The 288,358-nt window shown below is 43.4% G+C and overlaps 1 protein-coding gene across 1 annotated transcript; it reads left to right on the top strand.

Moving 5' to 3' along the window:
- Positions 1 to 182,689: 182,689 nt before the first annotated feature.
- On the top strand, positions 182,690 to 283,161 carry ETAA1 (ETAA1 activator of ATR kinase). The gene is made up of 6 exons (XM_078649403.1): positions 182,690 to 182,995; positions 246,410 to 246,544; positions 265,449 to 265,522; positions 267,467 to 267,585; positions 268,097 to 270,048; positions 282,558 to 283,161. Exons 1-6 carry the CDS (start codon positions 182,833 to 182,835, stop codon positions 282,671 to 282,673), a joined length of 2,559 nt encoding a protein of 852 aa, XP_078505529.1. The 5' UTR covers positions 182,690 to 182,832; the 3' UTR covers positions 282,674 to 283,161.
- The last annotated feature ends 5,197 nt before the right edge of the window (positions 283,162 to 288,358 follow it).

The raw sequence follows: 288,358 nt of genomic DNA, 5'->3' as shown, positions 1-288,358 counted from the left end.
TAGCGTTTCGCTATCTCAGCAAACAGAGCCTCTTTTAAAATAAATGAACTTGGATCACCAAGCATGTGTCGGACCTGTTCCTTTTGGGATGGGAGTGGTGTGGATATATATATATATATATATATATATATATATATATATATATATATATATATATATATATACAGTAGGTAGTTATAGTTAGGATGTATTATCCATAAGAAATCCGCAATATACTTTTTGGAATAACTTTGGCCCCGGTTGACGAATCTTCGCGCAATTTTCAAAACTGGTGGCCCACTCTGGTCTGCTCCTATCCTGAAAGGGGTACCAAAACGTGTTTTCCTTATGCAATTTTCTATAGGAACATTTAATCGCAGCTACAGCCCTAACTGTCGAACTGCTGAACGAATTTACACCAAATTTGGCAAAGAGGTAGCCCTTGGTTCAGAGTCGTGCCTTTTGGTTAAATAGTGTAAATCCGTTCAGTAGTTCCTGAGAAAATCAAAAGTAAAATCATAGATATGTCTATTGCCGCGCAGGATCCGCGCAGCCTGCCGAGCACAAGCTGTATGCTAATTGGATGTCAACACTCCAAACCAGGAAGTGTTGGCAGCCATCTTGTGCCTCGGTAGAACCAAGGCACAAGAAAGCAGTGAAAGAAATGCAAAAAACATGCAAAGGGGGCAGGGTAGAAACACCCTGACCCCCAGGCTCCCGCGCTTTGTTTTCAATTACCCCCGGGGACAAAGTTCCGGGGGCAATATGCATGTTTTAATGGGGGGCCCAGAGGTGACGTGTGCAAACACGCCCTGTGGCACGTTATAAATTGGGGAAATTATTCCCCTTGAATCCTGAGGGCCCATGGGGCTAACTAGCACACCAAGTGCTTCCAGTAAGCGCCACTGCGCTACGTTGCAGAGAGGTGGTCCAGACCATGCCACTTTTTACACCTCTATGCAACGCAGCTATGTGGCGCTTACTGGAGGTACATAGTGGGCAAGTTTGACCCTAGGGATCTGCAGGATTCAAGGGGACCTATTCTCTCAAATTAAAACCGCCACAGGGCATGTTTACACAGTGGGGAAGGGAGGGGACGGGTCCTGAGGTGATGTGTGCAAACACGCCCTGTGGCTCGTTTTAAGTTAGGGAAATAATTCCCCTTGAATCCTGAGATACCCTGGGGGCTATCTAGCCCACCAGGTGCTTCCAGTAAGCGCCACTGCGCTGCTTTGCAGAGAGGTGGTCCAAGCTGTGCCACTTTTTACACCTCTCTGCAACGCAGCTATGTGGCGCCTACTGGAGGTGCCTAGTGGGCTAGTTGGACCCTAGGGACCTTCTGGATTCAAGGGGACTTAATCTCCCAACTTAAAATGGTCACAGGGTGCTTTTACACAGTGGGGAAGGGAGGGGAAGAGGCCTGAGGTGACGCTTGCAAACACTCCCTGTGGCGCATTTTAAGTTGGAGAAATAATTCCCCTTCAAACCTGAGGACCCCTGGGGGCCAACTAGCTCACCAGGTGCTTCCAGTAAGCGCCACTCCGCTGCGTTGCAGAGGTGGACTAGGCCGTGCCCCTTTTTACACCTCTATGCAATGCAGCTCTGTGGCGCTTACTGGAGGTACCTAGTGGGCTAGTTGGACCCTAGGGACCCGCAGGATTCAAGGGGACTTAATCTCCCAACTTAAAATGGTCACAGAGCCTGTTTGCACAGTGGTGAAGGGAGGGGACAGGGCCTGAGGTGACAGGTACAAACACGCCCTGTGGCGCGTTTTAAGAGGTAATTTTAATCCCCCTGCCCTATTCTAGGGGCTTACAGAGGAAGTTATGCTAATCACAGGGGGACCCCAACGCATAGTGTTCCCTAGTGTATGTAGGTGTTTTCACTGTGTTCTAAGTGTCTTTTAACATAGCACTGGCTCTAGCACTGGTTAGTCAAACTCCGCTACGACCAGTATCCGTCTGAAAAAGTTGAGGGTACAGGATGATTTGGAAACGAGGCTTCTTTCTGCTCTTCTGTTTGTTCTTTCTGCACGTTTTCCTTCTTTCTGCACTTTTCTTCGTCTTTGAGGACTTCTGTTGCTTCTTCCTGCATTTCTTTTTTTTCTTTCTGTGTGTTTTCTCTTCTTTCTTCACATGTCCTATCTCTGTAGGCATAGTTAGAAATTAGCATTTAAAAAAACCTTTGAAATTCATTGAAAAAAACCATAGGTTTCAGGCATGGTATAGTTAGGAATTAGCATTTAAAAAACCTTAGAAATACACTGAAAAAACCATAGGTTTCAGGGGCGTTATAGTTAGCTGGACATTTCACTCGTACAAAACCATTGAAATTCCCCTGTTATAGTTAGTTCAGCTAACTAAAACTCGCCCGCCCGCAATGCACTGCTGATGACGTCACATATTACATCACTCATGACATGGTCAGAGACATCACTCATGACATCACTGTCATAGTTAGCTGACCTAACTATAACGGGGGAATTTCAATGGTTTTATACGAGTAAAATGTCCAGCTAACTAAAACGCCCCTGAAACCTATGTTTTTTTTAGTGAATATATATATATTGTTTTTATTAATTGACATTGGTATTGTATTTTGCGCGATCAAATATGATATTCACAATTCTAATATTGTCTGAACATGTACAATTAATATTCGGCTGTGCAGCAATTATATGCAATGATATTTTGTGCATCGACAGCGTTTTACTTGTACCATTTCAAAATGGCGCCCATTCTCGTTCCAATATAGGCTTAGGCAATATGTGAGCCCTATTTCTATTTCTACATATATATTTTCGAATTTGGGCGTGTTTACGTCAAATGTATGCTATATATATGAATTGTGGTCCACATTCCCGCCAACAGTGAGCAAGGACGCTTTGTCCGAAACGCGTCTGTTCGGCATTTTTTCACCCTGCACTTTATGATTTAATAAAAGCAGCAAACATCTAAAGACTGGCTTTGGCGTATTTCTGTGTCCACGCGCTGGATTCTGCGCTTGGAACGTTGGTGCGGTTACCGGCTGGATTGTAATATTCATCGGGATAAGGTCAGTTCCTGAAAGCGTGGACCCCTCCTCTACAAGGCAGGCTGTTCTACAAACGGACCAAGTGGGGTTATTTGCTCCGTCGAGCAACGGATTACAGCCCCCTACGCGTTTTGCTGAGAACGAGCGAGTTACCAGTCACCTGAAGGCGGCTGCCGTGGAACAAGTCGGACGGCGAGTTCAGACAGCAGCAAACAAACGGTGAGCTGGGTGATAACGCATGATTGCAATCGCTTAGGTTGAAGAGGTGCCCCACAAGCCAGCACGAAGGGTTTGATGTTAGAATACTTATCCAAACCTTAACTGCAAACAATACAAGCAAATAACCTTTCAGGGTGATATGTCGGAAGAGCGGGAACGGGAGGAGGCGTTCGATCAACTGTTTTTGAATCTGCCTACAATAGGGCAGGATGGCAATGCGGCAAAGAATAAACCTCAACAAACAGAGAAAGTGAATGAAACTAAGAGACTATTGAAAGAACTAGAAAAAAATTCCAGAAGTGAGCTCACTATGTGGTGGGAAATCCGTTCATTGGAGAAATATCATGAGGTGGGCAGAGTACCTCGAGGACTACGCATAATGTTATTTCCGAGTTTCGAGAACCCAACCCCTTACTTTTGAAAGACTGTGCTGAAAGTAACTTGGAGGCGTCAATGCGATTACTATGCCTCTTAGTGAAATATGCTAAAATTGACCGTGAAAAAAACTTGCAGGAAATCGTTCGCATAAACGAAGAGTTATCCAAAGAGCAGTTTGCCAAAGATAAAGCACTAATTGAGCAGACTAGAAAAGAAATAAAAGAACGACTTAAAAAACACGAAGACACTATAAAAACACGCAAAGTATATAAATTTGCCCGTGATGAACAGGATTATAAACTCGGACAAATATACACATTTGCTCGCAAGTACGACCATTTGAGGAAACAACGGGGTCCAGGTTTGATAAAATCAGCGCCGGCAAATCAACAAATGCCAACAAGGGAGGCCGGTGAGAATGAATCGAATATATCAGGCTCCACGGACAGTTTAGTGCCAAGTAGTGAAGATTCAGATGCCGGGCCCCCAGGTGCAAAACAAGGGGATATGGGCCAGCTAACATTGGCGGAAGAACTCGAATATATGAGAGTGCAACGCAATATGTCATTGAGGAATGCAAACGCATCAACAAGCAACGCGGAAACAAAAGGCGCCGTGAACGCCGAAAATGCGCCAAGAGGAAGGGGGCGACAGCAAAAGAAAAAGCATTGGCAGAACAAAAATCAATGAAAAAACGATTATCAACTTGACTGACATACAATTGAATGAAGCTGAAAAACAACTATTGACTTTGGGACTCTCTTATTGTCCTGAGAGTAATTTTAATTATTGCAATACACAAAATGACGTGTTTAAATTCATTCGCAAGATAAAATTAAAAAAGTACTTTGCAGTGAAAACCACTTTGGCCAGCAAGAAAAATGTATTAGCCCATGCAAAGGTATCTACGAGTGGACTGCAAGTTAAAGATATCAACCTCATGAAAACAATGCATCATCTTCGTAATGATAGGGACGATGTAATGGACACACACGAAATTGCTACCGAGGAAAGTATTAATCTCAGTGACACAACACCCAGTCCTTTTAAAGCTTCTTCAACGTTTATTCCAAGCATGCCCAAAGATGCTATAGACACCTATGCGGAACTGATCACAGAAGGTTTGAAAAAACTACAAACAAAGGTTATGAAAACACAAGGCTCAATCAACGTGAAAATGAGACCGTACAACAACCTAATGAAAAAATTGAAAACAAATGATAATGTAATTATCAACCAATCCGATAAAGGAGGGAATATAGTTCTTTGGGGGAAAAAAGCTTACATAGAGGAAGCTCATAGACACCTTGATGATCAATCTTGTTATGCTTTATCTAATATGAAAACGACCAAAGTCATACAACAATCTTTTTATAATGACTTGAATCGCTGGAAACGGGAGGGACTGCTATCGAGAGATGAAATAAAATTTCTACACAAGGAGAATCCGGTGTTACCAAACATTTATTTCATCCCCAAAGTACATAAGGGATTAACTCCGGTACCTGGCAGACCCATCGTCTCGGCGATAAACAGTTTATATGAAAACACATCAAAATATATTGACTTTCATTTACAAGAATTTGTGACTTCACTTCCCGCATATATCAAAGATACCAATGAATTTTTTCACTCCTTAAATCAATGCATGTGGTCGGCTGATTACTTGCTAATAACCATGGACATAGCCACCTTATATACAAGTATCTCCCATACAGATGGCATTAATGCAATCAAGTTTTACCTGGGTAAAAGACCAATAGAATTGTATAAACATAACAACATGCTCGTTTCCATGATAGAGAAATGTTTAAACAACAATGTTTTTCTATTTGAGAACCAGGTATACAAACAATTAAGGGGAGTGGCCTTGGGGGCATGTTTCTCCCCCAGCTACGCGGGGCTCCACGTTGGCTGGTGGGAGGAACATGTCCTCAGGGGCACACACTCCACGTTTTGGCTTAACAACATTGTCAAATACTGGAGATACATCGATGATGTATTCATCGTTTGGAAAGGTTCGCATGAACTGGCACAACAATTTGTTGAGAAGATAAATACCAATAATTTAAACCTAACCTTCACTGCCGAAATCAGTGCCAATGAAGCAAGCTTTTTAGATGTGCAAGTGCAGATAAAAGACAATATAAAAGACAATATTGTGACCACCAGTCTTTTTAGAAAAAAGACCGCAGACAATTCAATACTGCATGCGCAAAGTTTCCATCCACAGCACACCATTCGAGCAATCCCTTATGGTGAATTTCTGAGGATACATAGGGCCTGTAGTTCCACTGAACTTCCCGATCATCATCAGCTAGAAGCTAAGGCTAGACTGATAGCGAGGGGTTAAAATTCTCACACCCTCGATGCGGCAAGGCAGAAGGCTAACGCCTTAATCGTCTTGAACTACTAGACCCCCTCAGAGTATCCAATTCACAAACCAGCGAAGGTCAGGAGAGTAACAACATCAGACTAATCACTGGCTCGACAGATTGCCTCTATGGTTAAAACACAATGGCCTGTCATCCATACCGACCCTGTACTTAGAGATATTTTGCCCAATACTCCTACCATCACTTATAGACGAGCTTTTGGGATGCGCAACGAATTAGTCACCAACAGTCCAGAGCTGTCTAAGAGTGACAATTGGTTATCTCCACGAAAGGGCTTTTTCCGATGCAGCTCTTGCAGGGCTTGCAATTTCGGAATTAATACCAAGTCATACACAACCCCCTTTAGCTTAAAACCGGTTTTTCTGAATGCACATTACACTTGTAGGACAGAGCTGGCAGCATATGTGCTTACTTGCAGTTGCAATTTGAGATACGTTGGGAGCACCAAACTACCCGTGCACCAACGCATATTACAACATCTAAGGGCCATTGTGAACGCTGATCAAAGCTACCCTGTAGCGAGACATTTTCAGCAATTTCACAATAAGAACTTGGCACATTTGAAATATTTTGTGATCGATGCTGTGACCACCTCTAAAAAAGGTGGTGATTATGAGTCAAAACTCAGGCAGCTCGAATCACGATATATTGCGCAACTCAACAGCAAAACACCGGGGGGTCTCAACATGGGAGAAGATCTAAGCAATTTTTTGTGAGAATTCTTTATGAGAACCTTATGACCGTTTGTCCAGTGAGATTACAGGATTTTCAACATCATTCCTATAAATTTACATTTCTTACCTTCGTTTCATTAATCTGGGAATCCCCATATGGATAGGTTTTCTCAGTTCAAGTCCATCATAGTCAACAGATACTTATTTATAAACGAAACATTGCCGTATGTACATCTTGTGCCTATTAGGGGCAGATTTTTTGATCATTTCTCTTTTTTCTTTTTTATTTCCCCTTGCAATGATATTAGGTCCAATTCATTCATTCATTTTTTTGTATGATTGACCTTGTGCATTATTTTTCAGCTGTCACGTTTTTCTCCGCGCACACTTATCATTTGATTTAAGTTGATCAAATATAGACCACTATTGTAATAGCATTAGCATTTAGAGATACTTTAATTAGTATGTGCTCCGACATATTATCAGCATGTCATTGAATTCGTGCTACTTTTCATGTATTGAACATGGTGTGTACCACAGGGAAATTATTTCCAAGAATGGGAACAAATTATCATAGAATAACATTGTGAACTTTATATGATTATATTATTATGTTGAGACAAGTTTATAATATAGGTGGCCATTTATGCGTATTTGCACAGCAATACAAAGAAGCACCTTTGCACTTTATTATGCAGAATTTTGCCCACATAAATGTTTACAATTTGCACTAGGCACTTTAATATATAATGGCACCTATTTCTTGGATCAAAAAATCAACTTTGATATATAACTTAATATGTAATTTTGTTCCAATCTACTATGTATATTTCCCCATGGTTATTTTAACACAGATATTGGAAAGGTAGATTTATTTATAAATCCCTGACACACATTGTTGTGAAGAATTGATTTACATGTATTAGTACGGTCATTGTTTTTATTAATTGACATTGTTATTGTATTTTGCGCGATCAAATATGATATGCACAATTCTAATATTGTCTGAACATGTACAATTAATATTCGGCTGTGCAGCAATTATATGCAATGATATTTTGTGCATCGACAGCGTTTTACTTGTACCATTTCAAAATGGCGCCCATTCTCGTTCCAATATAGGCTTAGGCAATATGTGAGCCCTATTTCTATTTCTACATATATATTTTCGAATTTGGGCGCGTTTACGTCAAATGTATGCTATATATATGAATTGTGGTCCACATTCCCGCCAACAGTGAGCAAGGACGCTTTGTCCGAAACGCGTCTGTTCGGCATTTTTTCACCCTGCACTTTATGATTTAATAAAAGCAGCAAACATCTAAAGACTGGCTTTGGCGTATTTCTGTGTCCACGCGCTGGATTCTGCGCTTGGAACATTGGCGCGGTTACCGGCTGGATTGTAATATATATATATATATATATATATATATACAACTAATCCTGCTTCTTCAGACCCAACCAACGAAGTAGACACGTACACGAGGCTGTAAGAATATGGCTTCTTTAATGGGTCAGGTCACCCTCCATCCGGAGACACGATATATATATATATATATATATATATATATATATATATATATATATATATATATATATATATATATATATGTGTGTGTATCTCCAATACCAGTCCAACTTTCATTCCAAAGAAGGCGCGGACTCCGTGAATTTTCTTCAAAGCAAGATTACTTTTATTCCGATTAAATGACCCAGACGCGTTTCGGCAGTATGCACCGCCTTGCTCACTATATATATATATACACATAAATATGGATAGATATATATTTGATACACGTTTTGCACGAAGCAAAATGAAAGCGCACTCTCTTGGGATTTGCAACGTTTTCTTTATTTGTGCAAAAAGTCCATTACCATGCCAAATGCGTTTCGGTCCTTCCCTCGGACCTTGATCACGTGATAACCAGTTTAGAAGTTTAGGCATTATTTATTTCTACTACACTAATTGTTTCCTGTTTCCATTGTATGCTGGTACATGTAGTTGGCATAATAAAGTGACAATGTGCTTAATAAAATCGTAAAGTGCCCAAGTGCTCAATGTACAAAAAAGTGCAATAGAATTCATTAAAACAATTTTAACCAAAATCACTATGTACATTTTTTAGGCATTTATAAACTTAAGATAGTGTTTGCGGTCATTTACATTACATAATTTCCTCAAATGGATTGACTTAATCAAATTCATATTCTTCAATTGTTTTATTTGTATAGTTCAGCAATCACAAGTACTTAATGTTTGTTCCAAACTATTCCCTCTCTAGTGAGCTGAGTCATATTGCCAGACAACTGCAATGGTTAACATATTGGCTCACTAGTCACAACCTGTTAGAAATAAAGCTGACCAAGAAACAATTAGAACGTGGCCAACTCCAGCGTATGTTATGCCCGGGAATCCCAACATTATCCACACATATGTTATTATTATGTATTGTACTGTCAGACTGGAAGCTGACATTGAGATATTCCTCAGTTTCAACATCCTTTGCCCTTGGGAGCATAAAGGAGTAACCAAAGTAGGTGGCCTATTTGCAGATAATGCTCTCATGCCCAATGAAGACTTCAAATACACCTAACCTCCCAGACACTCTTTTCTTAACACATGCCAGTATCATTCGGTATATGCAACGACATTGGGCAACTGATGATCACAAACCGATGAATATGAATTTTTAGTGCGTTGGTTATACAAAGCTCATGACATCACTTACAGCACTGAGGTGGAAATGGGAAGAAGGCATTGGTAAGGCATTTTCTGATAAGGAATAGATGAAGCTGTTGGAATGCCCCCAAAAAGGTGTCACATAATTCAAGATTCAAATTTATTCAATTTGCCATTCTACATGAGGCATATCTAACCCCATATAAAATGAACCTGATCTACCTAACAGCATCCTCAATATGCCATTGCTGCCGTGTAGAAGGGAAAGACCTACTCTACATGATATGGGCCTGTCCACAGCTGTCAGATTATTGGGCTGGAGTATCGAAAGCATTGACTGAGGTAACAGGCCGGACCTCTTGGGACACCGTGGAGAGTTGTATCCTGGGGTTATCGGTGGGTCCCAGAGGTTCCAAGGTGAACCTTCCATATCTTACAATGCTACCAGAGAAGCGCCTTCTTACTAAGCGCTGAAAATCCCAGAGAGCCCCGAGATTATTAGACTGGCATGAAGACCTCTACCACTGGGACATTGCCGAAAGCTTGGCCGTTAGGAGAGAGGAATTCGTAAAGCCCAATCTCCATGGAATGGGATCTGTTACTAGAGAGTTTTAAAGCACTTGCCTTGGATCCTGAGTTGGCACTTGGTTCGCAAAGAGCAGATATCCATTGGTTTGGAGATCACCCTCACCTGCATCAAATTAAACTATGGCTCCTGTTTTCACCATATAGAACTAGCATTATAAATGTAATACACAACACTTATATGAACACTCCCATTCCCACCCTCTCCTCCTCTGCTTCCATTATATGGTTGCCTCTTAAGTGACACATAGAGGATATAGGTTTTGGGTAGGGATCGGGGTAGGGGGGATTTGACATACTAATAATTGATCTCTTGTTCATGATTATTTTTGTTGTATTACCCGATACATTTTGAATTATAAATGACAGTACCCAATATGTAGATGCATTAAGTAGAACATATGTTTATATGGTCTACTATGCTTGGACATCATTATCCTGTAATATCGTTCATGTCATTACAAAAAAATTCAATAAACTTTGAGTTTTAAAAAAAATCAATTTGATTTTGGACAAAGTCAAACAAATTTTTTTTTTTACTTCTGATGCCTTACTTAAAATTGTACAAGTCAAATTCCAGTTGAACCCAATTTATAAATGCTCAGGTCTTTTCACATCAGTGAAAGGACCTATGAAAATGGAATTGCAGGATACAGGCTCACCAGTCTCACATGAACATCAGTCGCCTGAACAAAAATGATATTCTAGGGAGCAACAGATGGGCCTGACATGATAATCACTTAAGGATGAGTCTGTCGCAATGTATTATTTAGCCTACGGGCTCAAAGGGGCATTGGGTGCAAAGACATTCCCATGCCACGGCAGCAGGATGAAGCCCAATGGCTTCAGGGACTGGACACGAGAGAGAAAACAGGTTAGGTTTGGCAGCAGTTGGAAGGTTCCTGTTCTTGAAAGGCTTGCCGTTTCTGTCCTCCCTGTCGTCGTGGCATTATACAAATGCTATACTCTTTCTCTTGCTGAACAGGGAAAGTACTCTCCTCTCTGGGCATTTTGACACCCATGTCCTTAAGTTAAGCAACAGCAGAAGCAGTGTGGAAAAAATACTTTTTACCTTGACACTCGCTCAGCCATTTTGTACTCTGTATAAAAGTATATCTGTTATCTTGCCATTCACTCTGCCATTTTGTGCTATACCCTTCATGACTGACCTCTCTGTATCACGAGCCCTCTGGAGCTCCCCTTTTGACCTGCCACATTCCTTCACGGACACTCACTCACTGTTCATGTTTTGGCCTGCCACAAACTGACCCGCCCATGCTCAACCAGTCATTCATAGAGTTTCCCAGATGTTTATCGTCCTCACCCTGCAGCCTATGCCCTGCAGGGGTCCATACAACTACCATTTGCGGACTTATTTGTATAAACATGCTTTTCGCCAACACCCTGCAGGGGCCTCACCGCTACCCTCTGTGCTTATCAGGTTAACCTTTGTTTGACATATAATCATGCCTTTTTCTCCTAGGCCCTGATGGGGCCAAACAGCCAACACATGCCGATTGTATCAGAAATGATCATTATTTGTCTGTAAATTATTGGTGTTTGTTACTGTTCACCTGGCACGCACAGGGTGGGGATGAAGGGTATATAAGGTGCAGAACCAAAGCACTGATCAGGCTGCCTCCTCAGACAGCTATGGGCGTCTGTTGTTGATGCTTTCTCTCTCATGAGATAGTAATAAATATCCTTTCTCTCTGGCTCAAGCATTGGTCTCAGTTTGTATTCCGGACCCGTGGACTATAGGGTGACCCTGACACCTTTTCGGTGGTCCCCCAAAAGACCCCCAAAATCCACAGCAGTTCCCTTATCTTTGTTCTTGGAACAAAACATACCTTTAGAAGGGCGACAGACAAGATTTCCACCACAGGTCCTAGTCCTTATCTACAAAGGTGAGGAGAGATCCAGAGGTAGGCGTTGAGCAATGTATATGCGTAACGGATAGCAATCCAATCTGTGAGGGAGTTGGCCAAGAACTTTTAAGTCAAATTTAAAGTGTGCCTCAAAGTTTTATGTGGAACCAAATCACAGCAGAATGCATTTTCTTTTCAATGGACCACAACTCCATGGCGTTCATCTCCAGATGAATCTGAGATCACACAGAATATCTTTGGACCAATTGTGAAGGATTGAATGATACTCCAAGCCCTTTGTTGACAACAGCAAAACCACTTACAGTTCAATAGGCAGCTCAAGAATATCTTGTTCCTCCAGGCATTCCCAGAACAAAATGCTTAGACTGATTTTTTCTACAGATTGTAACTGTTATTGCATCCCTAGACTTCATGCCAAACTGAGATATGCTTGTTGGAAACACCAACTGAGGCATCTAATCACTATCTCCTTTAACAAAACATCTATATTTGTAAAGTTCATGTTCACAACTTGAGGCAGCTTGGCATTGAATAACAGGTGTTTTTGTTACCAAACACCATCGTACTCATTTTATTGACGTCTAAACCATGAAGGGATGAGTGAACACACCATGAATTGAACCTGTTGCCATGAGGTTAAACACAGATTTCTAAAGTGGGTGTATTAATCCAAAGAGCCACCAGACTCCTTTTGGGTCTCATTGGAGGAAAAAGCCACTTGAAAACAGAACATTGACTGATACTATGATATATGATAAAAGGATTTTATCTTACTTAGTATTGCTAAAGCAAATTTTATATCCCGACAAAATGATTTTATAGAAAACGCGCAAAATTATACAGTTAGATAAAACATATATTAAACGTAAGTCATGTGGTAGGCATTCACACTTCATTATATAAATTTAAAAGTGAAGTAATTAAGTGCTGGCTTATGTTAGCTTAACTGTCAGTGCCATGATACTGACACCTTATTCCCAATTACTTAGATTAGGCAACTTCCTTTATGGAATACCCTGGTTGCATTATTACAATATTAAGTGCTATTATACCAAATATTATACTTTATTTTATGATCAAATATCAAATAATGGATTACATTAACTTTTAATACTGAAACCTAAAAAGATTATACTCATTGAATTCATCATAAAGTACTAAAAGATTTGGTAAATAAACCCCTTTAACTCACACAAACTCTCTTTATTGACTGTACTAAAAGTAATTAATGATTTATTATGATTTTGAATTGATGTGCATGTTTGCTCCTTTTAATTTCTCCTTGTCGACAAATAAAAGTCTATACGACCAGTGACAGAGCTTATTTCATGATTACACCAAAGGATTAAGGTCCAGACAACCCCACCCCCTCAGTATCAAGTAAAAGTAAATCATCCTGCTTACAGACAAGTAAATAAATAAATAAACAAATAAATATTCACAGTAATGCTTTTCTGGTCACGCTAACTTTAGGATTTTGCCCTACATCTTGACAAAGATTTAGATGGTGTGTTAACTTCCAGAAAAAGTTATCTTGTCCTGACCCCACTGGAGGTAAAAATCTACTTTATACAGAGTTGTTTGGTTCAAGTCTTCTGCCATTCCTAAAACGTTGGAGCATTCTTCTTCCTCTCCTTCTGGCTGTCAGATCCCTGGCTACTACTAAACAGCATAAAACATTATACAGCAGTTGCAATCTTCAACACCACTCTGCTTTTGGGAAACCCCATGCATGGAACATGGCTATCAGCAATGATTGTGCTAACCTGTCATATCTTCCCAAACTTGGAAAATCTGTCTCGAAAATATATCCATTCTAGAGTAGTCCCATAGGATATGTTCCTTTGATCACCTTTTGATATGGAAATGTGTACACTTCTCTTCACCTGCCCTTTCCATTCTACCAATTTTCTCATGGGCATAATAAAAATGACATTGCCAGAAATATTGAATCTGCCTTATATCAGAAGTGTGCAACTTTGATTACATAAATGTACACATTTGCCCAGATGTATAGAGTTTGGCCTTTCTTTCCCAAATCACTTACTTCCCTTATCTCTATCCTATTCAAGTGTGTGGAGTACAACATAGATCTTCGAAATCGTTCTTACCTCCAGTTAAAATAAAAGGAATTTTATTCTTCTGGGATATATTGCACCCCTTTCAGGAGCCTTTTTAGGGATTGCATTAATTAACTGACTGTTGGAATTTGTATACCCTCAGATGTTTCAAGTACCCAAATGTACCATTCCTGCAAGGCCTGGTATTTTTTAAGTGGGGAAATTACAGGTAATATGGATTTTGGGGGAATGACATGTGAAAACAATATTATATAGCCAATTTCTGTATGTGTTTCCGATATTTGACTTTGGATGCTTGCGACGTATGAAATCTCCAGACATAATTCCAGTGAGCAGCAGTGTTCCCACTTAACTCATAATTCCAATGAGCCTGATAACTCTTGTAAACGGGCCCATCGGAATTAATGAGTCATGTTACTGAGGCTTATTTTTTTCTGAAACCAAAATACCTATCATAATATATTGCCATTCATAATGCCAGTTCTTTTAACATGGGTGATATTAAAGTTGAATGTTTGGTATTAAGATTAATTTTGTGTACGGTAAACTAGATTGTTTTCAAAAGTTACATCATGGGCATTTCATCGGTGAAAATTATACAATTCATCATAATGTTTTGGCTTGTGCTGTTCTACAGCCTTTGGTGATATGAAGACTATAAGCTAGTATTTGTTCAAATAAAGGCCCATTAAGAGCTAATCGACTGTAAAATATCCCAGAGGAGATCTGCAAAGATTGTATGAACAAGTTGATACCTGCTACGCAAATGTTATTTATAAGTAGCAAATTCAAAGCCAATGCGAAAAACAATCTTAATTTAAGATAAAGTAATGAATATGCATCAAAATATATTCTGCTATCAAATCTGGAACACAGACAACACAACATCTTATATAGAAAGTATCGTACACAGCCTCCATTGCACAGGTGGGCAATATACTTTGAAATTTGACAGCCGGTAGATTGACACTGTGGCCATCACTGCTAACTCTAGTTACTGCACTCACCTAACATCATATGGGCAGTGGACAAGCCAATTAAACGCTTTTAGTGAGACGTCCAGCCACCACCATTAAACTTCCTAATCCATGTATTATTTATTAAAAACAAACCAATTACAAACAATACAAAAACCACAAACACTGATTTTACAGCACATAAATTGACAAGGTTTGGATGAAGCTGTATGCCTCAGAAGAAAAAATGTTGATTTGGGGGGTGCCGCAAGGCTCCTTCCTAAATCCCACACTCTTCAACATTTACATGTCTCCACTGGCACATTTGGCTGAATCATTTAACATCAAGGTCATCCCATATGTGTATGATACCCAACTCCTGCTCAGGTATGACTGGGACTCCATAATTGAGAAGGATGCATTTGCTCCCTGTATGGTAGCATTGCTTGACTGGCTGAAGGCCAATAATCCTGTTGCTTAGCTGGAATGCCTTTCCAGGATGGGGTGGAATATGGCCCGACAAGGTCCCTGCACCCTCCTACAGAAGTGATTAGGAACTTGGGCATCATGTTTGACGCCCAACTTTCATTTGAAGCAAAGGTATCAGCAGTAGAGAAAACATGTATCTAGATTTTTCGCATGCTAAAGAAGTTTCTTCATCTGCTCCTGCATGATGCTCAAGTCACAGTGGTCAGATCACTAATTCTGTCAAGGCTGGACTATGCCAATGTGTTATATCCGAGCCTCCCAGAATATCTGATCCAGCAGTTACAAGTTGTGCAGAATATGGCTGTCCGCCTACAGTAAAATATAATACCGAAATATACATCAGTATCTTTATTTCAGGAGAGACTCTACTGGCTGCCAGTTTGGAAAAGTGCAATGTACAAAGCACTGACCCTGATGCATCAAGCCCTACATAATAAAGGGCCTGCACACCCGAACGAAAGAATAAAGGAATACAGCCCTGGAAGACCCCGGCGCTCTATCAATGCCGGACTAATTGTGGTTCTTCGTTATAAAAGGCAATGGAGTGGAGGTTCCTCCCTCCCTGTTGAAAACTCTCCTCTTCACACTTTAAGGATGATGGCTGATCAGTGGTGTATGCCTCCTTTCCGCTTTGAGTTGCCTAAACAGCACCAGGTCACTCTCACTGAGTAGCCATGCGCTGTAGAAGTACTCAGCATTTATTCATTCATAAGCCTTATCAGACTCAACCCATGTTTCATGCTTTGAAATCAGGGCGAGAAGCCACTGGTCCTCAGTGGTAGTGAAAGGCTATACTAATAGCAAAAACTTTAAAAAAACTGTGATATCTAAAACACTGTTAATTATTATGTTTAGCTGTGGGCACTGCTTTAAGATCTGCATTGTTTTTGAATTATACTTAAATAAAGTAACACATCAGTGTTTTTGTATGTTTTTACTAAATTTGGATATAAATCTCCATTCTAGTTTGTATTTTCCTGTCCATTAGTCCATGTTGCGCTTCTATATATTGTGAGCTATAAGCAGTGGCAACGATGCCTCAAGGGAGACATTAGTCTGCAGTGTGCTGATGACAAACAAAATATACTCGTTAAAACAAGCTTCGTGAAAGGCACACTTCGAAGAAAATAGGCTGGAATGTAGATATATATGTTTAACGACATTGCACGTGATCAGTAGAACGCACATCTCCAAGCACAGGCTGCACGGTAATATTATCATTTCTACAGCAAAGAAGCAAAGGCCAACACACCAACGATAATGAACCAAGAAGGAAATCAGTATAATGCCACAGTTCAGTGGCTGAGCACCTTTCAAAGAGAGCCCTGGAATCCTGCAGAGCTGTCTCTAGCAGGGCTTTGATCTTTCAAGAAGGCCTATCTTGTGTCTCAGTAATTGTCCCAGTAAAACAAGTCTCCCCAGCACGTCAAGAAAGCCGTCCTTTTATGAAGAGTATGCACCGCACTGGCTGCAGAAGTGGAATGCGCCGCGATAGGCATCCTCCGTCCGCGCGCCTTGCCCCAGTGAAACAAAATAGTTCTAATGCGCGCGGCGCACATCCCACGGCCAGGGGACAAGCTCGCGGCCCGCTGACAGCATTGATCTTCCCTTAAGCAGCCCTGAATACTTGTTTTAAATGATTGACTGAAAGCTTAGGAAGTTATGGCTCAAATCTTGGTTGAAGATGACAGGAAGGGGTTTTGGGTTACCTGGGGCAGACTCGGGGATTAAACCAACAAAGCCCCCTCAATGTTATCCGGTTTCATAAAAGGCAGTCCTCATGTCACCGGTTCACACTTCGGCGACAGCGAAGATTCCTCATTACGTTGTTTGCCATATTAATCTTACTTTACAAATATATTTGGTAATTTATATCATGTTTAATTAACTGATTGAGGGCTCCTGTGGTAAAATGGCATCGCATTAGGCTCTGTCCGTATGGCAAATGTGATTCACGTCTTGAGCCGCGCGCAGATGAAATATCACGGGACCGGTGGATGACAGGATGCAAGAATCAAATTCGGTCCCTCCTGTGGTTCAAGAACCCGGTGAGGGTGGCTGCCATATGCTCGTGCGCTCCAAGGAGAAAAACAATGCAGGATAAAAGAAAGAAGCGCGCCACTCCTTCCAATATGTTCAAATCTCCGATGGAAGATGTTGTATGGTGGGTCTGAACCAAGGCCAAGTTTTGTTTAGGAACGAGCATTAAAACTTCAAGGAACCATGTGAGAAAGTATAAATACAGCTAAAGGAACACCAAATAGTTATTTCCCTGTATCTATTCCGTAACGTTATGCTGCGGAAAAATTACATAAAATGGCAGAACCTGTAAATTGCAGAAAAAGTCTGTTGGTCTACTTGTAGATTCGAAAACAAACGTGTGCGCTTTTTCAGTGCTGGTGCACAGGACTGCACTTGCTGCAATCGCCGGTGGTTTCCTGCAACTATGCGGGTATCATTTACTGCGTTTGAAAATGCCATTCGTAAAAATGCAAGTAGTATGCTCTGTGAAGACAGTAAGGCTAGCAGAAATATACTTTGCGTTCAATAATGTAGGCGCCCTAGGGGACTAACAACAAGGTGCAAGCAACCTTCGTGGACCTAAGAGCAACAGTTCATCTAAAACACTAACAAGGTTGCCTCTTTAAAGCTCCACCACCAACCTGAAAAACCTAAAACCACACAAGATATACCCCTCGCACATTTTAGGTCAAAGCGGCAATTCTTTTTTTTTATTTCAAGAGTTTTTAATTATCAAATTTTTCATATATTGTAATTGTAATTGTAAAAATTATTTATAGAGCGCTCGGACACCACTGGTTTCATGGCGCTATAGGGCAGATAAACTCAGGAGGAAGAGACAGGGAGAAGGAGCATGTGATCAGTCCTTATATGCTCGTCGGAACAGGTGGGTTTTTAATAGTTTCCTGAAGGGCATGTAACAGGTGGTTGAGCGAATTTCGTGGGGGAAAGAGTTCCAAGATTTAGGGGCCAGAAAAGAAAACCCGAGGCCGCCGCGTTTCTTCCGCTTAAAGGAAGGGACTGACAGAAGGTTGTGATGCAGGGAGCGCAAGTTACGGGAGGGAACGTAGCGATGAATCCTGGAGGTAATAAAACCCGGGCCATGGCCAGTCAAGGATTTGAAGACGGTGCAACCAAGTTTGAAAAGACCACATTTCATCACTGGTAGCCAATGAAGCTTTTTCAGTATGGGGGAGACATGTTGATGTCTAGGTTGACGAAATACGAGTCTCGCCGCTTGATTCTGCACCAGTTGTAATTGGCGGAGTTGGTAGGCCGGGATGCCAACGTAAAGAACGTTGGCATAATCAAGACGGGAGATGACCAGAGCCATAATCACCAGTATAAGGGCCTCAGTGGTCAAAAACCTGGAGATTTTTCGAATTCGTCGTAGCTGAAAAAAGCATGATGAAGAAACTGCCTTAATCTGGGGTACCAATGAGAGATCCCTGCTGATGATAACCCCCAAGCTCTTTACAGATTCCGAGGGGGAAGGAGCGGTGCCCCAAGATGGAGGCCAAAAGTTGGGATTCCAGGGATTGAGGGGGCCTCCTGTTAAAACCAGCTCCGTTTTGTTAGGGTTTAATTTCAATTGGCTTTGGGACATCCATTCTCCAATAAAGGACATGGTGGACTGAAAGTTAGCGATGGATGTGGGTGTAGAGTTAAGATTGAAAACCATTTGAATATCATCAGCATAGTTGAAAATAGTGACGGGATAGTTATGTAGTGATTGGTTCAGGGGTTGCATATACAGGTTAAATAGCAGCGGTGAAAGGGCCGACCCTTGAGGGACCCCACAAGGTAGTTTTACAGGGGTGGCCGAGAAGGAAGATAGGCGAACAGCCTGGGAGCGGTGGAGCAGGAAGGATTTAATCCATCCTAGCGCTGCGCCCCGGATGCCGGCTCTATCGACACGGTCGACATACAGTACAGTGATAGCATTGTCTCGCGGGCTCCGTAAGGGTTACAACGGGCATGGCGGGCCACATGGTGGGCGTTTATCACTCGATCGATTGTATATGCATTCTGTTGAGTCTTGTTGCACCCTTGTACAAGAAATAAAGAGATGAAGAGAAGAGGGTGAAAGGAAAAAAGAGGTGGAGATAGAGTCAAGTTGTCGCTCGGTTATGCTGTGCCAAACACAGATGGTCGATGGTGAGCTGGGGGTCTCCCATTTGACCATCTCACGGGGGTTTGTATGTTCCCAGGTGTTTGTCTAGGGATGTCCACTTTTCGCCTCTGGCTGTGTGGTTGGGGGCGTGTGTTGCTGCTATGTTGTCTGCCCCCCTCAGGAAGGTAATCCAGTTGACCCAGCCCTTGAACGTGGCTTTCCCTGTGTTTTTCCAGTTAGCTAGTATCGTTTTGACTGCTGTCGTGAGGAGGAGGTCTATTCTAATACTGGAACTATCCCAGCACAAATTCCCCTTTAACCTATTGTTCTCAAGGCATCAACTCCACTGCATGAATGCACGAATACCCTATTATCAGAACTGTACTTTGACAGTTGCAAAATGGAATTGGTACAAATACACGCGGTGCATCACTTTTTGATTCACCATAGTTTTTTTCTGCTTTTAAATATAGAAAATGGACCCTAGTATCGGGATGTAACTTTAAACAATGAAAAGTTCCCTAACTTACAGAAGAATTTAATAAATCAAGGGTACTACACAGTACTGGAAAGCTGTCATGTGAGGAAGAGGCCTCTTTGAAGCCACAAACGGCATGTCACGTGCCATTCCATAGAATGGGCATATGCTAGAATCGCTACCTTCCATCTTGCATTTAGTACACATGATCTGATATTACTCAATAAAATTACCCTAGATGTAATTCAGTTTTGTTCTCAGTTGTTTCTCCCATCCCGTAGGCTTTCACTGTGGCTGTGTAGGTTTAACTAATTGTAGAGGCTAAAGATGTGAGTTCTTTTCCTGGCTTCACCACTTCCCCAAACTCTTATGATCCTTGCCGAGTCTCTGTGTATATCAGTGTTTTTACCATCATAAATTGTCAATTTGAATACAAGTATATTTGGTTAATGTAATCAGAGAAAATGCATACATTGTACCCAAGAAAAATATTAACCACCATTTAAAGCACTTGTAAAACACATACAACTTGCATTCCCTTCCTTTTATGTCATTGTTCACGTGTGGAACAATCACTATTAGGATTTTGCTTGAGGGAGGGGGTGTGCTCATATCAATTTGTTTCAAGGGCAGGTGTACCTGCGAGGGTATGGATCCAGGAGCATTGACATCACAAATAAGTTTAAAAAAGCAATATATATATATATATATATATATATATATATATATATCTTTGTTTAACGATCTACTAACCCCCATTATTTCAGATATCTGTACACGTTATCAAAAAGTATTAATAACAGGAGATTTCAACGTCCATTGGGACAAAACACCTAAGGATGTGGCAACTCGACATTTGGAAACCACTATGACTACACTTGGACTCCAACAATTAGTAGATGTACCCACACATGATAAAGGCCATACCCTTGACCTTATTTGGAATTCAGACCCGGATGTTGTTCTAACTGGTATTCTACCCTGTATCTGGTCAGACCATTACCTGATAAACTGCGACATCCCATTTGATGGATATCTGTCTCAATCACTACCCCTAAAATTTAAGAAAGTACGTCAATGGAGGAAAATTGACTCAGGAACTCTGACGGACACCCTCCTCAAAAATAATATACAGTTACACGATATGTTTGGAGATTTAGATCAGGAACTTGCGAATGTGATGCAAAATCTTAGTCAGGCCATTGACTTAATTGCTCCTGAAAGAAATTAAAGGATAAGTAGAGTAGTGAAAGGAGCTCCATGGTTTAACTCTTCCTGGAGAGAACACAAATTAAAGCTCCGCCACTTAGAGAGACGCTGGAGGAAAACAAAGGACTCCACAGATAGGAACCATTATAGAACATTCCTTAAACTGTATAAAAATTATATTTTGTCAGTAAAAGCAGAGTACTACGAATCCCGAATTAATAACGCGGAGAATGTTCAGAAAGAAACTTTTAAGATCTTAAATGAACTGAGCAAGAAGGTAGGAAAAGTAGAATCTCCGATAGATTGTAACATCTTTCAACACTACTTTCTTGATAAGGTAAAAACCATTCTTTCCGACATTCAGAACTCCTCCAGCAGCTATCCTTTACCTTCATTTTCCCATCCTCAAACCCCCTCTTCTGAGCACGCCATCCTTAAAATTCTTTTGATTGATTCTACAGTCTTAGGTCAACTTATGAATCAAACTAAGTCAGGCTCGCCAGCAGACCCATGTCCTCCTAGCATCTTTCGTCTGGCGCTCCCTACTTTAGAGAATCATTTTATCTCCCTATTGAATAAATCATTAGATATTGGCCAGCTACCCTCTAGTTTCAAAGAAGCACGAGTTAGGCCCCTAATAAAAAAGCCGGGGGCTGATCCCACTAACTTAAAAAATTATAGGCCTATATCCCAGCTACCTTTTCTGTCCAAAATTCTGGAACAACATGTTCTGAGATCACTCTCAGTATTCCTGGAGTCGCACCATCTACTCCATGAGCGGCAAGCAGGCTTTCGGGCGCACCATAGCACTGAATTAGTGATGCTTTCAGTGCTAGATGAGCGCAGAGGTATGGCTGACAGTAAAAAGCTGAGTGCCCTGATATTATCAGATCTGTCAGCGGCATTCAATACTGTCAGCCATACCCTGCTTTTGGACAGATTGGCCGCTTTAGGGATAAAAGACACAGCCTATAAATGGCTAAAATCCTTTTTTTCTGGGAGAACTCAAAGGATTCAACTGGGGGATTGTATATCAGACTTGGGTGCTCTGAAGTGTGGAGTCCCCCAGGGTTCTGCTTTGTCCCCACTCCATTTTAACCTTTATCTGCAGCCCTTAATCAACTCCTTGGTAAGCATGGGCTGTAAAACTTTTAACTACGCCGACGATACTCAGCTGTTACTGAGCATTGATAATACGGCTTTCGCACAGACCCATGCCCAAAAAATCCTTAGACATACAGTGAGCTGGATGACAGCAAACTCGTTGACGATCAATCCAGACAAAACTGAGGTCTTGGTGGTTTCAACTGAAGCTTCTCCTTGGAGCGACCTGTTTTGGCCTCAAGACCTTGGCCCCACCCCGAGACCATTTTCTAAGATAAAAAGTCTAGGCATAAAAATTGACCATGAGTTGTCAATGGCTAGCCAGATTTCATCTGTGGTTGGGACCTGTACTAATCTAATTAGACAGTAACGTAAGCTAGTCCCCCTTCTTTCCTCTTCCACGCTTCGTACTATGGTCTCCGCTACAATAATTTCAAGATTAGACTACGGGAACGCCCTGTATTTGTGTTTGCCCAAAACTTTGATCAACAGGTTGCAAGTTGTCTTGAATGACGCAGCCAGGCTGATCTTCAGGCTACCTAGACGGACTCATGCATCTCCACTGTTGTGTAAGCTACATTGGCTCCCCATAAAACAACGTATGGAGTTCTATGGCCAGGCACCTGTGTACATAAAAGAACGCCTTGGGGTACATAACCCCATACGATCATTAAGGTCTTCTAACACCCAACTGTTGACCTGTCCCCGCTATAAATTAGCAACGAAGGGTGGCAGATCTTTTTCAGTGGTGGTTCCACAGATCTGAAATAAACTCCCTGAGTCTCTCCGTAAGGAATCAAATCTGTTGCATTTCAGGAAGTCTTTGAACACACTCCTGTTTAGGGAAGTCTTAAACACTGCCTAACATCTCGGCTTCATGCATCTTTCCTTCTATTCACTATTACTGTTCCTTCTGTCAATAGCGCCTAGAGACCTGTCGGTGATTCGGCGCTATATAAGCTGTAGTTAACAATAACAATATATATATATATATATATATATATATATATATATATATATATATATATATATATATATATATATATATATATATATATATATATGAGAGATAGAGAGAGAGAGAAGGAAATCAGCTTCTATGTTGGCTTAGGATCTGCAATCGTGGAAAATGTGTTGAATTAACTGTCTCAGGAAGAACAAAAAACTAAGCTCATTTAAGTGGACAAATTGTGACTTGGTGCTCACAGATATGACTTTCATGACTCTTGCAAATATTACGGATTTATTATTTAAAGTCGAAAGAGGAAAAATCTCTAAGTAGGCATCAAGCATATAAAACCTGTTGGATTATGTTTAGGCACATACAACCCAAATGCAATCACCATAACAATATATCTTGACGGCACTAAAACACAGAGGAATCAGAATGGATCTCACAAACAATATGCGTGTACTTTAATTAGCTGTATTCCTTGGCATTTACATACATATAAATTACAGGCAGTGATTTTCAACGACACCTAAGTCAAAGGTTGCTGGTTGAGACCTGCTCTAAATGCCATGAGCATGCATTGTGCCATGGAATAGTATGGCATATGTCTTTAAGCATGCCGATTTCAAGCAGAAAAACACTTGCAGATTCCTCCTGTCTTCTTCAAGATATTTGTCCTTGTGCCTATTTCTGGCTGTTCTGTAAACTACAACAGCCAATGTTTGAGGAATATATTGGAGCAGATTATCAAAGGCTCAAATCTTAAATGGATTCTATTTTATGTAGTTTATTCAGTAGTATTATCTCTCGCCATCACATATGAAGTGGAGTTTCTGAGATGTGCAGATCTCCACCTCTGAAGTCCATGAGTTTAAATGGTGTCTGGATATATAAACGCGATCTTGTTTGAAGTGTTTGTACCATTTAACACTACATTGGACCTCATTTACAGTGCCCCGGAAATTTAGAACGAGTGCAAGAAGGAAACACATGGTAGTGGGATGCACAGACTCTGATAACGCAGGCTATCAATTAATCTTAGCTCATCAACTCAGAACTGTACAGCAATATCAACCGGGGGAAGTATTGAACTGTACAATAATGTTATTTCAATGGGTGGTATTATCGCTCTGGAATTTAGAGCCACTCCTAACGAGGGTCTAAATTTATGCAGTGCATTGCATCTCTGATTTATTACGTAATCCCTCTCTAACCCCTCCCCCCCTTGACAGTGCGACATGGCATTACAAATACCCACAAATACTCCTTAGAGGATGCTTTTTCTGGAACTGGAACTAGTTAGTTCTTTTTTATTGATATTAGAGTTCTGATCATGTAGATAAAATACCAGCCTTGAACCCAAGCAACTCAAATTCTAATCCTACTTTTCTCTTCCAAAAACGTTGTAGGTTGCTGGTCATTACTTTCATTTCCCAGTAACTCAGTTGCCTTTTTTGCTATTACTGCATACCCTTTAGAATGGTGAGCTACATAGGTAAGTGGGCACTTTACTGTTGTTTGACCAAGAGTTCTCAAATCTGTCTCTTGTTTTTTTCCTAGAATGTATGTATCTTCTCTAAGATAGCGTTCCAAGTGATTGTAAGGTGTTAGTGTCCCCTTCGGAAGCATGTGAGGTTTTGATATTGCCTTCCGGGTGCTTGTATGGCATTAGTATTACCTTTGAAGTTTCTTTTGAAGTTTCTTTTTAGGCGTTAATTCAAAGTTAAAATGCGCCTCCTATGACACTGAATGACTACTGCTGTGTGTTTGTGCGTGTGAAGGGTGCAACACCAAGCGATTTCCACACCCAATTCCTCTCCCTAATTCTTCTCCCAAAGCACACGGGAAGTTTTAGTTTATCCTCAGCATAAGAATGCCCCGCCTGCCCTGGGAAAACGTCCTAAGAGCATCAACAGAAGGTTTTTTTTAGAGCTTGACATCAGCCTCATGACCTCTTTCACTGCCTTTGCAGGCTGGCCTCTATTCCTCTTTTGTTGTCTTGCGGTGTATAGCTGTTTTCATGGAACAAATGCTTGGGCTCACACTAGATCAGAAAAATAATGCCTTTGATAAATTTGACTATATGTCAAACGTATTCTATGTTTACATTTTGAATGCCATCTTCTGTACGAATATTATACTCCCTAATACTGGCTATTACCAGGTTTAGATGAAATGATGCCAAACACTTCTAAGTGTGAGACCGATGAATTGCCTGGAAACATACTGTATTGAATGGATTATGACATGCACACTTACATTTCCCTTGCTGTCTATATCCTCCTTCTTAAGAGTGAAGGGTTACAGTGAATTTAATAGCACTAGTTGACTGGGACTACGAAACCCATGCTGGAGGTTTTACAGGAAAAAGAGAAAAGTTGGTTACTTGATGCCACAGCTGGCTCAGGTGGTCCTGGTTTTGAAGGATCCAACCAAATATTTTATGAATAGACGCAAAGTGGTATGGCTGATGACTGAAAGTTTGACGCTACTTAAGAATTAGGTTGAGGTCTAGCCGAGCCCCAGTCAATAATCAGATGTGTCGAATTACCACTGTTCCCTAACACGGACTCCTTATAATAAAATCTGGTGTGGCAGTCAAAAGTTTATGGTCTCCTTCAACTAGGTTCTGCCTTTGTATCGTTCATTACTTGTTCTGTGTGGCTTTTGCCCTTCACACTCCTATCACATTCAGGAGTTCCTGCTTGCTTCACTATCCTGTAAGGTTTTTTCCTGTGTAAGGGGTTTTGGAGTCTTCGAAAATCTTGAGTACGTTCGGGATGTTTTTTAGTGTTCTGTTTTTTTCTCCAGTGTCTCAATTTGGTCATTTTAACAACTCGAAGACATTTTCTTTGGAGATTTGTTTTTGGAGATCTCATGTAGTGTCTAAGTCCAAGATCACTTTAACAATATTAAAATACCTTTTTCTAATATTTTTCTTTTGAGTCCTTACAGTGTGCACTGTAAGAACTTCCTTGTATGTGACGAGATGATCTAAATTGAAGCTTTTGGTGGGTTTCCTAGTAATGCTGACATCTCCAGCTGTGTGGTCTCCTTTGAGAAGCCTGTGCAGTGTTTCGAATTACAGTACGGATTTATCTATAAAGAAAATAAATAATCTTCAGACGTCCACCTTAGATGACTCTTTTGACTAGGTTTGAATTGTTCTCAATACTGATATCTTTATTTGCAGATTTGTACTTTCAAAAAGTCACCTTCTGGTATCTCTTTTCAGGGTTTTGTTGATGAGTCACACAAGGCCTGTCTAATGCTGCAATAGGCAAAGGATTGCAATAGACCCACCACAAATGCATCATAATATTTAAGAAATTTCAGCATACAAAGTGTTTTTCAGATGTTGGACCTGCAGATAACAACATTAATGCAAATAATGTTTGGATTAAAGGAACATGTAAGCATTTAAATGCATTCCCACTACTGGCATGGTGGAAAAAATAGGTACTGGAGTAGATTTTTTAACAACAGCGTACAAACACCAGTATGGCGCCAGTACATGAGTAGGCACTGCTCCACTAGGGCTGGTCTCACAACTGATAAAATGAACAGAACGTATGCCTAATACATTTTAAATTCCTCATGGGAAAGATATTTATATATATCACCTACTGGCGGTTACCAGTAGGTAGTTATAGTTAGAACCTAGTTTCCATGGGGAAAGCATTTTTCGGCTTGCTTATAACTTTGCAGCTGTTTGACTGATCTTCACAAATTTTTCCACAAAAAGAGCCATACTCCATCTAGTTGTGCATGGAAAGTTTTGGGGTGATCCTTCAAGGGGGGGGGGTCAACAAAGTGTGTTTCCCATGTTAATTTCCATTGTGATTTTAGGCACGACTACAGCCCAAACCCCTGAACAGACTTACACCAAATTTGGCAGAAAGCTAGATATTTGTCCAGAAAGCGGCGTCTTTGTAATTTGGTGTAAATCCGTTTAGTAGTTATTGAGATATTAAAGGAAAAATAAATGTGTATATCTGGGCAGAGCCTAATCACAGATCTCATGGTGAGATCTGATGGGTTGTCAGCACTTCAACCAGGAAGTGCTAGTAGCCATCTTAGGACCAATATACATGATAGCACCTCATTGAAATGCATTGTAGTGAATGGTAGGTTTTGAGGGTCACAAAAAGGATAATGTATAAAGGGTGATAACAGACTTTAGTTACAATATAAATAATTTGTTGTTAGTATCATACTAATTTTAGGAATTGTGGTATATTCTAAGGTGATTTTACCCTGTGATAAAGCCTTATGACTGGATTTCATGAATCCTTTTAGAGAGAAAAACGTTTTCTCATGATTTTCCCAAAGAGGTTTTGGAAGGTGAACCAGAAGCTAAAATGAGAGCATATTTTCTGTAAATTCACATTATCTTTCTCAGCCATCTGAGAATGAAGTCTGTAAGTCAAGTACATCCAAGAGGAGCAGCCGGTCAGTTGATACCAGAGTGTTCTTAGGAACCACTAGCGCGCTAGCAGTCTTACTTATGACAAAAGTATGGCACACCTGAAGCCATTTTGATTGAATCAGACTGGTAAAACAAGGCATTTAATTTAGAACGGAACAAAATGAGGGGGTTCATTTTGTCATAGAAATTATTGTTAGTGCTGTAGAAAGAAAAATTAAGACACATTTTAAGTGAATGCTCAAATATTTTTTTTCTATTTCATTAAAACATCTGACATGCAGACTAAAACATCCACTTTCAACACCGGCATCAGACTGCCGGTTAACTCCCTGGTGATCAGCAGCTTTACTACAGTGTTATAATGAGCAACTAGAGTGCTAACATTCTGGATTTATGCCAAAAGTGTGGACCATCTGAACGCCATCTTGATGGAATCAAAGTTGAAAATTGAAAGCATTTTCTACTGAGGATGCTGCTGTAAATGAGGAAATTAAGAGCTTCATACCAATCAGTGATGTTGTTTGAGATGTCATCTGGGATGTCATGAGGGATGTCACTGACCATGTCATGAGTATTGTAATATGTGAGGTCATAAGCAATGCATTGCGGGGATGTAAGTTATAGTTAGCTCAGGTAGCTATTCCTGCTGAACTTTACTGGTTTTGTACGAGAGAAATCTGAACCTAACTATAACGTCTGTGTAACCTTTGTTTTTTTCAGTGAATGTATGTATATATATATATATATATATATATATATATATATATATATATATATATATATATATATATATATATATATGTATATATATATATATATATATATATATGTATATATATATATATATATCTCAAGGTCGCTGCAACACATCACCTTTCGTTTCCTCGGTAAGCAGACACGGACACAGTATCAGTGCAAAAACTTTAGTTTATTCTTCGTCGGCCATTACGCGTTTCACCACCTCAGTGGCTTGATCACATGACAACGCTAGTTCGATTCTTGACCAATTATAAGGCTGCACTATTTTACACGTGATTAAGGTGAATGATAGACATAAACAAAACCCTTTGGTGCTTCTATATCAGTCATAGCTTTTTAGACATGCAATGTAACATCAAAATTTAAAACGTTGAAAAACCAAATAATTCAGGAAAATCCATTTTCATGATTTTTACATAAAGCCGAAAATTTATCAAACATTATTAATATATATATCTCTTTACAAATACAAAAATAAATTTAAGTCTCTATAAATATATAAAATCTCCATCGGTAAGGGGAGCTTTAAATATATCTAATCAATAAAATTGATACCTAGTCCCCATGAAGAATCTGTGGATTTGGCTAATGTAAAACATTTCAAATATGATGTATAATAACCGCATAAATGCATTATTTCATTTCTTCACGCTAATTTCATTATCTATAATTACAATGATAGTCACCTACGTTTAGTTATGAAAAATAGACAAAAAGCCCATTACCCATGACATAAAGTGCATGTAGTGAAAAACACCTAAAATGTTAAACATTTGAAAATGATCATCAATATGGAGAAAGGACAGCTCCAAAAGGTAATTACATTTAATTGCTGTTGCACAAGGACAAAACCAAATTTCATATATTTTTAATAAAAAAAGGCATATCTAATTGATTATAGGAAGGCAAGGCAAAGAGAAGGATTTGCAGGTTCTAATCCAAACAGGGTATTATAAATTCATAAGCAAGTGTGCAGGTGTTCCGTATTGTTAGGGCCTCCAGGATTTTTACTGTTGACATTAAGTATGTACCGTGTTTCCAATTTCCTCATAGCCTGCTCCCTGTCGCTACCCTTTTTAGTTTTGGGGATAGTGTCAATGACATAATACGAGAGGTTGTTTAAATTATTTTCATGAACCTCACAAAAATGTCGCGCGACAGGATAAGTTGGGTCACAGTTTTTGATGGCCCTTATGTGTTGCAACACTCTTTTGCTCGCAGGCAGTTTAGTGCTGCCCACATATCTTAGGGGACAGCTACATTCTAAGACGTAAATGGCATGTTCCGTCTTACAGTGTAAGGTTTAGAGATTTTAACCTCTTTTTTGCTGAAAGTGGTGCAATAACTTTTTTTATTAATTCCATATTGGCACGCCTTGCAAGACCTGCATTTGGTAAATCCATTAGTTTTTGTAGGCCAATCGCTTGATGGTAACACTTCAGGATTATTAGAGACCAAGTCCCCATATATTGATGGCACCCTCCTAAAGGTTATGCTTGGTCTAACTGGCATTTCAGCTTCTATTATAGGGTCACTTTTTACTAGCGCCCAGTTCTTGTTTATGATTTTAGATATCTCTTTTTCCTGTGAGCTAAAAGGTATTATTAGCCTCACAGTGTCAGGATTACCGACAGACATGTCAACAGGTTCTCTAACCTTTTTGGGGACCAAAAGAGTGTTTCTATCTAGTTTCTGGGTTTTATCAATGGCTGCTTGTATGATTTTGAGAGGATAGCCTCTAGCTAAAAATCTCTGTTTGCAGCCAAGTTGAGCCTCAGCTAAATCCACAGGGTTACTGCAGATTCGTTTGATGCGCAGCATCTCCCCATAGGGGATGCTGCTTATCAAATGACGAGGATGGAAGCTCGTAAAGTGCAGGATAGAATTCCCCGCAGTTTCCTTTCTGAACAGCTTGGTCTCTAGTCTGTTGTTTACCACCTGTACCTGAACGTCCAAGAAATTAATCTGAGATGGGCTAACAGTAGATGTAAAGTGTAGATTGATACAATTTTGATTCAAACCATCTACCCATTCTTCGGCTTCTTCTTCAGTTCCCTCCCATACAAAAAATAGATCATCAATGTATCTATAATACATCCTGACGTGGTCATCATATTGTTTAGCATGTGTGCCTTTGAGGACCAGCTCCTCCCACCAGCCCATAAAAATACAGGCATAGCTGGGGGAGAAGCTGGCCCCCATTGCCATTTGCTGATGGTACATTTGGTTAAACATGAAAATGTTATTGTTAAGACAGAATGTAACCATATCTAAAAGCATAATATCAAGTTGAGGGCAAGTGGCATTTCTTTTGTTCAAAAAGAATTTTAGGGCACGAAGACCATCTTTATGGTCTATACAGGTGTATAAAGAAGATACATCCAATGTTAGAAGATGATAATTAAGTCCCCATTCACAGTCTTTGATTTTATTCAGAAAGTCACTCGTGTCTCTTAGATATGAGGCAAGTCCCATCACACTTTTTTGCAAAGAAAAGTCTATATATTGTGAAGTATTTTCTAGCAGGCTCTTTCTTGCCGATATTATCGGTGCCCTGGTGGTTTTGATGCATCCTTATGAATTTTTGGTATAAAATAGATGTTTGGGATGATCGGATGGTCATTTCTCATGAATTTGTACTCGTCCAGGAAGATGAGCCCGGTGCTTTTCCAAGCTACTAATTTCATATAAAAAGAATTTGCTGTTTCTTTAATAGCTGAAGCACTGCTTAACCTGTAACACATTCGATCATTTAATTGTGATTGAGCTTCATTGATATATTCTTTCCTTGACCATAGCACCATTCTACCACCTTTGTCCGAATTCCTCACGATTACATTGTTATTCTTTTTGAGCTTGGCAATCAGATTATGATATTGTCTGTTTCTGTGTGACATTTTTTTCTTTGTGGCGCAAGTTCTGTAATTTAGTTTTTTAATTTCTTCAGTAACTTGTTCATTAAAAATGTCAATGCCATCTCTAAAAAGTATAAGGTTGAATTTGGATTTTATATATATATGCACGTTTCTGTCATTGTACATTTTAATGACCGCATTATGATACTTGGATAGGATCTAATGGGGGAGGAAGTACACATATATCTACACATGTATATTGGTGTGCATTTTAGTGATTGTGCAGTGCTGGGATACAATCAAACTCAAGAGGAAGTAGCGCTACAGATGTAGAGAAGGATCAGCAACAGAGAACCTGAGATGGACACCAGCTTCTCACATCTAGTGACACCAATTTCTAATACTTGTCATATTTTGCTTTCCAGGCCTCTATCCCAAGCCAGGTCCCTGTGAAGATTTTGCTGGAGTCTCTATTCATTTAGGTAGGGAGTGGCTACTTGTGAGGCAATTGTCACCTGAAAACTCACTTCTTTCGGATGCCTACTCTTTACAATTTCGAAATGTCACTTACAGATCGTTGTATAGAGTCTAAAGAAAAACAATGCCTACTTTGCACTGTGCTATCTTCGTTTTCAAAAGTATGCTCTTATTTCTAGTTTTGGTGTAATGGTCTTCTTTTACAAAACGTTGCACCCTACACAGATAATTTTTTCTTTGCACTTTTTTTATTTATACTGTAATACCTTTAGATTCACCCTGCTTTACTCTCCAAATATGACTACCCTTCATATTGCTATATCATAATTGACAGTGGTATCCTGATATTTTCCTACTCCGTGTCTTCATTCCCTCTCTGGCACCAATTGTGTGCTTTACCACCCAATTTAACACGGCTGCTTTGAGACCGCTGCAACTTCCCGGGTGGGGCACATGTAGTAAGTACCTTGTATCTGTGCATCATGTGGGGTAAACATCCATTCATTTTCTTGACTGTGATTACTTCAAAAATAGTGGGTCAAAGTTACAATCTGATATCACTAGAATCTTTCTAGCTTTTCCTCTTTAAAATGATCTCAGACTGTTCTCCAAGGCACAGCAATACATCTAAAAAAATGAAATTGTTAGCATTCCTTGTGCAATGATACATTTTGCACAGGAGCGAACTTAAAAAGCCTTTGTGGACTGGATTGTTGAATTTTTGCCTTTTAAACAAGCTTTATTTGCTTTTTAAAGTGCATCTGCTAGCACTAAACGTAATTTATGAATATTTTAACACATGTGTACTCGGTGGGGTGTATTATCATACTGATATAAATAGAATTAATGAGCAGTCAACCTGCCACATGTCATGACATATGACAGCGCAGCTAGAGCATGGGGAATAATTCTGTTTCATATTAAATGTTCCTTACTCTTTTCACTTGTTTTCCTCTTGGAATTCAGTTCATTTTTTTTCACTATTGAATAAAAATTCAGAGGCGCTTTTACAAATATGTACATAATGCACACAACCTACATTTTCGAAGAAATGTAAACAGATTAAGGCACTGCTACTACTCGAAATGTACTATAATGAGAGATTGGATGTTTCCCTTGAGCTTTCATTCAGACCTGGTGTATTTTGGGTACATTTTCGAGACTGCTGGATTTTTGTTCCCTGTTTCAGCCCACGTAAAAACATTTTGCTCAACATTTGGGATGCAAGAGCTAATCCACTTATGTATCACTGAACTGTGAAGAAACCCTACCGCGATTGCTTAGTGGAGGGCCCTGCCTGCTGTTTTGTAGAAATGTCCAAAGCAATTAAAATAATTTAATAGTTCGATGTGAAACAATATCTCTTTTCTGTAAACCTTAAACGTTGGGTCATTTGTCCAAGACTGTATTATTTTCGGATCACGTAAAATAAATAAAAGCAGAGTTAGAGAATGAATCAACAAAAAACAAATGCCTATACTGATATTGTTTAACAAAGATTTTGCCACCAGAGCAAAGAATGTTTATCCAAGCTGGGGAGTGCTTATAAGTAGCCTTTTATTAAATTGTCTTGATCCAAAAAACACAGGGGTATATTTGTATTAGTCATATACATCTGAGAACAAAAGCAACACTTTTACATACACTAAATACAATACGGACAAAAAAGGGGGTGAATAGATTCTTTAAAAACAATTCAACAAACATACCAAAGTCAGTCGTATCACAATCATACCTTACCATTCATACATGGAAAACATACAAAAACAAATACATACACGATTAAGTAAACAGATAAACAATCATGTAATGTATTAGGTCTGCTGCAATCTATACAATTTATATACACAATAATATTTACAAGTATAATTCCAAATTACTCAAAGAAATCAAGTATCAGCTTGAGATGTAAACAGCAATTTTTTATACGCCAGTAATGTGACACTGTATTCACACTAAAGGACAGAAACCTATCGAAGGAAAGCAGACACTGAGCATGGAACGGCCTACGCGTTTCAAATCCCAGGGTTTTTAGCCGGGATTTTCGTCAGGGCCAGGTCATTCTAAAAAAAGAAGAAGAGAAAAAGAAGAGAATTCTATCGTGTGGATCTATAAAACTATTATAGTAGAATATCAAGAGCGCTCTTCAGCATAACCACCCAAGGAGCTTTCTGCTTACCACTATGGAAAATATCCAGGGAAGGAGTAAAACCTGTGTGATGAAAAGAACAACATGTAGAGGACTATATGAGTGAGTTGAAAAACACGCAACGAAAATGAGGTTTGCCATGTGTCAAAACAAAGTTTACCTTAGCGGTATCTTGTGTTGTTGCAAGTTCAAGTAGGGGGCCTGTAACAGAGCAACGTTCGTTTTAGTGTGGCATGATCGAAGACAGGGCTCATGAATCAAACCAAAAAAGGGGGTTGTAGAGTGCTTACCAGCCAGTTGTGGTCAAATGCGTCCTTGAACGAGGACAATGCGGGTACAGATTTAAATCAATTTCTTCCAAAAAAGCGGCCTCTATTTGAAAGGGAAAAACGAAGGGCTCGTTTATTCCATGTACCAGATTACTGTGGGCATATTTGACAAACAGCCTAGTCCTGTTCGGGCTTACCGGCATGAAGCTCCGTTGTTCTCAATCAATCGGCGTCCCCTGTAGCACTGCTCTCTCGCGCATGCGTGGAGAGTAGAGAAACTTTGCAAGGCTACTCAATATATGTAACGCAAGTGCGCATGCGTGGGACAAAGACAGGCCGAGAGGGCATTTCCTCGCGCATGCGTGGAGAGTAGGGAGACATTGCAGGTCTAATCAATATATAGCGCTATTGCGCGAAACAAAGGCAGGCCGGGGGGGCATTTCCTGGTGTAATATATATTGCGCATGTATAGCGTCCCATAGATTCATTGTGTGGTGTTATAACTCCCAAGTTATAGCTTATATATCTCTGAAATCTCATTAAGTCCTTTGACTGCTGTGTCAAACTTTACAATTAAGTGGGCTTCCCTTTTGGATAATTTCAGCTCCATGTCTCCTCCTCGTGCATCTTTTTCAACACGTGAGATCACAGTCCATTTAAGGTCACTGAGCAGATGTTTACAACGTTTCCAATGGTTAACTAACGGGGCAGTGTCGATCCCATTTTTTATTCTGGATTTATGTTGTGTGATTCGTGTCCGAATTTCCTGATTAGTTTTTCCGATGTAAAGTAACCCACATGGACAGGTAATGCCATATATGACATATTTAGTTCTACAGTTGCTGAAACTGTCATGTTTCCATGATATCCCACGATGTTGGAAGAGGGATCCCTCGACGGTCAGTTCGCAGCACAGGCAAGTGCCACATTTGTGGTGGCCTGTGATCGGTGGTAATCCCATCATCTGTCTTAGCGATGGCTGTTTGTCTTTTTTGATTCCTGCTCTAATCACATGATTGGCCACGCTACTCTCCTTTTTAAATGCAAATAAAGGAGGGGCTTCCATACTACTGTCCAAGTATTTTACAAGGTGCCAATTTTGCAGGATGATTCTTTTAAGATTATTGGCGTTTGGACAATAAGTAGTTACACAAACTTGCCTGTTGGAAGCAGATTTGTTTTTCCTTTCGAGGAGACTTTCCCTCGGGGTCCATCTGGCCCTTTTCATGGAGTTGCGGACAAGTTTTTTAGGGTATCCCCTGTCACACAATTTGGATACAAGGTTTTCAGCATGATGTTTATAGTCCTCCTGTAATGAGCAGTTTCTGCGAATTCGCAGAAATTGCCCATAGGGCAGATTTTCCTTTAGGCTTCGCGGATGATTACTTGAAAATAGTAATGCTTTATTCCTGTCGGTGGGTTTAGTGAAGAGGGACGTGGCTAACGTACCTTCTAACGGAAACACTTCGACATCCAGAAAAGAAATTTTTTTGTCTGAGTATGATATACTGAACTGTATGTCCGTTGTTCTATTGTTGAGCCAATTGAAAAACGATGTTAAGCTTTCTTCTCCCCCAGTCCAAATCATAAAGACATCGTCTATAAAACGCCACCATGTGGTGATGTGTTCTTTAAACGGATTGTTGTTGTGGATGTACTTTTCTTCATAGAGTGACATAAAAAGTACTGCCAACTCCGGCGCAAAGGGACACCCCATCGCCACCCCCTTTATTTGGAGGTAGAAATCATTACCGAAGCTGAAGTAGTTCTTTTTTAAGGCAAAGGATGCCAATTCAACAAGGAATTTTGTGGGTACCTGGACAGGTCTAGGTCGCAGGTCCAGGAAGTATTCCAAAACTGCCACAGCCTCATCCTGAGGTATTTGTGTATAGAGCTGGATCACATCTAGTGTTACAAGTAAATCCTTTTCTTTCTCAAATTTAATGCCATCCAACTTGGTGATGAAATCTGTTGTGTCTTTTAGGTAAGAGACAACTAAGTTCATAAACTGTTTTAAAAAACAGTCGACATATTTGGCCACCGGTTCCAAAAGGGAGTCACACCCTGCCACAATTGGTCTCCCTGGTGGCTTTGTTTGATGTTTGTGGACCTTTGGGAGGACATAAAAAAGGGGTACTTTTCTAATCTTCCGGTAGCACATTTGGTCGTTTAGCTGCCTCAATACTTCAGTATTCTTTAACAATGTTAAAGAACGATAATACAATCACCATAAAACAAGCCGATAAGGGCGGTTCGATTGTCATTTGGGACACCAATGATTACAATACTGAAGTATTGAGGCAGCTAAACGACCAAATGTGCTACCGGAAGACTAGTAAAGACCCCACGCTAGAATTTCAAAACCTCCTGTTTCCCATTTTACAAGAAGGATTTGAGGCGGGCTTCTTAGGGCCTAAAGAGCTGGAATATTTACGAAATAAACACCCGAAAGTACCCCTTTTTTATGTCCTCCCAAAGGTCCACAAACATCAAACAAAGCCACCAGGGAGACCAATTGTGGCAGGGTGTGACTCCCTTTTGGAACCGGTGGCCAAATATGTCGACTGTTTTTTAAAACAGTTTATGAACTTAGTTGTCTCTTACCTAAAAGACACAACAGATTTCATCACCAAGTTGGATGGCATTAAATTTGAGAAAGAAAAGGATTTACTTGTAACACTAGATGTGATCCAGCTCTATACACAAATACCTCAGGATGAGGCTGTGGCAGTTTTGGAATACTTCCTGGACCTGCGACCTAGACCTGTCCAGGTACCCACAAAATTCCTTGTTGAATTGGCATCCTTTGCCTTAAAAAAGAACTACTTCAGCTTCGGTAATGATTTCTACCTCCAAATAAAGGGGGTGGCGATGGGGTGTCCCTTTGCGCCGGAGTTGGCAGTACTTTTTATGTCACTCTATGAAGAAAAGTACATCCACAACAACAATCCGTTTAAAGAACACATCACCACATGGTGGCGTTTTATAGACGATGTCTTTATGATTTGGACTGGGGGAGAAGAAAGCTTAACATCGTTTTTCAATTGGCTCAACAATAGAACAACGGACATACAGTTCAGTATATCATACTCAGACAAAAAAATTTCTTTTCTGGATGTCGAAGTGTTTCCGTTAGAAGGTACGTTAGCCACGTCCCTCTTCACTAAACCCACCGACAGGAATAAAGCATTACTATTTTCAAGTAATCATCCGCGAAGCCTAAAGGAAAATCTGCCCTATGGGCAATTTCTGCGAATTCGCAGAAACTGCTCATTACAGGAGGACTATAAACATCATGCTGAAAACCTTGTATCCAAATTGTGTGACAGGGGATACCCTAAAAAACTTGTCCGCAACTCCATGAAAAGGGCCAGATGGACCCCGAGGGAAAGTCTCCTCGAAAGGAAAAACAAATCTGCTTCCAACAGGCAAGTTTGTGTAACTACTTATTGTCCAAACGCCAATAATCTTAAAAGAATCATCCTGCAAAATTGGCACCTTGTAAAATACTTGGACAGTAGTATGGAAGCCCCTCCTTTATTTGCATTTAAAAAGGAGAGTAGCGTGGCCAATCATGTGATTAGAGCAGGAATCAAAAAAGACAAACAGCCATCGCTAAGACAGATGATGGGATTACCACCGATCACAGGCCACCACAAATGTGGCACTTGCCTGTGCTGCGAACTGACCGTCGAGGGATCCCTCTTCCAACATCGTGGGATATCATGGAAACATGACAGTTTCAGCAACTGTAGAACTAAATATGTCATATATGGCATTACCTGTCCATGTGGGTTACTTTACATCGGAAAAACTAATCAGGAAATTCGGACACGAATCACACAACATAAATCCAGAATAAAAAATGGGATCGACACTGCCCCGTTAGTTAACCATTGGAAACGTTGTAAACATCTGCTCAGTGACCTTAAATGGACTGTGATCTCACGTGTTGAAAAAGATGCACGAGGAGGAGACATGGAGCTGAAATTATCCAAAAGGGAAGCCCACTTAATTGTAAAGTTTGACACAGCAGTCAAAGGACTTAATGAGATTTCAGAGATATATAAGCTATAACTTGGGAGTTATAACACCACACAATGAATCTATGGGACGCTATACATGCGCAATATATATTACACCAGGAAATGCCCCCCCGGCCTGCCTTTGTTTCGCGCAATAGCGCTATATATTGATTAGACCTGCAATGTCTCCCTACTCTCCACGCATGCGCGAGGAAATGCCCTCTCGGCCTGTCTTTGTCCCACGCATGCGCACTTGCGTTACATATATTGAGTAGCCTTGCAAAGTTTCTCTACTCTCCACGCATGCGCGAGAGAGCAGTGCTACAGGGGACGCCGATTGATTGAGAACAACGGAGCTTCATGCCGGTAAGCCCGAACAGGACTAGGCTGTTTGTCAAATATGCCCACAGTAATCTGGTACATGGAATAAACGAGCCCTTCGTTTTTCCCTTTCAAATAGAGGCCGCTTTTTTGGAAGAAATTGATTTAAATCTGTACCCGCATTGTCCTCGTTCAAGGACGCATTTGACCACAACTGGCTGGTAAGCACTCTACAACCCCCTTTTTTGGTTTGATTCATGAGCCCTGTCTTCGATCATGCCACACTAAAACGAACGTTGCTCTGTTACAGGCCCCCTACTTGAACTTGCAACAACACAAGATACCGCTAAGGTAAACTTTGTTTTGACACATGGCAAACCTCATTTTCGTTGCGTGTTTTTCAACTCACTCATATAGTCCTCTACATGTTGTTCTTTTCATCACACAGGTTTTACTCCTTCCCTGGATATTTTCCATAGTGGTAAGCAGAAAGCTCCTTGGGTGGTTATGCTGAAGAGCGCTCTTGATATTCTACTATAATAGTTTTATAGATCCACACGATAGAATTCTCTTCTTTTTCTCTTCTCCTTTTTTTAGAATGACCTGGCCCTGACGAAAATCCCGGCTAAAAACCCTGGGATTTGAAACGCGTAGGCCGTTCCATGCTCAGTGTCTGCTTTCCTTCGATAGGTTTCTGTCCTTTAGTGTGAATACAGTGTCACATTACTGGCGTATAAAAAATTGCTGTTTACATCTCAAGCTGATACTTGATTTCTTTGAGTAATTTGGAATTATACTTGTAAATATTATTGTGTATATAAATTGTATAGATTGCAGCAGACCTAATACATTACATGATTGTTTATCTGTTTACTTAATCGTGTATGTATTTGTTTTTGTATGTTTTCCATGTATGAATGGTAAGGTATGATTGTGATACGACTGACTTTGGTATGTTTGTTGAATTGTTTTTAAAGAATCTATTCACCCCCTTTTTTGTCCGTATTGTATTTAGTGTATGTAAAAGTGTTGCTTTTGTTCTCAGATGTATATGACTAATACAAATATACCCCTGTGTTTTTTGGATCAAGACAATTTAATAAAAGGCTACTTATAAGCACTCCCCAGCTTGGATAAACATTCTTTGCTCTGGTGGCAAAATCTTTGTTAAACAATATCAGTATAGGCATTTGTTTTTTGTTGATTCATAATTTTGGCTCAGCCTTGCTGATTAAGAGCCCACCCAAAGTGTTCTAGAGTTAGAGAATGGCATTGAAAAACATTTTTCATTCTGAAAAGAATACGTAAATGAAAAATATAAAACAATGACTTGAAATTTTCCGAGAGAAAACACGATTTTTGAATGAAAGTATTAGAAGTCAAAATAATTCTTAGCTATCTTTAAAAGAGAACACTGAGATGGCAATTAAGAAAGATCTACGCATACTAGACCTACATTTCTTTTATATTTTACTTTCATTTTCGAAATGTGGGAAAAATCTTGGACGTTAATATCTTTTTCTATAGCGGTATAGATTTTAAATAAATATTTTCAACTAAATGCAGACGTTTCAAAAACATTGTTTGATTAGTTAAGAAATTACACCAGTGGAGCATTTGTTTGAAAAAAATAAACTTATTTCTAGCTGAACATAAGAATTCCAATTTTCAGATGTTTAATTGCTCTTGTTTCACCACAAACATGTACACCTGGAAAATCCCCGTTGAGTTGGATTACGTTCAGAATGCTGAGTGCATTTTTCTGCGAGAAGTGTGATGTTAAAGAACAGGCCACGGGTACATGCAGCTAACACAGTGTGATCTTCACTGCAGCAGCCCCTCCCTTGGGAAATTCTGCTCTGTCGCACAAGAAGAAAAGGGGCACCATCTAGCGCTTCCTCTGAGAAAAACCTTTTAGTTCTGCCTGGGTCTCTGGGGGAAGGAATAAAAGATGTTCAATTAAAGAAAAATGAGAAAAATCACTGAAAAGCTTTTGTCTTAACTTTAAAGCAATGTTGACCCTGACCTTCGGCTCATGAATGATGGTCAGCTTGGTGAACCTTTGCAAAAAAACTGGCGAAACAGTTCATGATAAATATCTTTGGCAGACAGAGATCAGGGGACTGTGTAATGTCTCCGTGCATGCGAACAGACAGAAAAACTTGATTGGTTAGTTCTCAGCTTTTTTATTTACACGGATAAGACAAATTCATTTCAGTAGATTTGTGAGGTGATGCCAACTTACGTTTATTATGCATACTCTAAGAATTCCTACAGAAGTCTGCTCTACATAAACTATGAATATATTTCCTGCATGAATATTTAAATCAGATATTTTTCTTCCATTAGAAAGTATCTATATCTACCGGCAGGAAGGTCTAGCTACACAGGTAAGGTATTCAGAAAGGCTCACAGTCAATGAAAAATGAAAACTAGCATTAATGTGTACATTTTATAATAAATCCCAATAATTCAGTGCAATGAAAAATACAAATGTTTAGCTATACCAGCAAAGTAGGCAAATAAGACAGTGGCATGGAAATAATAATAACAATTACATTAAATCATGTCACAGAAAAAGAATGCTACTAACTTAGAGTTTGACTATAAAACGTATACATACCCACTCAACTACTTGTCCTCGCGCACTATAATCCTATTTTTCAAACCACCGAGATCTGCAATATAGCAGGGTAAGTAAAATAAGAAAAGCCCTTATAAACTGCATCCACACTATACAGGCCACTGCGCTTAACTATTCTGTCTCTATTCCTTTTAGTATTAACATAACCCCTGCAAATATCAGCTACCAATAACCAGAAACAGTAATATTGCTAAAACAGACAACCAAAACTCCATAGCACAGACATTTCTAACAACCCCAGTATAACAATGCAAGTGATGCATGGATCCATTGACCCCTCAATGCCCCACAGGTACAATAGTGGATGAGGTGATGAAACAGGGTACCTTTTATTGTACCCTGTCTGAATGAACCCTAAAGTATGCTACAAATAAATGCCCTCACGGAAAATCCACCAAACCCTATAAACTATTCTAAGACAGCATAACTTCTACAAACATTGAAGGATAAAATATAATAACACATTACAATGACATATGGAAAAGGTCGGTCATCTTGTTCCAGGACAAAATTCAATCAATCTTTAAGACAACATATTACAAACCAATACATTACACACAGCATCATCTTTTTTTTTTTTTTTTGTAGAGTTTTATATAGCGCGAACTAGACCCGAACCGAATCAGGTATCAGAGCGCTTTACATAGCACCAGTTACGTTACATGAGGACACTTTCATTTTTAGGCACGTGGAGATTAAGTGATTTGCCTAGAATCACATGAAGTTTTTGTCGTCGTTACCGAGACTCGAACCCAGATCCCCAGGTCCGAGGTCGAGCGCCTTAGCCGTTAGGCCAACCCCTCTCAGTGCTCTGCAAAATTTGCACCACTTGGTCAACCTTCACCCTGCTCTGCATGTAACATCTCTGCAATATCATTACTATGGGTCCCATGTTTCCCCTTATACTGGGTTTTACTTATGAAATAAAATAGCATAAAACACGTATTTGCTACACCAATGTTTACCACCCCTATAGGGCTGTTGGCACCCATGACAGATTACAGTTTTTTTCAATCTTGGAAGCATGAAAGGCTATGTGGACCTGTAAGGATTCCAACCTGTAACAATTTAGTCAAACACGGATCCCTGGAGTGGATGTATTAGTCTGCTAAGCCACCAGACACAGAAATATGCACACAATGAACACATAGGAAAGAAGGAAAACAATATGCTTCCCTATTTGAATTTGTTTTTGGATACAGGAAAAAGTAGGTATTCGTTTCAGAGACCCTCAATTTCGTTATTTATGACAGGCCAATAGCTGTGAAGACTGGCAGCACCTTATGCTGAAACAATTAACATTGTTTTCTAATGAAACTTAAATAGCTTCAGATGTGCCTATATCTGTACTGCTATGTTAAAGGTTTCCAGATTAGTGTATTTTTATTTACAACACTAGAGCAAAAGAGGCAAGTACATATGAGTGTACATTTATCAGTTAATATATATATATATATGCAAATATAGTGGTGCCACGTCATATTTTCATTCAACAAAAATAAATCAAGATAAATGTTGATCAGATGAGTAAAAATAAATATGATAAAGACAAACGAAAATGTAAAAAAGTAATAAGACATAAGCAACAATTATAACCATGTTTATGCCAACCAATTACTACGCCAATCTCTGGTTACACATGTCTACTTTGCTTCTGTTATAATTGTTTCAAATGTGCTCTGAACGCCAGAATCTCTAATAGACCAATAAAAATAATATGGATAGCTCACTCTGCTTCAAACAGAAAGCATTGCTGGGCAAAAAGGGTACAATAAGTGCCCCATTATCAATGTTCCATGTCTTGGCGAAGATTCAGAAAGATGAGTATAGCACTCCACTTTTCCTAGCAGAACAAGCTGCTAGTGAAACAGCTATACTTTAGCCACACTTTAGCACCGAAAGCCCTGTTCTGAAGATTGTACAAAAAGTTGATATTCTCACTGGCAGAAGCCAAACATCCCTGCTGATCCTTCTTGACTTCTTAGAAGGTATCAGCGCTGATGCATATGGAGTATTCTTCAAAATTACAACTAAGATTGGGAATCACAGGCTCTTTTTTGATGTCTTTTCAATTTTGCCTAACTAAACAAGAATTGCCAATGATGATTGGTCTGGGTCATAACTGAAAGTGCGACTCTAGTTACTGGTAATTTTAGGCACTTTATAACTCATCATACATGTGATGTGTAACTCAACCTGGCACTCAGAGGTCTATTTATCCATCCACTAATTGTTGAATACACCCACTGACACAAAAAACCTACAAACCTAACATGCGTGTGTAAAAGAATAAAAGTAGAGAAAAGAAAAAATGCCCCATCTAAACATGGCAAGCCTATGCTTGCAAAACAATTAAAACATGAAACATAACAGCTGCCAATCATCTTGGAATGGCATTATTTATAGTGCATACAGCACAAAGAGTGGCAAAAGGAAATAGTTAAAGTATGCCACACCGCTGATAGAGTCATAACTTGCCCTTTTGGTTTTGTTTGTTGAATTTCATAGGATGGTAACATTAAACTGGTGTTATGTCAACCTTAGACCCTTTTAATCTTTAAGGGCCTGTCACAACATCACATATGGATTCGATGGTGTCCACCAACTAAGTAGGTGAGAAGTAGGGCTGGAGTTAGGTTTCCAAACGCTCCTCGTTGAAGAGCTCCTCACCCCTAATGACTACTGATCTCTAGTGGGATGAGGTGAGGGCTCTGTTATGAAGCATGCCATATTATGTGTGCAAGGGTCTAGTGTCATAAACATTACTTGACTCTTGTTAAGTTATTTTATGTTAAATGAGCTTCAATAGAGCACAGCCAATCACCTGAGCAGGGGTATCTCGTTGCTTGAGCGCTAAACAGGTAAGGGGGGAATTGAAGGAATGGAGAAATTAGAATAGCCAGGTTTTAAGGGTTTTTTTGAAGGGGAGAAAGTTGGAGGAGTCACAAACGTGGTGAGATAGTTTGTTCCAAAAGTGAGGACCAAGGTAGGAAAAAGATCGGCTACTGTATCTGACTGTGGAATGCGGCGGGGGCAGAGCAGATGCTGATCTTTTGAAATCAAATTTCTTGTGAGAAGATATTGATGTAGTTTATTATAGAGATAAGGGGGGCTCTTTCTTGACAGGGACGTGTGTGCCAAGCACAGCAGCTTAAAAGTAGCATGTTTCCTAATTAGAAGCCAGTAAAGCTATCTTAAAGTAGGCTCTGAAGGAGTGTGAGCGGGAAATTTGCAGACTAGGCATGCAGTGGTGTTCTGGACTACTTGAAGTTTTGATAGTAGTGTTTCATTAGCACTGACCAGTAAGGCGTCTCCATTATCCAGGCAGCTGACCACCAGAGCCTGAATGAGGATTTTCTTGTATGGAGAGGCAACCACTGAACTGCACATTATTCCAAAATAAGTGTGGCATGTGAACCCAACCCCCTCTTTCATGGTGAGGTTGTCATCTATAAGGATGGCCACATTTTTAGTACCTTTTTAGGTTGAGGGGTGGTGCCCAGTTCAGACAGCCACCAGTTGTCAGACTATTAGGCGTGGGCTTTGCCAAACAGCAAGATCTCAGTCTTATTGCTGTTACGCTGCAGATATTTTTGCGACATCCAGGAAGCAAATTTCCTCATTCATTCTCTCAATTTAGGTTTTGTGGATTCGGCGTTTGGATTCATTGATATGATCTCAAAACCTTTAAGTTTACAGATGAGGAATTTAGTTAGTGTTTACAATGTATCTTTGTTGTACCGATCAAAAAACGCCACATGTTGCTTCTAACATAATGGAAGACTATGAATAATACAATTTCAGGATGACTAACTGGCTTTTTAAAGGAGGGGTCATGCAAGATACAGGGCATTGCAGATTAAATGAACGGCAGGTGAATGGCTTGTAGCAATATCTGCAAAGTTGCCAGGTGCTCTAAAAAACAAAGGAAATAGAAAAAGAGTATGAAAGGAAATGAAAGGGGACCTATACATTGATCTGCCTACCAGCACTAATACTGGGGCCTACTCATTTTCATGTGATCTTTCAAAACGCCTTCACTCACAGGGCAACAGAGACAATGGAGACAATAGCTTACGTGGGCTGACCAGTTGGCTCATACTCTGTGTTGTCAAGGGCAAAAACAGAATACGTATACTACTCAAACAGATATATGGCTCAAAAGGGCAGACCCCAAACCCGCTATGTGTGTATACATTCATGTGTTTTTTATTATTTATTTGTATTACAAGAGCCTTGCTGATCACTAATGTTTTCAGAACAGCCCTGAAAAGTACTTTAACACACACTGCTAAATAGCTAAATACTAAGCATAATATTACAAATATGTTCTAAATTGCATTTGAGACAAAATACACAACTCATAAAACAGCCTAAAAAAGGATTATCAGAGTGCAAATATTCTACCTTCAGGGTTTGTCAGAGGTAGTAACCAACACCAAAATCCTTGCCTAATACAATAATCTGTGAACTGTAATTTAATGAAATACCTGTCTGAGGCTTTAACACGCTGTTAGACCTGGCATCTTTGGCGTGGCTTCCCCTGAATTGTTTCCTCTACCTCCTGTATTTTAGACACTGTGCTGGATTTCCTTTTTGCTGTCTTAGATGCTTTGGGCACTTTGCCACTGCTGATCAGTGTCAAAGTGCAAGTGCCCCCTAGGTAAATTGTTATTGGGATTGGTTATCCATGATTGGCATATTTGTGTTACCAGGAAGTCCCTAGTAAAGTGCACTGAGTGTGCCAGGGCTGGTGATTCAAATGCTTCTAGAGGGCCTGCAGCACTGATTGTGCCACCCACAGGAGTAGCCCTAAATTGGTGTCTCAGGCCTGCCACCGCAGTGCCTGTGTGCAGTTGCCAACTGCCGTGCTGGCCTGACCAGTGTACACACTCCCAAAAACTGAATGAGTCATCCCTGGGCTGAATAGCTCCATCTGCATCTTGAGTGGTGGGAGGGGATAGCTCCTGGGCCTGAAAAGGGCTGTGCCTGCTTTCCACAATGCAGGCTCCACCTCCTGCTGGGCGGCTGACGACCCTGCCCCTCTCTCTCAAAGGAAAGAAGAAGTTAGGTAAACAAAGTGCTCCAGGACTGACCAGAACTTGTTCTGACTAAGCCAAGGCCTCTCTGCCCTCAGAGAACAAAGAGAATATTGGTATAAAAAGGGCTACCCAGACTTCAGAAAATGAGATCATCCTGGAATCAAGAAGGAACCTCTGCCAAGGAGAAAGCTGGAAGACTGAAGAGGAAGGACTGTCCTGCTGTGTTTTTGTGGGCTGACCTGCAGTTGCTTTGCTACCAAGGAGAGGGGAAGGACATTGCTGTTGCTGTGTCCCCTTGCTTGAAGAGATCTCCAAGGGTCTGAGGAGAGCTGGCCTCCTGTTAAGTAGTCCCAGGAACAAAAGGACTTCACCCTTGAACTCTGCTGTATGAGGTCTGCCCTTCCTAGAGTGTTTGATCCAATTGTGGGGCCTCTGGAAGTTGTGCCTGCTGTTTGGGGAGCTGAACAAGAAGAAATGAAGAAAATCTGCAATTTTAATGCATCGCGGAGCGCATCGCCAACAGTGCGAGAACATTTCTGTCGCCGCGAAGATCGTCGCAGCACCTGTTGCCACTGCAAGAACTGACGCATTGTTCGCTTGCCAAGCGCATCGCCCCGGTGCGGGAAGATTTCTGTCGCTGCAAATATCGTCGCAGAGCCTGTCGTCGCTGGGTGAGATCGCCGCACCGCTTGCTTGCGGACCGCATCACGTTGCTGCGAACGTCGCAGAGACATCGCATCAAGGGACCGCAAGAGGAGAAGATCGACGTTTCGCCACGCATCGCTGCCTCACCTGAGATCGTCACCGTCTTGAAGATCGTCGCATCGTGCCTGAGCGAGACGCTTCCTACCGAACCTGCGCACCGGAATCCATACAAGGTATCGTATCCCTTCCTATACATACCCGATTCATTGCAACACACCCGCTGCATCTAGCGGGGCAGTCGCATTGCCTCCCCAGGGTCTCAGGAGTGACGCATCGCTTGTTTTTCAACGCAGCAGCTTCCACTTGGAACTTTTGTCCCATCTACAGGTACTTTGGGCTAAACGTGACGCAACTGTGGATTATTTTGAAACAAACCCTAGAACTCTTTGAAAATCATATTCTTGAACTGTGTATGTTGGATTTTTGTCGTTTTGGTTTTGTGTAGCTTAGATAGATACTTTATTTTTCTAAACTGGTGTGGAGTCCATTTGTGGTGTTTTCACTGTGTTACTGTGAATGTTGGTACAAATACTTTACACATTGCCTTTGATAAGCCTGTCTGCTCGTGCCAAGCTACCAAGGGATTGATCAGGGGTTATCTAAAGAGTGTATCCCCCTTACCCTGACTAGAAGTAAGGGTCCCTATTTGGACATTGGTACATACCTCTGCCAACTAGAGACCCCCAGATCTAACACACGCCATAATAATAATCCACCTTTAATGGCCTTTTGGTTTTAATGCATGTTTTTCAGTTAAAATAAGTCAGTCCTACTGCTTTTGCTACACCTTTTCTTAATAAACAGATGAGAATAATGATATCTGACAGAATCTTTGATATGAACCAATCAGCCTATGGTCTTGATGATTGGCTTGTCACCATAACCAACTCAGGTCTACTGTATTGAGCATTGGCTGTCAGGCAATCCAATAAATGGCAATGCAAGAAGCACACATGTGCTACCCATAGAAAACCTGTAGAGAATTGAATCAACATGCAAGCATTATGTTGTATAGTGTATTCTAATCTCCCTATATGTCATCTATCTTCTCATGCATTACAGCTTGCCTGTATTTAGAATGTTATAGATGTCATAGAATGCTTACTAGAGATGAGCCTTCACTTGATGATGGAAGGCTGAGCATCCAGGAGGACAGCTCCTGGTGGGGCTAACTTAATTACTCATTTAACCATTTAACTACCACCTTGATTCATCTATACCACCTGTAACTTCAGCTACAATAAATGATAACTTGGAACTACACCTTGACTCCATGAAGATTATTACATTATTACACATAGCCTAAGCCCTTCCCTCAGTACTGCTTCTGAAAGCTCTTTTTCTGGTGATCACATGACAGCTGCACTGTCAAGCTAAACCTAAATATTAAAAGGTGTGTACTGCAAGCAGCAATCATTAATACTTCCCAATGAGGTGTAGGGTGCTTTGCGGTGTAATCCTATCCCTTGTTGTTTTTGATTTATATATTCAGCCATTAGTTGATTAATAGCACATCCACAGCAACTACTATTTCAATGGCACAAACAGATAACAACACAATCTCAAGCAATGTTTTGAAGAGATAAAATAATGCATGACTGTCCTTTTACAAAAATGAAGATTAAATACTTCATCATCAACAATTCCTCAAGGAAAACAGGAATAAAACCAATTCCGCGAGCTGTGAATTTACATTTACCAACTTGCCCACATGTGAAAAGTGCAACAAATCCATAGCACACCTATATCATAATATTGCTTCATAGCAAGAATCAACAACCAATGCATTCCAACATTGTAACATCTATGGCAAAATACACCTGCATCTCTTTCTAAATATAATACATATTGCACCAGAGTAATAGCAAAAGCTCACAAGTTCTAATTCACACTAGCCTCAAGACATATCACATTCTTTGCAATGTGTTTAATAAGGATTTTTTTTACGAAGAAGGGTCTTTTGAGGTGTTGTTGCTTCTTATGGGTGTCAATTTTTAGGGTCAAATATATAGGTGCAGCTGAAGTACTTGGCTAGTTTACTACCAGACATAATGCCTCCTTTAATTCACCGCGGTGACCTTAGTAGAACGCTGCAAAGACTGATTCATCAGACCAAGTGTTCTTGGCCAACAAGCGCTGATATTGGCAGATGTACGTAAGTCATTTTTGTGACCCTTGTTAAAGTTTCAGTAACCCCATACCACGGGTTAGCTTTGTTTGTTTGCACCCAAAAGTAGCAGTAAATTGATGTACAAATGATTTTAAGTTAGAAAACCATGGATTTTGATTAAGTAAAAAGGCTAAAGAGCCTTTGCTCAAATAGAGCAAAATAAATGTAACCCTGGCCTAATCAATGCCAAAATGTTAAAAATAGTTTTGTAGGGTCAACTGGTATTGGGTTTCTTGTATACACCCTAACATAAGTTTGAATGTGAAAGACATAAGTCTTCTACAGCTATTGCAATGAACAACGAGAGCCCATTTAAAAACATTACAATGGTGTTACCGGTGTGATGGAGGCTAAAATTCACCATTCTGCTACTGGATACTTGAGGAGGAACATAGTGAGACATCCCAACGTAAGTGAGTGCATTTGATGGAGTTTCTTGGTAATTCCCCCTTGTAGAGACTGAAACTGTGATTGTTCTAATTGCAAATAAAACTAAAAAGTCTAAAGAACAAATCAGATTCAATTTTTTTTTTAATGACCTTATTGGGATCCATTAGTTGTGTAATAAAGCCTCGGAGCTAACTGCAGCATCTCCCATCATTTAGAAAAACGTAGGCAGATTTTTCGGACAACTGACAAAAACAATTTTACCTTTGTGCAAGGAATTATTATTGTGAACCTGGTAAATGTTTAAATGTGTTCATACAAAGGTAACAGCCTTAGAATTTAGGTGAAATATCAAATTGAGTGTAACCTTTAATCTGCCCTGGACTCCATCCCTCATGTCAACAAGGTGTCTGACAACACTTTTTCCTCTTAAACGCATCGCTGCTAGAGCGATTCCCCTGCTGTGCTGGACAGCAATAAAAACGGGTGTGGTCATGACGAGCTGAGCTCGTCATGAGCACAGGAGCACTGTACTGAATGACGAGCTGAGCTTGTCATGAGCATGGAAGGGGTTAAGAAGGCTTAATTTCCTTCACTCTGAGAGCAAACAGGTTGTTAATCAAGCAGCAATCTCTGCTAGATTAGATTCTTCTAAGAGAATTGGAATTTTCCAAAATATGGCCACCCAACCACTCTAGGGGGCCACATGTATCAACATTAGAATAGCCATTACCTAATTGCGATTTTCTGCGAATCGTTATTAGGTAATCACTATTCCTAATGTATGAAACTCATACAGTTTCATTTAGTGATTCCAAGGGGGTCGCAACTCGACCTAGCTCATTAATATTATTGAGGTAGGTCGCTATTTGCGACCCCTTAGGAATCGATACAATAACGGAGATAGTGGCCTGCTAGGGTCAGCAGACCGTCATGTTCGTGATTGGTTTTCATTAAAACAAACATTTTGTTTTGATGCAGCCCGTTTTCCTTAAGGGAAAACAGGTTGCATTTAAAAGAAAAAAATATATTTTTCTTTTCATTTTTTAAGAGCAGACAGCGGCCTTTAGGACCACTACCTGTACTTATAAAACGTTTTGCCACCATTCCCACAGAAGAAGGGTCCCTTGGGGATCCCTCCCCATTTGCGAATGGGTTATCATCAAATTGAAGTTGGTGGTAAAATGTGAGTGTTTTGCAACCACATTCACGGTCACAAGAGATTTATACATACCGCTGCGATTCTGTATTTAGAAGGGATGCCCTTAACACGCCCCTTCCAAATACTGAATCACAAACCCATTTTGTGATTTGGTAACAGGTTACCGAATCGCAAAATAGGGTTTGATACACAGACAAAGTCTTTTTTGCATTCACAAACAGGCCGATTCTGTGAATCAGGCTGTTTATGAACACAAAATAGCTTCATGCATGTGGAGTCCCAAGGAAAATGAACTCAGTGTTATCTTATTTTGTTGAAGTGCACTGGGTACAGTTAGCCAAAAACATTTTGCTTAAACCGTTGTTCATGATCAACTGAACATTCATGTTTCTGGCCTCAGTAGCTTCAAAAGAAACTTCCTTCCCACATACCCTCGCAGTCTCTCACATCCTGTTCTGTGGCTGCTTTAGAGATGTCTTAGTTTGAATGTATCCCCTTTCTCCTACTATAGAATGGTCATGCAATCCCCTCCATGCTGTCTCTACTCAAACCAGGATCTTCTGTAAAGTTATGAAAGCTCATCTTTTCAAAGCATCAGCTGCTTGATGGTGAGTTCCAGTGGGTAGACCAGGCAGCAGTGCACACTTCAAGTTCAAAATTCACTCATTCAAATAAACGACATACTCCATTCTCATGGTAAAAAATGGGAAATGATTAGGAGGCTTTTACAAAAATTCAACTGCACTGTCAACCAAGCGTAGAAAAGAATTTTGCAATGAGGATCACAAAGTATGCAAATCTTACAACGATTCTGTTTCTCACCTTTAAACTTAGTCCAAATAGAATAGGAAATGAACAATATTTCAAAAACGCTATTTCGAATTTGTTTAGATCTCTGTGTCAGAAATCTGATGCAACCACTTACCACCAAAGCTTAACATCTCTAATTTCTGTTTTCACATTTTGCATCCATTTCATCATTTACAGAAAAGACGTCCTAACTTTATGGGCTTCTGTTTCGAGGTACACTACGAATACTGTGGCTTTAAGTAATTCTTCTATTATGCGTAATTGAGCCAGTAATTACTACTTTTGTAACCTCCCATGCCAGCTTCAGAAGTGCCCGATTCCCCAGGAAGGCTCTGTCTTTGTCGACTGGTGGGCCCAGTGTCATAAATGTGGCAGCGCCCAGTCTAAAGGTTCTCCATTCAGAACCAAGGCAGGACATTAGGTTTTCCAGTGAGTAGGCCGTCGTTGGCAACTCTTTCATCGAAAATGAGCCGATCTGGATAAATATGTACTCCAAATTTTATACAACTTTTCAATGATACAACGTTGAAAAATAACTTCGGTCTGCGCCTCTTAACATTTTTTATAAACCGGCACTGCCTGAAGGCCAAAGATAATTCAAAGTTATTAGTAGCAGTTTTAATACTTTTTATTTTCAATCCCTATTGTGCCACGCCAAACTGTTCAGGCCATAAATCTGTGTTCAGGTGATTTCCCGTGTTTCAGTTAATAGCAGCATTTGTATGCCAACCCGGTAGCAGAAGTATGTTCATCTATTTTACAAGGCACAAAAAAGTTGAAAGATGTTGGCAAAGTATAGTTTCATTCATTTTTTTGAATGAAGTGTGATTTGTTTTAAAGCAGAAACAGCCCAGGGGCCTAAAGGCGAAGTTTGTACATGATATGTATCACTAATACACCTGGGAAGAAAATAAATGTTGCCTCGAGATACAAAGTCCATCTATTAAAGGAAAGCGAGTTCGAATGAATGTATGATGGCAAATCTGCATGGGGAAGCCAAGACTAATCCTGCCTCTGGCTATTGTACTTAGTGCATCACCTTATTCAGCAATGACAGCATTTCACACACAAAGGCTGACCCGTGTGTAGCATAGGCCAAAACAAGGATTATGGGGCTTATGAACCTCATAAAGACCGCCTGACTTGAAAATCCCAACTGCACAAAGAACAAAAAGCAGGTGTGGATGGGAGTTTCAAGAAAGGAGATCTGAGAAACGATTCTTCAATAGCAAGTTAATAAACTCATGGAAAAGGCGATTTGAGCCCCAACATAAGGAAAACTGAGGCACAGTCGTGGAAAAAAGATAGAGGCGAATTTTGTTACACACTAAAAGTTATTTACAGAATTTGAGAAAGACTATTTTGTTCAACATTTTTGTCTCACAAAAAACAAACAAAATGCACTAAAACCATACTCTCAGCATTCAATCTCAATAATATCTGCATCAGTAAGAAAGGCGACCAAGCGCCCAAAGAACTGGTGGTATATAACCCCTAGGAGGGGCTGGATCGCCTGAGAAAATGGAAGCCAAAACACCCAGATCCAGCCCGTCCACAATTTCTACGATAAGGGGCAAATTCAGAAGAGTGAGGAACCAATGAAAATTAGCCCACAACATCTGCAAATTGCAGACTTGCTAATTTGCTAATGTGCGGTGTTCACAAGTTAGCGGGTGTGCAATCTGCACCCAGTTATGTGAGAGGTACCTTTGAATGAGGAATAACATACTAATAGTGCATGCCACTCCCCATTCCAGCGTACAGAAACAGCACTTCTGGGGTATTTGATTGTACAATTTGCTCAAGATTTTACCATATGCAAATAGAGTTAACAAACACCGTTGATTTGCACAAACACTGTAATCTTGTTTGGGGCACAGACTTGAGTTTGCGCTCAAAACGGGAATACTGCCGGTTTAGGCAGTGGCATTTCCCAACAACCAAACCCGAGTTCACATCTGTGGAAAATGATGGAACCGATAGCTATATAACCTTTGATTTTAATTTTCAAAAACAAAATGCATTAGAAACAGTAAGACAACTTCACCACCTGGGCGACCGAGGCATTCTGGTGTTTTGCCCTATTGCCAAGTCAAGAAAGACCACAAAAGTGTCAATGAAAATGTTTGAGCCCTAATCGGACAGCCCACAATCGGGATGAAATGTCTGCCTGTCTTTCAGGAAGCAATGTGGAATGCTCCTAAAGTGGTCCATATCCCTTACTTCTCCAGCTCTGCATTCAAGCGCTGCACAGAAACTTTGAAAGTTCGATCTCTAACTCCAAAGACCCTAGTTGCACACCTGAATCATGTCAGATGGAGCAAAAACACCCTCTGGCAACAATCTCACCAGGGTGGCAAACTCCTTGAAAACATGTTTTCGAACAATTTTTCTACTGAACCAAGCATTTCATAGCTCCAGCAGCATCATAACTACCCTGGGCTATATTACAACAAAGCTATGCACATTCTTCATCTTCACCAGGCACCGGTGTTTTAAATCATTGGTCCTGCTTTGAATGCAGAGACTGGTTCATCTAAAAGATTGGGCAGGGACCCCTGCTTGCTGGTGCAGTATGTTATTGGACCCAGATGTGGGTTTCTGAGACCCATCCCTTTTCCTATCAGATGCACCAAGTGGGCCTATCTTCCTTGGTGGCGCACAGTTACTGCCCCTCCCATAAGCCTATTTGCTTCTCCGCCTACTTTGGTAATAAGGTCCAGACATTGGACAGAGATGTTCTCTCATTTCCATGGGAGCACACACCAATGAAAATGAGGGAAAGCAGGGAAGCAAAGTGTCCCCAGCACCATCAGTATTGCACAAGTGATCACACAAACATCTGTGGCCCATTTTGGATTATGGCAGTGCACAGGAGGTGGAAGACTTGGGAGCAAACGCTTGTTGCTTCTTTGTGGCAATTCTGTATTATGGCCCAAGGAGGAAAGAGTACCTCAGAAGATAAGTTTTTTGGGCTGTCAGTCTAACCATCACCATTTCTTTTTACACATGTTCAGATATCATCTGTGCCTCACGCTTGGGCATCTCTCCCTCATTGTCAGTTTATGACTCAACAACAGGTTTTCCAGTTCTAAAAGCCCCACAAAAGGTTGAAAATTCAAAAAGAATGCTTCATATTGGGAAAAAATTAAATGCAAAGTGTTTGGATATATTACTTACAACTTGTGGATGTGCAAAAGCCAAAAAACACAGGTAGGCAACAGTGGCTAGACTGATCGCACACCTTTGAAAGTAACACTTTAAAGTATACTGGTTGGAATTCAGAAGCAAACAACAACAACAACAATAGGCATTTGAAAAGCGTGCAGTTGCTCCTAAGGGAGCGTCCCGGTGCGAGCAGCAGAACCACCCAAAACAGGGAGCCAGTCCTAGGTCACCGCCCCAGATATTAAACAGATGAGTCTGCAAACCTTTCCTAAAGACCATTTCTGATGGTGCAAAATGAAGAGCAGTCAGAAGCGAGTTCCAAAGTTTCACTGTTAGGAAGGCAAAGGACCTTCCACCCCGCTTGGCCCTATGAACCCTAAGGTTATGCAAGTGAATTGAACTTTAGGGAATTGCCCTGACAATGGGCCTTAAGTCTGCTTCTTAGATACTGCGGACCCTTCTGCTCCACTTTTCTGATCTTTATGTAGGGAAAGATTAATGCCTTGAATTTGATACAGCTAATGACAGGTAACCAGTGTAACTGGCGAAGATGAGCAGATACAGAATAATGCATAGGAACTTTAAGAATAAGGTGTGCTGCCGCATTTTGGATGATCTGCAGATGTTGCAATAAGTAGCCTGTTACTCCCAGATATAGACTGTTTGTATAGTCTCATTTTGAGGTAACCAGGGCATGAAGAAGTATGTGTTATTTTTATAAATTGGTGCTGGATTTCTTTATTGAGTGTGTGTTTCACTTACTGCCTTTGTGTGTGTAACAAATGCTTAGCACTGCCGTCTGATATGCCTAATCGCACACCCACACTGCCGCTAAAGAGGGTATTTGGGGTGTCATTTGCGCCCTGTAATTCCTTTGGGGTTTGCCTGAATTCCCTGCACAGTGTATCTCATTTCAGGGCACTACGTAGAGAACCAGCTTCCTATATCCCGTATTTGGAGATATTAACAATGCAGGACAGAGACAACAGCGTTGTAGCACTTCGCTATGAATAGTTTGGTTACCCCCTGCCACTACTGGTGGCACGCTTCATTATCGGATTCTTTCTCACTTCGGCCATCCTCTTAGTATGTAGAAATCTCCTTTGGGAGTTCTTAGTGGAGTGATATGTTCGTATAACACTTACAGAGTAAGTTGTTTATTCAGATGTTAATCAAAATATTTTTAACAGCCCCCCTATTAGAGAGGGAACAAGTATAGATCAAAAGTGCATACATAGTAACCCTGGGTAAAGCACTACGCTACACTTGCGTAGTTTGTGAAGTTTGCGCTACTTCACACTAGGCGAATTGCACGTAGCACAGTACAAACACGCGTAGCTAGGCACAGCAGTAATTGTTTGCTTGCTCGCGATCCACAACGTCAAGTTGGCGACCGCGAGCAAGCAAAATGACATCACGGCGAGACTTTTTCCTCGTTCGTGATCAGCAACTTCAAGTTGCCGATCGCGAGCGTGGAAACTAAACCTCCCGGTGAGATTCTCAACGCGGGGAGGTCAGGTTTCTCGTTGCGAGTGGTCGCGTATGCTCGCGACCGCTAGTGATGAGAAACTACCAGTTCTCGAGCGGCAGAAAACGACAGCTCGCACTGTGCAAGATGCCGTTTTCAATGATTGCACAGTGCGGACAATCATCCGGCACTGTGCAATCATTGCGAACAACGCACTACGCAGTTTGCGTAGTGCTACGCGTATCTCGCATAGTGCGAAGTGCACTTTGCGGAGCTACGTGTAGCCCTACTTCGCGAACTACGCCCAGGCTTAAATAGGAGATAGTAAACAGTTGTTCCTGTAACTACTGTGTCATATGCATAATGTTCAAAAAGCAATAGCGCAATGTAACGCCATTGTGTCAACATGTTTCTGTCCACAGTTAAGCCTTAAAATACTCAAGACCTATTTATAATACATTTGTGATATTTTTTATCTTTTGTTGACAGTGTTGATTTATGTCTCCCTTCCTCTTTCTTTATTCCCTTTTTCCTGTTTTTCTTTTTTCTGTTGAAAAGTGAAATTTATTTGCACTTGATTAATCGCATAATTGTGTTTTGTTATTGGTTTCCTGAACTATTGTTTGGAATACTTAAAATACTCAAGAGCATTTGTCAGGACTGGTGCCACCACTTTCCTAATGTTACTGTATCCTGGTGTGGAAAAGTCAGTTAAAGTTAAGCAAGAAAAAGATTACTCCTGATACTTTTTGTGCAAAATATGGTCACTAGGCCAGTAATTGTTTTTTAGCTAAGCCTTCTAATGAGACACTTACTCGTGGGTTACCATATCACTATGGATACAGCTCCCCAAATCAATCAATCAGACCAAATTAAAGACCAAAAGACTTTTCACTATACACAGTAAAAATTGAAAACGGTATCAATCTTATATTTATACAGCTGTACGTTTTTAAATTAGCACTCCTCAACAGAGGTGAAATAGTAGCAAAGGTTCTCATGTTCTGCATACGTACTTCACCTCTCCTTACAATGCTAAGCAGTGTCATTCAAACCTGCTAAAGAATACAAAGCAAGTAGTTTAAACTTTAAGGGCCTCATTTACTATTGGGCAGTACCAGGAAACCTGTCAAAACTTCTCAGAATTCTCATTTGTCCTCCTCTCAGTTTCTTCAGGTGAGGAGACTGCTTAGATTCCATTGGTGGAAGTTCAGCCAGGTCTGCTGTAAAAAACACCATCACACCAGGCTTGGTGTCAAAGGACAGCCATCTCCAGGGATCAGAAGGTCGCTCTATTTAAGGCGGAGCTCCTGGAATAGATTATTCCTGCCTGGAATTTCCATACAAGGCATGGGGTCCAAGGCAGGAAGTAACATCATCCATGTGCTGGGAGGAATCTACCAGCACAATACAGATATTGTTTTTTGCTTTCCAGAAACAAACCCTGCTTTGGGTTGTTGCTTCCGAAAAACAAAAATGCCACCAGGTCCACCATGAAATTGAATGTTTTCTGCAAAATTCCTTCTTTCATCAAAAAATCCCCACCATAAGGGCGCAAGGGCCAGATGTACAACTGTTTTTTGTGGTTGGAAACAGGAAATCGGCCCGTTTGCGACCGCAAAATAGGTCTGCCCTACGTACAAACCCTATTTTGCGACTCATTAGCTATTACCAACTCTCAAAATAGGGTTTGCGACTCGCTATTAGGAAGGGCGTTCCAAGGGCGTCCATTTGTAATTGCGAGTCACACTTTAATGTACAATTGTTTTTGAGACCGCAATTGCCTTTAAGGAAAATGGGCTGCATTTTTAAAAAAAACGGCTTTATTTAAAAAGCTATCACAGACATGGTGGTCAGCTGACCCCAGCAGGCCACTATCCCTGTGAGTGCTGCCCATGGGGACGAAAATTGCGACCTGCCTCATGAATACTAATGAGACCTGTCATTTGCGACCCCATTGGGAATTGCAAACAGTGTCTGAGACACTGCTGTAAATTCCCTTTTACGAGTCACAAAACAACGCAATTTGCGAGTCGCAAAATGGAAGGGTCGTATATCTGGCCCCAAATTTTTTTAAATATAGTGGCCATATTTTTTGAACATCGTGGGGAGCCTCTGCTGGTCCAGTGGATGCAGGGATCCTGCCAGTCCAGCAGCTTGGCAGAAAGCATGCCAAGGCCTTCATGAGACCTTGACCCCTTTGCTAAAATTGAAACCTTGTGAGCATAGTGGTGGCTGTTTTCTATGAAAGGGACACCTTATACTGGCTATGGACTGCGAGAACTACTTCCACATAGAGTACAAGACTGTTAGACCTGGCATCCTTGGCATGGTTTCTCCTGACGTTTTGCCTTCTGACCTCCTGTTTTGCTGATTTCATTTTTGCTGGCATTAGGATTCTTGGCACTTTACCACTGATAATCAGTGCTAAAGTGCATGTGCTCTGAACTCTAAACATGGTAACATTGGTTTATCCCCAATTGACATACTTAACTTACTCATAAGCCCCTAGTAAAGTGCACTATAAGTGCCCAGGGTCTGCAAATTAATGTTACCAGTGGGCCTGCAGCACTGATTGTGCCACCCACTTCAGTGGCCCCTTAACAAAAAATCTCAGGGCTGTCACTGCAGAACCTGTGTGTGCAGTTATAAACTGCCATTTTGTTCTGGCAAGCTAACTTACCTGCCAGGCCCGAACCTTCCTTTTTATTACATATAAGACACCCCTAAGGTAGGCCCTAGCCAGCCCTAAAGGCAGGGTGCAGTGTATTTAAAAGTTAGGACAAGGCAAGGCCTATTCCTCCCATAGGTTATCATTGGGATTACTTTGCTACATTCTCTAAGTGTAATTTCCAATTGGGAAAAGATATACTTTTGAAGTCTGTTGTCCCTGGACTCACAATTTAAAATCCAATCTTATGTTGAACTTGGATTTTAAGTTGCAAGCCTAAAAATGCCACTTTTAGAAGGTAATATCAAAGTGATATTGATATTCTTATGCACAAGTGCAATGAAGAGGGTTAGAGTGATGTCAAAAGGAGAACATACCTCATGCACCTTACTTTTTGTATTTCACAATCAAGTTTATATAGTTCTTGAAAGAAATCAAGATATGTACAAGGTAATAATATCACAATAGTGGGTAGTGTCCCAAGTGAGAAAAAGGGAACCTAAAATATTGGTGACATGTTTGTGACATATGTACAAGGTTTCCAATTAATCATAGAGTCTACCATTTGTAAGTATACAAAATGTACACCGCATTTCGTATACAATGATAAACACTGGTTTAATGGTTCGTTTCTGTTATCCGCCGACGACGTTTTGACCCTTTGTGCAATGTTGGGTCTCTTCAGGACCTAGAAATGTAGGGACATCTGAAGGGTGGTTTGCGCAGCCGTGTAGTAGATTTGTGCCAAAAGTGAGTATAGGAAAAAGACACTGAAGAAGAAGATTCTCACAAGGGTCCCAGTCAGGTGCCCTTGTGAGGTTAGAGTAGAAGGTAGAGTAGGGCTGGCAGCCTGTGGTGTAGCATGACATGAGGATTTCACGTGTTGAAAGAGAAACCTGATTCTAACAGTACAACAGTGCATGCGTTCCTAGTACGATCTCCAGTTGCTATGAATGACGTGCACACAGGAGGGGCGTCCGCTCTGTCCTGTGGGTTATGGATAACTTCCTATGTATAAGGCTGGATTAGCATTACTTGTTAAAAACGGGTGGATGAATGCCGGAGGTGCAGTCACTCCCTGTTGGGGTTAGAAGGTGCCACCGACCGAGTCAATCAGTCATTTAAGTGGTGGACCGCTAAAGTATGTTGAAAGGAGATCAGCCCTGCCTGCTGATGCAGAGTGTGGGAGCAGGAGAGTGTGTGTCTGTTTGCTTATCTGACCCACGCTTCATAGAGGGCAGCCTGAACTTTTGGATTTACCCCGGACAAACAAGACCAGATGTCCCAGCTTGACACTTTATGCTTTTAATCACTATATTGCAGTTCAATCTTTTAAAAATCATATCTCACTTCTACTTATTGGATATTTGTCGTTTTGGTCTTGATTTACTGATAAAACTTTTCTTTATTGTTCTAAACTGGTGTGGAGGCTTTTGTGGTGTTTTCACTGGTACTGTAATTAAAGTCTTGCATAAATACTTTACACATTTCCTCTTAAATTAAGCCTGACTGCTCTGTGCCAGTATACAAGAGGTTGAGCACAAGATTAAGGTTATGTTTCTGATTTATCCTGATTAGGATTGTGGTCCCTATTTGGACAGTGTGCACACCTCTGCTAATTAGAGACCCAATTTCTAACATTGGTGATCAGCGGTGAGGGTCGGACAGTGTTTGTGCAGTGCCTTACATTAATTTTGTGTGCACTACCATCCACACTTAGACCAATTTGAATGGATTGTCTCTGATCCTCATTGGCGTTTTTACCTACTCTCTTTAATTGGCATTTTATATTGTTTCTATTCTCCCTGATAGGGATTTTTGTTTTTTCCTAAGATCATGTATCTGATTGGAGGTCCCATAGCTGCAACTTTAAACAAGGATTTTGAATTAGCCAAGCTGGAGAAATACACTGTGAGCCAACTCAAGGATTTTTGCAAGGGGTTTAAGTTTTCTACCAAAGAATTCACCAAAAAGGTGGAGCTGCAAAAGGCGTTGAGGGCCTGGATGAAATCTAGGGATGCAGCACAGGAGACCACAGAGGGTGTGAATGAGGAGATAGAGGATGAGGAGGAGCTGGACCAGGATTCAGAGGGGAATCTGGGGCTCCCTGTGGGACAGGGAGCCAACAGCCTTGAAGGAGAGATGGTTCCCCCAGGGTAGGGAGTGTGTCCTCTAAAGGCCTGTTCCCAGAGGAGCTGGAGGACATGAAGGAGGAGAGGAAACTAAAGTTGCACCTTGCCAAACTAAAGCTAGAGGCAGTGCAAAAGAAACAGGCCTTAGAAGAGAAAAGGCTGACCGTGGAGATGGCCAGAAAACATTGGCTATGGAGGAAAAGAAAATGATGTTAGCTCATGAGTTGAACCTGAGAGAGCTGGAATTGAAATCCAGGAGGGCTGAGTCGAGCCAAGATGGTGCCAGAATTCTTTCAGTGCCCGCTGACAGGAGGCTCCATCTACCCAAGCGACAGATGTCTGGCTTTGTGGTGGGAGATGACATCGACAGATGGTTTGAGGCCTATGAAATTGCTTAACAGATGCACTAGGTCCCTAAGGAGAATTAGGGAGCTAGTCTGTGAAGGCATATCCATAGTGAGGTAGGACACTCTACTGGCCCTAGAAGGGAGTGACAGGATGAGGTATAGCCCCCTGAAGAAAGTCCTAATCGAGAAGTTTGGTTTTACTCCAAAAAAGGACAGACAGATGTTCAGGGACAGTCAGAAGCTATCCAAAAGACCTGGGTGAATTGTATAGATTCCTTTTGAGAGGCAGTGGATGGTTGGTTGAAGGCAGCATGGTAAAGATTACCAGGTTCTCTATAATTGGTTTACAAAAGAGCAAATGTTCAGTCTTTGTTTTCCAGATCTGCACCAATATCTTGTTGACAGTAAGCTCTCTGACCGCAGGGAGCTTCCTAAGTAGGTGGATCGCTGGGTCATCACCAGGGTCCACAGGAAGGTATCTGGGGGGGATTACCACAAGGGTGGGCAGGGTCTCACCAGGAGGAGGAGGAGGGACAAACACAAAAGTTCTCTAAAGTGCCCCAAACTAGTTCCCAGGGTAAGGATTCCTCTGCCCCTCCTGAGAAGAAAATGAAGTGGTTACCCTGGTGCCCCAGGGTGCTAGAGATATGGTGCAGAGAACCCACATACCTGACAATACTAGGAAGTACAGTCAGTGGGACATCATCAATGGGCAGAGGGTGGAGGTGCTGAGAGACACAGGAGCCAGCATGACAACTGCCAGGTGTCATCTGGTGTCTTCAGAGCACGTAGTCCCTAATGTGTTCAACCAAGTTGCTGCTGACAACCATGTGAGCCACTACCCGGTACCTCTGGTTCACTTTGAATGGGGGTGAGGGTGGGGGTCTCAGGTTCATTGAGGGTAGCTGTAAGTCCATCCCTGCTTGTGGATTGTCTGCTTGGAAATTACCTAGAGCAGTGTTTCCCAAACTGTGGTCCGCGGACCCCCAGGGGTCCGTGACACATTCCCAGGGGGTTCGTAGGCAACAGTTTTAAAAGCACAGAAACATTTCTTGTATAATTAGCAGCTTTCCAGCAACAATAAAAGTGTCAAGAGAATGCCAGTGATGTACCTGCTGGAGAGCGAGGAGAGTTTTGTTCAGTGGCAGCTTTGATTTAACTAATGTAGCACAGAGGGTTAATGTGCCTACTGCAAAGAATTTGTAACATGCATCTTAAAAAGCAGCATTTTATGCGCCTAGGTTCGTGGGTACTGCTTTTGTCACAGAGATTCCTTTATTACTGTGCACTTCATAAGTGACAATCGTAATCTAGCAGAGGGACCTTTCAACTGTCATCAAAGAGCTGCTTGCAAACTGCATGGTACCAGTTAGTAACTTATATTTTGTCCCAGTTATTCATTATCCTGATGCTGCTAAAAAGATATATTTGGGTGGAAATACATTTTTAATGTTAAAGTCAATGCTAGCCACTGTGTTATGCTCTGAATCCTGAGTTTGTGCTTTTCCAGACCAAGCACTCTTTAAACATTGTATATACACACTGATTTACATGTATGATTCAATGTCTCTATATGTGTGTGATGTAAAGTGCTCTGACATCCTACAATGTTTTGAGAGATGCTACAAAACAAATGAAATACATGTGACAGAGGGCCTATTACTTCAATATAAAATACTAAGGGCCAGATGTATGATCTGTTTTTATATGCGCGAACGGGTTCGCGAACCTGTTTGCGCATGCAAAAACTTATTGGGCCATGTACATAGCCTATTTCGCTAGTCGCAATTTGTTTGCGACTCTCTAAATAGGTTTTGCAACTTGCTATTTGGAAGGGGCATTCCCTTCCAAATAGCGAGTCTCAAAACAATGAACAAATGTTTTGCGGTCGCAAAACAGTCACAATTACCACCTACTTCAAGTAGATGGTAATGCATTCGCAAATGGGAAGGGGTCCCCAGGGGACCCCTTCCCCTTTGCAAATGCATGCAAAATTATTTTTAAGGTCAGGCAGTGGTCCCAGGGACCTCTGCCTGCCCTTAGAAAATGAAACGAAAACGTTTCATGTTCTTTTTTTTTTAAATGCATGGTAAACAGGCTGCATTTTTTTTTAAACTGCTTTATTTAAAAGCAGTCCGAGACATGGTGGCCTGCAGAGCCCAGCAGGCCACCATTGCTGGGAGGGCTGGCATTCCCAAGGGGCTCGCAAATTGCGAGAGGCTCATTAATATTAATAATCCTCACAATTTGCGACCCCATTGGGAATCCCAAACAGTGTTAAACACACTGTTGTACATTTCATTTAGCGACTCGTAATTTGCCACTCGCGATGTGTCGCCAATTGCGAGGCGCTAAATGAAATGGTCATATATCTGGCCCCAAAATCCTTAGTACTTTGAGTATTTGTTTTGTGTGCACACATGTGAATTTTTTTCGAATTACTGTTTTAATGTTTGAAATGTAACTCATACAAATTGCTTGGGGGTCCCCGGCTTCCAGTGGTGACTCAATAGGGGTCCTCAGGAGTCAAAAGTTTGGGAACCACTGACCTAGAGAATACCATCTGGAAGGAGGTGGAGCTCAGATCACAGTTGGAGATGATGGGGTTGCCTGAGAGGGTGTGCCTGACCACATGGTCCTTGTGAGCTCAAGACAGTAGTCAGAAGGACCTGGAGCGTGCAACAAAGGACCAGTTACCTCCCAAAAAAAGGAAGAGCAAGGGGCACAGGAAACCCACTCCTGAGACTCCCATGGTCCGGGAGGAGGCTGACCCTAAGGGGAGGATGTAACTGGGAGGATGTAACTGTGCTGTGGGACATGCCTGAGCTGACCAACTGGAAACAGGAAGGGGGTCTTTCCTGGGAGGCGTCCTGCAAGCCTCAGAAGAAATTCCCTACTCTTGTGGGTCTTCAGCAGCAGGCTGAGGCCCAAGCAACTGGCGGTGCCTCTGGCAAGCACCTGATTTACTGGGAGAATTATCTCATGTATAGTGAGGCTAAGACTCCTGAGCCTGGTGCAACACATGTGTTGGTGGTAGCCCAGCGCTTCAGAACCTTCCTACTGGCTCTGGCTCATGATGTGAAACTGGCAGGTCATTTACGGTGAGAAAAGACCTTTCACAGGCTTGTCACCCACTTTTATTGGTCTCAAATGAGGAAGGACGCAGATGCGTTCTGTAGGTCCTGTCCTGCCTGCCAGGAAATTGGCAAGTCAGGGGAGAAGTGCAAGGCCACTTTGCAACCTTTTCCTGTTGTTAGCACAACCTTTGAGAGGGTAGGTATCAACACTGTTGGGCCTCTGGACCCCAAGATAGCCATGGGCAACAGATTAGTTCTGGTCATGATGGACCACACCACCTGAAAGATATCCCTCTGGGGGCAGTGACTGCACCTGTTGTGGCAAGGATACTGATGGAGATCTTTACCCAATGGGTTCCTCCAAGGAGGTGGTATCTGACTGGGGTAGCAATTTCATAATGATTACATGAAGGCTATTTGGAAGGAGTGTGGGGTAACCTACAAGTTCAGCACTCCTTACCACCCTCAAACCAGTGGGTTGGTTGAAAGGTTCATTTGCACCCTTAATAGCATAATTATTGGTCTACCTGAACCCATGAGGCATAAGTGGAATGTCCTCCTGCCATGCCTTATGTTTGCCTACAGGGAGGTACCCCAGGAGGGGGTTAGCTTCAGCCCTTCTGAACATTTTTATGGGCACCCTGCAGGAGGACCTCTCAGTTTGCTTAAAGAAGGATGGGAGCAAGCTCCCAAGAAGCTACCCCAGGATGTAGTGAGCTACTTGCTGGCATTCAGCAATCATACTGTCCGCTTCTGGAAACTCACACAGGAAAATCTGGAAGCTAGCTAGGAGGACATGAAATGTTGGTATGACCAGCATACCGGTCTGGTTGAGTTTCAGCATGGTCAAGAAAGTGTGGGCAATGGAGTCAGTGGAGCCCTTGCCCTGCAAGATCGCTAGTCTGGGCCATATGAGGTGAAGGAGCGCAACAGTGATGTCACCTACTTGGTGGACCTCAAGACTCCCAGGAACCCTATGAGGGTCCTGCATATTAATTGCCTTATGCCCCACTTCAAGAGTTCTGAGAATACCATGCTCCTAGTCACAGATAATGGGGTGGAAGAGGAGAGTGAACCTCTGCCAAACTCCTATCTTTCAAGGAGCAGGATGTGTCGGTGGAGGGTATCAGCCTCTCCGCAACAGTTACCCTAGATCAACAGCGTGACTGCCGCCAGTTTTTGGGCAGTGTGCCTCTTTGTTCTCCCTTACCCCAGGACTCATTACATGCTGTAATCATGATATTGTTACTGAGGACAGACACCTGTGAAGAACAAATTGAACAGGCTGCCTGATTAGGTGAGAGCTAGCATTAAGGAGAAGGCCTGGGCGGTGAACTTCGCTCTGTTTGCAAAGTTTTCTACACTCCGCGGAGGTCGCAGAGTGCAGAAAACTCTGCTTCACGATGTGCAGCGGAGTTTTTCCCCCGCTCGTGATCACAAACGGTGAGTTCGCGAACTGTAAGTTCGTGAGCAGGGGGTGCTGCTCGGTTGAATTTGTGCAGGAATACCAGCACAAACTGCAGTTTGCACTGCACTCCGCCACTCTTGGAACTTCGCTAAGTTTTTTTTAACTTCACAGAGTTTCGCGTAGCAAAACTCTGCGAACTACGCCCAGGCCTATAAAGGAGGACGTCTCCAAGATGCTGCCATTAGGGGTTATAGAGCCCTCAAACTGCCCTTGGTATAGCCTAGTCGTGTTACTCCCCAATGCTACCCCTACAGGTGTCACACATAAACTTAAGTTCTATGTGGACTACCATGGGCTCAATGCGGTCACTAGGTCTGACGCACAACCCATCCCCAGAGCTGATGAGCTCATAGATTGGCTTGGAATGGCCAAGTTCCTTAGCACGTTTGACTTAACGCTGGGTGCTGGCATATTGAATGCATTTCCCAAGGGAGATTAAGAGAAGTCTGCGTTCTCTACACCAGAAGTGCACTTCCCATTCTGGGTCATGACTTTTGGTTTAAACAACACCCTGATCACTGACAGATCACAGGCCCCTCAGATGTTTAATGCAGAAGAGAGGTGAGGATCCCAAACTGGTGAGGTGGTCCATCTTCCTACAGGGAATGGTCTTTACAGTAGAACACCGTCATGGTACAGACCACACCAATGCTGATGGCCTCTCCAGGTTCTTACACCTTAGTGAAGAGAACTCCCAAGGGGTTGGGTAGCTCTCCCCACCTTCATCTGGGGGGAGGGGAAACATGTAAGACGACATGGCATTCTTGGTGTAGTTTCCCATGACTTTTTGCCTTTCTGACCTCCTGTTTTGCTGACTTAATTTCTGCTGGCTTTAGGACTCTGAGCAAATTACCACTGCTGACCAGTACTAAAGTGTATGTGCTCTGTACTCTAAACATGGTAACAATGGATTATACCCAATTGGCATATTTAATTTACTTACAAGTCACTAGTAAAGTGCACTATATATGCCATGGGCCTGTAAATTAAATGCAACTAGTAGGCCTGAAGCACTGATTGTGCCACTCATCAGTAGCCCTTGAAACATCTCTAAGGCCTGCTATAGCAGAGCCTGTGTGTGCAGTTTTAAACTGCCATTTGTACCTGGCAAGTTAACCTACTTGCCAGGTCCAAACCCTCCGTTTTATTACAAATAAGGCACCCCTCAGGTAGGCTGCAGACAGTTCTGAAGGCAGGGTGCATTGTATTTAAAAAGTAGGATGTGTACTTTTCAGTTTTACATGCCCTGGCAGTGAAATACTCTTACATTCGTTTTCACTACTGCAAAGCCTATCACTCCCATAGGTTAACATTGGGATTTCCTTGTTACATTTTTAAGTGAAAGTTCCAATTGGGAAAAGATAGACTTTTGAAGTTTGGTGTCCCTGGACTCACAATTTAAAAACACAACTTATGGTGAAGTTGGATTTAAAGTTGCAAGCCTGAAAATGCCACATTTAAAAAGTGAAAGACACACAATTGATGGACGGAATGCAGAACAAATCAAAACATTCACCCCCAGTCAAGAGATCTGGGTTAAATCCATCATTCTTTTGCTCACCATGCCACCCCAGTTTAGACCTGGCCATATGCAAATCAGTCTTGACCCTGTGCGTCATGGGAAAAGTCCAGCGCGAACTGCCAAGCCAGGTCCTCCCTGGAAGGGAAACGAGCATCATAGGACCGGTTTCGGGGTTTCACCCCTATTCAGCCTATGATGGGCATACCTGGCGCACTTAGGACGAGAAGGCAAAAGACACACAATTGATGGGCATTTTCTTACTTAAACCATTCTGTGCCTCTGCCGGTTTCTGAATACACGTCTGGGGTGGGTGATAGCAGGACATTGTGCATTCCCTCTTGGCAATCACACACAAAGGGAGCTGAGGTGGGTCTGATGGGCCTTTAACATCCTGATGGGTCATTCTGGGCAGGATATTAGGGAGGAGCTGACACTTGCACCATATTTGAGCTGTGCCTGTACCCACACAAAGAGCTGCACACCTCCCATTAGTTAGTCTGGAGCCAGGGCAGGGAAGAACGGAGCTGTGTGTACTTAAAATGCCTCTCTTTGAAGTCTCCCCCACTTCAAAGGCTCAAATGGGTATATGAACTGGACCTCTGATAACATGACTTCAGCACAGCTCTAGATCTGAGGATATTCTGCCAGGGAAAAGTACTGGGAGAGGGACTGCCACTCTGCTGAACTGCTTTGCTGTGTTGGCCTGCTGCCTGCTACCTCTTGCCTGGGAGTAAGAAGGACTAAACCTCCATCTCTACATCCTCCAAGAAACTACGTGACTTCAGGAGCTTAATAGCTTGCCTCCGTCCGACGGACCTTCAAAGACTTCCTTCGACTCTGTTTCAACTGTTGGACTCTGCCAAATGTGAGCCCTGCCTGGCCACGAGGTGCCAATCCAGTCCTGAGCCTTGAAAGTTAGTAAATAGCAACAGGAGTATAACCCGTAGACCAAGTTGAGATCAGGGTGAGTAAGTAAAAGCTAACAACAATATCTCAACTGGATTCAATGAGGAAGACAAATACATAAGCATGTACACAACATCGCAATGTCGTGTACATGCTTATGTATTTGCCTTCCTCATTGAATCCATTTGAGATATTGTTGTTAGCTTTTACTTGAAAGTCAGTTCTGCAGCTGTTTCTCTTCAAATCCACGCATCATCGACTTTGTGCCAGTCGTAACCGATGCATCTCCTTCGACGTTGACGCAGCAGTGCATTGAGGACTTCACGGTTTGGCTTGACGATGACATTGAACTTGACTGTGAGGCTTGACAACGACACAGCAACTTCATCGTAAGGGGTTCTACAAGGACACGGGACCAACTGCAAGGCTCGATGACGACTCATCGCCTTCATAGTAAGGAGTTTGATGTGGACACAGGACCCGACTGCGAGGCACGATGATGATGCATCGCCTTCAGCACAAAACTGATCGACGATGACACAGGACCCATCAGCGAGTCCCGAATACAATGCATCACCCGACTGTGTGACTCGGAACTGACACATCGCACTCTCGCCATCCTCCTAATAGATACTGTTTTCAGCGGGCCTGTGTGGCTCCTGTATCTGACCTGCCCTCCATCACTGATGGCCTGAAATTGTGAATTTACTCCAGTCAAGTGCAATCAGATGCCCCGCTTGGTGCTTTTTCCTTTTAAGCAGTATATTGCAGGATTTAAAAATTCCAAACATATTGGATTTTTGTGGTTTTAGTCTTGTTTTACTCATAAAACTATTCTTTATTTTTCTAAACTGGTGTGGAGACTTTTTGTGATGCTTTCACTGTGTTACTGTAATTAAAGTGTTGCACAAATACTTCATACATTGCCTCTTAAGTGAAGCCTTACTGCTCTGTGCCAATCTACCAAAGACTGAGCACAGGCTAATTTAGGTTGTGTATCTGACTTACCATCACTAGAATTGGGGTCCCTACTTGGACATGGTGCAAATCTCTGCCAACTAGAGACCCCGTTTCTAACAAAGACAAGCTAAATATTTTTGGATTCTAGCCAGCAATTTAATTGTGCAGGGTTGTGGGACGTTCTAACAAGGCACTGAGTCACTATTTTCCTCACTGCCTGTGAGGAATATTCACGTTGGGTCTGATGAGCCATATATTGTCTCAGTGGTCAAATACGTTCTTTGCTGGGTTCTCTGAGTAATCCAACAGTCATAGGCTGGTGTGTTCACTCAGTCGTATGTCCCAGGTAAATAAAATAGCAAATCATAGGTTTAGAACTTCATATAAGATACAATTATGTTAAGACATCCTTAAGGAAAGTTATATTGCGTGATCCTGGGAAACCTTTTATACACACCTGGGTAGAGGAAAACAACTATCTGTGCATTAGCTCGAACGCTCAGTTCTGTTTTAAACCTGCTCACCTCTGACTCACAGGATATCAGAAGCAGAGTATGGCTGACGCGCCCATGCCTGGTTTGAGCTTGTTATGGTGTAGCAAAGGTTCAGCTATTATTATGGATGAATCACAACGTGAATTGAATGTGTTAAGCAGACCGAACCCCACACAAAAGAACCAATGTTTTATTTGGCTTAGACAAATTCCTTCAAAGCCTAAAGTAATTAATGTTATTTGCTGGGGCTTGCAAGGACTTTGAGGTTTTACAGTAAATCAAATGTGCATTGAGGTATACAACTGAAATGAGTAAAGAACACTAAAAGAAAAACAAGGTTTTTGAAAGTAGAAAACTGGAAAATCAGAATGTTTTCCAAATGTCATCACTTTGTCACCATAAAGAAATAAGACCGACTTTTAGTACATAAAAACCATTTTCTGTCTGGGGTTTAGTGCAATGCATGAGTCAAAGAGATCACAACTTCAGATGTCTAAGTGACTATGGGTTTGACGCGGGGAGCACACCCAACTGTGACCAGTAACAGCATTCTGGATGGCTCCACCACCTATACAGATCTTCCATCTGCATCAGCCACTTAGCGCCACAGAACTTTCTGATGCTATTGAGAGATGAAAAGGGTTCAAATCGGGTAAAAGGCACTTGCATTCAGAAGGCATGATTCCCCAAGACTATGTTCAGAGATTTACACCAGAGCTTGAACGTACTTGTACATTTGATTTTTAATTCATAAATTGTTCCATTAGTACGGCTGGAAAGCTAAGTAGGGCGTTAGTTTTCTAGTGTGCTTCTGAGAATATCATGTGACATTTTTACATTGTGGCACTTTTCAAATGCACACTAGTACATAATGCACAATGACGCACTGTGTAAAGGCAGCTCAGTGTGAAAATTCACATTTCTTTTTTACCCATGGCGAAATGCTTGCCCCTACACCGCTACCATGTTTTGGGGTGATCCATGCTATTTCCTACCATGAAAAGGGAATTACTCCAGCCCTTTGCTAGAACAATACTCTAACCATTTACAGTGTAGAAAAGAGTCAGTCAGGAATTTGTGAATGGCCGCAATCTTACAAGGTTCTGTCTATTTACAAAGTTGCAAGGCTACAAGTTACTACAAGTTACTGCTGCAAAATGCTAAGCATTTGTGATGGAAAATTACGTAGTAGTAAAACAATTTAGGGAAGACAAGTATCCTTTCGTGACTAGCAGACGGGTATAAATGGTGTCATTTACATCAATAAACGTAGGTATATGGTCATAAATGGCTTTGTGATTAACATACTTACATTACAAAGTATGATAAACATTGCACTATGTTTACATTGAGATGCACAAAAGCATTCGTTAGCTAATCATATAGCTCCATGGGTTGAACCCAGTTTGCTACAAACCGTGCCTACAGTTGGTGAGACCTTTGAAATCCAACCGGCTGACTCAAACATTCATCCTTCCATGGCCAATGAATTGAGTGCCGTTGTATTGGCCTCGATAAAAAAAGGATTACCAAAAATAACGATAGACTGTTTGGGACATACATTTTCGAGGGTATAAGAACAATCGTACTACAATGAGCGTGCGCCCATACTGGATTCAAATGCTGCAAAGGCCCAATTACAAGAAAACTGTTTTAAGTGAGTTACTAGACACCTGTACTAGATAGAATGTGTGGCCCTGGTATGTACAATATGTTCCTTGTTACCATGGCCCTGTAATAATAATTCATCATCAATCTACTAAAAACAAGAAGGAATTTTTTATCAAGGGGATACCCGGAACAAGTTTTAAAGAGAGCAGAAAAAAGAACAAAGTGTTCAAATAGAGTTGAATTATTGAACAAAACCAAACACAAAGAAAGAGAAAAAAGATAATGAAACTATCAGACTGATAATCTCTGATAATGAGAAAGAAAGACCATGAGAAGGATAATGACACAGCATTGGCATTTACTGATGTCTGATCAGGATCTTAAAGACAAGAATGGCATGTTTTCAAGAATAAAATACAAAAAGGCTCCATCTTTATCCAGAATAATGACTAGTAGTAATTTTCATCAAAAACACTTAAAAGAGGACTGAACATGGTTTAAATTGGAAAAAGTGCCTCTATTACAAAGAGTGCAAGCATGGGGTATCAACAAAGGAGTACCATATAGGTAAAAAATACTGAATCCTGAAAACATTACTTGTAAAAGTACATTTGTAATTTACATCCTTATATGCCCATGTAACCTTTTATATGTTGGCAGCACGTTCTGCCAATTACAAAAACGGGTACTGGGACATCTCCGTACTATAGGGCACAAGGACACAAATTACCTCAGTGGAAGACACTATAATATTGAACACGGAGGAGATGAATCGTCATTACAATATTGAGGGTATATCCTTGTGGATAAACCAGGAGGTGCCAGAATACGCATGCTGAGGCAACTTGAATCTAAGTACATAATCACGTATAAAACCAAATTACCACACAGTTATAATCAGAATGAAGAGCTCTGTGTCTTTCTAGTCGGGGTGTAGAGATTAAAATGAACATATGCTGAATTTACAGAATCGACAGTCAATTGCCTTTACCTGCTCAGCGGCACATGGATAATTTGAACTTAATTCTTTACCTTTGATTTTCTTGCTTTGGGATTTTTCAAATCTGATGCACTTCTCCATCACTAAGGATATATTGCCGTCACTAAGAGTAACCTGGGCTGCAGGGAGCAAGATGGCAATCATGTGAGTATGAGTGTTTCTGCCCTCATCCCGGATTTGCCCCGTCTCAGCACCTGCTCAGTGTCCCTCCCCCCGTCAGGCAATTAACTTCAGACGCATGGTGGCAAACTGGTGTGGATGCTCTGGACCGGGGGCCTCCGAGATCCTGCCGTTCGTGAGTCTTGCTTTGTTGCTACTTCTCCTGTGCAGCCAGGAAAAAGCGCTGTTGGTCCCCATTGCTAAACGCTGTCTGGAGATAGAGGTTGAGGCAGATAATACCGCCTTTTCAGTCCAAGGAGGCACGCGTGTTTTTGATGAACCCGAACAGGTTAAAAGTCATTGTGCAGGACAAACCCCACTTTTTACCTCATAGATTAAGGCAAAAGAGTATCCTGAGAGTCTGGAGTAGCTCTGGGCTCCCAAGACAAATAGGCCTATGCATGATCTTGATGGTCTGATGGGTTTTGTTTTCACTAGTGTAAAGCTTGAAAGGGCGCGGGTGGTGTATTTGAGGGTATAAGCGCCTGATGGTGATTGTTGACTGATGATTTATTTTTTACATGTATTTGCTTAAAGTTAACTATCAGGATGGAATTTCGCAGTCACGCATCTTAAAATAAAATCAAAGTTGTAATTTTTCAGGAGCACACATGGGAGGAGGGCACACCACTATTTATGGACCATGCTTGGTCTAATTGCTCCTATTGGGTGGTGGGGGATTGAGGGGGTGGGGGTGACCACCCAGGTTGGGGGGCAGAGGAGGGGAGGCATGGGGGTAGGATGAAGGGGGCATGATTGGTGAAGGTTTGGGGCATAATAGTATTTTACAGCAGGAACAGTGGCATGGACAAACAAGTTGCATTTGTTGCTTTTATTGGGATTTTTTGAGTTATAGGTTTTGTAGTCTTAAAAGATTATTTTTGAGATTTAAAAATGAAATCACTGGTGTGCTGTATTTTGGGGCAGAATCAGAAATCTGAATGTCTCAGAATAGCATGCGTATTAGCATGATTAATGTTTGTGATCTAAATGATAGGTCTAATTGGGGCAGATTGACACTTGGGGGCCCATTGTGATGTCGGGCGGATTGCCTCCACCAGGCTGGCGGTAGCCACCGCCGGAGTGGCGGAGGCAATCCGCCCGACACCTATGCCCGGATTCCCCCTGCCGTATTAGGATGGCGGGGGAGGGAGCACGGCGGACGGAAAGACCGTTCGCCGCTTTACCGCCACGGTCACAAGGCGACCGCGGCGGAAAGGGAACAATATTTGGACACCGCCAGCCATATTACAATGGTGGGTGTAAGGGGCCTTTCCACAGCGGCAATGCCACCACGGAAAGGCAGGCAGTGTGTGCTGTGTGGGCCCCCTGCAGGGCCCCCAGGTGATGGCAGAGGTGGGGGATCACAGGGGGGGTACCTATGGTACCCTCCCACATTTGCATATGCAAAGCGGCAGGCACCGCGCGGTGCCTGCAGTTATGCATATGCAAATGTGTTCAGAAATGTTTAGCATTGTGCCGGGCGGTGCAGAGTGCACCGCCCGCCACAATGCTAAACATGTAGGATGTGCTCGCCACTGTGGCGGGCACATCCTAATTCCCCCTACGGGACCCCCGCCCTTATGGCGGGCGGTCCCGTTCTCCGTTAGGGTGGCGGGCGGACAAAGTCCGCCCGTCATCCTAATGAGGCCCTTGGTCTTAGGGCTATGAGGCCAGACATCATATGTGTCCAGGAGATGCATATCCCTTGGGGTAAAAGGAAACCACAGGGGATTTGTGGAATTCGCTCCTTTGCTGCATGGCACAGGGGGTGACGTCCAGTTGGGTAGCTATCATCGTCAACAAACTTGCTGTGCCGTAATTCTAAGCTCTGCAGATAAATTCAGGAGAAGGGTGATCCTGGAGATTCGAGTGGGATATGAGAAGCTCACCCTATGTCCTGTATACGGCTGCAACCTAGATGAGGCTACTGTAATTGATCATCTAGACTTGGAGCTCTCATATTCGGTGTGGCGATCACAATCTACACATGAAAGTCGGTAGGAATGCCAAGGGGCGCCAACCATACATCGGTAGGAAACCATTGGTGTTTGGAGCAGTCCAATGGCTAGCCAAAGACCACAAGCTTATTGACTACTGGGATCAGTTAAAAGCTCCAGACCCTGGGTATACATTCTTTTCCTTCCCTCATAATAGGTTGGTGCACCAGGACTAATTTTTGGTGCTCGTATCCCTTGCTGGACAGGTAGGAAATGAAAAATATCTTAGGGTTCTATCTGACCACAACCCATTGGTGTTCGAATTTCCAATCACAGGTTTAGCTAAGTTACAGGGTAGCTGGACCACTGATAGAAAACTTCTTTTAGACACAGAATATGTAGATCACATGTGTATATGGTTAACAGATTTCCTCGCAATAAACAGAGGAACTGCCACTGATAATATGGTCTGGGATACACTAAAAGTGGGGATCAGGGGTGAAACCTTCAGCTTTATCAGCAGAAGCAGAGGCACAGTCAGATCCACAGGTTATATGGGAACTGTTACTCTTTGAGGCAACTTTGACTAAGTTTGTAATAGGCGGACTATAGGGAAGCCCAGCAGAATATCGCTGTCCTCAAAGATAAACTCAGCCATCATTATAGCAAGGAGGTAGCTGCCAAGTTCAAAAACTACAAGACAGGGTACTGTGAATACAGGGAAAATGCTGGTAGATTACTGCGACATTGTATAAGACAAAAAGATGCAGAGAGAGTGATAGATGTTATTACAGATAATTAGGAGCATAAGACCGAAATCCCTGCTGCAATAATTAGGGTGTTTAAAGAATTATATGAGGATCTTTACTGAGAGGGTATATCTTCACTATCAGACAGCGATATAAAATTACTTAGCACAGTAAGTGGGCATTTATTGAACGATGAAGAACAGGTCTCTCTTGAATTGCCGCTCTCTCCTAAAGAGGTAGCTGAAGCAGTCTGATATTTGGCTTTGGGGAAAAGCCACTGGACCAGATAGGAATCCTTTGGAATTCTATAGGACCTTCCTTCCAGAACTTGGAAAATATATCACTGCTACCTTTTTGAGGGCACAAAGTAAGGTGGAGCTCCGCCCCCCTTGGGAAGCCACCAACATAATTGTGTTCACGAAAAAGTGCAAGTTCCCTGTAAATCCAGGTTCTTATAGGCCTATATAATTAATAAACACTGATACTAAAGTCTACGCTAAGATATTGCCTAAATGGCTAGACAAGGTAATCGCCAACAACTAATCATGTATGAAGGCTAATCACCCTGTTTGATGTAGCTGATTTATCTCTGGAGTATCTTCGGGAGTTTGTGACCGTTTTCGGCCAAACTACGTTTTTTAGTCTTTTTGCGCTACGACTACTACTGCATAACTGTAGCGCGCCTCGGCATATTTCTTTTAACTTCATTGATGATACACGTTTTATGTGTCATGGTTTCCCCTGACGAAGGGACCGTTTAGTCCCAAAATGCATAGGGCCATACACAAAAAACAGATGAAGACTTAAATTACATGTTTCTACATCACTACAACGTGATAATGAAATGTTGATTAATCTAAAAATGTTTAAAGTGTTGAGTTGTTAAGAATTGGAATTTTTGTTTATGCATTGACTTATGTATGTGTGAATTTAATGCATCAATTTTGAATATACTGGCATTGAAAGCATATGTTGAATTGTGATGATTAACTGACACTAAGGGTTTGTTGGATACGCAACCTGTGAAGAGTGTGCGGTACTTAGTAGGCTTTCCTGCTATTACTTTTCATTTTTACTCTCCTGCTATCCGGTTTGACAGCGGATACAGTACTCTCGCACCACACACATATACTTCATAAGCAGTTATCTACATTAGAATGAGTAGGGAGTGCACCTGCAAGCCTTCATTAATTGCTGAAGCAACAAAGACACATATAGGACTAATACTGTTAGATGCCGAAAAGGCTTTTGACCGATTCTCTTGGGGCTATCTTTGGGCAGTCTTTAACATGGAACAGACCCGATCCTGGCTTCATTAAAGTCATTACGGTATTATAGCATTGAAACCACCCTGATCGCAGCCACCAATGACATCCGACCCCTCCTTGATCGGTGGTAAAGAGTAGCTTTGTTCCTCCTCGACCTCTCGGCAGCCTTCGACACCGTATCATACCACATCGGCATCCAATGGAATACGCTCAGATGAATCGCCTCCTTCCTCACCAGAAGAACCCAAAGGATCCACATCCCACCTTTCACTTCTGAACCCCAGGAGATCACCTGCGGTGTCCCTAGGGCTCTTACCTCAGCCCCACGCTCTTCAACGCATATATGACCCTGCTGGCCAACATCATCAGATCCCACGGTCTCAACATAATTTCCTATGCAAACAACACCCAACTCATCCTCTCACTCACCGATGACCCCACCACCACCAGAACTAACTTCTACAGATGCATGACAAAAGTCACCGACTGGATGAAGAACAACTGCCTGCAGCTAAACACAGACAAGACGGAAGTACCGATCCTTGGCAACAGTAGCAACACATGTAACAACTCCTGGTGGCCATCAGACCTAGACACCCACTCCTTCCAACATTGCCAAGACCTAAGAATCATCATTGACAACAGGCTCAGCATGAAATCATAGATCAATGCTGTCTCCTCCACCTGCTTACTCACTCTGCACGTGCTACATAAGATCGTCAAGAGGCTACCCCTACACATGAGACACACCATGACACAGGCCCTCATCACCTGCTGAATGGACTACGGCAACGTCCTCTGCGTAGGAATCACCGCACACCTCCTACACTAACTTCAGACCATACAGAATGCCACAGCCAGACTCATCCTCAGCCTTACCTGACGAACCCACATCCCACCCCTCCTCAGGCAACTCCAATGGCTCCCTGTACAGAGGAGATGCCAATTCAAGCTGATGACCCATGAACACAAGGCTCAACACGCCCAAGGACCCACCTACATTAACCACCGCTGCATTTCCACCAACAGTCAAGAAGACTACGCTCCACTTCCCTTTTACTTGCCCATATTCCCTGCATCTACTGAAGCAGAAGTGGAGGACGCTCCTTTTCTCACATAGCAGCAAAGAACTGGAACAGCCTCCCCACACACCTCTGGATTATCACCTCAATTCCGGAATTCCGAATGGCCCTCAAGACCTGGCAGGCAAGGCTTTATATAATTGGTGCGGAATCAAAGAAAATCCTATTTTTTTCCTAGAGGGACAAGACAAGGGTGCCTGTGTTCGCCTCTGCTATTCTCATTGTACATAGATCCCTTTATCTAACAATTCGAGAACAACCTCGGGACTCAAACAATCTCTGTAATGCAGGCGGAATGCAAAGTTATAGCTTATGCCAATGACATTGCTGTGGTACCAACAGACCCTTTTGGAGCCCTGGCAATAATCGAGTAGGAGGTCAATAGCGGTGAATCACCTTAGTGAGGGCAAGACCCAGGTAGTACGCACGAAAGGAATCAATCTGAAGGCTCATCGGCTGGAGGAAGACATGATCTACGTAGGGTTTAGGATGACATCTACCCTCGATAAGTTAGTGGAATTAAACCTATCAGCCCTCATTTCTAAGATTAGGCTAGAATTAGCCAGAATTCACAATCTTCACCTTTCACTGCTTATTTTGCCAAAAGTTTTATATATGTTTAGAACCATTCCCCTGGAGGTCAACAAACGCTGGCTTTCTAAGTTAGGAAGCTTACGCTTTAGCTTTCTCTGGCACTTTAAGATGCCAAGAAGGGCGTCTAAGTTTATGATATTCTCTAAACGTTGGGGGATTAACAGTACCCAGAATGATGCTTTATTATTGATCCTCTAAGATGCAGCACATGGGGATTCAGATTACGGGTCAGACACATTATTTAAAGCAGCCCGAAGCACCAACTATATATAAGCTCACACAGGGATCTGAGGTTAAGGGCTGCTTCTTGAGAAACATGGAAATAAGTTATTACAAAAAAACTAGGTTTAAGACCGTGAAAGGGGCATATAGGGTTTGTCAGCAAGTGAAGAGGAGAATTGGCATCACTATGATTAGTCACTATACAGCCCCACAGGGTTCTCCCGCCTTACCTGTTATATTCCATGATAACGTGGGCAGAAGATTTGAGCTAAGATGTATTTGAAGATTTGGAAATGTTTTTAATAATGGTCAGTTATATTCGTTTAGCGAGTTACAAGAAAAGAATGGCTTGACAAGAGAGAATTTCTTTACATACTTGCAGATTAGAGACATTATTAATAATCTGGATAAGATTATTAAATCCATTAGAGTCCCTATTCTGGAAGCTGCTAATTGTGGTGCTAAAATAGAGCATATTTATAATGTATTAATTCAAGCTCTGCCCGATGACCTAGAGATGCAGAATGCCAAGTGGGATGGAAGACTGAGTGCTGCAGCGCTCTTTAGAACCAGCATTTTAAAAGGGTATTTGATTTGAATTATCCAGGCTAAACTATTCAGATCGGGTATGAAACCTGATTCTAAATGCCACCAGTGTGGAATTGAACAGGCAGAAATTGTACACATGGTTTATTCATGCCCAAGACTCAAATGACACATTAAAGAATTTGGGACTTTCATTCTGCTGATTCTCAAAAAGCAGTTTAATACTACCCCCCCAAGCGATATTGGTAGGACTTAATGAAGGCTCCGGATTCTCATGGGTGGAATTCTACTTGATATTTGTGGCTATAGCAGTAGCTCACATGTGTATAGCCTCAGGAAGGATAAGACTTGATCCTCCAACTTTCTCAGACTGGATGGCATGATTTCTAGCAATGTATAACATGGAAAAGGGCTTATATGAATGTAAGATTCAGAAGGCCTGAAGACAGGGATTTCTAAGCTGGTCCCCAATAACCAACTGGATTGAGAGCATTAATTAGGTTGCCTTTGCGAAGAGAAGGGGATGATGCATTGCACTAAAGCACTTTACGATAATATTTTAAGCTTTGCTGAGATATACGCTATGCCTCTTTGTACTTTCATAATTTACTGTAATCTCCAGCACTTTAAGTGTTATAGGGGATTGAATAGGTTACCAACTGAGGAGGCTAGATTTGAATTGGAGGATGCACTTTATGGCATTGCACAACTATGATTACACTGAAGCACTTTATAACAATGTTTTAGTTGTGATGAGATATATATCATGCATTTGTGCATTCTCATGTCTTCACTATCTTCCTTAGAACGATTAATAATAAGATATACTTTATACTATTTTAGGCAGTTTGTCAAATGCTATTTTTACTAATTGTCAGCTATATGGGGCCTGATAAAAGTATGCACTTTATGAAAAAGGTCAACTTGTTGGCAATTAAACTGTTCTGACCTACTTGGTGCACTTTATGCTTATTGCACTTTTGTATTTGGATCCTGATACATCATGCACACTTTGAGTTACTGCACTTATGCACTTTAGCATTTTAGCATTTTGTGAGATATTTTATTTATTTGTGATGCCTCATGTTTGCCTTGGCCTTGCTATCTAGCCCTGGCTTGGGTGTACTGTATTTTTCTATTTGCACTCTTTGTGTTTGATGATGAGTTGAGTTACTGCACTCTTGCACTTTATCATTATATGAAATTTTATCTTGCCACTTTGTACACTGGTTAAGTCAAACTGCGGTTAATGCCATATGAAATGTGCTTATGTATCGCCTCTTTATTACGTATATAATCAATAAAACCTTTTAAAAAACACACTGATTGATTGCACAACATGCACAGGGATCTTGAAAGACTTTGAAAGAGATTCATGTTAGAGAGTACGTATTTCCACTTTAGATTCATGAAAAGGTCGTGATATCGCCCACTCACAAAAAGTTGCAATCCAATAGAGGCTAGATGTGTGTAGTGTATAGCCATGACCAGTGTGAGTTTAGAAATAAATAGGTGAGATTCACATGAGGGTCATACTGTGTAGCCCACTAGAGGGAAAGATGTGTATAGAGTATAGCCAGGACCCACCTGCGTTTGGTAATAAACTGGTGAGAATCACTTGAGGTTATACAGAGATTGGGTCTGGAGAACCAGTTTGGACTAAACCTGACCGGACCTGTGCATATTCCACAGTACAGAAAATCGATCCAGGTTGGGTTTTACACATGTATGTTTAAGAGGATTTTACTGTAAAAGTGCTAAAAGCACACAATGGAATTATGTCAGTGCATTTGTGCAACATGGATTAATACTCATAGAAATTTTTAATTTATAAGGAATATGAATTTGATTATAACAACAACTTGAGTGAACAGCTTATATCTTTTTCAGGATGGACTACAATGACCAGAAAGACTGCAACAACTTTATTGATTTTTTTTTAAAACCTATTTATATTGGTAATAATTGGAGAGTACTTTTGTGTGATCAAGACTATGGTCAGAACGCTTCTTGCTGGTACATTACAAAAACATTTTTGGAACTGAATTCTCGGAGTGACGGTGTGATATAGTTTGATTAATAAGCCCTTATATATGCATTTATATGAAGTATTTGTAAAGCACAAACGTAGACACGGTCAAAGGCAAAGTTACAGTCAACAAAATATTAGAGGGGTAGCTGCAGCATGTAGGATGCCATTATGGAGGGATAGTGTGGAGACTAGGGGACTGAGAAACAGGACAATGGCACAATTCAGATGCGATTGCTAGAACAACAGTTCAACTATACATTATTTCCATCGATTCCCCTCAATCTCTTCCTTTATTGTGTTAACAATGTTTCAGAATCTTAAGGTGCTCTGCATACTAAATGTATTCTATGTTCCATATATCGTTGGTGTGGTATTCCATGACTTGATGTCATATGGAATCAGTTTATGTCACCTGGAATTAGTTTATGTCACTTGGAATGTTTATCCTTGATTATCGAGCCAGTTGCTCAGAGATCTTACTTGGGAGAATGTCATTTTCCTACTTGTGGTTGTTAAACTGTTCTTCTGCTACAATAAATCTACTTGGAACCTAACTTCTGTGTGGTTGGAACTTACTACACATTTACTGGTGACGATTGGGAGTAGATTTAAAGAAGACGGCGTTCACACATTTTTAAATGAAGAAAAGCTGCAATCCATGAACAAACAAAGAAAATTTTATTTGCGGTAATACTTTCGAGATTTTGCTAAAGGAAGTGGTCCGCTAAGGCTCTACAAATGTGAGTTTTGTTTTTTATTCTCCTCGGAATTTGTCTTGAAATTGATTTCCACGATGTTTGGACTGTTTTCGTCGTTTTTATCGACCGCACTTATCGAGCGATGTTTGCCGTAATTGAATTGGATTTTGGCGAATTTAAGGATTGTTTAGCTGGATTGATGAAAAGAATGTAAACAGATGAGAAATGAGCGTTTTTCGTAGAAATATTGACATTTAAAAATTTAAAGAAGCTTACCACGAGCTTTTGAGTTCTGCCTCTGGAATTCGTTTTTCGCCCGAGCTTGACGGAGTGAATTCTGGATATTTTGATGTCACCGGGCAAGATAAGACGTTTACGGCAGCCATCTTTGTTAAGTTGGAAGCATTTTTAACGTGAATTGTGAAGACTTCGTGACAAGAGAAGACATAGCGAGGGAAGAAGCATTTTTAGGATTTAAACATCGTTTGTGTCATCTTTTAACATATCCTGCTGCAAATCAATAACTACGGTGATTTGCACACCTATTTGTCGGTGATTTGCACACCAATACTGTTAAAAAAAAAATTCTGCTAGTTTTATTTACAAAATGTCGAATATAGCTGCATCTCCACATTTTCTTCAAATTGCAGGTGATCCTAACATACAATGGGATCTTTGGTATCCAATGTTTATTGCGTACGTAGAGGTATTAGAAAAGGATGGTTGTTCTGCAAAAAGGAAACTAGCTCTTTTAAGACATTGTCTTGGGGGTGCTGGGATCAAAGAATTTGATAATTTACCACCTTTAGAAGATGCTAGTGACATGGATGTGTTTGATAAAGCCGCAAAGCAAATGAAAATTCGCTTTGGTAGAAGAATAAATACCGTAATGGAGAGGTTCAAATTTTATTCTCGTGAACAGAAAGCTGATGAAACAATTGAGGATTATGTTGCAGCATTACGTTCTCTTGCTTGTTCTTGTTTTTTTGAAACTATATCTTATGAACAAGTTCTTAGGGATCAAATTATGATGAAAACTAAAAGCAAAAAGATCCAAGAAAGACTTTGGTTAGGAACGGAGACTACATTAGCTGCAGTGGTGAATATAGCAAAAGGTATAGAACATTCTGAATTATTTGTATCAGAAATTAGAGGGAAAAATCAGAAGACACATATACCCGAGACGGAGGTAGCTATTGTTAAAAATCAACCTACTTCGAGTGTTTCTAGTAGTAAAAGTAATTTCAAGAAGGAATATGTAAGAAATGCTAATGAAAACAACATTTTTATGAAGAGGGGTACAATACTTTGCTATAGATGCGGGAGTTCCAACCATGTGGGCAATTACAGAGGTTGCCCTGCTTGGGACAAAATCTGTGTAAAGTGCAAGAGAAGAGGGCATTTTGGTAATGTATGTAAGTCAGGGCAGAAAATTAATTATATATCACCTGAAGAAGAGGAGGTTCTTAATAGTTTGAATTGTATACTTTCTGTGGATGAGTGTGTTCAAAAGAATTTTCCTTCATGTACAATTTTTATGGATGATAAACCTGTTGAAATTTTTGTTGATTCATGTGCGTGGTACACCATTATTGGCAAGAATATTTTTGAACAATTGTGGTGTCAAAGAGAATTATTAAGTCCGGATATATATCCTGGTGGGTACACTGGACAAAAGATTGCCCTAGAGGGATTTTTCTGGGCGAAGATATTTTTTAAGAATAGAGACATCAAAGCAAAGGTTTATGTCGCTACCAAAGGGGTATCTATTCTTGGTTGGCCTCACCAACATGATTTAGGGATTAAATTGGATCCTAATGCAGATCCTCCGGTCTATGTTGATGAGTCTCGTTGTGAAAAGTCAAAAATTGACTCTATGGTGAATTTAACCCTCGACTCACCTAACAGTGTTAGTTTCACTAAGAAGGTTTTAGAGAAGTTTCCTGAAATCTTAAATGAGAAATTAGGGAAATATGTTGATTTCAAACACAAAATTATTTTGAATGATAATGCTGTCTCTATTAGGCATAGAGTGAGAAATGTTCCTTTAGCTTATAGACCAAAATTAAAGGAAATTTTAGATGATTTGGTCAAAAGGAACATAATTGAGCCAATTGAATCATCCCCTTGGGTTTCGCCCATTGTACTATCACTTAAGAGCTCAGGTGATCTTCGTTTATGTGCGGATCTTCCCAGTCTTAATAAAGAAATTTGGATAGATAAACACCCCTTACCAAATATCCATGAGTTGATTGCTGCATTATCTGGGGCCACTGTGTTTTCTACCATTGACCTAGCTAGTGCTTACCACCAGGTGGAGTTGCACGATGACTCCAGAAAATTAACTGCATTTGTAACTCCAGAAGGCATGTTTCATTATTTGCGTATGCCTTTTGGTTTGGAGAGTGCAGCTTCTGTTTTCCAACGTTTAATGAAAGAGTTGTTGATGGAATGTAAACGGGCTATATGTCTCCAGGATGATATATTGATTTTTGGGAAGGATAGCAGTGAACACGATGAGAATTTAGTTCCTGATTTGGAAAAAGTAAAGTCTAAGGGTCTTACTTTGAAACTTACTAAATGCAAGTTTAGGCAGGATAAGGTGGAGTATTTAGGCCATGAAATTTCGAAAGATGGTATCAAACTTAAAGTTAACCATGTGCAGAGTATTGTTAATGCTCCAACACCCAAATCAAAAAAACAGTTGCTTTCCTTTTTAGGTCTGACTGAATTTTATGGAAAATGTGTAAAAAATTATTCAGACATTGTACATCCATTGAGGACTTTACTAAAGAAAAATGCAAAATTTGAGTGGGGCAAGGAACAACAGGAATCTTTTGAAATGCAAAATTGTTAAGGCTCCATTTTTGAGGCCATACTCAGTGGGTAAAGAGTGCATTGTTTATGTTGATGCAAGTAACGTTGGTCTAGGTGCCGTATTAATGCAGAAAGATAGGTCTGGTGAGTTTGTTGTGTTGTTTGCTTCTAGAGCTTTACGTGATGCTGAAAAGAATTACTCAACAATTGAAAGAGAGTTACTTGCCTGTACTTGGGCATCTCAACACTTTAGACAGATTTTGTGGGGAACTAAATTTTCTTTGAGAACTGATCACAAACTAATAATCACTATGTTGTCTGCAGGTGGTGGAAGAGTTCTTACTGCTCGTTTAGCAAGGTTGGAAGCCAAATTACAGGAATACCGTTGTGAGGTTGTGTATGTTCCAGGACGCTTGAATGTTCATGCGGATTGCATGTCACGTTTTCCTGCGAGTGTGGCTGTTGGTAAAAGTGTTGAATGTGATGTTGCATACTCTTTTGCGGATGTGAATGTTATTTTAAGTCAAGAGGGTTCTCTAGTTTTGTCAGAGAAGGATTGGTTAGAAGCTATGAACAATGATGAAGTTTTTTATTTGGTTAAGCAGTTCTTGACTAATGGTTGGCCTGAAGAGAGGAAACTCTCTGGTGAATTAGCGTCATTTTACAAAGTCAGAGATGAATTAATGTTGAGTCAGGACATTATTGTGAGGTCTGATAAAATTATTCCTCCATTGAAGCTCAGGGAAACTATTTGTAAGTTGGCACATGAGGGACACATGGGTATGTCTACAACTAAAAGGAGGATTAGGGAACATTACTGGTGGCCTGGGGTTGACTCTATGGTGGATAATTGGGTAAGGAATTGTTCTCCTTGTTTGTTGAGTGACAAGACTGTGAAGAATGTTACTATTGAGATGACTCCTATTGAGTACGCCAATGGTCCTTGGCGGAGAGTGGCAATTGACATCATTGGACCTTTTAATTATCAATCTGGAAAAGAGTTGTTTGCTTTGGTTTTAATTGACTACTTTTCAAAATGGCCGGAATTGAAAATTGTAGAGAGAACCTCTTCTGAGAATGTGATTGAATTTCTTGATGAAATATTTTCAAGGGAAGGTTTACCAGAGGAACTTATTTCGGACAATGGTCCACAGTTCATCAGTAAAGAATTTGAAGATTTTCTTAGTAAATGCGGAATTGTACATAAAAGAACCTCAAATTATTTTCCACAAGCAAATGGCCAAGTCGAGAGGTTTAACAGGGTTATCAAGGAATCTTGTCAACTAGCTGTGAAGAGTGGTTTGTAGTGGAAGAAAGCTCTTCAAGCGACCTTGTTAACTTATCGTTTGTCTCCTAATTCTGTGACTGGTTTTGTCAGGCCTAGCTTCGCAGGATTCAGCTGCAGTAGAATAAAGGACCATCTCCTGACATCACCAAGTACCCTGACATGGGGTTCCCCCCCAGGGTCTTCGAGTTATCAAGCGAGGGACACCAGGTAGGGGAGGGGTCAGCAGGGACAAAGGCTCTGAAATGACATAAACACAACAATAAGATATTTGTATACAAACTACTCTCATCAATTCTCGCTAGAACACAAATGTCAGTAATACCTGAGTGTCCTCTGTATATGTTTATACCAATACACCATATGACACCCTGTAACACCATCTGATGAGGAAAGCAGAATAAAGTATCAGTGCACTGTCATTCATTAACATACTCTCAAAAACAATGCTTATCACCAAACCCCTAACCTGCTTGTGAATCCTCTGAGCCCTGCAGGGCAAATGAACCAACTGGAACAGGTGAATGTGAAAGCAGTAAGACAAGGTTGAAAGACACCCTGAATGATGGCTACTCAACAATACCATCCATGAGCCTTCCCTGAACAAGCGATGAGTTTCCCCCTACCTAGGAAGATGGTATTAATGTTATAAAAGAAACCAGTAAAGCGCTGTTAATCTCACAGCCAAAATAAAGAATTGTAAATCCAATGGAATATCCAGTAACAACGGTAACCTGCGGTTGCGACCACCGCTAAGCTCCGCTCCAAGATTACCGTGATAAAAAGGTCCCAAAATACAGACGGTGTTACGCTGCAGCCGCAAGCAGTAACCCGCTGTAATGTCCTCCGATCACTTCCCCAAATCAAGGATATCAGACGGCGTTACGCGGCCTCCAAGCACGCAGTAACCCGCTGCAATGTCTGAATCACAATAAACAAGAAATGACACACATGGCGTTACGCGGCAGAAGGCTCGCTGTAACCCGCTGTGTCTCCCAGAAAGGTTCCGCAAGTGGCAAGAACCTGCAGTAAGTAAATAAGCAACAGGGGAGAGGCGATGCCTGATCGGGCTCCGTTCCGTTTACTCACGGACACCTCCAATGACCACAGGATCGGCTTCCTCTGCTCCAGACGCTCCCCAGCTTCTGTACAACTCCTCGCCAAAAACGACGAGTACCAAAACAGGAAGGAATTACGCGCAACCTCTCGCGCACCAGGACAGGATTTAGCACATCCTGTCAGCACCTCGGCACCATGGGAAATGTAGTTCCGTGCCACCCAATGCCGTACGTGTGCGAAATCCTGACAGGTTTGTCTCCGTTTGAGTTATTACGTGGCAGGAAACCAGGTTCTCGACTTTTACCGTGGTGGTTAAAAAGTAATTCTTCTTATGAGGTGGACTTTAAAGAGTTGAAAGATAAAATTGGAAAATATCAAGAAAGAATGGTTCAACATACTTCCAAGAAGAAGTACAATATTTGCAAATTAAAAATCGGTGATTTTGTACGTGTGAAATTGGGCGGATTATTACATAGGAGGGTATCTAAATGGTCTGATCCTGTTAAGGTAATTGAGGTTTTTAGCAAAGCTGTCAGAGTGGAAGGAGGGAAAATATGGAATTTGAGAAGAATTTCCTTATGCAAGACTACTGTTGTTCCTTTCACTCAAAAGATCACATTGCCAGAAAAGAATGTTTTGGATCATAATTCTGACGGGTTTTCTGGCACACATGAGGTTTATGACAATCTAGAAAATAAGTTTGTAAATAATTCTGATGCTGTGATCAATTCTGATGTTAGGTCAGATGCTTGTGTTGAAGTTGATAATCATTCATCGAATGTAGATTTTGAAGAAATTTCTTTAAGATGTAGCGAACGTGTAAAATGTGTTCCTTCTAAGTTTAAAGACTATGTTAGAGTTTAACTTATTGCTATTTATTTCCTTTTTGGTTCTCTCTTGGGGTTTTTTTTTTTTTTTTTAAAGGGGGAGGTGTGTGGTATTCCATGACTTGATGTCGTATGGAATCAGTTTATGTCACCTGGAATTAGTTTATGTCACTTGGAATGTTTATCCTTGATTATCGAGCCAGTTGCTCAGAGATCTTACTTGGGAGAATGTCATTTTCCTACTTGTGGTTGTTAAGCTGTTCTTCTGCTACAATAAATCTACTTGGAACCTAACTTCTGTGTGGTTGGAACTTACTACAGTTGTGCTTCATGAACAGCGCCATTTCACAGTTTTCCTCCGCGAGAGACTGGTTGGTGCAGAAAGGATGTCATAGGATCAGAAAAAGTCTCAAAGGAGTCATTTTCTCCCGGAATAAGTCAGTTTCCTGGTATCTGCATGCGTTTTGAATGTAAGGTATGTCCTTATGTTCAAGTTTCCTGGGAGATACCACGGAATTTTGTTTCAAACTAGTGATGGTGTTTGGTTCATTTTTAGAATTCCTGACACAGTTCATGGGAATGTGCGTGGAGGAGTATAGCCAAGAAAGAACAGTAATTGGCAAATGTTTAATCAGAGAAATATTTTGTTTATTGATTGATCATTTTGTTCATGTGGGTAGGTGCCAGGTAGGTATGTGGGTTTACTAAATAGTAGAGTATGCACATAGTTAGGGTTACTGAGTGCATTGATGGGTGAGTGGGTGGATATGAGTAATAGTGAATAAATAGGTGGGTTGATGGATGCTACAGCATGTGAATACATAAGTAGGTAAATGAATAGTTGAGTGGACCGATGGATGAGTGAAGAAATAAGGTTGATTGGTTAAGTGATAGATTAAACTATAAGTGAAAGGATGGGCAAGTGAATAGATGAGGGGAGTTGAGACATAAATAACTGGATGAATGAGTAAATAGATGGATGACTCTTGTAACAGACCCCCAACTCTTCTCTGTGTCATTATGGTGAATTAAGTGGCCAATTAGGATCACAGCAGGACCGCCGCCGACAGCCTGTCAGTGGCGGTCCCACCGCCATCGGGCCATGTTATCTGCCCGCCATATGACCATGGTGGGTGGATAGCTGGCGGTCTCAAAGACCGACCGCCACAAATCCGATGGGCTCCTCGAGCCCGCTGGTGTGTCAGAGGGGAATCATATCCCTACAACGGTGGTGGTGCCTACCAGGCACCGCCATAGAGGTGATGATGTCCCTTTCCGCCTGCCTTTTCATGGTGGTTAACCCACCATGAAAAATCAGGTGGAAATGGATTTTGGGAGCCCGCAGCAGGCCCGCTTCCCCCCTGGCCCGAAGCTGTGGGTTTGGGGGGCACTGCATGGTGCCTGCCATGTAGTACAGGGATATGTCAGCTGTCCCTTTTTTGCATTGCGGCGTGTGCTGCAGCCAGCAGCACCTGCCGCAATGCAAAGGATAGGCATTGCGACCGCAGTGGTGTGGATCGCTTTTTAATGCCTTTGTTGGGACTGCCGACAGCCTGTTGGTTGGTCCCGTTTCCGATAGGGGGGCCATCCTAATCAGCCCCTACAAGTGGTACTGATAAAACCATAATTATTCTGGTAATTCAAAAGGAGTTTGTGGTGCACGGAAGAACGATGGGTTCGGCATGTAACACAGTGCTACAATACTACATGTGTAAAATGCATAAAAATACTGTTCAGATGTCAATGAGGCAGAATATTTTTTGTGGTATTGTCTTCTGTTTGACTAATGGGCCAAATGAATATTTTGAATTAAGTGACTGTTACGTTTTAAAATTAAAAGATAAATAAAGATGTTAAAAACATTATTGTGGTACTAAACAGCAAAGTCATGAGAAGGATGCTTGAATTAATCTCACCCACTGGCGATCACTTGAGCCACGTTTCCGTCCATTATTTTTCTCCAACTATGCCACTCTAGACCTCATTCTTGGTCCTGCTCCAATAGGAACAGTTCAGCCTGAACTGCATGGCCAGGTCCTTTCCCGATAGGAACACAAGCAACCCTAGACAAGGTTCAGCATACTTAGACCTTATCTGTGAGGTATCGCTTGAGACCTGTGGCTGAGGGAGAAGAACCAATACTTATTTGCATATGGCTGATCTCTGTCTAGAGGGGCGAAAAACAATGTTTTGGAATGCAGTCAGAATGATTGTTTGTGGCTGAGATTAATTAAAACATCCCTTACATCAATTTTTTGTAGTATTAGATGTGCTAAGTGCAACAGATATGCACAGATGTGGGTCCTGTGTTTCTTCCCAAAGTAGAATACATCAATGCTTCCCATGCTGAAGGCACTTCAATGGGAATAGTAGTTGGACCAAGCATGTATACTTACATATCCATCCTACAGTCAAAGCTGGGAAGTACAACATTGACAGTCTTAGGCTGGAGATAGGACATTTATTGAAGCCCAGGTTATCAATGACATTATATCCAGTTGACCCCTGTGTATACGCTGTTGGAATCTGACCAGCCCAGAGACTCTCCGGTCCTCCCGCCTGTCTCCCGCCGCCCAGCTGCTCAGTTTCCACCTTGAGCCGGGCCGCCGAGCGGAGCGTGGCGAGGGGCTGCCTACAACTCCCGGCAGCCCTTGAGGTCCCGAGCGGCATCACCCAGCGCCAGGGGGCGCATAAAAGCGTCACAAGCCCCGTCTCGCGAGACGCGAGCGGGACGCCGGGCGAAGCCGGACCGGGCAACCCCCCTTTAGTTCACCTTAAGGTATAGTTATATTTACCTTAGTCATATTTTCTTGTCACCTAATTAGTTCTGTATAAATCTAAGTTGGATCTCTATTATTAGCTATCCTCTAGGTTTCCTTGGAAAATAGTGTGAACTTAAGATTTCGCCACCATGACCAGAGGCAGCAGGAGTAAAACCAAAACTGCAATGACCGTCGCACAGCTCACGGGTCCGATTGACCAATTTATCTCACGTACTAACGAGGTCATTGATCAGAGTATTTCTTTGCTTGAGTCCAGGGTATCCCAAGACCTTGAGACTGCGAGACGCTCTTCTATGGGCCTTCTGGATTCAGCGGTATCCCCCATCCAGCAAGGCCCTAATATTCCATTGTTGATACCATCTAAAACTGTAGCAGAAATCCACACAGTTCCCTGTACGGTGGATCTCTCAGCGACTAAGTCTTCCTCAGATTCCTTTATGTCAGAGGACCTTGAAACCACCCCAGATTTAGAGTTATGCCAATCGCAGGAGACAGCACCAACTAAACAGTCGCGTGGGGCTAGGGAGGGTGCCGTCGCAAAACGGGGGAAAGGCAAGACAAATGTTAGCTCGGCTAGTCTTGGTGCCCCGATAGAATCCGGGGGAGGTAGGTTTGTTCCTCCCAGTGTAGGTGTTCCAAGGGTTAATAACCCTTCAGCGGTTAATTCAGCTGTCTTACCCGATAATTCTTCCAGTATTACTCAGGAGGGGGGACCCTGTAGGACATGTAATACCACCCCGCACCTATTAGATAGTATCAGGGAGCTTCTTATGTACCACTTAAAACCTCTGGAAACTAGTCTAAGGCACCTTCAAAAACAGATAGCGACCCTCTCCGCCACGCCACCCACTCAGTCCAGTTTAGCTCAAATAAAACACGGGGTGGGAATTCTAAATGTCCAAAAACAACTCCACAATTGGCTCAATCAGGTCCCTGTGGCAAGCCGACCACAGCTACCAAGGCTTCCACTACTCAATCCAAGCCCAATATATCATCTGCTCCTTCCCAGTTAAACCCTGATGCGGCCTTAGCTTTGCACAGCACGACCATTGTTCCGTCTCAGGCTTCCTTAGGATTGGTGAAAGGGCCTGCCCAAGCAGCCAATACAAATCAGACACCCTTCACCCCAAAAACACCGGGATTAAAACCCTCGGGGAAGTGAAAAGGGGAGCGCGGCCTAGGCCCCCCATTCATCTACCACCCGAGGCATCCCCCTATACTGTCATTCTTACCGGGGTTCCTGAGCTAACTGATGGCACAGATGAACCTTCTTGGTCCTTAAAAAATAAGGTCTTGCAGTGGCTCAGTTTAAATAGGCCCTTACAGCCCCGTTACTCAAGCAGAATCTCGACAGTTCGTAGAGTAACTTGGATCGGGGATGAGCGTAAAACAATACAAGGAGATTGTATTATAGTAAACTGTGATGATCCAGCTACAGTTGACTATATTTGCTCCTGGCCAACACTGGAAAAAAAGGGGGGAATTGATGCTCATCGTCTCTCCTTCTTCTATCCCCCAGTGAATACTTACCAATACTTTCTGTAGTAACTGACTCCAGGCAGGTAGGTGATATTCAGATAGATTTATTGAATATTGATGGAGATCAGTAATACATTAGTAGATAGCCCCACCAGGAGTGTCCAGCTAGGCACTCAGCCCTACTCCAACTGACAGCTTCATAGAACAACACTCCAAATGACATCATACCTGAGTGTTCTACAGATGGAGTAGTGGGAGATATGTATACACTCAATATACAGGCTATTACACTTTCCTACTCCAAACTGGCAACAATCATTAGAAGGGCCTTGGAACCATGTGGGACACAGATACAGAAATAGGAGCAGGGATTGGCAGTCACAGTCCTGGTATCCAACCAGAACTCATTTTCCAATGGAGGGCTGGCGGGGTTTACCAACAAGAAATCGTTATGACTGTTTGGAAATGGTTGATTGACCGTTGGTGAACCCAGTTAGCTTGAATCAGGCCCCTCGAGCTTCTGGTGTTTTATTAAGTTCTGAAATAAAATTAAACCTGACTGATTGCCATACCACTTCACAATTAATTTCGACAACCCCGATTGCTAACGAGGTCAGAACTACGCTTGAAATTTCTCCCGCCTACTCTAACACAATGGTGGTTAGACTTCCAGTGGGTCCTATCTGTATAAACAATCAAAATTTCCATCATATTAAGGACTCTGATAATAGGATAGTGACTGCGGCCTCTTCGGTGTGCCCGCTCACGCATGCACCCGAACTCCTGTTAGCTGAATCCTTATCCCCTCAGCCAAATGACCCTTCTCTCATTTCAAATCTGAGCTTCTCAATCTTGTATTGGAATGTTGCAGGTTTACGCAATAAAATGTCTCTGCAGCCGTGGTTAGACATGGCAAGTAAGCATCAGATAGTTTGTCTCCAAGAAACGTGGTCAACTACTCCCTATCATCTAGTGGGCTATAAAACATTTTACATCCCAGCTAGTCAGGGAGTTTTGGGTAGACCGAAGGGTGGTCTGGTAGTTTATGTCGCCAATACTCTGTCTCCCATAACCATATGCAGGGCTAAAGAAGACTTGAGCTACCAAATTTTACAATTAACTTTTAATAAAAATAGTACCTATCTCTTGGTAAATTTTTATAATAATCTTGAAACGACGGTTTGCATAAATATCCTTAATGAAATCACCACTTTTTTAATAATCCTGGGTAATAAGCTCTTGACAACCCCAGTATATGTGGTCTGGGGTGGTGATTTTAATATCCCACTATGCACAAATTACAAAAGTGGAAATTGTGGCCTGCTGGATGAGTTTGGCAGTCCATTGTCCCACTTTGCACATACTATTTGTGAAAATAGATTAAATGAGTCCCTCTTTTCACTAGAGCTTGACTTTGCTAACGATCTTGTAGAATCCCCAACTGATTTCGCACCAACTTTTCATGGAAGGGGGTTCTCCACTACTATTGATTACATCATGTCCTCCCAGAGTTTGAAGGGACAAGTGGCAAATTTTCAAACGGGGACTGATGTTAGCAGTGACCATTTTCCCATTAGTGTCACAGTTGTGCCTAAAAATGTCTCCTTACAGTCTAACGTCACCAGCCTGCTAAGACAAAAATCATTAACTATGAATAAGGTGAATGGTTACACGGTGAAATGGGCAATGATAGATCCAGCCGTACTCACTGGGAGGGTTCTCGCAAAAGCTAGACCCTGGGTTTTAAACTGTTTAGCAGCAGATTCCTCCCCCCAAACAATCATGACCAGTTTCCGGAAGCTCCTGGCGATAATCAAAGAGGAGCTTACAGGCAAGCATAAAAACAAAAAGTGCACTACCGATAGATGGTTTAACACAAAGTGCCGTAAGGCTCTTACCAATCTAAAGGCAGCTCTCCGCAGAACGACGAGGGACGCTTTGGAAATCTCCAACCTGAGGAAACTTTACAATTTAGCCAGAGTGGAACGCAGGAGGGAAATTAAGCAAAACCTCTGGTCACAGTTACATGACAGCTGTCATAACAAAGACAGCGCCCTCTTTTGGCATGTTATTAGATCTCCCTTTCTGGCAGATTCAACGACTGGGCTGCATTTAGATGTTGCAGTATCAGCAGCTGAATGGGTCACCCATTTTTCCAAAATCTTTGGGAACTGTCAATCTGACCCTTCTGGTGAAGACCGGTGTGAGGGAAGCAAGCTGGGGAGTAATAGTTACCCAATTAACATCTACTTTAATCACGCGGAGGTCACCAAAGCCCTTAAAGCGTCAAAATCCGGCAAGGCACCTGGGCCTGATGGCGTCCCGCTGGACTTTTTACTGCATCACCTTGAACTGTGGTCTCCACTCCTTACCCAGGTTTTGGCGGCAGCAACAACAATCGGGCTGTTAGAATCATGGTCGACATCCATTCTGCTGCCTATCTTCAAAAAGGGTAATCGCAACGATCCCGCCTGCTACAGGCCCATCTCCCTCCTGGATTCCATGGGTAAAGTTGCGGGGCAGGTGGTATTGGACCGACTTCAAGCCTGGGCCCAAACCAATAACATCATGACCGACCTGCAATACGGTTTCCGGAAGGGTCTTGGGACTGTGGAGCAGGCCCTGAATCTTGCCCTTCTGATTGGGAAGTATGCGGGAGCCAAAGGGGGTAACATCTTCCTCGTGTACGTAGACCTCAGCACAGCTTTTGAATGCGCCCTGCACTCCAAACTCTGGGCAATCCTTAGGGATCTGGGGGTAGACCCACCCCTCATTGTTTTCCTTCGAGAACTGTACTCCGATGCAACGGCGTGTGTCAGATTTGGGGTTAATGGCGATCTTTCCCCTTCTTTTTCCATCAGAAAAGGGGTCAGACAGGGATGCGTACTGGCTCCCTTCTTGTTCAACCTTTATACCAACGGCCTTGAAGCGGCCATCCTAGAAGGGAGCCAGGATCTACCCCAGATTAAGCACCGCCCAATACCAACACTGCTATATGCAGATGATTCGGTCATCCTTGCTAGAACGCTGAATCAACTTCAAAAACAACTTAATAAATACTGCTCTTTTATGGGCTCTCTCGGCCTAAAAGTCAACATAAAAAAGACTTTTATTATGCATTTTGGCCCTGGGTCAAGAACCCTAAACCAATTTTTGTTGAAAAAACAAGGCTGTAAAAAACATCCGTTTACCCGTATTTAGGCATACTGGTGGATGACACTTTGAGCTGGCGACAGGCCACGGCTAGCAGAAAACTTCTCTTCCAGCGAGCAACAACGGCCCTGGCCTCCTTAAACCAGCTCCCACGGAACTGCTTAAGATCTACTATGCAAAGTGCCACAGCGTAGCCACCTATGGCGCGGGAGTCTTGGGCTATGGTCCAATTGATCCAATCCAGACGATCGAGAACGGGTTTGTCAAGTATTTGCTGGCACTTCCACAAAGCGCCCCGACATATGCATCCCATAATGAGTTAGGCATGGATTATGTCATTGATACCATTCGTACCCAACCAATTCTCTTATGGCACCGTATATGGACAAAAGTTGAGTGCCACTTAACACGTTCCCTGATCATGGACTGTATGGATTTAACAAACTGGAAAAGGATTCCATGGCTAGCATATGTGGGAAATTTCTTTAAAGACCTTGGTCGCAGATCCTTCTTTGAGGACCCACCTAGCATGGAGGATATCTCGAGAAAAGAGCTAAAGAGGATGTGTATAGGTCACCTAAGAGAACTTCGTGGCTCAACCGAGATTTTAAAACCATCCAACACTCAAATCTGTACGGTTCAGCCTGTCAAAGGCATGCAACCGTACTTATCATTTTATTTGTCCAACCATGAGAAATATCTCTTGACAAGATTTCGTTTTTATTCTTTTTTTCGTTTAGTTTCCTTTCCCCAAATACAGTGCTGGTCGAATGCCATCACGAATTGTCCGTGTGATGGTCTATCCACCCAGTCAACAATCCACATTATCTTTTTTTGTAAATTTTATAAGTTACCTCGAAAGACCTGGATCTTACCACTTCTTCGTTTAATTGGCCTAAGGTCGTGCTATCCAGCATTTTTGTCTCTACAGCTCCTGGACTCAGAATATTCTGCAAAGTGCATAGCTACCTTTTTAAAAGCTTGTATCAAGATTCGTCATGTTTTTGGTTAATCCTTTTTATGTCCACTTATTTTACTTTAGATTTGTTAAATAGTGGGTAGTTCTATTTTTTGCTGTATTTTTTTTTTTTTTGGAATTTTCTTTTTAATTTATTGTCATTTCCATGTACTTTTTATGGTTGCAAAAATAAGTGGTAACCGAATAAAAGATTATGAAACTGAAACTGAAACAATGACAAAGTCCAATTGAAGATGTACTGTGATTTACATGGTTACAAGTTGTTTCTAGAAGCTGTGTTAAGGGTCTATCAGCAGGCAAGTCCTAGATGGCCTGCCAGAAGCACTCAGGACCTAAAGATGAGTGAGGCAAAGCGGTATCAGTGGTAGACACCTTCCTGCCGAATTTCAAGTGGCTTAGTTTCCTGCACTTTCGATTAACAGGTGCTGGAACGCTGGGCCCAATTTTACTTGAGGTGAAAACACTGGGGCTACAGGGTAACATTAGTGAGCAGATCCGTAGATCTGCCCCACAGGTCCCCTCTCAAAGTATGGGAAGAGTGTACAATAGTCCCTTAGCAGACCTGGAACCTGCACTGCCACCTACCCCTGTGGTCTATGGCTCCTGCTGTCTTGGGCCCCGACCTCCTCTGGGTCCTGAATAACAGGGTAAAGTACTACCGCTTCAACACTTGACTCAGTGGTTGCGCAGATTAAGCAGTGTAAGGCTCTTCGGGGTAGTAGGCACAAGGTAATTGAAGGTTCAAGACGTAAAATACTCACAGTGACTTCAACAATCTGATTAATCACTCCAATACTTACATTTTGTATTGTAAGACAAGCAGTATTTATTAGCTGTGCAAAGTATAATAAGGCACACAAAACAAATTAAAACTAAAAGTCTCTCAGGGCTAGCAAAACATAGGCAGTGTGCCCCATGGGTCCACTTCCCCCCTCCACACTAACAAACAAGTGCCTGGCAATTCTCATGAAGCAACCCCACAGGTGCTGCCTGCACTATTGGTTCAGAACAAAGCCTGGCTTTGGCCATAAAAGTTCAACTCAAACTAGCTTTTACTTCTGGGGGTAGCAGGCGGCTTCTCCTTCATGGGTCTTGGCAGTAAGGTGATGAGGCAATAGCGGTGCTGCAAGGTGACTTCTGATCTTGACCTTGATTCCTTCTGCTGGTCACAGGGACTCCTCTGACATGGGAAAGGGCCCCTAAAGTCCTAGTGGGACCTTCCTGGTATATGAAGGGTCATGGACATGAGTAACAGCCCCAAATTCACAGCAGTCTGATGATGGGTTAACAACTTCCACAAGAGGGTGGACAACTCTCTTGCAACATTGCTCTCAACTTAACTGGGCGCCTCACTTGATTGGATCCTCGCTTTTAGATCTTGATCCCCAGTCCTGATTGTAGCACCTCAAGGACTTGGTGTTCTTCTTTTCCCTGATGAACATTGTTATTGAATAACTTGTTGGGCTCATGATCCCACCTTTATAGTCCGAATCCAGATACAGATGTGATTTAGTGTCTGTCATTTGAGATTTGGGTTGTGGGTATTGATTCCTTTGAAGTGCTATTTCCTCTGCCCTGTCATTTGTCAAAGGGATAGTCTGCCACAGAAGGAATGGCTCCAATTCTGACTGACCCACAATTGGATAAGGGAGTAACCAGCAGTCAGACCTGGGTGTCAGCCGTTATTTAAATAAGTCTCATACATTTTCAAAGGCTTATGCCTTCCCCTCTATCACTATTCCCTGGCCCTACAGTGCCATCCTTTCAGACCATCTTCCTGACAATGAACCCAGGTCCCTCTGACCAGTATCTCTTCCTGGAATAACAGGAAGCATTGAGGGGGAACAGAGACGTACTACTCTTTGAAATTCACAAAAAGGCATACAGTTGTGTGATGACAAATTGGTGCTCTTTCTCATTTATTTTGCCTCTTGCTGGCTTGCTTTGGCAAAGAAGTATTTTTTTCTTCTTTTTGCTGATGCAGAATAGTATTGGCAACAAGCTTTGGCAAAGCCAAAAGGTAGAGTAATGATGAATGTCGAGACCTAATGCCTTTGCAAATGCTTGTTTTGCTGGGATGAAGTATGACTCAAAAAACAGGGTTTCACAGCGGTGTTTAGAGTACAGGGTAAGACAGAGAGAAGCATTAATATTGTGAAATTGTAGTACGGAAACAAAGTTTTTTATGTCAGCTATTACCCTTCCTTTGGCTTTACTGCTGACGCCCTGCACTGCATCTAGCTCAGGGATATTACTAAGGTCCATGCAGACCCTGGGGTGCAGAGAAGAGTGAGGCGACCAATGCATGGGCCCCCACCAAGCCCAAGGGCACCATATATCTGTCTGGTCGGGAGTCTTAACAAAACTGTATGCGCCCCTTTTTGCAAGGGTGGGCATCATTTTATGGTATGCCAATGACCTGGACCAGGCCCAACAGAGAGGCAAACACAGAAGAAGCTGGGACAGAAACTGCCCACAGATGCAGCTGGTGACTGACAACTGAAGCTGACTGCCACCTCGAGGTCCCGAGTGACAGTCAGTGACAGCTTCTCTTAGCTCGGCTCATACTGTCACTCCCCTTCCCTCAGTTGGAAAGCCAGCGAGAATTTTGTGAGTCTATAAACTGTGTTGTAAAAAGATCTAATAAAATGTCTGTGTGCTCTTCATTCCCATTTATTGAGGATTATATTGTTTACACCACATTGTTGGCATTTCCTTTACAGCTTTTTGAATATAAAAAGGTAAAAAAATAGACATGAAATTGCCATCAGAAGTATTTCAGCTAAGAATTTCAGGTGTTATGTGAATTAAGTAATGATCTTTGAAGTGGCGCCTAGCACATTGCCGGCGCTGCAACAGTATAATCATCATATGGAATCCAGGCAATAAAACACATAATAAGCCACAACTCTATTACAGGCATAAAACATTATTGGTCCTCTAATTAAGAATAAAGATGTTCCGAGATTTTTCTTTAAACCGCAGGAAGGCAATTACCTCTAACTATGATGTAGTACTGTAGTAATCTTCCCTCTTAATACCTCTGAATAGTGGTACCCATAACCTTTTGTCATCCATCATTCCAGGCAACACATTAAAAAGTTGTCAACCGGTCCTGCCTCTTGCAGACGTTCTTACATAAAAGTCGCCAATACAATCTACAAATGCAGGACCCTTTAATAAAATAAAGCAAAGGTATGGCGAGATAGGGCTGGAATGTAAAGTAGGGAACAAAATGACACAAATTATTCAGGCGATAGTTGCGTGCTCTATTTGCATTTCGGTCTTATTTAACAATCTGTGTGAAAGTGTCATTCAGAGCAGGGGAGTGGCACTACTCATGCAGTAGGTGCAGTGGTAAAGGGGCGGAGCCCTAGGGGGCACACTGAACACTGATAATGGCTGTATTTTATTTCCCCAACAGCAGTCAAAGGGGCCATTTCCTTTGCTTGCGCAGGGTCCATGGCTTCCTTCTTATGCTACTGAATCCGGATCAGACAAGAGTCACAGCTGCTATGACTCCATGTTGCAGTTTGCACATATTGTGACTTGCAACCCCGTGCTTTTATTTATTCTGTATTTATATTGTGCATTATAATCAGAGGTGCGTGAGTGAGGAACAGTATATTATGATTTTTTCCAACATCCATCTTCACTGGATGTGACATGGGTACATTTCCCATCATCCTTCTTCACAGGATGTGACACCAATGATTTCCTGATGAAAGAAGACGCCAATCAAAAAGAACTAATTTCCATAATCCATCTCCACAAGTGACTATCTGCACAATATGTGACATCACTGGATTTCCCATCATCCATTTGCACATCACTTCTTTCCCTTCCCAGGGCCTACTTAATGATGGCTGCAGCACTGATATGTCCTTATTGCTCGTCAAAGCTGCACCAATGGCAAGCCCGTCTGTGCCCATCCATGTATGGAATGCCCCAGCACAAGAAACCCAGGTCTTCCCCCCCTACTGCTGCTACCCCACTGTGACCCTCTGCACCCTCAACCCCAGCCACCCCTCCACATGCTACTGCCTCGCCCCACCAAATAACACCCAACGTTTTGGTGAGCTTCCAGCAAGTTTTTATGCTTGTACCCACACCCAACACTCACCACACCTGCATCAACAGCACCCAACACCCCACTCGCTCACCCTCACACAGTCCTGCAACCACCCACACAACACTTCACATTTGAATGCATGTTCCTCAGCACCCACACTCTCAGCAGACACACCACAGAGATCTGGGACCTGCTGCATGACAACACCCGTACCTACTTTTCCTCAGAGAAACCTGGATGAACCCTGCATCAGCACCTGACACCACCACAGCCATCCTCCCTGGCTACAAGATTGCGGACAAGACAGACTTCACAAGCCCAGAGGCAGAATCACCATCATCCACAAGAACACCATCTGCTGCACTACCTCCAAGGACACATCATCCTCCAACATTGAACACCTGTCGTTCAAGCTCCACTTCATGGCCAGGTTCAGTCTAACCGGCACTCTCATCCACAGACCATGGGGACTGTGTGTAATGATTTCCAGGCAGGTTCCGCAGGAGCGCCAAGGATCCGAAGAATAGTCCACAGCCTTCCCCTACGGCCTTCCGACTCTATCAAACACTAGAGTACCGAGAGGCTCGCCAGGGGAAAACAGGGAGACAAAACAAGGAAAGGCGGGGAAAGAATATAATCTTGGTCGTAAACTTCTGTGTGAATGGACATACACCTGGTCAGGACCTCTGGTGGATGTAGGAGCTGAAACAAAATACAAACTTCTAACCCCTGTTAACATACACAAAAGACTGCCACCTTACTTTAGTACATGAGTGTTACATACCAATGTAAGTTAAACTTTGCTGTGGTATGAATGTGTAGTGGTTGCAGGGTTCAGGTTGGGCTAAGGTGAGAGAACAAACAAAAAACACAATAGTGATTACTCTATGTGGACTGTGAGCTTGTATAACACTGTTCAGAATTGTAGAATTCTTACTTGATGACCTGTAGAAGACTCCTAAATAAACATCTATATCGCAGTGGATTAAACCAGAATCAGAAGATAACATCCCTGTATAACCGAAGGTCTAAGATACAAAACAAACATCTATTAGTTCAAGTACGGTTATATATTAATAACATGAATGTAGCGCACAGCGCTGTTACCGTGATTCTGGGTGATGTGGAAGACTTCTGTGCCCTTCACGAGTCCACGCAAGTGCCCTCACACACACTGTAGGGAAGGCCAGGAACACAGGAAGTGATGGAAGATGATTACGGCCAAAAAGGAAACAAACGGAATGTAAGGAAACCACCGGATGGCGGAGACTAAGCCCGGCCGCCGGGTGGAGGGTAGGGTAAACAAACCTAAATACCTAAAGAATAATCCTGCTGGGCGGCGGAGAACAAGCCCGGCCGTCTGGTGAAGCAGGTAAGGGCTTAGGCTGCCAGCGAGAAATGTAGCCTGGCCAGACGGCGGAGTACAGACCCGGCCGTCGGGCGGAGCCCGTAGGAAATGGGACGTCAGAGGTACTGCCCGGCCGGACGGCGGAGCGAAAACCCGGCCGTCGGGCGGAGCCAACAATAACCGGGAAACTCTGACTTGCTGCCCGGCCGGACGGCGGAGCGAAAACCCGGCCGTCGGGCGGAGCAGAATGGAAAAAACAGAGTTCCTAGAAAGGTCCAGGACTTGGAACAACAGGGGGAGCAAGGAAAAAGTCACAGGGCAGTGAAACGGCAAAGAGCCCGTCTCTACAATATCAATCGGAAATCAGGCAACAGGAAACAACAGGACTGTAGCAACGGGAGCTTGACGCAAGAACGTAAAGCGTCGCTCCAAGGGCTCTGACTGCTTATGTAGGGGTTTCTCTTAAAGGGACAGCATGTTTGCGGAACTCGAGGCATGACAGCACACTCCCCCCACAACTCCCCTCTCCTGGTTTGGGTTTATCAGGATGAACTTGGTGAAACAGACGAATCAGACGTGGTGCATGGATGTTTGCCTCAGGTTCCCATGTACGCTCTTCTATTCCGTAACCCTTCCAGTGAACCATATACTGTAAGCTTTTTCCTACTCTACAGGAATCTATAATTGCCTCCACTTCATATTCTTCTGACTCCTGGAGGTTCACAGGAGCTGGTCTTTGGGGCAGTTTGGTACCCGGTTCAACCGGTTTCAACAGCGAAACATGGAACACCGGGTGAATCCTGAAAGAGGGGGGAAGTTCCAGTTTCATGGCCACCGGATTAATCATCTTCACCACTTTATAAGGGCCAATGTATTTGGGGTTGAACTTGCGTGGACCCCCTAATGCTATATATTTTGTGGGAAGCCACACTTTATCTCCTGGAGTGTAAATGGGTTCTAGCCTCCTGTGTAAGTTAGCCCCTTCTGTGTATCTCACTTTTGCCATCTCCAGACAGTCTAATGCATTCTTGTGTACTTGTTGTAATTTCTCTAGTCTGTCCGTGGCAGCTGGATTGGATCCATCAGTAGGGACTCCTGAAGGCAATAACTTGGGGTGATACCCATAGGAACAAAAGAAAGGGGTTGTGTTGATAGAGGAATGCAGACTATTGTTGTATGAAATCTCGGCTAACCATACCAACTCATCCCAATCTCTCACTGAATGTAATACTTGATTACGTATGTATTGTTCAAAACATTGATTGACCCTTTCCGTCTGTCCGTCCGTCTGTGGATGGTGACTTGAGGACAGTCTGACATCGATTTGGAGCATGGAACAGAAACTCTTCCAGAAACGTGATACAAATTGGGCACCCCTGTCAGAAACTAAGACGGAAGGGACCCCATGAAGTCTAGTTATTTGTTGCAAGAATATGGAAGCCAAGTCTCCTGCTGTGGGTAACCCTTGTAGGGGTACGAAATGGGCCATCTTCGTGAACAAATCTACCACTACCAGCAATGTGTTGTTCTTCTTCTTAGTAAGTGGTAACTCTACTATGAAATCAAGAGACACCGTATGCCAAGGGCTAGGAGGAGAAGCTAACGGCATAAGTAGGCCCACTGGATTAAGGTGAGAAGCCTTAGTTTGAGCACAAACGTGACATGTCTTGACATAGGTCTCTATATCCTTAAGCATACCAGGCCACCAAAATCTCTCTTTCAAGGCCCTGGTGGTCTTCTTTATTCCTGGGTGTCCTGCTACTGGATGTGAATGGTACCACTTCATAACCTGTTGTTGTAAGTCTGTAGTGGGTAGGACCACTCCCCCCTGTACCCAGACTAATCCCTCCTTTGAGGTCACGTCTTGGGAACCCACCAACGTTGTCATGTCCACTGCAGCCTGACTACTCCGAACTTGTGCTATGAAATCTTCTTCTCTTGACATCCCTCCTACAATACTTGTTCTAGGGATGATGTATGGTTGTTCGACTACATCTGTAGGAGATTCAAACCCTAATCTTGACAGTGCATCAGCCTTGCCGTTTTTTCTCCCTGGTCTGTAGTGAACGGTGAAGTCATATTCGCTGAAGAATTGTGACCAACGTAATTGTCTCATTGAAAGAGCCTTTGCTGAGTTGATATATTGTAGGTTGCGGTGGTCCGTATATACCACAGCGGGATGTCTGGCACCCAGTAAATACTGCCTCCATTCTTCGAATGCTCTCTTAATGGCCAGTAGTTCCTTGTCTCCCACTGCATAGTTGTATTCAGCAGGGGTGAATTTATGGGAGAAATAGGCTACTGGATGACACTCGCCTGTCTCCGTGTCTATTTGGGACAGTACACCACCTACTGCCACCTGCGAAGCGTCTACCTCCACCACAAAGGGAAAGGCCAGGTCCGGATGCCTCAAAACAGGAGCGCTGGTGAAGGCCGTCTTCAGCAGGCGAAAAGAGTTGGCCGCTGCTGGGGACCATACGAAAGGAACTCCTTTCCTCAACAATGCGGTGATAGGCGCCACAAGCGTAGAAAATCCTGTATGAATCTTCTATAAAAATTGGCCAATCCCAAAAAACTTTGGATCTCTTTTACTGTACGAGGCGCTGGCCATGCCAAGACTGCTTCCACCTTAGCGGGATCCATGCTGAGACCCCAAGGAGACACTATATAACCCAAAAAGGGGACCTCCTGTGTGTGGAAGTTGAACTTTTCTAGCTTGCAATACAGATGGTTCTCTAGTAACCGTTCCAACACGTTGCGTACATGCTGCACATGTTCTACTATAGATGGAGAAAAAATCAGAAGATCGTCTATATATGCAATGACATATAGGTCTAGCATATCTTTCAGGACTTCGTTTATGAAGAATTGAAATGCTGCAGGAGCATTGCAGAGCCCAAAGGGCATCACGAGATATTCGAATAGTCCGAATTTAGTACAAAACGCGGTTTTCCATTCATCTCCCTCCCTGACTCTCACAAGATGGTATTTAACTTCCTGTAGTCAATACAGCACCGAAGACCTCCTTCTCTTTTAGGGATAAAAAAGAGAGAAGAGGAAGCCGGGGAACGGGAAGGCCTAATAAAACACTTAGCAAGCATGTCGTCCAAGTAATCACGTAAATATACGTTCTCCTTTTCAGTGAGAGCGTACACTCTGCTACAGGGAATTCTTGCCCCTGGCTCTAGGTCGATGCGGCAATCATAGACCCTGTGTGGCGGGAGGATCTCTGCTTCTTTTGCATCAAAGACAGAGTGCAGATCTTGATAACACGTGGGTAGTTCAGTCTCATTCTCGTCAATACTACTACACAAGGGTACCTTGTCAGCTGAAGCTCCTACTATTGATGCCCCTGGTTTTGGTGGAAACGTTATTGTAGAGGTTTCCCAATTGATAGTAGGGTTTTGAGCTCTGAGCCAGGGAATGCCTAAGAGTACTGGGAATTGAGGAGAACAAATAAGATCAAAACGTATGTCTTCGTGATGTTCGGGTTCTATAGTCATGTGTACAACAGAGGTATGATGTGTTACAGGGCCTGAAACAAGGGGGCTACCATCTATGGTGGTAACATGACTGGCTATCTCTTTCAGAGTGCATGGTATCATGTTTTCTTTGGCCCACTCTCTATCCATGTAATTCCCTGACGCACCCGAATCAACCATCACTAACACATGTAAGCCATGTACTCCATAAGACAGAAAGGCCGACACATACATATGATTTGTTGGGGTGCTCCTGTAATCAGAGGAAGAGACTGTTAGTCCTAACCTACCTGGAATCCTTGTCTCACAGGATTCCAGGCTTCCTAGTTTCCCGAATACTTGGACTGACCGGGTTTTACTGGGCATTCCTTCAAGAAGTGACCTGTCTTCCCACAATACAGACAAAGTCTAAGTGTTCGTCTTCTTTGTCTTTCTTCTTGTGTGAGAGGCCCCCTTACTATGCCTATCTGCATGGGCTCACTCTCATCATTGGGCTTCTCAACTGTGATTTTCTTTTCTCGTAAAGGCAGATATCGTGCTTCATGTTTACCCCTCTCTTTCTTTCTTTCTTGTTGTCGATGATCTATTTTACCACTAAGTCAATGAGATCATTACATGATGTAGGCAGATCTACAATCTGTGATAGAGCGTCCTTCAAATAATCTCTTAAGCCCTTGTAAAACATTGTACCACGTTTCTCCTCTGGCCAGTGGGATTCAACTACAAGTCTACGAAAGGAAGTAATGTAGGATACAAGATCTTGATTGCCCTGTTTCAAAGTCAATAATTCCGTATCTGCCGAATGGGTGTATACATGTCTGTCAAAGAGTTTACGGAACTCCCTCCTAAATGCGGGGTAACTATGTAGCAATGGATCATCTCTGTCGACTAACGTTATGGCCCAATCTGCAGCCGCCCCACTGAGGTAGGATATTACAAAAGCTACCTTAGCCTGTTCAGACGGAAAACAAGCAGCTTTACAGGAAAAATGCAGCTGACACTGACTAAGGAAGGCGGCACATCGTGCCCCGTCTCCAGCATACCTTTCAGGGGGTGCTAAAGGTAGAGAAGGAGGTGTGGTTACCTGAACCACCGATGTGCCTCCCCCCGTAGCTCCAGCAGTCTGTTGTCGCTGCAATACATCTACTCTAGATATCAATGCTTGGGTCTCTACCTGCAGATTCCCCAACATACTAGCGACATCAGCCAGGGAGACCGATTCGAGATCCATGACGCTCGGGCAGAACAAACCACGTGGGCTTTACATTCTGTAATGATTTCCAGGCAGGTTCCGCAGGAGCGCCAAGGATCCGAAGAATAGTCCACAGCCTTCCCCTACGGCCTTCCGACTCTATCAAACACTAGAGTACCGAGAGGCTCGCCAGGGGAAAACAGGGAGACAAAACAAGGAAAGGCGGGGAAAGAATATAATCTTGGTCGTAAACTTCTGTGTGAATGGACATACACCTGGTCAGGACCTCTGGTGGATGTAGGAGCTGAAACAAAATACAAACTTCTAACCCCTGTTAACATACACAAAAGACTGCCACCTTACTTTAGTACATGAGTGTTACATACCAATGTAAGTTAAACTTTGCTGTGCTATGAATGTGTAGTGGTTGCAGGGTTCAGGTTGGGCTAAGGTGAGAGAACAAACAAAAAACACAATAGTGATTACTCTATGTGGACTGTGAGCTTGTATAACACTGTTCAGAATTGTAGAATTCTTACTTGATGACCTGTAGAAGACTCCTAAATAAACCTCTATATCGCAGTGGATTAAACCAGAATCAGAAGATAACATCCCTGTATAACCGAAGGTCTAAGATACAAAACAAACATCTATTAGTTCAAGTACGGTTATATATTAATAACATGAATGTAGCGCACAGCGCTGTTACCGTGATTCTGGGTGATGTGAAAGACTTCTGTGCCCTTCACGAGTCCACGCAAGTGCCCCCACACACACTGTAGGGAAGGCCAGGAACACAGGAAGTGATGGAAGATGATTACGGCCAAAAAGGAAACAAACGGAATGTAAGGAAACCACCGGATGGCGGAGACTAAGCCCGGCCGCCGGGTGGAGGGTAGGGTAAACAAACCTAAATACCTAAAGAATAATCCTGCTGGGCGGCGGAGAACAAGCCCGGCCGACTGGTGAAGCAGGTAAGGGCTTAGGCTGCCAGCGAGAAATGTAGCCCGGCCAGACGGCGGAGTACAGACCCGGCCGTCGGGCGGAGCCCGTAGGAAATGGGGACGTCAGAGGTACTGCCCGGCCGGACGGCGAAGCGAAAACCCGGCCGTCGGGCGGAGCAGAATGGAAAAAACAGAGTTCCTAGAAAGGTCCAGGACTTGGAACAACAGGGGGAGCAAGGAAAAAGTCACAGGGCAGTGAAACGGCAAAGAGCCCATCTCTACAATATCAATCGGAAATCAGGCAACAGGAAACAAGACAGGACTGTAGCAACGGGAGCTTGACGCAAGAACGTAAAGCGTCGCTCCAAGGGCTCTGACTGCTTATGTAGGGGTTTCTCTTAAAGGGACAGCATGTTTGCGGAACTCGAGGCATGACACTGTGCACCAACATTACCCACACCATGACAGACTTTGTTGCACCACTCACCCTCGATGCTACCAATTACATCCAACTCCTAGACCTCGATTTTCATCTGGAAGACCACACCAACCCCAACTCAAAAGCACTCATCGAAGACCTTGGACGCTTTGGCATCAACAAATAAAGGGACCTACCCACATCACCAGACACCTACTGGACCTTATTTTCACCACCTTCGACAACATCAGAGTCAATGAGCACACACCACTCTATTGGAAACCATACCCTCATCAAGTTCAGAATGCCCATCCCGGTCCAACGCACACACACCACAGCCAGATCAGTCGGCCAAAACTGGAACAGCATCACTGACAAGAACTAAAGCATAGCTCTCAACACACACAGACCTGTACACAGCAACAGCCTTCCAAAAAGATCAAGAATTTCCATACTTGGATTACCATCTGTGCCGACTCCCAGGACACCCTCAAACACAGCAATACAAGATTCAGACACCAAGCCAGTTGGTACACAGAGGAACTCAGACTGATGAAAAGTCAATGCAACAACTGGAGCGCAAAGTGAGAATGAGCCAGAACAATACAACAGAACTACGTTCAAATCTGCTCTGAGACGCTACCACCAGATGATCGGACCACCAAATGTGCTACTCTGGTGGACCACATCTTCAGCAACCTTCCCAGATGCTTGGAAAATGTGCAACTGTTCTTCCATTGCTGAAGAAACCCTCTGCGGATGCTTCAATGCTCGCCAACAAAAGACCAATCTTCCTGCTACCATTCCTGGCCAAAGTCTTAAAATCATCAACAGGTGCCTCATCAAATACCTCAAATACCATCAACTTATTGAAACCACTCAGTCTGGTTTCAGACGCAACCACAGCAAGAGAACCGCCCCATTGCCACCACGGATGGCATCCACATGACAGTGAACAGTGGAGACATGGTGACCCTCATCCTCCTGGACCACTCCGCAGCATTTGACATGGTGTCCCACTCCACCCTCATCCAATGCCTACATGACAACTGAATCTATGGACACACACTCTAATGGATCGCTCATTCCTGACTGGAAGGACCAGTCAGGAACTCCCCCATTGTGTCTTTATGCTTCTAATCTTGTGGGATCACACAGATGGCACCATTAGTGATAAAGCGTAATAACCCATTAGTGCTTTATAATTTTACATGTGACTGTCAAGGTAAATATGCACATTAGTATAATTTTGTGTTTGGAATTAGTGTAATACTGCCATATGTGCAAGCTTTTTTCAAGCCTGAAATCCTCCTATTTTCCAATTCCCCAAATAAATGTATCTTTTCTGATTAGATTGTGCATGAACTGAAGGAAGGTGAGCACTATGTTACATGTCTAAAACATGTTACAGAGCAGCACCTGTGAATTGTAAGATCAAGGCATTATCCAACAGTTATGTGGGCTCACCTATCATAGCATGGCATGTTCTGTGAAGTATAAATTGTTGGCAAGCTCTCTGGTTGTTTTTTTAGTTAAATTGTTTTCTATAGCGCGAACATGATCCCTGGGGGTATCAGAGCACTTTACAAATGATCAGGAACGAAGAAGCATTTAGAGCAAGCAACCCAATAATCCCAAAAGGTACAGGATGTAGTAACTCTAAACTAACAGATCAAAAACACAATTGTAACAGTCGAGTAATAAACATAGATGTAGAAAAAGGGTAATCCTGAGTTCTAGGGCAGAAATGTGTTAATCAATAGCACTTTATCTTCCTTTTTGAATGATGCAGTTGAAGGATTTAGTCTGATTTCAGGGGACAGGGCGTTCCAAATCATCGATATTTCTGTGGTTTCAACAGTAAGGTGCTAATACTTTTAGAGGATCTGCAGACCAACATAACTCTACTTTTTGTGCATGGGATTGGGGTGTTGAAGAGTAGTGCTTTATGGGAAATACAGGTAATTTTTTGCTGTATCCTTACTTCATATGAGAGCCAGTTTTGAGATTTCAGATCAGTAGTGATGTTGTTGTTTCTTTTAGATCCTGTGATGAGCCTGTCATGCTTCCCGTGGCCCGCAGCAAGCCACGGCAGGACAGTATAAGTCTCCTGCAACTCTGCACTAGAACACTTAAGTCCCCTATTCGCTTCAGCGTTCTGGACGCCTTTCTTTTGAGCCTTTTTCAGTGGTCTGCTCCCTATTGATCTCTCAGCCCCTGTCTCCCAAGTTTCCTGCTTTTTCCTCGGCAGTTGCGGTACAGCGGTCCTGGTTCAGAGACCTCCTGAGCTCCAGTTCTCCTCAGCGATGGTGGTGCAAGCACTTCCCTGTTTTCCTGTTCTCCTCGACGGCTGTGGTTCAGCGGTTATCTCCTTGGCCACGCCTTGCATTTGGTAATCATGCAAAAGAGACAGAGATCTTTTCAATACGGTAAAACCCAAATTTGCACATAGCTCTTGACTCCATATATAATACCTACACACTTACCTGAGTGATTTCATCCGCTCCTGGAGAGCTGCCTTGTTCAAGTTTAATTTACAGAGTACCTGAAGATAAAGAAGTCATTTTGGTTACTAGTTCCCGAAGTAAGAAATACCCAAGGCATATTCCAGGCTTACGCTAGCAGTTAGCCAGCATATCTCTTCAGTTATTTTTCTCTTTCCCTAAAAGCCATCTCTTATACTAATCAGGTGGGTGTAATTGATGTTTCCTTGGTTTTCTATTGTATTAGGGTTAGTGGTAGAGAACAAGACAATAATATATGTTTCTCTCTATACATAAATTCCTCCATATGCTGCTCCAATAATTGGGTTATCCTTCGGAAGAGAGGGGAATCACCCAGGTATTTACAATACTGTCACTTCACCATTTATTGAAAACTTTGTGATCTGCTTGCACATATCTTACCCTATCTCACCCTATCCTTGTTATCTTATGTAGGAATGCTCCTTCCTACATGAACTACCATTCGATTAGGAGAATGCATTGGACCTATTCTTTCTCTCATTTTTCCTTCCCCTCTTTCCCTGATTTACCATTGTTGCTTTGACCACGTTGGGCGCAATAGGTGGAGAGGGGAAGTTGGGACCTTCTCATCTTGCATGCTGTTTCTATGAAAACCCCCTGTAAGAGTCTGACAGAGCCTTGAGGCAGAGTTAAGAGAGTCCCTTAGTGTAGCCATCTTAGATGTCGATAGGCCGCAAAGGGTTTCACTTTAATAGTTCACCTGGAAATCATTAGGATTTGCATGGCAGACTTGAAGTCATTGAGGGGAGGAAGGGTTTATTTGTCTTAAGATGTTCATTTGGAAGTTCGCTCCTTTGATGGTAGCAGTGAGGTGCTTCTTCATGCTCAAGTTCTTGTCTAGCGTTATTTTCAGTGATCTCATATAATCCATAATTTGTGGTATGTGGTTAAGACCTGCTAGTTTCCTCATCCATTCTTCAATAACATTTGACTGTTTTGGAGGGGCGATTACGAGGAATTCCGTTTTTGAGAGCATTCAATTTGAGGTGGTTGTGGGTCAGCCAGTTTTGAGGTTTTTGTAGAGTTATGTTGAGGGACCTGATGTCTTTGGGGGAGGAGGCTTTCAGGTATAGTTGAGTGTGATTGGCATACATGTGATAGTGGATGTTGAATAGTTTCAGAATTTCAGTTAACGGCTCCATGAACAAGTTGAAGAGTGTGTTTGTGAGATCATGGACCCCTATGTTACCCCTAAAGTGACCAGTGTGTAATTGGACAGGGACTGATTAACCGTGAAGCTTTGAGTCCTGTTGTGGAGAAACAAGGTGAACCAGTTTAGGATGGACCCTGAAAGCCTCATGCTATGTTCCAATAAATCTAGTAAGCTGTCATGTTTAACTGATTCGAAAGCTGACGATAGGTCGAGGAGGATTAGAAGGTAAGATTTGTTCTAATCTAGCATTTTTAATGCGTCGTCCACAATGTGTGTAAGAGCATATTCGGTATTGTGACCCTGATGGAAGCTGGATTAGAATTGGTCTAACAGTCGGAATTGTTCTATGTGGTTACATAGTCGGACGTGGCCACATTTTTCGAGGAGCTTAGCCAGAGTCAGAATGCTGGAGATTGGGCAGAAGTTGTTTAGGTCTGTGTGATCTGCAGTGAGTTTTTTCAGAATAGGGGTAACCTGCCCAGACTTTATGCAGTCAGGAATAAGGCCTTGAAGTAGTGAGGCATTTACTATCTTCATACAGAGTGGGAGAATAGATGATTTAGGACCAGAAGTACGACCCACCAATTTGCGACTCGCAAATTGGAATGCACAACAGTGTTTGCGATTACCAATGGGGTTGCAAATTGCATGCCTCATGCATATTAATGAGGCTGTCACAATTTGTGACCCCATTGGGAATAGCTGGCACTCCCAGGGATGGTGGCCTGCTGGGGTCAGCAGACCACCATGTCTGGGACTGCTTTTAAATAATGCAGCTTTTTTTTAAATGCCGCCCGTTTTCCTTAAAGGAAACAGGCTGCATTTAAAAAATAAAAATTTAACTTTTCAGTTTCATTTAAGGGCAGACAGTGGTTCCTGGGACTACTGCCTGCCCTTAAAAAAAAATTCTGAGCCACTCACAAAGGGGAAGGGGTCCCCTGGGGACCCCTTCCTGTTTGCGAGTGGTTTACCACCCTTCTGTGAAGGGTGATAAACTGCGACTGTTTTGCGACCACAATTGGGTTGCAAAACAGTCATATGTAGCTTCAGAAGTCGCTATTAGGAAGGGACGCCCTTGGAACGCCCCTTCCTAATAATGAGTTGTTAATCCTATTTTGCGAGTCATAAATTGACTTGCGACTCACAAAATAGGATTACTACATGGGCCAAATGTTTTTTGCAGTATAAAACCCATTTGCGCCCGCAAAAAACGTTAGTACATCTGGCCCTTGATTTAATTGAAGAAATTCGATGGCAGAGGGTTGCTGAAGTGGTTTGAGAGTTTTAGTGCTGCAGGAATTTTGAGAATGATGCTTTCATCAAAGGTTTTGAATAAGTTTAACAAAGCATTGTTTTGGGGGATTTAACAGAGGGGTGTGGAGGCACATTAGTACACGGAGGGGGGCTGATATGGGGAATGATCAGAAAAACAAACTGGGTCGATTTCTAGTTTTATCTAATTGATTTCTGAAATAATATGCTTTAAAACTTCTAATGCGTTTGTTATAGATGTTCCTCAATGATCTCAAATGCTTGAGATGTTCGAGGGACATGAGAGGATCTCCACGATCAGTCCGCTAGTCTCAGATTGCGTCATTCTGCGTTTAGGCTACCATTGTACCATGGTTTGGAGTCTTTGGTGGACATTCTTCTTAGCTGTAAGAGTGCAATTGAGTCTAAAATGCTCATCACTGAACTATAGCAGTGATCTGTAAGGTCATTGGCATCTGACATGTCCACAGGAGGAGGCAAGATGTTATTGCTGAGGGATGTCAGTTCATTCACCTTAATGCTTTTCATGCTTCGTATCCAGTGTTTGGGGTTCACTGGTTGAGCCTTATTAGTTCTCATAAATTCTATGATGTGGAAGGAGAAGCAGTGGTGGTCTGTCTAGTTACAAGGGACAATAGATTCAAGTTGAATGGAATTGACCTTAGCAAAGATCACAAGTCACTCCCTTGTGTGTAGTTCTGCAATAGATTTGGATCAGGTTGAGGTCAGGCCAGGCAGAAAAGTTTTAAGGCTGTTAACTGCAGGGTCATTCAAGTCATTCCAGTGGAGGTTGAAATCTCCGAGGAAGATCTGGGTGGTGTGTTGACCCAAGTTAGTTGAGCTGATTTCTGTAATTTGATCTATGAAAGAAAGGTTATTGCCTGGTTGGTGGTAGATCACGTGAAATTTGCATTGTGGCCTGTTGTTACTTGCAATATCGATGCATAGGTATTCGCATGAGGATAGAATAGCGGATTATGACTGTTTCACTGAGAAACTGTCACGTGGTTGCAGGTGATACTTCTACCTGGTCTACAAGATCTATCTAATCTAATAATGTTGTGGCTAGTAGGGACAAGTAAGTCAAGGATCAGTGCAGAGGGGCCCTTTAGCCAAGTTTCAGTCAGTATTAAGATGTCAGGATTGTGCGCAAGAATGAGGTCAGCAATGTCCATCGCATGTCTTACTGCTGATCTGCAGTTGAGTAGCATGCATTTTAGTTGTGGTTTGGTGTCAGACTGGGTAGTTTGTGCAGTGGTTACTTGCTTAAGGTTCTACCTGTTTATGGCTCTGGATTTGAGCCTAGGTTCTCTGTGAGGGAACTGTTTCAATTCGACACAGATTGTGTGTTAACAGAGTAAGTTAGATTATATAACAGGAGGAGGGAGTGAATGTCTCTGTCGGACAGTGGATCTTTCAGTTCAATGGGCCGAGTGAGGTCATTGGGGTAGGGTGAAGTTCTCCATCTCAGGTGAGGACAAGCCATGATTGGTGCGATCACATTGGTTGAGTGGGATGCAGGAAGTCTAGTGCAGAAGTTAGTGGGTTGGACGTGGTTATGTCTATTCATCCTCGGAGTCCTGATTGGCCACCAATTATTGGCCAGCTCTGAGGTGATGTGTAATAGGCTTTGTAAGTCTGCCTTAAGGTGTTGAAGGTCTAGTGTGATCTCATCAAGTCTGGATTCTAGTGAGGTGTGGAAATGGGAAATGGGTTGTCGAGTCTTGGAACAGAGAACTATAAGGAGTGGGTGTGCTCATAAATGTGGTGTTGAAATACTGCTGTTCTGGGAGAAACAACTGAGGTGAGGTTGAGCTGGTGCTTGAGGGGTCTTGAGGGGAGGAGGTGGGGAGTTAAAAAACTGGCTGAGTGGGAGCACTGAAGACATAAGGGTCATGTTGCTAGCTGGGTTTGGGAGTTCGGACTTCAGGAGTGCCATTGATTGAGCCATGGGGAGTGTTGTAATCACACTAGTAGTGTCCATGATAGTGTATGATGTTACTTCTGAAGCTTTGTAATTCTGAGATAGCTGCTCTAGGGGTGTGGTGAGAGTGCAGTCTAGTTTGGCAATTGAGGAAGGGGGACTCAGACTTGCCGGGTGGTGTTGAAAAGTTGGTGTTGTGTATGTTGGTCACTGTAGAGGTGCAATGGGAGGAAAGGGGTGAGGTGTTTCATATGGCGAGGATAAGCAAGGACACTGCTTGAGGTTCCTGAGGGTTGCCTGAAGAACTAGGAAGTCCTTGGGAGGGGGCAGATTCAGTACTAGTCACTGTGTTTTTGTTGATGGAGAAAATATCACCCCAAAATTTCTAGTTTACGGTTGATGGTTGAATGAGAATAATCCCATTGTCTTGACAGAATGCACACGCGGCTGGCTCACTGTACAGTCCTACAGCAAAGCGGCTCCTAAAGCACACCTCCTATCTAACTTCTCCAAAACCACCAAAGAGAAGTTTCTGAAATGTTGGTTAGGCTTATTGCCATCCGCATATCACCTGCCGCCATGGTGACGCCCTCTGAAGCTGGCAATCTGCCATCTCTGTGGGGAAGGAGAGGAGGACATAGTCCACATAATAACCATATGCCGGGAACTGATGCAGGAGCGCCGGTCACTACTTAGACTAATCTTTTACAAGAAACAAATACTGTTGTGCAGACAAGCGGTGCTCGCAACTAAGCTGCTGCCTGGTAAAACTTTTAACTGCTGCGGATCTCAGACTAAAACGGATACCGCCAGATCATGAGAGAAGTAGCACTGGAACTGGGATGGAGCAGGCCCGCTAACCCATCATGTAATAGCCTTAACAGCACTTTGTACATCAGGCAACAAGCATTTCTGCACATCCAAGCCTCAAGGAAAAGCATCAACAGGCTAACCTCGGCCATTCTTGTATTGAGCAACAAAAGTGGATGCAGCACCACACACTTTAAACTGGTACCCAATCGCCCACACTCATTCTGTAGCCAAGATCCTGACCAGGGGGTAATTCTACCTCACGAACTGCTGCTAAATTTCCGCAAACAAAACAAAATGAAGAAACTGGATTATGGGTTACCAAGGCCGGGGGAGTGGATCTCTTCTGCAATTTTAAGTGTGTTCTTAACTGTGGCTATTAGCCTTTTAAATTGATGGTTTACTGTTTTTATAAAAGATGGCCAACTTTTGTAAAGGTTTTAATTAACTGTACAATAAACACATTACTTACCTACTTACCATTGTTTTTAAGGGAGATGGTTGCTTCTGCTCTGTAAAGAAGTAAGGGGGCTACCAAGAGTCTTAGAACATATGGAATTTTCCTGGCTGTGGTGAGTAAGAGCAATGAATACAGGGCTTTCCTCCATTGAACTCGTCTTTTCATGTAGAAGAGAAGATTACTTATTATAGCTCCTTTTTTGGAGCGGAAGTAAGGGTAAAAGATTAGAGTTGCTGGGTGAGATTTGCGGAGTCTGTGTTTGAAGCTCTAGGATGTGTTTTTTGTTAGATTAGGAGGGTACTTAATTTTATCTGCATAACGGCCTGACGGCTCCAATTTGGTAACAATTGCTCTAAGAGAGTTAGGATCCATATCTGAGCATATTGCAACTAAGGCCAGAAATAAAACTGAAGGAGCAAATAAATGGGGTCAGGGTTCCAGAGTTAATATTGTGCACCTGCGATAGGAGCACCAGTTACGGGTCTCGACCTATTGAGAGTCAACTCAGTCTATCGAATGCTGCCAAAACACATAGGAGCTTATTACAAAGTTGCCTCTGACTGACACCGTTGCCGTCTCGGGACTGACCGACCTCCGGTCGACAGTTCCGAGTGCCTGATTACGATGCGACCAAACACTGTTTAGTCGCATACTCCCATTTCCCTTTGGGATCTTGTGTTACGGCCATAAAGAAATCGGGGTGTGTGTAAAACCCTGCACCCTGAGGCAGGCACCCCATGGTACCTGCCACTAAGCATGGGCGTAAAATCCGCTCCGCTCGCGTATTTTTCGGATTTTCGGCAAATTCGCAATCCGCGAACTCTCGCGAATTTGTCGAAAATCCGTGAATCCGCTCGCGGCGGATTTTTTGCTTGGTTGCGGCGCGCGGCGTGGTGCACGGCGTTCACTTTCCGTCATTAAGCGTTTGCCGAGTTGTTTTTCTCGATCATATTTTGCGAGTGCCGCGCCATTTTGGATCTTGCTGCGTGATCCCGCGGGAGTTTGGCGCCCGCGAATACGTAATCGCGGCTTGCCACCTTGCACAGCACACCTCGCGAGAGTTCGCAATTGCGAACACGTAGTTGCGGCGGAAAGGAACAATCTCGCACTCGCGAAATAGAGATTTTGCAATTCTGCACAAGAAATCCACCAGCAAACAGGATAAACCTTCAGAAAATGATGATTTTTATCAGAATCACTCCTCAAGTTGACATTTGCATGGCCTTTTTTTTTGCAAGGAGTCCATTTTTGGGGGGGGGAGGGAAGGAAGTGCCCCACAGTCTCCAACTTCCTGTTCCTGTCCAGCAGGCTCCTCCCAGTGCTTTGTCCATCTCCTGGTCACTTTCATTTGGATCTGGAGCTGGAAGGATTACTTTTTGTGGGTGCTGCTGGATATTTGGATTTGAGGCCTTTTTGACTTTCTTTGGATCACTTTTGGATTAGAAATAAACTTTCACAAGTAAGTTTGTTTGGGGCATTACAGTTGCTGCAACTACAATTTTGGAACTTTTTCAGAACATTAAATAAATTATATTGTGGGTAGCCACAGTATCCAGTAGGACCAGGGTTGGTTATGGGTGCATGATACAACTGTTTTGTTGAATTTAAACACCATTGAGGCCATGGATGGGCTGGGATTGTGCTGATTTTTGTTGTTTTTGTCGTTTTTTTGGGGCTGCTGGTGGGGCCCTTTGCCCAGGGGTAGTGAGTGTTGCATGGGCCTAGTCTTTCTGTGGGGTGTCTTCTTGAATTTAAACATCATTGAGGCCATGGATGGGCTGGGATTGTGCTTATTTTATTGTTTTTTGTCGTTTTTTTGGGGCTGCTGGTGTGGCCTTTTGCCCAGGGGTGGTGGTGCATGGACTGAGTGTGCCTGTGGTGTGGTCTCACTCTCTTTAATGTAAACATCATGGATGGCATTGGATTGTGGCGATTTCTGGCTGTTTTTCTGTTTTTTGGGGGTGTACTGTTGATGTGGACTGACCATGTGGGTGGTGGTGGTGGCCATCTTGAGTGCTGGCTGGTACAGGCAACATGTGCTTGGGGTGCAAGGGGCCATTTTGAAGAGAGGCAGTGTCTGAGGCCTGCACTTACTTTGCCTACTTTTCATCCATTATGCCCAGGGGTAGTGAGTGTTGCATGGGCCTAGTGTTTCTGAGGGGTGTCTTCTTGAATTTAAACACCATTGAGGCCATGGAAGGGCTGGGATTGTGCTGATCTTATTGTTTTTTGTCGTTTTTTTGGGGCTGCTGGTGGGGCCCTTTGCCCAGGGGTGGTGAGTGTTGCATGGGCCTAGTCTTTCTGTGGGGTGTCCTCTTGAATTTAAACACCATTGAGGCCATGGATGGGCTGGGATTGTGCTTTTTTTTGTTGTTTTTGTCTTTTTTGGGGGGCTGCTGGTGTGGCCTTTTGCCTAGGGGTAGTGGTGCATGGACTGAGTGTGCCTGTAGTGTGGTCTCACTCTCTTTAATGTAAACATCCTGGATGGCATTGGATTGTGGTGATTTTTGGATGTTTTTCTGTTTTTTTGGGGTGTACTGTTGATGTGGACTGGCTTGGGGTGTAAGGGGCCATTTTGAAGAGAGGCAGTGTCTGAGGCCTGCACTTATTTTGCCTACTTTTCATCCATTATGCCCAGGGGTAGTGAGTGTTGCATGGGCCTAGTCTTTCTGTGGGGTGTCTTCTTGAATTTAAACACCATTGAGGCCATGGATGGGCTGGGATTGTGCTGAATTTTGTCGTTTTTGTCGTTTTTTGGGGCTGCTGGTGGAGCCCTTTGACCAGGGGTGGTGAGTGTTGCATGGGCCTAGTCTTTCTGTGGGGTGTCCTCTTGAAGTTAAACACCATTGAGGCCATGGATGGGCTGGGATTGTGCTGTTTTTTGTGTTTTTTGTCGTTTTTTTGGGGCTGCTGGTGTGGCCTTTTGAGAAGGGGTAGTGATGCATGGACTGAGTGTGCCTGTGGGGTCTCACTCTCTTTAATGTAAACATCCTGGATGGCATTGGATTGTGGTGATTTTTGGCTGTTTTTCTGTTTTTTTGGGGTGTACTGTTGATGTGGACTGGCTTGGGGTGTAAGGGGCCATTTTGAAGAGAGGCAGTGTCTGAGGCCTGCACTTATTTTGCCTACTTTTCATCCATTATGCCCAGGGGTAGTGAGTGTTGCATACTTGCATGGCCCTAGTCTTTCTGTGGGGTGTCTTCAATGTAAACATCATGGATGGCATGAGTTTGTGCTGATTTTTCTGTGTTTTGTCGATTTTTTGGGGTGTATAACTGAACTGATGTTCCTCTGTCTTCCATTGCTTTTAGGTGCACAAGACTCAAGAGAACCACCAGTGCCAGGAATAAGTCCTGCAGCGGTGTGTGTGTGCAGCATAACGTCACGCGACGTCACGTCTGGACACAGACAACTCTGCAACTCGTGCAACTGCTGCCTGCTGTTCTGACCTGCTCTGAAGAAGATGGCCCACAAAAAAGTTACCCGTAGCTCCTCTAGCAAGAAAGGTGCCAGTAAGGAGCAGAAGAAGCAAGTTACCAAGGAGACTGGTGTGCCGGCCGCCCCTTTTTTTGGGAGTAAAAAAAAAAGTATGCCTGCAGCAGCAGCGGGATCTGCTGGGGACCAAGCTGGGAGCAGCACCCCCGCTCCATTGGGCTCAGTGCCACCACCACCACCACGCCAACTTAAGTCCAAGCCCTTGAGTGCTGCAGAGGCAGCCAGTATAGTTGTTCAATCACCATCGACCAGTGATGTTGGCTCATCGCAAGAAAGCAGCAGCAATGTCCCTCAATCAACACAGGTTGTTGTAGCTCATCTGACGAGTGTTGAACAACCACAGCCGCAACAACTATCACATGTGCAAGTACAAGCCCAAGTACATGTGGAAGAAGAGGCAGCGCAAGGAGATGCGCAAGCAGAGGTGCATGGAGGGTCACAAGTGCCCACAATAGTTGTTCCTCCCGAAGTAGGGGCACATCAGGAAATCGACAATCAAGGCGAGGTATCATTTGAGGAAGACACTCCTCCTGATGATCATTCATTGTCTTCCACACCCCTAGCAAGGAAGAGATCAAAGGTGGTGTCTACATCTTCTTCAATCACACCTCCTTCTGATGATACGGATCAAAATTGGGAAGCAGCACCACTGCCGTCTGAGAGTGAGGCACACCATGATCTGACAAAGGTAGTTAAGCGTAAAAGGAAGCTCGTCCAAAGTCTCAGAGTTATGGAGTGTGATGATGAGGCTCAGCAAGAAGTGGCGGATACTGCTGCTGATGAAGACTCTGACAACGACGACCCAGTCATCATAAAGGTCACTGCAGCCCCAGCGGGCATGCAGCAAACAGACATTTTGACCCTAGCCCGAAAAGCTGCTGAGCGTGATGATGATGATGTTGTCGACGAGGAGGCAGTGGAAACACCACCACAATCATTGGAGTTAAGTAGTACACCAACTCGTACCGCTTCCATATTTCTTTCTGGCAAGAAGGGACCTCCATCCACCTCGACCTTAATTAGTGGTGGTGAAAGTGCACAACGTACAAAAGTTGGGCAATCCAGATCCTCCACTTCATCTGGCATTAGCAGCATGACCACCACCACCAGTATCGCCGCCTCCTCCAGGCCCCACAGACACTTCAAGTCACCAGTTTGGGACTTCTTTACTGTTTTCCCAAAAAGGGAAAAGTTCGCCATTTGTACCCTTTGTAAGCTTGCAGTTAGTGGTGGTAAGTCAGGTACCAACTATGGTACCGGAGGCCAGAGAGGTCATCTTAAGAGACAGCACACTGTCCAATGGTTTGCGCACCTAAAGGCGATCAAGGAAGCCCGAATTGGAAGTCAAGAAAACATTGATGTTTCATCTGATGATGACGAGGAGGAAGCAGACGTGTCAAACACTTCACTTACACCCAGTACCCCTGTCAGCAGCACACCCCATGAGAGGCACACTAAGAGTGTTGGAGCGAGTGAGACACCAACGCGCAAAAGTTCACCAGCGAGCATAATTGCGTCAACGAAGTCATTATCATCCCGTAAATGCTTGGTCCAGGGCAACATTAGAACCATGTTTTCTTCAGACGCGCCATATGAACGCAACCACCCACTGACGCGTCTGTATAACACTAAGCTGGCTAAAATGCTAGCTGTGGACCTTCTCCCTTTTTCTTTTGTAGAAGCGGTAGGTTTTCTAGAATTAGTGGCAACGCTCTGCCCTAAATGGAAGGTTCCTAGCCGGTTCTATTTCGCCAGAGTTGCGGTTCCAGCACTACATGAAGATGTGCTGGAGGCGATTGGGGCAGCTTTGCAGAAGAGTGCTGTTCACACTATACATCTGACAACAGACATGTGGACCAGTGGCGCAGGCGCTGATTACATGTGCATCACTGCACACTGGGTCTCTTTTTCAGGTGTTAAAGCAAAGCTAAACGCAGGTGTTGACCCGGACCAAGTTTTTAAAGCTGCTCGGAAACATGCAACACTAGCCATGTTTGGCTTGGAGAAAAGTCACACAGCAGAAAACATTTTGGACGAGTTTAACAAAAAGGTCTTTCACTGGCTGTCCCCCAAAAAACGCCAGATTGGTTATGTTTCCACGGATAATGGCGCCAATGTAGTTAAGGCCATGGCGATGGGTGCATATTTCAGAGTGCCGTGTTTGGCGCACTGTATCAACCTGGTAGTTCAAAAATTCTTGAGTGATAGAGACAGTACAGCGTTCGAGGTAATGGCCACCTGCCGCAAAATGTGCAACCATTTCAGCCATTCTTTTAAGGCCCGGAAGCATCTGAGGAGGCTGCTACTTGAACGTCGAATGCCAGTGAAAGCACTCATCCAGGAGGTGGCAACACGTTGGAACTCAACCTTCTACATGCTTGAGCGTCTGTATGAGCAGTATACGGTACTCGATCACTATTTCTTAACAGAGGGTACAGCTCAGAAGGACCTGCGGATGGGTGCGGCGCAATGGGACATAGTTAAAAGCCTGACAGACATGCTTCGTCCTTTTGAGTTCTTCACGCGTGCAGTCAGCCAGGAGGACTGTAATTTGGGAAAAGCTATCCCATTGTTGTGCATGCTGGAGCACCAACTGAAGGCGGTGTCTTCTGAGTTAGAAAAAGATGAAAAAAAAAAGACCCTTTTATTTTGTCGGAGAAATTATTAGACCGCCTACGTGGTGATGAACGTCTTAAAAAGAACAACTCAGAACAGCATTACATTTGTGCTACTATTCTGGATCCACGCTACAAAAAGGCGCTGGCAGGCCAAGCATTCTTTGCTTTCGCTGATGAAGATGTTAAAAAGTACAAACGTTGGCTAGCCTGGTCAGCCAAGAGGTTTGAAAAAGAACGGCAGGATATTGAAGGAGAAGGCAGTACATCAGCATCAGCATCAGCAGGCCATCCCCAGTCAAAAGAATCCACTTCTGCACCTGTGGCTGTGGCATAAGTGACCTCTCAGCCGTTAAAGACACCGGCAACCGGATCATCTGCACCACACACAACAGTAACAGTGGCTGCTGTAGAGGATTGGCTAACTTTGCTTGGGTATGGTTCTCGAAAAAATGTCACAGGCACAGCAAAAAGTAAGCAAAGTGGAGGAACCGTTGGGGACCTTGAGTCGATGGTGCAGGACTATCTGAATGACTCAACAGAGGTCTTTCTTAATGATGAGCCATTGCAGTATTGGCATGGGAAAAAACAATTGTGGCCACAGCTCTCCAACCTGGCTATAAACTATTTGTCTTGCCCACTCGCAAGTGTGTCTTCTGAACGTGTTTTCAGTGCTGCTGGTGGCATTGTAACTCCCAAACAGAGCCGCCTCTCGCCCAAAAATGTGGAGCGGCTGACAATGATCAAGATGAATCAGCACCTCATACCACCAGATTACAAAGTACGAGAAAGCACGCCGCATGAAGACGAGGAGGACGGCAACGTAGATGAGGGGATTTGTTCTCTGTTCGGTGACACTGACCTCATCCTGCCTGAATTCGCAGAGTATGATGACGAAATCTTCTTCTTATTCCCTGACACCGAGCCCTGAAAATGAGACAATGAATCAATAACTTTCTTTTTCGTCCTTATTCACTTTTATTCCTGTGTGTCTGTCTTTCTTTGTTTTGCACAGTTAATTTAATTCAAACTTTAATCACCTAATCCCAAAAACAAGCCCATCAGCAGAACTGTCTTCACTTGTTTGCTTATTGATTTGAAGGTGCCGCAGTCTACATTCCTCAGGTTCACAAGTTCAGAAGAACATGCTCCTCTATCCTCCTCCTCCTATTTCCCTCAAAGCAGAGGGCTGGATTACGCCCAATGAAGAAAGACTCAGCACTTGTGGGGGTGTTCTACTTCTTTGCGGGTGAGTTGACGGCTCTGGGCCCATTGCTGTGAAGCTCTAATAACGGATAAAAGTGTTTAGGACCAAATATGAGGCGGAAATTTCTTGCCGTTTTTGCTGACTTGCTTGCCTTTGAGGTGCTCTTTGGCGGGGTTCCGGGTGTTTGTGGGTGAGTTTTGGGGTCTGGGAGCACTGCTGCGACAGTCTAATCTTGATTGCATTTCCTTTTCAGGAAATCCGTGGTGGAAAACAGGAGTTATGATGATGATGACCTAGCTGCACAGCGCGTTTGGACCAAAGGCCGAGAGATATTGTAAGTATGAGATTTTGCTTTTTGGCTGTTTGGGGGTGTTGTTGCGTGCTTTTTTGCGGGTGGGTTGGCGGGTCTTGGGGCATTCCTGGGAAGGTCTAATACCGGATAGAAGTGTTTTGGATAAAATCCATAAGGAAAAGCCTTTTTTTTGCTATTTCTTCTGACATCTTGCTCAATGTAGCGTTTTGGGGGGCTTCCTGGTGTTTGTGGGTGGGTTGCGGGGTCTCTGTCGAAGCACTGCTGCGACAGTCTAATCTTGATTGCATTTGCTTTTCAGGAAATCCGTGGTGGAAAACAGGAGTTATGATGATGATGACCTAGCTGCACAGCGCGTTTGGACCGAAGGCCGAGAGATATTGTAAGTATGAGATTTTGCTTTTTGGCTGTTTGGGGGTGTTGTCGCGTGCTTTTTTGCGGGTGGGTTGGCGGGTCTCTTGGGGCATTCCTGTGAAGGTCTAATACCGGATAGAAGTGGTTTGGACAAAATCCATAAGGAAAAGCCTTTTTTTTGCTATTTCTTCTGACATCTTGCTTAATGTAGCGTTTTGGGGGGCTTCCTGGTGTTTGTGGGTGGGTTGCGGGGTCTCTGTCGAAGCACTGCTGCGACAGTCTAATCTTGGTTGCATTTCCTTTTCAGGAAATCCGTGGTGGAAAACAGGAGTTATGATGATGATGACCTAGCTGCACAGCGCATTTGGACCGAAGGCCGAGAGATATTGTAAGTATGAGATTTTGCTTTTTGGCTGTTTGGGGGTGTTGTCGCGTGCTTTTTTGCGGGTGGGTTGGCGGGTCTTGGGGCATTCCTGGGAAGGTCTAATACCGGATAGAAGTGTTTTGGACAAAATCCATAAGGCAAAACCTTTTGGCACTTTTTGTAACTTAGGGTTCGTTAGGGTTAGCCCTAGCAGCAGGATTGCATGTGTTTCGGGGTGTTCTATTGCAACTCAGTTCTGGGGTTTTAGAGCACTCTTGGAGCGATGCTGGCTATGGATACTTTTGCTTGCTTGTAAGTGGTTTGAATACAATCCACGGTGGGTAAGGGTGTATTTGGGCCTACTTTTACTTTTAAAGTACGTTTTGTCACCATTTTTCTGCTAGGCCTCGTTTTTTGAGATCTGATTGGGGGTCTTCTACATTTGCGACTGGCTTTAGTAAGGGTCTTGGTGGGAGCATTGCTGGGAAGGTCAAATTTTGTTCTAAAACACAGTTTACAGTACACCTACCTTGAGGGGAAAGATCCGCTATAATATTTTGGCCATACTTATTTATCCTTAAAAAGGTGACTCAGACAGAGTACGCAATTTCAAAAATATTGTACTGTCTATTAGGGAAATCAAAGTGTGACTTTTTGCACCACACAGCGTACATACCTTATATTTATTTATCAGTGGTATTGTAATAGCACTTCCTGTTTTCCGTTCAATAATTACAGGCCGGGTTTCAGTCAACATCCGTCAGGCAGGCAGTGGACAGGGTGTCTTCTGTCAGTGGTCACCAACATTGATGGACGAAGCGTCAGCTGGAATGGAGGAGTGCCGCTAATAAGAGGAATTGTTTGCTGCATGCAACTTACTTACCAAATTCAACAGGACAACTCCAACAACATACAGAATACAGATACAGTATCCATTGTTTTCTTCTATGAGTGTGACTGCATGTGGTTAGCTTTAGTTTGTACCCAAAGATTTCTTTATCTTCAATTATTGTTTGTCCATGCTGTGCTTTTTTTTTCTTCTCTCAACAAAACCTACCCAAAAAGAAACCCCCATTCCCATCCATTTTCCAAACCCTAACCCTCTTCCCCCGGGCTGTGTGGTTTTGCTTGATGTCTGACCAAATGACATCAATAATTCCACACACTTGCTGGGGAGGATAAGGTCATAGCAACAGGCTGGTGAAGGAATACGAGGATATATTCTAGACTTACTCAGCTTCAGTACTATTTATTGTAGTAGTAGGAGCCAATGTCAAATAAATTCAACGCAAGTACTAGTTATACTTGCAATACTTTACCATTTGTTAGGCTACATTGTGGCACTGTTCTAGTGTACTGTCACCTGCTATATTCTCGAGCGTACCGTAACCGTTGTAATGCTACAGTAAGGACAAACCAGGTTTCGTTTTCTTTTTTTCCATAGGCATGCAACTGCCACTGTGTCACACCACTAGTACCACCGCAATGAGGAAATTTCATCCGCCCAGGATTGCCAACCTTAATCCCCATTTCACGTGGAGCCAGTCCTGGGCCTAGCCCTAATTTCTAACACAAATTACAGGTAAAATAAGCGTTTGGTGGGAGGTAGTATAATGGAGTATTAGGACTAGACGAGAGATTGACGGTAGTACTACTAAAGTCCTAGGACTCTTCAGGAAAACAAACTTACTGTTACACCCCCACCCACCAGACTGAAAAGCAGTAAAAAACAGGTATGGTCAGATAAAGTTTAAAAAAGTATATTTATGTAGCCCTAACAAAATAATCTCCCTCAAGACCCTCCCTAACCCCAACGATTGTCTTTGAAAAGTCCCAAAAAGCACCCAACTCCCAAATCCCACCCCCCAAAAGTCTCTAAAAAAAGGGAAAGGGACACTCCACTACTGGAGGGTGCTGGTGAATTTTGCTGCCAGGGCATCATACTCCTTGCGGAGGGTGGCATGCTCGAAGCGGAGGCCCTCCACCAAGTTCTTGTACCTATGGACCTCCTGCTCCAGGTAGGACATTCTCACTCCTAGGCGGCGCTGGCGTGCCTTGCAGCTCCTGTGGGGGGCAGCTGGTCTTTTTGCTGCTTGGCGGTGGCGGTTGGCTTTGTTAGCCCGGCTCCGTACCGCTGGAGCACTGCGCTGGCTGGCAGCCCGTGGGGTCACGGAGGAGGATGCAGCTGTCCCAGTCGAGGATGTTGTGGTTGCACCGGTCGACTGCGTGTCCTCCGACTCCTCCAGGGCCACCAGCCGCCGATATTCCGCGACAGTGGCATCCAGCCTCCGTTGCCGGGCCATTCGAGCCTGCTCCCTCCGTGATGTCGATTTGGAAGGAGCAACTATATGAACAAAGAAAGACATAGTCTGTAACCAATGCTCCTTAACATTAATAACACAAAGTGATTGAGCCGAAAGTTGTGTCACAGTACAAGTAGCAAATTGAAAGCACAGTACATAACTATTGAGGACAGTATCTATCTAACCTCCCACTTCAGCATCCTTGCTCTAAAATTAGTGGTAGTTTAATGAACAAATTCTACGACCACTATGGACTTCCATTACAGTCGACTATGACAGTACACCAGTCTTATTCTTCTTCTTCTCTCTTGTTTCGGAAAATTGGTACGTTATCTTATGCAAGCCGGCAGAATGCCAGCGCAGTGAACTTGCACCCGAGAAAAACAGACGCACACCATGATGAGGGAGACAGACTTGCGTTACTATACCGGTCCAGTACATGCAGGTGGTGAAGCTATTACTTTTCTATTACGGGTGGCACTGAGAATACTCGGTTACAAGGGCTACTGCTTAATTAATTTACCTTTCACCCTACAGTGCAAATGAGTACTAGAAAAGGAAAATGAAGAAGCTAAATAATTAGATTATCTATCACTTCACATGGGATGTATTTGATGACATATGGGATGACTTTAGGTGCTTTGCTTATTATTGAGTGAACAGTGATACACCCACACATGAATGACGTACTACTACTAAACTAAAGTTATTAAGAGAGGTACGGAGTGTCCACCGTAATAACCGGATATATGCTGTGCTTGCAGTTGCAATACAAACTATTGCTACTAGTCATGGTAGTATTGGACAAATTTACAATTTCTTTTCCTTGCCTTCCCTACACTGGAACGGACGTGCGGGTGCGGTGTTACATGCTCTTCAAGGTAACACTTAGTTCATCCAGTGACCATCTACTCTCTCTAGATACACATGTGCTAAGAGTCAGATAATACCATGCTCCAGGTATCCATCCATTCAAAGTATATGCACACATACAGTTTATGTTTCACCCACCCAGGCTGTTGTCCTTCCACCCATCCTTGCTTCATCATTGACCCAGCCATGCACCATACCATATTCTTTCCTTCCCAGCCACCTCGGGGGCCAAGCAAACACATATCATTCTTCTTTGCCAGCCATCATAAAATTTCTCGTCCTTCCACACTTACTTACTTACACCCTTCTTTCGCTTTTCGAATATATAGCTTACCTGTGCCCGCCACCACCGTGTCAACCCTCACAGGCACATTGGTGTCGTCCGGCACTCGCACCGCCTCCTCCCCAGAAGTGTTGTCCTCCTCATCCACCACCTCCGCGCTGGCCCCGCCACCAGATGTTCCACCTACAAAGTAAATTTTTTGAATGTTAGAATACACCACTCACTACTGTATAATATTTGGTCTAGGAGGAATAAAGAAAGTTAAAAAAAACGAAATACAATGTAATAATTTGTAACTGTATACTCTACAGTAAAAATGTCCCTTTTTCCAGGGAAGGCTGTTGTCTTGCTGCACTTTTTGGCACAACTGATGAATGCTTGCTTTTTATTTTTAACACACAACACTTTTTCTCCTAACAGATCCTTGACTTCTAAGAACACGATCAGGGTCAAGCTCAAGTTCAAACCAGGTGAGAGCTCAGCTCGACCACAAGAAATGTGTCCAATTAATCGTTAGCACTAAGCACTTTTCCATTTTCAGTTAAACGTTTACTTTTATGACAAAGTTGATTTTAATAAATGTGTTTAGTTTTAATAAAGCTTTTAAACTTAAATAGACTCTGTGGTTTTTGGTCCTCCAGACTAGAGTGGATGAGCTAAAGGTTTTGGAATTTTTGCAAGCATGAGTGCCTCTGACACTTCTTGACTGTGACTCCGTACTCTTGCCCTGCGTAGGATAATCTAATGATCATTGGGGATCAATCATCGGTGACTTAGGGAGCTAAATGACTCTGCCACACTATCTAGTCAGTAAGGAGATTGGGGGTTCTTCAAAGTCTGATATCACTGAGGTATGTGGAAAGAAAGTCTACCTGCGCCTATTATAATTGATAAACAATGCACTATTTAGTGTTCATAGTTCGGTTTGTGCAGATTTGTCCCTGCAACAGTAGTAGAATGGATTGTCCTCCTATCCAAAACAAAAGTAAAGTAGTATCTTATTCTTTCTTGGTGGTCATTCACCTTTTTATTGTTGGCAATTGTCAAAGCATAAACATTTAGAAGACTTGAAAATACATTATGGACAATCCCAGAGGTCTGCACTCAGTGCATAGAGCTATTGCTGACTAGAATGGGAGTCCAATGGAATTGCCAAATGTGCTATCTTAGTTAGCTACACACACAGACTAATAAGAATAATCTAGTAATACCACAGGGAGTCATAGTCGAGGCAGGATAAGAATTTAGATCCAGTCTACAAGAAGATCAACGACGATTTAGAAAAAATCGAATGAGGAACGCTAGGAAAAAATAGGTACTCTTTATTAAAATTAAAACTTACTGGGGCCAGCAAAGGAGCCCTCGCCTGCCCGATCCTGGCCTGCATCCTCCTGAACAGCACCCTCCTCCTGTGTCCTCTTGCCCTTGGGGGGAGCTGATGTACAACATGAAAGAAAGAAAGACCAGAAAACATGGATGAGATTTGTCAACCAAATCAAACATTTCAAATGAACTATAACAAAATATTTTGGAGAAATAGCAAATAGATAGACAACTATTCCACGGGATATATTGACCTATCTCATGTGGTATACTACGTTATTCGTATTGCCTGATTTGCGGACCGTTGACTTTCAAAGTTCCTATGTAACTCAATAAACAGACTACTAAAAAGGTTTGCCTAGGCCTGGCAGGCAGAAGTACGCAGCACGCAAAGTGACAGACAAAGTCCACCCTGCTTGCAGATCAGTGAATACTCAAACTATCAATCCACCGACCACCACCACTATTTCTTCTTATAGCCATGTGTCTAAAGGAAGGACTGGACTTCAGTCTGTTGGGGCTGATTTAGAAGTCCCCTGCGGCTCATTTTCCTCCATTGTTGCGTGACTTTTGTGACGCAGCGGCAGAACAAAAGAGTCGCCATGGTGCGACGTATATATTTAAAAAAAACGCATATGGGAGATGCATCACGTTGTAAAGCCCTGCACCATCAGGGGGCGTTCCGGCGCAAGGGAGGGCGTTCCTGCGCAGGAACGAATCCTAAAAGTGGCTGAGGGAAATCTACAAGATGTCAATCAGTCACTTTTAGGACAATGATGCGTGACTCAAACCCTGCGCCTGCTTGAAGCCGACGTACGGCTTGATGCAGCATTGGGGAGATAGGGCACCCCAGAGCATTGCTGGAGCTGCGCCATCGTTGGCACGCAACTCCAGCAATGCGCCGCCTTTACGCCACAGATGCGTAAGGCTTCTGTGACGTTTTGGGCCAATGGGTGGTGGTGGCATGGCGCACAATTACTGCCGCATCCCTGCTACTTTGCAGGGATGCGCCGGTAATTGAAAATATGACCCTTAGTGCCTAGCATTACGCCGTTCTTTACACTACACTCATACATAATTTCTCAGGCCAATGAAATGAACACAAAATACAAAACAAATAGGCATAGTAGCAAGCAAGGCTACTGAGAAGGAGAGCAGTGCACCTGAAATGCATAGAAGATTTTGAAATATAATTTACCTAATGTAATCGGCAGCATTATTGCTCTTGGTAAAGAACAAAGATTTGCAAATAACAGAGCCGGATAAAACAGATTAGTGATGAAATAGCTAGAAATGGCTACTACTACTCACCAAGCCCGGGGACCTCTACGCCGAGCGCGTCCAGCAAGTCCCGTTCCCGGTCCATGACATCCGTTCAGCGGTGGGTGGCCTGGTTATAGGTGCGCCGGACCCCAGAGAGCTTAAACATGGCCCGGCACACCTTCTCCCACCGCTTCCGGCGCTCCCGGATGCCACAGCCGGTTGCGATCTTGCCGCCTCCCAGGATCGTCTTGGGGAGGTGGCGCTGGACGTGGAAGATGAGTGCGGCCACCTCCTCCGCGCTAAAGATCTCCCGTGGCATCACTTGCTCCCCCCTCAAACGCCCGCACGGGAGCCGGGCATGGGGTGCGGGACTCTTCCCCTTCTCAGGGTGCTTCCCAGCTCCCTTTACCATGGTCTGGGCAGAAATGAGTTAAATAATAAAGAAGAAATAGAATAGGGAAGAAGAAAATAAAAGAGTTTAAAAAAGTAGTTTAAAATTAACAAAAAGTAGCAGAAAACACAAAAATATAGAGCTAGAAAAATAGAGGGATAGATAATAAGTAAAATAGATCAAATAAACTTCAAAAAAGCAAAGGATGGCAGAGATTCAGAGAGGATGCAGAAAGCATGCCCAGAACCATAGCAATGAATGAGAAACAAGATGGCCGCGCCCATTCACGACCGCGTGGGTAAGTTTGTGCGAGATTTTCCTCGCGATCACGCGCGAAATTGTACTAGCGAGCAGCACACTTTGCGAGATTACACATAGCGGCCGGAAACGGAATTACGTCACTCAAACAAGATGGCCGCGCCCGTGTACGACCGCTAGGGTAACTTCGCAAACGTATAGCTACAAGCGCCTTGCGAACACGCCAAAAATCACGCGAACATACACGCCGCAAAAAAAAATTGTATTCGCACGGATTCGCGCCCCGCAAATCGCGCGAAATAGCAGAAAAACGATTTTTGCTAAACTGAAAGCAATCAGCAGGTGCAAAAGTTCAAACTTAACATTAGTAACCATTCACTCTAGTGCTTCCTGAGGGGCCCCTCCAGAGTTCAGTTGCCTATTTGCAACTATTCCATGACCCTGCTATGACCCAAACAGCAGGCTCATAGAAAAGCTACAAGTAGACCATAAAAGTCCTGTGAAAAAAAATTGCACTGCAACAGAAAGCAAATTACAGATAAGGAAGGAAGCAGGTGCCAGCCAGACTGGAAGTTTCAAAATTACTGACACATTAATCACCCCCAAATTAATTCATGGCAGTTGAAGAAGGGCAGGTGTGCTTGCTTTCACTGCAACAGAAAGCAAATTACAGATAAGGAAGGAAGCAGGTGCCAGCCAGACTGGAATTTTCAAAATCACTGACACATTAATCAACCCCAAATTAATTCATGGCAGTTGAAGCAGGGCAGGTGTGCTTGCTTTTTTTCACCCCCATAATCTACAGTGATAAACAAACCTAATGGGTGGCAGTGAGGATGTACCAGAGGGTGGCATGGGTGTACCAGAGGGTGGCAGTGGTGAAACAGAGGGTGCTGTGAACCTGTGATCATAAACCAGACGTAGAAACAACATAGTCGCGGCCATTGCGAGCCGAAAAGTAAGTTCGCAATTGCGAAATGGTCCACAAATCCTCGCGAACGCTCGCCAACACAAAAAACGTATAAATCTGCAAATCCGCGTGAGTTCGCGTATTTTTGCGGATTGCGAATCCGTAAATTTGCAAATTTGCGTACGCGAGATCCGCTAGATCCGCCCATGCTTACCTGCCACACAGTGCAGGGATTTACAGGGGAGATCCCAGGTATCCCCTGGGCCACAAACATAGGCCACGGAGGCAAGGGGACCCTGCTAGGGGCCCCAAAGTCACTTTCCGACGGCCTTTCCATTTCGGAAAGGCTGCCACGGAAAGGCTGTCGGAAACCAACATCGTAATCCCAACAGCAGAAACGCCATCCATAGGGTATTACGGTGCGGGTCCAACCGGCTGGAAGAGTCCAAGAGCTGGTCGTAACCGTATTGGAATGACCGGCCGGTTTAGGCTCCAACTGTCGACAGCGAAATTTGGCGGTCAGACGGCAAACCGACCGTGTCAGTCAGAAAGAATCCGACCGCGGTTGTAAAGCTTCCAACTAGCGGTTGGAGGCTTTCCGACTGACATTGTAATCGGCCATATAGAGTTGAAGCAATGGTAAACACTGGGAGATGTGGGTGGAGTACGAAAAATGTAGTTAAAAAATGTAGTTTAAATCCTGAGACACTTATGGTACGGCAAGACTATAAATGGCATTCAGAAAGGCTGCAATTTTAGGGCGAGAAGAAGATGTACAAGTCAAAGTAGGTATCATACCAGTACCATTTCATGAAGGTCACCGCTTATGAGGTTCCAGTCTTGTTGTTAGGCATGTGGTCACTCTTTAATTTCATTGAAACTGCATGTTAGCAATCCTATTTCGGTTTCTCTTCAAGAGGGGCAGAATCACCATCTTGGGATTTAGGTGCTTGTGTCTGGACAGGGAGAGAAGGAACCCTAAAATAGATGGAAAGCCAGATCCCAAGTAAGCCATCAGGCGCATTTGTAAGAGCTCCTGGCAGGAATGAGCAGTGCTACTGTTGGTCAGGCTTGGAGTTAATAAACATCGAAGAAAATCAGACTCAGACCCTATGCTCATGAAAGAGCTGGTCCAGCCATGTCTCAGCCAATGCGGGTGACTTGGCTAGAGAGGAGCAGATCCAGCAGGGTGCCAGAGGATATAACTTTCAGGCCAGTCTTGGATAAGTGACCAAGCGGCAAAAACAGAGGCCGTGGCATGTCAGGTCAGCTAGGTTGAGGGGAGGGGGCCTTGAATAGAGAGGTAAAAGGTACAGGCTGGCCCCCTCTGCAATGCTGAGAGACTGGCCTGACCTAAAACTGTCTGGCCACGGCGTTGTGCTGCAGTAATGAAAAATTGACCTCTTGGGCCAGAGAGGTGCACCAGTGGGAGGCCAGGGACGGCAGGCAGGTCAGCAGACAGAAGGCAGACTTTCCAATGCAACGTCTGTTATTTTTGTCCCCCACCAGGACCACCACGTGGAGCATGCCTGTCCTGGACAGGAAAAAAATATCAAACCCCCTTTACTGTTGTTGTATGTACTTTATTCGATATAAAATATCATAAAAGCATAGACAGATATTTTTGAAACTAGCAGATTTCAACAATTCATACAACAATTAACAATTTAAAAAGAATGCTATAAAAAAATACAGTTTTAAAAAGAGCAAATTATACACTATATACAATAAAACAGAAGATATTTACAGTTGACATAAAAAAAGGCAGCATTGGGTCCCTACGGACTCTAGCTTTTACTGAGCTTTATACCAATCAGCCAAGCACTGCCCAAATATTTTGCTACCGCACAGATCATGCTGGGGGAGGAGGTATCTGCTTTAAACACACGTAATGCTACCCTGTAGTCAGTAAACCCCAAGTTTTTACATATAGGTTTCAACCATTTCCTCCTGGCAGCTCTATAGGCGGGACATGCAAAGAGGAAATGGGGAAGCAACTCTGATGGTGCATAGCACCCCGGGCAGCTCACAGAAGCCAAGCTGTGATTCCTCCAACCCGCTACCAATTCATTGAGTGGGAGCGTACCTAGCCTGAATTTCGCGTAGAGCAATCTATCCCGAGGAGATTGGATAAAGTCAAAGTAGTGCTCAAATTTAGCAGCCGGCTTGTGCTCAAGGAACTGTTCAGTGAGAGTGCCCCAATTAGATTTGCGTGCCTCCACCCCTTTCACCCATTCCCAGTATGCCTTCTAGATGGTTTGTTTGGCTGGCACGTTCTGGGTTGCCCAAGCCTCTCTGAACCCGATCTCTATTGCCAACTGCTTAAGTTTGCCAATCCACTTGATCTTATTCCCTGAGTCTAGTTGGATAAGCTCACTCAGTGCGGCCGCGTAGTTGGCCAGTTCGGGAGTTCTTCTTAGGCGTATGCAGAACAATAGTGGTCGTAGTCTAACAATATTTGTAAAGGACTGCCTGCCCAGGTCTCTACGGAGCGGTGTCAGAGGCGTGGAAAGAGGGAGAGATACCAGACCCCTGAAAAACTTGTTCTTAGATCTCTCTATGTCACAAACATCCACAAATCCCCATAACTCCTACCCGTAGAGCGCCGAAGGCAAAGCCTTACCCTCACAGACCACGAGAGCCGGGCCTACTGGTCTACTAGCTGAGAGCTGTTGTTCTCTTAAGATGGCTCCCGCTACCCTTCTGTGATTAAGGGGCATTTTGGCTTTAACGACATTGTTGGCTACAAGTCAGGAGGGAGTAGGAGGAAGGAAAGTAGCGCTTGTAAATAAAGGTAGCCTTGAAATCGTACCTTCTTCACTTGGTGGTGTGACTTTTCTGTTTCAACAGACATCAACATTACAGATCATAGGAGGTGAGTCAGCTAGTTGGTGGGAATAGAGGAGGCCAACGGCTCAGTCTTTAAGCTTTTACGCAGAGTGACTTAGTGTCCACTGTGTCCTGACTGACTCTCTGTAATCTCAAAATTCTGACCCTGAAGGGATTTGTCCTTTAGTTTGAAAGGCCCCAAAGGTGGGGGTTGAGCAACACCTCACAGCCATTCCTAAGAGAAATATGGTGTTGGGTTAGTTGACAGGTCCCAATAAAGCCCCTCTGCAGTCTCTGAAAATAAATGAGAGAGGAATTACGCAAGATCATAACAATATTCCATTTGTTACTAGCTTCTGAAAGCACCTTGCAAAAGATGAGCAGCTCTATGTGACTCAGCCAAGTTCATATGTAGAGTGGCCCGGTCCAGTGTCACCTGTGTCTGTCCTGTCTGCCTCATGAAGGCCTTTCTGCTTTGGCTCAATGTAGTCCAGTGAGATGTGAGGTTGTATTTTATACTTAAAGGCCATGCAGTGGGTTGACCAGGGCCTCCCAGCCATAGGCCAAAGTAGGAAGCAAAGGTTGGGAGGACCCCTTCAGCCATAGTCTTGTTTTCAAATATATCAGCATCTGCTTCTAAAGTATGTGTTACATCACTTTGCAGGAGGTAGTTAAGAACATAACTTTCACAAGCAGAAGTTGACTATTTACCATGCATCATTAATTCATCCTTAGAAATTGTGTTGCTTAGATGTACAGCTATTTTAAAGCTGCAGAGGTTATGTTCTTACAGGATAATGATTCAACTTCAACAAGACGGAGATATGGCCTATCCAAAAATGAAGTGAAACATATCTCTCACCACTCCGCTCCCACCCTACCAACATTAGCGTTCATCTGCAACTCTACTCGTCATTTTGCCAATAAGGTGAGGGCCGTTGAATGCCCGTGCATTATTTAGACATCATATAAGCTCATTATTATCTAACAACATAACTATTGAGTTTCTAATATCATGATGCAGAAATATCATGAACATAAATATTGAATTTTAAGTAATTAAACAAGAATATTGGTGTTTCTAAAATCGTTTGCAAGAATATCAGTGTTTTTATATATCATTTGCAATAATATAGCTGTAAAATAATTATCATTTTAACATTATTTTAGTGTATTTATAGTTCATATTTATATTGTATATGTTATATATTGTTTGTGTACTTGTTAATATGTTTTACTATAGTTTTTAATGTTTAAGTTATTTATAATTTTTAATGTAATTGTTAATAGTAATTTATAGTGCTGTAGCAGGTTGTGAGGTTTGCAGGGGTTAGGGTGGGAAGTTAACTAAGTATGAATAAAACATTCTTAATTCTTAATTAATATTAATTATTTAATTGATCATTAATCATGTAAATTCTAAAATTATTATAATTTCCTATGTGATATTTCAAGTGTGTGTTGTTTTCTTTGTACGGGTACAGGGTGGGCACTTAAGTAATAATTTGTTAACTATTAACTCTGTATTTTTATTATTTAGTGAATTGATGATTAATTATGTAAATTCTGTATTTATTATATATTTATAGTGCTATTTTGTGTGTGTGTTTTGGGTTCGAAGGTGTATAGGTTGTAAAGTTAATTACAAACTGATTAATTGTAAATGTAATCATTGTTTTTAATTGATAATTAATTAGGTACATTGTGTAATTTTTTTAATGTTATTTTTAAGGTGTGGGCTGTTGGGTCTGTAGGGGCATAAGGTGGGAAGTTAATTAGGTAATAATCCATTTTCAATTAGTTATTAATTTTAATAAAAAATGTAATTAAATAATAAGGTTGTGAATTATTTAATAATTATATTTTATGTTGTATCTGTAGGGGAATAGGGTGGGAAATTTTTCAATTATAATTAACAAATAATTAGTTATTTATTAATAATTATTTTATATATTACTCAATATGTTAATTGTGTTATTTATTTCAATCATATTTTAATTAGGTATTGCTATGTTTGTGATAGTATGATGTGTGTTTTCAATTAAATGATCAATTAATAATTTTTTACATTTGAAATTAACTATTAAAATGTAGAAACTATTTAAAATATGTCATTATTAATTTATTGATGTATATAATTTTTTTAATAGTAGTTTTATATTTTTGGTCAATTAATAGAGTTATTAAAATATGTTATGTGAGAAATTATTTTTCTACTGTTGCACAGACTGGATTGGGAATATTAATTTTACCCCTCTGTTGTCCAATGCTTCCCCTACAGTTGCACAGACTGGAGGGGGAATAGTAAATTATACCTCTCTGGAGTCCAACATGTTCCCTACTGTTGCAGAGACTGGAGTGGCAATAGTTAATTTTACCCCTCTGGCGTCCAACATTTTCCCTACTGTTGCACCGACTGGAATGGAAATAATAAATGTTACCCCTCTGGAGTCCAACGTTTTCTCTACTGTTGTACAGACTGCAGTGGAAATAGTGTGCCTACTTTTTTACAGAGTTTGCTATATTTTTATCATTAAGTATATGTGATATTAATATTTATTATAGAATTGTATATTATCTATATGTATATACATATATATGTATATATATATATATATATTCACTGAAACAACCATAGGTTTCAGGCACGTTATAGTTAGGAATTAGCATTTAACAAACTTTAGAAATTCCCTAAAAAAACATAGGTTTCAGGGACGTTATAGTTAGTTGAACATTTGACTCATATTAAATCAGAGAAATTTGCCTGTTACAGTTAGTTGAGCTAACTATAACTAGCGCGCCCGCAATACACTGCTGATGATGTCACATATTACATGACTTTGACTGTAATGAGCGTTATCACTGTGTATGACGTAGCCTCACTGCTGATCCTCCCACCATCCAAGCACATTCACATGTGTACGCTTCGCGATAGCAACACTTTCAATAATACTGCATACCATTGACATGCGTGTCTGCGCATATCCATAACCTTGACAACAGCATGTGATATTCGCCATTCAATCTTTTCAAACACTATCTCATTAGCGATAGTTGCCGCCCTCCCAACACATGCTACACTAATATAAATTGCACACTCTGCAAGGTCAAAACTACAAAAGAAACACACATAAGTACACTTCCTGGCCAGGCAGGAACTGAACAACGCCCATGTCCCCAGAATAATTATTCACACCCCTACGCTGGCCTGGCGTATACAAGCCCAGCCCACTTTGCGTACGTATAAATAGGATAACCACAACACCACATGTCCCTCTTCTTCCACACTGCCTCAGCTGATATGGCTGCATACACCTCGCCTATCACAATGCACAATAAAAAAAAAGGGATCCATGAGGTGTCGCCATCCTGGCAATCAACACTGGATCTAAATTGTGAGCCCTACTGCCTGTCATCTTCAAAAGGGATCCATGAGGTGTACACCATACTGAAATCATCACTCCATCTGAATTGTGAGCACTGCTGTCCATGGTGTTTTCTCACACAACAATGACAGCAGGTGAGCACAGCGACCTAGGTGCGGCGAGAGGGATGGGGTGCATCAGCCTGGCTGCGCTGGTGCGAACAAGCGTTGTTGCTGTGAGTAATGATGTGATCTCTGACCTGATCCAGTCTCATCTCTGTCTCATTTTAAAGACCTGCTGGAGTGTACTGTAGGCCTGAGCCAGCGGGCAGCGTTACCCTACAGACACGTGGCGTTGGCTTTTCGGGCACTGTAGTGAGCTTGTTACTAAGTGTACATGCACACAGCCTTCCTCCACTGCATTACACTTGCACATTATGCTTCTACCATGCGCTCTGTTCTTTTCTTTGTGAACCTTTGTATAATGTATTACTATTTAACCTTGTGTATTCTCGTGCACTCCAACTCCTCTTAGAACCACTATTACCACTAACAGTTGGTAGATCGTACTTCAAAAACGAAGGATGCACTCAACTCCTGTTTTCTATTAAGCTTGAAAGAAACCTTCATTTACCTCCAGACGTTTCCACCATTAAATTATTTCTCCCTTTTCAGACACTGAATTGATTGGCTCAAGATGGGCGCAGCGGGAACTCACCCCGCAATGATGCCCTGGGCATTCTGACGCCTTCCATCGAGGTATCAAGACACCGTCCCCGACCGGAGACCTACTCTCCTACCGTACAAACGTACCCCAGACTCGAAGCTTGCACCAACACATCGTGGGACACACCAGTGGTGGCAGGTTAGCAGTGAAGCTCTGTGTGTAGGACCTACAATTGAGCACAGTGCAGGGGAAGGGGCTGGGGTGCAGCACCCTGGGTGCATAGGTCAGGCAAGCGATTTTCCCTAGCTAATAATGTAGGACCCTATTATCATAGAACGACGATAACATTATCGCCGCTTTAGCAGCAGGAAACTGCCGCTAAAGGAGTGATAATGGACTTGATAATATGCCCTTGTGAATTCCCATAGAAGCCCAGGTTCACACCTGCTTTAGCAGTAGTTTCCCGCCGCTAAAGCGGCGATAATGTTATCACCGTTCCTTGATATTATGGCCCCTAATCTCTGGCCTCATGTGTCTCATTTTAAGGACTGGCTGGACCACACTCTTTCTCGCGGGCCCAAGCATCCTAGACAAACGGGTGATGAGAGGGTAAACACTGAGGGCTGGGTTCAGTAGGCCGACGCTCTGTGTCCTCCTCCCTCTCTTCTTTTGACTCTCCCTCCCCTTCTCCCTTCCACCCACTCCCTCTCTCTCCCATTCTCACTATCGTCCTTTCATTCGGACTATCTTTCTTTACCTCTTTTACATAGTAGACATACTTATGTTTCATTTTGTCTTACAGGTTTTCTACGCTGCTTCCACTGGAGTCCAACCACGTTTTTTTATATTTGTTCTGTTAAACTTACGTTTCTATTTATTTGTATTTTAATAAAGGTTACTTTTTCTTCAAATAAATAACTGAGTGTATAGGTCTTCTTTTTCTGACATTTCTCTATAGTTTATTGTGAAAATCATCTGTTTATAGAAGATTGAGGGCAAAACTTTATAATATTACAGTGCACCTACCAAACATAATCCAACTGACTATTACACAAATGAAGCCTGGGTAATTCTACAAATGCAAGGGTTCTATGAGTGTAACACCATGAGTACTGCCCGTGTGAATACAGAACCAATAAGGCACTGCCTAGGACTACCGAGACTTCAGGGACTGCCGAAGCCCACCCTGCATATTTAAGTAAAGCCCCGGAGTGTGGCGATCTCCAGACTTCATTTAGCCTTGAACCCCCGAACAATTAGTAAACAATGCCCGGGAAGGTGACGGTCCCATAGGCTGCAAAACGTCTCTGTGCCCTCCGGTGCCTAATTTACATGTGACATTAAGATCCCCAGTCCTACAGAGACCCCGCAATATAATAATTGGATTGGCAGCGGAACATTACCCACCAGGGGCCTCATTTAAATGAAAGGGTGAGACCCTGCTTTTTTTGGGGGGTTCTCCATTTTTACCAGCCGCAGCACCTCTATTAAAGCGATACAAGGTTTTTCTCCTCTCGCTTCAAGTAGTCAAAGAAGGATTTGCTATCACAGGGTGGACGCCATGCACTCGCCCTCTAATAGCAAACACAAATGTCCTGCGAATACACACCCCGGGACATTGTATGAGCTGCGCCTGAGAGGTCTCCTTCCCTAGGACCATGATGCATTTGTTAGTATAAACGCATACTAACACTACTTACACACGTGTAGTACAGCGACCAGAATGTAGTGAAGAAGCAGAGGAATCTAAAAATATAAATCCTACCAGAAGTCGGATGACATAGTTCAATGAGCCGATGACCCTGGCATGAGTAGAAACAGCTACACAAAGAAAACGGGTCTTCAGCACAACGCAAGCAATTTCGAAATATTGGTGAGTGCTGCCTTCTTTTTACCTTCTCCCGCTCGTCGACAAATTTATGTAGTGAAGAGGCAGACAGCAGTGGATCCGATAAGTAGATTTATTACAGGAAAACAAGACACCTGAAACAGCCACCAACAGGAGCAGACAGCAAGGCAACCGTCTTCTCCAGAAACGTGTACAAACTCTGCAAGGTTCACCTCATGACAGCCCTACATTCTAACATTACATACTAACATTCTAGTAGCATTACATACTAACATTCTACTATGACTTACACTGGAATACTACACAGAGCACATGACTTTACAGCAATGAGCTCATGGTTTCATCCACGAGTCTTGAGACTGGTAGGGGTGAGTAGTTCGCTTCCCACTCCCTGTATTGTATAAACGCAAACTAACACTACTTCCACAGGTATGCTACAGCGCCCAGAGCACATCACTTTACAGCAATGAGCTCACAATTTAGGCTTGCAATTTAATCCCTGAGTCTTCAGACCAGTGGGGGTGAGTAGTTCGCTTCCCAAACCCTATATACTATAAACGCATACTAACACTACTCACACACAAATACTACAGTGACTAGTATCCTACAACACCCAGAGCCCATCAATTTACACCAATCAGCTCGGTTTGATCCCCGACTCTTCACACCGGTAGGCGTGAGTACTTCCCTTCCGGCTTCCGGTATACTATAAACACACAGTAGCAGTCAGTAGTTCGCTTCCCACTCCCTGTATGGTATAATCCCCTACTAACACTACTTGCACACGTATACTACAGTGCCTAGAGCCCATCCCTTTACAGCAATTTCCTTGGTTTCATCCCCAAGTCTTCACACCAGTAGGCATGAGTACTTTGCTTCCCGCTTCCAGTATACTATAAACACACAGTAGCGGTCAGTAGTTCGCTTCCCACTCCCTCTATCATATAAACGCCTACTAACACTACTTGGACACGTACACTAACGCACCCAGAGCCATCCCTTTACAGCAATCACCTTGGTTTCATCCCCAAATCTTCACACCGGTAGTCGTGAGTACTTGGCTTCCCGCTTCCGGTATAAAATAAACGCACAATAGTGGACAGTAGTTCGCTTCCCACTCCCTGTATGGTATAAATGCCTACTAACACTACTGGCACACGTATGCTACAAAGACCAGACCACATCACTTTACAGCAATGAGCTCACGGTTTAGGCTCTCGATTTCATACCGAGTGTAGCAGCATATCATCTCAGCACCATGTCACTCTGAGCAACACCGCACTTTCAGATCGGTAAGAGTGACTACTTCCCTTCGCACTCCCCCCCAGAGGTTACAGTGCTCCTACCCTCCTTTCCAACTTTTTTCGCCCTTTTTTTCCCTTATTCGCTTCAACTGAATCACAAAATGGCGGCCAACACTTCCTAGTTGCAACCACTCACAGCCAATCAGCAGCAAGCTCGTGCTCGTAACACCTCAGCCAATCAGATGGCAGAATTCCCAAATATCAATGTCTGTAAATTTCGATATTTCTCAAAAACTACTGAACTGATTTACAGCAAATAAACAAAAGCGTGCTTTCTAGACCAAGACCCTTCTCCCTGCCCCATTTGGGGTAATTCCGTTCACCCGTTCGACCTGTAGCCTTGTCTAAAGTTTCCTATAGAAATTAACATGGAGAAAACACTTATTGGGACCCTCCTTTTTTCTCAGCCCCCTTGACGAATCACCCCCGAACTTTCGACATAGGAGCTGATATGAACAAAGAGTGAGTTTTGAAAATGTCATGAAGATTTATCAAACGATGCCAAAGTTATCAGCAAAACAAAAAATGCTCTTCCTATGGAAACTCGGTCCTAACTATAACTACCTACTGGCGACCGCCAGTAGGTAATGTATATATACACACATATATGTATTTGTTTGTTTTTTAATTAATACTTTTAGTAATTGTTCAGATTTTATTTATTTTCATTCTTTAAATGTTTTGTTTTATATGTTTACTAGCAGCCCGTCCTGACGTTGTCCGGGTATGAAATAGAATGTGTGTAATGTGTGTATTTGGCAAGGGCAATTTATTTTAAAATCTCGCGGTAGACAACATTTTTTGTTTCATTAGAATTGGGACGGAGAAGGCCCAGCTGCAGCCCTGGTTGATGTTAGCAGGCGCGTATAATTGGTGTAGTGATCTGCCGCCTGAGCCCGGCTACAGCCCTGGTTGATGTTGATAAGCGTGGCTCAAATCCACCCGAGTGACTTACGGCATTCACCTATTGTTACCCAATAATAAGTCAGCCGGACATTGGAGAAGAATAAAAACAAATAGTTTATTAGGCCACAAGCTCCCATATGAGAGGGCCCTGTTCGACCTCACCCCTAAGAGTGCGCCGAGAAGGACTGACTCACATCATTACAGTAACACATTATAATGCGAAAAAGCAGAGTAAGGCACGCCCATTTGTGGAAAAGTACTGAACCCCTGAGATGGTGAACAATGGTCTCATACAGTAGGCATCTGCACCTGGGATTGCAACATTTTCTTATCAACCTCCAAGGACACGGAGCCAGGCTTGAGCATCTCCAGCACATGAGAACAGAGTGATAAGGGGTTTCGCTGGTAGTTTCAGTCACAGTGGGCCGAGAGGCAAAACTGCTGACATGTGGAATATTCCTATTCCTACGGGAGGGTGAATGAGCAAGTGCAACTCGCACGAAAAGGGGGATGCTTCAAAATGGTGGCACACAGGCTAAGCTAAGAACACTCTGTGATAATGTCTCACGCATAAATGAGCAACTAACGTTAGAATATAAACGGAAATGCATTAGTGAATATATAAATTGTTTGACACACTCTGCTAACTTATAGGCATGATTAGAAAGTGGGCGGGGTATGGGAAACTGAAACCTATCAGACCCTCCTTTTAGCAAGTGTGGCTAACATAAATGATACCTTCATTAGCCAAAAGGAGAATCTTTACATCAAGTCTAAGGGCCAGTATAGCATGCTAATCAAGAACATTATCATCAATAAGCATCAGCCAGCGGGGATCATAAAGTTCAAGATCGTTGGAAACAGGGAATTGTTTGGTCTGTCTTTTAGAAACTCGTATGTTACTGGCACACATAGAGCAGCAAGGAGGAAGGCAATACACGCAAAGGCAACATGTCAGAAGGACACCAACTACTCCTACTACACCCATCAGTATTTTCCAACCCCAGGAGGAGAAAATACCCCACAACCATGTCTGCAAGGACCAGGTACCGGTGTCCTGATGGAGTTCGGCTGCCAACCTATGGAGTTTCTGTACAGCTAAATTAACGGTCGGGGCGGAGTCAGGGACATACACACAGCAAGAAGTCCCGATGACGCGACAAGCTCCACCCCTATCTGCAAGGATGACGTCAAGCACCATCCTATTCTGGATCGTAAATAATCTCATAGCCTGCATCTCAAGAGACATATTGGCTGCAATGTCAGCCTCCGTAGTCACCACCTTTTCCATCACCCTCGACAGACGCCTAATGGCTCTACTGTTAAAGATAGGACCCCAGAATGGTAACAAACCCTTCGAGAAATCTGTGAATTGCTGCCCAGAAGTGTCAGTCTGATCGACGTCCTCCACCTGGAGGTCCCTCCTTTTGCGCAGTCCTTGCATGATGGCAAACCTCCGGTGAGTTTTATGATAATCTGAAGGTGCCACATAAACAGGTGGAAGTAAGTACGCCAAGTAACATGTTCCACCCCAACCCTCAGACAACCACAAATACCCATGATTTCCACATACAAAATAGATATTCGGGGGGGGGTAACCATTGAAGGACTGAGGGGCAGGCGAATCGAGGCAGTCACATTGCAAAGGCTGTCACCCACTTTAATCGGACCTCTACCCTGGATGCAAAAGAAAGGTGAAGGCCCCACCGTCGCTAAAGGTACCAAAAAGTGACCACTACTGTTTGCTCCAGGAGGGTGTCTGTATGATAGAGAAGAGTTCAACTGCAAGAAGCTTTCCCTCACTTTGTCAGTGTCGTTAGGCATCCCAAATCGTACTACCTTCTTTGAGCATGTCTCTAAGAATGTTTGGTCAAAACGTCCGTCAGTAAATAACCGTCCAAGGGATGAAGGTGGCAATGGGCGTACTCGCATTGTCAATGTCGACCTAGTGTCAGGGAGCCGGGGAGTCAGAGAATCAGGCTGCTGAAAGAACTTTACCATCCCAATCAGAGTGTACCAGCCCACACAGCTATTCACAGGAGTCAATTGAAGTGCCAGTAACCTGTCCTTCTTATATGCCGCAGAAGGAAGCAACCCACAGACCCAGCAATCTGTCACATTATACACAGCATGAGCATGATGTAAAGTTTTTATGAAGACATTATCACGGTAGCCCTTCCTCATACATTGTTCACCATAATCAACAGTAATCATATTATGCTCTGGCAAGGGAGAGGGAGTAGGAACCAATTTGTGGACAGGGTAAGCTTCATCTAGAAAGAACAGTATTCCAAGTATTATCAAGAATATAATAATGAACACCACAATAACCACTATTTTGCCTTTTCGTGGTAGGGCATGCCATGGTGAATCTGGTTCTGGTCTGCGAGGAGCAGCGAAAGGCTGTTCCTCCTCGGGGATAGGGCGGCCAAAGGGATACATTTCACCTACTGAACAACCAAGGGATGTCCTAAAAGTTCCAAACACTAAGGGGGTACTTCTAAAATGTTCCAGACACTCCAAAACCGGCCAGAGGGGTGCTTCACCCTTCAAAAGGGCTCTTCTCTCTATGTCCGTTAAAGCCTCACAGGCAGGCTTTCAGTCTCGCAAACCCTAATCCCTCGACGGAGTCGCACAACTGCAGCAACTCAGGAGCACTGAACCTGGGCCCACACACAACTCTAGCGTCCCGTTCAGCAGTGTCTCAATAGTGCACCAGGGCTCTTTCAGCAGTCCATTCCTATCGCTAGACTAACCTGTTCAATATAGTCCACTTCTAATCCCTACCTCAGCCCTTCTTCCAGTGCTCAGTTCTTTCGCCTCTCTTTTCTGGGCCGCAAGTTATAGCGAGTGCTCCCTCGCACTTCAGGATCTGTGAACAGAATTGGAGAATCACTTTCAAAAGGGGTGGCTTCCGTTGTTTGTGCACTGCGACCAAAAGAAGCCTCGCTACTTGTACTCAGGGCTGGCCTCCGCGCGTTCTCGTTGTGTTCCCCCTCTGTCAGTAAAGCATCAGAGAAGGGGATGTATCTGGGCATGCTTTCGGTCTCGTGATCTGCAACGCCACCTTGGACCCACGCATCATAGGGTAGAGGTAAAGGAACTTTCTTCACGTGGGAGGCATGCGTCCACGCCTTCCGACCCTCCACTCGAAGTGCGGTGCGGGTGGTAAGGAGCACCAACTTCGGCTCGGACCACCTAGGCTCCAAACAGGACTTCCGCTGGTATTTCTTCACCACGACCCAGTCCCCTGGGTGGATGTCGTGACCCGGCCCCTCAGGCAACAGCTTCAGTGTGTCTGCTACCTGATGATGAATAGAACGAAGATCTTTAGTCAAAGCGTACAGATAATCTGTCAACAGAGGATATTCAATCTCTGAGAAACATTTGGGTCTAGGAACACCCCACACATTGGCGGGCCTGCCAAATATAACTTCATGGGGGAAACTCCTGTCTTAGAATTCACTGTTACTCTTGTGGAAAGCAAGGCAAGGGGAAGCGCGTCTGGCCAACGCAGCCATGTACTCTCCTGTATCTTGGCCATTTTGAGCTTCAATGTACCGTTAAATCTTTCAACCAAACCCGCCGCCAGTGGATGTTGGGCTGCGTGGAATTTTTGAGAGATTTGCAATCCCTTACAGATCTGTTTCATCAGTTCAGCATTGAAGGACGTGCCGTTATCGCTCCAGATCACCCTGGGTAAACCATACCTACTAAAATACTCCTTGATCAACATCTTAGCTGTCGATATAGCTGTACAGTCCTTTGTTGGACAAGCCTCCACCCACCTACTGAATGAGCATACCACCACAAGGACGTATTTAAGGTTATTCACCCTTTCCATTTCAATGTAATCCATCTGTATCACTTCAAAGGGGTAGGATGGAGGTGCGAAATTGCCTACAGGTACGGGTGTTCCCTTCCCAGGATTATGTCTTAAGCAAACCATGCACTGCTGTACCAAATGTGTCGCCACCCTGGAAATGTTCTTATTACTCCACACCGGATCTAATAATTTGCATATCCCCTTTGCACTTATATGAGCTGGTCCATGTGCCATTGTCACTACTGGGAGGACGTATGCATTCGGGAGCAACCATCGTCGTTTGTCTGACACATCCGTCCAACACTCATCCGAGTCCAACCGCCCCCCTCCATCCTTCCATTGTTTCAACTCCTTCTCAGTCGCTTTCTCTTGTATGTTCCGCACACTCTGTACAGTGTCTGCAAACATGTTAACATCTGGTACCCACCTAGCTGGTCCTGCCACGAACATTCGTGGAAGTTTTGTCCTAGCAGTTTCTTTAGCTGTTTGGTCTGCAAATGCATTTCCTCGTCCTACATCATCCACCACTGCCTTGTGCGCACTACACTTAATCACAGCTAATCATTTGGGAAGTGTCAGAGCTGTCAACAGTCGTAATATCAATGGGCCATTTTGAATTTTCTGTCCATGTGATGTCAAAAATCCCCTCTCCGCCCACAGTCTCCCATAACTATGAGCCACGCCAAAGGCGTATTGGCTGTCCGTGTAAATGTTCACATCCAATCCTTCACTTAATTCACACGCTCGCATCAATGCTATTATCTCTGCAGCTTGAGCTGAATTGTACGGGACTCTAGAAGTCTCCACCACTGTTTTTAAAGTTGTAACTGCGTATGCTGCCGTTGTGGTACCATCTGCTAATTTAAAACAGGACCCATCAACATACAGCTCCCCATCAGGATCATCGAGGAGCTTATCTGTCAAATCTACTCTTCCTTTTGTTTCCTCCTCTGTCCGAAACAAGCAATCATGGACCTCATCGTCTTTCTCATCTGAAGGGAGGGGTAATAGCGTGGTTGGGTTCAGGGTGGCACATCTTTTTATCGTTACATGTGGTGCAAATAATGTCATCTCATAACCCGTTAGACGAGCACTAGTTAAATGCTGCGTCTGTGTCCTGTTTAGCAAAATGTCCACGGCATGTGGTACCATTACTGTGAGGGGTGAGCCCAGTACGAGCCCTGCCGATTGTCTTATCGAGACCGCAGCAGCCGCTGTAGCCCTGAGACAGCTCGGCAATGCTCTTGCCACGTTGTCAAGCATAGCAGAGAAGTAAGCACAAGGTCTCTGTTTCCCACCAAAACTCTGAGTTAGGACAGACAGCGCGCAACCTTCCGCCTCGTGCACGTAGAGTACAAAGGGCTTCCGGTAATCGGGTGTCCCCAGGACGGGTGCAGAACATAAAGCAGTTTTTAATGACTCAAACGCTTCCTGACATGCTGGAGTCCAAGGTAGGGGTTCGCGCACTTCTTTAGTAGTCAGATACAGAAGGGGTTTTGTTAGTAAAGCATAATTAGGTATCCACTGGCGACAGTACGATGTTATGCCCAAAAATGCGCGCACCTCTCACTGCGTGTTAGGTACAGCCATGTTAGTTATCGCCTTGATGCGCTCCGGCGTCAGCCTTCTCCCCTCATTCGATAGGAGATGACCGAGGTAGGTAACCTCCTGTCGACAGTATTGGAATTTAGGAAGAGACACCTTGTGTCCCTTACAGGCCAAATGGTGCAACAATTTAACAGTAGACTCACGGCATCCATCCTCTGTATCTGAGGCAATGAGAATATCATCCACATATTGCAACAAGACATTCCCCTGTGGGAGCTCCAAATCATCCAACTGTGCTTTCAGAGCTTGACTGTAAATACTGGGACTTTCCGTATAACCTTGGGGAATTCTACAAAATCTAAAGCTGCGGCCAGCCAATGAGAATCCGAAGAGATAACGGCTATCTGGATGCACAGGGATACTAAAGAAAGTATTCTTAAGGTCCAGTACAGAAAAATACTTAGCTGTGGAAGGTATCATGGTCAAAATAGTGGTGATATCGGAGACCACCGGATACTGAGGCTCCACCACCTTGTTAACGTGGCGTAAATCAATCACAAAACTATAGACATCAGGTGTACCCTCGCCTGCATCACCTAAGGGTCTCTTAAGTATCGGAAGGATGGGGCTATTGCAACTGTTAAAATCTGTACTACTACCCCAGACCGGATCAAGTCCTGTATTATTTGCTGGGGTATCCGAGGCAACTTCGCTCCCACCTTAACTTTTATGGACACTGGGTCAATGTCCATTTTCCCCACATCAGTATCGCTGCTGGCCCACAGACTCACAGGAACACCCTCCAACTCAACCGGGAGAGGCTCATCTTTCGAGAAACACTGCTGCGCACGCGCAACAGAAGGACCCAACGTGAGGTACAAACCGTCTGGAGAACAGTAAATTGTAGCATTCAATCTTTTCAACAAATCCAAACCCAGTAAATTCTCGCCACAATTCGATGTTAAAAGAAAAGGAGAGTCGACTGTGAAAGGGCCAATCGTAAGTGCAAGAGGCTTAGAGATGGGGCTAACCACTGGGGTACCGGAGAATCCCACGGAAATATTAGACTTGCCAGACAGAGCCGCCCCTGGGACCTGGGAACGTGCCACAGAACTTTTCATAGCACCTGTATCCACTAAAAATTTCTGAGGGGATCCCGACAAGTCTGCCGTTACATAAGGTCCACGTTGATCAACATCCACAGAAACAGGTCCCTCGCTCTGCCCTACGCTGTCCTAGTTATAAGAAAATCCTGTCAAGTCATCCATAGCATATGCATCGTTATAGTACTGTCGATCTCTGTAATCGTCACCCTCCTTTTGAAAGTGTTGCCTGTCTCTTCCCCCATTAAAGTAATTCCCACCCGGTCTCCTGCCTTCTTCAGACTGCCTACTATCCTTATTCACGTCTCCCCGTCCCCGTCCCCTGCCCTGTCCGGCAGTGGACCGGAGCAGTGGACAGTCTTTCCACCAGTGCCCCTCCTGTTTGCAGTTGGCACACTGGTTCTGGCCCAAACGCTCTCTTTTCTCTCCCCTTCCGTAACTACCTCCTCCTCGACCCGCCGCCATGGGCGGGGCTCCATGTCCCCGTCCCTTCGCCACTTGCTGCAATAACACCTTTGTCTTCAAATCCTTCGCCTTCTTTTCTTGCCTGTCCTTATTTTCATTTTCCCTATGCTCGTAATACTGGGCCATACTCAAAATCCCAGAGGGAGTGGATGTCGTCCATGTACTCTCTGACGCTTGCAATCGGGTTGATATTTCTGGCAACAGATTCGTTACGAATCTGTTAACAAAAAGTCGCAACCCGCCATCTTGAGATATATCCTGCCCGCTAAAATCCATGAACGTTTCCTCAAAACGGGTAAAGAAATCTGAAACTGCCTCATCCTTTTTCTGTCTGCAGGCCGTCAACTTATCCCAGTCTACCTTTTTAGGTGGGATGAGTGAGTGCATATACTTTATTATTCGCCCTGGCAGCGCTAGTATCTCAGCCTTCGGTTTTTCTCCTGGCTTCCGCTCCTTATCCCAATCTTTGAACGCTTCCCAAGTACCACCCAGCTCTTCTACATGATCTGAACCCTTCACCTGTCTCCACACATCCACGGGGACCAATAATCCGAAAAACAATTCGATATCTGCTAAGGTCATGACCGTCGAGGAAGCAGCCTCTGTCAAGTCTTTATAATAAGCTGTCGGATTCTTTCTAGAGTCAGGCAACTGAGCCTTCAAGGCTAATACCTCGCTCCTTTTCCAGGGCGTATACACCCACTGTTCCTGGAAATGAGCGTCGATACGAGCTCGGGTCACAACCTGTGTTGTAGGGTCTATTATCTCGGGTACCTCAGGATGAAATATAGGATGCACTTCCCGCATCGGGTGTACCCCAGGGTAATGGGGTTCTCCCGCTTCTGGCAACTCGTTTCTATATTCTAACAGGAACCTCAGACTACGGAACACATCCTTCATTCCAGTGTTGGCCCTATAGGCATTATTCTTGATATCTCGGAGAATCGCTGGTGCCTCCCCACCATATCCCTGTTCCCACAACGCTATCAATGTCGTCGACATATGCCACAAAGCATGTTGCTGCATCAAAGGCTCATAGTCTTTCATGGTAGACCAAATGTCTTCCAATGAATAAATGTTATTTCTGGCCCATTGGCAAGCTTGATTGGCTACCATTGTCTTCTCATCCAACCCAACAGCAGAACGTGTAAGTAACTTCCGTACCTGAGTAAAGAGTCCGCCTCCCGCTCCTCTAGTGGGAGTCAGCAGCGCGCTCTGAGGGGTAGTACTGGCTGAAACAGCGGGAATAGCGGAACCAGTAGAGAACACCGGGGAGAGCACAGCAGGCACAATTGGGCTTGCCGCGGAGAAAGAGAGCAGGGGTGCAGTGACAGAGGGGGAAGTTCGTTCAGCCACAGAGGAAGCAGGTGCACCGGACAAGGGAGGGGCACCCATTTGGGGAACTGAAACCGCCGCCGAGGAGGTGGAATCCACCAACACGGGGTACAAAGACTGCGGGGCATATGGGGGAGGGGGTCGGGTGTTCAAAATGTCCTCCATCTCATCCTGGTCATCTTCTCTCACTACATAGCTCTTATTATCCAATAGCCTAAAACATCTATCTGCGCGTTCAATTCGCTGCTCATTCTCTTTCTTAGTGTGTTCCCTGGCTTTCTGCGCCATCGTCTGTGCCGCTCTCTTTTGAGTCACCTTCTCTTCCCTCATTTGCCGTTCTCGTACCTCCTTCTGCCACATCCGCAAAGAATCGAACATACTCTGGCGGCTGCGCCTAGCAAACAATCTGTCTTGTAAATAATCTAACTTTGCTCCATCAAAAGAGCCAAGCAAAGGCCACTGTAAATCCACATTATCTTTGGTGTATTTATGCCACAAAGTAGAAAACAAAATCGGGGGTAAACCATGCTTAACGTACATGTCGAAATTCGGAGAGCCCTCCACCGGGGCAGGTTGGCTCTCGGCCAATCTAACGTCTGAGACATCCCCACAGCACCCTAAACACCGTAATTTACTGAAACACGGCATCCTGCTATCACACAATCACACACTAGCAGAAAAACTCGCACTTGCACACTTGCTCACTTACCGGTAGATCACACTCACAACTTCAGTATACACTACCTCAAATCCGTACCAAAACACGTGTTACAAAAATGGGACAAGGCCAGTCGACCAAGTCCTGGGGAACCTGGATCCTACCGCAGACCGAACAGCACACACCCGCTATTCCGAGACTGGGGAACACATCCGTCTCCCGGGCAACACTACAGATCGGCATGCGCTACACCACGCGGGACTCAGCGCCCATCTCCGCGAACCACCACCCTAGGGGTTCGGGTGAGCCCCGAGGTCCCCCCGTGGCAAGCCACCCGCCGCCTACAGTATTATCCAGTCGGATGACCACAAAACAATGTTCACCCAATCTCCGCCAAGTCTGTCAGGGCGCCACTTGCACTCTGAGTTCCCCGGAGCACACTAGCCCCAGGAGCACGCCGGCTCCTCCAATCACCAGAGACACACCGGTCCCTCGGAGCACTCCGGCTCCTCCAAGCAACAGTCGGACCACTCACCTTCTATGCGCGGTACCAACTTCTACCATTCTCCACCTCCGGCTGCCTGGACCAACACGGTCAGCTCCAAAGTTCCGCCTTCTGGACTCCGGCATAGGATCATGGACGGGGACCACTTCCGATCAGCAGGGCGGGGCAGCGCGGCGAGAACCAAGCTCGGCATCAAGTGGGTACCCGGGCCCACCGTGCCGACCAGAGGGTCCCCGGCCTTCTGCTACCCCCTTACGGGTGAGAAAGGTCCTAATCGCGGAGTGCCTGTTCGGGCGCCATCTGATAAGCGTGGCTCAAATCCACCCGAGTGACTTACGGCACTCACCTATTGTTACCCAATAATAAGTCAGCCGGACAGTGGAGAAGAATAAAAACAAATAGTTTATTAGGCCACAAGCTCCCATATGAGAGGGCCCTGTTTGACCTCACCCCTAAGAGTGCGCCGAGAAGGACTGACTCACATCATTACAGTAACACATTATAATGCGAAAAAGCAGAGTAAGGCATGCCCATTTGTGGAAAAGTACTGAACCCCTGAGATGGTGAACAATGGTCTCATACAGTAGGCATCTGCACCTGGGATTGCAACATTTTCTTATCAACCTCCAAGGACACGGAGCCAGGCTTGAGCATCTCCAGCACATGAGAACAGAGTGATAAGGGGTTTCGCTGGTAGTTTCAGTCACAGTGGGCCGAGAGGCAAAACTGCTGACATGTGGAATATTCCTATTCCTACGGGAGGGGGAATGAGGAAGTGCAACTCACAAGAAAAGGGGGATGCTTCAAAATGGTGGCACACAGGCTAAGCTAAGAACACTCTGTAATAATGTCTCACGCATAAATGAGCAACTAACGTTAGAATATAAGCGGAAATGCATTAGTGAATATATCAATTGTTAGACACACTCTGCTAACTTATAGGCATGATTAGAAAGTGGGCGGGGTATGGGAAACTGAAACCTATCAATGTTAGAAGGCGCATGTAATATCGTTGAATGAGAGAGCTATCAGCCGCGGGTAAATACGTTTCATGAGGGAGTTGAGTGACAGTGAGTAGGAGAGGCTGCAGTAATTGTCCCCGCAGACACGCTCATTTGTGTGTTCCCCCGCTTGAGGCCCAGATGCAGGCCTGTTTGATGTTAGCAGGCGCGTGTTCCCCCGCTTGAGGCCCAGCTGCAGCCCTGGTTGATGTTATCAGGCGCGTGTAATTAGTGTACTGATCCGCCGCCTGAGCCCGGCTAGAGCCCTGGTTGATGGTAGCAGGCGCGTGTAATTTCGTTGAATGAGAGAGTTCAGTAACAGCACGCAGGAGAGGCTGCAGTAACATTACTTACCACGCCTCCAGCTGAACGCGTTTGTCACGCCCCCAGCACACGGCCACAGCAGACGATCTTCTGATTAATGTACGTCCCACATGGAATGAAGGGCGGAACGTAGCACACGCCCCCAGCGTTTCTCACGCCCCCTGCATGCCCCTTGATGCAGCGCAATTGCGTTCACTTGGCATGAAGGCCGGACACACGCCCCCAGCGTTTCTCACGCCCCCAGCGTTTCTCACACCCCAAGCGTGCCCCTTGATGCTGCGCAGCAACGTAATTGGCGCTTGTATGTATGACCCACATGGCATGAAGGGCCCCAGCATTTGTCACGCCACCAGTACACGCCCACAGCCCACGATATGATGGCCGTACCACACGCCCCCAGCGTTAGTCATGCCCCCAGCCCACGCCCACAGCACAACGCAGACACGCCCACAAGGGACTACTTTGCTGGCACGGTTCTTTTACCTTTTAAATGTAGATGGTGGCCGTCTGCATAGCCTATGTCCTTCTGCTGCAACTGCCCTTTCCAACGCTGTATTGGGTGTTGTGATTGGTGCTGTAGTTACTGAGATGACCCGCCTCAAAGGTTTGGGCTCTCTCTTTATAATATTAGTATGGATATACATAAATATATATATGTATATATATATAACCAAACACTATTGCTTGGTCCGAACCGCCGCTGCTCCAGAACAAAGGGCGCTTTGTCCGACTGGATCATCCAAGCACGATCTGTAATGAATTTACTAGACTGCCATTACTGAAGTAAAGGATGACGACGCCATGTCTTGCGGCAATATGCGTTTTTAATAGTCAGCTGCTGGACGCGTTTCACCTGTCCTGCAGGCTTGTTCACCAACAGTTTGTAGTAAAGTTTTCCACCATTTTTGAAAGCCCCAGTTAACGTGTCACATGTGCAAAACTACCATCGCAGTGTATTGAAAGACAGACTAGTAGTTCTTCATTGTGAAAATGCAATATCATGATAAATAAAACATTTTACCCGCATAATACAGCTGAAATTGAATTGCTGTTAATTATCCATTATCCAAACTGCGTATTCAACATGAATTTTAAATTTAAAGCTCAAGATGAAAACGTGAAACTTGAGTTCAGATTGACATATAAAGTTGCGATTGTGGGCAAGTGCCCTAAGTATTACAGCATACTGACTCATAATAAATCAGCAAAAGAGCAACTTATATATTGACTTCATTGTCCAAAATTACAGGTAAAATATTATAAACAGCTCTATTTTCAGCTCCATTGTATTAATTGCAATAAAACTCATTCTTGATACCGCCCAAGTGGGATGACAATAAATGTGAAGAATGTTACAATCATGAACTAAGTGTCTTTTCACCTGCAAATGCTCAACTAAAATGTGTGAAAGTTCCTAAATAAACAACATTTTAAATATGTGTAATGGGTTCAAAACAATCGGAAAGGGAAAGCACAAATTCATTTAAATATTCACAAGTGAGTATGCAGATCTTCCTCCATATTCAAACCTGCCGGGATTTTACAGTTTAATTTGACTATGTATGAAGATTCTAGTCTTCTCAAATATTTCTCCCGGTTGCCACCTCTCTCATTTGGTTTGACTGCATCTATTACAAAATAAGTCAACCATTCTGTACTCTTTTGGTGGTATCGCTCAAAATGGCGTGCCACCGGATAGGTTTTATCGCCATTTTTGATGGCCCTTATATGTTGTAACACACGTGTATGTACAGGTAAGATAGTGCTGCCCACGTACCTCAGGCTGCAAGGCCACTGAAGCACGTATACAGCAAAATCCGTTTTACATGTATAGTGGCCTGAGATTTTAAATTGCCTGCTCAAAAAACCTGATGTGTACATAGTGGTGCTAACTCCATGTGCACATGCTTTGCACTTAGTGCATTTCACAAACCTTCTCTCTTTACTAGCTACATTGTGGCTGCTATCTTTGTATAAGGGGTTTTCAACACATTGCTGACCAACATTTACTTAAAGCTCCTAGCTCGACTGAAAGTTATTTACGGCTTTTTCTGGACAATTTTGCCCAAAGTCTGATCACTACGTATCAAATGCCAATGCTGAGACAGGATATTCCTCACTTTTATATGCTGCATGTTATAGGTAGTTACCATCCTACAATAATTTTTGGTTACTCTTATTAAAGAGAATATTTTCCCTTGTCCTTTTCTTGGCTTTGAATATGGCTGATCTTATGCAGTCATCTGGGTACCCTCTTGATTTAACACGCGATTGTAATACCTGTAATTAATTACTGCAGCTTTCCTGATTGCTACAGTTGCGTATTGTTCTTAAACATTCCCTATAGGGGATGCTTTAAATCGAGTTCTGGGGATGAAAACTCCTAGTGTGAAACAAAGTGTTGCCAGCAGTGGGTTTTAGGTATAATGCCGTTTCAAGTTTGCCTTTCTTTTGTATATATTGACAGATCTAGAAAGTTACCATTGGTTGCACTGATTGTGCTGGTGAATTTGAGATTTAAATTATTTTTTTGTAATCTTTTAACTAATTCAACCAGAGATTCCTCAGTGCCTTTCCAAACGACGAATATATTGTCGCTAAACCTGCTCCAATGCATCACATTATTATGCCATTCATCTGGGTACAACTTCTGGACCACCTGCTCCTCCAACCAGCCCATATGCAAATTAGCAAAGCTGGGGGTGAAGCAGTTGCCCATTGCCGTACCACATACCTGGTATTATTAAGCCAAATTGAAGTCATCTCAATTAGCATCTGTGTGTGTGACCAACATTTTACTGGTCTGTTTCCCAAATAGTGTTTAACAGCTTTCAAACCATCATCATGTTTGATGCTGGTGTAGAGAGTTGTAACATCAATAGTGGCCAATAAAAAATCACTCTCCCAGGGTAGATCATAAGCTCGTTTGAGAAAGTCCCCCGTGTCCTGTATATAGGATGGGAGGCTTTTTGTTAAATGACACAAGAAAGAATCAACAAATCTTGACGTATTTGTGATATCAATATTTATTATAGAAGTTTATATTATCTATATGTATATATATATATAAGTATATATACATATATATGTATTTGTTTGTTTTTTAATTGATATTTTTAGTAATTGTTCTGTTTTTATTTATTTTCATTCTTTAAATGATGTAATGTTTAATGTGTTTATATACATAAATAAATATATATATATATATATATATATATATATATATGTGTGTGAATGCTTTTTATATTAGTAAATTAAGAAACACAAAAAGATATATATTTAATATTAGTAGTTTGTTATAGATATGTGTTTATAAACATACACACACATTTTATGTGTGTATGTTTGCATAAGTAAATACTTATTAAATACTTATTTTTAATATTAAGTTACTTAAATGTATGTAATATATATATAGTATATTATAGTTATGTATTAAAATGTTTACGTTTTACTATTTTAAACTGAATTTATTGAAAAATGATATGTTGTCATATTTTTAAAGATATTAGTGTTAACTATATTTTTAACTCTATATTTTTTTGAACTTACCTTTAGATACACAATATTTGTGTCAAAAACAATTTTGACACAATATTTAAGAGTCACGGTATCTGTGTGCTTAATATTATTTCACTGATCTGCCCGTACCTGTAAATACTCCTTCGTAGCTCTGAGGGGGATTGCCGACTGAGGAGGCCATGGTGACAGCGAGGTGCCACCTGCCATCTTGGTCCTGAGGCCTAGGGCCCTCAGCCTGGGACACCTCCACTGACACTCTGGTGCCCCATCCCGTGAAGTTGGGACTGCTCCGACAGGACACAGGACTTGACCAACTTAACGGAGGGGGGTGTCTGGCAGGTGACAGCCGCTGCAGACCCCACTGAGCTACGAGACCCACAACCCCGATGGCGAGGTCCCGGCCCACAGTGCCCGGACTGAGAATCTGTGGCAACTCCTGGGGACTTTGGAGACCTACCATACTCACTGAGGACTGGGGGCTTGCGGGCATCATGAAGTGGGCCTCCAAGCTCTGCCCACCTCCAGAGGGGATTGCCAGGGGCCTGCAACCGATGACCTGCCCTTGACTAGTGATGCAGTGATCCGAGGACAAGCCACAGGCCAATGAGGAACACCGGAAAGCACAACATTGCCCGAAAGCCCCGGCCACAGGTAAAGCGAAATGCCTGAGGTCTCTGATCTGGTGGATCAGTGGGTGGGGGCTTTGGAAGTCCCCCCCACTTTGGACACAGCACCATCAGTCCCCCACACCAGGGCCCCAAGCCACAGCAACTGCATCTGCCACATAGTTGGGAGGTGTAACTGAGAAGGCCAGCGTACTGGATGCTTCGTTTATTCGGTGGCCCCCCTGCCAGTACCTGCTTGTGTATGCTGCTGAGCCAGACAGAGTGCCACCTGATGCCGACGATGCTAGCTCCCCCCTCCCCCGGACTGTTATTCGGGTACCTGCCACCTGAGGACACCATGATAAAAAGGAAAAGAACAAAAGGGAGTTTCAGTAGTTGGGCCATGCAACCCCGGCAAATTCATTGCTACGGAAAGACCTAGTCCCCGCCACCAATGAGGCAACCGCATCTAAAGCCATAACACAGGAATACCCTGGTGGTTTTTTTTTGCATGAGATTGGCTCAGAGATTGTCTCCCTGAAAACGGATTTCAAAATATGCCTCACGGACTTACGTCAAGAGATTACAGATGTGGGTGTCAGGGTAGATGATATGGTGCGAGTCCTAGATGGTAGATCAGATGAACACAAAATGCTAAACAACAAAGGGACACACTGGAAGAACAACAGACTGAATTACAGGCAAAATAGCAAGACTTAGAAAACAGGAGCCACTTTAACAATATACGGATCTGGGGTACTCGAGGTGGCTGAGGGAGATGAAATACTGGGCTTCACTCGTGACCTCCTGCATGCAATCAGAGGCCAGACAGATCTGCCGCCCATCCGACTAGACCAACCACATAAGACACTAGTCTCATCACCACGTGCGGATGGCACCCCGGATATCCTCACTCACGTCCACTTCTTTGATGAAAAGGAAGAAATCATGAACAAGGATAAAGGTAAAGTCAACTTTATCTATAGAAGCTCGAAAATCCATCTCTACCAGGGCCTGGCACCAATCACCTTTTTAAAAATGCTGGCTTTCAACCCATTACGGATCACCTCCAGGAGCAAAATATTAAATACAAGTGGGACCATCCCTTTAGCTTGATATTCCCTTGGAATGGAAACAACAGGTCTGCTCCTTTCAGGAGGCCACGCAACTCCTGAGACCGGACAGTGCCACCTAAGAGACCTGACTGGCGCGTGGTGTGGTTCACGGTCATGCACTCCTCCAGGTCACGCAGTCAGGCCAAAATCCTCCAACACCACCAAAGAAGATGTTGTAGCTCAACTACAAAGCCTGAACTCCCCCCTAACCCACTCCTGGGGTCTCGAAGGGCCTCGCCGGACTGTACCCCTATGTACCTTTAGCAGACTAGATCCAACCGACGACAATATCTGCCCGAGTGGGTCACAGGAGAGGCTGTGCTAACAGTGGATCAGCCAACCTTGAACTGTCAAGACTGTGCCACAATGGTGCTCCCTTCTCCCACCCTCTTGCTCAACCCCCATACATCCACCCATGAGGGTTGAACCTCGACCTGGGTGGGTCAGAGACGTCACCCACGCAACACTTGTAAGGATGTCGTCATTCATGGCCCTGTTGGCCATCTGTTTTTTGAAGTAGTGCTTTTGGTATTCCTCATGTTATCCCAGGGGGAACAGAACTGTAAGGGGCTAAGGTCTGGGGTCCAAATACGGGTGTCAATCTCAAGGCAGAGTGCCCACCCTAACTTCACCAAACAGGAGACCCAAACTCCTTGAAACTCCCCTCTTTAAATGTCAAGGGGGCTCAACTCCCCCAACAAGCGGGCCCAAATCTGGAGATATCTCACCCAACATGACCCAGACATAACTTTCTTACAGGAAATCCACCTTCTAACGAGGGACCAACCCTGCATGTGTCACCCATGCTACCCACATGATTTCTGGGCCCCCCCCTATCTGAAAGTTAGCGTGAGTTGCAATCTTCTGCAAAACTCATGAGAGCAAGGGACAAATCCAAGCCAGCAAAGACAAGGAAGGGTGCTTCCTTAAACCTGGTCATAGAGGGCTACCCAATACACAGACCTCAATATCAATGTCCCCAACACCGCCCAGGACACCTTCTTACTCACTCTCATCAGGCACCACCTGAAGGAGGCCAAAGGGACATAATAGCTCACATCCGAAAGAGGGACGGCACCTGGGTGACTAGGAAACTGGGAACGTAAACCCCCAAGCCATACAGACATAATTTTCCTTCTGAGAATGGGACCACCTACATACTACACATTGGGACCTCCTTGAGGCTTCAATTCATCCCACGGAGATTTGTGAACCACTCAAGAGGCTCCCCGGGGGGAAAACCCTAGGGCATGATGATCTCCACGTCACATTTTTAAAACCTTTCTGGCCTTACTCCCAGATCGCCTCACCGTGCTCTGCAACTCCTTTACTGCAACTACAAGCATGGCCCGAGAATGTGCAAGGCCGAGCTAATACTTATCCTGAAACCCGGGAAAGACCCTACTTGCTGCGTCTTCTACCTACCTATAGCTCTTTTAAACACAAATGCCAGGCTACACATTAAAGTCTTGCCACACTGACTGGAACCCCTCCTATCCAATCTGGTCAACCCTGACCAAATGAGGGTTATCCACCACCGACAGGAAGCAGACAATGTCAGATGCCCAGCATACCAGGTCAAACATAATACCCTTCCCTACTTCTCGCCCTAGTTTCTAAGAAGGCAATCAACTAAGTCAGCTGTGTTTCTTAATGGCTGTCCAATGCAAAATTGCACTGGGGCCAAAAGTGAACAACAGGATTATGATGGCCTATGCATCTCCCACCAAATACGCCTCAATAGTCAGCACTCTCCCCCCTTCTAGACAGAGCTGGGCATGAAGCAGGGACACCCCTCTCTCCTATTTGCCCTCATGGTGGAACCTCTAGGTATCTGGATTAGAGATACTTCAGAAATGTCAGGGATCCCATTTGTGGGGACTAGCCACTAGGTACACCTGTTTGTGGATTATCTCTTCCTAACCTTGACCTATCCTGGGGGCTCTTTCCCAGCAGTTGTCCAGGTACTGAAAAGCATCAAGAAGGTCTCCGGTTTCAAAATCAGCATAATGAAATCCCCGGCCCCGAACCTCACTATCCCTGGGGATCTTCTTGACCACCTTAAGACAATAGCTCTCTTCCCCTGGGCACCCAAATCTATCCATTACATAGGCTTAGTCATCACACCCCACCTTTAGAATTGGAGTCAATCCAACTAGCCGGCCCTACCACGGAGGTGGAGACCCCTTTACATCTCTTGGCTAGGTCACAATAAATGTTGTCTACATAAATGCAGTGCGCAGGGACCTTTACATGTTCCAATCACTCCCCACCCAATACCTGAGGCAGACATTTCACAATTCAAAACATGCTGCGCACCTTTATGTGGGGTAGAGTGAAACCACACATTTCAAATTAGCTGTTGCTACTCCTGCGCTCCATTGGGTGACTGATCCGCCCCAATTTAATCAAATATTATTAGGCAACCCACCTCAGCTACATCGTGGAATGGGTGGTGAGAGAATCTGAGAAGCCTGGCTAAAAATGTATGGATCCAGAAGTAGCATGCAGGTCACTATGAGACCTGGCCGCCAAAACACCACCACCCTAAGAATGCGTACACAGTCATGCCCACCTGAACTGTCCTAGAGATATCGAACTATATGGGGGCCAAGGGACTCACATCTTGCCCCTCTGTCAACACCCAACTCCTAGGCAACCTAGATTTCTCCCTGGACCACGACTTCAGACCATCATGTGCATGGTCGGGGGGGGGGGGGCTGTAGGACCCTCAGTGATCTGTTTAAGGGTCCCCTCACCAAATCCTTCGAACAATGGAAACAAGAATTCCGGATCCCAGAAACAGCTCGCTTCCAGCACTGTCAGTTGCAGCCTTGGGCCCTATATTCTGCAAACATACAAGCAGCAATGAGATCCTCCACCCTAGTTGAGAAATTGGTGTGATCCTTCTCAGGCACGAAAGGTCTTATCTTGGGCACTTACACTGAGATGATCTCTGGAGGGGGATCCCCAAAACCCACAGAAGCATTCCTCAGAGAGAAGTGGCTCAAAAGTAGGGGTGGGCAGAATGTTTCATTACACCTACGGAATTAGCAGAATTTTGGCCACTCCATATTACTCTTTGATGTGGAGTTCTGGCTAAATTATGCCAATCGCCTTGTTGCCAAATCCCCCCCCCCCCCTTCCCCCGAGACTGCAGGATGTGTGCCAGATTTGACATCCCCTACAGTGATTTTCTTATGCAGGCAGTCGCCGGAGTTTGCGCGCGTTCACCGTCAGGTGACTGGCATTCGCGTTGATTTGCTGCAGCTCGAGTAGATTTTCTACATGAGCGGTAGCAAAATCAATTTAAATGGCTGTTCACTCTGATTTTCAGGACTGCTCGTGCAATCGGCACTAAATTGCAACATGTTCTGCCCGTAGGCGGAATTCTGCTGAATTTAGCTGGTTTCTGTAACTTCGTGGGATTCCGCATAGTGAACCTCCGTGAGTTTCACCCTACCCTACTCTAAAGGTGATGTATTAATGGTACCTGACCCCTGACAAGCTGTCTTGGATGTACCCCAATGTTCCCAAACATGCTGCCACTGCCACACGGAGGCGGACACTTTTCTACACATCTGGTGGTCCTGCTCAGTGATTCAAACATACTGGAAAGAAATCCTAGGGCATTCAAGAGAGTTCTGGGGCTCCCTCTTCCACCTGATCCTGCTACCTTGGTCCTAGACATGAAACCTTTCACTCTAGAGTGCATGATGCATGCCGATTGGGGCTTAACCCATCACATGTTGGGTGAGGCTAAACAGCTCCTGGCACTTCATTGAAAACGGCCAGAAGCCCCTCTGCTTGCATATTGGTTCCATAAACTCTGACAGATCCTAGCAATGAAACATCTAACCCACAAAATCTTCCACACAGAAGAGATTCAGCTACCACTGGCATTCCTTGATTGACTACTTCTCTAAATTAGACTACATGTACTTCCAGCCCTCACGCCATCGGGAGCTACATTTATTTGACTGAACAACTTGTTCTACCCATCCCCACTCCCACCTTCCCTTTTCCCCCTCACTCCCCACTCCAGCATTTGATCTCTCCACTGGCTCCCTGGGTCCGGCTTTGTCCCCCCCCCCCATGTTATGACTCCACACAGGGGGGTGTGGCCTTCTCTTCTACACAGTTACAAGGATGTATGCCCACCTGAAAATATCCACCATCACTGCCTGGACACAGCTATCACATAGCTAAGTTAAAAATTGGAAAACCCAATATAGTTCTAAAATATTTTTTAATAAGGCATCACAGTACCCACAGAGAGATTCATTGTAAGGACGGTAAGCTCCTTCATAAATAGCTGTGCTATCTCCTGGGGACAGGCTGGGACAGTGCTGGAAAGAAACAACAGGAGAGAGAATGCTTAGAGCCTCACCAGTTGTTACTTTAATTCACTATACCATCATAGCAAGTAAGCAGTGAGTGAAAGAAAAATATGCAGATGATGAGAATGAGGGTGCAAGAGAAAGAGATAAATGCAGAAAGAGTGAGGGGAAGAAATGGAAGAAACTGAGTGAGAGAAAAAAGAGAGGTAGAGAGGAAGGGAGAGGAAGAGAGAAGGAAAGAGAGGCTGAGAGAGAGAATGAGATAGAAGAAGAAAGCGAGAAAAGAGGGAGGCAGGGAAGAAAGCAGAGAGATAGCATTAGAGAAGAGGGAGTTAGAGAGAGCTAAAAAGAGAATGAGAGAGAAGGAGATTGCATGTCAAACAGACAGGTGCTTATGTTCTTCATTCATGGTCTCAGAGAGCCTGTTCTAAGCCATGTGTGGTTACCACAGCCCATGAAAGCAAACAACCACTATATTATACGTGGCTATTGCTCTAATTCTGCATCATCCTCTTTTATGACTACAAGGAATGAACATCCTGTTAAAATAAATAGTGTATTTTTGGGTAGTGCTTGGTGATAGTCTTGCATTATCATAGAACTGTAAATGCGCGTTTTTGCTATTACTCATGTCAATGAAAAGCTGAGTTAGGGGTAAAATTGGAACCAAAAATTGGAAGGGCACACAGTCGCACCCTTTCTTGAAACGTAGTGTGGTTAGTTAATTTGGGGAGAAATATGTGGTAAATTAAACTTTTTAAAGGCTCTAGGGTCAGTTGCATTGACCAAGACAGAAAACACAATTATTCCACTGTAGCTCACCCAATGGTTTTCTGATGCATACCTTCAGGTCAATATATCTTCTCACCCTCTGGTCCCTGAATCCATTGCTCACTCTTAGGTTCCCAAGCTCACTTTCTGATCTCTAAATTACCTATCAGATCCTAAAACCCCTGGCCATTTACAGGGAATCTTACCTGCTACTTATCAAAATGACCCCAGATGTTCACACTCATCCTCAAGTCTCTAGGCTTCTGTTCAATCTCAAAGACCCAAGACTAATGCTTGTCCTAAGGACTTCAATTGGTCCCTCACCTAGCCACTTAATGAATAGGACCTTTACACCCATTTCCACTCTTATGTCCCCTGGGGAACCAGCTCAGGCCCAGATCCCAAGGCTCAAGCTCACTCTTGGATGTCCTTAGCTTCCAGGTCATCGTTGGATACCCAATTTCCCTGTTTAACCTCAGTCCCAGTAGCTCTTGCTCACTCTACCTAGAAGCATCAGGGTACCTTCTGTTCTCTGAGAACAGTGTGAACTATGAGATTCTGCAAAGCTGATAATTCTGCGTAGTTTCCTTTCTGCTCTTCTAACCCTAAGTGCATGAGGCTCACGGTCACCGCCAGATCTTTGAAGCTCCTGCTTACCGTTATTTCTCCCAAAGGCCAATGGGGATTAACATTTGTTTCAGGGGCATTACTTTATTAAGGTTCCTGATCCTGCAGCTCATGATCAGGTTCCTGAGGTTTATGCTCATTTTCAGTTCACCAAAGCCTTATTCACTCTCACGTCTAAAAGTCTCCTGCTTGCCACTACGGTCCCTGCTCACCATGTGTTGCTTGAGACTACTTCTCATTGTAATTTATTTGGTACACCTTCCCCTGATCAGGCTTATTCTCAAAGACATTGATCATCAAAGCTCCGCTCACTTTAGGCCGATGAGGTTCCTGTTCATCTTCAAGCCATTATAACCCCCCTTCAATTTCAGACCCCAAACGTTCTTGCTTACCTTCAGATCAATGACTTTACTAGTATACCTCAGCCATCGATGGTTGTACACATCAAAGTCTATCAGGAATCCACAGACGTCTCTCTGAATGTGATATCTTGAGGGTGTTAGACAGCTTGGTACTTGATTACTTTTGTGTTGTGAGAGGAGACATTATCTGGATCTGCTTGACATGCTACACAATATCACTCCAACTGCAGGCTTTCATTCACATTCATTATCTCTAGTCACTATGCCCTTGCTTTCATTCACCAACACATATTAACAGTTCATTACTCTCTCCCTTATGTTTACTTTCTTATTTCACTTCCACTCTCACATTCTTACTCAATGCATTTATTGGATTTTCTTTGTTTCTATAACTCTCTCCATCTCTCATACCAACTTTTTATTCTATAGCTTCTTCCGTCTTGCTCTAATTCCCCTCTATTTATTTTCTCTCCCATCCCCTTTATCATTCTCTTCCTCTACTCTTTTCTCATCTCTTATTTTCCATCTTTTCCTGTCTTTCTCTCCCCCTTAGTCACCTTCTTATTCCCCAATTGCCTCGCTCAGCCTCTCTTTCCCTCTCTCTGACTTTCTTTCTCTCGTTCTATAAATTCCCCTCTTTCACTCATGTCTTGCAAGTAAGTTTACTTTTATTCTTTTTTTTACCTCCCATGTCCTTTTTCCACCCTCTTACAATTTTGTTCTCCTCTTTGAGTCTTACTTCAGCCATGTTTTCTGTTTTTAAAGTCTCCCTTTCTTCAACTGTGTTCTTTTTGTGTCACTTATACTTGTTTCCATCCATGCAATGAAATCCTTTTTCTCCTGTACTAAACCTAGTGTCATACTCCATTGTGTTTTATTTATTGCATAGCTGCAGTCAGTGACTACTTGCTTTAGAAAACCTTGACATTGTAGAAGACCATCGCTCATAGTAATTCATTGGATTGCTATCCTTGTGAATGGTTTGAGTTTCACATTCTTCAAAGGGTGATTCAGGGAAGTGGGGGGGCCTTGTTCTACCTGTGCTAGTGGGCAGACCAAGGACGTGATTTAGAGTGGTGTGGTAATGTAAAAACCACTTATTTCTGAAGGAAGTGTTAAAACCAGAGGAGAACGCGCTGGTGGCAATTCCTTTACCGTACTATCCCGTCCCCAAAGGAAATTCCACTGGTATGTTTTACTACAAATTCAGCACTTTCTCTAGGTACCCAACCAACCTCTAAATTAAGCAGTAGATTGCTGGTCCTTCAAAGAACTAGAGAGTGTATCTGAGGTCCTAAGCCAGGGTCCTCGAAAGTTGGTCTTGGAGGGCCGGATCCATGCTAGATTTTTTGCATATCCCCATTTAGATAAATATAGTTATGTTAAAAATCTGGTTTGTAGGAAATGTATGAAATCCTCTTTTCTAGCCATCATTTACTTCATCATTAACCATTCACTTTTTCTCCCTTTGCCACCTCTTTTCTCTCAACTTTTGCTTTCCATCCATCACTCTCTCTCTATACCAATCTCTCATTCCAACCTTTTCTCCACTCAGTCTTTTCTTACTTGAGCTTCTCCTTGGTATCTTCCCTCTCACCTTCCATTTGCTTATTCTGAATTATTTTCTTCCCTCTTCTCTCCCTCAATTGTTTTTCTGTTTCATTTCCCCAATTCCCTTATGTTTGTTTCTCTGTCCCTCTCCCTCATTTCCATTCTCTCTCTCTCTCTTTCTTTCTTTATGTCTCACTCTCCTTTCTCTATGCCTCCCCTGCCTCTCCCAGTTAAACCCCAACATAGAGGGTGAATACAGACTTTTACATCAACATTGTCAAAAAGGTGTTTTCTTTTTACCTGTCTCTATTCATATTTTTCTGTAAATGTATTTAAACATTCTGGAGTTCTTAGTGATTTTTCTCTTGTTTGATTGCTATTGAGCCGTCCACAAGCATTGGATTAAAACTCCTAATCGGGGAAACATGGCTGTAGACACCTGCAGCTTGTCTGTCTGATCATTGTGGATTGCTGCATGGAACAAAAGCCTCTTGTCCACACCAAGATCTGTAAATCATGCTTCTCATAAGAAGCACCTCGCGGGACGGCACATGTGCACCACATGCTATACCTGCTCAGGTCAACCCATTGTCATTCTGCAAATGACAATGAATGGGCCTGACCTTGTGCCGTGCTCAAACTAACTCTCACCTAAGGCCAAGGCAGCTTTTGGGTTCTGCACCAGTTGCAAAATCGGCCAAGGCATGTTGAGCTACTTCATCTACAGCTGAAGAAAACAGCACACCTGCTTGCCTCTACCTGTGGCTCATCAGGCAAACGTCAATTGCCCATGAGTGGCATTCCAATAGACACTAATTTGTTTACCATGGTCCCACTTAATGCTCCTTCCTTTTACACACAACAGATGGAGTTATGTTATCGTATTTGTAGAGTGCACTATAACCTGGGAGGTATCTTGGCGCTGAGCATGTGTGAGTCTAATCACACCAGGGCCTAGTGGGACTATTTGAAAAGCTAGGTGTTCACCTTCTTGCAGGCTTCAACAAGTGAGGAGGCTCTTATGTGTAACGGCAGGTCGTTCCATGCGTTAAGAGCATGTCGGAGAAGGTTCTGCTGCCAGAACTGGTTTTCAGCATGTATGGGATTTGTGCAAGTAGGAGGCTGAGTGGAGGTGTCTGGAACGTTTGTGAAAGCAGATGAGATTGTGGAGGTATACTGGGCAGTGTTATGTTGTGCATTACAAATGTGAGTGAGGAGTTTAAATTTTGCTTCTTTGTGAAGGGGAGTCAGTGGAGCTCCTTCAGGTGTGGTATGATGAGAGTGTGACGTGGAAGGTTGAGAGGGATTCTGGTTGCCGAGTTCTCAATAGTCAGCAGCCTTCTGGTGCTTTTGTTTAATTGATCCCGGCATAGAGGGTAGCCCAGCTTGCTTGTGATAAGGGCATGCGTGCCGATTTTTCTGGTGTTAATTTGGAACAATTTGAAAATCTTCCTCAGCATCTTCAGGGTAAGATATGGAGAAAAAGTGAAAACATAGAAAAAGGCTGGTTTATGGATTGCTGCAATATATTTATTATAGGGTGAGCCCCTGGATCATAAAAGACTATAGTACATGAACAAATCAATCCAATATATCATCAAACAAAAGCAAACAACAGAAAGAAACACAATGGCAAAAAAGAGAAGAACAGCACACTGATGGGTTAGGGCATTTAAGGGGCTAAATGAAAAAGAGGGTGTGTCTTTGATAAATATCCCCAAGCAATATGTGGATATTAACTTATTAATGCTATTGTTTTCGATTGCCCCATGACCGCACACCCTAGCGAGTTACATATTTATGAAAGCCCACTTTTGGTCCCAGATTTTAAAAACTTCAAACCATAACGCCTTCAAATACAGTACATACGCCAATGCAAACAACTTTTTCCTGAGGCTGAATGACTTGCTTCGAATAAACATGCCCAGTCTAAGATTACAAATAATAATATATATTTTTCATTGCATAAAAAGCATATCAAATTCCAATCAAGGATTATTTCACATGCCCGAATTATTCATAACAAATCAGATTAAACACAATTTACCATACTTTAATCCATAGAACTTGAGTATACAACAAACTTCCAAAATAGATTATGCAATAGGCTCACAATTTTTGTTTCCCCTAAACATTAATAATGAATGATCAAACATTCAGTGCTTCTATGCATTTACCAAACCATCAAAATTCATGATGATTCTATTCTTTCATAAACATCAACACGTTATCTACTCCTGCCACTAAATTAAACAATCTCACATTAACCCTTTTTCTAAGCACTTAATGAATATAATGAGATGTTTCACGATCAGGCCACGAAATGGCACAGTATTTTACTTACAGTATGCATAAATTAGGTTTGTGTCAAATTTGAACATCTATTGAGTTTTAGGTACATGAGCAATATGCAACAACTCTGATGGTCTCTCAATAAAACAACTCAGATTGGGTTTCCAAATTATTCCTGATCTCTCAACTAAGGGCTCCATTACGAGTTAGGCCTTATCTGCATGAGTTTTTTTCATCATTGTAGTGGTTTGTATTAGGTACAAAGAATGTTATATAAGAATGTTATGGTGCACCAATGACCGCTTGTGAATGGAGTGCGTGGTGGTGCTGAGTTCGATGCACAACGACAGTTGCAGATCAAACTTCAGCCCAGCGACACGCTTCATGCTGTGGGTGAAGTCTACATGGAATAAAGTACTTCTTTAAACTAAACAACGATTCTGGAGTAATACCTATACTTTTACCAAATTTGGTGATGGTGATGGTGAGGCTGCGCCTGCTGACTCTTTGAGCATCGGTGTGTGTACTGTGGCGTATTAGAGCTGGGGAGGCGTTACCGCTGATAGCGTGGAACGGCTGTCAGTGGAGCAACGTTTGTTCACACGTCAAACGCCACGGGTCTGAGGGGGCTGTGTCCTGGTGAGCTGCTGGGAAGACTTAAAAGACGCTTTTTGTTTGTTTTGACTTCTGGCTTTTATCTATCCTCGATTATTGGAATTCCCACTAGTTGTATTCGTTGTAACATTTTGCAGGGGTTGAGAGCAATTTTAAGGCATGTGGATTATCATCTTGAGAAAATTGTTTTACAATAAGTTACCCCCCAGAAAGAAAAATGTCAACCCCGCACCAGATCACAAAACCACCCCGTTTCTGGGGAAACCAGGGAAACCTATAATGATGTGGTCTGAATGGGTTAGACTATTCGAAAACCATTTGGTAGCCATTGATGCGACAGAGTATACACCTGCACATAAGTTCGCCCTGTTGTTTGGAAGCCTGGGCCAAGCTGCGCAGCGTACATTTCATAGTCTTCCCCCAATACCTCCTCCTCTGGGGCAGTCAAGGGACAGACTGTGGAATATCTCTATGGAAGCGATAGCCAGATAAAAAAAAAACAATTTTCTGACACACCAAACATAATGTTGGAAAGACATAATTTTCACAAATGGAAACAATTGGAAGAGAAAGTGGAGGAATGCAAATCAGCTTTGAGGGTATTGCCAACCTCCTATGGATTTGGTCCATTATTGGATAACTACATCAGAGACCAGTTCGTTTTTAATTGCGCATCTCGTAAAATTAAAGAAAGATTACTAAATTGTAAAAATCCATCACTGCCTGAGGTGAGCAAGTTAGCTCTGAATATTGAGAGATCTGCCATTTCGATGAAGGCAATGCAATTGGATTTGGCGCCTAAAGTTAATTTGGTTTCAGCCCAGGAGGAGTTCTTTGAAGAGGGATTGTATGCTGTAGGCACTACAGATAAGTTACAAAAGCCTTTACAAAAAAACTGGGTAAAACCTTTGCTATAGGTGTGGCTTTAAATTTTATTTCAGTAACTCTTCAGGGTGTCCTGCTTTAGGTAAACGTTGTTCCATTCGCAAAAAGATTGGCCGTTTTCAGAAAGTATGCAGAAGTCAGAAGAAGCCGACAAAGGTTGGCAGTGTGGACGTGGAAGTGGACCTATGCTCAGAATCTCTAAACAATGTGTTGTTAGCTTTGGATTATGAGGTGGAGGCTGTCGAGATAGAGGGTCCTTTATGCACAGCTGTCATTGATGGAGTAGAGCTCCAGGTTATGGCAGATTCAGGGCCGCCCATAACGATCCTATGTGATTCCACATTCTGTGAAGAGTGGTGTGAAGACATTTCCTTGCCCAAATTTGTTGTAAACCCCAAAGCCTTTGGAGAGAAGGATATTGACATGGTGAGGTTCTTTATGGCCAATGTACAGGTTATGGGTCGGGAAATTTACACTAAGGTGTATGCGGCCGTCAAAGGAAAGAACATAGTAGGATGGAGAGACTTAGCTCGAATGGGCCTATACTTGGTACTAGGGGATGACAATCCTATAAGGGTAAGGGAAATGTCAGTGTGTAACGTGAATGAGTCTGGATTAGACCCAAAGGAGCTATTTGCCAAGTTCCGTTCTACGATCAGTGATCAGGTGGGTCCGGTAAAAAGAGTGGAACACAAAATTAAGTTGTTGCCTGGGGTCCAGTAAGTTATGCACATGGTACGGCCGGTACCTTTGAGAGTGAGAGAGGAGTTAAGAACCATGCTGGAAGGGTTACGTACTCAGGCTATTATACAACCCACTAAGTCATCACAATGGGTCGCACCCGTTGTAGTAGCATGCAAGAAAACTGGTGAGATCGGGTTGTGTGTGGACCTCAGGGGTCTAAACAAGAACATCGCAGTGGACTGACACCCTCTCCCTAGGATTCAGCAACTTTTGGCAAATTTGGGAGGGGCCAGGTGGTTCTCCTTGATTGATCTGAAATCAGCCTACCATCAGGTCCCTCTGGCAAAGGAGTCTCAGGAACTAACAACTTTTGTAACTCCTTTTGGAGCATATATGTTCCTTAGACTTCCGTTTGGCCTAGCGTTGGCATCCAGCGTCTTTCAGAGGCTGGTGGACATATTATTTAAGGGCACAAAGTACTGCAAGCTTACTTGGACAATATTTTGGCATTTGCAAAAAGTTTAGAAGTGCATAACAGGCTTCTAAAGAAAGTGTTGTCTATTCTGGGGGAAAGAGCCATGACAGTGAGGGAGGATAAATGCAAGTTTGGAGTGAGAGAGTTGGAGTATCTGGGACACACGGTGTCAGAGGCAGGCATAAAACCCAACTTTGGTGATCAGGGTAATAAAAGCTGCAAGGGCTCCCTGTGATAAGGATATGCTTCACTCTTTTGTGTGTTGACGGAATATTTTGCCAAATTTGTGGTTAACTATGCACAGACTGTGGAACCATTATGTGCATTGCTCAAGAAAGGTAAAAAAATGTGTGTGGTCAGGGGAACTTGAGGAGATTTTTGCAAGAGTGAAGGATCTAGTTGTTTCTGCCCAGGCCCTACATGCTTTTAGAGAGGATTGTACCTCAGTCATAATGGTAGAAGCTAGCTTGAGAGGTTTGGGAACTGTGCTCAGCCAGTGGGTGGATGGCAGGGAGCAGATGGTTGCATTTGCCTCTAGATCTCTGAAGCCGTTCGAGTGTCATATAGTATCATTGAGCGAGAGGTGTTAGCTTGTGTCAGGGCGGCTCAAAAATTCAAAATGTACATTTTTGGTCTTAAGTTCGAAATCTGCACGGACCACAAGCCCCTAACCTTCACCTTTAGAAGGGTTATTGGTAGCAGCATGTCAGCCAAGCTGACCAGGTTGGTATTGAATTTACAGGAGTATAATTTCGAGATGAGGCACGTTCCAGGGGGAAAGAAATTCCGTGCAGTTTGTTTATCTAGAATGTCGATGGGGTATGATGAGGAGGAGGATCTGATTAAGGAGGAGGTGGAGTGCATGGCTGTGGTGGATGTGATTGAGGACTGGGATTCGGTCATTTCAGAAAGCGAATGGAGAGATGCTACTGGGAAGGATGATATATTTTCCAAGGTGTTGGAGTATTCCTCTCAGAAATGGACGGAAGCAAGAAGTTTGTCTGGGGACTTGATACATTTTGTGCAGGTGTCGGATGAGCTATCAGTGAAGGATAACATAGTCATGAGAGGAGACAGATTAATTTCCAGCGGATTTGCGGGATTCCATCATAAAGGTAGCTCATCAGGGTCACATGGGGGTTACCAAGACAAGCATGAGGGTAAAGCAACACTATTGGTGGTCTGCCATAGACTCCCAAGTCAGGAGTTTAGTGGATAATTACGAGGAGTGTTTGCTGTCGGACAAGCATTGGAAGACTGCTCACACACCATTCCATCCAACTCAGTTCCCCGAGACAGCCTGGGAGAAAATTGGGCTGGACTTCTCAGGGCCATACAATGTATTACCAATTGAAATGAAATACCTAATTTTGGCTGGGGACTACTATTTGAAATGGATGGATTACAAATTTGTGGAAGCATCGGATACTGATAATACAATTGAACTTTTGGAAAATATATTTTGGTTGGAGGTGGCTCCTAGATCTATAGTTACTGATAATGGAACACATTTTATGTCAGAAAAAATGTGTAGATTTCTGAATATACAAGATATAAAACATTGCAAGGTGGCATTGTATTTACCAGACTCTAATGGACTTGTGGAGCGAGGTAATAAAGTTCTGAAGGAAGGGATTCAGTGAGCTATCGCTTCTAGCAGAGATGTAGGGAAGTTTCTGGAAGAGAAGGTATGGAATTATAAGACCTCACCTCACTGCACTACTGGAGTTATCCTTTCGAACTTCTAAGGGGCAGAAAAGCACACACAACCTTATTTCCTTCATGGCTGGGGAAAAGGGTGGATAAGGCAGAAAAAAAGGTTAGTGCAAGCAAGATCATTGATAAAGTCAGGGCAAGGTAGTTAAGGATGAAAGAGAATTTTGATAGGAAGGGTTATCCAGGGGGCAAGGATATAACAGCAGGTGATTGGATGATGATTTAAAAATCTGTGAAGGTAAAATAAGGGGACTCTGTGTTTTCAAGCCTGGTACAAACTAGCAGGGTAAGCTCGATTTGCACTCATTCTTTTATCAACTTGCCAGGTTTGGCAATGGGCTGCTTTCCCCCCACTTCCCAGGATACATTTCTCCTTTACCTCTAGTGCCAGGAGTTAGTGTGGAGCTCAGTGCAACGGTACCCTGCTTCCTTTCTGTTGAGGCAATTCCTGCTAAGAGGTGCACCATCTGTTAAAAATACAGCACAACATGCTGTGAAGCCTAAAGTCTAAATTGCATGTAACGTAAATTAGAAAGCAGCATAGCAAAATATCAACTGACTGTTAGAAAATTGCCAGTTGGAGCATACAGCTAAAATTCATAGCAAATTAGACCGGTATGTATATTCTTAAAATCAATACAAGGCAATAAAGCTTAATTTCATGACAGAAAGGTATTACTCTCATCAAAAGGTGGTATTTAATGAGCAGGTGGTAGAATCTCCTCCCAAAGGAAGCGGTGTACTTTCTTGAAGAGAAATAGCATTCATGCATATAATTCTAGGCTCAATATTCCACTTTTTACAGTATCACCACTTTGTTCAGTTGATTTATTCGTTGCTAAAAATCTCTGCTGTCTCTGCATATTCCTTTCTGGTCCCTGGTAGTCTGTTTTAGTAGGTCACTTCCCTCTGTTTATGCAGGCAGAGTATAGTTGAACTCTGTCTTTTAACCTTTTAAGGATTTTATGGGGAAACGTGTGATTCCAAAACAACATTATCTAGTACTGTGTTATGGTCTACTTCAAAGACGCTTTGTTTGTACCTCAACTTCCGTTTTGACCTCCTAGAGTTGACATTTTCGTGAGCCTGTGCTCTAGTCTTTCTCTCCTCCCTTGCTATTTGAACCAGCTGATGCACCGGACGAGTGCAGCGGTCAAGCTACTGGAGTACCAAAGGCGCATCTAAAGCAATCCCGTCTGCGTCCACCCGCATCCGGATCACGGCCAGCACTGCCGTCCATGAGGTACCAGATCCGGCACCTTCTATTAAATATACCAAGCGGGAGCTGTGGGTATTATGCCCTATGCAATGCGTTCATTTGGGAATTCCTTTTGCTGCAAGCTCAGATACAGACTTCACTTGCCCGAATTGCAGTTTTACTGTTTCATCTTTAGATTAAGCACCCCCCTCTTTCAACAATTTCTTGGGACCCTTACTTTCGGATGGCTCTTTTGTAGTCTTTTCAGTTTAAAAAACAGGATAATTTAGGGAACAGTTGGTGAATTGCCTATCCCTACCTAAGCAAGCTCTGGACATTTATAACCGGTCAGCTGATAACTGGGATGTATTGTTCTTTACAGAAATGTGGTTCAAAGACAGTTTGGTGCCGGATACATCACTAGCCATTCCAGAGGAATTCTCAATCAAACACCATGATCGAGATAATAAAATTATACATTGTGCGTCATCTCTGTGCTCTCTCTCTAAGTTTATCAACAATGACAATATGGAAAGCATGATGTTCACCATTACTCTTTCCGCCACCTTCTCTGTCTCTGGTGCACTCAGTAATTCTCCCACTGCTGCATCAGCCAAATCATTACAATCTCTTTCTGGGATATTAGGCCAACTTTATTCACTCCATGCTAATTGTATGGTGCTAAGAGAGTTTAATCTCCATGTAGATGACATCAACAACAAACTGGCAGAACAATTTCTGGGCACTTTGGAAGGTTTTATTTTCGAACAACTTGTTAAAGTACCCACTCATATAGCAGGTCATACCCTATTATCTTATTCTGGCCAGTCCTCTCCTGGTCAAAATACTCTCTGTCATTAATCTTATATGGTCTGATTATGTTTTCAATCCTTTTGAGATGTTAAGTCCCACCTCTTGTCTCCTATCCTGCACAATCAAAAAGATGTCCAGACCCTGGCACAAAGTCAATGACTTGCTTTTTGCTGACGCCTTACAACAATCCGTCACTAACTATCAGATCGTGGTGTTAGAGCACGATGCCGCTCTTTTCAATGATTTGGTTGAGAAGTCAATTGACACTGTTGCACCTAAGAAAGTGTACTCTGCTAAGAAACCTAAGCCTACACCCCCCTGGTTCTCAGATGCTTTAAAACTTAAATTAAGCTAGCTGTAATAAGCTGGAGAGGTGCCGGAGAACTAGATATGATGTAGAAGCAACCCATCAGGAAGCTCTCAAGAAATATCATAGAGCTATTTACATGGCTCATAAAGCTTTCATTGCTCCGTCAATCTTTGAGGCAGATAACTCTCCCAAAGAATTGTTTATGGTGGTTAATGCCTTTCTTTCTCCACTGGCTACTAAAAATACGATCATTCTCGCAATGGAATTCTGTGCAGACCTTTCTGATTTTTTTCATAATAAAGTTATTGACTATCCGTTTCCTCAGCCTTCCATTGCCTCTTCAGGCTTTCTTTTCCTACCCTATGCTTCTCCTGTTTCTCTCCCATCTCCCTTGAAGCATCAGCCAATGACACAGTCAATGGTAAATTTGGATCTCCACTTGACCCATGCCCCCTACTATTCTTAAAATGGCAGTATCAGTGGTTAATCCCTTGGTGAACAACTTACTCAACGAATCTCTTCCTCAGGCAAGGGGTCCCCTCAGGATGGAAGCAAGTACATCTACTCTCCTTACTTAAGAATTCTTCTGCTGACCGTAAGATTTTAAGCAACTTCAGGCCCATTTAACTTCTGTCCACTATGGCAAACCTGGTAGAAAAAATGTTAACGGACAGCTCACTCTGTTTTTGGAGGAAAACCATCTGCTACATGACTCGCTATCAGGTTTTCGTCATGGTTATAACACTGAGACCACTCTTTCTTGAGGTATCCAAGCATATCAAAAGCAATCTTGACCGAAATTCTTCAGTTATGTTAATGCTGTTGGAACTTTCTGCAGCATTTGATATGGTCTCTCATGCTATTTTGCTTGAGACTGGAAGGTACGGGCATCACATACCGTGCCTTGTCATGGTTTAAGTCCTTTATTAACAAATGCATGCAGGCTGTCTTTCTCCCTCCCTTTACATCTGCATCAATGCCTTTGGACTGTTATGTTCCACAGGGTTTGGCTCTCAACCCTGCCCTTTTTAATGTATATATGTCACCTTTGGCCAATAATGTGGATTCTTTCGGAGTTAGAGTAGTTTCATCCGCAGACGATACTCAGCTGCTGTTGACATTTCACAACAATGTTCCTTTATCATTGAGTACTTTTAAATCTGGCCTTAGATCTGTCTAGAATGAATGAATACCCATTTTTTGAAGTTGAACTAAGATAATACTGAGATTCCTTTCTTTGGTTCCAAATCTATACCTGACTCTAACCTCTGGTGGGCATCAAAGATGGGAAATCCCCCTTGTCCTTCCCCTGTGGTAAGGAATTTGGGGATTAAATTCGATGCTGAGCTCACTTTTGAATCTCAGATAAAATCACTGTCTTCTTCATGTTTTTTGATCCTGAGATCCCAGAGACGTATGATGCATTTTATTCCCTTAGAACAGCAAAAAACTATTGTACACGCCTTGATCAATTCTAAACTGGACTACTCCAATAGTCTGTATCTCAGGCTTCCTTTTTTTTCGTATTCAGCGTGTTCAGATCATTTAAAACACTGCTGCCCGATAGATTCTGAAAATCGCCCCTTCCCCGGTGATTAATCTGAAGTCATTTGTATCAGTTACATTTTACCAACCAACAGAAGGATCCAGTTTAAGGTTCTCACTTTTGCATTTAAGATTATTAACTCAAGGGTTCCGCTAATCTTGGGCACTGGTTCAAGCTGTCCTCCAGGTGCGTTCCTTTCGTTCCAACAACCTCAAATTGTTTCAAACCCCCTGCATTGTTAATTCCAGAAGAGGGGGGTGTTCCTTTGCCTACCTGACAGCCAAATTGTGGAATGCATTACCTCTGGCTTTGCGAAGTTGTCCATCTGAAATGGTATTCAGGAAAAAGCTTAAAACATTTCTTTTTGACTCTACAATAATCCTTTCTTAAGCTTGCTTTTGCCTTTGGAAATTCTTCTCGCTAGAGCTGGGACACCTTTTTAGGTAGCTGTGCGCTTTACAAATTTATTGTACGGTATTGTTTTACTCTCCCAAAAGCCCACTTCCAGTTGTCAGGTTTGAAAGCAAGGTTGTGCTGCTAGGAAGTGTGCAAAGGTACAACCCTGAACCTCATGTTTTCTGGGCCTACTAGAGCAATGACAATTAGCAAGTCTACTCAAAGCCACAGGAAACTACGAACTACTATAAAACTACATCCATATTTGATTAAAAATTATTGATATATAGGCTGTGTTATTTAAACACTCTAATACAAAGCAGTATATGAAAATGATGCAAGCTTGATTTAAGTTTTCACAGAAGCATATGTCTAGTTCATTGATTAGTAGGTTGTTTGTACGAAGGCTGCCCATTGCAGAAATGGAGGATAATTTGTTCAGCGGTGTAGACTGGGCTAGCACACTGCTGAACAATTCATTTAAGATGAGTTCAGGATTGTTGTTATCTGTGAAGCATAAGAATATATAAATATAAGGGAGAAAAGAGGTAGTTGGATGCACAACAGTAATGATTTTCAGTACCTAAATAAAGGTGTCTTTCATTTATTGTATTTTTCTTATCAGAAACGTCATTTAAAATGTAATTGCTGCAACAGTTGAGGGCATTAACAACCGGTGTAGTTGGAAATGTGCATTTTACAAAGTCAATGGATGGCCACGGAACACACAAGAATATATGGATTTCAGTTCTCTATTCCATGTTTTACAGTGTTGTGGGGTCATTTTCAATGTTAATGCCAAATAAGGTTGCAATTGTTGAGAATGTTTATGTCTGAATACTTTGAGTTAAAAATGTAACTGTCTTTCGGATTCTCGTTTTACTCTTTAGGTTTGAGCTCTGTAATAAATGAAACTGACAACTTACAGTTAAATACTTACTCGCAGAAAAAGTACAAAGATAACTGCGGTTTAGTCAGGATTTTAAGCCAGACGAGTCCCTTCGGGTCTCAGACCTGGTAGGAATTAAAAATGGCCTTTTAAAAAGGTCTCAATCAGGCCCTATATTCACTTTACTGTCACTTCATGTGTCCAGAGTACTTTACTAGTAAAAATACTGATTGATTTCTGAACAATGAATGTAAAAAACATTAAAGTAATATATCAACAATTCAGTTTGTGTTTATAGTTTGTTTGATACTCTTAGGGAATGCAAGATTACATCAACAATTCCCAGGATGTTGTGTTTCTCCGGTTTTTTCATTTAGCATATTTAGGCCTCGGAAAATCCTAAAAATATTACTAGACTTAAAAAATCTACTCAACCCAATCATAATGCTCTTGACTCATAAACTGGTTTCAAAATATGTGATCCTGGGCAAGTACTCTAATTCACTGAGACGCCATTTTCTTCTTTATCACATATGAGAGCACCATTAAATACACGAGTTCAGTACGTCTGCTGTACAGAAAACTGTTTTATTTCATTTAATAAACTAAACATTAACTCCATATAGAATACAAATCTAGCTACATAAAGGATACACATGACCACTTACTTGCCTCTTAGTTCATTAACTGCATTGTCATCAGGGTGGGGGCAGGAATGTTTCTCATATCATGTGTAAAAACTATGACTTTTAATAAATACATAACTAAAGCATACAGTAGCAGCACACTGTAATTTGCATTCAGCAGATTTTACAATGAAATTCCCACAAAATTTGTCACTGACATATGGTTTTATAACTATATAGTGTACAATGTTTAGAAATAAAGAATCTGCAAATATTTGTCATTAGCACATCACCAAGTATTCTGATTTACTTTGCTCCTATTTAAATCTTTGTTTGCATCACACTTCTGAATTATAAAAAAAAGTTTTTCAAAATACAAGTTATATTTTGAAATACGTGTACTATTCTTTACAAGCAGTTTACATGTTGTCGGAGAAAAAAAAATGACATTTTACATCCTTTTGTTTCACAATTATTGTCAGCTCACTTGACAACAACCATTAACTTTGAAAAATAAGTGAAAGAAAAGTTAAAACCATTTTCCAGGAATAGAAAGGCAACAATTAGAAAAAAGTCAAACTGACATTTGACCTCTGTTCTTAAGCAGTCAGCAGATGTGACAAGATAAAAAACATGATTTAAAGGCATCGTAATTGCTCATTCACTTTCTGATGGTTGAGTAAGTGCTAAAAATAGCTGGACCTGATAAAATTTCACTCGCAATTGCGAGTGGGTGAGTGGATTTTTTGAGGCCTGATATTGCTCTCCATGGCCTCTCTGCAGAGCGTACAGAGCTGTGGTCATGTACTTCATTACAATTGTGATTATGTGCAGATGCGTGTGAAGGAGATACAGAGTTGTTATATTTATTTGACAACTCTGTATCTCCTTCAAGGCAAAAGTAAAAGAAAATGCAGTGCTGACAGGCAAATGGATGCGTTGTGTGTTTGAGTGGAGGTGAAGCGAAGAGGATGCAAGCAAGGGCATACAGGAGCAGAGCTTGAGATAGAAACATAGAAATGCAGGTACTCTGTACAAGAGTACCTGCTTGTTTCTGACAAGTGCCGGCACTCTCCAATTAAAAGTATTACGTCTCTCTTAAGAAGTGCAGGTACCCTCCATCTCAAAATAAAAAAGTGCTGGTACTCAGTACCTGACAGTAATGGTCCATTTAAAGCACTGTACAGGAAAGAATAAAAAGAGAGTGCTAAAGAGGAAAGAGAATGTGTAAGGTAAGCTGATGGACAAAATGTGAAGAGAAAAGGGCGAACATGTCTAACAGAGTGAACATAACAGAAGTAACGGAGAAACTCTGAAGAACACTTCCCCTTCCCCTGGCCTAGGTAATGTTTAATAAAGAGGTTGAAACATTTTCAATAATATTTACAATAAAGTTACTGTTGTTATTCATTTATCTTTAACAGCTACCAACATTGACAAAGCCAAGGTTGATTTTAGGTGCATGCTGTTGTAGCGTTAACGTGTTTGGCCTCACAAGCTAATTTATTTACTTTTGTTTCTCTTATCCCGGATTAACCACAGCTATGATTTCAAATCTCGTAGGTCCTCCAATGGATCTTGTTCTGTGTTAAAAGGGCCTGGAATGTTTAGGGGATGAGCAATTACCATATGAGAACCTTAAATAAGATAATTGCTAACATTCACCTCCCAAGCAATCCCAATCTTAGTTTGTTAATCACCAAATCAAGTTGAATTTAGCCACAAGCAAATAAAAGAAGCCGAATCAGCAGAGTAATTTATCATAATTTATATTTTCTATTTAAGTTTCAGAAAACTAGCTTTTATCCTTAATTTCAAATGATATCAGATATAATAAGCATTTGTAAATTTTGCGAGATTCAGATATGAGGGAACTATCTTCCTCAGGCGAGGTAGACTTCATCTCAGAAATAGTGAACTAGCGGAAATCCGTTAAGTCTCATACCAACCATTTTAGGAAAATTCAGCAAATATCAAATGACCAGTTCCAGTTCATGGACAGAATCGTCAGCCCCAGTCGCTCAGCAGTGTCAATGCAACAGATGCTCTGACGCAAATCATAACATAACGTCGTGTAACACCTACTTTTCTTGTCAATATCAGTGTTCACGTTAAACATTCTAATATCATTATCAGTTTTCTAACACATGAAGAAATGTATTTCTTACATAGACATTTTCTGTGTTATCATTTATTTACCACATTTATCTAAGCATAAGATCATGATACTGAAAATATCAAACTTCATATCAATTTATTAACTGCTACGTATTATCAGAAACTACTTCTGACATTCTGCATGCTTTTATGATACAGTATCTAAATCAGAACTTTATTTGTGCGTTTCTTAATACATGGATCTTAACACACCTTGTCTATATAATGTAAAATTTATTTATTTACGGAGTTTTATACAGCGCAAACTTGACCCGAAGGTTTCAGGTATCAGAGCTAACCAAGATTCAAACCTGGTTTAACGCAAACCACTTAAAACTGAACCCGGACAAAACATAATTAAACCTTTAATTCCCCAAGATGATCTCAAGACAATAGTACAATCCCTATTCCTTTCTAAACTGGACTATGGGAAAGCCATACTAACAGGGTCACCAAAAGCTCACCTAGCCCCACTACGGTCAGTCCTTAACATGGCATCTCGACTCATAACTGGTGTAAAAAGATTTGAACACATCACACAAACCCTCAACGCACTCAACTGGCTTCCGAAAGAAGGCAGATGTATCTACAAACTGGTCTGCATCACACACAAGGCACTTCACACACAATTCCCCAACTACCTAAAAGGCATACTGGTAAAAGCAGGAAAATCCAGAACTCTGAGAAGCACAAACTCACTTCTTCTCATCCCTCCAAAACTGAAAAGGAAAACTACCCAATGCCGATCCTTCTCTGGTAACGTACCCAGGATGTGGATCGCACTCCCTATGGACCTCAAATGCAACCCCTCCTTCTCTTGCTTCAAAAAGAACCTGAAACTCCTTCTCCTCAACCAATACTTTACCGACCAAGTCAACCAACCTAGCACCAATAACCTAATGGACTCCTCCCCTCACTTTAACCTCCAAGAATGGTGGTTATCTGACTGTTTCAACCACCTGCGTCTTTCTCCTCTCACTGTATTCATAAGTATTATGTCTTTGCTTATATCTTTATGCATCCCCATGTCCTGCGATGTTTTGCAATTTTTCCTTTGTGTATGTAAAGCGCTCTGATACCCATGGGTCTAGCTAGCGCTAAATAAAACTTTATAAATAAAATAAATAAAGAGCGCTTTATATAGCACCAGCTGCGTTACATGAGGATACATTAATTGTTGCTGGGCACAAGGAGATTAAGTGATTTGCCCAGAATCACAGAATGTTCAGCATCATTGCCGAGACTCAAACACGGTTGCCCAAATTCATGGCCGACCGCCCTAGCCGTTAGGCCAACTCCTCTCCCCAAAATATAGCGTCACAAACCATTTCTGCGTACAATTGTTGTAAATAGATGAAGAATAACTTTTCTGCTCAATCACATGTAATTTGTTGTGTTATATATCTGGATACAGTTAGAGAAAGATGAGAGAGGAGCAACATACAGGTAGGGTGGCACACCACGGAAATGGCAGGAATGTATCTTATGTAGTCAAGCAACACCCTTAATTACATAGGCCACGCCTCATTAAAATACCACACGAGAACTTTGTTCATCCCACTTAAAGCCCTGCTTTTAGTATGTGAAAATAATAAAGTTTCTCACGAATGCCGGTATCGAAAATCTTAAAAACAAGAATACAGTACATACTGGCTGTGTGTACGTAATTCGCCTGCTCCGCTCGTCCTCCTATTTCCTCGAGACAGCGCAGCACATGGAAATACTCAGACATGATATAGTTATGAAGGCTTTTACTTTTGCGAAGTAAAAATACAGCGGCTATTGCCGATACAAGGCACCAAAAACCACTAATATGGAACCTTTTCAATCAAGGTTCGGGAAACGTAAAGTTAACATTTCTTTTACTATTGTCGCACACTATAGGAGATTGAGTTGCCCTGACGTCATTTAGCGCGTCTGTAAAAAGCACTCCCGTTTACTCTCATCCTGAGAGTTTCTAATCTCGCAGCAAAAGTCAGAAAGAAGCTTGACTCACTACGAACATCACAGCCATGCAGCAGGCCAATCACAACTGCATCCGGCCACATCTCGGGCCAATCAGAAGTGACCTTGTTGAAGGGTTCCAAGATGGCGGCGATGGGGAGCTAGACTGTTGCAATCTCTAAGGTTTTTGTTTGCCCCCGGGATGTGAGGACCGGGGCGGCTGATGATGTTGAGTCGGAGAAAGCAACGGGTAGAGGCGGCGGAGTTGTCCCGAGTACGTAACTCACCGGAGGAGAGGGGGCTCAGAAGGACGAGAGCGGGCGGCAGTAAAGTAAAGCGAGAGACAGGGAATGTTGCTGGGGTGCCACCATACAAGCACCCAGGGGGTGAGTAAACCTATACACCTGGATTCCTATCAGGAAGAGGTCCGAGTGATACCCTCTCAGTAGCAAACACGTCGATCTCAGCCCTCCTATCGCCCCTCCTGGCCAATTAGCAAGAGTTATAATATTCTTGCCTGCATCCAGGTGTGATTATGGGCTAATTTGGAGATTGCAGGCAGGACCAACACAAATTAAACAATAACATTTTGTTCGAACCATTTACGAATATTGCCATTATTTTATGCTTCCACCATATCTTTTGTAGTTTCGTAAGCTAATGTTTATACGTACTTCAAGGAAGAAGGATGCGGCATCTTTGTTAATCTGATATGAGCATTTTGTTCTTGTATATCTGGATTTTAATTGCCTTGTATTGACATATACTGTTTGATAGCTGCCATCATTTATGCCATCAAATCATGTTCTTACCTTGAAGTTTTGTTCACCACTTATTTTGAAAGTTCGTTATTTTTGTTGCTAAATCTGAAATAGTTTAGTATTTTCGCTTTTACAGTGGTTAAGTAGAAAAGCTTCATCTTCTGTAAGCTGTGTTGCATTTCGTACTAATTGAATGCACAGTTTGTTTCAATTACACAAAATTGGTACAGTTTCATAGTCACACCATGCCATATTAAATCCATACTTATCATTAAAAGCAAAATAAAAGCCGTTCTAAAACCAAGAGGCATTTATCAACAGATTGCGATAATTATCGCAAAGCGCGCTTAGGGCGTTTTTTATTATTGCCGGCTATCGCTGGAGTTTATCGCCGTGGTAGCACTGTATTAACAATGCTTTGCTCCAAGGCGATGTGAAATCCAGCCATAGCTGTGAGAACATTCTTTATAGTGAGAAAACAAGCGATCATTTTCCTGCGATACTGAAAACCTTGCTAATAGGCAGGTTTGGACTTAGCCTTGCAATCCACCTCCCATGTAGAAGATGGCTAAGTCGTATTTTTAGCAGGAGTTAAAAACCTGCGATAAAGGGGGTTTAGCGCAGCTTTCATTCTCGCATCGCGGGTCTAGTGCAGCCTTGTTAATATCCCGAAGCTGTCTTAGCGAGTGTTTGTCATGGAGTTGTGTGAGGGAACTCCCACTCTACATGCCATTAGCGATGTCAATTCTCACACAAAAGTCCAGAGTTGTTTGCATATTGAAATCCTTTGCTTATTTAACATGTTTTTTTAGGTCGAGGACTGCGTCGCACTGCATAAGCAGTGTGGGCGGAGCCCGAAGATTTAATGTTTCTTAGAGGGGGCTTGGAACCCGCCCCTCTTCTCCATTGGCTGGCCTAGTAAATTCTGGCCAGCCATTGGAGTAGAGGGGCGTCACTCGGTTCAAGCCACATCTTTTTCGGAATCGAGGGCGTTTTTTTAAGCTTCTTTCTTGTTTTCTTTCTCTCCTCTTCCCATTGGCTGGAATTTTACCTTCCAGCCAATGGGAAGAGGAGGGAAAGAAAACCACGCCCGAATGTGAAAATGACCATGCTTTCTCCAAAGCATTTCTGCTTTGCCTCGGAGAAAGATGGTGGTGCTTATGCCCCTTCCCGTGCCCGCCCCCGTTCCAGCCGACCCCGTCGCATCTCTCTGGCCACCCCTCAGTACATCTTCAAGGCTTCGAACATGACCCAGCGCTGGCAACACCGAGAGATTTCCAACTTTTCCCTCCCCTGGTTTCCTCCTACCCCGTCTCTTCCCATCTCTTCTCTTTCCCTCTGGTGCCTCCCCCTTCCTCCCTCCCCTCGTCGGAATTACTCGGTGCAGATCAGTCTGTGTCTGGATGAGGAAAGTGAGTGACAGACGTGAGATTCCGACGGTGCAATATGGGAGATCGGAAGTGCAGAGGGGTTAGTAGGGATGGTGTTTATGGCGGGGAGTACAGTGTGACAGCCAGGTAGTACATTATAGCAATCTGGCGAGAGCAGTATGGAGTTCGGCGAGGGCAGTATGGTGGCCGAGTTGCTGTTCGGCAGCTGGAAGAGTGCAGTGTGACAGCCAGTGAGTGCAGCGGGTATCGGTGTGTCGGAGCCATCTAAAGAGAGCTGTGATGAAACAGCAGCACAAGCACCCCTGCCCCCGTTCAGCTAATGACTCTCTTCAGGGGCCCCTCTCGTCATATTCTGGGGTGAGGGGGAGCGTTACGCCCCTGAGCGTGGGGTCAAAGTGAGAGCAGCCGGGGTGTCGTGGCACCGTTAGTGGCCTCACAGGGTCTTGGTCAAGAGAGTGGGACTCGTCTGCCTAATTAGCGCACACTGCAGCCCTGTGTATCTCCCTCGGTGACCCTTGAGTGTGGTCCCTGCCCCGCCCCCTCCTCACTCCCACGCCCTCAAAGTTTATAGGGTAATGACTTACATCACTGACCCCATCTCTGATCACTGCTGCTCCCGAGATATCCTCACAATCCAGCATTCAAATGATGACATTCCACCCGGGATATCCACATTCCAGAGCGTGACGAACGTGTGCCCGATGGAAGCGATACGGCCGCCCAGCCCCTCTCTCTTTCCACACACATATTCCACAAAATCCTTTCTTATTTAGTTCTTTTCTTTATAGGGATAACCCTAGTTTTTAAAAGCTGCCCCGTGGGGGGCCGGGGCTGAGAACACGTCACAAGTCACGGGAATCAAAAGAAAGATAAATATTATCGTGTTCCGGCCGTCGCCGTCTGCTGCTTAATTCCAGTTTAACTGGTATCGAAAGTCGATATTTATTCGATGCATCTGTTCTGAAAGAAGCCTTACAAGAAGAACGGAAATACAATTAGGAAACACAGCGAGATGCTTGTACAGCGCTTCCTGCACTCCTCATGTTTCCAACCGCTGTAAAGAGCAGGCGCTGCTTTCATCCAAGTGACTGATCGATTAAGGATGAAGGGCTGAGCCAACCAGGCCGGGTGGAGCCCGTTGGGGGCCCTCGCGCTGGGGCCCAATGCCGAAATAAACGGAGGCCTTGGATAGAATTATCACCGCCCCTGATGCGCATGCGCTCTTCACCTGGGCGATGACATCGAATCTGTCCTTTTGATACGTGAAAGTGTTAATTTATGGGGGTCTCCCGCTGCGGCCAACTATCAGGGGCTTAGGTGTCTCTCTCCCATGTGGCAGCGGTAGGCATCTAGTCAAGGCTGAGGATGGTAGCAGGTGTGTGCACTTTCTGTGAGGGTGGTTTCCTCCACTCTCTGTCGCCTCTGTAGGTGACTGACATTGTGAGATGGGTGGCTGTTTGAAGCGGGTAGGTGGTCTGCATGTTTTCAGTGAGGTTTGCACAGCGTTTGTGCAGTTACCCCTTCTGGATAGCTGGTCATTTCTTGTGCTCAGCACAAGTTCTGTGTGTTTCCTTTATAAGATTTCTTGGACATTAGAGATGGAAACAGATAACAAAGACGAACACACTGAGGAAGATTCGAAAGCGTGTGGCAAAGATTTAATTAAAGTCAAGTTCAGCGCAGCTTCGGAAGAAACACAATGGATCCGTGAAAGAAGACCGGCGCGCTGTATTTTTAGAAGGAAAGGGTGTTTGTTTCATTCAACTCATTACTCAGCCCGTGTGAAATGTCACGTTACCTTTCCAAAATGTCGATAAATGTCTGCAGTCTCGGCTTTGTTACAAAACAGAAAGAGGGCTGTCCTCTCTGCCCCCGCAGGGAGCACCCACAACCCGATGACTAGTATTTTGAAGGGAAATACTCGATATTGTTACTGGAAGCAAAACTTTCAGAGTCCTTGTTCACACTTTTGACTCAGCACATTCACCATTTACCAAATAGAAGCAAGAACCTTTCTTGTGAAATATCAAAAATATGTGGCGTGGAGAAATGAACAAAAAGCTGATGCCAAAAATTGGAGTGGATGTCCGTTCTTCTGTGGTACCCGGTTGTAATTATAATTCGATTTACATAGCGCTTACTGCCCCATACGAAGCGTTGAAGCGCTTTTTGGCGAGTAGCACACTACTCCAGAACCCAAAGTGGTGGATTGGTTTAGAAAAATATAAGTTATTAACTCCAACGGTGGACATGTGAGTCTGTTGGTTGGATTTAATAGGATAAGGGAAGAATAGTTTTGGAATAGTCATGAATTATTGGTGCTATTGCACTGGCATCGCAGGAGTGAGCCCTGGGATGTAAGTTACAATATAGTTCACCATTTCAGCTACGCGGTGCACATTCCCATAAGAATTACGCGCTGATCCTTAATTCCTGCAAACCCACGCGTCACAGAAAGAATGAAGCATGTTGCTCATGTTGGAACAGAAACTCTCCCATTGCAGGTCTTTTTATAGATTTCTTTTTTTTAAATTTGCAACAATTCTTGTAGTGAGAGAATACAAGATATTCAGTCTGATGGATCCAGAACAATTATTGATTACATTTCCTATGTCATCCATTCTCAATCGTTCTTAGGACGAGTCTTAGTTCACTTAGAAGAGATGCGTTTTTAGTGATTTTTTTGAAGGACTCAGGGGGATCCAGGGATCTTAGATGTTTCTGAGAAGGGAAGGTCAGAAGGATGGTCCTGGAGATGAGGGCCATTCTGACTCTTGCCTGGAGCTCCACCCGTACACGTTAAGGAGGGCTGTCTTTGATGCTCACACCTGATGAAGTTTGTGGAAGACATGGGCCTCTGCTGTGGTTCTGTGGACAAGAATTAGGAGAGGTGGAGGCCCTGGCCTATCACAGGCCCACTACACATGGATACATGTTGTGCTGGCTCAAAGCCTACAGTTCCATGTGTGCCTTGAAAGCGGCTGGTGCAGATGCAGTAATGGCTGTTGATGTGAGACTTTCTCTTGCAAATGCAGTTGTACACAGACGTGGAACCGCCTCCCTCTTTCACAATAGCTAGAATGCGATGCACTGCATTGGCAAGGGCCGGACATAGAGTTCTGATCTAGCATGAATTATGTCTTTTCACATTAAAGCCACTAAGCATGTGGCACCTCACAAAATAGATGTATACTCGGGCTGCTGTGTTTTGGGATGTTCACTGTTCCTGATAACCTGCTTTTCATGGAAGCGCACATCTGTCAGCTACTGTGACGACATTTGGTGTTGTGAGCTTAATACACAAACTGGAAACAGTCTGATGCACAAATGCATCTACCCACTAACCGATTTACCCACCTGCTCACCCTATCGTTCATCCATTCATTCATTTACTCATCCATTAATCCACACACTGCCTTATCCATCTGTTCACTCATCTACCGACTCACTCACTCATACACCTAAACATCTGTCCACCACATCCACACCCACCCACCCAATAACTCACCCATTCATTCACCCATAAATACTTCTTCACTCGCCCCTCTGTTCAGTAATTTATCCATCCATCCACACACTTATTCATTCACCCATCAATCATTCCATTTACTGGCCAGCTCTCACTCATAAATTCATTCAGTCATCCATGAATTCACCCACCCACTAACTATGTACCCAATCATTTACCAATCTACACATTCAGACATACTTGTAAACTCAAGCATCAATCAACAAACGCACAACTCTTCAGTCAGCAGTACTTCATCCATCCGATAAATCCCCTATTCACACGTACACAAAATAACCCTTCAAATAACTGACTCATCTATTTTGCCATCCATTTACCCACCCACTCAGTCACTCATTTACCAATTTTCACAAACAGACACATATATAATTTCACCATCAATAAACAAGCACGTTAACACAACACTTGGGCCAGGTACATCACATCACTTCACACGCTACTAGATCTGCTATCCACATGCTCACCATCTTGCCCTACAATATATCACTCATTCGTTCTTTCACTCACTCATTCACTCACACACTCACTCACAAATTCATCCATTTATTCACATACACATCTGTCTATCGACTAGCACAGCAATGCACTCACTCATCAATGCACTTGTTGACCATGTCCTTAATTACGGTTGACTCTTACATATTCAGCTACCCACTCATCCATCCATACTCCTCCATCCACCTATTTCCCTGTACATCCACCAATTAACACATCCTCACAACCTCACCCACATTAACCAAACTAACAATTAAACCAAACACTTAAAATGTGGACTCCAGAAGTTGTGGTGATACGCCAAAAAGGCCCCCAGAATCTTGAGATAATATTCTAGAAGTAGCCCATAGAACTGAAGGCAGTACCTCAGGGTAGCCCTCAAAACTGGATGCAAAATGCCAGAGGTGGCCCCCAGAACTGAACACAAAACGTCACAGGTGATATCCAAATCTGGTCATCATACCACCAGAGCCACTCTCCAGAAGTAGACATATTACTCTGGATGTTGGTTCCTGAAATGGCCTAAGGAAGGGTTTGGTCATTGCATAGTTATCCAACTACTGATGTAGAAGTCCAAAAGCTGCCACAATGAACACACTAAGATTTGGGCCTATTGGCAAGAAGTCAGAGGGATGACTGTGGGGGATGGGGAGCCATCAAGTACTGGGGAATGGTGGCTCTGTGTGTGGCTCTGTGTGTGTGGCTCTCTGTGTGTGGCTCGGTGTGTGTGTGTGTGTGTGTGGCTCGGTGTGTGTGTGTGTGTGGCTCGGTGTGTGTGTGTGTGTGTGTGTGTGGCTCTGTGTGTGTGCCTGTGTGTGTGTGTGTCTCTGTGTAGATAGCTTTTTTTGTAGGTGGCTCTGTGTGGGTGGCTCTGTCTGTGTGAGGGTGGCTCCGTGTAAGTGGCTCTATGTGAATGACTGTGGGTGGCTCTGTATGTGTGTGTAGGTGGCTTTGTGTGTGTGGGTGGCTTTGTGTGTGTGGCTCAGTTTGGGCGTAAATGCAATAGGTCATGCATTTGCGAGCGATTAAGCTATTGGCATTGTAAATGACAATGCCATTTATTGAACGATTAACCTATTGGCATTGTAAATGACAATGCCATTCATTTATGATTTAAAAAAAAAAAAAGTCATGAGCAATGCCAATAGCTCTACCTTTAATAATGCCGAGACCATTGCATTGTAAATGCTTGTAATAAAGTGCGTTGTGCTGTTAGAAATTCTGGACAACAGCACAGTAACTGCATCATGGATTCTCTCTTGTTCTTACAAAAAAAGCCTGCAAGTAATTGTTTTAGGTGCAGTGTGTCAGTTCCTTTTAATCTCAGTTATTGGGAGAACCATGAGTTGTGGTAAAAAAAAGTGTTGTTCTGCACTCCCTGCTTATAGCTGCTTTAAATAAAGCACGATTACATTTCCATTCCGTGGTATGATTTTTCAATTGAAGGTGCACAGATAGCTCTTTGTATTTTATCAAAGTCCACCTTTTACGAAAGTGCCAACTTTTTTTCCTTCTCAATTTGGCTTTTATCCCTGAGTGCAACACCGGGGTAGATCAACATTGGGGGGGGGGCTCTTTATTGTTCAATTGATTAAAAGTGGTACAATATGCTGCATTTTCATATGTAGAGTGAAAGAGGAGGATAAAAAAGGATAAAAAGATACAGTTCTAAAATGCATAACCATCATGCAGATTCCACCTAAAAGGTCTGTACCCGCTAAGGTTTATAAAATCGTTAAAACAGCAGCCCAGGCCGAATCTGAAATGCTAGTGCATCGAATTAGCGACTGCATCTATAGTTCCTTTATAACTTGGACAGGCCCTTTAACGCGGTGGATTAGTGTTCGTTTTAATGCACACCTTTAACTTTTCCAAACTTCAATTAAGATTGTCAATGGAAAAAGCCGGCATTTATAGATATGAACATCAGTTCTATGGATTTGGATGGTCTGACGTGCACGATTGATCTTCTAAACTTGGTTGTTTGTATTTCTTTCTTCGCTGTGTAAGCTGTGGAGTTCCTGTGGTTCTGGCTAGATCGTCAGCTAATTGCTGCTGGTGGCTTTGGTTGTATTTGTGCGGGCAACTCGGATTGCATCTGTGAATTTCCCTAATCTGGCTGCGATTTGTACTCTTTCGGTGGAAAAAACAGGTCTGAGACTTCTCTGCAATGTCCATGGGTCCTGCAAATGGGGATACCAGATGATGTCGCTCACTGGCCGACTTTAGACAGCAACACAACAGGTGAAACCAGGATTCACGTTTGTAGCTACATAGTCGGCAAGCGATTAAGTTGTCCCGCGGGGTCCAAGATGGATTGAAGTCCGCAACTGGTAGCACAAGAATCCTAATATACATAATTTTTTTCCGATTTTGAACTGTCAAGGCTTGCTCGAAGTAAGGCTGGGGTTTGCCCAGGATATAGGGGGAGTCAAGTCTAGAGAAGTTGGGTTGGCGGAGTAGGCTTTTCAGATCTCTTTTGAATGAAATTTTCTTAGGCCATATTGCTTCCAGGTTTGGGTCGAGGTTCTTAATTGCAGCAATTAAGTACAAAGACCATGAGCTGTGTCCCTCTCCCTCCACCCCCTCCCTCCCCCTCCTCCCTCGCTTTTTTTTTTTTTTTTCGTTTTGTTTCAAATATTTAGCAGGAGGGTCTTCAAGGCACCTGTTTTAGCATGGAAAATGGAATAGTAGTATTTATCAAAAGATGCCTTGCATTCAAATCCCTGCCTTGTCTGACACAACTCCAGGTGTAGCAAGCATCACCATGTTTCTTTGAACATGCTGAAGATTCTTCTATAAGCCACACACTGGAGTTTCTCTAACTCTAACTCTGGGTAGAATTTCCCTGGGTATGCTTGGTGCACGTAAGAAGTTGTTAACAGTAATTTTGCTTATAATTGCTTCTGCTGACGCACTGTGTAAATGTTTTTGTAGTTTACCCAATGCGAATGTTAAAGTTTAGCTTCTCTTATAATGTGTTGTTGATGTTAGTCCTTTCTTGTGCAATGCTTTGTATACATTGGGTAACATCTTGAACTGGTATCTCCTCTAGATCGCGAGCCATTGTAGCTTCTTGAGGTGCGGTGTAATGTGGGTCGTCACTCTGGGGAGTTTGAGTTCAAGCCTTGCCGCTGAGTTTTTTGTTTGCCTATAGTCTCTTCAGGAGGCGCGTGGTGATTTATACGTAGAATGTGTTTCTGTAGTCCAGCCTGCTGGTGACGAGGGCCTGCGTGACAGTCTTTCTCATGTCTGGGAGCCACCTGAACATCTTGTGGAGGAAGCAAAGGGTGTGGAAGCAGGTGGATGAGATTCTGTTCACCTGTTTTTTCATAACTAGCTAGCTTTCTGTCCCAGATGATGCTGAGGTTGCTTGCGTGGTTTGTTTGGGTGAGGGATGGACTGAGTTAATCAAGCCACCATTCCATGGTGAGGTGTTGTTTCCAAGATGAGGATTTCCGTATTAAGCTCGGGACTGTTGACCTTCATTCAGTCTGCAATGTTTGTCATACATCTTTGGAAGTTGGTTCTGGTGGTGAAGGGGTCTTCTGACAGCGAGAGGACAAGCTGGGTGTCATAGGAATAGAAGATGACGCTGAGTCCATGTAGTCTGACAGTGTTGGCAAGGGGAGTCATGTACATGTTGAGGAGGGTTCGCCTGAGGGTCGATCCTTGGGAATCGCCACAAAAGATTTTCTTGGGTTCCGAGGTGAACAGTGGGAGACAGATTCTATGGGTTCTTCTGGTGAGGTATGAGGCGCTCTATTTGAGGGCGTCTCTCTGGATTCCAATGTGGTGGAGTCTGTTGAACAGGATGTGATGGAAGACTCTGTCGAAGGCATCTGACAGGTCCAGGAGGACGAGGGCTGCAATTTTGACATGGTCCAGGAGCGCCCTGATGTAATCGGTGGCTTTGATCAGGGCTGTCTTGGTGCTGTGGTTGGCTCGGAATCCGGATTCAGAGGGGTCCAGGATGTTGTGTTCCAGGTATTTGGTTAGTTGTTGGTTGATTCCCTTCTCGAGAACCTTCCCTGGAAAAGGGAGCAGGGAGATAGGCCAGTAGTTCTTCGGTTCTACTGGGACGGCAGATGGCTCCTTTAGGAGGGACTTCAGTGTGTTTCCAGACCCAGGGCAGGAGGCCATAGTGATGGAGGTGTTGAGTACTTTCTTGAGCTAGTCGCCAAACGTCTTGCTCCTGAGGTTGAAGATGTGGTAGGGCTATTGGTCCGTGGGTGCTCCTGAGTCCATGGAGTTCCTAATGAAAATTGTGGCTTGCGCTGTTTGAAGTTTTCGTAGTTGACGGAGATCTTGTCGTGCAAGAAGTTTGTCTGGGTGTCACACAGTTCTTGGGAGGGTGTGATGTTGCTCTCCGTGGCTGCAGGGTTGGAGAACTCCTTCACAATGGTGAAGAGCTCCTTGCTGCGGTGTGTGCTGCCTTCTTTGTGGTTTGCTAGGGCATTCTCTATTTCTTTCAGGAGGCAGTGGTACTGGGTGAGTGCGTATTTGAAGGAGATATGGTCTCCTGACTCTTTGCTAGTGTGCCAAAGTGTGTGCGATTTTGAGGTGCCTAGTCTATTGTTTTATTCTGATTTCCTCTTGTATTTCCTTAATCTTAGCGAATGCCACTAGTGTATTTTCTCAGTAATAGTTGTTTAATTCTGTCAGCATACACTGCTTACCGATTTTTGGTGTGATCCAGGATAATCAAGACGTCTGCATATTGTTTGACCGCAGCCTACGTGGTCCAATCTTGGTGTAATTGTTTTCACCTTTAAAAGTGCAAGGACTAAGTCAGTAGTGTAGAGATTGAATATCATTGGGGCTTAAAAGCTGCCCTGCATTAAGCCTCAATTAGTTTGAGCTGTGGCTGTGTTTTCTTTTCCTAGCTTAACACAACCCTGTGTAACTGAGTAAAGGGAAAAGGTGGTCTTGAGTAGGGAGTTTGGATTGCCCCATGTTACAAGTTTGGCTCAGAGCCTGTTCCGATCCACCCCTTCGAAGGCTACAGAGTAATCTATGAAACATCAGAACATTGAAAGTCTGTTGAGCTGAGACGAACAGTGTTCCAGGTACAGCAAGTCAACTATATTATCTGTAATAGATGCATTTTGGGGAATTGATGATTTGATAGGAAGGGATCAACTTTTCACCAGAGTCCCTGTCCTACAGTTTATGAAGTTAATATTTTGCATACCCTTTTGTTTTAATGTCTAGTAAGTCAATTCAGCCATAGTTGAGTGGATCATTTCTATTGCCCTTTTTTTAAATGAATGTCGAGTTGAGCCTCTCCAGACCTGCAGCACCTGTGAGTTTAAGAAACATTCTTTGTATAAGGATGTAAGCCCATCTGTCCAGAATTCTATGCTTTGAAAAGGGAGACCAGTAACCCTTTGGGTCCAGGCGTCGCATTCTCTCTAAAAGTTTTAATAACTTTGTAGGCATAATACTTGTGATCTCCCCAACATTGTCTTTGTGCCCCCTGGGCAAATGCTTGTACACACTGGTGCCAGTGATGTTTGTCTATGACGCTTTAGAGCCCTCAGATATGATTGATATACTTGTCCATTCGAACCTCGTTCCCTCTGTTGCTCCTTCTGTAAGTTAACTAGTTGATATAATGCCAAAATGTAGCCTAGCTGTTGTGTCCAAATAGCGTGTAGGCAGTTGATGCCTTAAATCTGACTGGTATGCCCAGATGTGGGTCCTGGCTTGGCAGTTCGGGTTGGACTGCTCCCAATGGAACAGGGTCAAGCCTGGTTTGCAAATGGCTGGGTCCAAACTGAGGTGGCATGGTGGGTGGAAAAACGATGGATTGGGGTGCAGCTGACATTAATTCAAGCGTTCCATCCATCACCTTGTTGTTGGTGGCTTACTGATTGGATTGTAATTGCAGTTCTATAACACATACTACCTTTGATGTAGCACTTTATAGGGGTTAGCACCCTACTCCATAGCCAAACTTTTGTGATTAATGGAGTGGTTGTTGGTTATTGTGTTTTAGTCTTGTGCTCTCAAGCAACTGTTCAAAGCATTTCTTGTTTTAGGTAAGCTACGTGTGATCGTTAAATCAAGTTCATGCAAGTGGAAAAATGGGATGGGTAGTGTAAAAGAAACAGACACTCGGGGTAGTGTATGAAGTAATGCAAAAATAGCCAGCGAGCTTCAAAATAGGAAAGACAAAACACCAAAATATCGAACCAGAGTCCACTCCAGCCAACCCTTCCCTGTCTGTTAGAGCATATAATGCTTCAATGCATAGATTTTTACACTTCTTCTCAAGGGTAATGAATGGAACCAGGAACATATGACAGATAGAAGACGACAGGTAGGTACTATTGGGAAGGTGCAGGCTCTTCTTGTGGGAAGAATGGGAGACTGCTTTGGAAGTATTATACCATTTTCTACAGTAAAAAGATGGCTACACTAATTTCTGCTTTACTTCCTTTATCTCAACTTCAGAATGAGGCTACACTTGTATAAATGGTTGAGTCAAAATGTGCAAAGTACAACATGGGAAAGCATCATAGCAGTGCATTAAAATACTCTTACGTGTGTAATAATACTTATGCTTTCACTGAAAGCAGGCATACAAACAAAACTGCAAATGATTAATAAGCAAAGATTTAGCATTTCTTAAGGCCCACATGAATTTACGGTTTCACATTGTATTAGCAATTATTAATGCATATATGTGGATTTGTGTTCTCAGTATCTAGACTTGAGACTACAGGGTTATTAGATACAGTTAGATTGAATGGAGAAGTTACACAGAAGAAGGGTTCATGATTTGTGATTATTGGGATGAGTAGATGGGCTAGAAGAGGTTTACTGTTAAACTGCATAGTGGAGTTTGTGATTGTTAGGGATTTGAGGTATGGTTAGTTTGCCGAGATATTGTAAAGAGTAAGATAGGCGGGCATGCAACAGAGAAAGGTACACTTAGTCTGTAAGGCATGTAGAGGATGGAGTGTAAAGAGAGGATCATTCCTTAGAAGGGAAAGAGAGAGGAAAAATTACTGGGTATAGACTAAGGTTAGTTTACACACATTGTTTTAGTAATGATTGGATTAGGCTTTTTTAGATAGGATGCAGTGTGAGAATGTACAAAGTGTAGACAAGAAAGGTTCCATCTTTAATTGTTCCATTTGCTCTTGATGGTGTTGGACCAGATTGTCCATTTTTGTGTTAACTAGATACCAAATATTATTTGGATTCTTTTGACTTCATAATTTCATTTTTGATATGAGATAACTTGTTATTTGGTCTGTCTGGATAGATTGTCCTTTGGGTTTGTCTGTTAAGATTTGTAGCAGTGCACCATTTCTCTGATTTACCTCAGTCACTCCGTTACGCATTTGTTTGACAGAAGTCCCAAACAAATACACGTCATGTTCTAAATCTCCTTGATATTAATAAGTGGTTGTTTGTAAATGAATTCCACTGATTTGGCTCTTGTTTGATTTTAGAGGGTCCTAGGGGGGCGTCGGTCTGTAGGCAGATAGGCCAAAATTTGGGGTAACGTCGATTCTCTTTTAGATCACATGGGGGAATAATCAGTTGTTAACCATTCTTCTGAACTCTAAGTGATTTTAGTGGCTCTGATCTTTGCAGTTAGGGGATGACGTAGGTTTTCTTCTTGAAGTGAGAAAGTAGTACAACCAATGTTTTTCTTCCAATAAGCAGGGACTATTAAGCATAGTGCCAGCTTGAAACACAAGTTCCCTGATTGGGAATATTGGGTGACCCTCAAACAACGGATTGTAGCGGACAGCTTGGTTCACAACATTTCTTCACAACTTCTCTCAACAAATAAAAATAAACAACACAACTTTAGATACATCTGCTATAACCAGGTGTTCCCCAGGGCTCTGTTCTCTCACCTACACTCTTCAATATCCACATGGAGCCCCTCACTACCATAATCAAACAAGCAAACAACCCCTTCCACCTCTATGCGGACGGCATCCAGCTTTACCTGGAACTATCCTCTCTGGCTGACATATGCTGACTGAATGATACGCTAACAAAATCCCAAAACTGGCTGTCCCACATCTACTTGAAATTCAACCAAGAAAATACGGAAATTCTCCTCCTCTCCAACAATGGACAGACCCCACAGGTACAAGAAGGGCCAAAGCTTATCAGCGTGCTCAACTGCAACCTATCCATGGCTGGTTTTGCCAAATCGCTGGGGATTACACTGGACCCACTCCTGAACATGAGCTCCCACATAAAGAGTACATTGAGTGCCTCTACAACTTAAAACTCCTTAATAAATCAAGCCTTTCCTCCCTTCGAATGACCTAAAAACCGCAACACAAGCCCTGGTTCTGTCCAGACTAGACTGCGAGAATGCTACATTCACAGTCATAGCAAAGTCCCACTTAGACCCCCTGACAATCACTCTAAATGCAACAGCAAGTATGGTCACTGGAGTCAAAAGGCACAATCGCATCTCTCACCTCCATGAAAGAACAAAAGTGGTCCCAATTGAAGCTCACTGTCACTTCAAAACTGCTTGTCTCACCCACAAATTCCTTCACACTTGTAAACCAGCATACTTGGCAGTCAAAATCACCAAGGCAGGCCAGTCAAGAAACATAAATAAAAAGCCCTGGTTCGCTCCTTCTTGGGCAATTCACTACCAGTAGATCTCAGAACCAGCCTCTCCTTCATAATTTTTGAGACAACTAAAGAATCTCCTCTTCAATCGCCACCATAATCCTCTCGACAGTAAATGATAGCGCATTTTAGCAACTTCCACCCTGCTCAAGATATATATGGATTGTTGTGTTTCTCTCCCCACCAACCCAGTCGAAACGCTCAGCCCTGTTATTTACATTTACTTACTAGTTTAGTTTAGTTTAGTTTAGTTTAAAAGAGCTTGTAAAGCGCCTGGTGACGCCTCCCGGCGTGTCCCCGCGCTGTGGAGAGAGTGAGAATTGAGGAGAGAGGAGCCTATCACAGATTAAAAAGGCAAGTCTTCAGTTTCTTCCTAAAGGAGGTCTCATTGCCCTCCAAACTGGTGTCCAAAGGCAGGAGGTTCCAGTGCTTCGCTGCCATCGTGCGGAAGGATCTGCCGCCCATTCTGGCCTTTTTAGGACGGGTAATTGTGAGCAGACCTGTCCCTTGGGATCTAAGGGTTCTGTTGGGTTCGTATAGAGAAGCCAGGTCCGACATATAGGCAGGTGCCTTATTATGGATGATCTTGTGACACCATAGCAGAGCTTTAAAAATGATCCTCTTCTTGATCGGCAGCCAATGGAGAGTTGCCAACGAGGGTCGTGAAGGGGCTCTACGGAGCAGTCTTAATACTAGGCGAGCGGCCGAGTTTTGTAGGACCTGTAATTTTTTTATATTTTTCTCTGAAGTGCCCAAGAGTAAAACATTCCCGTAATCAATCCGGGAAGTTATAAGTGCCTGCGTCATAGTCCGTCTGGAGTTGAGAGGCAACAAGTCCAGAGTGCGGTTGAGTGTCTTCATCACTCCGAAGCACTTGCCTGCAGTTCTCTTTATATGGCTATCAAAAGATAGCTTATTGTCCACCCAGACTCCTAGATTCTTTGCCTCCCGACTAGGAGGGGGCAGGGGACCCAGGCAGATGGGCCACCATTCTTTAGTCCAATTGGTCTCATTGCCTCCAATAATGATGACCTCCGTTTTGGTTCCGTTCAGTTTTAAACAGTGCTCTGTCATCCAAGAGGCCAGCCTGCTCATACAGTTATTAAAGTTGTCAGCTTCCCTGGAGGGGGCTTGCGTCAAAGATATTAAGAGTTGCGTATCGTCGGCGTAAGAGACAAGCTCCACGCCGAACGATTGCACCACCTCTGCCAGGGGGGCCATGTATAGATTAAACAGGGTGGGACTCAGGGCCGAGCCCTGAGGCACCCCCTGTTCAAGCACTACGCTGTCTGAGAGGGACGTCCCTCTTTGGACTTGGAAACTTCTATCGATCAAAAAGGCTTTCAGCCACCCCAGTGCCTTGTTGGTTACTCCGGCTTTGTTTAGACACTGTAGCAAGATGGAATGTGCTACAGTGTCAAACGCGGCACTGAGGTCGAGCATGATGAGGGCCATGGTCTTGCCCTCATCTGCTCCCTCTCGTAGGGTTTCAGTGGCCCTAAGGAGAGCCGTTTCCGTTGAAAAATTGGATCTGAAACCCGACTGGGATTTGTGGAAGACATCATGTTCTTCAAGGTGTTCCATGAGTTGGATGTTGGCAATTTTCTCGGCTAGCTTAGCTAAGTACGGTAGCAGAGAAATTGGCCGGAGGTTGTCCATAATGTCTTGGCTGACATTCGGCTTTTTTTTGATCGGTAGTACAACTGCCTGTTTCCAATCCGCCGGCAGGCAAGCTGTGGAGAATGAGATCTGGAGTAGATGTCTGTAATAAGGTTCTAAAGCAGGGAAGGCTTCAGCTAAAATTTTCGGAGGCGCCGGGTCTCGGGGAGAGCCCGATTTGATTTTATTACACAATTTAGACAGGACTTCGTACAGGGGAACTTCAAAAGATTTAAGGCACTTTAAAGTTTTAATAAGACAGTCATTTTCTGTGAAGTCAGAAGCCGACTCTACATGATTGGAAAAGCTTGTATATATTTTGTTGATTTTGCCTGAGAAGTATTGTGCAACTTCATTACATGATTCCACAGAATCGTTTTGAGTAGAGGCGTTCGTATCCACTACAGATATTTCTTTATAAATCAGGAACAGTTCCTTCAAGGAATTACCTGCTTCCATTATGCGAGAGTGATAGTGCTCTGCCTTGGCCAAACGTACAGATTTGTAGTATTCTCTTTGTGAGTTTTTGTACTTCATTTTAGTTTCTGCACAGAAATTCTGGCGCCAAGCTCTCTCAAGTTTTTTGCAAGTTGTTTTCATGGTCTGGAGTTCTAAGCTAAACCAGGGAGCAGCTTTTTTTAATCTCCTGGCATTGGTCATGCTACGACTGGGGGCAGTAGCATCAAGGGCCTTGATTACAATATTATTTAGGTTGTTACTAGCTGCTTCACAATCTTCCCCTTTAGGAGGACCTTCCTCCTGAATGATTTGAATAAAGGATTCTATTGAAAAGCTCTTCCATTTTCTGCGTTTATATCGCAGAGATTGATGTTGGAAGTGCTCAGTTCTATCCAATTGAATCGTAATCTGAATGATGTAGTGATCCGACCAGGGTATGGGCAGGGGCTCTAAGATGTGAACTCCCTGCCAGTTACCGAAGATAGGATCCAGTAAAGGACCTAATTGATGAGATGGTTCCTTGTTTTTCATTTCAAGTTGAACCGAAAGAAGCTCCGTTCGAATCTCTGTGGCATCATTGTCTAGTGTCTACTACTGTCTGATATTATTGCCTGTATACATTTTGTAAAGCGCTCTGATACTCTCGGGTCTTGCCAGCACCATATATAGCTCTCTAAATAAATAGATAAATGAATTTTTGCCTTTGATATTTATTGCCCTCTGTGTGATGCATAATAGCTTGAAGGCGTCCCTTCTTGCAGTTGGGAGCCAATGTAGAACCTACAGGACTGGAGAGAAGCAGGTTTGTATTTTTACATTTAGAAGTAGTCTTGCTGCTGAGTTTTGGATTCTTTGCAGCCTTCTCATAGTTGAGAATGGAATGTTCTGTATAGTCATTTTAGCATAATCAAGTTCTGAGAGGATGATTGATGTTGTTGCTTGCATCTTTCGAGGAAATCTATGCTGTGACTAAGTGTTTTCATTGTGTAGAAAGTTAATTGTGACAGCCTGCCCACTTTAGTTTTCTCGGACAGTGTAGAATCCAAGATGATTCCAAGATTTCAGACGATTTGAGTGATCTTTGGCAGAGGTCCCAGTGCACCTGGTCATAAAGATAGAGGATTACCATTTTTTCCATTCCTCAGAGTCATTATTTCACTTTTTGAAGCGTTTAAGCTGCGGTAATTCCATGTCATTCATTGATTAATGGTATGAAGTATGTTTTGATTTTTGAGGTTCCTATGTCCTAAGGGGTTTTGAGTTGATGAATTATCTATGCTATCATCTGCATAGGGTGGCAGATGCAGCTGAAAATGTTGATATGTTTTAGCAGTACCTTGACTTAAAAGTTGAACAGTAGAGGTAAGATGATAGACCCTTGTGGAACCCCAGTTATGAAGCAAGGATTTCAGTAGAAAGGATGGTGTGACTTCGGTAGGACAAGTTGGTTAGGTAAGAGGAAATACAAGTACGTGCGATGCCATCCATACTGATTTTCTTTTCAGTCTAAGAAGTAATGTATCATGGGTACTGTGTCAAAAGATATATTAAAGGTCTATGGGTAGTAATGAAGTCGCACCATTTTTATCGGCTGTTTTTTTGATCATTCCAAATTACGGTTTGGTCCCTTTTCCAAGCCTAAATCATGTTTTCTAGTATGAGTCGTTGGTATTCGTCTGCTCCCTCTCTTAGCTTGCTCAGATAAGGTACATTGGTGATTGGTTTGTAGATATTAAGGTCTTGAGGGTCCACGTTGCTGTTCTTAAATTAAAGGTATGTGGGTCTTGCCAGTGCTACCCAAAACTGTCTAGAAAAATAAATATTCCTCCTTTAATATCTCTGAAGAGGTCACAAGTTTAAGGAGTTATTGATAATATTTCTGAATGGCATAGCTGCAGATGTTGACTTATGGATCTTTTTGAAAGAGCGGAGATATAATCGCAGTCAGTCGGGCCCCTAGTTTTACCAGTTCTTGAAATGTTGAGGTTTTAACTTGTTGCATGTGTAATATTGATGGTGGTTGGTTTATCTGTTGTGATTGTTTTTGTCTTCATAGTATGGGTGAAGTCAATTCTCTTGATTGTTAGATATGAATCCAGTGTGGCTGCTTTGTTAAAATGTGTTGCTAGTTTATTGCAGAAGTCTTGTGAAAGTGTGGTGTAGATTTGCCAACCTTCTGGATTGAAACATTCTGATAGAACTTTAAGGAATTCCTTATTTGGGAAATTAGTCGTTATTGATCCTGCTTGAGTAGTGGACTTTTCTGACGTTCTTGAGATGTACATTCTGTGTTTTTTTTTAATATGATTTTATTGATTTTCGCATGAATTGATATTGCATCATTTATAAATTGCATATGACACACACGTGCAGTAGCAGTTTTGAAAATATACATATATGCATAAAAACATCCCCCTTACCCCAAAGCGGCACATTTGAGTACACATTAGGTATACATATTACATCAAGCCAGTAACGTTGTAGGGGTGTGGCGTAGGTTTCTCAGTCTATAATGAATTTCCATCCTTGCAGCTTCAGTGGTCGTAGTTTAGGCTGTACACTGGACTTCCCATTTGTGTCCATCGCTTCACCCCACTACTTAATCCTTTAACACGAACTCCAGCGTGTTTTCCTACTATAATGTATTACAAGAGCCATGTGCCGATGGTATCTCACCCTTAAGATCTACCAGCATCTGTCTCGATGCTGACAAATCGTCATTCAACCATTCATGTCTCACATGCTTCATTCTAACTTCCTCTGCTACTGCCCACTCAGACATGTCTCGCAAGCTTTCAGCGCACTTCTGAGGAAGTGCTCCCATCCATTTGATGGCAATTCATATTTTTGCCAGTACTAAGCCCAAGATTAGAAACTTGCGTTTAGATTTCTTTTTGGACGGCGCCAGGATCAGTCCTAGTAGTATTGTGCGTGGCCACATGGGGTGCTCCACCCTCTCGCATCATTTAAACATTGCGCAACATCTCCCCAGTAGGATAAAATCCTGCAGCAGGGACATCGGTCAGATCGCGTAGGATATATACAATGGAGGGTTTTGGGTAAGATATATGCACGGTGTGTGTCGTTATATTTGATCAGCTTAAAACGTGCATTAGAACTCACAGTGCACTTCCCCAGTATTGTGTATTAAGAACCTCGTCAAACATTCTCTCCCATTGCTCTTGTGTTTTGGGTGCTATGGTTGGCAGATCCCCCCCCTCCCCCCCCAGAGTTCACGACATAAGTGCGATATCAATCTATGACCCCCAGACAGTTCTAACTGGCTTGTCAGTGTTCTTAAGTGCTGTAGCTCTTCAGGAAAATATGGCTACATTTCCCAAGCTGTAGCCGACATCTTGGCATATTGTTGGTATTTTCCCGTCCCAAGCATAAAGGAGTCCACTGCATCATCACGGGTAATGAACTGTCCCCCTAGATATAGATCACCTAGGACGTCACAACCCCCACCTTTCCACCTCTGTACTGACATTACCTCTACAATGTCTAAAAATGTTTTCAACACCCAAATCGGCATATCACATGCTTAGGGTACACAACGGACTACCCTCTTCACAGTCCATTCTCATATTCAGCTTACTTTCCGAACTAGGCTGGCATCGCCATTGACATCTGTTGACCACCTTTAAGCAGTTCTGGGAGGGTGACGTCCCAATGGGTGCCACTGAGGATCCTCTTTTTCCAGTTGTCACCTTCATCTAACCAATGTACGATATGCTGAAGATGAACTGCAAAATAATAGAGTTCCAAAATAGAGAGTTCAATTCCTACTTGTTCCCGTGTCTGTTTCAACATGGCAAGGCCCACTTGTTTCCTTTTAGCGGCCCATAGGAGGTACATCATCAAACTAGCCAGCTCTTTGAAATACCTCCCGGGGATCTCCTACAAACCAGGATTGCCCTTCCCATGTGGGAGAGGGAATTCATTCCCAAACTGTATTGATGCACGAATGCCTTCCTTTACTCTGCCTCTGTTGCGATCTAAAAATCACTTTCACATAGGCAGTGTGAATCCCCAAATCCCATAATCCTCCTTCACCCCACGGTAGTTCCTCCTGAAGTAACATCTCGCTGGGCCCATGACAGACAGTTCTCCCATTGGTAACAACTGGGTTTTGTGAGGATTTGTCCATAGTGTCTAAATCGTCCAGTACCCTCATAAGCACCGGGACAGATTCCTTCCGATCTTGCAAGTAAGGAATGGTGTTGTCGACATAGACACCACAGTGCTTCAATCGCAAGGGTGAACAATAAGGGTGACAGAGGGCAGACCTGTTTGGTACCACGTCGCAATTGAATGCTCGGAGATAATTCACCCGTTCATATCCCAGTAGACAGTTTGATATATAGTAATGTAATCTATTACACAAAAGAGGATGGGTGAGGGTAACGGACCACCCTACTCCGGACCCCCCAAAAGACACTTGAATTCACCAAAAGGAGTAGGGGTTGGCAAAATATCTCGATATATGGTGGCACGTGGTGTGTCCTAATACTGCCCTCACTCACACGGTTGTGCGACATGCTTCACCATAGGGCTGCTTCAAAACACCCCCGCGCACCCAACGCTTTTGTGTGTCAGGGCAGTATCGAAACACATACTATGTGCCCCCAAATATAGAGATATTTTACCACCCCTACTCCTTTGGGTGTATTAAATTATATAGTAATTTAATCCGATATGTGCTTTGGACCGAGACCCACCTTCTCCAGCTTGCGCCAGAGATATTCCCATGTGCCTAATTCAAATGCTTGTTTGACATCGAGGAATGCCGACTCATTTGACCCCATGCGCACACCTGGGGACAGTATAATATGAAATAGTCCACGTCTATTAAACCTGGTGCTTCTCTGGGGGATAAAGCCGCATTGGTCTTCATGTATTAACACAAGTAAGTGTGGGAGCTACTTGGCTGCCAATATCCCACTCATTATTTTAACGTCTACATTACACATTGAAAGTGGTTTATTAGATGACACTTCCACCGTGTCCATGCCCGGTTTTGGTATGAGAACTTTCAGGGCCTCACATTCAGTGTAACAGAGGTGGCCACTCCCGAGTGCTTCCAGATATACTTCCAGGATCTTCACCACCATCACATCTGCATATTTGTGGTAATCTCCAGCCAGTAGACCATCGCCTCCCGGTGTTTTAGCCGATTTCTGCCACCGTAGTGCTGTGAGGACCTGCTGCTTCGTTATGTCTTCGTCAAGAGCTGCCTGCTCCTTTGTGCTCCATTTCGGAATATCTACACTTGCCAAAAACTTTGTCCCATCATTGTCAGGTCCCTGCCCTCATTGCACATTTACCCTTTTTGGTTACTTAATTGCTATCTGGGAGTTCACTAAATCACCATGCTTGTCTCTGAGCTCCAGAATCGGTTCCTGGGGCTCCTGCTATCATGTCAAATCATGTCAATGTTTTATCATGTCAATCGCGTTAACATGGCACCTGATCTTACCCCTTCGCCTGCAACTGTTGTCAATATGCTATGTAAGTGTGTATTTACCGCCTGCGCCAGTCATGTTAGAGGTCACCCCGGTTGTGCCTCTAGTCACTGCGGTTGCGAGGGAAGCTTACGTTATGTGTCTTTTAGTTGTGATTCTTCACTGAACCGATCTCGGACTAATTGTTGATGGATACCATATGTGTTTTTTAAACTTACTCCTCTGGGTACTACCTTCATTGCATCCCAGTCATGAGCTCTTCTACCTGACCTACCCTAGTTTTCTCTGAAATAATTAATGAGATTTTCCCGCACCGCAGCTGTGAAGGGCGGATCCGTCGGCGTCTCTGCACCACAGTGACACTGCGGCGCCTTCATGCATAGGCTCCACTGTAGCACTGCAGGGCGTACACACCCCTTCCGCATGCAAACCCTGAGCGATCAGTGACTGGAGTATAACAGGAAAACTGCCTAGATGGATCTTTCTCTCCCTCTCCAGACATCCAGAAGGCCAAAGCTCTACATCAGCTCCTTTAAATTCCCTGTCCTACGTGGTTACTGTCCGGTCTCCCATAATTCACACAATTACAATCACCATGCCAGCAATCGTGTAAAGGGCGACAGCCATCACCAGTCCAGCAAACAATTATGCACAGTCTATTTTAGGGGCATTATCATTAAGAAAGCACATTTCACTGCCATCCAGGACTCCATGCAGTATCACAAAGCGACCCTCCGGCTCTAGTACATGTCCCCAACATTGAAAGGGCACCCTGGGGTCCACCAAAATAAGAGCTCCCTGGCATATCCGGAATACAATGCTGCATAAACGTAGCCCCTCCACCTCCTACGTAAACTTGAAATATAGTCTCCCCAGGCATGTGCCTCTTGCAGGAAAGCCACAAATATACAATATAATTTGAGGTAGGCATACTCTCTGCGTCGTTTCTCCAATTGTGCTAGACCCCTGAAAATCCATGTCAGGAACTTTAAATACATTGTCCTCTATACAGCTTGCTACATATCATCCACGCAAGGTTGGGATTTCTTTTAATAAACCCCTCCACACACCCGACCTCCATTTCTTCAGGCAGCTAACCATCATCTGCATCTGTGCATAAAACTGAACATAATTCCCCCTCAAAACCACCTACTCCTTGGGCTGTAACTTTAACTCTAGTCCTATCCATAATAGGGCAGCGCAGAAACATGGTTCCCGCACAAATCCCAACATTCTATGTATGTAATCAGTAAAGAATGCAAGAAACCAATCGCTAGAGGGTAGCACCCCGAGGGAGTCACAAGTCGTAGTCCCAACACAGCCATCTCAGCACCCGGCCCGTGGTCCCTACAGCCCCGCCAGCCCCCACTACTATCTCCAACAGGTGTTTGTCAAATCTAAGGTCTTATCAGGGTTAGGTATCATTCCCCACTGGATTCAAGCAAGCCGGGCTGAAGACGGCTGGAATGCCAGAAACCGGTCCTCGGAAGCTTGTTTCCGGTCCAGGGAAGACATGGCTTGGCAGTTCGGGCTGGACTGTTCCCATGAGGCACAGGGTCAGACTGATTTGCATATAGCCATGTGTCACAACTACAATGAAGAGTCAAAAGTATTTTGTTCCCCCTGACAGAGCTCTCCCCTCTAGGCAACAGGATCTCAGGCACTCCATGTCACAGTACCCCTCCCCCCGCCATCAAGTTCTCTGGCCACAGGAATCACTGTTCAGGAAAGGGCAGTGCCTCACCCACAGTCCTGGTGCCGCCGACTCAACTGCAGGATATATCTTTAACAGTATCCGGCTGGATGGTAGTCAAAAGCATCATAGCGCCCCCCAAAAGCCCAGCCCGGGACCCCACCCCCGCAGCCTCCAGACATGGAGAATCCACCTACAATGCTCCATCAACAAGCACTGTATTCAGTTGACTTAGGTAATGAGGCAGTGTCTTGATTCTGGACTCCCAATAGCTACAAACTTGAGGGCATTCTCGGGCCACTCCGCCAGGGGTGAAGCAAAACCCCAACAGGCCAACCGCTCACGTTGCAGCACATGGGGAACTCAGGATCCTCCTCCCGGGTGACAAAGTTCTTCATCTCTACTAATTCAGTCACACCGGTTATTCAATAACTGTTGCCGTTCATAGATGGCTCAAGGGGCAGGGTTGCTCCCAGAAGGCTCTAGAGTTCCCCCTGATATAACTTATCGTTAGTCTTTCCTCCCTTCTGTTGTACTGCATACTTCTTTGTGAGGGCAGAAAAAAGGTCAGCACCATTCCAGTAAGCCTATGTGTCAGGCTCCTCCACCCGGCCTTGTTTACCTGGGGCCCACGTCCTTACGCATGTTTACGCGGCTATAACACCTCCCCCAGGATGGGGAGGGTCAATCCAGATCTCTGTCTCTGCCCCGCGGCAAGGAACTCACTCACCACGCTCTGTGTGTTGGGTCAATCCCTGCCACTGCGGTATGACTGTGCGATCTGCTGGCACCACTCAGGCCTTCTTCTGCATGGTACTGTGAGGTGACGCGAGGGACCTCTGTTCTGCTGCTCTCCCTCCACAGCTGTGGCCCCTCGCTCCCCTACCTCCACTCTCCTGGAGGACATTGCCGCGGCAGCAGAGCATCAACCTGAAGGTCTGCACAGAGGGGCCCCCTGCACGCTCTCCTTGGGGGGAGACCTCTCCCTCTGGTGGGGTATCACAGGCGATCTTGGGACCTCAGTCAGCCTTCACTGGCAGGCAGCCACCACATTTACCAGCGCCTCTGGTTCTGGCTCCTTTCCGGTTCCGACTCCCAGACCAGGCCGCTTCAAAGGAGATCCACCGGCAGTCCGGCGACCTCCCCTCCGCATCTCTGGGTCGTCGGTCTCTGTTCAGCGCCCGCCACCACCTCTCTTCCTTTCTCCCGCGCCTGGCTACAGCAATGTCTGAGCCATTGGGCAAGGTGGCTCTCTATGTCGCCACCTGGATTCCCCACCAATATTACATCGGGGCAACAGTGGTCAAGAATCAGCGGTGGCACTAATAAGGATATGTAAGGATAATACGGGGTCATGCTGCCAAGCTCGCTCACAGAGCGTCCATCTACTTCGCCATCTTGGCTCTGCCTATTCATGTACATTCTGTTGTGTCTGTGTAGATGCGTTTTATCTTGAGGATTCTTAGGTTTAAGCTGTTTGCTTTGAAGTATTGAGATTTGTTCTTTTATCATTTTTATCGTCATCCGCCCATGTGGTCCTCTTCTTCTTGCATTTGTTTTGAAGTTCTTTTTTGTAATAGTATGTCCAAAGCGGAGGTCATACAACCATAGAATTTTTCTACTGAGTTTATTGTTTCAAGTTGTGTGTTTTATTAGGTATGAATAGAACTCCTGCATGTTTAATGTGTCCCACGATCTGTAAGTTGTAATGGGTTAGTCGGATTTAGTTGACAATTGTTTGGGATCTTGAGGGAGAAGGTGACCTGAACCAATAGGAGAGAGGATGTGGTCCGTCGGCTAGACTGCCGACTTAGGTGCTGGAAACCAAGGTTCGAGCCTCGGGGTCGCGTCCACATCCTGTGATTCTTGTCAAATCACTTAATCTCCCAGTGCCTGAATGTGTCCTTGTGTAACGTAACAGGTGTTCATGTAAAGCGCTCAAATACCTTCGGGTCTAGTTCACGCTATATAAATCTGCATTAAAACATTTTTTTAAATAGGAACCCTACATCCTAAAGCCAATAGGATCCTTAAGTGCAGGAACCACTAGAAACTCCAGCTCTGGGCCCTAGAAGCAATAAAAAATCACCAGCAACCAACATAAATCCTGTCCCCAAGCTCTTGAATCAATAGAAACCCTCCGGCCAACAACCAATAGAATCCCTAGCTCCTGGAATAACTGGAATAATAAGAGCACTAGGCCAAGTACTTGGGTGACTGACTTCTAGATCAAGAAAACAATAACTTTAATGGTTCAGTGAGCTTATCTTAAGGACTCGCGCAGTGGGAGGGGAGGCAGAAGTTCTGCCTAGGTGAGAAGGGCGCATCCTAGTAACTTGGTCTGCATCTGGTGTATGTAGGGAGAAGAGGCTACTGAGCCGACTTTGTCTCCTTAACATCATACAACTCCAATATAGTCTAGTCAAATTAGTTCACAAAATGGGCTAACCTAGAACCAATTGCAATACAATTTCTGTGAGTGGATTCTTATTAAAAAATTTCCGTAGAAAACGATGGTGAAAAGTCTACCACTTTATCATGACGCGTTAATCCAATATGGTGGATTTTTCAAAATGGCTGCCCATTATTTGAGATATAGGGTATAACTTTTTATATGCCCATGTGTGGTATCATTTTATATGTTTTCAGGGATGGGAAAGTCAAAAATAACATCAAAAATTGTTTCTGATGACTATAACATCAAATTAATACAATGAACAACGATAATTATATGTTAATATGCCAAACATAGTTTTGACATTATTTTTATTAACATTTTTTTACCATCATTTGAAAAGGATAAACAAATTTCAACTAGATAATATAGCACTTCTCAATATGACACTGACAAATGAAAATTTTTAAAGAGATCAATTCAAACAGCACTCCCTAGTATAAGAATAGTATGATTTCAATCATCGTCCTTGTCCACTTCCATGGAATTGCAACAGCTTATTCCTCGACAATCTGTGCACGCATCTGTGCACACTATTTCCTGTCTTTTGCATATACATTGCAGAGTCGCACATTGACTCTTGATACAGCCACATTTCACACATTTTAATAAATGAACTGGTGCTGGTGCTTGACTCATTCTAATGGGAGCCAATCTTCCATCTTTCACTTCAAATCCCCACTGTAATGGATCCATATGAATATCCATCCACTGTTGCACCTGATGATATACTCTGAGCGAATGAAATTTGCAGGCATCCTCTGTAGGAGGCAAGACTTCCGGTTTCACATGTATTGTTGACTTTGTTGCCTTTGAAGTATAAGTTCGAAGTCTCATATCATGTAGTGTGCTGTCTCCTGTTATTCCTCCATACAACGATATATTAGTATTAAGACCAGCATTTTCAATTTCTTCTGTTGATTTTTGTGAAGTTTTGAATACAGCAGCACTTTCTTTGAAGCTGCCTGATTTTCTTAGCAACTTTATGGAGTCACGTTTTCCTAATCCAAATGGTTTGGAGGTGGTATCACATCCTAATACGGTGTGAGCAAATCAGATGTGAGAGCAGACGTCATTACCTAAACTTTTGCTAATTTCCTAATATCATACACAGTTATATTTTTGGAAGATTTCTTAGGTTCTGGGCAAAGGAAAATATCAAATTGGTTTCCTTGAAAATGATGAGAGTAGTATGAGGAGATCGGTGTCCTCGCCAACAATGGCTGTAGGATGAGTTTTGGCCCACTCAATAGCCTCCAAAACGACCATGAAGTCTGCATCACTATGAGCTTGCTTTGTTTTACACCCAGCTTCATGTAACTTTTGCAATAATTGAGCAATGAAGGCGTGTTTATTTTCATTATTACTCAGAAATAATTGTTTCTGGATGGCGATGGAGGTAGAAGTTTTGAAATTTACTTTAGGACCTACAATACCTCTGTTTCCTTTTAGATGGGCTTCTGATTTTGTAGAAAATGTATCTCCATATCCGTTGAATACTATTATTGCCTGGCCATACTTTGTTAGCACATATCTCACATGGACACAAAGCAGCTCATGGAATGTCTAATTCGGACTCCAAGGAAGGTGATGTAGTAACCACCCACCATCAATGATCAGCTGCATATTGAACAAATTTCGGAGGACTTTCAGAAGGTTCCACAAGGACAGGTATAGTATTTCCTCTTTCTGCTGCAACTGAACGTTCAAAACGAAGAACTTCTGAATAGGAGCTGCAGAATCCCATATGATTTTCTGCTTCAACTACAAATCTCGAGCTTGTGTTGTCATGTAATTGAACTGCCAGCCCTAACTGCAACGGTGCAACTAAGACTCGTGGGCACACAGCTTGCATAATTGCCTGTCCTATAGAAGCTACTTTAATCTCTCTGTTGGTTTTATCAGTAACAAAAATTGATAATAAGAGCCTTAATGAATCAGGAATATAGCTCACATTATAGTCAACACTACTCATATTTTCAATGGGTGATAATATTTCTGGTTCTACAGGGATGTCTTTAATATCATTTCTTATTATTTCAGCAGCTGCCATAAGAAGATTGTTTCGATCCTCTTCAACATCTTCATGGCTATGACTGTGGTACTCTTGCAATACATGAGCAGCTGTACTTTTAAAAGTAATGACATCAGCTGTCCCTGCAACTGTTCCTATGAAGATTTCATCTTCAAAATGCTCTTTGAGTTTTTGTTTCATATACTTCGAACAGTATGGTTCGCTATCTTCTGGCAGTAATTCTCGCAATTTATTAACAAGTTCTTTAACATTTGTTTGTTCATCGGTTTCCTCCATGTATTTACCTACTTGAAGAAAAGTTTCCTGGCAAACTGAGTCCTCTGGACGACCTGAAGATATTGGAGGGTTATCAGTGAACTGCCCGGGAATGAATTTTCCAGTATGAAAATTGACGTAACACTGTTTGTGGTAGCATGCATCTACAGCATGTAAACCAGACACGTTTTGGATAAGTCTCTTAACTTTGTCTGCCCATTCATCATTGCGTTTGTTGCATTTTTGTAAAACTGATGATTTGAATTCAACTGTTCGTGCATTAAACCAAGCATTTTTTTCCTCTCCCTGAAGTATAAACTTAACTCAGTACCACAGAATTTTTTTTTTTTCCTAAAATCAAACTGGGTTCCACACGACCATAGAACACGAGAAGTTGTGGGATCTGATTCTTTTTCCTGGAACGGAGTTTTCAAGTTAACAAAACGCGCTCTACATTTCTTGTGAACTTTCTGCCCAACACAAACGTGAAACTTAGATATTTTTCTCTCCTTGCATGTTTTTTTAATTCCAGTCACTCCTCTTTCAGGGAGTACAGATACATCATCATCTTCTTGAAACACCACATCACAAATGAAACACTTTTCTACGTCCATTTTCACTGTATCTCACAGCAACTCGCAATAACCTGTAACACATAAATGAAACATTTTTGATTAACAAAAAAAAAACAATAACAACAAAGTTACAAAACACAAACAATAGCATACTTTTTATTTCAAAAAGTAAATTGTAATATTTACATTCCTTCACACTTTGTCCTTTAAGTCAACGAAAAAATTATACAAACTTTGTCTAGCTGACATATTCCGCGATTATTTGATAGTATGGTCATCAGAAATAAATGTTGATGTTATTTTTTTACTTTCCCATCCCTAAAAACATATAAAATGATACCACACATGGGCATATAAAGTTATACCCTATATCTCACATAATGAGCAGCCATTTTGAAAAATCCGCCATATTGGATTAACGCGTCATGATGGAGTGGTAGACTTTTCACCATCGTTTTCTATTGAAAAATTTCAATAACAATCCGCATACAGAAATTGTATTGCAATTAGTTCTATGTTCCGCAACAAATTGACTAGTCTATATACTTTCCAGCTCTTAAGCTGCACTGGGGGTAAGTCTGGCTATAAACTTTCAGTGCTGTTATGTACTTTCATATCCTTGCCTAAACACTGAAACCTACTCCTCTGAGAAGTCGGATAAACGTAGCTCACACAAATGGATAGTTTAGACACTACTGTAAACCACCTACAACATTTTGTGTGTTTTTTGTTGTTGTTTGTTTTAAACACTCATTTGCTCAAATACTGACCCCCAAAAACCAATACAGGCCAGACAACCGATTCCTTTTAAGGACCCGTATAATGTGTTTCTTATATTATGGCCAATTGAATGTTTTCCCAGTAGTTACTTGTCCCTATCAGGACGGGACCCAGAGGGGCTCTTCCTGTGCTGACATGATAGAAGTAAACAATCACTCCTTAGTGTGGGTGGATGTCGTTCAGAGCTTCCTCATATACACTAACCTTCACTGTAGGAAGTATAAACAAAGGGCCCCCATCTTAGTTTTACCAGTCCATAAACTGGATGGCTACATGGTAACTATGGGTGTAGCCAGAAAATTAAAATGCCTCCCTCTTTGTACCAAAGGTCTGATGGCACCAAGTGAGTGACCCCAAACCTCCCTAAAACAGCTCCTTTGACTCTTCCATCCAAGCATCTATCCATTTATCCTTTTATGCTTCCATTCACCACTGAGATCCACAATTCCTATTTTATATTCTGTTATCCATTAATTTTTTCATCCATCATCCAATCTTTCACCATTCCATCCATCCATTGGCCATTCCATACATCCGTCTGTGCATGCATCCATCCATACATTGTATCCACCCATAAAATCATCATTTGACTAACCCATCCTTCAATAAAACTTTTCATCCCTATGTCCATCCATTCATCGATCCATTATCCTTCCATCCATTCAGATTTCCATTTATTATGCCAGCTATCCTCTAAGGCTTCCATATACTAAAGTTTAAGGCCATGTGTATTATTCACAAGGCCTTGAACAACAATGGACCAGAATTTTTCAAAAATGCAATTAAAGTATATAATCCTAGTCGGACATTACGTTCATCTTCAGCCCAACAGCTCCAAATTCCATGTACAAAAAAGGTAACATGGGGAGATAAACGTTTTGTAGTGGCTGCCTCAAAATAATGGAATCAGGTCCCTTCCCATATTAAATTCAACTCCTCACTACTATCATTCCGAAAGCATCTCAAGACCTGGCTTTTCAATCAGTAAGCTGTCATTAGAATCCTCTGAAATCTGCAAACTCTAGCGCCGAGACACCGAAAGGTATTTGCGCGCTTTAGACATTTTATAAATAAATAAATAAATAAATACTCTCCCATACTTTCACCGATCCATCTATCCACCCTCTTGGATTTCCATTTACTCTGCCATCCTTTTACCCACCCATCCTTCTATGTTTTCAGATTTCTTTTTACTCTGCTATCCTTTCACTATTCTAAAACAGGGTGTATTTGGTGGACATCAAGAGTGCATGTAGATAGGAGATACATCTCTGGGTTGCCCTAGCATTCTGTGCAAACAGTTCTATGGGGAGCAGTTCTCAAGTAGCGGAGAGCCATATGTTTGGCTGTAGTACCCAGTGTTTCAACGGAGTATAATGAAAAATTTACAAGGCTGGTAGATTAAAATTGCGACAGCAATACATCACTTATCATTCTGGGAACATATGCCAGGGGTCACTATAAAGGATAAGCAATGAGCAGCCTTTACCATGATATTTGTACGTTTAATCACTCCATGGGTTTAAGGGAAGCACACTGCAAACTACTCTATGAATAGTACCTTTACCCAGAGAAACTTGAAAAACTTTCCCGAATATGTAACATGAATGTTGGAGGAGGGTGTGGTATGTTTGGAGACTTTCGGCATATATGGTGGCACTGTCCGACTATTTGGCCCTTATGGAACAAAGTACTAGCACAAATAAAAGAGATATTGGGTGACCCGATTCCCGGCAATCTGGAATGTGTACTTTTAGCTCTCTGGGACCCTTTTCTAAAACCCCAGACTCTGGGAGACCACTCTATTATATGGCTTTGTTTAGGGGCAGCCAAGATGGCCTTACCTGCAGCATGGAAGATCCCCGAAGCCCCGTCAATGTCTCAATGGCAAGCCCAACTTTGGCAGCCCCTTACAATGAAATGTATGGCTGACATTCTAGCTGGTAAGAGGAAAGGCTTTGACTATATATGGGGACCCTTGGTGCAGTTCTTCTCGAGAGCTTAGGCTCTTCTCCTGTCACACCCACAGAAGAGCACGTCACCTTTTCCAGACCTAATACCTCCCATTCCTACCTTCAGTTTGGCAAATAGTTAAACTATCCCACGAGAATGACTCCCACCCAAAGTGAGATGGAACCCATTTTAGGGACTTTTTGCATCCACTGTATCCTACATGCAAGTTATGTTGGTTGATTCCTTAGTATTTTGTGTTTTCTTTGTTATATGTTTCTAAGCTTGGATGTTTTACTTAAAAGGAAAGTTACTCTTAATATACTAGCTAGCAATACTGAATGACTGATATATACTGTTTTACTCTGCATGTTTATTCTTCATGGTGTCAGCCAATTGTTTTTGATAATCTGGAACTGTCAGTAGCTCTCATTTGCTGTTGGCTTGTAGTATTATCGACAGTGCCATGTAATCTCTTTGTACCTTTTTAAGTACTATAAAGAAAGTTTAACAAATACAATTGGGCTCCAAATATATATTGACATTGCTATAATGGTTTTACACTGGTTCTCCATTATTTACCTTAAAAAAATAAATATATATAATATATAATATATATAAATATATATATATATTACCTACTGGCGGTCGCCAGTAGGTATATATAGTTAGGATTTTTTCTCTATGGGATTTTTGAAAATTCTATGTCTAATAACTTTGGCGTTTGTGGACGGAATTGGCTGAAATTTTCAGGAAAATGGCACATTTTGTTTCTGAGCAGCCCTTGAAAATTTGGGGGGGGGTTTGTCAAGGGGGGGGCCGAGAAAAAAGGGGGGTCCCAAAACGTGTTTTTAACACTGAGTTTTCCATAGGGCGGTTGGCCTCACTTTTAGCCCGAACGGCTGAATGGATTTGCACGAAACTTGGCAAAATTGTAGGGACTGGTAGCCCGATGTGCCTTTTGTAGGTCTCAATATATGTGCTACAGTGGATTTTGAGAAATTAACGTTTAAAAAAAGATATATATCTGTAACAGCGGACCGGGCAGCGCTCCAGGACGCGTACTTTTCGCGCAACGGAGCTTTGTGAAGCGAAGCTGATTGGTTCTCCGGCGTCTGTAAACATTCCAAACAGTCCGTAGCGGCCGCCATCTTGTCTCTCGGTAGGATCGAGAGAGAAGAGGAGGCCAAAGCGAAGGGGCAAATGACCATAAGGGGGCATAGTAGATCCTCGCTGACCCCCTAGGTTTGATGTGGAGGTTTTAAAAGGGCCCCGCGGGGCAAAAAAAATAAATAATAATAATAATCGAATGGCTGAATGGATTTGCACGAAACTTGGTAAAATATTAGGGACTGGTAGCCCGATGTGCCTTTGCTAGGTCTCAATATATGTGCTCCAGTGGATTTTGAGAAATTAACGTTCAAAAAAAGATATATATCTGTAATAGCGCTCCGCTTCGTGTACTTTTCGCGTTACGGAGGTTTGCGAAGCTGATTGGTTCTTCGGCGTCTGTAAACATTCCAAACAGTCCGTAGCGGCCGCCATCTTGTCTCTCGGTAGGATCGAGAGACAAGAGGAGGCCAAAGCGAAGGGGCAAATGACCATAAGGGGGCATAGTAGATCGTCCCTGACCCCCTAGGTTTGATGTGGAGGCTTTAAAAGGGTCTCGCAGGGCAAAAAAAAAATATACTGTTTTTTTAGTTTTTTTGCGTGGAGTGCGCCCGGTTCACGAACCGGGAAGCGTTCTGGGGAGCGTACTTTCTTGAAAATTAGTGAAAAAAGTTAGAGTAAAATAATAATTGTGAGTGATCAGATGTAGGGTAGCTCTGAGAAGAGCTTTTGGGTTTATGGTACATTTAGGTACTTATAAGTAGGTACCAATGCACAGTCTTAAATTCAGAGTGAAAATTCTGTTGCCCTCATCTGAGAAGTGAACTCCATCTCCTCTGTAGATATCTTGCATGTAGTAACGCAAGTTATTGTTGTACAGGGAGCCCATTCCATGGTCTCTCATGTAAGCTGAAACACATTTGTTTACATGCTTCCTCGATTTCTCAATTTGTGGACAAAATTGGTTCGACCACCTCCATTTTTGTCTTTGGCATATATTTGAATATACCAAGGCAGTCTGAAGAAAAAGTGCCATCAATTGCTCAAAGGTGTCCTTTAAAAGCATTTCCAGACCTACCCCGGTCAAAGTGCCCAAATCATTACCTCCACAGTGCACAATTAACAGGTCAGGTTTTGGCAAATGCATAAAGGTTTTCACCAATGGTATCAATTGGTGACATTTTAATCCTCTGTGGCCAAACCACTTAATTTCCACATCTTGTAAATTGAGGTTAGGTAAATTCCTGTTTTCAGCGTACCTTTGAGCCCAATAGATATAACTATGTCCAACAATCCAGACAGAAAACATGGCGAGAGAAGGTTCTGCTGCAGTCAGATGAAGTGTGGTAATGAAATGGCAGTTGAAAAAATGAGAGTGTAAAATGAAAAAAACGGAGGAGTTTCTGTGTTAATGAAGCAGTAAGAGTGATTGGTGGATTTTGATTGCTGAAAACAGAAAGTTAGTGTGCATGGATGAGTTCGTTGAAAGATGTATTTTGAGTGGCGAAGAAAAAATCATTAAATGAAAGAATGCTCTGGATATGCAGGTGCACTGAGAGTTCAGAGTTCAATTGCAACATTGTTGTGTGAACTTGGAAACACCAGAGGTTTTGCAAGAGGTGGTTGCTATGCAGAAAAAGCAGAGAGGGGGCAGGGTTTTGCTTTGAAAAAAAGTGAGGGAAGAGTTTTGATTGGTGTGACATGAGAGATATGTGTGAGGAATTACAGCATTTCTGTGCTTTTGATAGCTGCAGACTCTGGAGTGCATACCTTTTGCTCTGCTGAAGACAAATTGGTGTGTTTCTGAGACTGTTTTGAAACTCAAAGTATGAATATATAAAAAAAAAGAAAATCGTTTTTGAGGTAAAGGAATGTTTTCAAAATTTATGTGCGCCATATGCCCCCAAATTTCTTTTTCGGGGGTGCAGCAGGGTGTTCTTGAGACACCCCTGCACCCTCGGAAAAATTCGTAATTTGCGATGAGGTAATTGCTAATCGCAAATTGCACCTTCATTCCTATGGGCCTCCTGCTGCATGGAAATGAATGGGTAATTTGTAATTAGCAAATAGGTCATCGCAAACTAGGAATGGTAAAGAATCGCTATTTATTCCTTAAAGTTCGCTATTTAGGAAATGCAAAAAACTTTGATGATACATATGGCGGTTCATCTCTAACAAGATAAGAAGCATAGGGATAGATTTATGATGACTGGCGCATCACCAGGGATGTGTTAGTCATTCTGTGCCGCTGTTCCGTCACCTATGGTGTGCTGCATTTACAATGCGGCGCATCATGGGGCAAAAACAGCACAGATGCGTGACGTATCTGTGCCGTAAAGGTGGCGCATTGCTGGAGTTGTATCGCAAGTGTGATGAAGCTCCAGCAAGGCTCAGGGGTGCCCCTGTCGCAGGGTTTCTGTTCTCACACAGAACTGTGGACAGAGGATTGGAACCTCGGCGAATTAAAGTGTCCCAGAACTCACCTTAGTAATCAAAACCCCTTAGCAAGCTAGGTACAGTGTCACATTGGATATAACAAACTCTCAATGTTTAGACAATCCAGAATATGAACTTATAGTACCTCAGGATACGTGGAACTCATGAACAGTCGGTCGTTATATATTTCTTAGAAACCAGAACATGGAGTTAAGAAGAACACATGTGTATTTGAAATGTTTATTTACTAATGCCGTCTTCTCAGGCGTAGTATGTTAGATAATACAAGTACACATATTATCAGTAGCAAAATTACCAGCATAGTTACTAGTACATAAAAAGCGAATGGTGACAGTATGTTAACATGCTGTAAATGAATAAGAGTTAGCAACACTTATAAGCAGCCGCGGGCCGTGGAGGGAGTTACGGTGGGGCAGGGAGGCGGGGAGGGGGAGGGGCAGGGTGGAGAGGGCTCCACCCTGCCCCTCCCCCTCCCCGCCTCCCTGCCCCACCGTAACTCCCTCCACGGCCCGCGGCTGCTTATATCTCACCCTCCCTAATACACATATTATATTATTTGCTAAGAAGGTCTCTTTGTGTTGGTTTAGGGCGTGCCCATACTTTAGTGTCTTAGATTTGAAGGAATCACATCAGCATACACCAGCTCTCTCTTCATGTGAACCGCATCAACTGTTGTGTATGTGTGTTCGGCAAAGCAATATAAAACCCGCCTCATGCCCAGAATTGGCAGAAGTTGCACTTATGTTATGAGTATGAAGTCGTGGAGATCAGACCTCATAACAATTCTGTATCGTGTTGTTCTTGAAACTTCAGCACTCGCTGTACAGATATAGTTTAACAAGCAAAGCAGATAGTAGAGCAAGAACATATTATTCTCATGTAAACCACGATGAACTACTAGGTTGAAAGCTAAAGCAACAACTAAGTGTCGTGTGCAGAAGTTGCAAAAAAGGAAAAATGGCGTTTAAACCGGTAATGAGCCCATGCTAACTTAACACGGTGTAAAGATATCCAGGACCTAGATGACACCTCCCCATGATCCGGAAACGAACTGAATAAGATAATAGAAGTGCCATCTCATGAGAGCAGATTGCAAGTTTATATGTGGACGGTCCGCAAGGTAAAGCATTAAAAACTAGGAAAATTTAATGCTAAAGAAAAATAAAACAGCCAAGTACTTTATCGAGTCTTAAGCCAATAGGCAAGCTAAATAATAAAAACTTGACAAATAAGTCAATGAATTGTGAATGAAATGCTAGTACTCAGCATATCAAACATGAAAAAGGTCTATGACATAACTGTGTATGCAAAATAAGCTGCAACAGCCTCCAATAGGAAGTCACCGTCTTCATCCGAAAAGAGTTCAGCCATCCAATTTAAAAGCGGAAAAGAACATACGTGCTCTCCCAGCACCGGATCCTCTATCACCATCAGAGGACAGCTCGGTGGGTTTTCAAGAAAGCTCTGTTCCAAGAAAGACTGTGTTGCCGCCAGTAAATTCCAGGGACCAATTAGTCCATGCATCAATGCCACAGCCATAATCCTTTCGCCAGGACAAACCAACTCGTGAGTAATGATAGGAGTCATCAGCTGATTAAAGTCGACGTCAGGAGAAACCGGTCCGCAGAGACACAAATCAATGGCCCAATCGAAATCACAGGTCAGGCAGTGAAATACAGGCTGGACACAGGTGAAGTAGGAGAATCGAAAAGATAATCCATATGCCGTGCTTAATATCGCCAACGGCATTGTGCCATAATATTCTAGCATGCGATTGCGGAACAGTGTCAGCAGCTGCAGGGCGGGAGCTTGCACAGGAGGGACATCCATATTTAAAAATGTAAAAAAGCACAAGAGCGTCCGCTGGTAATGCAAGTAAAAATGGGAATCCACGAAGCAGAGTGGAAAAAATAGAATGAAAGAAAGCAGGGATGACTCCAAAGATTTTCTCAAATGAAGTCACGAGACCACTGGTAACTTTAAAAAAGTGCGCCAGGGCCTTTGTGGAGGACGCGTTAAAGATAGTCCGAACCATCTTGCTGAAATGGAAAGGCAAATCTGTATTGAAAAGGGTCTGCACCTCTGTACGGGTGTTCGCTATGGGAAGCACGAAAGTTTCACGGGCCGAACTCAAGGCCACCTCTCTCTGAGACAAAAGAGCTCTTATTCTTGCCATGCCGTTGAAATCTGCTCCCAAGGTTGGTATTTGTGGCGAGATTGAAAACTCCCTATGTTCATGTGTGGGAGGAAATAGAACATTTCTGCAGCAAATAACCCGTTCACTTACTGTTACGATAAAAGGAATACTTTTAATTAACCCAGAACAATCTTCATTATTGAGCATCAAATAACTACCATTTTCCAACAACTTGAACGTGGGGATGATAGCAGGAACTGGCGTGCCTTGCAACACGCAAGCCATATTTGGTCGGTGTTTGTTGCATGAACCGTGTAACTGTATGTGCCTACACATTAGTGAATGATGTGGCGTCTCAGTGCATTCCTCTCCATTCAGATAAACTTCTTGATCATCTTTGAAACATCTGTATGTGTATGGAAGCGACCAGACCTCATGAAGAAAAGCACTACCTAAAGGTTCATAACGACCTATTGGTATATATTTCATACAATTTGAAAACTTATATAAAGCAAAAGGCAGCGTTATTAAACCGTGGATAAGGCACGTTGCCAAAAAACCCGCAATCCTCTGCTGATGATGTCACTGAGCATGTCATGAATGATGTAATATGTGACATCATCAGCAGTGGATTACGGGTAATAGTATCTCTAGTTTACTCCCTTATAGCTGTCTTTCTTTTAACATAAGTGTCTGTTTCCTTCCCTTATACTTACTGTTCTTTTTTTAAAAAAAAAAAATGTTGGTTCACTTCCGGTTCGCGTACCGGCGAGCGAACTACGAGAAATAGAGGTTGGCACAGTTCCAAATATTGTACCAATTTTTTAATAACGGGGAGGTAGTTCTGAAAAGAACTTTTTTTTTTATTGTTTTTGTTGTTTTATATTTTTTTTATTATTTTTCTGAACATTTTACTTTTTTTTAATTTTTCTGAACAGTTTTATATTTTTTGGGGTTTTTCTTGGAGGGGGCAATGAAAACGATTCATTGTAAAGGGCTCAACAGGAGCAACAAAACAAAAAAAAAGTATTTATTATTTTGGGCGTTTCGTACAAACTTGCATATGATAGTCAATAGCTCTGTTGATCAGAGTGATGCTTCTTTCTCCGTAGCAAATGAATCCATCGCAATGTACGCAGACGTGTTTTACTTCACCAAATCTCATTTGTATATTTGGCACTATCTCCCTGCCCTCTGGTCCCGTTACTTCCGGTACAACAGATGATCTGGCCATAATAGGGAGATTATCTAGGTCGTTCCGAAACTGTGCAGCACTGTAGTTGTTAGGATGCCACCTAGTCATATGGCGATGCATTGTGTAGTTTCCGAAACTGTATTTTTTCTCGGTCCCTCTGGACAGTCTATCTTGACATATAAGGCAAGTTACGTATCTTGCATTTACTTTTTTCTGACCTTTGGGAATTTTAAAAAATTGCCAAATGAAGTTTTCTTTCCGGTGAGACGTCCTGGGCTCCTCAGGCAAAAACTGCCTCTCTTCGTGCTCGTCGTCCTGTTCCTCTTCTTCCTCTTCTTGTTGAATTATAACTTGAGCAGGTGGTCCACTCTTCCTTGGATGTGGTGGAGGTGGTGGGGAAGCACCAGCTGAAGCTACTAAAGAAGCCATTGCTCACTGGTAACAAAGGGTCTTTCTCTCACAAAGATGAAAGTCAGAGTGAGGAAAGAAGGAGGGATTTTCATCATTTGGGAAAAACAAGAGTTCTCAACCAATGAAAAGTGTTCATTTTATATTATATGACCTAGTCTTACATCATTAGGAAACCAAAAGTGAAATGAACCAATGAAAAGTGTTATTACCAAGTCACATGACCTGCTGTGTTTACGTTAAGCGCTTTGCAGGGCCTCCCGGTTTGCTTCCAGAAACCTGCGCTTTGCGACTCGCTTCGCGTACCAGTTCGCTAACGTAGCACGTCATATGACGTATCACGCGACAACGTGAAACGTCATGCGGATGGGAGGCGTCACGATGTTGTTTTCTAACGCGGCAGTTGCGGTAAAGAAACGTTTACCGGCTCGCGGTCTATTTCGCGGCATCAAGGTCAACTAACGGGAAGCTTCCCGATTCGCGAAGCGGGAATGAAGAAAAAAAAATATTAAAAAAAAAAAATATTCATAAACATATAAAATATATTTTTGGATTTAAAGAAGAATACATTTTACAGCTACAGATATTAGCTGTTAAAAAACCAATGAAATTCACTGAAAAAACCATAGGTTATAGACCATATATAGTTAGGAATTAGCATTTACAAAACCTTGAAAATTCACTGAAAAAACCATAGGTTATAGACCATATATAGTTAGGAATTAGCATTTACAAAACCTTATTTTACTCACACAAAACCATTGAAATTCCATATATAGTTAGTTGCACTAACTATATATCGCGCACCCGCAATCCACTGCTGATGATGTCACATATTACATTCATGACATGGTCAGTGACATCACTGATGACATCACTGATGACATCTCAAATGACATCACTGATGACATCTCATTTGACATCAATGACCACATCACTGATGATATCATTCATGTGACAATACAATGCATCTCCTCACATTTTAATATAACCTCTGTTTCACCCAGTGTTAAATACAGAGTATAATTTTTGAAACCATTGACACACCAATACTAGTTACTACATACGCACTCACTGATTCCTATGTCTACACACACATTCACTCATTCACTCATACAATCATTCATACATACAATCACTCATCTTTACAACACTATCATATGCACTCATACACCTATACAGACACTCACAGTCTGCCACTCATCCATGGAGTTACTCACACACCTAGTCAGTCCTGTAAAGAATCAATGACACTTCCATTTTCTTGTCTATACAGTTAAACATAGAGCACCTTACATTTTCAAACATATACTAACACATACTTACCTTCTTATACAATCATTGATACAAGTACACATTGATCTGCACAGTCACACACCTCCCAGCCAGCCACACACACACTCAGTCTCCCATACAAATACTTGGACAATCAATCAGTAACCCATATAGTTAATCATATAGCTACTGATCAACACATGCAGCAGTTTACAGAACAACAGACATAATGATGCACAAATTAAGACAGTTTAGTCACTAACCCATGCACTCAGTGAGACACATTTAATCACTCACTCATACATTCAGTCATGCACCTACTAAATCCTTTGTCCAGACACTTATACTTCCACTCATTCTTCAATATGTAAGACACATTTTAACTTTACAGAAACATACAGTTACTGTATGTTGTCATCAGTGATGTCATCAGTGATGTCATTTGAGATGTCATCAGTGATGTCATCAGTGATGTCACTGACCATGTCATGAATGATGTAATATGTGACATCATCAGCAGTGGATTGCGGGTGCGCGATATATAGTTAGTGCAACTAACTATATATGGAATTTCAATGGTTTTGTGTGAGTAAAATAAGGTTTTGTAAATGCTAATTCCTAACTATATATGGTCTATAACCTATGGTTTTTTCAGTGAATATATATATATATATATATATATATATATTACCTACTGGCGGTCGCCAGTAGGTATATATAGTTAGGATTTTTTCTCTATGGGATTTTTGAAAATTCTATGTCTAATAACTTTGGCGTTTGTGGACGGAATTGGCTGAAATTTTCAGGAAAATGGCACATTTTGTTTCTGAGCAGCCCCTGAAAATTGGGGGGGGGGTTCGTCCAGGGGGGGTCGAGAAAAAAGGGGGGTCCCAAAACGTGTTTTTAACATTGAGTTTTCCATAGGGCTGTTGGCCTCACTTTTAGCCCGAACGGCTGAATGGATTTGCACGAAACTTGGCAAAATTGTAGGGACTGGTAGCCCGATGTGCCTTTTGTAGGTCTCAATATATGTGCTACAGTGGATTTTGAGAAATTAACGTTTAAAAAAAGATATATATCTGTAACAGCGGACCGGACAGCGCTCCAGTACGCGTTCTTTTCGCGCAACGGAGCTTTGTGAAGCGAAGCTGATTGGTTCTCCGGCGTCTGTAAACATTCCAAACAGTCCGTAGCGGCCGCCATCTTGTCTCTCGGTAGGATCGAGAGACAAGAGGAGGCCAAAGCGAAGGGGCAAATGACCATAAGGGGGCATAGTAGATCCTCGCTGACCCCCTAGGTTTGATGTGGAGGTTTTAAAAGGGCCCCGCGGGGCAAAAAAAAAAATAATAATAATAATCGAACGGCTGAATGGATTTGCACGAAACTTGGTAAAATATTAGGGACTGGTAGCCCGATGTGCCTTTGCTAGGTCTCAATATATGTGCTCCAGTGGATTTTGAGAAATTAACGTTCAAAAAAAGATATATATCTGTAACAGCGCTCCGCTTCGCGTAACGGAGGTTTGCGAAGCTGATTGGTCATTCTGTCACTGGGCTATAGTTGGGCTACATCTGGCTGATATTTGGGCTACATTTGTTTTTTTTGTCTCTGGCGGCCATCTTTGGGCTACATTGGGCTACATTGGGCTTCATTGGGCTACATTGGGCTACATTGAGCTACATTTGGGCTCCAACATATATATAGGCCAATGCAGCCCAATATATATTTTTCAAAGTTAATTTTCGTAAAAACCACTGGAGCATATATCTTGAGACATAGCAAAGGCACATCGGGCTACCAGTCCCTACAATTTTGCCAAGTTTCGTGGAAATCCATTCAGCCGTTCGAGCTAAAAGTGAGTCCAACCGCCCTATGGAAATGAAGGAAATGAATGGGTAATTTGTAATTAGCAAATAGCTCATCGCAAACTAGGAATGATAAAGAATCGCTATTTATTCCTTAAAGTTCGCTATTTAGGAAATGCAAAAAACTTTGATGATACATATGGCGGTTCATCTCTAACAAGATAAGAAGCATAGGGATAGATTTATGATGACTGGCGCATCACCAGGGATGTGTTAGTCATTCTGTGCCGCTGTTCCGTCACCTATGGTGTGCTGCATTTACAATGCGGCGCATCATGGGGCAAAAACAGCACAGATGCGTGATGTATCTGTGCCGTAAAGGTGGCGCATTGCTGGAGTTGTATCGCAAGTGTGATGAAGCTCCAGCAAGGGTCGGGGGTGCCCCTGTCGCAGGGTTTCTGTTCTCACACAGAACTGTGGACAGAGGATTGGAACCTCGGCGAATTAGGGTGTCCCAAAACTCACCTTAGTAATCAAAAACCCCTTAGCAAGCTAGGTACAGTGTCACATTGGATATAACAAACTCTCAATGTTTAGACAATCCAGAATATGAACTTATAGTACCTCAGGATACGTGGAACTCATGAACAGTCGGTCGTTATATATTTCTTAGAAACCAGAACATGGAGTTAAGAAGAACACATGTGTATTTGAAATGTTTATTTACTAATGCCGTCTTCTCAGGCGTAGTATCTTAGATAATACAAGTACACATATTATCAGTAGCAAAATTACCAGCATAGTTACTAGTACATAAAAAGCGAATGGTGACAGTATGTTAACATGCTGTAAATGAATAAGAGTTAGCAACACTTATAAGCAGCCACGGGCCGTGGAGGGAGTTACGGTGGGGCAGGGAGGCGGGGAGGGGGAGGGGCAGGGTGGAGAGGGCTCCACCCTGCCCCTCCCCCTCCCCGCCTCCCTGCCCCACCGTAACTCCCTCCACGGCCCGCGGCTGCTTATCTCACCCTCCCTAATACACATATTATATTATTGCTATTGCTAAGAAGGTCTGTTTGTGTTGGTTTAGGGCGTGCCCATACTTTAGTGTCTTAGATTTGAAGGAATCACATCAGCATACACCAGCTCTCTCTTCATGTGAACCGCATCAACTGTTGTGTATGTGTGTTCGGCAAAGCAATATAAAACCCGCCTCATGCCCAGAATTGGCAGAAGCTGCACTTATGTTATGAGTATGAAGTCGTGGAGATCAGACCTCATAACAATTCTGTATCGTGTTGTTCTTGAAACTTCAGCACTCGCTGTACAGATATAGTTTAACAAGCAAAGCAGATAGTAGAGCAATAACATATTATTCTCATGTAAACCACGATGAACTACTAGGTTGAAAGCTAAAGCAACAACTAAGTGTCGTGTGCAGAAGTTGGAAAAAAGGAAAAATGGCGTTTAAACCGGTAATGAGCCCATGCTAACTTAACACAGTGTAAAGATATCCAGGACCTAGATGACACCTCCCCATGATCCGGAAACGAACTGAATAAGATAATAGAAGTGCCATCTCATGAGAGCAGATTGCAACTTTATATGTGGACGGTCCGCAAGGTAAAGCATTAAAAACTAGGAAAATTTAATGCTAAAGAAAAATAAAACAGCCAAGTACTTTATCGAGTCTTAAGCCAATAGGCAAGCTAAATAATAAAAACTTGACAAATAAGTCAATGAATTGTCAATGAAATGCTAGTACTCAGCATATCAAACATGAAAAAGGTCTATGACATAACTGTGTATGCAAAATAAGCTGCAACAGCCTCCAATAGGAAGTCACCGTCTTCATCCGAAAAGAGTTCAGCCATCCAATTTAAAAGCGGAAAAGAACATACGTGCTCTCCCAGCACCGGATCCTCTATCACCATCAGAGGACAGCTCGGTGGGTTTTCAAGAAAGCTCTGTTCCAAGAAAGACTGTGTTGCCGCCAGTAAATTCCAGGGACCAATTAGTCCATGCATCAATGCCACAGCCATAATCCTTTCGCCAGGACAAACCAACTCGTGAGTAATGATAGGAGTCATCAGCTGATTAAAGTCAACGTCAGGAGAAACCGGTCCGCAGAGACACAAATCAATGGCCCAATCGAAATCACAGGTCAGGCAGTGAAATACAGGCTGGACACAGGTGAAGTAGGAGAATCGAAAAGATAATCCATATGCCGTGCTTAATATCGCCAACGGCATTGTGCCATAATATTCTAGCATGCGATTGCGGAACAGTGTCAGCAGCTGCAGGGCGGGAGCTTGCACAGGAGGGACATCCATATTTAAAAATGTAAAAAAGCACAAGAGCGTCCGCTGGTAATGCAAGTAAAAATGGGAATCCACGAAGCAGAGTGGAAAAAATAGAATGAAAGAAAGCAGGGATGACTCCAAAGATTTTCTCAAATGAAGTCACGAGACCACTGGTAACAACTTTAAAAAAGTGCGCCAGGGCCTTTGTGGAGGACGCGTCAAAGATAGTCCGAACCATGTCTCTGAAATGCAAAGGCGAATCAGTATTTAAAAGGGTCTGCACCTCTGTACGGGTGTTCGCTATGTGAAGCACGAAAGTTTCACGGGCCGAACTCAAGGCCACCTCTCTCTGAGACAAAAGAGCTCTTATTCTTGCCATGCCGTTGAAATGTGCTCCCAAGGTTGGTATTTGTGGCCAGATTGAAAACTCCCTATGTTCATGTGTGGGAGGAAATAGAACATTTCTGCAGCAAATAACCCGTTCACTTACTGTTACGATAAAAGGAATACTTTTAATTAACCCAGAACAATCTTCATTATTGAGCATCAAATAACTACCATTTTCCAACAACTTGAACGTGGGGATGATAGCAGGAACTGGCGTGCCTTGCAACACGCAAGCCATATTTGGTCGGTGTTTGTTGCATGAACCGTGTAACTGTATGTGCCTACACATTAGTGAATGATCTGGCGTCTCAGTGCATTCCTCTCCATTCAGATAAACTTCTTGATCATCTTTGAAACATCTGTATGTGTATGGAAGCGACCAGACCTCATGAAGAAAAGCACTACCTAAAGGTTCATAACGACCTATTGGTATATATTTCATACAATTTGAAAACTTATATAAAGCAAAAGGCAGCGTTATTAAACCGTGGATAAGGCACGTTGCCAAAAAACCCGCAATCCTCTGCTGATGATGTCACTGAGCATGTCATGAATGATGTAATATGTGACATCATCAGTAGTGGATTACGGGTAATAGTATCTCTAGTTTACTCCCCTATAGCTGTCTTTCTTTTAACATAAGTGTCTGTTTCCTTCCCTTATACTTACTGTTTTTTAAAAAAAAAAAAAATTTTGGTTCGCGTACCGGCGAGCGAACTGGGAAGCGAACTACGAGAAATAGAGGTTGGCACAGTTCCAAATATTGTACCAATTTTTTAATAACGGGGAGGTAGTTCTGAAAAGAACTTTTTTTTTTATTGTTTTTGTTGTTTTATATTTTTTTTATTATTTTTCTGAACATTTTTTTACTTTTTTTAAATTTTTCTGAACAGTTTTATATTTTTTTTGGTTTTTCTTGCAGGGGGCAATGAAAACGATTCATTGTAAAGGGCTCAACAGGAGCAACAAAACAAAAAAAAAGTATTTATTATTTGGGGCGTTTCGTACAAACTTGCATATGATAGTCAATAGCTCTGTTGATCAGAGTGATGCTTCTTTCTCCGTAGCAAATGAATCCATTGCAATGTACGCAGACGTGTTTTACTTCATGAAATCTCGTTTGAATATTTGGCACCATCTCCCTGCCCTCTGGTCCCGTTACTTCCGGTACAACAGATCTTCTGGCCATAATAGGGAGATTATCTAGGTCGTTACGAAACTGTGCAGCACTGTAGTTGTTAGGATGCCACCTAGTCATATGGCGATGCATTGTGTAGTTTCCGAAACTGTATTTTTTGTCGGTCCCTCTGGACAGTCTATCTTGACATATAAGGCAAGTTACGTATCTTGCATTTACTTTTTTCTGACCTTTGGGAATTTTAAAAAATTGCCAAATGAAGTTTTCTTTCCGGTGAGACGTCCTGGGCTCCTCAGGCAAAAAGTGCCTCTCTTCGTGCTCGTCGTCCTGTTCTTCTTCTTCCTCTTCTTGCTGAATTATAACTTGAGCAGGTGGTCCACTCTTCCTTGGATGTGGTAGAGGTGGTGGGGAAGCACCAGCTGAAGCTACTAAAGAAGCCATTGCTCACTGGTAACAAAGGGTCTTTCTCTCACAAAGATGAAAGTCAGAGTGAGGAAAGAAGGAGGGGTTTTCATCATTTGGGAAAAACAATAGTTCTCAACCAATAAAAAGTGTTCATTTTAGATTATATGACCTAGTCTTACATCATTAGGAAACCAAAAGCGAAATGAACCAATGAAAAGTGTTATTACCAAGTCACATGACCTGCTGTGTTTACGTTAAGCGCTTTGCAGGGCCTCCAGGTTTGCTTCCAGAAACCTGTGCTTTGCGACTCGGTAAGCGTACCAGTTCGCTAACGTAGCACGTCATATGACGTATCACGCGACAACGCGAAACATCATGCGGACGGGAGGCGTCACGATGTTGTTTTCTAACGCGGCAGTTGCGGTAAAGAAACGTTTACCGGCTCGCGGTCTATTTCGCGGCATCAAGGTCAGCTAACGGGAAGCTTCCCGATTCGCGAAGCGGAAACGAAGAAAAAAAAATATTTAAATTTTTTTTTATTAATAAACATATAAAATATATTTTTGGATTTAAAGAAGAATACATTTTACAGCTACAGATATTAGCTGTTAAAAAACCAATGAAATTCACTGAAAAAACCATAGGTTATAGACCATATATAGTTAGGAATTAGCATTTACAAAACCTTGAAAATTCACTGAAAAAACCATAGGTTATAGACCATATATAGTTAGGAATTAGCATTTACAAAACCTTATTTTACTCACACAAAACCATTGAAATTCCATATATAGTTAGTTGCACTAACTATATATCGCGCACCCGCAATCCACTGCTGATGTCACATATTACATCATTCATGACATGGTCAGTGACATCACTGATGACATCACTGATGACATCTCAAATGACATCACTGATGACATCTCACTTGACATCAATGATCACATCACTGATGATATCATTCATGTGATAATACAATGCATCTCCTCACACTTTAATATAACCTCCGTTACACCCAGTGTTAAATAGAGAGTATAATTTTTGAAACCATTAACACACCAATACTGGTTACTACATACGCACTCACTGATTCCTATGTCTACACACACATTCACTCATACAATCATTCATACATACAATCACTCATCTTTACAACACTATCATATGCACTCATACACCTATACAGACTCTCACACTCTGCCACTCATCCATGGAGTTACTCACACACCTAGTCAGTCCTGAAAAGAATCAATCACACTTCCATTTTCTCATCTATACAGTTAAACACAGAACACCTTACATTTTTGAAACATATACTAACACATAGTTACTCTCTTATAGAATCACTGATACAAGTACACATTGATCTGCACAGTCACACACCTCCCAGCCAGCCATACACACACTCAGTCTCCCATACAAATACTTGTGCAACCAATCAATAACCCATATAGCTACTTATATAGCTACTGATCAACACATGCAGCAGCTTGCACAACAACAGACATACTGATGCACACTTTCAGACAGTTTAGTCACTAACCTGTGCATTCAGTAAGACGCATTTAATCACTCACTCATACAGTCAATCACGCACCTACTAAAACCTTCATTCAGACACTTATACATCCACTCATTCTTCAATATGTAAAACATATTTAAACTTTACAGAAACACATAATCCCTGGATGTTGTCATCAGTGATGTCATCAGTGATGTCACTGACCATGTCATGAATGATGTAATATGTGACATCATCAGCAGTGGATTGCGGGTGCGCGATATATAGTTAGTGCAACTAACTATATATGGAATTTCAATGGTTTTGTGTGAGTAAAATAAGGTTTTCTAAATGCTAATTCCTAACTATATATGGTCTATAACCTATGGTTTTTTCAGTGAATTTTCAAGGTTTTGTAAATGCTAATTCCTAACTATATATGGTCTATAACCTATGGTTTTTTCAGTGAATATATATATATATATATATATATATATATATATATATATATATATATATATATATATATATATATATATATATATATATATCTCAATTCAAAAACAGGTTACCCCATGTGAGGAGGCTACCCCAGAGGATAATCTTCTGCAAACGAGGGCTCCACTGAATGCACTCTGTCGCCCTCCATCAGTGGCTCGCCGTATTTCTGCGGTAAAACGAATTGTTTGGACTGCTAAAACCACAATGCATCTTTTTGCATACGCTGAATGTAGCGTCAAGACACGCCCACTTGGGCAGTAAATGAATTATTAAAAGCAGGTAACAACGGTGAACTGTGCTTTATGCTGGCAGGCTCGTGAGCAAGGAGAAATCCGAAACATGTTGAGCCACTGATGGAGGACGACAGAGTGCATTCAGTGGAGCCCTCGTTTGCAGAAGATTATCCTCTGCGGTAGCCTCCTCACATGGGGTAACCTGTTTTTGAATTGATGAATAGCGGCCTTTTCCCGGTCGCGAGGAGGCTCGCCGTATTTCTGCGGATCCAGGCACCGGAAAACCGAGCGCCAGAGTGGAGCAGAGGTCTTCAATACGTAGGGGATGCTGATTGCCCTGGAAGCACACTCAACCTGACATCAACCCACTGTGGTTTTTAATTTTGTCAACATCGGAACACTGACACCACCCACTGGAGTAAAACGAATTGTTTGGACTGCTAAAACCACAATGCATCCTTTTGCATACGCTGAATGTAGCGTCAAGACACGCCCACTTGGGCAGTAAATGAATTATTAAAAGCAGGTGTTTCCAAACAACGGTGAACTGTGCTTTATGCTGGCAGGCTCGTGAGCAAGGAGAAATCCGAAACATGTTGAGCCACTGATGGAGGGCGACAGAGTGCATTCAGTGGAGCCCTCGTTTGCAGAAGATTATCCTCTGCGGTAGCCTCCCCACATGGGGTAACCTGTTTTTGAATTGATGAATAGCGGCCTTTTCCCGGTCGCGAGGAGGCTCGCCGTATTTCTGCGGATCCAGGCACCGGAAAACCGAGCGCCAGAGTGGAGCAGAGGTCTTAAATACGTAGGGGATGCTGATTGCCCTGGAAGCACACTCAACCTGACATCAACCCACTGTGGTTTTTAGGGCTCGGACTCCTCCCCACTGTAAGTGGGGGAGGAGTTTCGAGATCCTAATGTTATAAGAAAAAAAAGAAGAAGTATCCTTAGGGCCTTGGCGAGAGGAATTCCACACATTCCTTAGCGTTTTCTGTCATCTGGCCAGTGATTCGTCTTCCTTGTGTTTTCGTTTTAATAGGCTTGAAGTGATAGGGTAAATGTAGTTTTGTTCCGCCATTTTGGGCATATTTCGTTCGTGCTCGCGCAAAGAAGTACATTAATTATAATTAGGAGCTGTCAGGGTGCCTCCTTAAGTGAATCCAGATGGCCGGGCGCGTTCACCATTCAGCAGCGCTCAGCGCGCAGCTGCTCCATGCCAGGCCGGGAAAGGGCTTCATTAGTTAAAGAACAAGAGTGTCTCGTAGGTACGGCAGCCTACAGATTTGGTTGCCATTCATTCGGAGCGGCTTGCATAAACCCGCATGCATTTGCGGTTGAATGTAGTATTCGATGAAATCCTCAAAGTACGCGTGTACACTCACCGCAACAGAAAGGACGTGTCTCAAAGTAGAACGCTATTTATTTTCCGAGGAGACCCTGGTGACAATATGGTAAACACACCGTGACGTGCAAAGGAAGGTTTCGCACAGTTGGTAGCTAGGGATGCGGCAGCCAAGGTGTGATATTTGAGTGCTTGGAGACTTGCGTTCATTTAATCGAAGTGCCCGAATGCTTTTTTATTTTTTTATTTCACATCCGACAATCCAGGTTACTTTTTGCGTTATTTTTGTCAGGCCATACACAGATCTTGTCAGTTCCGTCAAGTTTGCAATGTCCGCTTGTATCCGGGTTGGACTTCAAAGGCCCGTCGCCGCATGGGTGCTGCCAGTTAAGCTGCACCACCTATTCACGGAATAAGTCTGTGTGGGTCTCGGACCGCCGGCGAGTGTCTGCTCTGGGTTCTAATCTCGGCTTCTCGACGTTTTGTCCATGTTCGCATTGCACCCTCGGTCCCGTATTGCAAGTGTTGAGAAACCTGTGTATTTTTTGTATTCGAACTCTGCATATTTACTTGTCAATATTTTTGGCAGGGGGTGTGAATTGCCCTTCGTAAAATGATGAGTGGCGATGTTTCATAATCTCCAGTGATACCTTTCGCTTCTCGACACGGCCCCCCTAATGAGTTTCGGGGATTAATATACCCGTCCCTATTGTTCCAGTACAACCCCCTTCTGTGCCCACGGGATTGGGATCCTTGGTAAAATCACCTTGAATCGGCGAGATAAAAAAAAAATGTCGGTCACCTGGCAACCTCCCCCTATGCTTATTGGCTGTTGCGGTCTCCACCCTCTAGCAGATGGATTTGTCTATTTTTATGCACGGCAAGTATTCATGAGGAACCTTTGCACTTCACTGACCCTCTCTCCATAGAGGGATATGAGCCTCGAGGTCTGCCCCCCCCCCCCTCCTCCTCTTCGAGGCTCCTCCAGGGCTTCTTAAAACATTGTCTGCGTGGGAAGCGCTAACCATCCCGGGTACAGAGGGGATCCTGCCGCTCGGGAGATCTGATGCAGCTCCTTTATCCGTCCTGTTTCAAAAGTTAGATTAGCGGGTGCACAACCCATTAACATTAGGCTATTTGCCCACGCGGCTTCCCCGTAGAAACCATTTTTGAAATGCCCCCTTATATTGTAATAAGTGCCTGTCCAACTAAATGTGTAAGCCTTTTATTTAGCAAAGCACTGTGAAACGAGGTACAACCTGCCCGAGCACGCTGCTATACAATGGAAGTTCATGTCCGTTCAACCCGATCGGCTTGTGTATCGGACTCTCAAATATTCCCTCAAGTGTCTTTGCCTTTGCCTTTATTATTGGTATATGCACACACCAACGTGCCATAAGGACTCTTGGGGTGGATGGGGGGTGCGTGGGTTACAATATGGCAGTTCATTACTTAGACAATGTATTGGGAAGGAGGGCCTAAAAACAGCTGCATAAGTAACTCATCAAATGTATGGTAGTGTGACTAGTGTCGTTCACCCCGCCCCTCACCACTATTTTTGAATATGATAAACTGTCAAATTTGATGGAAGTGTTTTGAACAGTCTTATCGTGATTATGACGATTCTCCGACCCTGCAAGCGTCAGCGTGATTTCTCTTCGGCTGAGTGGAAGCCCAGCAGAATGTGCCCGATCTAGCACCAAGCCTGAGAATACTGCTGCTGATTGTAGTGACTCGCATTGCCATGTTGCCAGTTTCAAAGCATTGCACATGTCTGCCCGAGGAATGGCGGCACATGGGCCTAGTGATTTGAACAGCCTTGTGCCCAAGGTAGGCACCTCGGGATTGCATTTGAGCCAGCTGGTTTGACAGTAAGCCCCTAAACCACGAGGGGTTGTGCTCTTCGCCTGTGGCGATTGGACACGGGCCCAGACAGCACAGCTACCCATCTTTTTACCCACGTCCCCGTAGGGGTGTCTATGCTCCTCCACATGAACAAGTTCAAGTGTATGCTGCTCAGTTGCTAAGGTGAAGGGGTCTGGCCTTTGCCTTGGTCTGCAGGGGCGAGAGCGAGCTTGTTTTCCTTACTTCCAGAGAAGCACTTGAAGTACACACCATCATCTACATTTTGCTGTTTTTTTTCCTTGTTTCCCACCCTGTTTACGTGGACCATCGTTCCTTCGTTTTTGGGGGGGGAGTTCCACCCTACAATTTCCATGATATTTAAGATATCCGGAAAAGGGGTAATGCCAGTTTACTCCACGAATGACTGCAAAAATCCACCGAGGTCCTATTACTTGCCCCTCCCCCGTACCCGAAGGCTCCAATTCACCTTTTTAGTTTGCCAGAGGATGTGCAGAGTGGCAGTGCGGCGGTGCAGAGTGGCGGTGCAGAGTGGCAGTGCGGCGGTGCAGAGTGGCGGTGCAGAGTGGCAGTGCGGCGGCGCAGAGTGGCGGTGCAGAGTGGCGGTGCAGAGTGGCGGTGCAGAGTGGCGGTGCAGAGTGGCGGTGCAGAGTGGCGGTGCAGAGTGGCGGTGCAGAGTGGCGGTGCAGAGTGGCGGTGCAGACACACACATACACCACACACACATAACGCACACACAAACCACACACCTCAGTCTCTCAACACCACACACTTGTCACCACTCAACACAACACACTCACCACCACACTCACTCCCCAGGCTCACCCCCACAGACTCACCACCACACACTCACCAGTACACAGAAAACAACACACACAACAACACACCCCCAGCCGTCAATGAATGCTTTCACCATGCACAAACACCAACAACCATCATCCATCTGTGCACGCTTTTACCAAGCACACACCCACCAGCCGTCAGTGCACCCTTCCACCAGGCACACACACCTCCAGCCGGCAGTGCACTTTTCCACCAAGCAATTGCAGTATGGTACACTTTACTTTTAAACATATTCATATAAAGCACAGCATGCCACCATTGGTAAAATTACAATTCAACCAACATACTTCCACTAGACACCACATGCACACACTCCATAACACATGGCAAAAAGACATTGGCATTTACAATGCCATTAGCTCAAACTCAAATAAATCCGAGCCCGATTGCATTTGTAATGCTTGTTAATTTTGTCAACATCGGAACACTGACACCACCCACTGGGGTAAAACGAATTGTTTGGACTGCTAAAACCACAATGCATCCTTTTGCATACGCTGAATGTAGCGTCAAGACACGCCCACTTGGGCAGTAAATGAATTATTAAAAGCAGGTGTTTCCAAACAACGGTGAACTGTGCTTTATGCTGGCAGGCTCGTGAGCAAGGAGAAATCCGAAACATGTTGAGCCACTGATGGAGGGCGACAGAGTGCATTCAGTGGAGCCCTCGTTTGCAGAAGATTATCCTCTGCGGTAGCCTCCTCACATGGTGTAACCTGTTTTTGAATTGATATATATATATATATATATATATATATATATATATATATATATATATACATTTATTTATATGTTTCAATAAGCAAGAGGTATTGCGCCGCAGGCAGGGCGACTGATGCTGGAATCTGGAGCTCCTGGTTCGATCCCCGGCACCAGCGGCAGGTCAGCCCAGCACCATGTGACTCTAGGCAATAGCTTGCTTAATCTTCCCGACGACCCCCAGCGCCGGGATGCCTTTGGGCTGTTTGCACTTTACAACTACTGGATTTACTCATTTTTAACAGCTGCCATCTTAGAAATCACTCGATTTTGATGCAGCAGTTCCTTCAGTAAAATATAAAGTAGCAGCTTCCTACATGAGTATAGTTTCTTCCACAAAGGATACTGTCTACAAAAAGTGCCTCCAAGGGGTGGATTGACCCTATTTTTTTATATCTAGCAATTCTATCTAATTTGAATCTCCAAGCTCTATTCCTATGGTTTTATACTATCGTTTGTGGACTCAATGTTATGCTACCTCTCCAGCTACTCTGGGGTCGAATTTTTGCTGATCCTTCTAACATGCGTTCTGAATAAAGGCCGTTGTCTTGCACATAAACTTCACCTAATGATATTACCTCAAAACACCATTTTGCCGTGAAGAAGTCCATTGTATGGACTGAATGCGTTGGCTTTTTCTGCTGTGTAATTGCTGACATATATATACATCTTATAAGAATATACGAACAAAACAAGAATAAAAAAGAAAAATTGCGCTCAATTGGGAATTCCTTTGGACTTTGTATACATATTGTCACTATGTGTGGTGCACCTTTACTGTGACTTTTTTTTATATGTATGTATATATATATATATATATTTCTTTCCGGTTTTCCCAAAGGGAAGTTTTTTCTTTGTGCACTCCCAAGCTTCAAAAATATTTCCTCCACACGCTTTTCAATAGTAATTTCTCTTTAATTTCACAGCAAGCCAGCAACACCTTATGCGTTTCGATCTCTACGGAGACCTTGCTCACAGGAAATCATCACCATGCTTTGTTTTCTTTTTTAAATAAAGTGCTTACACATTCAATACCTTACATCACTTCATGTTCAGTTCACAGGGATTTCTGGGACATGTAGTTTTTCTATGTTTTACGCAAAACAATATAGTTTAAACCACCCTTGTGTTTGCATACATCAAGTTACTATTCTACCCTCCAGTGGGCCTAGCGCATTTCGATATTGGCATTATTAATACAGCGTTGTAATTTAATCTTTCATAAAACCCTCCAGTGGGTATTGACTTATTCATACAATTTGGGCCCCCCAACAACCCCAAATTGTCAATGCCTCAATTATACATGGTGCCCAGAATTGTCAATTACTACTACAATTAGTCAATTCATTAATCAAAAGATATATAGTGAAAATGAAAATAAGCTTAAAAACTTCAAGGAAGGTAATTTTTCGTGCGTTTGTTCATTCAGTATATATATATATATATATATATATATATATATATATATATATATATATATATATATATATATATATATATATATATATATATATATATATATTTCATAGGTAGTTCAAAGATGGCAGTGTAATTCCTCGTCCTGATTCAATCAGTGCGGGCTCATAGTTCTAAAGTTTATTATATGTTTTGATTCTCTTTGTCTCATCATTAGTTCACGATCCTCTCCTCTCGTGTGTGATTCCACACTCTCAATGCCATAAAATTTAAGCTCTTTCCAGTTACTGCCATGTTCCCTTTCCATATGTTTCGCCACTGTATTGCTCCTGTCATTATTAGTTGTGGCTCTGACATGTTCAAGTATTCGTTCTTTTACTTTTTTCTTGGTGCTGCCCACATATTTTAATGCGCAGGGACATTCCAACACATAAATAACAAATTGTGTGTTACAGTTGATCAATTGTTGGATTTTCCATTTTTGATTGTTAGCCATGATGATTTCTTTCCTGTTTTTGGCAATGCAGCAGACTTTGCACCCTGAGCATTTATAAAATCCTTTTGATTTTGGCCATACTTCTGGTTTTTGTTGATCAACAAAATGACTATGAATCAATCGATCTTTTAAATTTGTTGCTCTTTTGTAGGTAATATTTGGATGATCTCCCACGATTTCTGCTATTTTAGGGTCCATGTGTAGTATGTGCCAGTTTTTTTGCAAGATCTTCATTATGGATTGATTTGCTGTTGAGTGAGTTGTAATAAATCTGATTTTATTCTCTCACTCTTCCAAGCTGATTGGCAATTTTTCCTTTAATAACTCAGTTCGATTTACTCTGGAGGATCGATTCAGAGCAGATTTGACAATGTCTGGATTGTATTTGCGTTTTTCGAATCTCATAGAGGCTTGTCTTTTGTTCATATTCCAATCTTCCTCTCGGGAACATATCCTTTTCATCCTTAAGAGTTCTCCATAAGGAATGTTTTGTTCTAGACACATCGAAATCATCTCCAATAGCATGTCGTCGTGATCCGCATATTGAATGCTTATATCCATCAGGAAGTATTTGCATGCCTTCAATCCAATTTCATTTTGAATATTTGAATACAACGATATAACATCCATCGTGATTAGTTTATATGAGGATTGCCATGGAGTGTCTTGCAGTCTTCTCAGCATGTCTCCCGTGTCCTTAATGTATGATGTTAATCCTTGTACATAGGGTAATAAAAATGTATCTAGGTAATTTGCCATAGGTTCCAATAATGCACCCTTTGCCGATATAATTGGTCTCCCTGGTGGTTTCGTGGGGTGCTATTGGACTTTAGGAAGGAAGTAGATTGTAGCCATTTTGGGATGGGCTGTTTTCAGATATTTGTATTCATCGTCATCAATCAGGTTTCGTTGTAGCCTCGTTGAGATACATTGACGATTTGTTAATAATAAAGGACGGCTCAAAAGAAGAATTCGAACAGTATTTTAACAAACTGAATGACTCCGACTTTGGTTTAAAATTCACTTATGAGCTCAGCGAATCGAAAGTGATATTTTTGGACACCGTAATATTCATTGAAAACAATCAGATACACACCACACTACACCGCAAAAGTACAGCGACAAATGCGGTATTGCATGCCCAAAGTTTTCATCAATCTAGCCTGATCAAAAACATTCCTTATGGAGAACTCTTAAGGATAACAAGCATTTGCAATGCAATAGGTCTCGCATTAGGAAAGTTTGAGCCATTGGTATTGTGAATTACATTTTTTTTATTTATGTGTTGGTTGTGAAAATAGCTATAGTAATAGCTAAAGTAATAGCTTTGTCATTTACAATGCCAATAGTTTTAACTTTCACAAATGTGACACCTATAGCATTTGTAATGCAATATGTGTTGTATTTTCACGAAAATCCAAGAACAGAAGTGAAATATTAACATTTTTTTGTGACATTTATAAGACAGACGTCATTGTTGTTCGAGTACTTTACGCTGGTGTTTGGATTCCTGTAAATCCCCAGTGTTGCAGGGTGCTTAAGAATTTTGTGATCACAGTGGTACTGTATTCCGGGCTGGGGGGAGGGGAGGAGAGAGAGGGAAGGGAGGGGAGGAGAGAGAGAGGAGAGGGAAGGGAGGGGAGGAGAGAGAGACACACAGGGGAGGAGAGAGAGAGAGGGGAGGAGAGAGAGAGAGAGTGAGAGAGAGAGAGACAGGGGAGAAGAGAGAGAGAGAGAGAGAGAAAAGGTGGGGAAGAGAGAGAGAGAGAGAGAGAGCTTGGGCTATAGTATGCGGCAGCGTTGGGTATAAAAAATAAAAATAAAAAAAAGAGGCCAAATTATGTGGTAACAAATGTATAAAAATCACAAAGTTGTATAAAACAATTATCAGTTATTGTATGGAAAGGCGAGGTGGGATGGCGCGACTTGAAAGCAGTAAATCTATTGGAAACCAATGAAGAAGAGGTTAATTGGGGCTAGACGGGCCCACGGTGCTACCAGGGACGTACCAATATGCTGGCTTTAATGTAAAGGTCCTTGGTAGGTCTGCGCGGGCCATTCACAATGTTGAAAACCTGCTGCACACACTTGTAGAAAAGGACTGCGAACGCTTCAACACACACCATTCAGCAAGTGAAATGTGACGAGGGGGAGGAAACGATACGAACTGACTCACCCGAGCTAGTTCAGTCAGACCAATTATAGTTAATTATGCTGTCAAAGCGCCAGACAGGCGAGCGGCGTAACTTGAGCTTCAGATGAAATCCTATTAGTCTGTCCCGCTTTTAATTCTAAGCTTTGTGCCATTTAATTGGGTAATAATACATGAAGTGCAATCTTCAAATTACATGAGCGTGAAGGGAAGTGCTACATAGGCAGCATTTTATTTTAATGTCAAAACGTCACCTATCCGTAAACATTAAGTGGAACAGCAGCTGTCTAAGAACGACTTTATTCTGTGACAGACAGCTGTGCCCACAAATGAACAGTGAGGCATTAACCGCCCTATTTCAAGTCAGTCGAATATAGGTGCAGGAATGAAGGTGTCTCTTTTCAGTCGTCATCTGCATGACGTCACGAGCTGTCAACAAAACCAAGCGCTGCTGAGTCTCGGAGCAGAGACAGAGGGTCCGAAGCGCTAGAAGCGGGTCCGAGGCGCTAGAAGCGCACCCGAAACCAGACATCCAGGAACACAAACCAACCGGCAGCATCGAAAGAGAAGCTGAACCCTCGTCAGAGGTTACAGCTGCCAGTCAACACTGCAGGGCACGGGAGCTCTCCAGAGACACCGGGAACTTCCTGAGACAAGCATTGTGCACCCCGAGGTGTGTACATTTCCATGCATAACCTGTTCTTCAAAAGGGACCTCAAAGTTCTCCTCCCCCAGAGACACCTCCAAAAGTAATTCACGTCCTCTTGCTATTGTGAGGAAGACTTCCCACTACTGATAATTTCTACCTCCCATGACCATGGAAGTGCCTTCCCAGTGTATGCCTGTGATTGGAGGGTCTGCCTTTTTGCAGTATTTTCCATGTACTGGTGTTCGGTGCCCTTTTGTAACATGCACACACCACTCTGCCCTTGCAACACACGGCTGCTACCTCTCACATGTCTTTACCTTTGATACTTGCACAAGTGCCACCTTGCCCATGTAACGCTTGTTCCTGAGCCTGAGTGTCTAGCACTTATTGCAGGACTATACCTCTAATCATACTCTGTTTTCTCTTATAACTGCACACTTGTCACTTTCATTTCCTCTTGTGCACTTTTGACTACCTCATGTATTTTGGTTGCTCACAATTGTCACTATTACCTTATGTAAGTAACGTATGTTTTTGCAACCTGTTCTTTTGTAATGTTTCTCATTATGTTTCATTTCTGTTCCTGTTGTGAAGCCTCCGACGCCTTCGGGTAAAGTCCGCGCTATATAAAAATGCATAAATACATGAATAAATAAATACCGCCTTCGGGTAAAGTCCGCGCTATATAAAAATGCATAAATATATGAATAAATAAATACCGCCTTCGGGTAAAGTCCGCGCTATATAAAAATGCATAAATACATGAGTAAATAAATACCGCCTTCGGGTAAAGTCCGCGCTATATAAAATGCATAAATAACTAAATAAATAAATACCGCAAATCCAACATCCTCGTCACTCTGCCGGCCTGCGACCAGGAAGTCAGGCAGGCCGGCGCGACAACCGGAAACAGGAAGTAGGAGGGCGGGAGCCTACCCCGCCTCCCACGGAAGAGCCGCGATTGGAGCCGTGTTGGGAGCACCGGAGCAGGCAGGAGCCTACCCTGCGCCCCGGTGCCGAAGGAGGGAAGAAGAGTCCTGGTGCCGGGCCTTGCAGCTGAGGAGAGGAAGCCGGTGAGTGCGTTGCTGAGCTGCGGGCGGGGGCGAAGGGGCGGGGAAGCATGTGTGTGCGCGCGTGCGGGGGGGCGGCCTGTGTATGTGTGTGTGTGCGTGCGTGTGTGTGTGTATGTGTCTTGGAGTGCGTGTGTGTGACTGTGGGGGAGGGGGTGTGTGTGTGTGAGCGAGTGTCTGTCTGCGATGTGTACGGCGCGGGACGCGACGTGCGCGTTCGCACACACGAATCCAGCTAGAAAAGCTCGCACACCCTCTGGTCCGTCCTTCCCCCCAGAGTGATCGCTATTGGTCTCCAGCTGGACTAATGCATCTTTACGGATGCATTGCCAGCGAGACCCAAAAAGGATATGTTCCCGAGAGGAAGATTGGAATATGAACAAAAGACAAGCCTCTATGAGATTCGAAAAACGCAAATACAATCCAGGCATTGTCAAATCTGCTCTGAATCGATCCTCCAGAGTAAATCGAACTGAGTTATTAAAGGAAAAATTGCCAATCAGCTTGGAAGAGAGAGAGAGAATAAAATCAGATTTATTACAACTCACTCAACAGCAAATCAATCCATAATGAAGATCTTGCAAAAAAACTGGCACATACTACACATGGACCCTAAAATAGCAGAAATCGTGGGAGATCATCCAAATATTACGTACAAAAGAGCAACAAATTTAAAAGATCGATTGATTCATAGTCATTTTGTCGATCAACAAAAAACAGAAGTTTGGCCAAAATCAAAAGGATTTTATAAATGCTCAGGGTGCAAAGTCTGCTGCATTGCCTAAAACACGAAAGAAATCATCATGGCTAACGATCAAAAATGGAAAATCCAACAATTGATCAACTGTAACACACAATTTGTTATTTATGTGTTGGAATGTCCCTGCGCATTAAAATATGTGGGCAGCACCAAGAAAAAAGTAAAAACGAATACTTGAACATGTCAGAGCCACAACTAATAATGACAGAAGCAATACAGTGGCGAAACATATGGAAAGGGAACATGGCAATAACTGGAAAGAGCTTAAATTTTATGGCATTGAGAGTGTGGAATCACACACGAGAGGAGGGGATCGTGAACTAATGATGAGAGAAAGAGAATCAAAACATATAATAAACTTTAGAACCATGAGCCCGCACGGATTGAATCAGGACGAGGAATTACACTGCCATCTTTGAACTACCTATGAACTATATATATATATAAACTGAATGAACAAACGCACGAAAAATTACCTTCCTTGAAGGTTTTTAAGCTTTTTTTCATTTTTTCATTTTCACCATATATCTTTTGATTAATGAATTGACTAATTGCAGTAGTAATTGACAATTCTGGGCACCATGTATAATTGAGGCATCGACAATTTGGGGTTGTTTCATGGTTGTTGGGGGGCCCAAATTGTATGAATAAGTCAATACCCACTGGAGGGTTTTATGAAAGATTAAATTACAACGCAGTATTAATAATGCTAATATATCGAAATGCGCTAGGCCTCCTGGAGGGCAGAATAGTATCTTGATGTATGCAAACACAAGGGTGGTTTAAACTATATTGTTTTGCGTAAAACATAGAAAAACTACATGTCCCAGAAATCCCTGTGAAGTGAACAGGAAGTGATGTAAGGTATTGAATGTGTGAGCACTTTATTTAAAAGAGAAAAAAAGCATGGTGATGATTTCTTGTGAGCAAGGTCTCCGTAGAGACCGAAACGCATAAGGTGTTGCTGGCTTGCTGTGAAATTAAAGAGAAATTACTATTAAAAAGCGTGTGGAGGAAATATTTTTGAAGCTTGGGGAGTGCACAAAGAAAAAACTTCCCTTTGGGAAAACCGGAAAGAAATACAATCGCGGCTGGGTCCTGCTGCGCTTTGAGTGCACCGCCTGAGAGCACCCGGATGCTTGAAATTTGGATAAAAATGTATGTATGTATGTATGTGTATGTATAGATATATATATATATAAAAGAGAAAGAGATATGTCATGCATCAAATCTGTTTATTTAAACAATGCCTCAGAAATTGTATTTAAAGTCATGTATTACTTTAGCAAAATGTGTGTTTCATGTTGCAAACTTTTTTGTATACAATTTTTTTCATTCTTCTTTGTATATTTTTGTGTAATCTTGGAGCACTCAGAGAGCGATATAAGTGGACTGAAGCTGTTACTTTTTGCAAAAACTTGTACACATTTCCATACTGGAACCCTGTCAGTAATGCAAGCTTAACTCACTGCATTCCCTCGGAGTGCTCACCCTAAGTGTAAAAAGTTTTACATTAATAAATAATATATATCAGTCTGAACAATTTACCCTCATCGATGCACATATAGCCTTAGTGGCAGACAATCTTCTTTGACAGGCCCATATGGTGTTACTGTAAACTAACAACCAATGGGTTTGTGTTCCAGAAAGTTTGGTCTAGTTGGCTACTAGACAAAGTAATCATTTAATTAAGGAAAGGAGAATTTTATTCTTTGCCCTTCCAGACCATGTGTTCCCATCTCGAGACCACCGACTATGCAGACATACTTTGGAATGAGAGCACCGCAATACATTTTATATAATCTCTCCCATCTGATACCAAGTTATGCAAGTTTCAAAAGCGTTATTAATAATAAAATATTGATATTTACTACTCGTATAGTTCTCACCTTAAACTGAAGTGCATGCTGCTGTATTATTATTTTTGGCAAAATCACTAGTATTCATTTTTATCCTCTTTCTCTGGTCGAAACAACCAACGCCCTTTATCTTCTCTGAATTTAAAGTGATACAGCATTATTAGCCACCTGAAAGGTGTGCCATGCAGGGGAATACAATTGGTAGGCATAATTGGCAATATGTCCCATGCACAGCTCCGATGACCTTTGACAACAGAGCTAAGCCCAATGTTACTGAACTCTTCAGTAAAGCCATAGACAACAGAGCTAAGTAACGTTCCGAAAATCGACTAGAGTATTGCAACACAGGTACTCGTAACTAAAGCGTAACGTTTCCAAGGAATACCATACCGAGACTGATTAATCGGACTACTGATTGGTTTGTCATCCTTGTCCCTCGGCTAGTGCAGAATAAACTTAATAGTAAAAGGTGCTTGGTTTTCCCTCACTCTGTGAAGGAGCTGGTGTATGCCCAGAGTTGTGAGTGAAGTGTGGGTTTGATGTGGCAGTCTACTCTGCATCCACCTACTAGTCTATGGATGCTTTTTGAACATTATGTGTGACCTTGAAGTTAGATTAGCGTAGTCCAAAGGTAGGAGTTTGCTACAGCTAAGAAGGGGATGGAGTAATAGCCCCGGGCCTAGACAACATATGGATGACACTAATTTAGACTTTGTGCACACTGGATTTAAGCAGTGTATTTGTTAATATGTGAAATGGATGGTTGAAGCCTTTAAAGACTTGCTAAGTTGACCAGTTTAAGTGTTGTGCCCATATGCGTCACGGTTGGTGGCAAAAACTATATAATATGTTCTGTAAGAATTTAGCTTTTTCTCTGACATTAAGTAGGCATTCTGTTTTTGCCACTCAGTCAGATTTCAGACCTCCATCTGAATTAAGCAGTTGGCTGTCCTTTGTGTCTCTTCTGATGTCTTGTTCTAGAGGAAGAGTGGTTAGCAGTTTGAGTGAAAGGTCATGCACTGTGAGTAGGGTACAGTAGGATGTACCGAAAAAATAAAGTGATTTTTGTCAGAGGCAAGAACAGTATGAAATTAATTCAGAAAGGATCTCTGTTTCGACAAGAACCACAAACCACTGTCTGGTTTCGCCCAACCTATAGTGTGTTTTTTTAGGGTAAAAACGACTTTGTCAGCTTTGCCGATCACTATACTTAGAGCAGGGGCATCTGTCAATTAAACTATCACCCTAGCAAGACTACCGTTGGAATTGTTAAGTGAATGGTTTGGTATGCCTTATAAATTGCACACAGGTGCATGAGTCACTAAGGTCTGAAGCAGCATTAAACTGTTACTCAATGTATGTGTGTGTTTACATTTGCATTTCTTCATACAATTAAATTCTGAAGGAGATAGTCTCTTTGTTTTTTGGCCTCTAAGATTTAATATGCGTTATGCCATTTGCAACATGGATGGGGGATTGTGACTAAGCAAAGAGTGCATTTTCTTTAAACGAATTGTGTGATTTCTCAGAGTTCCTACTTTTGTATGTTGATGGTCAAGTTTGAATTTTTTTTATTTAAAAAATTTATTTTGTAATATTCCACCTACAGAAATATGCACAGACAAGACCCCAAAGAGACTGTCAAAAACCAACCAGTGGGCAACGACCTTCAGTTCCCCTACCAATGATGAACCACAGCAAGAAATATTTTGGGATCCACAGTCGCCAGCACCGTATCGAACAGGTAACTTGAAACTAATTTGCCAGGTTTACCAGGGAATGCTTATTTAAAAAGTATACTGTTAAGGAAACCTAATACATTAAAAGAATACGTTCCGCTTTTTTTTTATTACTGTTATACAGTTAACATATATATGTTATTAGGAATGATGGGTTCATGATTTCTGTATGCGCTTCATGTTTGTCCCTCGCTAGTATCTGAGTTTTGTGACTTGCCATATGTGCTACGCTTTAGTTATGGCGGATTAATATGTCTGGAAGAATTCATTTGAATACATCAACTGCTCATTGGCAAAAAGTAAATGATGCCACCCACCACCTGCAATTCATTCCACTACCTATATATTTTTCACATATCTACCCTCTCTTGTCCCCAAAGTGTCCAAACATACATGTATGGTATCAAAGGCAGATAAAACCGCACCAGTTTCTACATAACAGCAATGACATTGAGTGGTCAATTAATAAGAATGAGTGAGTGGAGTTGTGTGTCCTTCTGGGTTGCAGATCAGGTTAGCACAAGAGTTCTCTAATCTTTGGTCCTAAAGATCGAATTGAATACAGCTACCTCCATGAAAAGTGTTCAGGAATGTATTTGAATATCTACATCATCCCCTGAATCAATTGTTCTGCTGTTTTGAGTTGTATTAGTTTATGGCTGGTTTTCAGTGAGAATGCTCAGGATAGTTAAATGGAAGGAGAAACTGGGAATGAGTCTTCAGTGCAGCCCTAGGGGCACTTTCAACATTCTTAGACACTGCAACGATCATAGCACAAGGCAACCTCTGACAAATAGAAATTCAGTAGCATGTGATGGTTTTGACATACCTGTAGAATGTCCAAATCTTTTACCAAGAAATGCTAAAATTGCACAGCTGGTTGGCTGATAGTAATGATGATAAAAAGATTAACCTTTTGTTGACCAAAGAGTGACTTCTTGATGAAGCAGGTGATCACAACACCCTAATTCACTGGACCTCAACCAAAAAAGTGATTGGGAAAAACATTAACAAAGCATTCATTGTTCCCTGCCATGCCCATAGAAAACATCAAGTGTATACTTATGAATGCCGCTGGATTCATTGCCACCTGTACCCTGCTGATGTGTGCAACTGAGGAAAATTAGTTGAAGGCATTTTTTTCATTGGATCTTGAGTGGAAATAAACTGAGCAGTCAGTTGCTGACTCTGCCTTTTACTGCTCGGTATTTGTCCTTCGAGATTTATGACCCCCTGGTTACTGCAAAGCAGCCATACACACTTCCACATGCTAGTTTTCCAGACTTTAGCACTGGTGAAGGACTTTTTGTATGTTTAGAGGTAAAACATACTAAAAGCTTTGTAATTCAGAAATTTAAATGTGGGAGGTGTGGCCTGACTGGCCATGGTGTAGGGAGTGCTTTGCTGCGCTCCTGCGGCCTACTGATGACTCTGGGCTAAATATTCTGTTGCCAGCAGAATTTGGGCTCTGTGAAAGAGACAGCTGATCCCTGAGACATCAAGGGGCCAGCTGAGGAGACCGGATTTGGCCGGCAGCTGCCATTGGTGGCCAAACCCGCTTGAGCTACACGGAGGAGCCGGGCGGCAAAGATGGCGACCGCCCAGCTGTGAAACAGAGCCTGCGAAGCCCGATAGAGGGAGTCGGTGGTAGACCGGGGGCCAGTCTGTAGCAAAGTGGAACGAAGATCAGTCGGCAGCCACCTTCGACGATGCACTAGCTGGAGACTGTAGGATGAGCCAGGCAGCCAAGAAGACGTCTGCTAGACTGTAGGACCTAGCCCATGAGCGAGGAAAGGCCTGATCGTAGTGGATTGGGTGTGGCTTGTGCTAGGTGTATGCTACACTACTGCTGGAAAGGCACTGCCATACCCCATAGATCCTTGACACCAGGTATGACTCGTGTCTGCACAGAACAGCGGTGAGAGCAGGCAGTGGTGCAGCAGTAGCGATGAAAGGACCGCAATACGGAGTCATCTTCAGCGATCGAGAAGTGGGCTGCTCAGTGGTGCAGAGGGGGCCTTACTGTGTAAACAGCTGATTGTTGTTTTGAGAGGGGCATTGAATTCCCCCTTTCCACCTCCTCCTTCCCGAATCAGACTGAGCGACAGAAGAGCAGCTAGTGTGCCCCTCCTTGGAGTTAAAAGGGCATCACACCGGAACGGCCAGGCAACCGGCATCATGATTGCCCAGAAGAGAGTCTGGTCGCGCCCTTGTTAAAAACCTGAGGATACTTGCATAGTTATGCTAGGCCGGTGCCAAGCCAGGGCTCTGCACAGACTGACATCTCCTGATCCTGCAGAGCACCTGAAAGGGATCGTAGAGCAGGTTCTGCTAGAGTAATAGGGAAGTGGCCAGGGACTAGGCAAGAGACTCCATGCAAACGTTGGGCGCAGCAGGGTTATGCACCAGTGAGCCCCTCCTGCAGCTGTGGAGTGAGAGGGATTGCAGAGTTAGAATCAGACAACCGGAAGAGAACACAACACCTGGGGTTGGGTGTAGGCAGCCTGGGAGGCTTGCAGCGTTGGGAATGGGCTGAACTTCCGGAACCATTCCCGGGCCTCCCCTCTCACCCCCAAGTGATGATCTGGGAAAGTGGCCGGTGAGTGCGAGGGATCAGTGGTGCGTCTGGACTTTTGGTTAACACAGGCCATCTGAGACTACTGGTGGTGACGCTGAAGGGAAGATGGTGAATCCCCGGACTGTCCAAGGAGGAGTCACTGACACACAGGCGGTCATTATGGGGGCTGCTTGTGCAAGGGGAGAGAGTGATCACTTGGCTGCGCGCACAGCAACTATCCTGGAGGCTATAAGGGATACAAAAGTGACCTTTGAGACCCAGATTGCTGCAGTGAGGAATAAAGTCCTAATCTTACGTGAGGATCATAAAAAAACAGATGGGTTGTGTTAAAGAAACAGAGGATCAGCTGGGTTCTACACTGTCGACCGGCAAGTAGGTCAAATTGAAATACTCAGCTATGTAAAATGAGGTGGGGTCCCGGAAAAAGAGGAAGGGCCTAACATGGAAATGTTCTTGGAGAAATGGCTGGAGAAGACTGTGTGGCAGGGCCATCCAGCACGATTCTGGTCTGTGGAACTAGCACACAAAATACTGACGCACCCTCCGTCGCCTGGGGCACGCTCACGCCTGATCATAGCCTGCCTGATGAACATTAGAGACAGTGGCGTTATCCTGCAGACAGCGCTGAAACATGTACCATGGTTAATAGAAGGACAGGTCAACCTTTACCTGGACTATACTAATTGGGCACAAAGGCATAGGGGAACGTTTGGACCAGTCAAGAGTCTACTGCGCCAGCTTGCGACTCTTTTCACTTGGGACACGGCGAATCATTTGCAAGGGCGGCCAAGACCTATGGCGGGACCCTCCTCAAGTTATCAAGCTTCTAAGAATAAGCCAGTCATTCTGTTATAGAGAGAACAGGAACACTCCTGATCACTAATTTAGTGTTTTGCTGTCTTATGGTCTATATTTGGAAATTGCCTACTGTGAAACAAATTGTAACAACATTAGGACAAGCTCAACACAGCGGATTTGTTCTCTCACTTCAATAGCCCTGACGAAGTTCAGTGTGAACGAAACGCGTTGGCTGTGTATTCTGTTTTTTATGAGAAGTAATAAAATAAAGAAAAATTTTGGAATAAGATCTGGAGCTTTTGAGTACTCCTTTTGGTGCACCGTCCCTACTTATATGAACTGTGCCAGCTAGACCTCCAATATGCACTAATTTTCCTAGTGAGGCTACGGATTTTACATGGGGATAAGGCTCATTTCATGTCTTCGGTGCAGGAAGCTGGTCGTGACTGGAACGACATGATCTGTGGTCGGGCACTTCGCTTCCTACGCAGAGAGAGGCTGGCTGGGAGACTGTGCCACCGCGACGTAGGAATGCTAAACATTCCACAGCCTCTCTGATACAGACACAATTGAAGGCGGCACAAGATGAAGATGGTGATGGAACTCAAAACACTAGTGACATTCTCAGCAATAACAAATGGAATACACTAGTCTCTGATGGAGAGAGCAGTGGCTCTGCTCAGACAGAGATAGAACTGGAAACTGTGAACTAGTGTACACCGGAGGTGACTCCCATGACAGCTGAACATCTGGTATATGGGTGACACATGGCTCATTGCCTGCCGACACAGATTGACTACGAACTGTGGAACAAATGAAGGTGTCCCAAGGGAAAACAGGGATGGAGGTTAAGAACTTTGGTGATCTCATTAATTTCAAGTGGAGGGCGTTGATCGCAGAGGAGGATGGCGGTGGCTCGGAGCGGTCAGAGACACAACTGGAAACCGAGGATGAGCACCTGCCGGTGGTCCCTCCCATGACGTCTAAACGTTTGGGATAGGGGATACAATCAGCCCCTTGTTCATTGGACCTACAGACTTCAGGATGCAGTAAGAGCGTAACATGCTTCGGGATCCCACTGATCGCAGGGGGAATGAAGTTTACTCTGAATGCAGAGACTGAGTGGCAGAGGCAAAGGCCTACAGACTGCTGTGCACTTGTGGCCTCAGGTAGCGCCCCAGCGACATAACTAAGAAATGTTATTATGTTATTGTTTGCGGACCAGGCGTACCGTAAATTGGGGGGGTGTTTAGTTTTAGGGCAACAGCATGGTAAGTTAGGCGGGGGTAGTGTTAGGGGTAGTTGTTTACACAATGGTGCACCAAAGTACAGGGACAAAGGTACTCACAGGCCATGCACATTCAGAGGTGGGATCTCCAGTAGGGGAGGAGAAGACACAACCTCCATGACACAAACACAAGCATTAACGTTATTTTGGCACGTCAGTGGGTAATGAAATAAGGTAAAGAGGGGTCTGGTCGCTAAGGCTATCGGCTGACAAAACAGACAGTGTTTCTGCAGAAACAGTCTTCACTGGCGGGCAGCACTGCAGTATGGGGAAAGATAAATACATATTGGTCTGCTATGCGCAGTACTCTTAAGAGGACATTACGGTTCCATGTGTTCTGCACCTGGACGGACGTTAACAGGTGCTATGTGGCGTTATTGGTGGGTCGTAAAGGCGAGATTATACAGTTGATCATTGTATATGCTCCACCACGTCTTTAATCTAGAACACTCCAGAAGGTGTGAAATATTTTATTGGGGGCTCCCCCGGCACTCACGAATGTTGTTTGCACTTCAGTCTCACACTGGATACATTTTTTTTTTTTTTTTTTTTGAGTTTTATATAGCGCTGGCTAGACCTGGAGCTATCAGAGTGCATTACATGAGGTTCCACATTGTTATTCAGCACAAGGACTGAGGGAGAAGTGACCAGTGGGAAGCTGGAGGAATTTATTCAAGCACTGGGGTAGTGTGATGTTTTGGAGAGCCCTCCACTGGTGCGAGAGGGGTTATTACGATTATTCAAATGTACATGACATGCACTCCAGACTAGACTATTTTTTAACTCTTGGGTGCTCCCTGAATAGGTTCATAGAAGCTGATTATCTGGCATGGGGGAGTAGTGATCACTCGCCTTTGCATGAGACTAGGACCACTGGTAAACGGAGGCAGAGAGAGTCCTGGAAGATGGAGACCAGGCATCTCTTGAACAGGCAAGAGGCCCAACGACTAGACAAGGTCACGAGGTCTACTTGGAGGAGAATAATGGTACAGTGCTGAACCTTTTCACGTTGTGGGAAGCGTATGCAGCTACAATGAGGGGAGTGATTATTACTGGAGAGATAGGAGGCCGGAGGAAAAGACTCCATAGGATGGCTGCCCTGGAAAAGGAACTGATACAGTTTAGGGGGACTATGCAGCTTCTCCTACGATCTACTTGAAATCTGACATGGACTGGAAGAGGACAGAGTATCTGACTGTTGCTAGACATGAGGTTAAAGCCTCTTGTCTAGCAAAACCGAGATGTATATAAGAAGCCAGAAATAGAACTGTCAAATTATTGGCATGGATAGGCAGCAAAGCATGGGAAGGAATGTACTTTTGAGAACACCTGGCAGAATCTGGGGGGGGGGGGTGATAGGTGAGAGAGAGAGCCAGCGGATGGCAGAGGTTTTTGTGAGCTATATAGAACTTTTCAGGAACACATAGCTGCAGATCACTGAGGAGTTTGTACTGGCCTTCGTCAAGGACTGCCCTTCGTCAAGGACTGCCTGGTGAGGTGTCTTGTACCGCTACAGGCGAAAGACCTATAGTCCAATGCCTCTGTAGAGGTGGTGTACCTGGCTGTGGTACAGATGCAGTCAGGAAAGACACTGGGCCTACAGGTTGAACTGTTCTGAAAGCTGACCCGCAGAACATCAGAGTCTCTTCACACACCCTACATGGCAGCATTTAGGGTGTGGTAACTGCCTGAGAATATGCAGACCGCGATATTCTGTCTGATTCCAAAGGATGGGAAACCCCATGATCAATGCAGGTTCTGTAGGCCGATTTCCTCCCTCAATGCTGATCTTGAAATCCTGGCACCTCGGCTATGGATGATAGCAACTCATTTACTGCACTCAGACCAAGATAGGTTAATGCATGGTCGCTCGACCAGACTGAACCAGAGGAGCATGCATAACAACTTGGCTGTGACAGTGGCTTTGAATGAGGGTCGAATTATTGCCTCACTTGACGCTAACAAGGCATTTGACTTTCTGGAATCGCCATACCTCTTTGGGGTGCTGGCCAAGATAGGCTTCGGTCCGAATGACATTAAGTGGGTCAAACTGCTTTATTATAGACCAAAAGCCAGAGTGAAGGTAAATGGCCATACCTCCCAAGAGTTCCGGGTGCAGAGCGGTACGAGGCAGGATGCCCCCTTTCACCGATGCTGTTTGCATTGGCGATAGAAGTATTGGCGGCATGGGTGTTGGTTAATGCAAGGACCTTGGGTTGACTTGAGAGGCAAAGGATGGGTAGAGCATATTTTATAAGCAAATGATATTCTATTGTACTTTACGAAACCGGACCAAATGCTGTCCTGACTGCGGGATATCTTTCACATATTTGGTAAACATACTGGATTTGCCATAAATTGGGAGTAATCCCTATTGTTCCCCACGGGTGACCTGGAACCAGAAGGTGTCCTAACCCTACCACTCAGGTGGAAACAAAGCGGTTTCAATACCCTGGGATTTTGATAACCCAAGATTCCGATTCACATTGCGAATCAAACCTGGCACCCATGTGACAGTGCTAGAATGGGACACGAAACACTACTTGTGCCAACATCTGGAATATATCCTTTATTATTTTATATTGGAGTTATTTATAAAGTGCTAGCCTAGTCTTAACAGGCAGCTCAAAATTGTATATAGCAAGAGTGCACATACCTGCTGCGTAAGGGTTGTTGAGAGGCCCCATCCAAGTTACTCATTTTTTAGGAACCTGAAATTGTGTTGAGCTTCACAGTATCCCATTTGAAACGTCACAAAACTAACTTCTGTTCATTTAGTATAAAAGTTTCCTGTAGGTTGATCTAACAAATTGAGTGCTAAACTAGCAATACAGTTACCTTCATTTAAAGAAATATGGATTTGCAGCTACCAGCCTTTGGAAAGCAGCTCTTTACAGGGATGCACAGTTTAACTGTAAAGCTGAGAATATGAAGCAATCTTGCACTTCTGCATTCATAGCACCTCATATTCTGAAGGACCGGCCGCTCATGTACTTATGATAATGCCTCTAAGGAGTTGGTTGTTAATACTTTAGTTCCCTGATAGCTATGACTGGGCCACAGTGTGTGGAACTGCACTAGGAAGGCAACGGTATGAATATGGTGGGCTAGATGGTGCTAGGCCATAAGGGAGTGCAAAAAGTAAACTTTCTATTTTTCGTGGAAACAGTGGAAAAAAACTAAATTACATTAATCAAAGTATACAGCAAAGTTCAAGGTGAGACATTATTTGTGGAGAGCAATGTGGAGTTCCTCTTACAGGATAATCAATTTTGGCTAAAAAATGCTTCAATTTAATGAAGCAGGCAGAGTAACCCGCTTTACTCCTTACTTATCTGGAGGAGCTTCTCTCCCAGCAGCGTGCCCGAGTTCTTCCCCTCAGTCATTGTACATGGGCGTTTGGTGCCTGGTATGAGATCTGTCACAGTCTGGCCCTAACTGATGATAACCTGGCCGTCTGCGAGCCAAGTGGCTCTGATTTTAGTTATAGCTTAATGAACGCCGCATGTTAAATTCATGCCACTCTTTGGAGGTGTAAGATTGGACATGGGTGTGTTGTGTTTGCTTTGTGTTTCATTCTGTAAAATGGATATACACCTCTAATTCTTCCTAATGGAGTTCAGCATCAGCAGGCTAAGGTAGTGTCTGCTACTTTCTGGTATTATTTTCTCACAATCAGTTGCCTTTGTTCATATCCGTTCACTGACTGGTTGTGGCTAGTCAGTAGCTTGGTGTGCTATTGCTTGGGGTGGGGATTAGCGAGGTTGCATGGGAGAAAGCTCACAAAGGAGAGAGCTGTGTGGCCATTTTTTCCGGGGGGAGCACACGATTGAGAGTGACACAGATCAAAGCTGGATGGGGCTAGTGGGGAAGCACAGGAGGGAGGGAGCAACTTGGGTTCAGGCAAACACAAGGGAGGGAGGATACAGAGAGATGGGGACGTGGTGTTTTCAGGAAAAAAAATACAAGAAAAAGAACATCATCATAAGGTAAGGAGGTTTGCAGGTGAAATGCATGAGGGAGAGGGCAGCACAGGAGGGAGCGTTCGAGAGAGAGAGCAACAGAATAGTTAGAACACAGGAGGGAGAGAGCAACGCAAGGTATGGTGGTTTCAGGGGGAAAAACACATAATTGGGAGTACAACACAAAGCAGGGTAGGGGTTTGAGCAAGGGGAAGCGCACTAGGGAGAGAGAGGTAAAGCACTTAAGCAGTGTTTTTGTTTGGAGAAGCACACACACGAGAGAGGGCAAACCAGGAGCCACAGTAAAGAGCTACACAGAGCATGGAGTATGACGGGGAAAAGCACACAAGATTGAGTTGAGAAACACCTGCACTGTAATGAATAATCATTGGCAAAGCCAATAGGTGTCACCTACTGAACTTCCTGAGTTTTCCGATGCCTTGTGGCAATGATATACTGCAGCAGAAAAAAGCATTTCTTTGCTGATGCTGTGCAGCATCGCCAAAAGAAGGGGAAAAAAAGAAACTTGGGAGTAGTGAAGCATAGAAGCATACAAGCGAGAGAACTACTCTGCAAACAGCAGAATGGGGAGTTCTCCTGTGGCCAGGGGACGCACATGAGTAAAAGAGTTACAGAGCGTGGAAATTTGCAAAGAAAGCGCACAAGGGAGAGAAACCAGCTGCACAGGTGATGCAAGCGAGTGAGAAGGCAACACTGTGCAGGGGAAACACATGAGGGAGAGAACAATACGAAGCACAGGGAAATACAGGAGGGAGAGAGCAAGAGCAGAGTAATTTTTGAGTGGAGAAGCCCATGACAGAGAGCACAACACAGAGTGCGAGGCAAAGGATGTATGCACACAAGGGAGATAGCCGGGTGATTTGTGGGTGCAGGGGAGAGGGAAGCGCACCAGTGAGGAAGCCGGGGTGTTTTGGAAAAGTACCACACAAATGAAATAACTGGAAAAACATGCATCGCAGTCTATTGGTATTGCCAATGCGGTTTGGCAATGCTGGTTAATACTGGCAAAAATCATTTTGTAGGTGCGTGCATGTGTGATGACATGCGTACACATGCACACCAATGTATTTTTTATTAACTGATCGGAGATCGAAGTGGCTTTTTTTTTTTTTACAGCAGGGGACAGGCAAAAAAGGCTTGATCCTCACCATGAAGAGCTTTAAGTATCCATCTCAGTTGTAATATCACAATCAAAAACTAAGTTGGAAACTTACTATGTTTTCTGTTTTATTTCCTTAAATAGTTTTTCTGTCATCTGTAAGATCACCTAGTGCCATTAAATGAACGTATGTTAAGTAGATTCACAGAGCACAGTATCACCCGGAAGGGTATCCTTGCGTTGAGCAGGTGTGTGTGTCTAGCCACACCAAGGATTTAGTGGGATTACTTTAAAGCCAAGTCTTCAGCATCTTGCAGAATTCAAGAAGAATGCTCTTATGCGTAGCGGCCGTTCATTACACATTTTAGGTGCTATGTAGTTTATCGTATGCGTGGGATTTGTAAGTAAGAGTCTGAACCTCACAGAGATGTTTGGAAGTTTCTGAAAGCAGATGCAATTGTTGAGGTATACTTGGCCAGTGCAATGTAGTGCCATAAATGTATGCTGGGGCAGTGTTATGTAGTGCTTTGAATGTGTGGGTGAGTAGTTTGAATTGTGCTCATTTGTGAATAGGAAGCCAGTGGGAGATTGAGTGTGATCCTGACCCCTGTTCTCTGAATGGTCTGCAACCTTCTTGTGAGTTTTTTTATTTATCCGAGCTTAAGAGGGTGTTCTTGAGGTGAACTTTACTTGTGAACAGGGCATGCATGATATATGCTTAACAAGTCCTGATAAGTTCAGACTAGATCAGACCTAGTCATGCACAAACACTTGCTTCTTGCATACAAAAAATTATGTTTGCCTCAGACCATCATCCACTATATTGAATCTATACACCTCCAGTGTTGATCTTTCAGTGTCTTTTCATTGATTCTCTGTCATGACAAGAGAGTAAGAGGGACTCCCCTTCTGCAATATGTCCTCCAAAACAACATTAATGCATGCAACAAGTATGGCAGTAAACACAACACTATAGAGGTTTAAAAGAGTGCCAAAGTCCTACAGAGAGTATTATAAAAATCAACAGAAACCCTCACCTACATTGTTGTGGCATGCTTCATCATAGGCAATTCCCTCCTACCGTGGTTGGATAATGCCAGCAAGGTTGGCTCTACCTCAACAAGAGGAAGACCATACAAATACTTTTTGATGGATCTGAGCAGGATCATCATTCAGTGATAAATATCTTTTGGGTTAACACAGAGGTATTTTTATGTCCACACTGGTCTAGATTAAAAGAATACAATAGGGTGAGCTGAGATTGTAAGTCTCGTTCACTGTTTGAACCAACATGTTTCAGCTTTTTTATAGCCCAGAAGAGTCTTGGGCCTTCATCAGGGTTAACAGGATCCCTAGAACATCAATCAAATCCATTTGTACAGCACACATATACCTCAACTGAGGGCTCACAGCGATAAAGTTAGACAGAAGAAAAGACCGACCAACTAATCTACGCTTGACTGAAGTGCCAGGTTTTTAAGTCCTTCCTGAATCCCTGTTCTGTCTCAGCCAATTGTAAGTAGGTGCAAAAACAACAATTGATGGACGGAATGTTGCACAATGGCAAAACATTCACCCCCAGTCACAGATCTGGGTTTAATCCATCGTTATTTTGCTCACCAGACCACCCCAGTTCAGACATGGCCATCTGCAAATCAGTCTTGACCCTGTGCCTCATGGGAACAGTCCAGCCCGAACTGCCAAGCCATGTCTTCCCTGGACCGGAATCAAGTATCCTAGGACCGGTTTCTGGCTATCAGTCGTCATCAGCCAGGATAGCTTGATTCCAGTGGCCTGGAGAGCATGGGACTTACGTCTGAGCATACCCATCCCTCTCGGGGTGACAAACGCAAAAACAAGCATTGGAAATGCAATAGGTCTCGCACCATTAGAGTTAGTGTTTTTAGAATTGTTTATGGGTTTTTTTTGTAAATGTTTAGCATTTTTGTTTCCTGTAGCCAATGCTAAAGTATTACAAATAAAAAAAGCCATAAACATTTCTAAAAGCTCTAACTGAAATGGTCTGAGAACTATTGCACTGTGTGAGGGTGAGGGTGAGTGAGGGTGAGTGAGGGTGAGTGAGGGTGAGTGAGGGTGAGTGAGGGTGAGTGAGGGTGAGGGTGAGGGGTTGAGGGTGAGGGTGAGGTGTTGAGGGTGAGTGAGGGTGAGGGTGAGTGAGGTGTTGAGGGTGAGTGAGGGTGAGGGTGAGTGAGGGTGAGGGGTTTTGGGTGAGTGAGGGGGGAGTAGTTGAGGCTGAGTGAGGGTGAGTGAGAGTGAGGGTGAGTGAGGGGTTGAGGGTGAGGGTGAGGGGTTGAGGGTGAGGGGTTGAGGGTGAGTGAGTGAGGGTGAGGGGTTGAGGGTGAGTGAGGGGTTGAGGGTGAGTGAGGGGTTGAGGGTGAGGGGTTGAGGGTGAGTGAGGGTTTGAGGGTGAGGGGTTGAGGGTGAGGGAGGGTGAGGGGTTGAGGGGGAGGGGTCGAGGGTGAGTGAGGGTGAGTGAGTGAGGGTGAGGGGTTGAGGGTGAGTGAGGGTGAGGGGTTGAGGGTGGGTGAGTGAGGGTGAGGGTGAGGGGTTGAGGGTGAGTGAGTGAGGGTGAGGGGTTGAGGGTGAGTGAGGTTGAGGGTGGTTGAGTGAGGATGAGTGAGAGTGAGGGTGAGTGAGGGGGTGAGGGTGAGGGGTTGAGGGTGAGTGAGTGAGGGTGAGGGGTTGAGGGTGAGTGAGGGTGAGGGTGAGTGAGGGTGAGGGGTTGAGGGTGAGTGAGGATGAGTGAGAGTGAGGAAGATCACCTGCCAATGTGAGCCCAGCATTCACTCGAAAACTGAACTCCAGTTGTCTTACAGGAAGTATGCAGCGGGCGTAGATAAATGGGTGAATAGTTGCGACAGTCAGAGAAAGTGTATCAGGCCCTGCGAAGATTATATTTCTATAAAGCGTACTGGAGCTTTACAAGGCCCCTTACTATGTCAAACTCAACCCTACTTGTTGGGCCCTCCGAAGGAGGTGAGGCTGGGTTGGAACAGAGGGAATCGAATCAGTAATTCGAAATAGTGCTCCCAGACATGTCACATTGGCGCTAGGCAGGAGTAAGTACGCCATCTCTGCAAAGAATGCTCATCAAACCAGAAGGCAAAATGAATATAGTTTCTACCCTGGGAGTCATCCATTAATTCTATTTTAAAGTGCCCCAGAAGTAAGGCAATGCAAGAACTCAGTTAAAGACGGTGCGAGATAACTGTATTCTAAACTTTTTTTTTCCAAACAAAAGGGGGCAAGAATTGTTCAGTTACAAAACAGCTGAACGAACTAAGTAGTGCAAAACATACAAAATATCAGGCAATAACTTTGGAGCCACGGTGGCTTGCACTTGAAATCTAGTAAAGCAAGCTTTGCCAAACAATGTCCACAATAATGTCACTCAATGGTCAGTTTGTGGCATTGTTTTAGAACAGTCGACGTTTCGATCCCTAGCTCCTAGATAAGGGGGATCATCATCAGGACTAATTTAAATACAATTGCCTGGTGTCTATCGTTGGAGCCTGTTGGGATAAGGAACAGGAAAAAAGGGGGAGGAAAAACAGACAACAGCGACCTGTCAGAATTACTGTAATAGTTGCATTTCAATATGTCAACAACTGGTGTAGGGATCAAGTGCCACCATATTTGTAGACAACATAAGTTAAAACAATGTTGGAGTCGGGTACTCGTGCCACCTGTGAGATGTGTGCTCCTAGATAGCACTTGTGCATGTCAGGAAAACTGCTAGCTTTGTGTTATTCGTGGCGAGGTATACTGTGCAAGTGTTTTCACAAGTGTTCAAGAAGGTGATACTTATGTTCTAATGGATTTATGGGGGTGATCGAGTGTATGCGGAGGGTCAATTAATTTAGTGGCGAGACGTGGGAAGAGAAGTTTGCAAGGCGGCAGGGTAAAGTGAACGAATGGGCGGAACTTCGTAAATGGACTGCCTTACCCTAGTTCAAGCGAAATATTGCTTGAATCCGAATGATTAAGGTGTATAGAGCGCTGCGTCATTCCTTTTGAAAGAAAGTGATGAATGTCAGGGCTGGTTGCCGGGCATATGGCGTCAGAAAAGAATGTGAATAGCCAAGGGTTGAGCATTACCTTTTCTTCGCTCAGTGCGGTCCTTGGAAGTGGTTCCATGGTTCGTATTTGCTCGGAGTGGCTGGTAGGGCAGCTTAACCTCGCTGATTAGCGGTTTCTTGCTGTTGGAGCTGGGGAGTGGGAAAGGGTGTAGGTTGTGTCAGCGGTGCCATCCTTTACCATTGAAAGGTAGAAGGCATGGGGAGCACAAGGGTGCGCTCAGCATGATGATAAGGGCTTACCTCTTAGGAGTCTCGTGGAGGTTGCAACGGTGTGCGGCTCCGGTCCTCGGCACAATGGCAGGAACCTCGATAGTCTGAACTAGGCTTCGAATAAAAAAAAATGCGACACGGCGGGCAGGGGAGGGGGCGGAGCGGGTAAAATAAACAAACGAGACGGAGGGAAGAGAGGGGAGGGGGGAGGAGAAATGCGACACGGCGGGAAGAGGAGGGGGCGGAGCGGGTTAAATTAAACAAACGAGACGGAGGGAAGAGAGGGGAGGGGGGAGGAGAAATGCGACACGGCGGGAAGGGGAGGGGGCGGAGCGGGTTAAATTAAACAAACAAGACGGACGGAGGAGAGGGGAGGGGGGAGGAGAAATGGTACACAGCGGGAAGGGGAGGGGGCGGAGCGGGTAAAACAAGACGGACGTGCACACGCTTTTAAGCTCAATGCGCATGCGCATTGAGCTTAAAAGTCACGGGCACTGCAAGGAATCGCCACGATTCCTTACAGTGGATAAAGAGTGGATAAGCCCCCATAGTCTCGCTTGCTCGATGCGCATCGACAGGCGAGACCTAACAACAATTGATGGACGGAATGTTGCACAATGGCAAAACATACACCCCAGTCACAGATCTGGGTATAATCCATCGTTATTTTGCTCACCAGACCACCCCAGTTCAGACATGGCCATATGCAAATCAGTCTTGACCCTGTGCCTCCTGGGAACAGTCCAGCCCGAACGGCCAAGCCATGTCTTCCCTGGACCGGAATCAAGCATCCTAGGACCAGTTTCTGGCTATCAGTCGTCATCAGCCAGGATAGCTTGTTCTGCATACTGTCCATCACCTGTTGTTTTTGCATTTGTCACCCCGAGTGGGACGGGTATGCTCAGACGGGAGTCCTGTGCTCTCCATGCCACTGGAATCAAGCTATCCAGGCTGATGAGGGCTGAAAGCCTGAAAACGGTCCTTGGATGCTTGTTTCCAGTCCGGGGAGGACCTGGCTTGGCAGTTCGGGCTAGACTGTTCCCATGACACCCTCATCCGTCGTCTGGAGGGGGTAGGAGTCGACGGAACGGCCCTATCATGGTTAAAAAGCTTCATATCCGGTCGCTAACAAAGTGTTCGTTTGGGCTCCCATTCTTCCATTTTCAGGGAGCTCACAAAGGGGGTCCCACAGGGCTCATGCCTAAGCCCCACATTGTTTAATGTGTATGTGGCCCCCCTGGCGAGAAATATGAGAGAGCATGGGTTCACACCAATATCTTATGCTGATGACACCCAGCTACTATTCCCTTTCCAGAATATGACACCAACAGTAAAACGCTCTTTTGCTGCAGGAATGAGAGCGATAGCCGGATGGATGACCTCCAATTGCCTGCAGTGTAATGTAGGCAAAACGGAGGTCATGCTCTTTGGAGATGCCCCACTCCTCTGGTCACCTGAGTGGTGGCCTCCTGAATTAGGTATGGCCCCATGCCCAAAAGAAACCGTAAAAAACCTAGGTGTTAAGCTCGATCAATCCTTGGTACTTAAAGATCATGCCACACAGGTTTCAGGAACCTGCATGAGGGTGATTGGCTTATTGAGGAGAGTCTTCCCCTACCTAGCAGACCATCATAGCAAAACACTAGTGCAGACCCTAGTAATTAGCAGGTTGGATTACTGCAATGGGCTGCTCATATCTGCTAATGAGGAACAGCTAGGCAGGCTACAAGTAGCCCAGAACACGGCTGCTAGGCTGATCTTAAATGCTCCAGCTAGATCCCCCTCTCTTCCTCTGCTAAATAAGCTACACTGGCTACCCATTCACCAGAGAGTGAAATTTAAGATCTGCTGCATCATTCATAAATGTCTGTTCGGATCTGGCCCCAGGTACCTAACGGAAATCTTTAAACCTTATGTACCAGGTCGAACCCTAAGCTCCAAAAATCAAGCTTTGCTCCAGGTCCCTAGGATTAAAAGAGAGAGACAGGGAGGCCGAGCCCTATCATATAAAGGCCCCACTCTCTGGAACTCTCTGCCTCTCACTCTCAGGCCAAACTCTAATCTGCCTGCATTTAGGAAATGCCTGAAGACGCACCTATTCTCCATCTAGTAGCCTCTCACCAATGTAATACAGATGTCTCTGTCTGGCTCAGCACACGGAAAGAACAAAAGCGCGGAGATACCTCTTCGGAGGTCGAATTCCTGCGCTATAAAAGAGCTTAAAATAAAATAATAAAATAAATGGGGCACAGGGTCAAGACTGATTTGCAGATGGCTGGGTCCAAACTGGAATGGCATGATGAGCAAAAAAACGATGGATTTAGGCCCAGATCTCTGTACTGGAGTGAATGTATGACATTGTTCTGCATTCTGTCCATCACCTGTTGTTTTTGCAATTGTAAATAGGTGGGTGGTGCGTGCCAGAGCTTAGCCGTCCGTACCGAGAAAGACCTGCCAGGTCGTCAAACTTTGAAATATTAAGAATGTGAAGAAGTCACAGATGATTAGATTTCAGGGCTTGCTACTAATGATACAAGCTAAGTCTGTTTCTGAGATAATGTGGCCCTATGCCCTTTAAGGCTCAGATGGTCAATGTCCGGGAATTAAACTCGATCCTCTTGCGCCAATGGAGCTGATGGGGTGGGAGAGAAATGATGGTGAAAAGGGACCAGACAAATGATCCTTTCCGCCGCATTCTGAATTATTTGCAATCTGGGAATCCGATAGGCTGGAAGCCCCAGGTGAGGTCACCAGCGCATGGATCCAGGCCTAATGTGAGGTCACCAGCACATGGACAATGATCTTGCGGCTCTCCTCTGGGGGAAAACGTGATCGCTTTCTGATAGATCTTAGCTTCACAAAGCAGGATGAGGAAATCTGCCTGATTTGAGCCATAAAAGAAAGATCGGTATCAAACCTGTTTCCCAGGTTTCTAGCCGATGCGACCGGAGTTGGTGGTGGATTCAGAGACTTGATGAATGAGCATCGCCTGAGTGAAAAAGAGTACCTCAATCTTGTCTGCATTTAATTTCAGAAATTGCAGTTTATCCACTTAGCAATATCTTTCAAGCACTCTTTGAAGTTATGGAAGGCTGCTACAGAGTGTTCTCTAAATGAAAACACTAGTTGCGTATCATCCACATAAGAAACAACCTTCACTTTGAAGATTCAATAAGAGTGGCCAAAGGGGCTAAATATAAATTAACAAGCAACAGACTCAGAGTCGACCACTGTAGCACTCCACAAACCAACAGTTTTGATGAAGATGAAAAAGGACAAAGGCTTACACTTCAAAAGTTACTCTAATGAATCCTATTCAGATATTGGAAACATTCTGAGCAAGTGGCAAGAGCTTTGTTGGTTGTTACTTGCCATCAAAGCCAGCTTCTGGTGGGAACTAGAAGTAAAGTTTTTGAATGTTTCCTAAAAAAAATACAAAAGGCTCGTGCAGAGAGCGGCGGAAGGATGAAAGTGGCTTTCCATCGCCTCTGGAGTGGTAAACAATTTCTTTAGAGGAGTTCTTCGTATTCTCAATGTGCCTCGCGAAATATTCTCTCATCTTAAGCTGCATCAATTTGCGGAAATTTTTTTAAGAGCCTCCTTATAGGTGCCGAGGGATTTATGACCTTCTCCAGCTGCAACCTATCCTCTTGCATAGGCTTTTCTCTGCTCTAATTTCCTTTGGGGGCCGATGGCTTAGATCTATTGGCTGTAACTGTTTTAAAGGGGGCAATCGTATCCAATGCATTAGAGATCAATAGATTAAAACGGGTCGAATCACTGTCAGGAGTTGTCCGTCAGTGATCGCTTGAAGGACAGGCCCCAAAGGCCTCCTTCATGACTTTCCTCCAGTTCCCCCTATTTTCAGAAATGTTTCTTTGGTTGGTTGCCCTCGCTACTAAAACTGAACGTAACAAGAAAGTGATCCGTCCACAACAAGCGTGTGGGGGGCCTGTGTTCCCATACTGTGGATATTTGAAAAGATTAAGTCCAACTTATGGCCCATGCTATGAGTCAAGGAGGTAACCAACTGAGTTAGGTTGATGCCAGCTAAGGTCAAAATTAGCTGTGAGGCCTGAAGGCTGTTCGGGACATTGCTCGGCATGCATGTTAAAATCGCTTAGAACTGTGAAATTGGCGTAATGTAATGTCAGCTGGATAATGGCGTTGCATAGTTCTGGCATACAGCTATTGGGGCAGTCGGTGGCCTATAGAACAGCATGTCGGCGAAGGAAAAGGTGGGTGTTAGCTTGATACAGAAGATCAAGCCCTCAGTGTTACTGATTTGGCTCAACCTAGATGTGGATACCTACCAAGTGTCCCTCAGGATCTATTTTTAATCGTTGAATAGTTGGCCAATTAAATTTCTTTGGAAGAACATGTGCAGGTTGATTAACCACTCTGTCTACCAATCAGGATAGATTGTCGGAATTTTCTGAATGGCGGCTGGCAGCCAGTCCCAGATTTTGCACAGACTGTGTGTGAGCTGGCAGTGTCACAGCAGCTTATGGCCCGGCATGAGATACTGCCTGCTGGTCACTTCTTTTTCAGTGTTTGGTAAGCATAGGCAGATGTTCTGAAAAAGGCAGACTGACACGAAATTCAATTCCTCTTATGATGCACTGAAACCTGCAATTGCCATCAATGATTGTGGATTGTCCCAGATACTGAAATACCGAGAGAACCCTAGTTACTACTTTGTCACTTGTACCAGTAATTCGTAACAAATTAAATGCTGGTACAGTTACAGTTGGATTTGCTCCATTATAACCATATAAGGAGGTTTCAACTATTTCTTTTATTTCAAAGATAAACTTTAAGGCAATATTTAACTCTGAAATATTTTTCTTTAGAAAACGAAAAAAGAAAACGTCCTGGCAAATGTGCTGTTGAAATCTCAGATATAGTGAAGCGAATTGCTCCTCAGGTAAGCATATGCTTTCAAGTGAAACTTTTAAAAGCTAATACAAAAACAATGTAAGACTTGTGTCCTGTATATATATATATATAGCTATTAAACAGCATATTGTTATTGATAGTTCATTTTTACATAGAACAGTGTCGGAGTGTGAAAAATGCTGCAACATTGTACAATACATAAGCATTTTGTTATAGCAGTACACAATAAGATAAGTGGGTACTATCCTTCAGTCACTGTCCTCGTGTCCAGCTTTCCTAAAGCGCCAGGGGTAGTCGGAGGGGAAGGGAGAATGATGGAGCAGTACCACTAGTAGAGCAGTCCCGGTGTAGCGTAAAGTGAAGAAGCACCTCTGTTGTATGATAGTCCGTACCAACAAAAAAAGCAACCCACTTTGAAATGCCATGTCATACTTGCTAACACCTCAGGTCTGGGCATGATCCGTCACATTTTCCACAGTCCACCACAAAATGTTTTGCCCTGTTCAGTGGCTCACAGGCCTATGGCTTTTTCAAAGCTCATATAGTTCTAAGTTTGGAAAAGAGGGAAAAGTACCTATATTTTTAAAGTTGTTTCCAACTAGGTGTCGGGGCTCTTACTTGCATGCATATCCACACTGTAAGCTAGAAATATTTCCTTTATATTTGGGTACTAAGTCAGTGTTGATTTTTGGCCAAATTGCCCTTCGCATCCTCATTTTGTGACACTGATCCCTGAAGCTGGTCTCTTCCCCTTCGTTGGAGCCAATTTGAGATCTGGAAAAGGTGAAGCTAAAAATTAACACTCCTGCAAACACTTCCTAGGATAAAGCTCTTCAACATACCTTGATGGATATTTGCAGGATGGCCCTGCAATCCTCTGGGTTACTCCACAAGGATGGGCCCAATCCTACAAGTTTGGTGACTCTGACAGTTCTGACTCTGCACCACCAGTGGCTCTGGCCTTGGTGGTACTTCTGAGGAAGCACTTTCCTACTAATATGCTTGTCTCTTGCCTTAGAACCATTGAGGACACCGTCGCTGCCACCACCGTCCTAAAATTGTTTTTGGGCCTCCTCCACCCTCAAAGTCAGCTAGAGGACATCCTCGGTTCAGACTCTGAAGTCTATTATGTCTGTGTTGCTGAAAGCAGCGGAAGCACTAGAAATACCTTTGCCTATTAGTGAAGCAAAGTCCACCATCCAACATCTTGATGAAAATCCAACAGCTGTGTTTGGCAGCTCTGGAACCCTGCTGGTGTTTATTGAACTGCTTTCTCTGTTTTAACTACAGTTCATAGATCACATGTCAAAGTAACTGTCGCCCTCAGATGCAAAGTTCATCCATCGCTGGAGAGTTTGATGAGAGTCTAGGGAAAGAAAAGTATGTGTATGGAACTGTAGTTCTGTGCACTACCAGTACAACGTATCTGCTTGCACAGTACATCCAGGTCTCAGGTGAATTTGTTATTAAGGGTAGTGAAGGACATGCTATCCTTCTTGTAATGTCCATGTGTAAATCTCTTTGTGAGTGCCTGGAACATTAAGTGCCCTCTGTTTTTTGTGTCCTACAGATCCCTCTGACTGGTTTCTTGGGGTGTCTACAAGAACACTTAAGACACAGAGACTGGTTAAGGCATTCCCACCAATACCTCGCATTTCGAGGGTTCTGCAGAAGTTCAGAGGATCCTGCACAACTTACCCTTATCATACCCGACTTTGATGCTTGTAGTTTAACAATTGCTCGTGAATGGTGGTGACCGGGACGTGGACTGGGGTGTGGATGGTAATGGGGATGATTCCTAAGGAAGGTGTAGATTAATGACAAATAACACAATGGAATGCGTTTCTAATAAATACCCATTATTATTTCAGTACAGTGTTGTGTTTTTGGACGCATTCCACTCAAACTACTACTTACAGTGCCAATGTTTAAGTGAGATTGATGTTAATTGTGAAAATTATTATTCTTTTAGGAAGAAAAACCAACCAGCTCCGAAATAGCTCTTCTTGGAATGTGGATTGGTGAAAATGCTATCCCTTGTACACCTGCAGTTGCAAAAATGCGAACCAGATCAAAATTAAGTGGCGCTAAGTAAGTTTAAATTGTTATCCCTCTCTTTTCATAATGGTGACACTTGCTTTGCATAGTATGGTTGTATGCTCAGCTAGTCAAATGGTCAGTGCATGCATCTCACCCCCATGTGCTCTGCTGTCCCAAAAAACGAATCCGAGGCATCCCGAAGGTGAACCAACTGTGCACTACACCTTGCTTTTCTCAGTTGCCCCAATCCCTAGATGCCCTCTTCATCGCATAAACACCTGTCTCCAATACAAGCGCAAAGTCCTTACCTATGCTATGTAGGTCATAGATGCAGACTAGAGCGGCTTTGCACTCGCATACAAGTCTTCCTGAGTCTGCACCCTTAGCAAACCATCAACACCTACGTCATTTGAGCTCCACACCAGTCACTTTTCTCTCAGCATCTCCGACTGCATCCTTCCAACTCTCACCAACCCAATAAGAATTTCATTTTAATGTCTGTTTAGTTATAGTAAGAAATATGTTTTGTTTGCAAATGACCAATTATATGCATATTTTTCAGACACAAAATAAAGAATACAGATGAAGAACTGATGAAATTAGCTAAACAGTTTGATCAAAATCTGGTAGATGCCATCCAAGAGCAAGACAATCCGGACCAGACTCCAATCCTTGCAGGCAGAGAAACTTTCATGAGGAAAGAATCAAGTGGTCAAATTCAAGAGGTTGGCCCTTTACAAGGCACGGTACCAGAAGGCAGTATTGCACTGATTCTTCATCCCGTTCAAACGAGCTCTGGTATTCCTGCAGCAGAACAATGTCTAAGGATCAGTCAAAATTCTATTGACCAAGAGACTGAAGCAGCATTTAATGCCCTTTTCGATTCGTCGACGCAGAAATGTAGTGGCACATTGAGCCAGTGTCCATCGGATAGTTCCCAGAAAAGTTCACAGGGGAATTCATATTCAACAGAAACTAAAAAAGATATTGTTTTGCATACCAGAGACACAAGTGTGCATAATGCAGCAATACTAGATATCAGACCAGATTTAGCAACTGCTTTTTCAACTCTGGACCAGATTCAGGTAGCGGAAAGGAAACCACCTGGAGGACTTGACACAGTGATACCAATGGCTACAAATCAAGATGATTTTGATGATTGGGACACTGACTTGCTAGAAGACGATTCTTTTTTAATGCAAATTACTCAAAACCCTGAGGTAATCAAGACGCCCCAAACCAATATGGCAGTTTCTAAATTGTCTACGAAAACTGGTGTATCCAGTGAGGACACTAAACTTTGTGTCCCGCCTAATGGGAAAATGACTCTTTCGTCTAAAGCAAACAACTTTCAACTCAAGCATAGCAAATCAGTTAAAGGTACCAGTGTTTCAAATGCTCCGGTTGTAAAGCCGGTTCAACGTTCAGTTTATCCCAAGGAGGAGTGCAGTTTCCTCAAAAACTCAAAATGCTTTAAAAGTGACAGTGTGCATTCTTTTGAACCTAGAACCCATAAAGAACCTGCAGTGGTGACTTCACAAATGTCCATGAAACCTGAAGTTAAGAATGGGAAAGGTACTCAGATAGACTCTTACAACCAGCAGCCTGAGAAGCTGCAGATTCCAAATAAGCCCAACAATCCAGTTACTGAGTCCGATACCAGTAACCAGACCTCTGCGAGCTTTAAAACCAATAATCACCTACCTTCTGATGACTGGAATGATCCAAAGTTTTCTGAGGAAATCTTAGATATGTTTTGCGAGTCTGACAGTCTTTTCGAACCAAATGAAGAGGAGGATGATTTGTTATACCAAGTATGTGATGACATTGAAAAACTTACCCAGACAGTAGAGCTAAAAAAAGAAAATGAGAAAAATGAGGAAATTCAAAGAGGAAATAAGGTGTCTAACTCTGATTCAAGCAAAGGATTTGTTTTGTCAAAAGCAGAGGAGGCCTATCAGTCAGTGCACACCAATCCCTCTAATAGGAGCACGTTCACTCAGGTCACCACGTCTAAACTCAATTCCAGTACTTCAAACCAAGTAACTGCAATAAGAAATATCAACTCTACACATCTTAAAGCACCTGTGTCCTTCAGTTTACCTTCCTCGAATAAGCCTGGGATTTCGCAGGATTTTGACCAAGGTTGTGGAAGTAAAACTAATCAACTTCAGGTAAAGTTTATCCGATCTAATTCTACGCCTGCCGATGATTTGAGGTCTGCCTCGCTCGTTCACTTGAAGGAACCCACAAACCCTCTCCGCAACAATGTTGACAAAGCTCTTGAAGCACCGTCATTTAAAAAGTTTTCATTTACAAAAATCAAGACCTCACAATTGACTGGCGTTGATGTTGATCACAATAGCAGCAGGTCAAACAATGTTTTCCGACCTGAGCCCAATCTACAATGTGGTGAGAGCAAGACTTTATCCGCTATACACGGCAATCTGCCAGTTATTCAACACCAGCCTCTTAAACGGCAGCTCTCGGAGTCCTTTTTGCAGTCAGCAAAGGGTTTGTATCTTTTTATTTTGTTTTAAATATTTAACCATCGTATTTCATGGTAACCATAAGATAAGAAATAGTGAATGTTAGAAATTACATTATGCAGTGTAACAATGAAAAAGTAAATCCGATTACATAAATCGAAAGTTGTTTATACTTTGGCGTCCTAATGCAATTAATGCGCTGTACATTTAGTAAAGGAAACGTTTCATGCACACTAAAAAGACAACAAAAAAAACATCCATTTTAATACAGTCGAGCCATTAGTTTGAGAGGCCAGGATGGAGCACAATTTACCCATAAGTCTTTAGCCCCACATCTTTAGTTAAATATTTCAGATTTCATTCAGTTTTTAATGCAATTGCATTTTGAGACACGTACCTAACTTGCCGAATTCGGACTGCCCCCTCAGATATTGCATGGGAACTTTTGAAGACCATTGATGTCCAAAATGTTAATGGAGGTACCTCGATTAAGGGAAATCTTGTGCCGAAAGAGTACACAAGTTGACAATTGCATGCAGTGTATGTGGCAACATAGGATAATAATAAAGAGATGGAGGTGCACGTTGGTAGTCAACCTAGGCTAGCTACAAAGCCAAAAACAAATTGTGCCTGTTAAAGTTCTAGAGACATTAATTCTGGCTACGTGTTTCAGAGAGGATCCCTAGATCAAAATGATGGATTATTAAATAAAAGCACTCACTTGAATAAGATATCGAGGGATAGTAAATATTATTAGGGAGGACATTATTGGTGTAGACTCTCTGTGCCCAGCGTATTGATATATTCTACCATTAAAGATGCTGAAATGATTGCCTTTGTTCGGTGATGGTCACTTGCCTATAAAGGTGGAAGGCCTAATTAAGAGTCATTTGTGCATGTGAATTGAACTTAGATGCATAAATATATTGACTCACATTTACTTTTGAAATTCACAAAACGTAAATGTGCACACAGAAAGGGATTCATTCGTACAAAATAATGTCCACTATGGTAAAATAGCATTCATGATTTAAATCAAATTTCGGTGGGGTTGCTGTGAGAGGTGCTTATGTACAGGAAACAAAAGTTCAATTGCTTTAAAATAATAGGCATTTTCACATGCATGCTGGCACACATGATGCAACTGCCTATGCAGAACTTTCTCCAGAAATATGAGACTATTGAAAAACTCTGGGAGATAAAAATTAAATAAAAAGTAAATCTGCAATAAAAAGTCGAATAAATCTGAGTGTATATTTAGATAATTTCTGTTCTTAAGTGAAGGAAGTAGCCCATTTAGGGTCACTCGCGACCATCTCTCAGCCTTCCATACCAAATGAAGAGTCGGTCAGACAGTAGAGAATACAAGCTAATACAGGTTTATTCTGATGCACTCGACCAGAGCCCGATCTGCCTAGTCTCTTAGGAGTGCTGCAGAGGAACTGGCATCAGCAAACCTAGAGATGCATTATGTACATTTCAGAACCAATGAAGGCACACCCATAATGGAATTTTCCAGGCAGATGCAGCTAAACAAAGGAGTACAGTAGGATAGGTTTCGACTCTGAGGCCGGGCACACACTATCTCCTAACCAAGGTCACCCTGTCCATGCCCGCCACTAGACTAGTGGGAGAAGACCTCAATCTTCAGGAAAGGTATGCGCTAATAAGAACAGTGTATTCACTAGCAGAGCAAGGCCTTGGAGAAATGAACATCACCAGAAACCGTTTTTCAGAGAGACCAACATTAGTTTTGATCATGGTTCAAAATGGCAGCCAAACCAAAAATGGTACACTTGCATAGAATAATGCCCAAAGAAAGGTAACGAAAACATTTTCATTCCAACATAAGAATAAGGTCTTGTCACACTGATCTGTCACTTCACCTAATTTCAGTTGGCTCTTACTGGGAGAGCCAGCGAACCAATGATTTTTAATCAAGGAGCGAGAAATAGACTTAGCTGGGCCCGTTGATCCCCAAAGAGAAGGCGTACCTAGTTCATAAAGCATCGACTTGATATAACCAATCTAGGTGATCTTCTCACACACCAGGGAATTTAAAAGTGCCTTGATCGAGGCTATGCAGCATTCCAGTTCTTTTGTAGGCCATAGTTTCTGCCAGTACGTGAAGGGTCTAGCAATTATAGCGTGATTGATAGGGTAAAACCCCATGTCTTGGAGTTGTCGGAGACGTGGGGCACTCTGCGGAAGTTTGAGGACACTCCTCTCAAACCTATTTTCTGTTTTGAAGAGTTTGTCATACCCATTGGGTCCCCCGAGTCATGCATCATACATGACTGAGCTTTCCACTTTGAGACTGTAAATCTCCAACACTGGGGCAAGGGAGCATGCATTGGCCTTCTTATGCAGCTTAGACACGACCCCAGATTCTTGTTGGATTTTCAGTGCACTTTTTCTTATGTCGGTGGACCAGTTCATTTTGCAAGTTAAACATTCCCCCAAATACACAAGCTCCTTCACAAGTGAAACACCATGCACCACGATCTAGACCCTGGCTGATTTATAAGGATTGAGCACCCTACATTTTGCTTTGGTGATGTTGAGTTCAAGGCCTTGTGTGCTGCAAAAATGTAGGAAACAATTTGCAATTGCCTACAGCCCATACAGAGTTTTAAGTATTAGTAGCGTCATCTGCAAAAAGCAGCTTGGCAATTTTATGGGACCCAACTTAGGTGCATTGTATTCTGGGAAATTGAGTTCCTGAACTAAGTCATTAATGTAGAGTGTGAACAGTGTAGGGGCCAGCACCCAGCCCTGATGAACACCAGATTCAATGTTAAAAGGGTCATTGAGCTCGCCATAATTGCCATATCTAACCCTGGCCATGTTATGCGTGTGTAGCTTGATTAGAACAGGCAAAAGGTTGTAGGGGAAACCCATCTCCTGCAGCAGTTTCCACAGCTTACCTCTAGTGATGGAATTGAAAGCTGAACTTACATTGACAAAGACCACATATGTGGCCTTTGTCTTGCTGTTTTCTAGTAGCGGCCACAAAAGCGAAAAATTTGTTCCACCGTGCTGACCTTGTTTCTCAAGCATGCCTGGAACTCCGAGAGAATGTAGTTGTACTTGCCCCAGTCCGATAGCTGCCCCAGAATGAGATGGGGAAAAAAGATTGTGGGCCTATAGTTACCTGGAGCGACCCTTGACCTTGCCAGGCAGGTCGCTCCCCCACCACACAGCTCCGCCTGTGTTGTCCTGCCCGCTGCTCTTGCTGGTAAGTTCACCCCTCGGATTGCTGTCTCTGTGCCCTTGCCGGCTGCCCCGGTCTTCTGTGCCAGTCTTCCTCTGTTTGTTGCCCTCTTTTGCCTTCTGTACCCCTCGTGTGCCCCTGATTCTGCGACCTTTTTGCCTTCTGTTCCCCTAGTGTGCCCCTGATTCTGTGACTTTTTTGCCTCTGTTCCCCTCGTATGCTCCTGATTCTACGCCCATTTTGCCTTCTGTGCCCCCATTTCTGTGACCATTTTGCCTTCTGTTCCCCTCGTGTGCCCCTGATTCTGTGACCTTTTTGCCTCTGTTCCCCTCGTGTGCCCCTGATCCTGCGCCCACTTTGCCTTCTGTGCCCCTGATTCTGTGCCCGGTTGCCCCCGGTTCCGGCCGCTGCAGCCCCGCCCCCTCACTGACCATTTGCTGCCCCTGCCTCTCAGCTGCACCTCCCTCCCACCTCCCCATATATGGCGGCTGCTGCGCTGCCGTACAGCGGACACGCACGGCCGGCGCGCCTAAGGCAAGCCTGTCTGCGCCCGTCCGGCCCCAACACCAAAACCCCTGGTCCTTGCGGCCCGGTACCCACCATGGCGACCGCCGGCGCTACGATGCCAGCACACTCCACGCTCTCAGCCCCGGACGGACCCACACCTGCTTCAAGGCCGCCCCGAATCACACTCATGGTCCCTTCAACTGCCGGAACTGCAGCTGCACCAGCCTCATAGCTGCCGAAGCACCTTCCAATAAGGACCACAACCACCCCTGATGCATCCTACTGAACACCCGCTCCGCACGCAAACACGCCTTCGAGCTCTGGGACCTGCTCGACACATCATCACCGGACGTCGCCTTCCTGACAGAGACCTGGATGAACGACTCCTCGGCACCTGACGTCGCCATAGCCATCCCAGACGGCTATAAGATCACCCGCAGAGACCACACCAATGGAGTAGGAGGAGAAATCGCCATCATCCACAAGAACTCCATCAGGGTCTCGACCAGCACCGATGACCCTCTCTGCACCACCGAACACATGCACTTCCAGATCCACATAGACCCCAACACCACCCTTAGAGGCTCCCTCGTCTACAGACCCCCCGGACCCCAGTTCAGCGACTCCATTGCCGACCTCATCAGCACACACGCCCTGACCTCCACCGACTACATCCTCCTCGGAGACCTGAACTTTCACCTGGAAAAACAACAACGACAGCAACTCCACCATCCTGATCGATAACCTCGCCAACGTCGGACTGAGACTGCTCATCACAACCCCAACCCATTCCGCCGGCCACACGCTAGACCCCGTCTTCTCCTCAAGCTCCCACGTCTCCTTCAGCCACACCACGGAACTCCTCTGGACCGACCACTGCTGCATCCACTTCACCTTCCAGAAACCCACCGCACCCTAACAGATCCCATGCCGCTGCAGGAATTAAGTCACAGAAGTCCAACTACAGGCAAATCTCGCGCTCAGCCCCGACGACGCTGCCCACAACCGACGATGGATAGATGACTGCTCTAGCACCCTTGCCTGCTGAAAAAGCCCACCTACAGAGACCCCAGCAAGAGAGCCAGCTGGTTCACGCTGGAACTCCTAGCATCTAAGCGTACATTCCGGAAACTAGAGAACAAATGGCACAGTGAAAAGACACCGGACAGCCACGCGGCCCACAAAGATGCCATCCGCAACCTCCATCACCTCATCAGGTCCTCCAAGAGGATCTCCTTCAAAGACGGCCTCGACAATAACGCACACAACAGCAAGGAGCTCTTCAACATCGAGAAGGAACTCTTCAACACCAACGACATCCCACCGACACAAGCCCTGTGCGATTCCCTTGCCACCTTCTTCCACCGCAAGATCGCCGACACCCACGACCGCTTCAACACCCAGACAGCCCCAACAGACACCGACACACCAGACTCGCCGCACACCATCGACTACGACCCCTTGCCAGCGTGGACCATTGTGAACATCGATGACCCCATCAAGACCAAGAGTACAATCCACTCCGGCTCCCCGTCAGACCCTTTCCCGCACCACATCTTCAACAAAGCCAGCAGCTCCATCGCACCCCACCTGCGCAACGTCATCAATCTCTCCTTCGAGACCGCGACCTTCCCAGAGAGCTGGAAACACGCCAAGATCAACGCCTTACTCAAAAACCCACGGCAGACCCGAGAGACCTCAAGAACTTCCGTCCCATCTCCCTGCTTCCGTTCCCAGCCAAGGTCATCGAGAAGATAGTCAACAGACAGCTAACCTGATACCTCGAAGAAAACCGCATCCTGGACCCATCCCAGTCAGGGTTCCGCAGCAACCACAGTACCGAGACTGCCCTCATCGCCGCCACCGACGACATCAGGACCCTGCTGGACAACGGTGAGACCGCAGCCCTCATCCTGCTGGACCTCTCCACCGCCTTCAACACGGTCTGCCACCGCACTCTATGCAAACATCTCCATGACGCAGGGATCCGAGACCAGGCCCTGGAATGGACCACTTCCTTCCTCTTCGGCAGAACCCAGAGAGTCCACCTCCCCCTTTCCGATCCGAAGCCTCCGAGTACCCCAGGGATCTTCCCTCAGCCAGACACTGTTCAACATCTACATGGCACCGCACGCATCGCCCAACAGCACGACCTCAACATAATCTCCTACGCCGACGACACACAACTGATCCTCTCCCTCACCAAGGACCCCCTCACCGCCAAACACAACCTCCACGAAGGAATGAAGGCCGTCGCCGTCTGGATGACGAGCAGCCAACTAAAGCTGAACACGGACAAGACTGAGGTCCTCATCTCGGCTCCAACCCTTCAGCCTGGGACGACTCCTGGTGGCCAATGACACTGGGGGCAGCCCCGACACCCACCGACCACGCACATAACCTGGGAGTCTTCCTCAACTCAACGCTCTCCATGACCAAGCAAGTCAAGGCAGTCTCCTCCTCCTCCTGCTTTAACACCCTCTGCATGCTCGGCAGAATCTACAGGTGGATCCTGACAGACACAGGAACAACAGTCACCCAGGCACTCGTCAGCAGCAGACTCGACTATGGAAACGCCCTCTACGCGGGACCCCCGGCCAAGCTCATCAAACGACTGCAACGCATCCAAAACGCCTCTGCTCGCCTCATCCTCGACGTACCACGCCACAGCCACATCACCCCCCACCTCAGAAACCTGCACTGGCTCCCCGTCGACAGGAGAATCTCCTCCGAACTCCTCATGCACGCACACAAGACACTCCACAAGACCGGCCCAGCCTGCCTCAACAGACGACTCCTCTTCTACGTCCATAACCGCCAGCTCCGCTCCGCCGACCTCTCCTTCACCACCGTCCCGCGCATCCCAAGAACCACCAACAGCGGCAGATCCTTCTCCCACCTCACCGCCAAGACCTGGAACACCCTTCCACTCGGCCTACGACAGACCCAAGACCCGCTGACCTTCAGGAAGCTACTCAAGACCTGGCTGTTCCACCAGTAGCGCCCCCCCCCCTTTTTTTTTTCCAGCACCTTGAGACCCTCGCGGGTAAGTAGTGCGCTCTACAAATTCTGTGATTGATTGATTGATTGATCATCTTTACTGCCTTTTTTGTGGATAGGTAATATCTCAGCGGTTTGCCAAGACTGTGGGGTAGGGCTACCTTCCAACAAGGAGCGGAAGAGCTGCTGCAAATATGAGACCCAAATCAAAGGTTTGTCCTTCAATGACTCCTCAGGGAAACAATCAGGACCTGGGACTTTGAGGGAAGAGCAATAATTGCCTCCACAATATCCTTATTCTCAAAGGTCAGAGTGGTGCTGCCGGCACAAGGACAGGGAGTCACAATTTTAATTTCTCTATTCCCACAAATGAATTTGACTGCATAGATGTTTGAGAAATAATCTACCCAGGACTGGGGTTGAAGGTTGTAATCAACACTGGTTACCTTGAGCCACTATTCCTCAGAATGACTTGGTATCACCTGTCCTAGTTGCTGCAACCAGGTCCTTTCACAGCTCATGTTCCCAGTCCAGATCAGTTCAGGCCTAGAAATGCTGCTTAAGCAGGTACGTTCCTCATTCAGCATTCTAGTGAGAAAGTGGGGTTGGGGAGGAAAATGAAGAGGTCGATTTGTATTAGTTTAGGGAAATTTGAAGGTTGTAGTTAAAACATTTTATCCAGTTGACTGAGGGAGGAAGATGGATTAAATATTTAGTTATTTGGGCTGTAATGGAGAACTAGCTCCAGGTGGTTCAATACCTATATTAGTAGAGACTGTTTCCGAAATGGTTGACTTGAACACAAACAATGGGACTAATTAACGTTGAGGAGGAATTTTACTCTATTTGGATCCTCGAATCCTCAGATGATAATGAATTTGATTGGTCAGGGGAGCCATTTTTTAGGTCGAGCAGACGTACTCTCAATGCGTGAGCATTGAGAGTGTCTGCTTCAGACCTAATGCGTATGTCGTTTTGAGGACAGCAATCTGACACGAGCGTTTCCATCGCAGTTTTCACCGCGGGAGCGCGCGTCAGCCCCGCGCATGCGCAGAGTACCCGCGCATGCGCAGAGTAACTCACTCACAGCCCTTGCTCACACAGACGCAGGCAGCCCCCACCCCTCTGCATGCACGCACGCACACACAGGCGAGCGCATGCACACACATACAGGCACACATACAGGCACACGGCACACAGACACTCGCTCACACACACACACACACCCCCCTCCCCCACAGTCACACACACGCACTCCAAGACACATACACACACGCACGCACACACACATACACAGCCCGCCCCCCCCCCCCGCACTCGCGCGCGCACATGCTCCCCCGCCCCGCTCAGCAACCCACTCACCGGCTTCCTTCGTGTGGCGGCTCTCAGCTGCAGGGGCCAGCAGCAGGACTCTTCTTCCCTCCTTCGGCACCGGGGCGCAGGGTAGGCTCCTGCCTGCTCCGGTGCTCCAAACACGGCTCCAATCGCGGCTCTTCCGTGGGAGGCGGGGTAGGCTCCCGCCCTCCTACTTCCTGTTTCCTGTTGTCGCGCCGGCCTGCCTGACTTCCTGGTCGCAGGCCGGCAGAGTGACGGCGGTGATTAGCGGTATTTATTTATTTAGTTATTTATGCATTTTTATATAGCGCGGACTTTACCCGAAGGCGGTATTTATTTATTTATGCATTTTTATATAGCGCGGACTTTACCCGAAGGCGGTATTTATTTATTCATGTATTTATGCATTTTTCCTTGACAGCCTGCTTACTTGCTCTTTACACACACTTAGCCTTCCTAATACTGTGCTTTCTTCTGTTCACATAACTCCATGTTTCTCACAACCACTTTCACTTTTTCGTTCTCTGTGTTTCACTGGCCAAGGATGGCTGTGTTTTCACACTCTTTATGACCAGTGTAAATGTTAAATAATAATTTTTGAAAGTTAAATATTGGAGAACACAAAGCTGTGTTCCAAAATTAGGCACTATTTACTTACTTACTTACTCTGCTATGAGGTTTAAAGAGAACATTCTATCCCGCATTATAATCAAACCAATGCAGTGATGACTTCGAAATGAAACGTTGATATTTACTTGTGAAAAGAAACAAAAATAAGGTTTGAGGTAATCTACAAATCATTGAAGTCTGTTTTGTCGCGTTGGTTTATCTCATATCAAAAAGTAGCCATAACCAGGTGGGTCAATATTATTTGGTGCAGCCTGTTCACCTACGATGTAACTACGTTTTAGTCATGTATCTAGGTGCCAAACTCTTCGAAAAGGTTATGAATGCCCATGCATGAGGCGCTGTACAATCCTAGCCTCCATGCTGGCTCTGAACCAAATTTTGAAGACCCTCGCTGTCTTTCCGTGGCAGCTGGTTGTTGTGCCAAAGGATGGTGGCCCAATCACATATAAAGAGAGCTACTCTGATATGCTGCATGGGTACTATTTTACAGCAGCACACATATTCCGGAGGCCAGCTCAGAAGGCCTCAGGGATGGCAGATCTCATCGAGAAGCAAAAATCAAATACCCAGGTACCATTCTTGCCTTTCCTTCTACTACATGAAACTACACTTCTCAAGCACCCCTCAACATCCTACTCTACAATACTCGTCCTCCCTTCTTCTTCACCCACCCTTACTTGTTCCATATTATATATATTTTTTTAGTTTTCTATAGCACAAACTTGACCAGAATGTATCAGAGCACTTTAAATAAGCACCAATTACATTACAGACGGACACATTCATTTTTGTTAGGTACCGGGAGAGTAAGTGATTTGCCCAGAATCACAGGATGATGACGTTTATTTAAGTATTAAATATTGGAAAAAAATTAAAAGCCATTGTTATTTGTAATATCAATACATGTAAGTCACGTAAATACAACACATATTGCATTACAGATGCTATAGGTGTCACATTTGCGAAAGTTATAACTATTGGCATTGTAAATGACAAAGCTATTAATTTCGCTATTTTCAAAAACAAAACATAAATAAAAAATGTGTCATTTACAATACCAATAGCTCAAACTCTCCTAATGCGAGACCTATTGCATTGCAAATGCTTGTTCTTCCCGTTCCTGAAAGCTTGAAGGGATAAGAGGATCTGTGCAATCGGATTAGTTGCAGCAACAGAAAATATTGCTGGCAGATGATGTCACCTCCCTGCACCCCCAAATAAATCTGGTTAAAATAAAAAGGTTTTCTTCTGTGATTTGTGGGTGCGAATTCCTGTTCACAGATTACTGTATGCTCTAGATCCAAAAGCTCAGTGGCACAATGAATAGTGCTGGAATGTCTGTGAGGCCCGCATAGCACCGAAAGCACAATGTCCCCAGTTAAACGCAGTAGCTGGTTTGGCCTGCACTCAGGGCATGTTATGCACCCTAAAAAGCAACAGGGGCTGGCACATTCCTGGACGAAGGGGCTTGGGTGTAAAGAAGGTAGAATTGGTCTTTTAAAAATAGTTCATTGCATGGTGGGGTTATGAAATAAAATCCCTGAAATAGTTTTGCCTAGTTACACAAACCTATAACTGGCTCCCTCATCATAAAAACCATAACTTGCTCCCCAAATGCTCATGACCTCACAATATTTATATCAATAAATCACAGTACTTAACACACGATCATGACCATATCCAAACAAAGAAATGATACTGGATTCATAGTGACGACATTGATAATGACATTGGTAAGGTAATTGTGATGTCATTAGTGCTGTAAATTAAGTAATTTATGATGGGTCCTGCCTCTTAATCTTTGAGGTCACGATTAGTCCTCACGGCGGGGCAATTGATTCTGTTTTAAGTTCATATGCACTTTCCATTGAGAAGGCCTCTTTTGTTTTCCAATATCGGGCCATTGTATGACAGGTCTGCACAAAATGTGGACCCCAGTTATCTTTTCTTGCTACGGTTCAGAACGCAATGTTTTGTGCTTCTTTAGAGGGTAGGAAGTGGAGCTAAAGGAGATTTCAGCAATGAAGCATTTCTGTTTTAGCTCCAATATAAACGTCTGCTACCCGCTACAGTAAACGAGTATGACAGACATGGCATGAAACTAAAACTTTGCTCAGCCTAGTGTTTTTTGTCCAGTTTAAATCCATTCAATAGTTTTAAAGAAATTTGTGCTACAAAATGGTGTCAGCACACTTTGACGGTTTAAATTCTGTAGTTAGCTTGATAGTCAATTTACGAATCTTGATCCTAACATCATACATTTAAAAAAATCTGATTGGACAAGGGATAATTTTCCCTTTTTTCCTTTTCTTCTTGATGTATAATGGCCAAGGCCATCAAAGTCTTTCAACTCCATATACTCTTTAAGGAGACTGATTGTGTTTTTTATGGCATTGTACTCACTTAATTCTATTTAATCTTCATGAGGTCTTTTGCTAGTAAAGCTGCAGTCCTTGTTAATCCTGGAATGTCATATTGAGATGTCATCTTTAATATGACGTCTTAAGCTTTTTAAAATAGTTATTATGGTTGTATAGTTAACTGGTGATTTTCAGTGGTTTTTATTGTAACCATAATGTTCTTAAAACATTGGTTATTATATAATCTTAAGATGACATAACTGCAAGGCTTTGTGGCCATATCAAGCATGTATTTAGCCATGCCCTTTTGTCAGTGGCTGTACTCTTGTATGGCAGGACTTGAAATTCGACCGTTTTGTCCATGCTCTTTACCCCCTCTACCTGTAGGCCTAGTATGCAGCCATGTTTTTCTTTCTTTGCCAGCAGTGAATGATATTTGACGTTGCCTTGCAAGTTCGGGGAACAGGATTGATCCTCTGGGCTATTCAAAGGTATTTGAATTATGCAGACCAGGACTTAACGTTTGCAGGCATTTTGTTAGCTGCCCTATGTGTTAAAGTGTTACTTATAAATGTGCTTTATTCCTAAGCTGAAACAAAAGCAACCCTGTTGGTTTTCACATAGTTTATGTTCCTCTCAAAGCCGGATATTTCTGTTTAATAAAGAGTGTCTTGGGCTTCTAGGTTTTGAGAATTCTGCACTCAGGCACTAATGGTTTCTGTATTTGTTTTCCAAAAGAGAATTTGAAGAACCCTCACTGACCCAACCGATTTCTTAACCTGTTTACCGCGGCCGTTATTTCGGCGCAGTGCGGGCGTTCTAAGGAGTGGGTGGGGCCCCGTTGGCCGTTCGCAGCACCAGCCAGGTAGTGCTCGCGACGGTCAACGGCCGACGGGAGCACGGAAGGGGTTAAAGGCTGACTGCACAAATGAGCATTTCTTGACCGCCAATCATATTCTGAGCTCCTTTCCAAATTTTTAGATCTGTAGCCGCAAGTATTAAAATGTCTCTCATTGTTTGTACATTTGTTTTCTAGAAAAACACTGATGAAGTGTTACAGCAACTCAAACATACCATGAAGAAAACTGTACCTGTTTGTACATGCTAAATGTAATGTTGATCTATCAAATAGGTTTTCTATCCCTGCTCCCCAAACTTTAACTACTGTATTAAAAATGGAAAAGTAAGGCCTTCGAACTCCTTCTGCATGAAACTTTCCAGGGTCAAGGTTAGTTTATGTATTTTTACTAAACGTTTTGTGCAGAGTGATCAAATATGACCAATATTATTAGTGAAATACCAAACCATGTTACTGATTCAAGCTGTCACTGAATCTACATGACTGCTTATATTTTTATATTTTTTTTATCTTATGTACTAGTGTAATAATACAGTAGGCTAACCCAATGAAAGAAATAACCGGAAATATTAAGCATCTCTTTTTAACCTTTTTTGTGTCCATGATGAAATTTGTTTTATTTTTCATAGTGCTTACTGCCGAAGAAAGAAGTCAAAAGTGTTCTCAAGAAGAAATTGAGAGGAAGAAGAGGGAAGCTCTTGAAAGGCGGAAGAAACGAACACAGTCACAATTGAACCATACCTGATATTTTTGTTATTTTACTTTCAGAGTGACAAATTTTTATATAAAAAAATGTATATTGACTGTTATGTCTGAGACCTTGCACCTTGGTGTAAATTATTCATGCTTTCTCTGTGAGAAATTGAGTTGAAACAAAGCACTAATAATTGTATCTAGTTTTAGAAATGAGCGTTTGTGTGTAAACGCTCCTTCCTGTGAAGTGAGTACTATTACTTAACCATACTTTAGAACAGTTTGGAGAGAGTATGAGCACCCTGGTTCCAGAGAATCACAGCATATTTTCGAGATGATGTTCTTTGAAAGTGATTTTTCATGCTCCTCCATTAAAAAATCAAGCCTAAGGAAAATGACAACCTACAGTATATTTAATTAATTTGGTAAAATAGTCCCCAACTCCTAATTTTGGTGAATTGGGAGCAATTTTTGATCTTTTTTTTTTCTCCACAAAATACGTGTTTCACCGTCTAAGTAATAAAAATATAAACATTGCAATTTGAATGTCTCTGCTATTGTGTAGAAATTGTATTGCGAAACCTGTTTGTTTCAAAATGCTAGGAGTACATCTGTTAAATGAGCTGGTTCTAGTTTCCAGCATCTTCCAATTTGCTCAGTGTAATGTGTATACTTGTAAAGTGCACTGTTGCCAGCCGGCGTCCTGGCGCTGTATACCACTGGGGAACCCGTCCTGGCTTTCCCTGTGGGATGGTCCCTGCTGGGAATCCCCAAGGTGGAGCCAGGCATCCCTGGCGTTGATGGGGCCGTTATGGAGATTAGGCAAGCTAATGCCCAGAATTGCCGAGTGGGACCCCTGGTTAGAGTAGGCACCGAGGCGAGAATTATCGAGTCCGCTGACCCTGGTCCACGACCCTGCCGTGTCGGGAATCGAACCCTGGTCCCGGGCCGACTTCTGCTTCTGGATCTGCCGCCTCTAACCAGTGAGCCACACCACTCCACAACGTGTTAATGTGGTAAACATTTTTACTTGCTACTGTGGTTAGTCCATTTTTACCTATTTAAACCAATGTAGATCTTCAACTTCCCTGACATGCATTCAAAGACCAATGAAATCCAATGTTAAAACATGACCTTGAAACAGCATACACAACACTATGTGAGAGACAAGATAAGTTATTTAAAAGTTTAATTTGGTACTTCGACATTTAGTCATTGTTTGATAAGAATCAAAAGAACGAGTTTCAGTGGACCTGTACTATAAGGCCATTTTATGGTCGCGAACCCTAGAGTGGGTGTCTAGAGCATGGCTTCCAAATAGCAATTGGTGTGTATCAATGTTTTGTGAACGTAATCCGGTCGAAAACATTGAAAAGTTACAGAAACCCTCGTTTAAGTGGTGACACATTTGCAAACATGCACTTTGTAACAGTAAAAAAAAGTTGCAGAGGAGTAGGCAATGGCCCATTAAACCACTCTCAAACAAACTTTAGAAAAAAAATACTTTTCTTTTTAAAAGCATCCTTCTTTCCTTTAAGGAAAAAAATGGCTTCATTAAAAAATAAAATGTTTACTTTATTTAAATGCATGGTGCCTTTTCAGACCCCAGCATCATCCCTGTGATGGCATTCTATTGTAGTTGAGACACAATTTGTGTCCTGCCTCAGGAATATTGATGAGGTAGGGTGGATTGCAACCCATTACGAATCTGAATTCTGTGAACCAAAATATTAGTATATAGGTCCGTTTACAAGATTCTATTCCATTCGCATAAACGTTGGTGCAGAATTTGTAACCACTTTTTGCAAATGGAAATTTCAAACTTGAGGTCCTATTTTCTTTAAAGTGTTCAAGACAAAACAAAATGTCTTAGGAGAAACATTCACCAAAAAAGATTCACCTCTGCTTGACCAAATTCTCTGCTTAACTCTGTGGACCACACATAATCACACTTGTGAAGTGCCTAGTTCATCAGTTAGCAATTGGTTACGCTGTACATCACCAATATAAGTATCTCAGTGAATTCAGCTTACTGATGACGTTTTTCTATACCTTTCAAAATAAATCCCATTTTCATCCAGAGGAAATTCTTATGATGTTTAATAACTTTACAATTATATGCATTTATTTAAAGGCAAGTGTATTTGCTTTGACATCATCCAGCTTGCCAAATGTCTTTCTGAAATTTGATCAAATGAGAGAAAATCTTTTGCACTTCAGTGTGCTGCAAATGGATTCTTTGAATATATTTTGTCTGAGTTTTTAAATATAATGAACAGCATACATATACAGTTTATGTGACATTCTGTAAAGATACATTTCAACTCTGTTGGTCTGTAGGTGATGTTTATGTATAAGTCCTAACTAAGCATTGTTCATTTTCACACTAAATAAGGAACCCTCCCCCACCCACTCCGATGTGAATGGTATTGGCAAATGCAGTGAAGTAAAACTTGTGTTTTGTGAAAATGAAGTATTGAATATAGTCGTAACATTTGTTGTTATGAAATGAGTACTTCAGAGGTAGAGAATAATAGCTACTCAATACAATCTTTTTACATGGACATTTATGATGTTTCTTCATGCTGTTAAAGCATCAAAACATAATATTATTTAACGGAATGATACATCTACTAGATCATTAAAAAGAGAAAAAGTATATTTTGGGACTGTGTAAGCTGTTAACAGTTAGTGACCACCAACATACAATGTTGAAATCTACTTTATATGGTGCTACCTGTTCTTCAACATGGCCATATCTTAATTTTTTTTTTTTATCCTAATGAGCAGGGTATTTAACTGTAAGGACCTGGATTGAATATGCTTAAACATTTGGCTTTGAAAAAGTAGAAGTACACTCTGAATACAGAATTTAGGGTGGGTTTTCATTTCGTTTGTTTTTATTTCTCGTACAAAGGCAAAGTAATTCGGCACAAAAGGTAAAAGAAAAAATCATGTTCAAGCTGGATACTGCCAAAGAGGCTGGTGCCTTAAAGCTACAGGATCTTATAATACTAAAGAATAAGAATTTCTTTAGCAGTATGTGGATGGATAACAAAAAGGTAGTGGATAGAGGATAAGGGCAAAAGAGTGGGCGACCCAATAAAAAAAGAACTTAGGGAAACACTTTGCCTCCCGAAAAAACATCCTAGATATCCAACTCATTCAATCAGAATGAACTTTGACAAAATCTTTTCTGAAATAAAACTTATTTTGCATAGAGCGTGATACTACATTTCGTGCCATAGGCATTATGTTTCTCCCAATTTAATGATAATCATTAATCAATCCCAAAACAATTATAAGCGGAGTTTAGTTTACCCGGAATTGAAATTCTTAACCTTTGAATCGCTCCTGATGTGGGCAGCGAGCACTGATCCATTTTATTAACTTTTTTAAAACTGCCTGGTGACCTTACAAACTTTCTTTCTGGTATTTCAGTAGACACTAGAGAAGTCTCTCCCAAGCAGTGTTCACTTCAATTAAATATCTTTTAGGGGGCAGTGCCGTACTTGTTATTATCTATCACCAGTGTTTGTACGGGTGTGTACGGTAATATCTAGTCCACATATCGCATTGCTCTGTGAAATAGTAGTACTAGTGTACGTTGTGTCAAGGTACATATTGGGCCTAATTCAGGAAATAATTTTAAGTTGTGATTCACAAAACCTTCTTTTGTTTTTTAATGCAAATCTATAAAATGTTGAGACTTCCAAAGCTGTATCCAACTGCACCAATTAAAAACGGTTTGGGTGGGGTGTGGTCTGCAGCCGAGAGGAATGGCCGCGTTCTGAAGCGGCTCCTCGGCCCTCGCCCGTATATCCGGCACACATCCTGAGCCAGTGCCACTAATTCACCCTACACCAAGGGATTTTGCACCCACGATCGCCTGGGCGCCATTACCTGCTCCCTGGCCGCCTCCGAGTGCTGATAGACTCGACTGGCCTCCGGGGCTCTGCTGTTCTCTTTGCCTAAAATGGCGGCCGGAGCCACCGATTGCCGAGGGGTTTGACTCCGGAATCGATGCAGGAGCCTGGATGCCGCTGTAACGGAGGTCCGGCTGCGTCGGAATCAGCAGAGGCGCCTGCCTGCTGCCTCGAAGAGGTCCTGTCCTGCTGGCACCAGTGAGTGATGACCTGTGCTGCTGTTGGTGGGCCCCCCTGGTACCCGGGGTGCTTTCTATGCGAGTCCCCGGCTTCAGGCCTGCTGCCGGGGACCGCTTCACATTGCCCACGGCTGCCCCACCTGCTCCCGCTGGCTATTGACTGCCGCACTGCTGGGCCGGCTCATTTTCAACCCCCGCGAGGCATGGCGGGGCCCGCACATCGCGAGCTTGTGCTCCGTGGGGCCTCCCCGGCTGTGGTACTCCGGCGCGGACTGAGACCTGCCCTTGGGACGCCGGGGGAGGCTCCGGCGACCTGGCTCTACGGGCCCACAAGATCTGCCCTTGAGCGCCCTGACTTATGCGCACAGTGGTGGCTGGAGTAGACCGCTCTGAGGAGGACCTGGTCCCCTTTGCCCCGAGGGTGCCCACAGGACGCCATAGCCCAGTACCGGCTGTTTGTTTGCTTCACCCTTGGCCCTGGGTCACACTGGAGGGCCACTTCAATATTCTGCTACACGGCGCTTTGACGGACGGGGCTCTACACCCCTAATTAACTATATCCGTAGCGTGGCCGGGTCCTGGGGCGCCTCCCCATCTCCTCATGAGCTGCCTGGCCGGACTCTCTCCCGTGTGGAGTGCTGCTGTATGCGACCTGTGACCGGCTTCTGGCAGAGGGGCACTTTTGCATTCCCCTATACGCTACTGTCGCTCTGCGCTTTTCCTCTGCTCCTGCCAGAGCCTTAATCACTTTTGGAGGTGACGACCTAGCGGGGGGTGTCGGACTGCCTGGATTGGGAAGGTGGGTGCCTACTCCCGTTTACCTGTGTCCAGAACCGCGCCATTGGACTGCACCGTGCGTGTTGGCGCCCAAGATGGCCTCCAATGAAGGAAATAGACTGGCTGCTCAGAAACAGATTAATAAACTCTCGTGGGGGTCTAAGGGAGAGAACAAAGAGGTGAACCCTGAGACAATGCCTAAAACTGCAACCCCTCCTCCGACAGCACGTACCCCCACATTGGAGGATGTGATGGAGGCGATAGCTGGGGTCCGCTCATCGCTAGAGACCCGAATAGACTCGGAGAACATAGAGGTCACTCTGCTGCGAGCTGACCTCCGCAAAATGGATTCCAAAGTACCAGACATAGAGGTTAAAACCACGACACTTATAGATGACACTTCCACCCTCCAACGACAGGTGGCCCAACTACAAAAACAACAGCTGCAAATGGGAGAGCTCCTCGATGACTATGAAGGACGCGCAAAGCGCAAACACCTCCGCATCCTGGGTGTTCCGGAACGGATGGAAGGGCCGGCTACTGACCTCTTTGTTGAGAATTTATTCCTGAAACACCTCCAGCCAAAACAACTGTCTAACTACTTCTCCATTGAGTGGGCGCACAGGGTCCCGGGGGGGTAGACCGAGACCGCCCCCCCCCCCCCCGACCCATAATTGCTCGGGTGTTCAACTTCCGCGACCGGGATGCCATCCTTCAGACGGCGCGAGCGGGGCCAACCTTACGCCTGGAGAATGCCCAGATAACGCTCTTCCCCGACTACACTGTGAAAGTCCAGGCTCGTCGACGGAGTTTCCTTGAAGTCAAAAAGGCGCTCCGTGCCAAGGACATAAAGTA

Source organism: Lissotriton helveticus, chromosome 6, assembly GCF_964261635.1.
Source record: "Lissotriton helveticus chromosome 6, aLisHel1.1, whole genome shotgun sequence".
Classification (NCBI taxonomy): domain Eukaryota; kingdom Metazoa; phylum Chordata; class Amphibia; order Caudata; family Salamandridae; genus Lissotriton; species Lissotriton helveticus.
Note: the sequence above shows the minus strand (reverse complement) of the source record. Positions and strands in the feature narration are given on the sequence as shown.

Coding starts and splice junctions, on each gene's coding strand:
- ETAA1 (XM_078649403.1), top strand. CDS start 182,833: ATGATGTTGAGTCGGAGAAAGCAACGGGTAGAGGCGGCGGAGTTGTCC. Junction 265,523..267,466: donor TGAAGCGAATTGCTCCTCAG/GTAAGCATATGC, acceptor TTATTCTTTTAG/GAAGAAAAACCAACCAGCTC. Junction 267,586..268,096: donor TCAAAATTAAGTGGCGCTAA/GTAAGTTTAAAT, acceptor CATATTTTTCAG/ACACAAAATAAAGAATACAG.